The sequence below is a fragment of the Petromyzon marinus genome, chromosome 44 (assembly GCF_048934315.1).
Source record: "Petromyzon marinus isolate PM22_M1 ecotype Great Lakes invasive population chromosome 44, UKy_Petmar_22M1.pri1.0, whole genome shotgun sequence".
Classification (NCBI taxonomy): domain Eukaryota; kingdom Metazoa; phylum Chordata; class Hyperoartia; order Petromyzontiformes; family Petromyzontidae; genus Petromyzon; species Petromyzon marinus.
The window spans coordinates 5826120-6114477 of NC_133710.1; the positions used below are offsets into that span (position 1 = coordinate 5826120).

General features: G+C 51.7%; 5 protein-coding genes across 8 annotated transcripts; 4 read left to right on the forward strand and 1 right to left on the reverse strand.

The window, feature by feature from the left end:
• The first annotated feature begins 32241 nt into the window (after positions 1–32241).
• On the forward strand, positions 32242–132372 carry LOC116951984 (zinc finger SWIM domain-containing protein 5-like). The gene is given in 17 exon segments (XM_076073970.1): positions 32242–32640; positions 111366–111722; positions 112433–112581; positions 114003–114153; positions 118929–119093; positions 119891–120061; positions 120511–120657; positions 121150–121328; positions 122417–122527; positions 123133–123236; positions 123659–123793; positions 124414–124571; positions 126327–126490; positions 127388–127469; positions 128106–128285; positions 128288–128817; positions 128960–132372. Coding segments are annotated over 17 exon segments (3393 nt in total). The 5' UTR covers positions 32242–32276; the 3' UTR covers positions 129206–132372.
• A 13123-nt stretch (positions 132373–145495) lies between these two features.
• Positions 145496–162952, reverse strand: UROD (uroporphyrinogen decarboxylase). The gene is made up of 10 exons (XM_032970962.2): positions 162803–162952; positions 159463–159575; positions 156512–156591; positions 155332–155394; positions 153616–153813; positions 152328–152489; positions 150142–150279; positions 147622–147722; positions 146902–146968; positions 145496–146324 (listed from the first exon to the last, which is right to left on the reverse strand). The coding sequence occupies exons 1-10, from the start codon at positions 162847–162849 to the stop codon at positions 146163–146165; spliced, it is 1131 nt and encodes a 376-aa protein (XP_032826853.1). The 5' UTR covers positions 162850–162952; the 3' UTR covers positions 145496–146162.
• A 9587-nt stretch (positions 162953–172539) lies between these two features.
• Positions 172540–177445, forward strand: TRIR (telomerase RNA component interacting RNase). Its single transcript, XM_032970963.2, has 3 exons — positions 172540–172903; positions 176000–176071; positions 176786–177445. Exons 1-3 carry the CDS (start codon positions 172565–172567, stop codon positions 176894–176896), a joined length of 522 nt encoding a protein of 173 aa, XP_032826854.1. The 5' UTR covers positions 172540–172564; the 3' UTR covers positions 176897–177445.
• Positions 177446–192706: 15261 nt separating this feature from the next.
• Positions 192707–198740, forward strand: LOC116952001 (uncharacterized). The gene is made up of 2 exons (XM_032970965.2): positions 192707–194263; positions 196865–198740. Exons 1-2 carry the CDS (start codon positions 193720–193722, stop codon positions 197818–197820), a joined length of 1500 nt encoding a protein of 499 aa, XP_032826856.1. The 5' UTR covers positions 192707–193719; the 3' UTR covers positions 197821–198740.
• Positions 198741–250563: 51823 nt separating this feature from the next.
• On the forward strand, positions 250564–263432 carry LOC116951937 (thromboxane A2 receptor-like). Of its 4 annotated transcripts, none has more exons than XM_076073971.1 (4): positions 250564–250650; positions 254397–257009; positions 257513–257740; positions 261937–263432. In XM_076073971.1, the coding sequence occupies exons 2-4, from the start codon at positions 256326–256328 to the stop codon at positions 262417–262419; spliced, it is 1395 nt and encodes a 464-aa protein (XP_075930086.1). In that variant the 5' UTR covers positions 250564–250650; positions 254397–256325; the 3' UTR covers positions 262420–263432. The 4 variants fall into 4 exon arrangements, with proteins under 4 accessions (XP_075930086.1, XP_032826709.1, XP_032826711.1 ...); XM_032970818.2 differs by having other exon boundaries at positions 250564–250645; XM_032970820.2 differs by lacking the exon at positions 250564–250650 and adding an exon at positions 253499–253771.
• The last annotated feature ends 24926 nt before the right edge of the window (positions 263433–288358 follow it).

A 288358-nucleotide genomic window follows, 5' to 3' on the forward strand; every position in this document is an offset into this window, starting at 1 on the left:
CATCATCACCATTATCCACGATGACTTAAAACTTTCGTGACTGCAGGAATTAATATTCTTGATTCTTTCGGGTAACGTCACGTAGATAGAAAATAAATGCCAAATTAAATACAAAAAATATTACAAAAATTAAATAAAAGCAAAAAACCACGACGTTTCGATCGCAACACAAGCGGTCTTCATCAGGCGGAAAGAAGACCGCTTGTGTTGCGATCGAAATGTCGTGGTTTTTTCATTTTTTATTTAAAATTTTCTATCTACGTGACTTTACCGAAAGAACCAAGAATATATCATCCACGATCATCACAATCATCACCGTCAGGCCACGGTCAATCCGCGGCTGGATGAAGACCTTCCCACCGAGGCGCCGTCTTGAACCCATCTCGTCTCCTGCGGCGCCGTCTTGAACCCATCACGTCTCCTGCGGCGCCGTCTTGAACCCATCACGTCTCCTGTGGCGCCGTCTTGAACCCATCACGTCTCCTGCGGCGCCGTCTTGAACCCATCACGTCTCCTGTGGCGCCGTCTTGAATCCATCACGTCTCCTGCGGCGCCGTCTTGAACCCATCTCGTCTCCTGCGGCGCCGTCTTGAACCCATCTCGTCTCCTGCGGCGCCGTCTTGAACCCATCACGTCTCCTGCGGCGCCGTCTTGAACCCATCTCGTCTCCTGCGGCGCCGTCTTGAACCCATCTCGTCTCCTGCGGCGCCGTCTTGAACCCATCACGTCTCCTGCGGCGCCGTCTTGAACCTATCACGTCTCCTGCGGCGCCGTCTTGAACCCATCTCGTCTCCTGCGGCGCCGTCTTGAACCCATCACGTCTCCTGCGGCGCCGTCTTGAACCCATCACGTCTCCTGCGGCGCCGTCTTGAACCCATCTCGTCTCCTGCGGCGCCGTCTTGAACCCATCACGTCTCCTGCGGCGCCGTCTTGAACCCATCACGTCTCCTGCGGCGCTGTCTTGAACCCATCACTTCTCCTGCGGCGCCGTCTTGAACCCATCACGTCTCCTGCGGCGCCGTCTTGAACCCATCTCGTCTCCTGCGGCGCCGTCTTGAACCGATCTCGTCTCCTGCGGCGCCGTCTTGAACCCATCACGTCTCCTGCGGCGCCGTCTTGAACCCATCACGCGTTGACAAACGTGGTCTCGGGGTAGCGCGTTCGCGTATTCCTTGCAGAGGTTCGTGGTTCGAATCCAGAGGCCCCCCCCCCACCTACTGATCAATACTGCGGGGTGTAATGACCACGGTCCTAATAATACTACAATACCTGTACTTTACTCCGCGCAAGTCTGCTCGAGATCGTCAAAGGTCATTCGCACTGGTTGGGCGCTCAACGTGCCGGTGTTTTAAGAGGCCGAATTTGACAAATTCAAACAATGCCCGCGAGTTACTGAACCGGTGTTACACACAGCGGCGACAGTGATCGCTCCCTGCTGCCAGAGTCATGCCCCCGGGTCGCTCTAGCAAATGATACAACTACAAAACTAAACTAATTTGTATTTATTCTACCAGGCAAGGCCCACTGAGCCTACGTAGCTCTGTTTTTTCAGAAGCGTCCTGGCTGTAACGAATGATAGCTCAACGCCGCGGCTTAATCGTCGTCGTGTGGAAATGTTCAGCGGCAGCCAAAGACGCCGTGATGTTTATTCTAAATGTGTAGGGGGAAAATCCGGAGGTACCCGGAAAATAATCCACGCGACCACGGGGGAGGGAGGCACACAAACTCCAAATACACAGCAGGCATCAGAGTCCTGCTCGAACCAACGACCTCCTGTATACCAGGCGAGGTAGTTCACATCTCATCCTGGTCTCTTGAGTTCTCACCTTGTTAAACTAAATCGATTTTAAAGCAGGCACGCTCAGACGGCTGTCTCGAAAGTGTGATCACCTTGCGTTATGCATTGCATAGTTTTCGTGCAGAACTAGGAACCCATATCTAAGAGAGCACGTGTCTAGAGTCATCTGGCAGTTCACCAGCAGCGGTTTAAGAGAGTCCGACTCTGCCAACGAGACGCTGATTGTCACAGCCGGTTGCAGATTTGTTTCCGTAATGTATTAAGGGGCCGTCCATAAATGACGTCACGCGATTTTGGACGATTTTTGACCCCCCCCCCCTCGTCACACGGCGTCACAAAAAGTCAGACCCCCCCCTCCCCTCAAATATGACGTCACAAAGCTCTGCCCCCCCCCCCCCCCAAAATTAAACACGCTTGAAATCGCTTTAAACTATTGTCATTGTAGTGCGGATTTAATGTGGCGCTGCACTCTGATGTTGTAGGAGAAAACATTTATTAAAAAGTCTATTTAATTAAGTGGAACGTGTTGTCTATATTTATTTAAAGTTGCGCATTTTGATGTGACGTCACATTTCTCAACCCCCCCCCATCGTCACACATTGTCACATATGTCTGACCACCCCCCTTAGGTGCGTGACGTCATTTATGGACGGCCCTAACTCAAATTTAATTGATAGCTAACAATTTAAAAACTGTCCATTTGGAAACATGTTCATGTCATTCTTATCAGTCCCTTGGGAGTAAAATAGTCTCCAACTCGTATTATACACTCTAGCTCTCTGGCCTCTTTACTTATGTGCTATGAAGAAGGGTCATTGCCCGAAACGTTGCCTATCATATTTCATGTTAAAAGCCACACACACACACAGTGATCTTGACGAACGTGTTGAGTTTAAATGAATTTACAAACAGTTCGCCGCGACCCCTTACACATCTTGACGTTCCCTCTACACACGAGAGTAGTAACTGAGGCGTGCGCCGTCATTGGCTGCGCGAGGATAAGGGGGGGGAGGAGTTGGGCGTGAAAGGGCGGGGCGATGAGGAGAGAGGCGGGGCGATGGGTGGACTGGGCGGGGGCGATGGAGGAGTGGGCGGGGTGATGGGTGGACTGGGCGGGGCGATGGAGGAGTGGGCGGGGTGATTGGGGGGAGGGGATATTGGAGGGGGTTTAAAAGGAACGACCACGTGGGTGGGGATTGGCGGGAGGGCCTCGCGTGGGGATCCGAGTGAGCACGTGGGCCTAGCCGGGTCATTTAACACGCGAGGAGGAGGAGGAGGGGGTTACTGGGCTGGCCGCTACTCGCGGTGGATGCATCTATCTGGATTATGCATTGCCTTATTGCAGTTCCTTACAAAGCAGATTTAATTACAATCTCGCGTGATTTATTTCGTACGGAATCGCAATTGCCGGACTCTCGTCGTCGTCATCAGCAGCGGCTAATTAATTATCCGCCAAAATAGCGCCACCTCCCGATTTATAGCACGGTTGGCTACGTACGGTGCGAACGAAGTTCAGCTTGCGTACAACACACTCGAGTTTAAAGATTCTGATTCTGCATTATGAGACCTCCTTTTGCCAGAAGCAGGATATAATAATAGGATTTTCCTTACAAAGCAGATTTAATTACATTCACTTTTATCTGGCAACAAAACTGATACCTTTTTACAAGGGATCATGCTCGCATTAACCACAACACTTGCGGTCAAAATGCAAACAAAAAGACAACCTCGATAATGTATTGCCATTGTCCTTGAAATTGATTGGTCCACACCCGAGACGGCTTTTCTTAGAGCCCAGTCTCACATTGGTGTTGGACCAGATGACGCCAAAAGGCGTCATCAAATCTTCTTCTTCCTTACGGTTGATGTCGATGCAGAGCAACGACTACAATTTCACATTCAGGCGGTCAAGCCAGATAGCCGCGTCAGGAGCAACGGAGTCTACCGATCGAATAATCCCGGTGGCACCCCATTCATTATACCGCTAATGGCTGGACAGAGGCCGGGCGCATTCGGAAAGCTTTGGGGCCGTCCATAAATGACGTCACGCGATTTTGGATAATTTTTAACACCCCCCCCCTTCGTCACACGGCGTCACAAAAAGTCAGACCCCCCTCAAATATGACATCACAAAGCTCTGCCCCCCCCCCCCCCCCACAAAAAAACACATGCTTCAAATCGCTTTAGACTATTGTCATTGTAGTGCGTATTTCATGTGGCGCTGCACTCTGATGTTGTAGGAGAAAACATGTATTAAAAAGTCTATTTAATTAAGTAGAACGTGTTGTCTGTATTCATTTAAAGTTGCGCATTTTGATGTGACGTCACATTTCTCAACCCCCCCCCCCCCTCGTCACACATCGTCACAAATGTCTGACCCCCCCAGGTGCATGACGTCATTTATGGACGGCCCCTTACACATTATTTCAGCTGCCGCGCATCTTCGTGTGGTTTAAAACAACACACGTGGCTTTCTTACGCCTATTAATTCGCTGCTGGATTAAAGCGTCTCTTCCCCTCCGTGTTGGTGCTTGAGGGTTTAATCATACTTAGATGGGAAACCCGAGGAACCAGTTTAGATATAAATCGACACTGATGTTAAGTCAACCGTGACCGGGAATCGAACTTAAATAATCAGGTTTCTTAGCGCATTGTTGTTTGCGACGATTTGTATATTTTTTTCTGCCTCATTTTATGAATAATGCAACACCGTTTGCAAAATCTAGATCCACATCTCAAAGAGAGAAAACAAAACATCCATTATTCCACTGGCTTTCATTATCTGTCTATAGAAACACTTGGTTGCTTTGCACTTGTGTATCCGTGTGATGCACGGGGATGATGAGGAGCAGGAGGAGATGGTGGTGGGGGGGGTTTACGCTGTTTGTCAATGGAACAAGTGACGCTTCAAAGCCACCGCCGGACTCTCTGATGAGTTTAGAAATCTGCAGCAGCACCGTCGTTTCAAGCGAACAACACGGCGAGAGTGCCTCTGGTGAGGGCGCATTCGGAGATGGCCCGAGGGGAATTGGAGTCGTGGGGTTTGTTTCTGCAGGGGTTCGATGCGAGCCTGCGGCGAGACGAGCTTGGATTGTCGGCTTCGAAAACTAATAAATAGGTCATTGCCCGAAACGTCGCCTATATTATTTTTTGCCTTTACGGGCAATGTTATTGACGAATGTAACAACGTAATTATTGGCGTCGTTATGGAGAATATATAAGCATTACATACGTAAGCAGACAATATGCCTATCTGTCCCTCCACGTAAACATATATATAACTTTGTTTTACACATCCCATCAGCTTAGACGGCCCCCTGCGAGATATATAAGCGGGCACTGCATGGGGTTCATTATGGCTGTGTCGGAGACGCTAAATAATTTAAACAAAAAAAAACTAATAATAATTTACATTTATGTGTAAGACGCCTTCTACTAATGTCTAATAAAGAACAATTCGGCCATGTAAAAATATACATTGCTGTACTGTACTATGCTCCCGCGTCTATGCCCACCTCCTTTACCAACCCGTACTAACCAGCGTGGTGAAGTATAGCCAAATAAACCCATTCGACCATCACGACGTTGGGGATATCCTCATCCAGTAGTGAAAAGACAAAAAAACGGCCTGTCTATACACGTTACAAAGAAGATCATCATCTTCTTTAGTTCTTTCGGTAAAGTCACGTAGAATGAGAATAAAATAATAAAATAACACAATAAAATTCTCACGACGTATTGTGTTATTTTATTATTTTATTCTCATTCTACGTGACTTTACCAAAAGAACCAAAGAAGATGAATCCTTGCAGTCACGAAAGCTTTAAATCGAAAGATCATCATCATCACAATGCGCGCTCTGTGTCTCTCAGGTATTGAAACAAGGGGGATACCCATCAATCAATCAATCCACTGAATGGGCGTTGTGTCCGTAGGAGGAGCGGTGAGGTCATTGTGGAAGAACACACGTGCACATGCGGTCGCTGTGTACACGTGGACCCGTGGCCACTTGATTTAAATCTCAGGCTCGAGAGCCTCTCCTCTGTGTAATTATCGTATGGAACAACGACAAAGATTAGCCCCCTCCCTAGGATCGCCTACATTAGGCGGCTGGGGTATGCGACGTTAGCTAGCACCTATTAAAGGCTTGCTAGAATTAGTATGATGGTTATTTTGGTTTTGTCTTACGCGGTTTTGCGTCCAAGCAGGACCCCATAGTCTTACTCTCAGAGAGGGTCCTTGTCGATAAACATCTGGCAGCAGACAAGCATTGATTCAAGCCACCCAGCGTGACTGCTGACGAGACACCGGTCCAGAGATCTGCTTGTGTTGAACCAATGCCTGCTGACATCGGCCGTGCGCCTGATGGAATGTGTAATCATTTAACTTTTTATTATTTAAGGGAAACACGTTTATTTGTATTATTTATTGTATTCTCAAAAACGATGATCGTGATCATTGTGTTTTGTATACAAGGCTATAAGCACATCACACGAGGAGGTGGTGTGGTCAGCACAGCCCCTCTCTCCTCCAAAGCCGTCTTTGTCTCCCTGCCAGTTCTAATGTCACGCTGCATCGGGTACTCATGTTTAAGTTGACCTTGTGAAGACCCAGAACCGGTTCGTACAACAAAGATCCCTCGTATCGCCTTAGCAGGCTGTTGTTGGGGCACGTACTGTTAGCGAGCACCACACACTGGCACACACACATAGATCACCGATTCAGCATCACATACGCTTCGGTGGGGGGTATTAGCACCTATTAAGCAAGGCTGACAAAACAAACGAGGAGGGGTTGGTACGGCCAGTCCGCCTTTGTCTCCCCACCGGTGTTGTTTTACACACGTGCTCGTGTAAGGTTGAGTTTACCTTGTGGATGCTCCCGTGGGCATTTTCAGACAGAACTTGATAGTGACGTGTTGAGCAGGCACAGACAAAGAGGTCTGTTAGTCTCTTTCTAAGAAATTCAGAGCCGAGCGATGCAACCCTAATCCAAACACTAGCCCGAATGCAAGACTTACAGTCAAGCCTACCATAGCCATAACACGATAGCCATACCCCGATGCCTCATACAAGACTCTTACCTAACATAGCTATAACACTACTGTATACCCATAACCCTAAGCCAAGACTCATACCTACCATAGCCATAACACTACTGTGTACCCATAGCTCTACCCATGCTTTCAGACGCATGCCTACCACAGCTATAACACTATACCCATACCACTATCCCTAATCCAAGACGTAATTACCATAACGCTATAGGCATAGCTCTATCCATAACCACACTACTAATGATAGTCCTAACTCGAACGGAATTAAAATCCCTACCCTAACGCTAATCACAGACGTATTTCTAACTCTAACACGTCATAGCTCGAACCCTAACACTAATTGTAGCCCAATCTCGAATAATAGACACGGTCTTATCTCACTCACCAAAGCCCTGACACGAACATTAACCGTAGATCTAAACGCTAGCCGAGCCCTACGGGTATAGCCCAAGCCATAGGTCTACCCCAAACAGTCGCCGTGAGCCCTAACACTCACCCAAGCCCAAGTCATAGGTCTACCACAAACACTATACGTGAGCCATAGCCCAAGTTATAGCCAAACCCCCTAACACTCACACAAGCCATAGCTCTACCACAAACACAATGGTTGCGAGCCGAATGCATGCCTATCCGTAGCCGATCCACATCTCTAACACTGGACACCACATCTCTAACACTGGACACCACATCTCTAACACTGGACACCACATCTCTAACACTGGACACCACATCTCTAACACTGGACACCACATCTCTAACACTGGACACCACAGTCCTCACACTGAACACCACATCTCTAACACTGGACACCACATCTCTAACACGGACACCACATCTCTAGCACTGGACACCACATCTCTAACACTGGACACCACATCTCTAACACTGGACACCACATCTCTAACACTGGACACCACATCTCTAACTCTGGACACCACATCTCTAACACTGGACACCACATCTCTAACACTGGACACCACATCTCTAACACTGGACACCACAGTCCTCACACTGAACACCACATCTCTAACACTGGACACCACATCTCTAACACTGGACACCACATCTCTAACACTGGACACCACATCTCTAACACTGGAAACCACATCTCTAACACTGGACACTACATCTCTAACACTGGACACCACAGTCCTCACACTGGACACCACATCTCTAGCAATGGACACCACATCTCTAACACTGGACACCACATCTCTAACACTGGACACCACATCTCTAACACTGGACACCACATCTCTAACACTGAACACCACATCTCTAACACTGGCCACCACATCTCTAACACTGGACACCACATCTCTAACACTGGACACCACATCTCTAACACTGGACACGACATCTCTAACACTGGACACCACATCTCTAACACTGGACACCACATCTCTAACACTGGACACCACATCTCTAACACTGGACACCACATCTCTAACACTGGACACCACATCTCTAACACTGGACACCACATCTCTAACACTGGACACCACATCTCTAACACTGGACACCACAGTCCTCACACTGGACACCACATCTCTAACACTGGACACCACATCTCTAACACTGGACACCACATCTCTAACACTGGACACCACATCTCTAACACTGGACACCACATCTCTAACACTGGACACCACATCTCTAACACTGGACACCACATCTCTGACACTGGACACAACATCTCTAACACTAGACGCCACATCTCTAACACTGGACGCCACATCTCTAACACTGGACGCCACATCTCTAACACTGGACACCACATCTCTAACACTGGACACCACATCTCTAACACTGGACACCACATCTCTAACACTGGACACCACATCTCTAACACTGGACACCACATCTCTAACACTGGACACCACATCTCTAACACTGGACACCACATCTCTAACACTGGACACCACATCTCTAACACTGGACACCACAGTCCTCACACTGAACACCACATCTCTAACACTGGACACCACATCTCTAACACTGGACACCACATCTCTAACACTGGACACCACATCTCTAACACTGGAAACCACATCTCTAACACTGGACACTACATCTCTAACACTGGACACCACAGTCCTCACACTGGACACCACATCTCTAGCAATGGACACCACATCTCTAACACTGGACACCACATCTCTAACACTGGACACCACATCTCTAACACTGGACACCACATCTCTAACACTGAACACCACATCTCTAACACTGGCCACCACATCTCTAACACTGGACACCACATCTCTAACACTGGACACCACATCTCTAACACTGGACACGACATCTCTAACACTGGACACCACATCTCTAACACTGGACACCACATCTCTAACACTGGACACCACATCTCTAACACTGGACACCACATCTCTAACACTGGACACCACATCTCTAACACTGGACACCACATCTCTAACACTGGACACCACATCTCTAACACTGGACACCACAGTCCTCACACTGGACACCACATCTCTAACACTGGACACCACATCTCTAACACTGGACACCACATCTCTAACACTGGACACCACATCTCTAACACTGGACACCACATCTCTAACACTGGACACCACATCTCTAACACTGGACACCACATCTCTGACACTGGACACAACATCTCTAACACTAGACGCCACATCTCTAACACTGGACGCCACATCTCTAACACTGGACGCCACATCTCTAACACTGGACACCACATCTCTAACACTGGACACCACATCTCTAACACTGGACACCACATCTCTAACACTGGACACCACATCTCTAACACTGGACACCACATCTCTAACACTGGACACCACATCTCTAACACTGGACACCACATCTCTAACACTGGACACCACATCTCTAACACTGGACACCACATCTCTAACACCGGACACCACATCTCTAACACCGGACACCACATCTCTAACACTGGACACCACATCTCTAACACTGGACACCACATCTCTAACACTGGACACCACATCTCTAACACTGGACACCACATCGCTAACACTGGACACCACATCTCTAACACTGGACACCACATCTCTAACACTGGACACCACATCTCTAACACTGGACACCACATCTCTAACACTGGACACCACATCTCTAACACTGGACACCACATCTCTAACACTGGACACCACATCTCTAACACTGGACACCACATCTCTAACACTGGACGCCACATCTCTAACACTGGACACCACATCTCTAACACTGGACACCACATCTCTAACACTGGACACCACAGTCCTCACACTGGACACCACATCTCTAACACTGGACACCACATCTCTAACACTGGACACCACATCTCTAACACTGGACACCACATCTCTAACACTGGACACGACATCTCTAACACTGGACACCACATCTCTAACACTGGACACCACATCTCTAACACTGGACACCACATCTCTAACACTGGACACCACATCTCTAGCACTGGACACCACATCTCTAACACTGGACACCACATCTCTAACACTGGATACCACATCTCTAACACTGGACACCACATCTCTAACACTGGACACCACATCTATAACATTGGACACCACAGTCCTCACACTGAACACCACATCTCTAACACTGGACACCACATCTCTAACACTGGACACCACATCTCTAACACTGGACACCACATCTCTAACACTGGACACCACAGTCCTCACACTGGACACCACATCTCTAACACTGGACACCACATCTCTAACACTGGACACCACATCTCTAACACTGGACACCACATCTCTAACACTGTACACCACATCTCTAACACTGGACACCACATCTCTAACACTGGACACTACATCTCTAACACTGGACACCACAGTCCTCACACTGGACACCACATCTCTAGCAATGGACACCACATCTCTAACACTGGACACCACATCTCTAACACTGTACACCACATCTCTAACACTGGACACCACAGTCCTCACACTGGACACGACATCTCTAACACAGGACACCACATCTCTAACACTGGACACCACATCTCTAACACTGGACACCACATCTCTAACACTGGACACCACATCTCTAACACTGGACACCACATCTCTAACACTGGACACCACATCTCTAACACTGGACACCACATCTCTAACACTGGACACGACATCTCTAACACTGGACACCACATCTCTAACACTGGACACCACATATTTAACACCGGACACCACATCTCTAACACTGGACACCACATCTCTAACACTGGACACCACATTTCTAACACTGGACACCACATCTCTAACACTGGACACCACATCTCTAGCACTGGACACCACATCTCTAACACTGGACACGACATCTCTAACACAGGACACCACATCTCTAACACTGGACACCACATCTCTAACACTGGACACCACATCTCTAACACTGGACACCACATATCTAACACTGGACACCACATCTCTAACACTGGAAACCACATCTCTAACACTGGACACCACAGTCCTCACACTGGACATCACATCTCTAACACTGGACACCACATCTCTAACACTGGACACCACATCTCTAACACTGGACACCACATCTCTAACACTGGACACCACATCTCTAACACTGGACACCACATCTCTAACACTGGACACCACATCTCTAACACTGGACACCACATCTCTAACACTGGACACCACATCTCTAACACTGGACACCACATCTCTTACACTGGACACCACATCTCTAACACTGGACACCACATCTCTAACACTGGACACCACATCTCTAACACTGGACACCACATCTCTAACACTGGACACCACATCTCTAACACTGGACACCACATCTCTAACACTGGACACCACATCTCTAACACTGGACACCACATCTCTAACACTGGACACCACATCTCTAACACCGGACACCACATCTCTAACACCGAACACCACATCTCTAACACCGGACACCACATCTCTAACACTGGACACCACATCTCTAACACTGGACACCACATCTCTAACACTGGACACCACATCTCTAACACTGGACACCACATCTCTAACACTGGACACCACATCTCTAACACTGGACACCACATCGCTAACACTGGACACCACATCTCTAACACTGGACACCACATCTCTAACACTGGACACCACATCTCTAACACTGGACACCACATCTCTAACACTGGACACCACAGTCCTCACACTGGACACCACATCTCTAACACTGGACACCACATCTCTAACACTGGACACCACATCTCTAACACGGACACTACCTCTCTAACACTGGACACCACATCTCTAACACTGGACACCACATCTCTAACACTGAACACCACAGTCCTAACACTGGACACCACATCTCTAACACTGGACACCACATCTCTAACACTGGACACCACATCTCTAACACTGGACACCACATCTCTAACACTGGACACCACATCTCTAACACTGGACACCACATCTCTAACACTGGACACCACATCTCTAATACTGGACACCACAGTCCTCACACTGGACACCACATCTCTAACACTGGACACCACATCTCTAACACTGGACACCACATCTCTAACACGGACACCACCTCTCTAACACTGGACACCACATCTCTAACACTGGACACCACATCTCTAACACTGAACACCACAGTCCTAACACTGGACACCACATCTCTAACACTGGACACCACATCTCTAACACTGGACACCACATCTCTAACACTGGACACCACATCTCTAACACTGGACACCACATCTCTAACACTGGACACCACATCTCTAACACTGGACACCACATCTCTAACACTGGACACCACATCTCTAACACCGGACACCACATCTCTAACACCGAACACCACATCTCTAACACCGGACACCACATCTCTAACACTGGACACCACATCTCTAACACTGGACACCACATCTCTAACACTGGACACCACATCTCTAACACTGGACACCACATCTCTAACACTGGACACCACATCTCTAACACTGGACACCACATCGCTAACACTGGACACCACATCTCTAACACTGGACACCACATCTCTAACACTGGACACCACATCTCTAACACTGGACACCACATCTCTAACACTGGACACCACAGTCCTCACACTGGACACCACATCTCTAACACTGGACACCACATCTCTAACACTGGACACCACATCTCTAACACGGACACCACCTCTCTAACACTGGACACCACATCTCTAACACTGGACACCACATCTCTAACACTGAACACCACAGTCCTAACACTGGACACCACATCTCTAACACTGGACACCACATCTCTAACACTGGACACCACATCTCTAACACTGGACACCACATCTCTAACACTGGACACCACATCTCTAACACTGGACACCACATCTCTAACACTGGACACCACATCACTAACACTGGACACCACATCTCTAACACTCAACACCACAGTCCGAACACTGGACACCACATCTCTGACACTGGACACCACATCTCTAACACTGGACACCACATCTCTAACACTGGACACCACATCTCTAACACTGGACACCACATCTCTAACACTGGACACCACATCTCTAACACTGGACACCACATCTCTAACACTGGACACGACATCTCTAACACTGGACACCACATCTCTAACACTGGACACCACATCTTTAACACTGGACACCACATCTCTAACACTGGACACCACATCTCTAACACTGGACACCACATTTCTAACACTGGACACCACATCTCTAACACTGGACACCACATGTCTAATACTGGACACCACATCTCTAACACTGGACACCACATCTCTAACACTGTACACCACATCTCTAACACTGGACACCACAGTCCTCACACTGGACACGACATCTCTAACACAGGACACCACATCTCTAACACTGGACACCACATCTCTAACACTGGACACCACATCTCTAACACTGGACACCACATCTCTAACACTGGACACCACATCTCTAACACTGGACACCACATCTCTAACACTGTACACCACATCTCTAACACTGGACACCACAGTCCTCACACTGGACACGACATCTCTAACACAGGACACCACATCTCTAACACTGGACACCACATCTCTAACACTGGACACCACATCTCTAACACTGGACACCACATCTCTAACACTGGACACCACATCTCTAACACTGGAAACCACATCTCTAACACTGGACACTACATCTCTAACACTGGACACCACAGTCCTCACACTGGACACCACATCTCTAGCAATGGACACCACATCTCTAACACTGGACACCACATCTCTAACACTGGACACCACATCTCTAACACTGGACACCACATCTCTAACACTGAACACCACATCTCTAACACTGGCCACCACATCTCTAACACTGGACACCACATCTCTAACACTGGACACCACATCTCTAACACTGGACACGACATCTCTAACACTGGACACCACATCTCTAACACTGGACACCACATCTCTAACACTGGACACCACATCTCTAACACTGGACACCACATCTCTAACACTGGACACCACATCTCTAACACTGGACACCACATCTCTAACACTGGACACCACATCTCTAACACTGGACACCACAGTCCTCACACTGGACACCACATCTCTAACACTGGACACCACATCTCTAACACTGGACACCACATCTCTAACACTGGACACCACATCTCTAACACTGGACACCACATCTCTAACACTGGACACCACATCTCTAACACTGGACACCACATCTCTGACACTGGACACAACATCTCTAACACTAGACGCCACATCTCTAACACTGGACGCCACATCTCTAACACTGGACGCCACATCTCTAACACTGGACACCACATCTCTAACACTGGACACCACATCTCTAACACTGGACACCACATCTCTAACACTGGACACCACATCTCTAACACTGGACACCACATCTCTAACACTGGACACCACATCTCTAACACTGGACACCACATCTCTAACACTGGACACCACATCTCTAACACTGGACACCACATCTCTAACACCGGACACCACATCTCTAACACCGGACACCACATCTCTAACACTGGACACCACATCTCTAACACTGGACACCACATCTCTAACACTGGACACCACATCTCTAACACTGGACACCACATCGCTAACACTGGACACCACATCTCTAACACTGGACACCACATCTCTAACACTGGACACCACATCTCTAACACTGGACACCACATCTCTAACACTGGACACCACATCTCTAACACTGGACACCACATCTCTAACACTGGACACCACATCTCTAACACTGGACACCACATCTCTAACACTGGACGCCACATCTCTAACACTGGACACCACATCTCTAACACTGGACACCACATCTCTAACACTGGACACCACAGTCCTCACACTGGACACCACATCTCTAACACTGGACACCACATCTCTAACACTGGACACCACATCTCTAACACTGGACACCACATCTCTAACACTGGACACGACATCTCTAACACTGGACACCACATCTCTAACACTGGACACCACATCTCTAACACTGGACACCACATCTCTAACACTGGACACCACATCTCTAGCACTGGACACCACATCTCTAACACTGGACACCACATCTCTAACACTGGATACCACATCTCTAACACTGGACACCACATCTCTAACACTGGACACCACATCTATAACATTGGACACCACAGTCCTCACACTGAACACCACATCTCTAACACTGGACACCACATCTCTAACACTGGACACCACATCTCTAACACTGGACACCACATCTCTAACACTGGACACCACAGTCCTCACACTGGACACCACATCTCTAACACTGGACACCACATCTCTAACACTGGACACCACATCTCTAACACTGGACACCACATCTCTAACACTGTACACCACATCTCTAACACTGGACACCACATCTCTAACACTGGACACTACATCTCTAACACTGGACACCACAGTCCTCACACTGGACACCACATCTCTAGCAATGGACACCACATCTCTAACACTGGACACCACATCTCTAACACTGTACACCACATCTCTAACACTGGACACCACAGTCCTCACACTGGACACGACATCTCTAACACAGGACACCACATCTCTAACACTGGACACCACATCTCTAACACTGGACACCACATCTCTAACACTGGACACCACATCTCTAACACTGGACACCACATCTCTAACACTGGACACCACATCTCTAACACTGGACACCACATCTCTAACACTGGACACGACATCTCTAACACTGGACACCACATCTCTAACACTGGACACCACATATTTAACACCGGACACCACATCTCTAACACTGGACACCACATCTCTAACACTGGACACCACATTTCTAACACTGGACACCACATCTCTAACACTGGACACCACATCTCTAGCACTGGACACCACATCTCTAACACTGGACACGACATCTCTAACACAGGACACCACATCTCTAACACTGGACACCACATCTCTAACACTGGACACCACATCTCTAACACTGGACACCACATATCTAACACTGGACACCACATCTCTAACACTGGAAACCACATCTCTAACACTGGACACCACAGTCCTCACACTGGACATCACATCTCTAACACTGGACACCACATCTCTAACACTGGACACCACATCTCTAACACTGGACACCACATCTCTAACACTGGACACCACATCTCTAACACTGGACACCACATCTCTAACACTGGACACCACATCTCTAACACTGGACACCACATCTCTAACACTGGACACCACATCTCTAACACTGGACACCACATCTCTTACACTGGACACCACATCTCTAACACTGGACACCACATCTCTAACACTGGACACCACATCTCTAACACTGGACACCACATCTCTAACACTGGACACCACATCTCTAACACTGGACACCACATCTCTAACACTGGACACCACATCTCTAACACTGGACACCACATCTCTAACACTGGACACCACATCTCTAACACCGGACACCACATCTCTAACACCGAACACCACATCTCTAACACCGGACACCACATCTCTAACACTGGACACCACATCTCTAACACTGGACACCACATCTCTAACACTGGACACCACATCTCTAACACTGGACACCACATCTCTAACACTGGACACCACATCTCTAACACTGGACACCACATCGCTAACACTGGACACCACATCTCTAACACTGGACACCACATCTCTAACACTGGACACCACATCTCTAACACTGGACACCACATCTCTAACACTGGACACCACAGTCCTCACACTGGACACCACATCTCTAACACTGGACACCACATCTCTAACACTGGACACCACATCTCTAACACGGACACTACCTCTCTAACACTGGACACCACATCTCTAACACTGGACACCACATCTCTAACACTGAACACCACAGTCCTAACACTGGACACCACATCTCTAACACTGGACACCACATCTCTAACACTGGACACCACATCTCTAACACTGGACACCACATCTCTAACACTGGACACCACATCTCTAACACTGGACACCACATCTCTAACACTGGACACCACATCTCTAATACTGGACACCACAGTCCTCACACTGGACACCACATCTCTAACACTGGACACCACATCTCTAACACTGGACACCACATCTCTAACACGGACACCACCTCTCTAACACTGGACACCACATCTCTAACACTGGACACCACATCTCTAACACTGAACACCACAGTCCTAACACTGGACACCACATCTCTAACACTGGACACCACATCTCTAACACTGGACACCACATCTCTAACACTGGACACCACATCTCTAACACTGGACACCACATCTCTAACACTGGACACCACATCTCTAACACTGGACACCACATCTCTAACACTGGACACCACATCTCTAACACCGGACACCACATCTCTAACACCGAACACCACATCTCTAACACCGGACACCACATCTCTAACACTGGACACCACATCTCTAACACTGGACACCACATCTCTAACACTGGACACCACATCTCTAACACTGGACACCACATCTCTAACACTGGACACCACATCTCTAACACTGGACACCACATCGCTAACACTGGACACCACATCTCTAACACTGGACACCACATCTCTAACACTGGACACCACATCTCTAACACTGGACACCACATCTCTAACACTGGACACCACAGTCCTCACACTGGACACCACATCTCTAACACTGGACACCACATCTCTAACACTGGACACCACATCTCTAACACGGACACCACCTCTCTAACACTGGACACCACATCTCTAACACTGGACACCACATCTCTAACACTGAACACCACAGTCCTAACACTGGACACCACATCTCTAACACTGGACACCACATCTCTAACACTGGACACCACATCTCTAACACTGGACACCACATCTCTAACACTGGACACCACATCTCTAACACTGGACACCACATCTCTAACACTGGACACCACATCACTAACACTGGACACCACATCTCTAACACTCAACACCACAGTCCGAACACTGGACACCACATCTCTGACACTGGACACCACATCTCTAACACTGGACACCACATCTCTAACACTGGACACCACATCTCTAACACTGGACACCACATCTCTAACACTGGACACCACATCTCTAACACTGGACACCACATCTCTAACACTGGACACGACATCTCTAACACTGGACACCACATCTCTAACACTGGACACCACATCTTTAACACTGGACACCACATCTCTAACACTGGACACCACATCTCTAACACTGGACACCACATTTCTAACACTGGACACCACATCTCTAACACTGGACACCACATGTCTAATACTGGACACCACATCTCTAACACTGGACACCACATCTCTAACACTGTACACCACATCTCTAACACTGGACACCACAGTCCTCACACTGGACACGACATCTCTAACACAGGACACCACATCTCTAACACTGGACACCACATCTCTAACACTGGACACCACATCTCTAACACTGGACACCACATCTCTAACACTGGACACCACATCTCTAACACTGGACACCACATCTCTAACACTGGACACCACATCTCTAACACTGGACACGACATCTCTAACACTGGACACCACATCTCTAACACTGGACACCACATATTTAACACTGGACACCACATCTCTAACACTGGACACCACATCTCTAACACTGGACACCACATTTCTAACACTGGACACCACATCTCTAACACTGGACACCACATCTCTAGCACTGGACACCACATCTCTAACACTGGACACGACATCTCTAACACAGGACACCACATCTCTAACACTGGACACCACATCTCTAACACTGGACACCACATCTCTAACACTGGACACCACATATCTAACACTGGACACCACATCTCTAACACTGGACACCACATCTCTAACACTGGACACCACAGTCCTCACACTGGACATCACATCTCTAACACTGGACACCACATCTCTAACACTGGACACCACATCTCTAACACTGGACACCACATCTCTAACACTGGACACCACATCTCTAACACTGGACACCACATCTCTAACACTGGACACCACATCTCTAACACTGGACACCACATCTCTAACACTGGACACCACATCTCTAACACTGGACACCACATCTCTAACACTGGACACCACATCTCTAACACTGGACACCACATCTCTAACACTGGACACCACATCTCTAACACTGGACACCACATCTCTAACACTGAACACCACATCTCTAACACTGGCCACCACATCTCTAACACTGGACACCACATCTCTAACACTGGACACGACATCTCTAACACTGGACACCACATCTCTAACACTGGACACCACATCTCTAACACTGGACACCACATCTCTAACACTGGATACCACATCTCTAACACTGGACACCACATCTCTAACACTGGACACCACATCTATAACACTGGACACCACAGTCCTCACACTGAACACCACATCTCTAACACTGGACACCACATCTCTAACACTGGACACCACATCTCTAACACTGGACACCACATCTCTAACACTGGACACCACAGTCCTCACACTGGACACCACATCTCTAACACTGGACACCACATCTCTAACACTGGACACCACATCTCTAACACTGTACACCACATCTCTAACACTGGACACCACATCTCTAACACCGGACACTACATCTCTAACACTGGACACCACAGTCCTCACACTGGACACCACATCTCTAGCAATGGACACCACATCTCTAACACTGGACACCACATCTCTAACACTGGACACCACATCTCTAACACTGGACACCACAGTCCTCACACTGGACACGACATCTCTAACATAGGACACCACATCTCTAACACTGGACACCACATCTCTAACACTGGACACCACATCTCTAACACTGGACACCACATCTCTAACACTGGACACCACATCTCTAACACTGGACACCACATCTCTAACACTGGACACCACATCTCTAACACTGGACACCACATCTTTAACACTGGACACCACATCTCTAACACTGGACACCACATCTCTAACACTGGACACCACATTTCTAACACTGGACACCACATCTCTAACACTGGACACCACATCTCTAGCACTGGACACCACATCTCTAACACTGGACACGACATCTCTAACACAGGACACCACATCTCTAACACTGGACACCACATCTCTAACACTGGACACCACATCTCTAACACTGGACACCACATATCTAACACTGGACACCACATCTCTAACACTGGACACCACATCTCTAACACTGGACACCACAGTCCTCACACTGGACACCACATCTCTAACACTGGACACCACATCTCTAACACTGGACACCACATCTCTAACACTGGACACCACATCTCTAACACTGGACACCACATCTCTAACACTGGACACCACATCTCTAACACTGGACACCACATCTCTAACACTGGACACCACATCTCTAACACTGGACACCACATCTCTAACACTGGACACCACATCTCTAACACTGGACACCACATCTCTAACACTGGACACCACATCTCTAACACTGGACACCACATCTCTAACACTGGACACCACATCTCTAACACTGGACACCACATCTCTAACACTGGACACCACATCTCTAACACTGGACACCACATCTCTAACACTGGACACCACATCTCTAACACTGGACACCACATCTCTAACACTGGACACCACATCTCTAACACTGGACACCACATCTCTAACACTGGACACCACATCTCTAACACCGGACACCACATCTCTAACACCGAACACCACATCTCTAACACCGGACACCACATCTCTAACACTGGACACCACATCTCTAACACTGGACACCACATCTCTAACACTGGACACCACATCTCTAACACTGGACACCACATCTCTAACACTGGACACCACATCTCTAACACTGGACACCACATCGCTAACACTGGACACCACATCTCTAACACTGGACACCACATCTCTAACACTGGACACCACATCTCTAACACTGGACACCACATCTCTAACACTGGACACCACAGTCCTCACACTGGACACCACATCTCTAACACTGGACACCACATCTCTAACACTGGACACCACATCTCTAACACGGACACCACCTCTCTAACACTGGACACCACATCTCTAACACTGGACACCACATCTCTAACACTGAACACCACAGTCCTAACACTGGACACCACATCTCTAACACTGGACACCACATCTCTAACACTGGACACCACATCTCTAACACTGGACACCACATCTCTAACACTGGACACCACATCTCTAACACTGGACACCACATCTCTAACACTGGACACCACATCACTAACACTGGACACCACATCTCTAACACTGAACACCACAGTCCGAACACTGGACACCACATCTCTGACACTGGACACCACATCTCTAACACTGGACACCACATCTCTAACACTGGACACCACATCTCTAACACTGGACACCACATCTCTAACACTGGACACCACATCTCTAACACTGGACACCACATCTCTAACACTGGACACCACATCTCTAACACTGGACACCACATCTCTAACACTGGACACCACATGTCTAATACTGGACACCACATCTCTAACACTGGACACCACATCTCTAACACTGGACACGACATCTCTAACACTGGACACCACATCTCTAACACTGGACACCACAGTCCTCACACTGATCAGTCCCGGGGTGACCCCCACCCCCCTCGCGCCATCATCCCTCTCCCCGCACCCGAATAATGTGCCCGGCAGACAGGGCAGGCGGGGGCTGGGGGTGAGGGTGGGGGCTATTGTGGGAATGGGTGGGTGGGGGGATGAGGGGGGGATATTATGGGAATGGGTGGGCGGGGGGATGAGGGGGGGTATTGTGGGAATGGGTGGGTGGGGGGATGAGGGGGGGATATTATGGGAATGGGTGAGTGGGGGGATGAGGGGGGGGTATTGTGGGAATGGGTGGGCGGGGGGATGAGGGGGGGGGTATTGTGGGAATGAGTGGGCTGGGGGATGAGGGGGGGGGGTATTGTGGGAATGGGTGGGTGGGGGGATGAGGGGGGGTATTGTGGGAATGGGTGGGCGGGGGGATGAGGGGGGGCTATTGTGGGAATGGGTGGGGGGATGAGGGGGGGATATTATGGGAATGGGTGGGCGGGGGGATGAGGGGGGGGGGTATTGTGGGAATGGGTGGGCTGGGGGATGAGGGGGGGGTATTGTGGGAATGGGTGGGCGGGGGGATGAGGGGGGGGGGTATTGTGGGAATGGGTGGGTGGGGGGATGAGGGGGGGTATTGTGGAAATGGGTGGGTGGGGGGATGAGGAGGGGGTATTGTGGGAATGGGTGGGCGGGGGGATGAGGGGGGGGTATTGTGGGAATGGGTGGGCGGGGGGATGAGGGGGGGGGGTATTGTGAGAATGGGTGGGTGGGGGGATGAGGGGGGGTATTGTGGAAATGGGTGAGTGGGGGGATGAGGGGGGGGTATTGTGGGAATGGGTGGGCGGGGGGATGAGGGGGGGGTATTGTGGGAATGGGTGGGCGGGGGGATAAGGGGGGGGGTATTGTGAGAATGGGTGGGTGGGGGGATGAGGGGGGGTATTGTGGAAATGGGTGGGTGGGGGGATGAGGGGGGGGTATTGTGGGAATGGGCGGGTAAAGGGGGTTTGTCATCTGGGTCATGGTGATTGTGGGGCATCGCCGACAGTACACCGCGCGCTGTGACGTAATGCGCGCAATTCACTGTTCTGTTTGTGACGTCACACATAATGCTGTACCGAGTGACGTAAGCCACGGTGCATTGTACTGTGGATGACGTCACAGGACAATATACTGCGTGTGGACAGTGCGTGTGAGAGATGTGGTGTGACGTGATGTCCGTGCTATGTGTGGGCTGTGATGTGTCGTGTGTGTATGATGTATGGTGACTGTGTGTCTATGTGAGCTGTGATGTGGACTGTGTGTGATCTATGGGTTGCGTGTGTGTGATCTATGGGTTGTGTGTGTGTGTATGAGCTATGGTGTGTCTGTATGAGCTGTGATGTGTAATGTGTGTGATCTATGGGTTGTGTGTCTGTGTGAGCTGTGATGTGGACTGTATGATCTATGGGCTGTGTGTGTGAACTGTGGGCTGTGTGTGATCTGTGATGTGTAGTGTGTGTGATCTATGGTGACTGTGTGTGTGAGCTGTGATGTGTGTGTGATCTATGGTGACTGTGTGTGGTCTATGGTGACTGTGTGTGTGATCTATGGTGACTGTGTGTGTGTGATGTGTAGTGTGTGTGTGTGTGATCTATGGTGACTGTGTGTGTGATGTATGGTGACTGTGTGTGTGATGTGTAGTGTGTGTGTGTGATCTATGGTGGCTGTGTGTGTGTGATGTGTAGTGTGTGTGATCTATGGTGACTGTGTGAGCTATGATGTGGTGTGTGTGATCTATGGTGACTGTGTGAGCTATGATGTGGTGTGTGTGTGTGATCTATGGTGACTGTGTGAGCTATGATGTGGTGTGTGTGTGTGATCTATGGTGACTGTGTGAGCTGTGATGTGGTGTGTGTGATCTATAGTGACTGTGTGTGTGATCTATGGTGACTGTGTGTGTGAGCTGTGATGTGTGATCTATGGTGACTGTGTGTGATCTGTGATGTGTAGTGTGTGTGTGATCTATGGTGACTGTGTGTGTGAGCTATGATGTGGTGTGTGTGTGATCTATAGTGACTGTGTGTGTGAGCTGTGATGTGTGTGTGTGTGAGCTGTAATGTGTAGTGTGTGTGTGATCTATAGTGATTGTGTGTGTGAGCTGTGATGTGTGTGTGTGTGAGCTGTAATGTGTAGTGTGCATGTAATCTATGTTGTGTGTCATCTACGGCGTGTGCATGTGTCTGTGATGCAGAGAGTGTGTGTATGTGTCTGTAATTTATGGTGTGTATGTCTCTGACCCGCGATGCGGAATACGTGTGTGATGTGTCTATGAACGGTGATATTTGGAGTGTGCATTTGTGTGATCTATGGTGTATCTGTGTAAGCTGATGTGGGCTGCGTGTGTGTGATCTATAGTGTACGTGTCTGTGTGAACTGAGATGTGGAGTGTGTGTGATCTATGGCGTGTGTGTGTGAGATGTGGACTGTGTGATCTATGGCGTGCTTGTGTGTGTCTTTGTGTTGTGGAATGTAATATGTGTGTGTGTGAGCTATATGTTTGTATAAGTCACAACTGACCTCTCCTGCACATTGTACTCTGTGAGATCTGTGGTGTGTTTTGTGTGAGATCTGTGGTGTGTTTTGCGTGCGAGCTGTGGGTGTATTTGCTTCCACGATTCACCCGTGGTGTACACATCGTCGCTTGTGATAATGTGATGAATTATCAAGTGTGTTATGATGTTGTGGTGTGTTTTGGAGTTCCCATTTTCTCCCCGGCGGTCGCGTGGATATTTTTTTGGTCCTCCGGTTTTTTCCCCTTCCACTTTTATAATAAATAAGTAATACTTTTAAAAACTTTTTTTTTTAAACACGCTTCAATGAAATGTACCGTACGAGTAATGGCAGAATTCCACGACTCCAGGAAGTGGCCCCGAAACTTGCCACAACTTAAGGAACCGTCGTGATTTACAGCCAGCGTCAGTTGAGCGTGGACAATTAGACCCAAGCCGAAACATAACATATAAAATATAATGTTTAAGAATATAATTTAAATTTTTAATGATAGAATATAGTATTGTCATCAGTATGACATAAGTATACCACGTTTGCAGTCGATACCACATTGGGAAGTGGGTTACAATTGAGTTACAAGATTTGAGGATACAACAACAGACAGAGTTGAGAATACAACAGACAGTGAGTTAAATAAAATGCGTTTACATTATTGTATTTGTCTGGTATACATTTCCACATGATGAGTCACTTCGTTGAGCTATCATTTGCGGCCAGGTATGAAAAATAACCAATAACTCAGTGGGCGTTACCTGGTAAAATAAAACAGTTTATTTATTGTTAGTGATTTGTTAACCTTTATTATAATTTGCACTGCTTTCAGGTTTTTTGTTGTATTGTTTGTTGTTGTAACTTTATGACCCGCCCCTACTGGACATCTGTGGGAAAATATCTTTATAGCTCATCGGATTTTTTTATCCCCAGGATGAAGGTTCTTATTCTGAATGTGTAACCTGTGTAATTTGTGCATGTTATGTGTGGGGTGTAGCTGTAGTGTCAATGCAAGCTGTAAACTGGCGGGTGCGTGTAAAATGTGGTGTGGAATGTTGCTGAGATGGAGTGATGCGGTACGGGAGGATGTGGAGCTGAGTGAACTTGCCCATGACTGGTAACCAGCGGTGTCAAGATCGGCCTCTATGGAGGAGGCTCGTGAAGGACGCAGCTGCTGCTGCTGGGCAGTTGGAGGCTATCGCCCTCCAGCAACAACGGAGGGCAGAGGAGCGACGCTCACAACAACGAGCGGAGCGCCGGGCGGATAAATGCAGAAAGTTGGCAGAGTAGGGGGGTACAGCTGGTGGTGCATCTACCGATCATCTCAGTCGGCCAACCCATGACACTTGCTGGATCTGTCCCAAGATCTCCTACACCTAGCCTGGCACAGTAGGGGTACAGCTGGTGGTGCATCTACCGGTCATCTCATTCGGTCAACCCATGGCACCTGCTGGATCTGTCCCAAGATCTCCTGCACCTAGCCTGGCACAGTGGGGGTACAGCTGGTGGTGCATCTACCGGTCATCTCAGTCGGCCAACCCATGGCACCTGCAGGGTCTGTCCCAAGATCTCCTGCACCTAGCCTGGCACAGGGTACAGCTGGTGGTGCATCTACCGGTCATCTCAGTCGGCCAACCCATGGCACCTGCTGGGTCTGTCCCAAGATCTCCTGCACCTAGCCTGGCACAGTAGGCGGTACAGCTGGTGGTGCATCTACCGGTCATCTCAGTCAACCCATGGCACCTGCAGGGTCTGTCCCGAGACCCCCTGTCAGCAGCGAGCCTTCGACACTTCACGTGGTAGCCTCAAAGTGCACCTAGCCTGGCACAGGCAGCGTGGTGATTGTCACCATCACTTAGTGGCGAATGACGGGAATTGGTATGTTGCGATGTGTTGTCTAATTATCAACTGGTGTAGGATGTGTGTTTAATCTCTTCTGTGTAATCTGTTGGATTAACCGTTTCGGGTAAAGCTGCCCACCTAACCGGTTTATAATCTACCTCAATACACCACGCACAACAAAAGTCAGTAGTACAGTGAGTCTTTATTTCAGGTAAGCTTCATTTAACTAAGAAGCTCGTTTTCACTGACGACCCGACCAAAGCGGCAGGCACGTGACATGGGGAAGGGTTCACAGGGGCTGCACACAACAGCTGATACCACGTTCACCAGCACGTGACATGGGGAGGGAGAGTTCACAGGAGCTGCACACAACAGCTGATACCACGTTCACCAGCACGCGACATGGGGAGGGAGGGTTCACATGGGCTGCACACAACAGCTGATACCACGTTCACCAGCACGTGACATGGCGAAGGGTTCACAGGGGCTGCACATAACAGCTAATACTATGTTTGATAACACGTGACATGGGGAAGGAGGGTTTACAGGGGCTGCACACAACAGCTGATACCACGTTCACCAGCACGTGACATGGCGAAGGGTTCACAGGGGCTGCACCCAACAGCTGATACCACGTTCACCAGCACGTTACATTGGGAAGGTTTACAGGGGCTGCACACAACAGCTGATACCACGTTCACCAGCACGTGACATGGGGAAGGAGGTTTTACAGGGGCTGCACGCAACAGCTGATACCATGTTTGATAACACGTGACATGGGGAGGGAGGGTTCACAGGGGCTGCACAAAACAGCTGATACCACGTTCACCAGCACGTTACATTGGGAAGGTTAACAGGGGCTGCACACAACAGCTGATACCACGTTCACCAGCACGTGACATGGGGAAGGAGGTTTTACAGGTGCTGCACACAACAGCTGATACCATGTTTGATAACACGTGACATGGGGAGGGAGGGTTCACCGGGGCTGCACTAAACAGCTGATACCACGTTCACCAGCACGTTAACATGGGGAAGGTTCACATGGGCTGCACTAAACAGCTGATACCACGTTCACCAGCACGTGACATGGGGAAGGTTTACAGGGGCTGCACACAACAGCTGATACCACGTTCACCAGCACGTGACATGGGTAGGGTTTTACAGGGGCTGCATATAAAAGCGTGGACGTTTATTTATATATAAACGTGACGAATACATAATAATATAATAAACAACCAGAACTGTGCACAATGGAAATCTAGTGAGCAATCCAAAATAGCATTACGCATGGCACCAGTGAGAGGAACTGTAAGCCTTTTCTGTAGGATGCCTTTCATGGAAGTTACTAACAATTGCTAACTGTTGTTGCTCAGCAAGCACACAAAGATGGGACAGCATTGAAACACTGCACACATTGACGCAGATACTATTTGGGGCAAGTGCTCTCTCTCCGCGAGCACCTATTAAGGCCGATACAACACACAAAGAGGCGGTGTGTGGTGAGCACCACGCCCGGCTGCCTTTGTATCCCCAGTGGTGATGCTTAGACACCGGCACCAGGCACTCATTTTAGGTCGAGCCAACCTAGGGGACGCCAGACACACACACATACACACGCATTTTAACATACACACACGAAGAGACACACACGCAAGACTCGCACAGCTAAAGACAAGACATCCCCCACTACCACCACCACAAACCCCTACGTATTAGATCCTGCAGGGAACTCGTTTTGCGAGTCCATTGTCTCGTGAAGGTCTATAGAAGGAAGGGTGCCCCCTCCAACACCCCTCCTATTCAATTTAATGATTACATTTTCTACTACGGTTGTTGCTATACGGTGGCGTTACGTTGCGAACGACGGCGCGTCCTTATAAGGCGCGCGTGTCCTTATATGGTGTGGCGACTGGGCGGGAGCCCTGGGCCCCCCACCGTGTGGGGTAGGGAGGGGGGTGGGGCTTTGGGTGGGGCTTTACGTGGGAAGTGGATGGGAATCCCTTTAAATTAAAACAAAACAAACATCAACACGGTTGTCAGTGACAGCGCCGCCGTGTCCTTAAAAGGGATTGTTTAAAAATATATACAAAGTACTGTATACATATACAATTATGTAATAAACAAGAGGCGACGTTTCGGGAAATGGACCTTCGTTATAACAATAACCCTTTGTGCGATCACGTTGCCTTTTGCGATCACGAAAAGGGTCCATTGCCCGCAACGTCGCCTATATTTTGCTTATTTTAAAGCGTCCGATTAGCGCGGCTGGCTACGTACGGTGCGAAAGAGGTTCAATGTGTACACGCGTAGCACCACCACCCGATTCAAGAGCCGAATGGCCGAATGGCTCACAGGGCTATACCAAATAAATGCAACTGAAACTGAAAAAGCGGATTGTTTTTGGTGATTACTGTGTTGGCAGCGGTGCAACAGAGGGGAGCGGTCGTGTTGCGGTTATAGATCGCTGTGCAGAACCCGGTGGACCGAGTTCGATTCCCGCTCACGGCCAACACCGGTGACGATTATCTGAAACGGCCATGGCTATCCCCTAGGTCGACTCAGCCTCAAATGGCTGCCTGGTGCGGTGTGTAAACATCGTCACTGGGGAGACAAAGGTGGCCGGGCGTGGTTGCTGGCCATCAACCCCCTCGCGTGCCGTGCCGGCCTTCATTGGTGCTCGCTAACAGCACTTGCCCCCAACAGTCTGTTAATTTTTTTTTTATAGGGAGGGATCTTTGCCAAATCACGAACAATAACCTCAACACGGTTGTCAGTGTGGCCTTACAATTAAAATATGTTAAAATTAGATAACAGTGAAATGTATCCTTACCGTATATATGTATTTGCAATTCATGTTATAATGCACGTATCCCGATCCCGTGATGGTTGTCATTTTATTCGCTGGATCGCGTTCGCTTCGTCTCATGAAACTCATCCTTGTTGTTGGTGCGATGTGTCTGCTGTATATTTTATTAACATTAATGTGTTTTTTGTTCTTTAAGGACAACTTTAGCCCGCATCTCTCACGCGTTCCCTCTCCGTTGTTGCCTCTTCCTCCGTACGTTCTTCTTACGTTGTGTTTAAAAGAGCTTCATAGCTCATCGGATTCCTTCAGTACAAATAAATATTCTAACTCCAGTTCTGTGCCGGTGCACCACGAATCTACCCTTGCAAACTCCTAGCTGGGTAATTAATTTAGACGCGTTGCCGCCTTATAAAGGTGAACGTGTCCTTATGTGGTATAATCATAGGCGAAGCTTACTTGATTGAGAGGTGGGGGGGGTATAATCATAGGCGGAGCTTACTTGATTGAGAGGGGGGGCTGGGTGGCCCTTTAAACCGAGTTAAACGTGGCTCGAAAATAAGGGGGAGCATACCCCCTTTATGGTGGGCGGGGCTTGTGTGCGGGTGGGCGGGGCGGACTTATATGCGGGTGGGCGGAGCTTGTATACGGATGGGCGGAGCTTGTATACGGGTGGGCGGGACTTGTCTACTAATGGTCAGTGTGTGGGTGGCTGGTGGCTTTACCGCTATGGGGGCGTGGTCTCTGTGGAACCAGGTGTATGACGTCACTCCGGTCGGAAAACAAAGTGGCGCAGTGACGTCACCGGCAGGCGCTCGCGTCCGAGGTCGCGACAACCACGCGACGCCAATCAGACGTCGTTGCGTCACGCACCGCAGAACTAAAAAAAAACGCGATGACGTTTTCCTCTCCTCCAACTCGTCGCATTGCTCTGAGATGACGTCACGTAGCTTTGTTGACACCGCGCCATTACGTCAAGGCGGCATAGCGTCATTGTTCCGAAATATGATGACGTCACCGTTTGTTAAACATTTTCCCCTCAGATGACGTCACCCTTGGTCTAGGTACAGTAGAGTTGATTGTAAACATTGAGAGTATATTGTCATTGTAATGTTTGTAGAACGCGCAGCGGCATGAGGAACACAAACAGACGAACCCAAATGCTTTGGCAGTGGTAAAAGAGCACAAACATTCAATTAAAAATAAACTCACCGCGTTCCTCAGCCATCATCAATCCACTGCTGGATGAATGCATCCCCTCCCAAGCTGCCAACAACTCTCCCGCGTGTCCCGCCTGCCCATCAGCAAGCCGCTATCCCGTGGTTCCAACTAGCAGCGAGTTAATAAGGCGCACAAACGTCGAGGGTGAGTCTAATAATCCCGCGTGCCTTAAATAAGGCGGACGCCGCAATTATTACAGTCTGTTAATGACATCGAAATACACCCCCCCGCCCCCCCCCGTCGATGCGCGCTTATCGTGAGCGTTAAAGCCTCGGGATTTCAATCGATTAATCAAACAATGGAAAAGCCATTCGTCAGCCGTGTCGAACGCGTCCCGGAGAAGGACCCCGGGGACGTTTTTTCAACCCCTAAGGAGACGGGAGCGACTAAAATGACCTCGCGTGTTCGCGGTTGCAATGGCTTGGGAGTTACGTCCGCGGTGTCGTGCGAGATGGCGGATTGTGGAGGTGGAGAGTTCTTTATCCAGCAGTGGATTAACCCTGGTTTATGCAAGTTGTACTAATTTGCGTCTCTTTCTCGAGTGTGGGGAACTCAACAGAGCCATGACGCGTGACGAACCCACGCAGGGAGCGGGCGGGGCTAGAACCCAGGGGAGGGGCGTGTCTTGTTATGCAAGGGGCGTGGCTTGCCATAGGCGGGGGCGTGGCTGGGGGGAGGGGGTTTAATGGTCGGGTATTTAAACATTTCCTTCTCTGCCACGTGATTGGATTGGTTTAAAGCTTCTTTTTTTGATGTACAGTTTGCTGTATTGGATAGATTATGTTGGTGCTGCTGCTGCACCAAGCCGCAGTTAACACGACAAAAGCTGAACACATTCGTCAATAAACCTGTCAACGGCACTGAAGTATATATGAGGTTTCTTTTCGGGTGCAACGGTCCTCCTTCATAGCGCTGAATTCGTATTAAAAGTAAAATTATTTAGTGACAAAAAACTTTACATTTATTTTGATGGTGATCTCAAAACTGCCGATGGGGTTTTTTTGTTTGTTTGCGTAATGCGCAATAGCCAAAAAAACAAGAGGTAAATTTACCCTTCCTGGCAATAAAAATCAGGTCCCATTTTGCTGATAGCTTTGTGTACAACGTTTCCCTGTGCGTTGTTCGAACCTCAGTTTTCCGGCCTGCACTATTCTCCTGTTAGACATTACCTGGAGATGATGATGATGATGCTGCTTCTGCGTTGACACTGGTGCCCCGGCATAACTAACAACAAACTCAACACAACACGTTCGTCAACAAAAACAAAAACCGTGCGTGGTCTTTAAAAATATATATAAACGGCCGACGTTTTAGTGTTATGATCCTTCGCAGCACAAAGGGCTTATCGCCCAGAACGTCGCTTATTACCCAGAACGTCGCTTATTATATACAGTATTCTAATTTAGTTTTGTTATTCTGTTGTGATTCGGGTTTGTCATTTACATATTTGATGAAGCGGGACGGAGTCTATAGATGGGTGTGGCTAGCTAGTAGGCGTGACTAAGGCTGTGAGGTGGGGGCTGCGGGGGGGAGGTTTCCACCGCATAGGGGAGCGGTGGGGAGGGCGCGCGCAGTGTCCACTGCAGAGGTGGGGGTGGTGGTGGGGGTAGGGTAGCGCGGTGTCCACCGTGAAGGTGGGGGGAAATGTGGGGGGCGTTCCCATTAAAGGGGGGAGGGCGTGTCCACAATTAGGGGGCGTGGCGGGGTTGTTGGGGGGCGGGGCGTCGCCTTGAGCCGCTTCGCTTCCGTGCGGACGGGGTCAGAGCGAGGCAGCATGGCGGAGCGCTCGGAGCCTCCCGCGAAGCGGCCGTGCTGTCGGCCCTTCCCGGCGCCTCTCTCACCGCGCAGGACCGCGGCGGCGGGCGCCGGCCACAGTCCCGAGTCGCTGCTGGACCTGAGCGCCAAGCGGGTGGCCGAGAAGTGGCCGTTCCAGCGCGTCGAGGAGCGCTTCACGCACATTCCCGAGCCCGTGCAGAGGCGGATCGTGTTCTGGTCGTTCCCTCGCAGCGAGCGCGAGGTGTGCATGTACTCGTCGCTTGAGTGCTCGGCCGAGGACGGCGAGGAGGAGAGCAAGCTGCCCTTCAATCGCGGCGTGCGGCTCCTCGAAGGCGGATGCGTGGATAACGTGCTGCAAGTCGGTGAGCTGAGAGTGAAGAAGGCGGCGGTGGGGGTTGGGGGGGGGGGTGACCTGTAATGACCGAATGACCTGACCCTGGACTCGGTCTGGCGTCGCCCTACTTGACCCTGGCGTGGTGACCTGGGCATGTGTGTGTGTGTGTGGCGTCTCCGGGTCGTGCGTCGACGAGGAGAGGCTCCGATCTCACGTAAGCCGGAACGATGCCGGACCACTGACCGTAAGGCGTAAGGCAGAATGCTGAGGCCGCCTCTTAGGTGATGTGACGTGTGCTTGACCTGACCTGACGTTCCATGACCTGGCCTCCCAAAGGCGGTGGAAGCTAGCGTCGTGTGTGTGCGTGTCGCGGTTTGTGTGTCTGTTGTGTATGGCGTGGTGTGTTTGTCCGTGTATCGGGGGGGTGTGTGTATATCGGCCGTGTGATTATTCAGTGGTGTGTCGTGACCTTGTATCCGTGTGTATATGTGCCGTTTGGTGTGTGTGTTGTGGGTGTGCTATGGTGTGTGTGTGTTGTGTATATGCTATGGTGTGTGTGTTGTGTATATGCTATGCTGTGTGTGTCGACTCGGCCTCAAATGAGTACCTAGGCGCGTTGTGTAAACATCGCCACTGGGGAGACAAAGGCGGCCGGGCGTGGTGCTGGCCACCCACCCCCTCGTGTGTGCCGTGCCGGCCTTCGTAGGTGCTGCTCGCTAACAGCACTTGCCCCCAACAATCTGTTCAGGCTACACGGGGGATCTTTGTCTTTGTACAGTGTGTGTTAGTATACTGTATGTGTATGTACTGTGTGCGCTTTCTTTACGGCAATGGGGGGGGGGGATCGTAGCTTTGTGTGTACTGTGTGTGTGTACCGTACTGTGTGTGTGTACCGTACTGTGTGTGTGTGTACCGTACTGTGTGTGTGTTTGTACGTGGACATGCAGTCCGTCGCGTGTATGTATATTGTGTTGCGTGTGCATTTTTTGCGCATTGTGTATTTGTCTGCCTATTGTATTGTCCGTATGTATTCTGTATCGCGTGTTGTATTATGTTGTGTGTGTTGTGAAGATGTATGCGTATTGTGTAGACGCGTGTGTGTTTTGTAGATGTATGTGTGTGTGTAATATGTGTGTGTAATGTGTGTGTGTAATGTGTGTGTTGGGGGTTTAACCGGGTTTCCACCCCCACTCAGCTGCTCACGCGTGCCCTTCCTGCCTCCCCTCCCCTCCATCTACACCCCCCACCAACCACCTCCTCCATCTATACTCACCACCACCTCCTCTATCTACAGTCTACACTAACACCACCTCCTCTATCTACAGTCTACACTCACACCACCTCCTCTATGTACAGTCTACACTAACACCACCTACTCCATCTACACCCCACTCCTACCACCACCTCTACACTCACACCACCACCTCCTCTATCTACACTAACACCACCTCCTCCATCTACACCCCCCTCCTACCACCTCATCTATACTCACACTACCACCTCCTCCTTCTACACCCCCCTCCTACCACCTCCTCCATCTATACTCACACTACCACCTCCTCTAGCTACACTCACACCACCACCTCCTCTACCTACACTCACACCACCACCTCCTCTATCAACACTACCACCTCTATCTACATTAACACCACCACCTCTTCTCCACATGCAGTACACTCACACCACCACCACCTCTTCTTCTCCGCCATGTACACACATCATTCTGCATCTGCTTTTACCACCTAATTCTATACAGAAAGAAGATAAATTCCTTCTGCATCTCTTTGACATCTACACCTCCTCATCATCCTACTGCTAAGCCTGTCCCATACCTCCTCCTTCGCCTGATCCATCTACGATTTGACAAAATCTCATCCTTATTAGCCCACCTCCTCTAACACCTTCCTACACCTCGTATACTGTCCTGCTCCTATTGATTCTTCTGTCTGCATCACCTCCATAATCTGCTACTGCTAATCCTACCCACACACCTCCTCCACCTCCTCATCACCTTCTCTGCGGTGGTGCCCGTGTGTCTGTCTTTGTCTCTGTGCGCTTGCGTTACTTGTCTGTGCTTTGTCCGTGTCTCTCGTGTGTGTCTTTATCTTGCATTTTCTGTTCTTTGTACACAACACACACACACACTCTGTTAAGGCTATACGGGGCATCTTTGACTTTGTACTGTATGTGTTTCTGTGTGTGTATGTGTTTGTCCGTGTGCCTGTGTTCTAGCTCTCTCTCTGTCTCTGTGCAATGATCACAGCGGCCCAGGTCTTGGTTCATGGCACGGGTAGGGTAACATAGACGGATAACACAACGTGTATGTGTGTGTGTGTCTTTGTGGTTTTGTGTGTCTGCTGCTGTGTTCCTTGTGTCTCTGTGTTTACACGGGCAGCGATGGCGCAACGGTTCGTGCTGTGAACCCGGCCACCCGAGTTCAATTCTCACTCACGGCCACCAACATCAGCGACTATTAATATGAACCGGTCCTGGGCCTTCCCTAGGTCGACTCAGCCTCAAATGAGTACCTGGTGCGGTGTGTAGTAAACATCGCCACTGGGGAGACAAAGGCGGCCGGGGCGGCCGTGGTGCTGGCCACCCATCCCTTCGTGTGCCGTGCCGGCCTTCATAGGTGCTCGCTGACAGCACTTGCCCCTACAGTCTGTGTTAGGCTATATGTTTATACTATGTATATGTGCTACTGTCGCTGCATGTTTCTCTCTATCTAACTCCCTGTGTCTCTGTGCGTCTCTCTCTCTCTCGCTCTGCCTGTATCTCGGTGTGTACCTCGGTGTGTCTATCTGTGTCTCGAAATCTCTGTGTCCCGTCTGTCTTTGCCCGTCTCCATCTGCGTCTGTGTCTCGTTATCTCGTGTGTGTGTGTGTGTCTCTGTGTGTCTGTGTGTGCATGTCTCAATCTCTGTGCGTCTATGTGTGTCTGTGTCTGTCTGTTATGTTAGCTCTCGTGTGTGTGTCTGTCTCTGTGTGTCTCTGTCTAGATTCCTCTCTGTGTCTGTGTGTGTATGTCTCCATCTCCGTGCGTCTGTGTCTGTCTGTTATGTTATCTCTCGTGCGTGTGTCTGTCTCTCAGTATGGCTGTGTCTGTCTGTTTCTCGTTATCTCTCGTGTGTGTGTCTGTCTCTCAGTGTCTGTGTCTGTCTGTTTCTCGTCATCTCTCGTGTGTGTGTGTCTGCCTCTGTGTGTGTCTGTGTCTGTCTGTTATGTTATCTCTCGTGTGTGTGTCTGTCTCTGTGTGTGTCTGTGTCTGTCTGTTTCGTGTTATCTCTCGTGTGTGTGTCTGTCTCTCAGTGTGTCTGTCTGTTTCTCGTTATCGCTCGTGTGTGTGTCTGTCTCTGTGTGTCTCTGTGTCTGTCTGTTTCTCGTTATCTCTCGTGTGTGTGTGTCTGTCTCTCTGTATGTCTGTGTCTGTCTGTTTCTCGTTATCTCTCGTGTGTGTGTCTGTCTCTCAGTATGTCTGTGTCTGTCTGTTTCTCGTTATCTCTCGTGTGTGTGTCTGTCTCTGTATGTGGCTGTATCTGTCTGTTATGTTATCTCTCGTGTGCGTGTCTGTCTCTCTGTATGTCTGTCTGTCTGTTTCTCGTTATCTCTCGTGTGTGTGTCTGTCTTTGTGTGTGTCTGTCTGTTATGTTATCTCTCGTGTGCGTGTGTCTGTCTCTGTGTGTCTCTGTCTAGATTCCTCTCTGTGTCTGTGTGTGCATGTCTCCATCTCCGTGCGTCTGTGTGTCTGTGTCTGTCTGTTATATTATCTCTGTGTGTGTGCCTTTCTCCATCTCTGTGCGTCTCTCTCTTTGTGTGTCTCTGTGTGTGTGACTGTCTCTCTCTTTCTCTCTTATCTATCTGTGTGTGTGTCTGTCTGTGTAATGGCCAGGGGGCTGTCGGGGTCTTGTTTCACGGTGTGGCTCGAGAGAAGGGGGGCTCCTGGCGAGGAGGCTAGGCTAGGCTCGGCGGATAACGCGATCCCTTTGTCTGCTGGTCGCGTAATGAACACCCGAGGGCGGGCCTGCCTCTCCGGGCTGCTGCTGATGATGATGATGGTGGTGATGTATAAGGGGGTGGTGGTTGTGGTGGTGGTGGTCGCTATACTGCTGATGGTGGTGATGTATAAGGGGGTGGTGGTTGTGGTGGTGGTGGTCGCTATACTGCTGCTGATGATGATGGTGGTGGTGATGTATAAGGGGGTGGTGGTTGTGGTGGTCACTATACTGCTGAGGATGGTGGTGGTGATGTGTAAGGGGGTGGTGGTTGTGGTGGTGGTGGTCGCTATACTGCTGCTGATGGTGGTGATGTATAAGGGGGTGGTGGTGGTCGCTATACTGCTGAGGATGGTGGTGGTGATGGGCGGTGGGTGATGGTGGTTGCTATACTGCTGCTGATGGTGGTGGTGATGTATAAGGAGGTGGTGGTTGTGGTGGTCGCTATACTGCTGAGGATGGTGGTGGTGGGGGGGGGGCGTGATGATGGTGGTTGCTATACTGCTGCTGATGGTGGTGATCATGATGGGGCTTGTGGTGGTGGTGGTGATGGTCGCTATACTACTGATGATGGTGGTGGTGATGTATATGGGGGTGGTGGTTGTGGTGGTGATGGTGGTGGTCGCAATACTGCTGATGATGGTGATGATGATGGGGGGGGGGGGGTTGCTATACTGCTGCTGCTGGTGATGATGAGGGGTTTGTTGTGGTGGTGGTGGTGGTGATGATGGGGGTGGGTTGCTATACTGCTGTTGCTGATGGTGGTGATGATTGGGGTGTGGAGGGGGATGGTGATGGTGATAATGGTGGTTGCTATACTGCTGCTTGCTGTGCTGCTGCTGCTTCTGGTAGTGATGTGGTGGTGGTGGTTGTTATGCTGATGGTGGTGATGTGGTGGTGATGACGAGGGTGGTGGTGGTTGTGGTGGTGATTGTGGATGTTTACCTGCCGCTACTGCTGATGCTAGTTGTTTATGCTTCTGTTGTTTGGGGTGTATGTTGGTTTTAGTGACAGCGATGGGTAAGAGTAGTGCGGTGTTACGGCTGGCCGTGGCAGTGATAATGGGCTTAATTGTACTGTTGTTGGAGGCCGTGGTGGTGGTTGTGGTGGTAGCATTTGTGATGGTAGTGTTGGTGGTGATGATGGGAGAGTGATAGTGACGTTAGTGGTGGTGGTGGTGATAGTGGCTACTATAGTTTATGGCATTGAGGGATGATGATGATGTTGGCAGTGGTTGATGATGGTGATCATTGTAGAGATAGTGGTGGTGATGATGTAGTGTTGGTGGTGATGATGTTGGACACGTAGTTGTGGTAGTGATGTGGTTGTAGTGGTGATGATGGCGTTACTGGCAATGGTAGTAGTGTTGATGGTTATGGTGGTAATTTTAGTGGTGGTGATGGTTAGTGTATTAATGTGTGGTGATGTTATTGGTGTTGATGGTCGAAGTGGTTGGTGGTGGTTAGTGTGCTCATGTGTGGTGCTGTTAACGGTGGTGATGGTTAGAGTGGTGGTGATGGTTAGAGTATTCGTGTGTGGTGATGCGATTGGTGGTGATGGTAGGTGTGTAGTGTGGGTTCTGGTGATGGTTAGTGTGTTCTTGTGTGGTGCGCTTTGGTGGTGAAGGTTGGAGTGGTGGTGAAGGTTTGGGGTTATTCACGTTTGGTGATGCTATTGGTGGTGGTGGTGATGATGACGTTGATTAGGTTATTGGTCATAGTTCATGGGCCTGTTGATGATGCATGCAGTTGCGTCACTTCTTCTGGTGTTCTCGATGGTGGTGGTTATGGCTATTTTCCCTGCTATTGTTGATGGTGTTCTTGATAAAAGCCGCTATAGTTGTAAGGATGGTTGATGTCGATGAATGATGATGGTTCGGAATTCGTGATGGTGACGACGTACTGTTGTTGATGGTGGTGATGGCTGTGACGTTGATGTTCCTATCCTGCTGAATGTGCTGATTATGATATCGTGTCTGCTGATAATGATGATGCTGCTGATTTCCTTGATGCAGCTGCTGCTGCTGCTGATGATGATTATTGATCCTGATGTTGATGTAGCCAATGTGGTAGGACGCCGAGTCTATTTTTGTTGATGCTACTGATGATGCTGCTGTTTCTCCTGTCGATTGTTCTTCGTGTTGCCATAGTTGAGGCTGATGCTACCCTTGTCGATACCGCTGTTGATGGCACCTATGCTGCTGATTGTTGGTGCTGGCGCTCGTGAGTGGTATTGGTGCCGTGTTTGCTGCTGTTGCTGCAGCCGCTGCTGCTGACGATGCTGTTGTTGACAGTTACGATCGCCGACGCTACCCTTGCCGATGTTGACGGTCTCTGCCGACTCTGCTGGCGAAGCCTCTGCTACTTATCACATATGCCGCATACGCTGCCGCTACCGCTGCCGCTACCGCTGCTGCCGTTATGCCTGCTGCTGATGGCGATGATGGTGGGTGAGGGCGGCGGCGGCGGCGGCGATGATGGTGATCGTACACTGGGGCGGCACAGAAGCGATGACGATTCCTGACTCCTACACGGTTCTCGTCACAATAAAGACGGAGAGAGAGAGAGGGGGGGGGGGGGGCCCCCGCGGTTTTTGCGCATAAAAAAAACAGCTGAGAGACCCCCCCCCCCCCCCCCCCACATCGTAGCCACATCGCAATCGGCGAGAGCGGCGGTGGCGGGCGGCACCTCCCCGTGACCTCCGCACACCGGCGACGTTGACATTGTGGCGTTGCTCTCGCTGGCGCGTCGTCGCCCCCCATGGCCGTTGTTGTCTCTCGGCCACGGCGGCCGCCGCGCGGTGAGAATGAAGCGAATGGCGGAGGCAGAGTTTTCGGCCGATTGTGTTTGGCGGGGGGGGGGGGGTGGGTGGTGGTGGCGGCGACCCGAGGAAGGAATGCGCGATGGCCGCGAGGAGTTAGGGGTTAAGGGTTGTCAGGGGTTAGAGGCTAGGCCTTGCTATGCGTACGTCACCAACGGGGAGAGTAGAGTTAGGGGGTCGGGGTTTAGGGCTGCTGTCAGGAACGGGAGTAAGGGGTAAGGTTATGGGTGAGGTTACAGTCAAGGGTTTGGATTTGGGTTGGGGGCAGGTGTTTTAGGTACAGAGGTAAAGGTTCAGGTCAGGGGTATGAGCCAGATTTGGGCCTGGAGTGTGTCTGGAAGGGGCTGTGGAAGGGGTCAGTAGTAGCGCTTCCATTGCAGATACAGGCGTCGGGTTATAGCGAGGGGTAGGCCTATGGAAAAGGGTAGGGTGTCAGGTTGAGAGGTAGGGTGAGTGTGTCAGGAACAGGGGTAGAGTTCTGGCTAGGTCTAGGCCTCGTGTGTGAAGTACGGGGTTAGCATCAGGGTTAGCCTGTCTTGAACGGGTAGCGGCAGGGCTAGGCTTAGTTTGGTACATGGGTAGCATTATGGTAAATATGTCGTGAAAGAGGGGTAGGGTTGGGAAAGTGTCTCTTGTGGCTAGGTCTAGTGCAGTGTTCTTCACTAATTTTCAGAGGTGGAGGGGGGGGCACTTTTGGCCATAAGACACCATCAGTGTGAGGGCCGCCACACATTTGAAACCATTGGGGTTTGACAGCAGCATGATGATAGGTGCTGTTGTCACGTGTTGTGTATTGTCGGGGGTAGCACATCAAGGGCCGGTGTGCGGTTATGGGTCCGGAATCTTACGTAGCGTTTGGCTTTCATCAGCATCGCCAGCTTTATTTTTGCCGTGCCGACCACGGCAATGTAGCGGGAGTCGCTGAGACTCGGCGAGGGTGGTGGTGGACGCACCGACTATTAATATCTCCTACCCAAATATTACTCCTCCTGACACCGCACACCTCAAGCTGACGCCGGCACACTGCACTCTCGATCTCTAATTCTTCTGTCGGCTTCACCGTCTCTTCCTGCCCACCACCACCATCATCATTGTTGCCTCTTGCATATCTTGCCTCCCCCGTCATGCCTCTCTTCTTCACGTCTCTCCTCTTCTATCATCATCGTCATCATCAGTCACCTCCTATTCATGTATTTCATCTTGCCCCTCAATCACCACCTCTTCTCATCCCTCCACATCCCACTTATCTTCACCTCCTTCGGCACCTCTCTCTTCCCCCGTTCATCATCACCTCCCTTCTTCGCGTCTCTTCCCACCATCGTCATCGCTTCTCTCCTCTTCCCACCGTCGTCATTGTCGTCGTCGCCGCCACCACCATTTCCACTTCTCGCAAAAGCGATCACCGGATGAGTCGCACCCCGCCCCCCCCCCCCCCCCGGCGCCGTACGTGCCGCTGCAAGAGTTTTTCGCGTTGCCGTTGCGTCTCAAAGCAGCGGCTTTACGAACAACAAGCCTCTAAGATGCATGCCCAGTTTAAACCCCCGTTCCTTCTTCTTCTCTACCCCGGCCCCCGCACTGACCCCCCCCCCCAAGCCCCTTCCCGCACGCTCCCCCCCCAACTCTGCGTCTCCATCCCCCCCTTTCGTGCCGTGTTTATAATGCGCACTGCCTTCCTGTGTCCCCCCCCCCCCTCCGCCTTTTCCTCTCTCGCTCTCCCGCTCGCTCTCCCTTTCTCTCTCTCTCTCTTTTTTTTCCCCCCCTCGGTTTTTTTTGTACGTTCTCTAAAAGAGGAGAATTCTCTTTGCACAATAACCGGCTTCCCAGTTTCTTGTGCTCCGCGAGAGCTGCCTTTTGAATTGAATGTACCAAAAAAAAAAGAGGCATGCGATGGGTTGGGTTGGGTGGGGTGCGGGGTTGCTGTCTCTCCCTCCCCTAGTCCCTTTTCTGTCCACCTCTTCTCGTTTTTTTGTGTTGAATTCAACACGGGGCATTAAACGAATGGAACGCAATGGAGACAAATGCTTGCGCGCACCTACATACACGCAAACCCACGCGCGCACAGCACCTACATACACGCAAACACACCTGCACGCACGCACCTACATACGCGCAAACCCACGCACACGCATACAAAGACGCACATACATGCACACGTGCACACACGGGCGCACATGCACACACGCAAACGCATGCACCCAAGCGCGCTTAGGGTGTGGGGAGTGAGTGGGGGAGGTACAGGGAGCCAGGACTGTGTGCAGGGAGGTGCAGGGAGGTGCAGGGGGATTGGAGAGGGACACCGGGCATCGAAAGGGAGTGCAGGCCAAGGCCAGGCACTGCCAGTGAAGGGGTGAGTGGCCAGGTCACTTCTGAGCGCCACGGTGGCTAGGAGATGTTAACTACCTCGCCTGGTATACAGGAGGTCGTGTGCTTGATCCCGATCCTGACGCCTGCTGTATAATTGGAGTTTACGTATCTCTCTCTCCCCGTGGTCTCGTGGATTTTTCCCTGATCCCTCCGTTTTTTCCTTCCACATTGAGAACCAACCTGCACTTTAGAGTCTTTGGCTACTGCTATGTATAAAAACGAAGCTAATAGCTCGGTGGACCTTACCTCGTAAACTAATAAAAATAGTTTAGTTTAGAGTGCAGGGGATTGGCAGGGAGGTGCCGGGAGGTTCAGGATGTTGACAAGTGGTGCCGAGAACATTGGGGGGCTGGGCGAGTTGGGGCGGGGGGGGGGCTCATCTTACTACCGACATCAACAACTCACTACCAGCCTATAATGCCTCGTCCACAGTAGTCTGATTCTCTCACCTGAAGACGGTCGCTTGTTGTTGCGTGATCTATTATTTTATTTTCTACCTACGTGACTTTACCAAAGAGTATGGATTCCTGGTCTTCTAGTCCAAGTGTTCTGCTCCTTAATTCTGGAACCCTAACCCCCCACCTCACCACAACCCCCCCCCCCCCATGCCTCTTAAGCTGAATCCCTGAACCCTGAACCCTAACCCCAGCTCCAACCTGAACCCTGGGTTAGAGTCTGTATGAGGGCGGCATTAACAGCACAATTACCTTCATCGACCGCTTCGTTATTCCATGGCCAGGGTGAGGGGGGCGGGGGCGGTGGGGGGGGGTGCCGGTGGGGGTGATTGTGTGCCCTGAGTTTCACTCCTCCGACTACTCCGGCCCTCCTCGCCTCCCTGCGCGCTCTCGTGTCTCTCTCGTGATTATTGGATTATCGAATGATTGGAGCGCTCTCGGGAGCAGTCGTTGCTGGTTCGTGAGACGCTCTTTGTAACGCGGGGGCGGGGGATTGGGAGGCGCTGGGAAGGGAGCCTTACCCCTCCCTCCCTGTGAACCGCACGAACGTGAAGCTCCGCTTGTTGATACAACGGAACAACAACAACGCAACAATGCTACAACAACAACAACACCACAACAACGACGGAGCAACGTGGATTCGTAATTGCAACGTACCTTCTTTACGTGACGCTAATCACAAATGTGACGATGTAATGGTTCTCTTATCGCCTTTGGGTGTTCGTCGCCGATATTACGATTCGTGATTGATTTTTGGATCGGCACGCGTAAACGATCATTCCGACTTGCTGGATTTTATCCCGACCTTTTGGACGTTTCCTGAAGTTGCTTAGCGCAGTTGCTAGGCAGATCGTCGCGTCTCCAATTTGCTAATTTGGTGGCGAGAGATGCCAATCGGCTTACGGGCTGGGCTGCCGCGACAGCATTTGGCACGTTTGACGCTCGTACACCACATTGGGTGGTGCGAGGGTCTTCCGACAATATTGGCCAGATCATCACGTGGCCCAAACCAGACATCAATTATGGACGTTATGGCCGCTGCGATTTGAGACGCTTGTTCAACACGTACCGTGTGTTGAACTTCTTTCACACCGTACGTAGCCAACCGTGCTAACCGGACGTGCGAGGGTGTGTCAGAGTGCACGCGGCGATTTCGCAACTCACGGGTGGCGAGTACGCACATACGCATAATTACAAAGATAAAGATCACCTGTATAGCCGTGACAGACTGTTGGGGCAAGTGTTGTTGGCTAGTGGCACCTATGAAGGCCGGCTGCGGCGCACCGAGGGGGTGGGTGGCAAACACCACACTCGGGCTGCTTTTTTTCGCCCCGTGACGATATTTGCTACACACCACACTAGGTCCTCATTTCGGGCCCAGTTGATCTCGGGTGGGGGGGGGGCAGGACCTGTTCAGGTAATCGTCACTGGTGTTGGCCATGAGTGAAAATGGAACTCTGGTCGCCGGATTCGTAGCGCAGCGTACTAACGCCTACACTACTGCTTCCCATAGCGTACAAAAACTAAATTTCCCCCGTATAGCCTTAACAGACTGTTGGGGCAAGTGCTGGTAAGCGAGCACCTATGAAGGCCGCCTTTGTTAACCCCCTCCCCACCCTGTCAGAGTTGACGTGTAAACAGCACTCCAAGTACTCATTGAAGGCCGAGTCAACCTCGGGGAGGCCCAGGACCAGTTCAGATATCCGTCAGTGGTTTTAACCGTGGGCAGGGATCGAACTCGGGTGGCCATGTTTGTGACGGGTCTGGGTAGGCATGAACAATGCAGTAGAAGTGTCAACTGGTGGGGTGTGTGGTGTGGTGTGTGTGTGTGTGGGGAGCGGTAGCGTAGTGGTTAGTGTGCTGCGAACCCGGCGACCCGAGTTTTATTCTCACTCGTGGCCAACATCAGTGACGATTATCTGAACCCTAGGTTGACTGTCTCAAATGAGTACCTAGTGAACATCGCCACTGGGGAGACAAAGGCGGACGGGCGTGGTGCTGGCCACCCACCCCCTCGTGTAGCGTTCCGGCCTTCATAGGTGCTCGCTAACAGCACTTGCCCCAAACAGTCTGTTAAGGCTATACGGGGGGGGATCCTTGTCTTTGTGTGTACACAACTGAAATGGGGATACAAAGGCGCACTGGCGTGGTGCCTCCCGCACCACCACCCCCCACACGTACCGTGCGGGCCCTCAGTAGGCACTCGCGAACGGCACTTGCCCCAGCAGCCTGTGTCCTGGATACACGAGGCACTTTTGTCTCGTGTGTGTACGTGTGTGTGTGCGCGTCCGTGCGTTTCGGTACCAATCATTTGCACGTGCCTGCCATGTTTTGCATTGTGCCGAGCCACGTCTGCGTCACACGTCACTGTTTGCGTTCGTGAACACGCCGGCTCCCCGTTGTGCCACAGCTTGCTGACGATCTCTAAGAAACCCAAAGCCCGTGGACACCCTCCCCCCCCCCACCCTCCTTCCCTTTATGCTGCGTTGCAACGATCAAACGTTTGTTGAATATTGTTGACCTTGGGGGTCTGGTTTTATTATGCAAATACATGTATATTTTTTCTGCATTACACACATTTGCTAGCCCTTTGTCAATCCCACCACTGGATGAAGGCCTAGCCCCAAGCCGTGTCGGTTGCTTGACCACACGTCGCCAGGCCGGTCAACGCCGGTTGGTGAATTATTACGTAATGAGACCCAGGGTTGGATTAAGTAAGATGTTACTCACCACTGATGTTAGCCATGGGCGGCAATTGAATGCGGTGGCACAGTGAGCCAACCACTGCGCCACCGCTCTACCACCTTATTCATGGTCGCTGCCTTTTGACCAAATCTCCCGGAATGCAGCCGATTTCGGCAGGCCTCGGAAGCTAAGCAGGTGTTGCGCCTGCACCGTGCTTGGGTGGGCGACCACCGTGAGTGGGGAGAGGTAGGAGAGTGCATGGAGGGATGTAGAGTGAGATGAGAGGGGAGAGTGAGTGGAGTGGAGAGAGGGGAGAGGTAGGAGAGTGCATGGAGGGATGTAGAGTGAGATGAGAGGGGAGAGTGAGTGGAGAGAGGGGAGAGGTAGGAGAGTGCATGGAGGGATGTAGAGTGAGATGAGAGGGTGGAGTGGAGAGAGGGGAGAGGTAGGAGAGTGCATGGAGGGATGTAGAGTGAGATGAGAGGGGAGAGTGAGTGGAGAGAGGGGAGAGGTAGGAGAGTGCATGGAGGGATGTAGAGTGAGATGAGAGGGGAGAGTGAGTGGAGAGAGGGGAGAGGTAGGAGAGTGCATGGAGGGATGTAGAGTGAGATGAGAGGGGAGAGTGAGTGGAGAGAGGGGAGAGGTAGGAGAGTGGGTGGAGGGATGTAGAGTGAGATGAGAGGGGAGAGTGAGTGGAGAGAGGGGAGAGGTAGGAGAGTGCATGGAGGGGAGTAGAATCAGTTGAGAGGGAGGCAGGAGTCGTGAGTCCATGAAGGCTCGTGCATGACGGCGAGGACAATCTTTGAGTTGCAGCGAGCCCAGACCGAGGCCCAGTCGGTGACCGTGCGTCTCTAGGCCAAGGGCGAGAGGTCACCGCGGCCACAGCTGCTGATAGCGCCGCGAAAACCTCGCCCCGCCACAACGCTTTCTGCTCACTGACAGATCCAGTGCGGTTGTTACGGGGGGCGACACCCCGACAGTCAAGGTCCCGCTCTCGCGTCGCGTCGGGTCCTTGCTTGCGCGGCGCATTCCCGCCCGCCCCGCTTTGGAGGCCGATGCTGCCGGGCCTACCGAGCAGGTGGAGCTTCGCCGGCCGTGTGGGAACCCCGGCCATTTATTTCTCCCTTCTTGCCGTCGTTTGTTTATTTGCGCGTTGTTGTTGCGGAGTTCCGCAACACGAAAACGCCGCGATCGTTTTTTCCGACGTCGCTTCAACGGAGGCCCCGGAAGGAGAGCGAGAGAGAGAGAGAGAGATGGAGTTGCGGCCTTCGAGTCGGCTCACGCCCAAGGCGCGTGGTTCGAGGGTCTCCGGCGGGAGAGCCGCGGTGGGTCCCGGCCCGTCGCGTTTTTTTTTTGCAAGTCGCCCGTCGTCCGGCGAGCTTCGCCGTCTGTCGGACGGCGAAGCGTCGACGAATCAAAAACCGGCGCGTACCGGCGCACAATGAGAGCCGCCGCCAGCGATCGATCGGGAGGGTCGATTCACCTCCGTCGCGGTGGACAATGTGCGGGTTCGTGATTTTTGTTTTTCCGCTGACGATTGTTCGCCGGCGCGCGCGTTTTGGTATTCGTGCGTGTGGTTGTTTGTGCGTGAGGCCATGTTTGCGCGCGCGCGGTTGTGTATGCGCGAAGCTAATTCTCCCTGCCTAATGAGACGGGGGGCGTTGTATCAGACGGGTCGGAGGTTCTGTGTGGGTCAGCGGTTCCGCATCGGGGGGAGGGTCAAGGGGAGGTGGGGGTCAACGGGGGGGATTCTGCATCATCGGCTGGCTTTTGCTGCCAGTGTGAATGTAGCGGCTGTGGACTTGTATGGTAATACGTCGATTAATATACATATTTTTCCATCATGATACATGCCTTGAATGATGGCGGTAACAAATGATGATCACGATAATTTACATTTCACTTTGTTCACAGCGCTACATTTTTTTGCGTGCGTTTGTAACCACTGCGACTCTTAATAGGAGATTACCACCACTATGGAAGCTGTGGTTGGCGCACCGCGTGCTCTGAACCCGGCGGGTCTGAGTTTGATCCCCGGCCCACGGCTCCCATCAGTGGCGAGTGACAACGGAGCCGGTTCTTCACGTAAAAAATAAACCCTTGCTGACCTGACCGGTTTAGGTGAAGTATGGTCAAACAACCCTCATGATTGACAACCACATGGGGGAGACCTTCATGCACCAGTGGATTGATAAATTGCTGTAAATTATTAATCAATCTTGTATTATGTAGATTAGGGTGCCAACTCTACATTCAAGTTGGCTATTTTCGAGGCCCATGCCCTCCTCCTGGTTGTGTTCGCCTGCCCGGAAACTGAAGTCGCTGCGGAGTTTGAGACAATAGCTCAACGTTACCCATAATAGAGGTTTTTTTATTTAGGTTAGATCGCGTAAATATAAATGTGTCGTTAATCTCGCCACCACCCGACACAGCCAGTTAGTAAGGCTTTTGATACGTGAAACAAAACGTGACAATTCGTTACTAGTTCAGCAAACCGGTCGTGTGTTGAAGAGTAAACCCACTGCAACATTTACAATTCGTGTGCCGTGACGTTTAGCCGGTAACTAACAAAAGCCAGCCTCGTCAGGCGACGGCCAGAATTGTGGATAAATCCTCCCTCCTGTTTCGGCCTTAAACTTTACCACCGGGCACTCCACGGAGTTGAACAATGCATTGCAGTCATTCCACACACTCGTCTAGAGGGGCCAGGAGGGGGGAGGGGGGGGCAAAGACTCGGCGAAGAAGAGGAGGAGGGGGTGATCCTGAGTAACCTGTAACCACGGTACAAGAGTGTAAACGACATTCTCGGCTGTCAGACATTTTTACACCGACGCTGACGAGTCGAGAGGAGGGCATGCGCGCGCGAGCGCCACGCACAATTGAGACTTCGCTTTTTCCACGTGCATTTGCCAGTGGCGCCGTCGGTGTTCGTTCACGCCACGACAGCTTCCGCATGGTCCACGGTGACCGATGCCTCCCTCGCCCTGCGCCCGGTGCCGGATTATCTTCGTAGCAAAAGTCGCTACATATGTAGTATCTACGGGCCCCGCACTTCCAAGGGCCCCGCGCTCAATGCTTTCAAGCTATCAATTCCGGTTCAGTGATTCTGCACTTGCTCTATTACTACAGTACTATACCGTCTTCAACTTTTACGAACGACTGAGTGTTTAAGGTTAGCTATTTGTCCTATTATCTGGCTGTATAGCAAATGAAAAAAAATACAATGACTTTACTATGCAAGTAAAACATTTGTGCTTTAATATTTGTGTGTTCTTTTCTTAAATTTAGGGCCCCTTTATAACATATGCTACAGGCCCCGCGCTAGCTTAATCCGGCACTGCCTGCGCCGCAGTCTCGCTCCCTCGGTCCTTTTCCCCTTTCTCGCTCCGCTCCACTGCAGGAGCCAACTCCCACTGCAGCACACCGAGCGAGTCGTCTTCGCTGTAGCAACGCGCAGCTTCCGTGCCTCCCTCAAATCCCGTCTCTCCTCCCGAGCCCGTTCTGCTACTGCTACTCCCGGCGCCTGCCATGCAGCTACGACTAGGTCTACCCTAAGCCCTATCACTACCCCAACTCCTATCACTACCCCTGTCTCTACCTCTTACTTCCGCTCTCACTATCCCAACCCTATCACTACCCCAACCCCTGTCACTAACCCAAGCCCTATCACTACCTCTGTCACTACCTTTATTACTACCCCTATCACTACCCCGTCTCCTATCACTAACCCAAGCCCTATAACTACCCCTATCACTGCCCCAAACCCTATCACTACCCATATTTCACCACTCCAACCCCTATCACTACCCCAGCCACTCCTTAACAACCCCCACATGTCCTGTCACCATAACTACATCACCACTTTTAAATGACAACCCCCGCTCGTTATCTCAACCGCTATCATTTGTAAAAAAGAGCTTCACGTCTCGTCAGATTTGTCCTGGGGATGGGTAAATATCCCGATCTTGGGTGTGAAACTTTCGGATCGTCGAAAAGCGCCTTAGATTAAGGCGCGATATCAATCTATGCAAGACAAGATTTGTGTTTAATCGGTCACTCCTCGTGCGTGTACGTTTGTGCGTGTACTTTTGTGCGTGTACGTCGGTAAGTTCCTTGTGCGTGTACGTTTAGAATGGAGTTCACACCGGGACCGCCTGGGACCCCACGCTGCCTCGGCTCGTGTGCGCAAGTGGGGGCGAAATGTTGACTCCCTCGCCTGGTATACAGGGGGTCGTGGGTTCGATCCCGACGCAGATGCCTGCTGCTGTATATTTGGAGCTTGCGTGTCTCTCGCTGCCCGTGTGGAGTTTTCTCCCGGGTCCTTCCGGTTTTTCCCCCTCCACGTTTAGAATCGACGTGCTTTCAAGAGTTACTTGGCCGCTATGCATTTCCACGTGATAAGCCACTTCGTAGAGCTATCATTAGTGATGGCCAGGTCGCTTCTGAAAAAGAGCTAAATAGCTCGGTGGGCCGTGCGTGGTTTAACAAAACAAAGAGTAGTTCGCAGTTGTTATCGTTTTAAAGTGGAAAAAGGGGGGACCTTGGCGTCCGCTGTCGATGAAAGAGGATCGCAGGGCCGGACTTTTGGCACGCGTGGGATCCTTGCACTTCTTTGATCCCTGGCATGAGTCCAACCGGTGGGGGAATGTTCTAAACGGCGTGAAGGTGGTGTGGAGGTCGGGGGGGGGGGGTACGGTTAGGGGAACGGTTGATCTTTGGAACCCCCGCGTGTATAGGAGAATGAACTTGACACACGACATATATAATTACGGTTACTTATTTACGCTCGAGTCTGTGTAGGCTCTGTATCAATAGGGTCCTGCTGCAGTTGGATGTTTGGCCAACACCAATGCCGTTGTATGGTTTCACATTTGACATCGTGTTTACTTGTGAATTTGCATCACGCTTTGCTGCCGTGTTTGGCTGCTGTCCGTGGCACCCGTGACAGAGACCCGCATGGCTCCACCGGGCTATTTATTCGGATAATGAACTTTCTGAGTCTGAAACCCGTGCAGGAGGGGGTTTGGGAGAGAGAACGTAGAAACTCCATAACAGAAAGGCGTCCGGGTCGGGAATCAAACCCAGGTATCTTCTCGATGTGAGGCGAAGTGCCACCCCTACAAGCAGTTGGTAGCCAGCCGTGTCCAGCACCTAAACAGGTTCTGGCCGGAACAGTTCAGAGAGCGGCCGGAGAGGTCGACGTTCCTCGCCTCTCTCTCCGATCTCTGTCGCGTCACGCGGCTGACCGAAAGAGTTCCTCTTGGCTGCCCCCCTCCCTCCCCCCACCTTCAACCCCTCCCCCCTCCACCTCCCCTCCGAATTCGCAGCGCAACCTGGACGCACGTGACTCGGCGATGAGACGCACGGGAGAGGCGACGTCGTTCAAAGCGATAGCGCCGGCCCGGTCGATGCCATCGTGGTCCGAATGCCGTCTGCCCTCCTTTGCATGCCGCTGCTGCTTCTCCAGTGGATGCTGCTGCTGCTGCTGATGCTGCTGCTGATGGTGCTGCTACTGATTGCTGCTGTCTTTGCTGCTGCTGCTGCTATTACTGCTGCCAAGCTTCCTGCTGCTATTGCAGCTGCTGCTGCGACTGATGCTGTTGCTGCAACTGCTGCCGCTGCCACTGACGCTGTTTCCGTTACTGCTGCCGCTGATGAGATGTTGCCGCCGCCGCCGCTGCCGCCGCCGCTGCTGCTGCGCCTCTCGACCGAACGCACAGTCTGATCCGAAAATCGACGCGGTCTCGTTGGCGTTGGCATCGGCTGGCTTCCTGGCGCAACGCGATACTCAATTACGGGCGGGCGGCGCCCGTGGTGGCGGCGGTGACGGCGGCGGTGGCGGTGGCGGCGTCTCGCGTGCATGCCTGCGTGTGCACGTTGGGTTTTGTCCCGGGCCTGCTGCGAGCGGTTTCCTCTGTTTACGTTTCCCTCCTTGTTTTTGTTTCTGTTTTTGCGCCGTCACACGCCGGCACTTCTCCCCAAACCCCCCCCCCCCGCCCACCACCCACGTGACCGAACAGCTGTGCGGCTCTGCGGTGAGACTGGGGTGGTGGGGTGGGGTGCGGTGCTGTGTGGCGGTGATGATGCGGGTTGTGTTGGAGGAAGGGAGGGAGGGGGGTTAGCCGGGGTTGGTGGGGTTGGGGTGGTGGGAGGACCGACCGTGCCAAAATCCGAGGGCGTTGGGTTGCGTTCGCTCTCGGCGTTTTCTCTCCCTGCGGAGCGAAACCACCCGGCCGCCGGCACGCGGAGGCTCGGGGAGCGTGGGAAAGGCCCGTGGTGGTGGTGATGGTGGCGACGGCGGAGGTGGTGGTGAAGGCCCGGTGCTGCTGCTGCTGCTGTTGTTGCGCCGTTGTGCGCCGACTGTAGGGAATTGCTTGGTTTGATGAGCTGTCGCTGGGCAGGAAGACGTGCCTGTGTGTGGGCCTGTGTGTGTCTGTGTGTGTGTCGGGCGTGGTGCTGGCCACCCACCCTCGTCGTGTGCCGTGCCGGCCTTCATGGGTGCTCGCTAACAGCACTTGCCCCACAGTCTGTTAAGGCTACACGCGGGATCTTTGTCTTGTGTGTCTGTGCGTGTGTGCAAAAAGTGCTCACTTAGCATTTGCCCCAACAGTTTGCTAAAGGCTATACAGGAGCATCTTTGTTTAGTTTTTTTGTGTTTGCAAAGTGAACCGAGCACTCGGCAACCAACCCACTTGTTAAACTACTAACTCACTCAGTCAACTCACCCACCCACCAACTCGCTCACCCAGCGACCCATTCACCCATTCAACCACTCACCCACTCACCAATCCACTGACTCACCCACCCACCAATCCACTAACTCGCTCACCTAGCAACCCATTCACCCACCCACCAATCCACTCACCTACCCACCAATCCATTAACTCGCTCACCTAGCAACCCACCCACCAGTCTACTGACTCGCTCACCTAGCAATCCATTAATTCACCCACCCACCAATCCACTGACTCACCCACCCACCAATCCACTAACTTTCTCACCTAGCAACCCATTCATTCACCCACCCACCAATCCACTGACTCACCCATCCACCAATCCACTAACTCGCTCACCTAGCAACCCATTAATTCACCCACCCACCAATCCACTAACTCGCTCACCTAGCAACCCATTCATTCACCCACCCACCAATCCACTGACTCACCCACCCACCAATCCACTAACTCGCTCACCGAGCAACCCATTCATTCACCCACCCACCAATCCACTGACTCACCCACCCACCAATCCACTAACTCGCTCACCTAGCAACCCATTCATTCACCCACCCACCAATCCACTGACTCACCCACCCACCAATCCACTAACTTTCTCACCTAGCAACCGATTCATTCACCCACCCACCAATCCACTCACTCATCCACCCACTCACCAATCCACTAACTCGCTCACTTAGCAACCCATTCATTCACCCACCCACCAATCCACTCACCCACCCACCAATCCACTAACTCGCTCACCTAGCAACCCATTCAACCACTCGCCCACCCAACCACCCAACAATCCACTCACTCACCCACCCACCAATCCATGAACTCGCTCACCTAGCAACCCATTCAACCACTGGCCCACCCACCGATCCACTCACCCACCCACCAATCCACTCACCCACCCACCAATCCACTAACTCGCTCACCTAGCAACCCATTGAACCACCCACCCACCAGGGCAGGGGCAGGCCAGGAGGTGTGTCGTCACTCCAGCGAATCGCAAACCCCCGCTCGGGTTCCCCCCACCCCCACGCGCCCAATCTGCTCTCACCCACGCCTCTCTGTTTGTTCTGCGAGCGCAAAAATAAAGAAGTAAATCATAAAAAAAAATATTAACTCTCTACGGTTCAACTGAGTCCATTGGGGAGGGGGGCAGCAATGTGTGTACCCCCTTGCCTGTGTGTTTTGAGTTTGCGTGTCTCTCTCTCTCTCCCCTTGGTCACGTGGATTTTCTCCGGGTCCCCCCCCCCCCCCCACATTTTGAATCGACTTGTGTTCAGAGGACGTGGCTGCGATAAATGTCCACGTGATAAGCCACTTCGTTGAGCTTTAATTTATTGCCAGGTCGCTTCTGAAAAAGAGCCACAGAGTTCGGTGGGCCTTACCTGGTAAAATGAAAAATAGTTTAGTTTAGAGATTTTTTTCGTCGTCTTTTGCGATGTTAAGTTCTGCATGCCCTCGTGACGGTTGGCGAAGATCTCCCCTTGCTAGCGAGATTCGAGGGCGCCACGGTGGCTAGGAGATTTTAACTCCTTCGCCTGGTGTACAGGAGGTCGCGGGTTCGATCCCAACCCTGACACCTGTTGTATATTTGGAGTTTGCGTGTCTCTCTCTCTCATCATCATCACGGTGGCTAGGAGATGTTAACTCCCTCGCCTGGTGTACAGGAGGTCGTGGGTTCGATCCCAACCCTGATACCTGTTGTATATTTGGAGTTTGCGTGTCTCTCTCTCTCATCATCATCACGGTGGCTCGGAGATGTTAACTACCTCGCCTGGTGTACAGGAGGTCGTGGGTTCGATCCCAACCCTGACGCCTGTTGTATATTTGGAGTTTGCGTGTCTCTCTCTCTCTCATCATCATCACGGTGGCTAGGAGATGTTAACTACCTCGCCTGGTGTACAGGAGGTCGTGGGTTCGATCCCAACCCTGACGCCTGTTGTATATTTGGAGTTTGCGTGTCTCTCTCTCTCATCATAATCACGGTGGCTAGGAGATGTTAACTACCTCGCCTGGTTTACAGGAGGTCGTGGGTTCGATCCCAACCCTGACGCCTGTTGTATATTTGGAGTTTGCGTGTCTCTTTCTTTTCCCGTGGTTGCGTGGATTTTTCTCTGGGTCCTCCGGCCGGTTTTGCCCTCCACATTTTGAATCTACGTCTTGCATTTATAGTGTTTGGCTACCGTTATAAATGTCCACGTGATGATGATAAGCCACTTCGTTTGAGCTCTCATTTGTGGTGGCCAGGTCACTTCTGAAAAAGAGCTGTGTAGTTCAGTGAAGCCTGACCTGGTTAAATAAAATAATACGTTTATAGTTAGTTGCGTTTACTTGCTAGAGATGATGGGACCATCTAATCTATGACAGTAAGTTGATTAATCGATTACGATTAAGTCGATTTTCGGGCCCCTTCATAACCAGAATCTTTATTTAGGCTGGAACAGGAGGAATCCTTTTGACAGATGTCCAGAAGGAAGCGGGTCAGCAAGTGACATCCACAGCAAAGAACAATACCAGATTGCAAGAGTAAGGTGGAGAAGAGTTAAGCGAGTCAATGAAAACAAAACATAAAACAAATGCTTGGGCAAAACAGCAAAAAAAACCAGCAGCAGGAACAAGCCAAGACCACACAGAGAGAACAGTCCCCTCAATTGCGAAGGTGGGAAATCCCACATCCTGCCTTGCAAAGATGGGAAACCTACCCCCCCCATTACAAGCCGTGACCGGGGTGATGTTTGCCAATTAAAATTGTCCGCCTCTCTCGGCAAAAGGGAGAAGTGCTCGCGTGCTCGCGGGGTTGGACGAGCCCCGACGAAGCGACTTTTCCCGTCCACGCCGGTGACGATCGTGTTCTCGTTTGGTTTTGTGCCTGCGTGCCCGGCAGTCGACAAGTAAACAAAGTAAACATTCCAGTAAACAAGTAAACATTCCAGTAAACAAGTAAACATTCCAGTAAACAAGTAAACATTCCAGTAAACAAGTAAACATTTCAGTGAACAAGTAAACATTCCAGTAAACAAATTAACATTCCAGTAAACAAGTAAACATTTCAGTAAACAAGTTAACATTTCAGTAAACAAGTTAACATTCCAGTAAACAACTTAGCATTCCAGTTAACAAGTAAACATTTCAGTAAACAGGTAAACATTCCAGTAAACAAGTAAACATTCCAGTAAATAAGTAAACATGCCAGTAAACAAGTAAACATTTCAGTTAAGTACACATTGCAGCAAACAAGTACACATTCCAGTAAATAAGTAACTATTCCAGTAAATAAGTAACTATTCCAGTAAACAAAGTAAACATTCCAGCAAACAAGTAAACATTCCTAAATGCAACTTTCGATACGACTGCCATGCAATTAAGCTAAACTAAAATATGTAGTCTTTATTTTTACTAGTTAAGGCCCACTAAGCTATGTAGCTCTTTTTCAGAAGCAACCTGGCTATCACAAATGATAGCTGAAACAAAGCGGCTCATCATTGTGTGTAAATGTTTCGCAGTAGCCAAATGCTCTAAACGCGTGATGTTGTTTCTAAATGTGGAGGGTTAAACCGGAAGACCCCGGAGAGAAATCCACGCGACCGCGCGGAGAGATAACGTGAAAACTCCAAATATACAGCAGGCGTCAGGGTCTGGATCGAACTTACCATCTCCTGTACACCCGGCGAGGTAACTAACATCTCGCCGCCGTGACGCGGAGGACGAAGGGGGCGGAACCAAATGCCAAGGACCCTGACGACTTCCTCCGTTTGGCGAAAACCACCGAAATTCCGCGAGGGTCAACGGCGACACGTGGTTGTGAGCTGGCCCCCCTCCCCCGCGAGCTCCGCCCTTTTTTTTATTTCGCATAGCCACGCCCACTCCGTCACTAGCACCATCCACGGATGTGTGTGCAGTGGTGGGGAGCGGTAGCGTAGCGGTTAACACGCTGCGCTACGAACCTGGTGACCCGCGTTCGATTCCCGCTGTCATGGTCAACACCAGTGACGATTATCTGAGCTGTTCCTGAGCCTCCCCTAGGTCGACTCGGCCTCAAACGAGTACCTGGTGCAGTGCTGTGCAAACATCGCCGCTGGCAAGCAAAGTGGACGGGTGACGACCGGGCGACGGGTCGGCGAGCCCCGGCCGGTGTAGGGTCGAGTTGGAGGAAACCCCGCTGACGAGATCGGCGGACTCTCGGAGGAGCGCGCGCGGGAGTTATTTTTTTGTTGGGGTGTGGGGGGCAGTGGCAGGGCTCGCGAATATTAATAAGCGGAGGAAACCCTCCTTTGCACCCGCTGGTTTTGGGGGTGGGGAGACGCTCCCGTTGGGCGTCCGGCGTGAAGCCTGTCTTCCCCCGCGGTGTCCCCCCCCCCCCCGCGCTGCCCCCCCCCCCCGCGCTGCCCCCCCCCCGCACGCAACGAAGGAGGAGCCCCCCGCGTCACCTTTTTGTCGCTCACATTGTTTGCCGCGTTTAGTTGCTCGCAGGCCTCTGTGCGGGGCTTTATTGTGCCGCTGCCCGAAAGTCGAAATCGTTAAAGAAAAAAAAAGGTGGCAGGGAACGATGGGTGGGGTGGCGGGGGCAGAGGAAATGTTTTAGATTGAGAAGGACACCCTCCAAAGACGATACAAATAAACGGGTCGGCCAACATTTGCCGTGTCTCGTCCCTAGATCAGGTCTGTCCGGATTAGAGACGACGTGGCTCACTCAGCTTCTCACTCACCCACTCGTTCACTCAGCGACTCACTCACCCACTCGTTCACTCAGCGACTCACTCACCCACTCGTTCACTCAGCGACTCACTCACCCACTCGTTCACTCAGCTTCTCACTCACCCACTCGTTCACTCAGCGACTCATTCACCCACTCGTTCACTCAGCGACTCACTCACCCACTCGTTCACTCAGCGACTCGCTCACTCACTCGTTCACTCAGCTACTCACTCACCCACTTGTTCACTCAGCTTCTCACTCACCCACTCGCTCACTCAGCGACTCACTCACCCACTCGTTCACTCAGCGACTCACTCACCCACTCGTTCACTCAGCGACTCACTCACCCACTCGTTCACTCAGCCATTCACTCACCCACTCGTTCACTCAGCTACTCACTCACCCACTCGTTCACTCAGCGACTCACTCACCCACTCGTTCACTCAGGTACTCACCCACTCGTTCACTCAGCGACTCACTCACCCACTCGTTCACTCAGCTTCTCACTCACCCACTCGTTCACTCAGCGACTCACTCACCCACTCGTTCACTCAGCTTCTCACTCACCCACTCGTTCACTCAGCGACTCGCTCACCCACTCGTTCACTCAGCTACTCACTCACCCACTCGTTCACTCAGCGACTCGCTCACCCACTCGTTCACTCAGCTTCTCACTCACCCACTCGTTCACTCAGCGACTCATTCACCCACTCGTTCACTCAGCGACTCACTCACCCACTCGTTCACTCAGCGACTCGCTCACTCACTCGTTCACTCAGCTACTCACTCACCCACTTGTTCACTCAGCTTCTCACTCACCCACTCGCTCACTCAGCGACTCACTCACCCACTCGTTCACTCAGCGACTCACTCACCCACTCGTTCACTCAGCGACTCACTCACCCACTCGTTCACTCAGCGATTCACTCACCCACTCGTTCACTCAGCTACTCACTCACCCACTCGTTCACTCAGCGACTCACTCACCCACTCGTTCACTCAGGTACTCACCCACTCGTTCACTCAGCGACTCACTCACCCACTCGTTCACTCAGCTTCTCACTCACCCACTCGTTCACTCAGCGACTCACTCACCCACTCGTTCACTCAGCTTCTCACTCACCCACTCGTTCACTCAGCGACTCGCTCACCCACTCGTTCACTCAGCGACTCACTCACCCACTCGTTCACTCAGCTTCTCATTCACCCACTCGTTCACTCAGCTACTCACCAACTCGTTTGCTTCGCGTCTCATTTACCCACTCTTCACTTAGCGTCTCACTCACCCACTCGTTCACTTAGCTACTTGCTCACCCACTCGTTCGCTCACCAACTCACTCACCATCTCGTTCACTCATCTACTCACTCACCAACTTGTTCACTCAGCTTCTCTCTCACCCACTCGTTCACTCAGCTGCTCACTCACCTACGCGCTCATTCACTCACCCGGTAACTAACCTTTGCACTCACCCCGTTCACTCACCCGTTCGTCTTAATAATTGCTTCCGCGACCGCTGGTTAACTCCCACTCGCCCTGTCACGAACTTGCTCACTTGGCCCGCTCATTCAGCACACTCTCCGGCTGCACCCCGGATGTAGTGGGACAGCGTATGTACTCACAACACCCCTGCCTAAGGATATCTGGCACGCGTTAGAAGAGGAGGCCAAGTAACCCCCCCCCCCCCCATTTTTGGAGAGGCTCTCTAAATCTATCCCCCTGGCAGAGGCGGTGTTGTGAACGAGCAATCGCAGGGCTGCACCTTTACCCTCCTCTTCCCTCCCTCCCTCCTCCCGCTCCTACCCCCCCCCCCCCCCGCTTTTGGGTTCCTCGTGACAATTTGCGCGACAATTTAGCCGTCAACTTGCGCCTCCGCCCGCTTCTGCCTCCGCGACTTTCCCGCGGCTGTCGCGTTTGGTAAATGAGAAGCCAAAGCTCCGGGGACGCCTCCGCGCGTGAGTAACGATTTCGCCGCATTAGTGTAATTATTGCTGCCGTCCGCTAAAACTTAGGGGGCCCCCCCCCCCACGCCACGCACGCTCGCTCGCTCGTCCCAAATAGCAATGAGGTGTAGCTACGGCAAAGGCGCGCGCCTGCAAGTATGTCTGTCCGCGCGTGCCGCCAGAGGGAGCTCGAGGCAGCCGAGCCAAAGAGGGTTTTGTGGGGCCTACTCTTCCACGCTGGCCCAGACTTCACCGTAGGTTGCCGTCGACTAAGGTGGAGAAGGGGTGGGGGGGAGCACTTGCGCACACTTTACCCCACGGCACGTGTGCCCAGACTAGCTATGGTTGTGCACGTTCACACTGCTGCTGGGTGGACAGAAGGCGATGGGGGGTGGGGGGTGGGTGGACGGGGGGGAGATTTCAGAAACTCGCCCGAATTTTTACTCTTTATTTTAAACCGCCGCGCCGGGAGATGAAATCTTGAACCGGCGACCCCTCGAGTGCAAGTCCACCATTGCGCCGAGCACTGCACCCCGCGGGAGCAGCGCCCCAGAAAATAAGGACGAGTGTTTTTTGTTTCCATATCGGAAGGAGACGTTTCAAACGAGTCGACAGTTAAAATCACCAAGACAAGTTAACAAAAAAATGTTTTTGCAGTGCCCTTTGTCTCCCTTTGCGCTGTGTTGTATCGTGTGGGGGAGCGGCAGTTCTTCGACCGTAATTCACCACGCCGGTCACAGATGTTAGCCGTCGCCGGGAATCGAACTCGGGCTGCCGCGTTCGCGGCACGGTGCGCTCGTACAGTGATAGGAATTTACATTTGTAAGGAGCATTCCCTCCGAGGATCCCAACGCGCCGCCCTACCAGTCCTCCTCAACGACACACAACTATCGCCATCATCATCATCATCGTCCTTGATTGATCCACTGCTGGATGAAGGCTTATCCCCCCGTCCCCAAGCGGCCGCTACCTCTTGGGTTGGAGGCCGCGGGCCCAGCGGTGGTCTCGCGCTCGCTGCCTGCCGCGGAGGTCCGCGGTTCGAATCCGGCCGGCCGCCCTGGTTATTGCTCCGCCGCGCGTACGCTGCGGCACGCTGGCACGCGCCGTCTGCCTTCGCAAAACATCTCCTTGACGTCACTCCAAAGGGAGCCGGCCGGCGTTGTCGTCCACATTTGGCCCAAAACGAAAGGCGTTCGTTCACCGCAAATTGTGTGTTCGCGCGCGCGTGTGTGTGTTTCACTTATTTTGCACCGTGCGTCGCCAGCCGGGCTAATTGGAGGCGCGGTTACACTTAGCAACATCGCCCCCGCCCCCCCCTCCACCACTACCACGAAACGTCGCGGCCCTCCGACGCGATGACGGCCCTGCTGCTGCTGCTGCTGCTGCTCCTCCTCTATGAGAATGGCGCGCGAATGCCGAGCGTGCGAAATCGTTAGCCGCTTGCGCCGGAGTAAAATCGTAAATATTCGGATGTCGCGGGCGCACGGTTCTCGACGTGCTGGCAGCGCGCGTGCCTCCCGACCCCCTCCCCCCGGCTCCCCTCGCCCCGCGCCCCGCCCATGCCGGTCACAGCAACGCTCCGCGTTCCGAGACCCAAATATTTATGCGCACTGTATGGCCGGCCTGGCCGTCGAGTGGCGCAGAGTTAATTATTTATATATATATTTAACAATCATTTTTGGGGGGAGAAGGGGGGTTGATGGGGGGGGGCGGCTGCGGTGAGCCGGAAAGGGAAGAAGAGGGAGGGTTGGCAGCGGCTGTCAGCATCCAAGCGTTTGTCGTTCCCCAATGCGCTGCCGAGCTACCGATGCATTAGCTCTGCCCGTTGTCTGTAACAACAGTGGGGTGGGGGGGGGTGGCATATGGGGGGGGGGGGGCAGACCAAGTGGGTTGGGGGGGGGGGGTACGCTCGTAAATATGATCTGGTTTGAACAAAACCTGTTGTGTTGCTATTCGTCGCTCGTCGCCCTGTAGCGAACCGCCACATCGAGCTCGGAGCGCCGCGCGCCCCCCCCCCCTGCCCGGCGGGGGACCGCTGTCCGGGCCGCGACGTCTCTCGCCCATCCCGGCCTCGGCGACGTCTCTCCTGCGCGCGAGCGCTTCCGATGTTGCCGCCGACTAAACGGTTCCAAAGTACGGTCAAACAACAACGGCGGCAACAACACCAACAACACCAACAACAACCCCTTGTGATGACGTACAATGGCCGTGTCGGTCACAAGGGGGTTTTGCAACAGGGGCTGCACCACAAAGTGAAACAAACGAGTGGAGACATTTTTTTCGGGGGGGGGGCTGGGGGACGCGTGCACACGCGCGCGCGATCTCGTCGGAGAGCATCTCGGCATCCGTCGCACGCGCCCGATTTGTCGTCCTCATTTCGCCGAGGGTTGCGCGTGGAGTCCGCCCCCCCCCCCCCCCCACACTCTCTTTTGTTCCACCGCAGATTTCGCAGCCACCGCTGCCGCCGCCGTAACTCCGTCCACCTACCGAACTACCGCCCTCCCCCCGCCTCCCGCCTCCCGCCTCCCCTTTCCACCGCTCTCTCTCTCTTTTCCGCAACATTCTCTTCCATCTAGCCCCCCCGCAACTCACCGCAGCTTCCCCCCCCCCCCGCCACCCCACCCACATACACATCGGGCCCCATCCCAATCTCCCGCAAACGGGAGGAGAATGCAATTTGGGCGCCTGTCATAGCTAAGTAATGAGCTATCGATCCACGCAAACTTGACCTTTGGTGCCGCCCCGGGGGATGCTGGGAGCCAGGCAGGGTGGCGGCTGGCTCCCCCACTTCCCGCGCGCCCGCCAATTAGGTGTGGCGACCGCTCGCCCCCCCCCCACCCCCACACCAGCTGCCCCCTGCTGCCCCCCAAAGCCAGGTTGTAATTTATTGATAATAGTGTCGGTTTTGCGGGAGAGGTGGCGCAGCGGTTAGCGCAGTGAGCGACGAATGCGGCGCTGTTCGGCGCCGCCGCCGCCGCCGCCGGCGATCGTTATCTCGTGAATATATTTTGGCCGAGTGGGGGGGGGCGGAGGGGGTGATGAGAAACGATGACAGGGATTAAAAAAAGAAAGAAAAAAAATGAATGAGCGCGCAACGGTAATCGCGACGTGACGATATTTTTTCGAAACGGACGATCCAATGCCCGTTGGCCACGGAACGTAGTACGGTAATGGTGTCGTCATACCCACCCGCAGCATCCCGAGCAACCTTGAAATTGCCTGGCGATGATGCTGCTGCTGCTGCTGCGTTTGGCGGTTGGGGCACGAGCACAAACAACGACAACGGCAACATAACGCGCGACAGGCATCAGAAAAGACTGCGTGCGCGTGCGTGCCTTTGTGTTTTTTGTTGCTGTAAAATGAATAAAATATATTGAGCGGGCGATGTTCGTGGCAATTTCCCTTTTTTCCCCCCCGCGTAGCACAACGTCTCGAGCAGTGGCCCCTTAAAAAAAAAAACATTTTGTCCGGCAATTGCGATTTGGCCCGAAATTTCGCCCATTGTATGTTTTCCTTTTTCTCTTTTAAGGCCACGGTGTTATATTGGCGAGCGCTTTGAGTTTGTTTATTTCGATTACCCAGCTGCATCGCTCGCATTCTTTGCAATGTGGCGTCGCGGCCGCTCTCGAGTTTTTACGTCGGGATGATACAAATCTGCCGTTCAATTTTATACTGTTTACTACGCTTCAACGTGATTTAAAAAAAAAATCGCTGTCTTGGTTATCATTATCGTCTTCATAAGCGCCATCATCAGCCACGATCTCTCCGCTGCCGGGTGATGAAGTCAATTTAACACGTGGGCTTTCACGAACAATATTAATCATAATAAAGGCTTTTTGGGTTGGGTGGCGTAATATAAATGTTGTAATAACCAGCGAAACATCGTACTCAAATTGTACATTTTGTGGGTTTACTCTCCCACACACCGGTGTGTTGAACTCGTAACTAATTGGCACGTTTTGCTTACGTGACAAACCTTATAAATTGGCTGTGGTGGTGGTGGTGGATTTAACGACACATTAATATTTACGCGATGTAACCCAACAAACCCCGCCCCCCCCCCCCCCCCCTTTATTGTGAATGACGACGTCATCTCGTCGCCATCGCAATCTCTCGATCCGTCCTGCGAGCCGATTGCCGTCAGTGCTCCGTCCTTCACGCGGCTCGGACGCGCCCGGGTCTGACGGGCGAGTTTCTCTCCCTGCCTTCGGCCGCCACTCGCCCCTCGCGCTTATTTTTGTTCTCTCTTATCTCTGACCACCCGGCAGACGCCGTCGCTACCGGATCGAAACAACTCCCACTCGGTGGGAAATCAACGTATAAGGTTGTCCCAAGTGGACGACAAGTTTCCCCTGCCGCAGGAACATCTGCGGGCCGCTGAAACCGACGCGCGCGTTGTCCGCCTTTCGTTGCGTTCCACGGGGGGCGGGGGGGCGGGGGGTCGGGAGGGGGGTAGACGCAGGGGAGTGGCGGCGACTGGGAGCTGCCACTACGGTGCGATGGCGAACGCGCTGGAACTTGGTCGGTACATGCCGCCAGTTCGATTCCATCTGCACACCCCCCCCCCCCCCTACACAACCCCCCGCGCGGCCTTGGCAAAATTGCCACGTTTCTTAACTCCTCACCAACGCCTCTGCCCGTCCCAGCACTGCCAAATGAGTCCACCGCAGCAGTCCAGTTGATAAGCGGCGTCGCATGTGGTGCGTTTGAGTGCGGGTGCTCGCGACTTTTCCTAAGACGTCTGGCCTGCGTGGAAGAGTAGGCCAAAATAAGCCTCCTAGAGGAGCAGAGGGGGTGGTGGGGTCTCTCTGTCTCTTAATGGAGGTCCTTCCACCACCAGCAGTGGTGTGAGCCAGCGTTTGCAGGGCCGCGCCCGCGTTACCTGGCTGCGTTCAGAGTAGCGGAGGGAGCAGCACTCAGTACGTGCTCGTCTCTCTCAACATTATTGCGCGGCCCCCCCCCCCCCGCCCCCTTCCCCCTTGTCGTCTCGGCCCGGGACGACGGACGCGTTAGACGGAGGCGGTTGAAGAGACGCGGCGTGTGCGGTGAATGTCGCGGTGAATGTCGCGGTGCGACGGATCGGAGCGTCGGCAGCGAGTGCCAGCAGCGGCCGCCGTCGCAGCTGCGGCGTGTTTTGGCATCGCCGGCACTGCCCGCCCGAGTCGCCAGTTTCCCATCTTCTCGCCGACCTCCCACCCTCTCTCTCCCGCTCTCACCCCCCCCCCCCTCGGCGTCTCTCCTCTCTTGTGTACCGCAATCCTGCCACTCGTCGACTAACCGCAGTGAACCTGAGTTTAAACTGATGGCTGTGACTCGGGGGGAGGGGGGGGGAGTAGGATTCCGACTTAAATTGAGACGATCCCTTTAGGTAAATAACCACAATTTGGCACGGAAACTCGGCCAACGCGTTTAATAATCCACACCGTGCGCGGTTGAAATCGTAAACGCGGTGGCTCTGTTGTCTTGAGCCTTGACCCCTGGGCTGTGCGAGTTCAGGGGGGGGGGGGGGGGGTGAATTGTTTTTACTTTGGCGAGGCTTTGAACTGAGTAAGTGTGCAAAATTTATATTTCTCCGCGTTAGCGATACGCCGAGACCCCCGAGCCAAACTAAATAACCGCTCTGGCGAAAGGGCCTGACGATTAAAAAAAAATGAAAAAAAACATTCACCCTGCCCTGTAGTGTCCCGGTCAGTGCGCAGAATTTCCAAATGCACAACTCGCCGGTTCAACTCCACATCCTGGCAATGCGACATCCCTCCAATGGAATCGACTTCCCATGTACATTAACCAGTGCCCTCCCCTCCCTTCCGTTCCTCTCTCGAAGCCTCACCTCTTCTCTGTCGCCCTATTCTCTTCCTGTTCCCTCTCCTTCCCGTCCCTCCCTTCCCTGTCGCCCTTTCATTATCCCCAAGTAGCCCTCCATCTCATTTCTCAACGCTGGCGTCTTCATCGTTCAATTTCTGTGTCACCCTTTTGTCAGATGCGTCAAAGCGCCGCCTTCAGTAAAGGCGCTCTCTCTCTATATACAAATAAATATAAATTAGATCACATTAAATCCCCCCCACCCCAACCACCACCACCGGCTTCACTTTGAAACGTAACGCATTTGCTGCGGCGGCGGCTTCCTGACGCTTCGTGGACTTAACCCGGCGAAGCTTCCTAACGTCGCACAGAAGCACGTGGCACATGATCATCGTGTTGCGATGGGGGGGGGGGGGGGGCGCGGCGCTGCCACGGTGGTGTAGCGAGCGAGCGATCCGGTTGAAACCGTGGGGTAAGTTTACAAAATCTTACCACCACTCTCCACCCAGCGTGCTTATTACGTGTGTTGAACGTCTTTCGCACCGTACGTCGCCAACCTCGTTGGTCGGAGGTGCGGGGGAAGGACAAACGTCGGAGTTTTTGTTTATTTTATTATTCTGAACCTATCCACGTGACTTCACCGAAAGACCCAAAGAATATGAATTCTTGCAGTCACGAAAGCTTTAAGTCAAGACCACAAACTAAACACAAATTGGGTACCAACACCGCAGGTAAGTTGATACGCAGGTCACATTTCAGTTTCATTTATTTGGTATAGCCCTGTGTGAGTCATTCGGCTCTTGAATCGGGTGCAACCGCAACAAACAAAAACATGAACAAGAAAACATCTTAAAGTGACTTTGTGTGACTGTAAGATGTGGGACCCCCCCCCCCACCCCACCCCCAGCCCTCTTCCGAGACGTACCAGGCTGCGTGTAAATTGCACATTCCTCTTTCTGGGCACGAGTCTGAAAAATCAGGATCGGAATATTTCTTTAGACTGGAGAAATCCGATGAGCCATGAAGCTCTCGGGCGTCCAGTCGAGTCTCGCAGAGCGAGGTCAAACGCCCTTTAGGATCCCACAGGGTTCTGTAATGCCTGAGGCTCACAGAGCCAGGCCAAGGCGCCTCTTTAAGATTCTAAGGGTTCTGTAATGCCTGAGGCTCATAGAGCCAGGCCAAGGTGCTCTTTAAGATCTTCAGGGTTCTGTAATGCCTGAGGCTCATAGAGCCAGGCCAAGGTGCCTCTTTAAGATCCTCAGGGTTCTGTAATGCCTGAGGCTTATAGAGCCAGGCCAAGGTGCCTCTTTAAGATCCTCAGGGTTCTGTAATGCCTGAGGCTCACAGAGCCAGGCCAAGGTGCCTCCTTAAGATCCTCAGGGTTCTGTAATGCCTGAGGCTCATAGAGCCAGGCCAAGGTGCCTCTTTAAGACCCTCAGGGTTCTGCAATGCCTGAGGCTCACAGAGCCAGGCCAAGGCGCCTCTTTAAGACCCTCAGGGTTCTGTAATGCCTGAGGCTCACAGAGCCAGGCCAAGGCGCCTCTTTAAGACCCTCAGGGTTCTATAATGCCTGAGGCTCACAGAGCCAGGCCAACGCACCCTTTAAGATTCTCAGGGTTCTGTAATGCCTGAGGCTCATAGAGCCAGGCCAAGGCACCCTTTACGATCGGGATTTCTTGGTGATGGTGCGGTTCACATGCGGTCTGTCCACCCCCCCGCCCTTCCGCCTTCCCCCGCCCCCTCCACGGATGGGAGCAGCTGCTAGAGGAATGGATCAGGTGAATCTCCACTGGGAAGGAAACAGATGGGGGGGAGGGGGGCGGCAGAGAGGTGCATGCTGGGTAGTGTGTACCATTGCGTTTTTGCGTGTGGCGAGGGGCGGCCGTGCGCTTGTGGAGGCGGAGTCCTCTCTTCCCAGGGAGAGTGTGTTAGAGAGAGGGGGGAGAGTGTGTTAGAGAGAGGGGGGAGAGTGTGTTAGAGAGAGGGGGGAGAGTGTGTTAGAGAGAGGAGGGAGAGTGTTAGAGAGAGGGGGGAGAGTGCGTTGGAGAGAGGGGGGAGAGTGTGTTAGAGAGGGGGAGAGTGTGTTAGAGAGAGGGGGGAGTGTGTTAGAGAGAGGGGGGAGAGTGTGTTAGAGAGAGGGGGGAGAGTGTTGGAGAGAGGGGGGAGAGTGTGTTAGAGAGAGGAGGGAGAGTGTTAGAGAGAGGGGGAAGAGTGCGTTGGAGAGAGGGGGGAGAGTGTGTTAGAGAGGGGGAGAGTGTGTTAGAGAGAGGGGGGAGAGTGTGTTAGAGAGAGGGGGGAGAGTGTGTTAGAGAGAGGGGGGAGAGTGTGTTAGAGAGGGGGAGAGTGTGTTAGAGAGAGGGGGGAGAGTGTGTTGGAGAGAGGGGGGCAGTGTGTTAGAGAGAGGGGGGAGAGTGTGTTAGAGAGAGGGGGGAGAGTGTGTTAGAGAGAGGGGGGAGAGTGTGTTAGAGAGAGGGGGAGAGTGTGTTAGAAAGAGAGGGGAGAGTGTGTTAGAGAGAGGGGGGGGGTGTGTTAGAGAGAGGGGGGGGGTGTGTTAGAGAGAGGGGGGGAGAGTGTTAGAGAGAGGGGGGAGAGTGTGTCAGAGAGAGGGGGGAGAGTGTGTCAGAGAGAGGGGGGAGAGTGTGTCAGAGAGAGGGGGGAGAGTGTGTCAGAGAGAGGGGGGAGAGTGTGTCGGAGAGAGAGGGGAGAGTGTGTCGGAGAGAGGGGGGAGAGTGTGTTAGAGAGAGGGAGGAGAGAGTGTTTGAGAGAGGGGGGAGAGTGTGTTAGAGAGAGGGGGGAGAGTGTGTTAGAGAGAGGGGGGAGAGTGTGTCGGAGAGACGGGGGAGAGTGTGTTAGAGAGAGGGGGAGGGCGTGTTAGAGAGAGGGGGGAGAGCGTGTTAGAGAGGGGGGGGGGAGAGTGTGTTAGAGAGAGGGGGAGGGCGTGTTAGAGAGAGGGGGGAGAGCGTGTTAGAGAGAGGGGGAGAGTGTGTTAGAGAGAGGGGGGAGAGTGTGTTAGAGAGAGGGGGGAGAGCGTGTTAGAGAGGGGGGGGGAGAGTGTGTTAGAGAGAGGGGGGAGGGTGTGTTAGAGAGAGGGGGGAGAGTGTGTTAGAGAGAGGGGGGAGAGTGTGTTAGAGAGAGGGGGGAGAGTGTGTTAGAGAGAGGGGGGAGGGTGTGTTAGAGAGAGGGGGGAGAGTGTGTTAGAGAGAGGGGGGAGAGTGTGTTAGAGAGAGGGGGGAGAGTGTGTTAGAGAGAGGGGGGAGAGTGTGTTAGAGAGAGGGGGGAGAGTGTGTTAGAGAGAGGGGGGAGAGTGTGTTAGAGAGAGGGGGGAGAGTGTGTTAGAGAGAGGAGGGAGAGTGTGTTAGAGAGAGGGGGGAGAGTGTGTTGGAGAGAGGGGGGAGAGTGTGTTAGAGAGAGAGAGGGGAGAGTGTGTTAGAGAGAGAGAGGGGAGAGTGTGTCGGAGAGAGGGGGGAGAGTGTTAGAGAGAGGGGGGAGAGAGTGTTAGAGAGAGGGGGGAGAGTGTGTCAGAGAGAGGGGAGAGAGTGTGTCAGAGGGGGGGGGGAGAGTGTGTCAGAGAGAGGGGGGAGAGTGTGTTAGAGAGAGGGGGGAGAGTGTGTTAGAGAGAGGAGGGAGAGTGTGTTAGAGAGAGGGGGGAGAGTGTGTTGGAGAGAGGGGGGAGAGTGTGTTAGAGAGAGGGAGGAGAGTGTGTTAGAGGGGGGAGAGTGTGTTGGAGAGAGGGGGGAGAGTGTGTGAGAGAGAGGGGGAGAGTGTGTTAGAGAGAGGGGGGAGAGTGTGTTAGAGAGAGGGGGAGAGTGTGTTAGAGAGAGGGGGAGAGTGTGTTAGAGAGAGGGGGAGAGTGTGTTAGAGAGAGGGGGGGGGAGTGTGTTAGAGAGAGAGAGGGGAGAGTGTGTCGGAGAGAGGGGGGAGAGTGTTAGAGAGAGGGGGGAGAGCGTGTTAGAGAGAGGGGGGAGAGCGTGTCAGAGAGAGGGGGGAGAGTGTGTCAGAGGGGGGGGGGGAGAGTGTGTCAGAGAGAGGGGGGAGTGTGTTAGAGAGAGGGGGGAGAGTGTGTTAGAGAGAGGGGGGAGAGTGTGTTAGAGAGAAGGGGGAGAGTGTGTTGGAGAGAGGGGGGAGAGTGTGTGAGAGAGAGGGGAGAGTGTGTTAGAGAGAGGGGGGAGAGTGTGTTAGAGAGAGGGGGGAGAGTGTGTTAGAGATAGGGGGGAGAGTGTTAGAGAGAGGGGGGAGAGTGTGTTAGAGAGAGGGGGGGAGTGTGTTAGAGCGAGGGGGGAGAGTGCGTTAGAGAGAGGGGGGAGAGTGTGTTAGAGAGAGGGGGGAGAGTGTGTTAGAGAGAGGGGGGAGAGTGTGTTAGAGAGAGGGGGGAGAGTGTGTTAGAGAGAGGGGGGAGAGTGTGTTAGAGAGAAGGGGAGAGTGTGAGAGAGAGAGAGGGGAGAGTGTGTTCGAGAGAGGGGGGAGAGTGTGTTAGAGAGAGGGGGGAGAGTGTGAGAGTGGGGAAAGAGTGTGAGGTAGTGTTGCGTAATGATTTACCACTGTACTTCCAGTCCAATGGGGGGGGAAGGGGGGGAAGGCCTTCATCATCCAGCAGTGGGATTGACTGAGCAGCGGGAGCGGTATCATTTGCCGATGTCAACCGCCTTCTCAGCGATGGACGACGCATCTCCTCCGCTCGCAGTGCGCGGGGGCCGGCCGAGTGAGTGGCGGTGGTGGCGGCGGGGCGACACGGTGGCGTAGCGATCTCGCCAAGGACCATCAACCATCATCACACGAACTGCGGTCACCGTCGCAGCAGCGGCAGCAACAGCGGCGGCGGCGGTGGCGGCTTTTGGTTGGCCGTCGAACAGAGAATATCACTGCAATCGCGCGCTTCCAGATGCGCTTCTGCGGCCGTGTGGAGCGCTCTTCTTTCCAATCTTATGAAGCCACTGAGAGCTATGCACTTTTGAAATCAACTCGATTGATAATTCATCTCTTTTAGAACTGTTTTTTTATGGTTAGTCTGTTGTCCTTCCACCCGCCAGCACCTCCGATTAGCACGGTTGGCTACGTACGGTGCGAACGACGTTCAACATGCGTACGAGTGTGTCGGCGGTGCAACTGCACCCGGGGCTCACGGGCCGGGCATCGCCGGGGTCCCCATGCCACCCGCACTCGGCTGGAGAAGGCAGAGGAGGAAAAGGCAAGGAGAGTGATAGAGAACGAGACGGAAGGGAGCGACAGAGGAGGAGAGAGAGAGAGAGAGCTTGGCAGACAGATGGGAGAGAAGCGGGGAGAAGAAAAGAGAGTGAGGAATGGAGACGGAGAGAGTTGGAGGCACTGAGAGGCATTTGGAGGTTGGATGGTGAGGTGGGGGGGGGGTGATTATGATATAGAGAAGAGACCAGGAGATGTGTGTGAGAGGTGAGATCAATGAGAGACAAACACACACACAGGGAGACCGATACACAGACAGATAGAGACGGACACAGGGAGGGGAGCGACCCAAGGAGATGGAGACAGAGACACACGGAGATACAGAGAGAGAGAGCGAGAGACAGCCGAACACACAGAGAGAGAGGTGCAGGGGAAGGAGAATGTTGCAAAGGAGGGAGAGAGGCAGCAGCAGCAGCAGCAGCAGGATGCGTCTTGTCGTCAGGTTGCACCGGAGCGCTCTCTCTCACCGCGATCGTGAATAATTCCGACAGCGCGCGCCGGCATGGGGATTGCAGTACCGACACTCGGCTCCAGCTCCGGGTGGGGAGGGGGGCGGCGCGCGGTGTAAGCATGGCAGGGAGCGGTGGTGCAGCGGTTAGCGCGCTGCGCTGCGAACCCGGCGACCGGAGTTCGATTTCCCGCTCGCGTCCACCAACACCGGTGACGATGATCTGAACCGGTCCTGGGCCACCCCTAGGTCGACTCGGCCTCAAATGAGTAGCGTGTGAGTTGTGTAAACATCACCACTGGGGAGACGTGCTGGCCACACACCCCCCTCGTTATAAATCATCATCGTCTTCGCCTTCAGGATCAGAATGGAGTGAATACCCGAATCGTATGCGAAGAGAGGACAGGAGAGATGAGGTTAGGAGTCAGGTGCAGGGCATCGTGGAGCACTGCGGGAGAGGAGAGGTGATGAGAGGAAAGAGCTTGACAGAGGGATGAGAAGGCGTGGAGATCGGCGACAGCGATGGAGAGAACCGGGATGGTGGAGCGAGGGTGGGCGGTGGGGGGTGCTGACGGATGGAGCGACGCAGCGGGAGGGAGCGACAGGACGGGGAGCGATGGAGGGGGGGCGGGTGGTGGCGCTCGGTCTGGTCGCAGCACCGGAGAAAGGCCGGCAGGGGTGGGAGGGAGGAGTGGGATTCTCCTGCAGGGAGGGAAACTGCCGCCCCTGTCACGTGACCAAGTGGGGGTAGACCGGGCTTGTGGTCGTTGCGTGCGTGAGGGTTTTTTTTTGCTTGCCGCGGCCAAAAGCGAATTCCAAGTAATGTACGTCTTATTTATTTTGCCGAGCAAGAGAAGAAAAAGCCCGGATCTCGGAAAGCCGCGTTCGCTGTTGAGGGCGCTCGCATATTTCGGCGATTATGCGGCCGTTGGACGTGGTGCTTGGTGTGACGTGGTGCGTGCTGTGTGGTGCATGCTGGATTCTGCGTGGTGCTCGCGGTGTGTCGCGTGGTGCTTGGTGCGTGCGGTGCGGTGCTTGGTGCGTGCGGTGTGGTGTGTGCGGCGGCGTGCCTAGGGGTGGCGTGGCTCGACACAGCGACCCCGGCGCAACGCGCGGCGAGCCCGGTCGCCCAAAAGTTCGATTCCCGGCCACGGCCAACATCGGAGACGAATGTCTCAACCGGTCCCGGGTCTCCCCGTGGCTGACCTCGGCCTTGAGTACATCACGAGGGCCCGGTGCGGTGTGTAAGCACCGGCACGGGTGCGCCGGCCACTCCACCGTCACCCCCTCCGGCTCGTGCGCCGTGCAGGCCCTCGTGGGTACTTAGTGGCAGCACTCGCTCCAACGGCCTGTGTAGGCCGCGTGGGGGATCTTTGTCTCGTGCGCGGTGAAGCGGGAACGTCACGCGGCGAAGAAGGCTCGGACAGCATCCGGCAGTGGGTTGACAAAACGTGGCTGCAATTTTTTTTTCAATCAACATCTTCAGCAGCCGTTGACTTAGCCACTGCTGAATGAAGGCCTCCCTCCGCCAGCCCAATCGCCATCATCCCTCACTCGTTTGACAATACTTCACCGTGCCGGTCGGGGAGAGCGAGGGGGGGGGCATAGCCGTTGCCACGAGAGGGAGCTCTGGAGAGCGCGCCGGCGCTTCCGGCTGGCACTCCGGCGCGAGATGGAACCGTACCGCCAATCTCTGGGACTGCAAAGTCCGGCGTGCCCGCAACCGATGAGCTAGAAGTGCAGGCGGTCCTCGTTTTAGCGCGCCATGTTGAGCGAACAAAAAAATGTCCCCATAAACAATGTAACGAGTGACATTTGTTTCAAGGCACGATGTCCTACCACGCACGCACACGCGGTGAGGCGGTGGGACGAGTGATTTGGGTTACGCCGACGCGTTACCGTAGCATTCCGCGTGCTGTATCGCCTCTCTCAGCAGCGCACCTCGAGAAAGTATTTCGTCGTCCACCGCTCAGAAACCGCGTTATAACGGTGCACGTTCCACGTTATAACGGTGCACGTTCCACGTTATAACGGTGCACGTTACACATTAAAAAAACGTGCTCTCCCTGTGTTATAACGGTGTGCGCCCCACGTTACAGCGAAATCGCGTTGAGTAAACACGCATTAAGCGAGGACTTACTGTGCATTAGGTCTACATCGACGGATTTCTGCTGCACTGCCCACGTGTTCCTTGTTTACCACCTCCCCCAAACCCCCCCTCTCACTACCCCCCCCCCGCCTTCTGCGCCGGGAGGAGTTCATTAACCGGCCGCGCGGTGTTGTGTCCGTGTGAGTGCGGTGGTGTGAGCAGGCGGGCGAGCGGGCGGGCGGGCTAGCGAGCAGGCCGGCAAGCAGGTGAATAAGTAAATAAATAAGCGTACACCGGAGCGGCTGAATAATGCGCGAGCACGCCGCGGAATAATTCATGGCCCCCGCGATTCCGCTCGCGTTTTAACGCTAAACACGCAACGCTTAAGCGCCGCTTTTCTATCTTTAAAAAAAGATAAAACGACGATTTCCCCAAGCCCGGCTGTTTACCTCCGCGCATCCTTCCCCCTCCTCCTCTTCCTCGTCTTCCTCCATTCAGGCGCCTGGCAACGGTGAGCGGCAAGACTTGTTTGCCCCTTTGCGGCCGGTGTGGGTTCGGAGGTCAGAACCTTGAGCTTCTTCCACCGCTCAGAGCCTGGGTTCGATTCTCGGTTTTGTCCGTCTGCGGTTTAAGCCGGGTTCTCGAGCGTCGTGCTTTTTCTTTCATCGGTTTTGACTTCCCATCGCCATGTGCGACGGGCGCCCGTCTCGTGTGTGTGGTGGGCGAGCTTGCGAGGTCAAAGGGGAGAGAGTTATTACCAGCTGGCGAATGAATGAGCCGGTGTGGGCGACTGAGCGAGCGTGTATGCCAATGAGCGTGCGAGTGTGTGATTTAGTGAGTGAGTGGGGGTGAGCGAGCGACTGAGCAAAAGAGCGAGCGACTGAGCAAAAGAGCGAGCGAATGGACCATGGATTGACGAGTGAGCGAGCTGGCGATTTAGCTGGTAGGTGGGCAAATTGGCAAGTGATGAGCAGATGAATGAGCGGGCGAGTGGATTAATGAGTGAGTGAATTAGTGAGCGAGTGGGCGAGTCGGTGGGTGAGCGCGCGTGAGTTATCGCGGTGAGCGAACTGACAATTGCGCGATGTGACGGGCGGGCGGGCAGAGCTTCTGATGGCCACCGCTCGGGCGGTGGGAGCTCGGCCATCGCCGGCAAAGCGCCGATTTCTACCGACGACGTTGTGGCTCGGGGAGAGGACCCAGAAGCGGAAACAAAAAAAGAATGAAGCGATCATCGCGACGACGAATTGCGACGCCGCCGCTGACACTCCGCCGACGGACCCAAACGCCAAATTTAGCTGCCGGCGCGGAGGGACGGAAAATAGCAACGAGAAAAAAAAACAATTAACGAAACGGGCGCGATAGCTTCCTAGCGCGCGCGCGAGAGAGCGGGAAGTCTGCCCTGCGGTCGACCCCACTTAGGTGGGGGGGGGGGGGTAACCTGCGTCTGCCCACTTCCTCCCGCCGGTGGCTGGGTGCCTTGGCCAATCGCAACGTGCTTTGGAACGGCAAGGGGGTGGGGGGGATGGCATTGGGAGGTGGTGGGGGGCCTTGCCCGTGCAGCTGAACCCCTCCCCGTACGCCACCCCCCAAACCCCCCTCTTGTTTACCCCCGCTCCCCGTCTCCTGCACCGTGATTCCTGTCCTAGAGCCGATGAGTGGGCCTGTCAACTTGCGAGAGTGGGCCTCCCGAAGGTCGACTCGGCGATGAATGAGTACCTTGTGCGGTGTGTAAACATCCGCTCTGGGGAGACAAAGACCAACAGCCAAAGTAGGTTAATCGGGGGTGGCTTCTGTTTGGCCCGGATAGGGGGAGCTTCATGGGTGTGGCACGGGCTGGACAGGAGATGGGCTGACGTGGAAACGGAGGATTTCTGGCTGAGTGGACTTGCTGACGATTGGTATCGCAGTGGTATCAAAAGCAGTAGCGGAAGGACGCTGCTGCGTGGGCAGTCGCGGAGGGGGACGCCCTCCGGCAACAACAACGGAGGGTGGGAGGAGCTCCGCTCGCAAGAACGAGCGGAGCGACGGGCGGCTAAAACGCAGCGGGGTGGCCGCAGTAAGGGAGCACGGTGGGGGGGGGGGGGGGTGCATTGTAAGTCTGTCCACCTCCCTCTCCGCCACCACCCTTCACACTTGATATATCCGCCGGAAGGGATAATGGGAAATTATGTTGAGCCTTGGGAGGGCGGCTCGCCGCGGCGTGCCGGAGAATCTGGACGCGGTCTGCCCCAACCAAGGGTCAGGGGTTGCCAGGTTCAGGGCAAAGGTGTTTCGGTTTGGGGTTCGGTGTTGGTGGTGTGGGTCAAAGGTTAGGTGTTACGAGTAGGGGGTTAGGTTAGAGGTTAAGTGTAGGTGCTATGGGTCGGGGGGTAAACAAAGCAAAATAACTCGTAAAGATGATCCATTGTGAGTGAAACTTTCTTACAAAGTTGTGTTGCTTTTGGGGACTCGCACTCTGGAAAACCGATCAAATTTATGAAAGCATTGCCCAAGACTTGGGAGAGATAAAACCAGCAATGACAGGACGTATTTGCAAATGCGCCGTGTTTGGCCCTGACAGCTGCCCGCCAGCTTTGTCACTGCCGATGAAAGTAAATAGTTCCCCGGACAATCGCATATTGGAAAGTTAGGGATGCACTGCCGATGTTTGAGTTGATCCGAATATTCCTAAAAGTTCGATATTTCATTTTCGGACGATCAAAATTTTTTGTTGTATCGACAAGCTGGCAATGTCTCCTCCTCCACGTATTTGTTTATCCACATTAATATCTAAAAGTATCTGTTATGCAACCTATCGACTGCACAGCCCTCTGGGAGAGCATAATTTCAGCAGCATTGATTCAGTACATGCAAGCTCTCGACCGGTTTCGACATTCACGGTCTTCATCGGCGCAGCCGGGCTTGAATCAATCCTGGCAAGCTGCCAGATGCCTTAGACAAGGATGCTGTCTTGAACATATGGGTCCTAGGTGGACGCGAAATTATTTAAACGAGTCAACATTTTTTTTGGGATCTATCCGAAAGTATGATGTCAGCGGAAATGACATCACTCATTTCGCGTGGCTTCCTCGCTGTCCTCACCAGGAGGGGGTGGGGGAGGGGGCGGGCTCGTGGCACTGGGCGACGCCGCAATTCAATTATGGTTGCGAAAATTCAAAATCCGTGATATCGCTTCAAAATCCAAAACGGTAAATCTGAAACTCCATCCGTATTGGGGAAATATCCTTCTGGCGTGCAATGCGCGTGCATGCTTTTTCTTCCTCGTGTTTAAATTTGCGTTAAATCATATTGCAACTCTGCATATCCCGTAGCTCTCTCCCGCTCCCCCCTCTCTCCTCTCGAAACGCGTCGTTAGAAATTTCCAAGGTCGTGCTCAAGGAAAGCTCGTTCAATCACTGCCGCTGCGTGGGATTGGATTATTCGCCGCGGAAAATTATCTCCCGTGAAAGATAAGCGGCGATGAGAATAGGCTAATACGTCTCGCGACAAGCCCGGCCCGCCGCAGCAGCTGACAGGCGCGCACGGCGCTCGCGCGGTGCGCCACGTCCCGCGATCGCACGCGCAGCTTCTGATCCCCGGGCTTGGGTGGGTGGGTTGGAGGACCGTGCAAAGATGACAGCTTGTGCAGGACATCCAGCATCATAATCAATTGTCGTCGTCGTCGTCGTCATAGTAATCCTTATCATCTGGATTTTTCGCAGTCACCCTTGAACGAGAGCTTGCTAGCTCTATAAGACTTCACCCGTCGGCCCCCGGGATACCCAAATAAAATATTGGATTTGATAGAGTACCTGAATGCTATCTAGGTGGGATGTGTGTGTGTGGGGAGCGGTCGTGGAGCGCTTAGCACGCTGCACTACGAACCCGGCGACCCGAGTTCAATTCCCACTCATGGCCACCAACACCAGTGATGAATATCTAAACCGGTCCTGGGCCTCCCCTAGGTCAACTCAGCCTCAAATGAGTACCTGGTGCGGTGTGTAAACATCACCACTGGGGAGACGAAGGTGGCCGGGAGTGGTGCTGGCCTTCATAGGTGCCGCTCGCTCACAGCACTTGGCCCAACAATCTATTAAGGCTACACGGGGGAATCCTTTTTCTTTGCAGGCAGGATGAGTGACGCCCGATTTCCAACATGATCAGCATTCAGCATGTAGATCTCGTCTTGCAGTATCCAGGACCCATTACCACTATTCGCCCGGATGTCATATATCCATCTGGCAGTGTTCGGATCTCGGCAGGTGATTGCCGGAACTCCCTGGTCGTTGAGCGGGAGCCGCGTGTTCCCCCACACCGCCGCTGATCTCAGTGATTGCGGTGAGATTGGGTGCCACGGTGGCTAGAAGATGTTAACTACCTTGCCTGGTATGCAGGAGGTCATCGGTTCGAACCCGACGCTGATGCCTGTTGCACATTTGGAGTTTGCCTGTCTCTCTCTCTCTCTGTGGTTGCATGGATTTTTCTCCAGATCCCCCGGTTTTTGCCCTCCACATTTAGAATCGCGCGTTTTAGAGTATTTGCCTACTGCTATAAATATTTCCACGTGATGAACCGTTTTCTTGAGCTATAATTCGTGATTGCCAGGTCGCTTCCGACAAAGAGCTATATGTAGCCCCAGTGGGCCTTACCTGGTGAAACATTTTTTGTTTGCTTTAGCCGGTGATCGTGGCGGTGTCGCCGTCACGCCGGCGATCGTGGTGGTGTCGCCGTTACGCCGGCGATCGTGGCGGTGTCGCCGTTACGCCGGCGATCGTGGCGGTGTCGCTCGCCGTCTCGCCCGCGGCCGAGGTCGCGCCGTTGGCACAGCCGCACCGCCGGGTGGCCCCTGCCAGCGCATTTTTTTTGCTGACGCCACCGCTCGGGCCGGCCAAGATGGATGTTTTTGTTTCTATTATAAAAAAAAATTTAAATTGTATTTGTATTTATTTTGGCTCACCACCCCCCCCCACCTCCGCCGCGCCAACCACGCTACCGTTCGAACGATGTGCCCGCCGTGCCCGACCGTATCGGGTGGCGGGCGTGCGTGTACCCCCCGTAGGTAAAAAGTTGCGCCTTGCCACAGCGTACGGGCGCGCGCCGCACGTCGCTCCGAATCCAGCGACGCGGCTTCGTTTTCTCGGGGCGGGTGGGGAAGGAGGCAAAATCTGCCGGCGTTCTTTGCGCAGCCCCACCGCGCGTGAAGGGGGCTCCCATCTCGCGCACGCCAATGCGCGCGCAGACACACACACACACGTGTGCTTCATTAGATGGGAAAAAAAATTAAGGACACACAATCCATAGATAGTGGGCGATTGTGGCCATGCAGCCCCAAACTGTGGACCTCATAATAAATCCACTGGTCTGCGCTCCTTCTACCGAAGCTCTCTCATCGTAGCAGCAGCAGCAGCAGCTCCACATTGGCATCGAGATCCTGGACAGATTTCTTCCACTGCCACCATACTCAAGAATAGAATAGTTTATGGGAAATGTAAGTCTGTGGGTAATGTAAGTCTGTGGGTAATGTAAGTCTGTGGGTAATGTAAGTCTATGGGTAATGTAAGTCTGTGGGTAATGTAAGTCTATGGGTAATGTAAGTCTATGGGCAATGTAAGTCTATGGGTAATGTAAGTCTATGGGTAATGTAAGTCTATGGGTAATGTAAGTCTATGGGTAATGTAAGTCTATGGGTAATGTAAGTTTATGGGTAATGTAAGTCTATGGGTAATGTAAGTCTATGGGTAATGTAAGTCTGTGGGTAATGTAAGTCTATGGGCAATGTTAGTCTATGGGTAATGTAAGTCTATGGGTAATGTAAGTCTATGGGTAATGTAAGTCTATGGGTAATGTAAGTCTATGGACAATGTAAGTCTAATGGGTGATGTAAGTCTATGGGTAATGTAAGTCTATGGACAATGTAAGTCTATGGGTAATGTAAGTCTATGGGTAATGTAAGTCTATGGGTAATGTAAGTCTATGGGTAATGTAAGTCTATGGGTAATGTAAGTCTATGGACAATGTAAGTCTATGGGTAATGTAAGTCTATGGGTAATGTTAGTCTATGGGTAATGTAAGTCTATGGGTAATGTTAGTCTATGGGTAATGTAAGTCTATGGGTAATGTAAGTCTATGGGCCACACAGTAACCCCACTGTGGTCTGCGCTCCTTCAACGGAGCAGGAGGAGGAACAGCAGCAACACACGAACTCTCTCTCTACTTAAGCCCTCTCGACGCGGCAGCAGCAGCAGCAGCAGGCCTCATTGGCATTCAGCTCTTGAACCAGATTGCTGCTGCCATCATCATGCACGAGAGTGGAACTGTTGTTATTATTACAATCACCGAAGAGCGGGGTGCCGAATCTACGGCGCCGGTCCGGCCGCGCCCAATCAACCCCCCCCCCCCGTTATCTACGACGCCTCGAGTAAGGCGTTGGGGGGGGGGAGGGGGTGGCAACACCGCCACACCGGCTGGGCGAAGTGCAGTTAGTTGTGGTTGGTGCTTGCGGGCCGACCGTCCGATTCACTGGCACAGGGCAACCGGAATAGCGACCGGGCCGCCCTCCTCCGCCGCCGCCGCCACTGCGCGCCGGGTGCCGCGAGAAAAATGAAGCTGTCAGAACAAAGCAGATGTAATGAAATAGCCTGGCAGTAAAAATTCCCATTTCCGGCGCCGCTCTCTTTGTAAATGAAGCCATGCAGACCCCATATGTTATCGGGTGCAGGCCGACGAGCCAATTGTCCGGCCAGGTTTTTATTTCTTCCCCCTACCCCACCCCCTACCGCTCCCCCCAACCCCTCCCCTTTACCGCCCTCCACTGCCTCCTGCCCCACCAGGGCCTCTCCCCCCCCTCCCACTCACTTGTGTAGACAACACTGCCCAGACCCCTGCCCGTTTGTAGGGAATTTGAAGGGATTCCTGTCGGAATGATGGTGGGTGTGGTGGCGGAGGGTGCGAGTGTGTGGAGCGGTAGTGTCGCGGTTAGCGCTCTGACTTGCGCAGCCGACACCCGGTGACGATTATCTGAATCGGTCCTGGGCCTGCCCTAGGTCGACTACGCCCCAATTTAGTACCTGGTGCGGTGTTGTAAACATCGCCACTGGGGAGGCAAAGGCGGCCGGGCGTGGTGCTGGCCACCCACCCCCTCGTGTGCCGTGCTGGTCTCCGTAGGTTCTCGCTAACACCACTTGCCCCAACAGTCTGTTAAGGCTATACGGGGGGGGAGATATCTTTGTAACTGGTAGTTGTGGTGATCGTTAAGGGGGTGGTCTGTGTGGTGATCGTGGTGTATGTAATGGTGGTGGTTGTCGTAGTCATGGGAGGTGGTGGTGGGCATCTTTGAAAATGAGCTTTATAGCTCAACGGATTCCTCCAGTATAAACAAATATATTTGATATTCCGATTTTCTATGTAACTGTGGCGGTTGCGGTAGTGTGCGTGTAACTTTTTTGGCGGCGTTGGTGGGGGCTGGTATGTGTTGTGGTGGTCGCTAGCGGCGGCGGCGGCGCTCCTGGGAGTGGCAGGGGGAAGGAGAAGGGAGAGAGAATGCGGTGGTGGTGGTTTTGGTTGTGGTTGTTTTTTTTCCTATGGAGAGATCTCCAAATGAGACCCACATGACGCTGAGCGGCCAACGGCCGCGTAGCGGGGGCGGTCGTAATCTCGCGGCCGCGAGAGTCTCCGTTCAGGAAATTCTTTAAGAGCAGTGAAATAATAATGAAAACTATATATATCTAAGCCCTAGTCTCCCTTTGTTTGACGTCAAACGCCAAAAGAGAACCAGTTAATCCATAAAGTTTAACCGCCGACGAGTCTGCGATCCGGTCCGGGTTATCGGTAACGGCTGTCGCCGATGCGCTCCGGATCCCTCGCACGTGAACTCCACTCCGTTACCCGGCACCCGGCACCCAGACAACTTAAACCATCGTGATTAACGTAATTAACTTAACCACCCGTGAGCGAGCGGTGTAGTCGAGTGAGGTGGTGTCGATGGCGGTGATGGACTCGCGCGCCTGCGCCGCCGTTATCACCGCTGATTAAATCATCGGTGCCTGCGCCTCACAGAGCCAGGCCAAGCCGCCCCTTTAGCATCCCCCCTCAGGGTTCTGTAATGCCTGAGGCTCGCAGAGCCTGGCCAAGGCGCTCTTTAAGACCCTCAGGGTTCTGTAATGCCTGAGGCTCGCAGAGCCAGGCCAAGCCACCCCTTTAGCATCCCCCCTCAGGGTTCTGTAATGCCTGAGGCTCGCAGAGCCAGGCCAAGGCGCTCTTTAAGACCCTCAGGGTTCTGTAATGCCTGAGGCTCGCAGAGCCAGGCCAAGATGCCTCTTTAAGACCCTCAGGGTTCTGTAATGCCTGAGGCTCACAGAGCCAGGCCAAGATGCCTCTTTAAGACCCTCAGGGTTCTGTAATGCCTGAGGCTCACAGAGCCAGGCCAAGATGCCTCTTTAAGATCCTCAGGGTTCTGTAATGCCTGAGGCTCATAAAGCCAGGCCAAGATGCCTCTTTAAGATCCTCAGGGTTCTGTAATGCCTGAGGCTCATAGAGCCAGGCCAAGGCGCTCTTTAAGACCCTCAGGGTTCTGTAATGCCTGAGGCTCACAGAGCCAGGCCAAGGTGCTCTTTAAGACCCTCAGGGTTTTGTAATGCCTGAGGCTCGCAGAGCCAGGCCAAGGTGCTCTTTAAGATCCTCAGGGTCCTGTAATGCCTGAGGCTCGCAGAGCCAGGCCAAGATGCCTCTTTAAGACCCTCAGGGTTCTGTAATGCCTGAGGCTCACAGAGCCAGGCCAAGATGCCTCTTTAAGACCCTCAGGGTTCTGTAATGCCTGAGGCTCACAGAGCCAGGCCAAGATGCCTCTTTAAGATCCTCAGGGTTCTGTAATGCCTGAGGCTCATAAAGCCAGGCCAAGATGCCTCTTTAAGATCCTCAGGGTTCTGTAATGCCTGAGGCTCATAGAGCCAGGCCAAGGCGCTCTTTAAGACCCTCAGGGTTCTGTAATGCCTGAGGCTCACAGAGCCAGGCCAAGGTGCTCTTTAAGACCCTCAGGGTTTTGTAATGCCTGAGGCTCGCAGAGCCAGGCCAAGGTGCTCTTTAAGATCCTCAGGGTCCTGTAATGCCTGAGGCTCACAGAGCCAGGCCAAGGCGCTCTTTAAGATCCTCAGGATTCTGTAATGCCTGAGGCTCATAGAGCCAGGCCAAGGTGCCTCTTTAAGATCCTCAGGGTTCTGTAATGCCTGAGGCTTGCAGAGCCAGGCAAAGGTGCTCTTTAAGATCCTCAGGGTTCTGTAATACCTGAGGCTCATAGAGCCAGGCCAAGGCGCTCTTTAAGATCCTCAGGGTTCTGTAATGCCTCAGGCCTCAGCCATCACCCCTCCCCAAAGCCCCCTCCCTCTGCCGTCCTATCAGGCCCTGCGGGGATGTGGCTAAAGTCGGTTATGCCAGAAGAGTCCGGCTGGTGGCGATAGCCATCATCAAAAGACAGTTTAAAAAAAAAATGTGAGTTAGAATACGTATTGATACTGGAGGAATCCATTGAGCTTCGAGACTCTTCTTCATAGACGGCCAGTAGTTTCACAGATGTCCAGATTTCAAACGTCCATGTGGGCGGGCGGGCGGGCCTGGCGCGGCGGGCAGCCTGCAGAGGGCACTGCGGCAAAATCCATTAGTTGCGCTGTACTTCTATGCTTCCCGGCCTTCGCCGACTCCCGCTGACCGGCGTGGTAAGCTTTGGTCAGTTGTCCTCCGTGACCCCGCATGGGCACGGGGGACGGTCCTCGTTCAGCAGTGGATTGACACAAGGATCGTACATATACATCCTTGTATATATGTGTACATATATACAAAGACCAAAGATCCCCCGTGTAGCCCATACAGGCTGTTGGGGCAAGCGCTGTGAGCGAGCAGCACCGATTGAGGCCGGAGGGACACACGAAAGGATGTGGGGCTAGCACAACGAGCGGCCGTTGGCGATGTGCACGCACCACACCAGGTAAACTCATCTAAGACCTCGGGGAGACTCGTGAGCGGTTCAGATATTCGACTCGCGTGTTGGGCCGTGAGCGGGAATCGAGCTCGGACGGGGGCCGGGTTCATAGCCAAGTGCTCTGACCACTGCACCACCGCTCCCCCGCAGAACACACAACAACAACAACCGCCATTCGCCACTAAGTGACGGTGACGTCACCACGATGCTTGTGCCAGGCCATGTGCACCTTGAGGCCACGCGAAGTGTCGGAACGCCCGCTGGCAGGAGGTCACGGGGCATACCCAGGTGCCACGGGTCGACTGACTGAGATGACTGGCTGATGCACCACCTGTGCCCCCTACTGTGCCAACCTGCTGTGCTTTAGCCACCCGACGCTCCGCTCGTTGTTGTGAGCTTTGCTCCTCCGCCCTCCGTTGTTGTTGGAGGGCGACTGCCTCCAACTGCCCAGTAGCGTCCTTCACGAGCCTCCTCCACAGAGGCCGATCTTGACACCGCTGGTACCGGTCATCGGCAAGTCCTCTCAGCTCCACGTCCTCCTGTACCACATCACTCCATCTCTTCTCTAGCCCGTGCTGCGCCCGTTTAGCCCCCTCGATCCGGCCGAACAAAAGCTGTTTCGGCATGCGGTGGCTGGGCATGCGAGCTACATGACCCAGCCAACGCAGCCTTGCCTGCCGGAGGAGCTCAACGATGGAACCTTGCCCAGATCTTTCAAGGATTTGCGAGCTCCTCACACAATCCAGCCTGGTTAAATCCAGGATGGATCGTAGGCAGACTAGCCTAAATGTTTCTAACCAGCGAAGATGTTCCATTAAGGGGGTCCACGTTTCGCAAGCGTAGAGAAGGGAGGGAATTACCGTGGCCGAGAAGACCTGAAGCTTAGTGCAGAGCGACAGACCAGGTAGCTTCCACACAGCGTTATGCAACCGATGAAAAGATATTGCTGCTCGACTGATTCGGAGTGAGGCCTCTGCCTGTTAAACTGGAGCCGGTCATAAGTACACTGCCCAGGTATGGGAAACTCTCCACTCTCTCCACAACTGCCCCATCACCGATTGGGAGTTGTGGGGGTGGAGTGTCCGATGGTATAAAATACCCAGGCAGGTGCTTAGTTTTGGTGGGGCTGATGGTAAGTCCCCATCTCTTAGTGGCACGCTCCAGTTTCAGCAGCAACTCCTCTGAATGAGCAGCTATTACCAAATCATCGGCATACATAACGTTGTTGAGCAATAGGGAGCCATCTCTTAACCGCACCCGGGCATCGATCAGCCTCCCATTATATCTGTACCAAATGGAGATTCCCCCGGTACAGCTATTGAAGGCTTCACGAACTACGTGGTCAAAATAGATGTGGAATAATGTGGGAGCCAGAGGACATCCCTGTCGCACCCCAAGGTGTAGAGGGAATGGCTCTGACTTCCGGCCACGTAGTTTTACCCGGGCCCACTCACCATCATGAAGGTCCTTAATGATCGTGAGCAGGGGGTCAGCGACTCCAAAAGCACGAAGAACAACCCAGAGCCCAGGCCTACTGATGGTATCATAGGCCTTGACCAGGTCAATAAAGCAGAGATGTAGGTCTTGTTGGAATTCCCTACACCTCTGCTGTAGCGGACGGACAGAAAATATGGGATCTGTGCAGGACCGCCCTTTCCTGAAACCGCAGAACATACACACAAGTACTCACGCAAACTTTTTACACGCGGCCAAGTCGAAAGAGTGATTTCCAGCCGCTTGAATTAACAGCGAGGCATTTGGTGCTCATCGGTTTCATGAGGACGATAATAATTTTAACGGCGGTTCCGTGATTTCAGATGTCGCAGACACGTTGAAGCCGGTGGGTGTAGTGGTGAGCGTGGTCGTCAAGTGGCTTCATTTACTGGGACGCCGAACGTCAAACCGATGAGTGGCACCGCGCTTTCACACGGAAATCGCTTGTCCCCCCTTCTCGGTTGGGTATGGGAAAAACGCTCGTGGCCATGCCATGGCGGTGTGTAGGTGGTAGTAGCAGTGCAATAAGCGACGAGGGCTGTAAATTCGCTCCAAAATAGCTTGGTCTTGATAAGGGAAAAAATGCCCGTGATATTAAAACATCGATGTCGGGGACGATGTTGACTCAATCATGATCGCAACGATGTCGGTGACGACGACGATGATGACAGCTGGGCATCGTAAACAGAGGTTGTCCACTTGGTCTCGTAAATTTTTAGCGCAACACTGTTCCCGAGGCCTTAGGTTCAGCCGCAGGTCACAGTTTTCAGTGCGCACGCATGCGCGGAACGGTGGTGTAGCAGTTAGCGCGCTGCGCTACAATGCCCATTTACCCGAGTTTGATTCCCGCTCACAACCAACACCAGTGATGATTATTTGAACCGGTCCTGGGCCTCCCCTAGGTCGACTTAGTCTCAAATTAGTTTTGAGTGCGGCGTGTAAACATGGCCACTGGGGAGACAAAGGCGGTCGGGCGTGGTGCTGGTCCCCCCCCCCTCGTGTGCCGTTTCAGCCTTCATAGGTGCTCGCTAACAGCACTTGTTAACGTAGTCGAGTATGGTGAATGCAGTGGGGTGGGGTGAACGTAGTCGGGTGGGGTCAAGGTAGTAGGGTGGGGTCAAGGTAATGATGTGGGGTCAAGGTCGTCGGGTGGGGTCAAGGTCGTCGGGTGGGGTCAAGGTTGTCGGGTGGTGTCAAGGTAGTGGTGTGGGGCCAAGGTAGTGGTGTGGGGTCAAGGTCGTCGGGTGGGGTCAAGGTCGTCGGGTGGGGTCAAGGTAGTGGTGTGGGGTCAAGGTAGTGGTGTGGGGTCAAGGTAGTGGGGTGGGGTCAAGATAGTGGTGTGGGGTCAAGGTCGTCGGGTGGGGTCAAGGTCGTCGGGTGGGGTCAAGGTAGTGGGGTGGGGTCAAGGTAGTGGGGTGGGATGAATGTAGTAGTAGTAGAGTGGGGTGAATGCGGAGTGCTGGGGGTGGGTTTGTGTGTGTGAATGTTCGTATTTATGGCTGTTAAGTGGGTATCGCCATTAGCGTTCGATATTGAATCAGCGCCAATTTTGGTGAACGCGATCTGTTGGCCGGCATCACGGGACCAGAGCTTGGAGCCAGAAAAAATCCTCTTGTGGTGGGGGGGGGGGGGGTATCGAGTGGAGGGGGGGGGGGCGGTGCGGTCGTCGTTTGCATGCCTGCAGACTTTTTTGGCGCTGCCCCCTCCTCGGTAGCGGCCCCTTTTCCCCCTGCCCATCCGACCCACGGAGGGGCAGGGGAAAGAAGAGGGAGCGCTTGCTGGCAGTGAGCGGGAGTTCAGTAGCCGCGTGAAAGGGGGGAGGGAGGGGGGGCACACTGGCACGTGGCCGGCACGATTCCAAAATCGCGAGCACGCAGCAGCCGGTTACTGGGGGGGGGGGGGCTAAGTGCTTTTTTTTGCCAGCGAAGGGAATATGGAATATGTTTTCGGCCTTCGGCCAGATCGAGGCAGCTAAACGGGTGCGGCGTCGGCTGCGGATCTGGAGCCGAGTGGACCCGGGGATGACTGGTACCTATCGGTGTCCACATCGGCCTCTGCGGAGGAGGCTCGTGATGAACGCTACGACTCTGCAGTTGGAGGCAGTCGCCCTCCAGCAGCAACGGCGGAGGGCGGAGGAGCGGCGCTAAAAATGCTGCTAGTTGGCGTGGTGAGGAGCACAGGTGGTGCATCCGCCAGTCATCTCACCTGACCTGCCAGCAGCGAGCCTTCAACACTTCACGTAGTCTCAAGGTGTACCTAGCTTGGCGTGAGCCCTGTGGTGACAGTGCTCGTGATGAATATCAGCCGTTGTTGTGCGTGGCTCGTGTGTGTGTGTGTATCCGTGCGAGCAGGGTATTTGTCTGTGCGAGTGTATTTGTCGAACTTCTAGTCTTTGTGTCTGTGTTTGCATGCGTGTTGATACGTGACGCGAGTCTTTTTTGTCCACTCAGCCCTGTCTGCTGCGTGCGCGATCACATCCACGTCATGAGTGGTGGCGCAGCGGTCAGCTCGCTGCACTGTGAACCCGGCGACCCGAGTTCGATTTCCCGCGCACGGCCACCAAACTGTCGTTAGGGGACTCCTAGGAACCGGTCCTGGGCCTCCTCTTGATCGACTAAGCCTCAAATGAGCACCTGGTGCGGTGTGTAAACATCTCCACTGGGGAGGCAAAGGCGACCGGGCGTGGTGCTGGCCACCTCACAGCCCCCCCTACCCCCACGTGCGCCGTGTCCGCCTTCATAGGTGTTGCTCGCTATCAGCACTTGCCACAAAAAGTCTGTTGAGGCTATACGCGGGAGGGGGAGCGGGATCTTTGCCTTTGTGCGTGCGCCGCATCGGGCCAGTGGCCGCGCGGAGCGTTCAGGTGTGGTCAGACCTACGGAGACCGGTCTCCCGCTATGTCCCGCGATGTCCCGTCGTCTCCCGTAGTCTCCCGCGGTGTCCCGTGATCTCCCGTCATCTCCCGCGGTGTCCCGTGATCTCCCGCAGTCTCCCGCGATGTCCCGTGATCTCCCGCAGTCTCTTGGGTCTCCCGCGGTTTCTTCCCGTGGCCTCTTCCCGCGGCCCCTCCCGCTAATTGGGGGAAGGTGCAATCGCAGAGCGAAACTGTCGGCTCCGTAATTAGAGCCCTTTAACCACGCACCTGCGAATCATCCGTTTTTGCATTGGTGATCTGGAATGCAGGATGACGATTCCCCCGGCACCCCCCCCACCCTCGTTCCCTCCACCCCACCCCCACACCCCATAGGTCGCCACCACGGTGGTGAGACGGTGTGCTTTTAAATCTTTCTGCGGTACTTAGCGATTGCAGGCCTTTGGTTCTTCTGCGCTGTTATTGGCAACGTTGTTGTTATTATCACTCAGCAGCATTGTTAACCGGCCCACGCTGGAGTAACCCTAACCTTGTGCAACCCGGCCAAATCATTGACAGCCTTATAGCTCTAAGTTAACCCAACTTGACTTGACCCAACCTAAGCCAGCCCGGTCGAGCCTAACTTAACCCAACTTAACCCAAGCTAATATAACAGTCTAACATAACTTAAAGCAACCTAATATAACACAGCATAGCTTAACTTAACCCCCACCCTAAGCTAACACTGCCTAGCCTCACTTAACCCAAGTTAACTTCTCCCAACTTAATACGAAACGGCCTAGCCTATGTCAAACTTACTGAACTGGACTTATCCTCCCCCCTCACCTAATATGACAAGCCACTGGAGCTACGCAATTTAAATTTAGATTGAAAACGAATTTCTTTAGTTTATTGTCCCCCCCCCACCCCCTCCCGCACCTTTCGATTAAGCTTGCTTGGCTACGTACGGTGCGAAAGAAGCTCGGCTTAGCGTACGTACGCAACCTCGGCTTGACGAACCCACCATCGCTATCCAAACCCAGCCATCCAGAGCCGTGTCGTCGGTCGTCACCCCAAACATCTCGCGGCGGCGGTCCCCAATCGGAGGAGGGTGATGGACGGTGAGAACAAAACCGTGCGGAGTGTGACAGAAATGGCAATTCCATCGGAGTTAAAATAAAATATTTTTGTTCATTTACCAGAAAAGGCCCACCGGAGCTATATAGACTTTTTTTTTTTCAGAAGCGACCTGGCTATCCACAAATGATAGATCAACGGAACGGCTTATCCTCACGTGAAAATGTATAGCAGCCAAACACTCGAAACGCCTGGTGACATTGTCTCTAAATGTGGAGGGATAAATAACGGAGCGCCCCGGAGAAGAAATCCACGCGACCACGGGGAGAGAGAGAGAGAGACACGCAGACTGCAAATATACAGCAGCAGCAGGCGTCAGGGTCGGGATCGAACCCACGGCCTCCTGTAGACCAGGCGAGGTAGTTAACATCTACTAGCCACCGTGATGATGATGATGATGAGACAAGCAGACTGCAAATATACAGCAGCAGCAGGCGTCAGGGTCGGGATCAAACCCACGGCCTCCTGTAGACCAGGCGAGATAGTTAACATCTCCTAGCCACCGTGATAATGATGATGAGACACGCAGACTGCAAATATGCAGCAGGCGTCAGGGTCGGGATCGAACCCACGACCTCCCGCAAGCGAGGCGAGGTAGTCGACATCTCCTAGCCACCGAGTTGAGGGACGGCGCCCTGAGAATTGAGTCAACTCAGCCGCTGGCCGGAGGAGAGGTGAGGGTGGTGTGTGTGGTGGGGGGTGGTTGCTGTAGTTTTGGGCTGCCAAACACCCGAAACCGGTTGCCGTGGTGACGGCCCAGATGACTGTGACACCCCCGCTGGCTGGTGGGCTTCGGCACAACCCCGGAACTATTTATTTATTTATTGCGTGTATGCCGTGACTACACGGGGGGGGGGAGGGGGGGATTTCGCACTTTCTGTTTGCGTGTGTTTTGTTTTACCTTCCTTGTCTGTCTCGCCGCACGTCTGCTGGTGACGTCTGTTGCGGTCGGTGTGTGAATGTGTGTGAGAGTGTGAGAGTGAGTGTGTGTGTGTGAGAGTGTGTGAGTGTGTGAGAGTGAGTGTGTGTGAGAGTGTGAGAGTGAGTGTGTGAGAGTGAGTGTGAGTGAGTGTGAGAGTGAGTGTGTGAGTGAGTGTGTGTGTGTGTGAGAGTGAGTGTGTGAGTGAGTGTGTGAGTGAGTGTGAGTGAGTGTGTGAGTGAGTGTGTGTACGCGTGCGTGTGACTGAGTGCGTGCGCGTGTGTGAAAGCCAGTTCCGAGGGTCCCAGAGTGCATGTGTGTGTGTGATGTTCATGTCTTTGTACGTAGTGTGTGTGTGGCAAGCGGTAGTGGCAGCGATTAGCGCACCGCTCTACGAACCTGGTGAAAATAATTCGATTCCCACTCGCAGCCAACACTCGTGACGATTATCTGAATCGGTCCAGGACCTCCACTAGGTCGACTCGGCCTCAAATGAGTAGCTGGTGCGGTGTGTAAACATCGCCACTGGGGAGACGAAGGCGTTTGGGCGTGGTGCTGGCCACCCACCCCACCCCACCAATACCTCCACCACCACCAGAACCAATGGCATCAGCATCACCACCAACACCACCGCTAGCACCAGCATCACCAGAACTTCTACCACTACTAGCACCACCACCACACCACAACGAACACCACGAGCAGCTCTTCTCCACCAGCAGCACCAGCATCACGACCACCACCACCTCCACCGCTCTCTCTACCAGCACGACTAGCACCACCAGCACCACCACCACCGGAACAACGAACACAGCACCACCACACCCGGTCATCAGAAGGTCACACCTGTACCGTCGACAGCTGCTGCCACTGCTGGGCACCTCCTCCTCCCTTCCTCCCCAACTCCACCCTCCCCTTCATCGCTCCCATTCCTTTAGGACTTGCTGAACTGGCTTAGTCGGCGACGGCGGCGGCGGCGGTGGTGGCGGCGGCGCTGTGGTGGCGGTGTTGTGATGGTTGTGGCGGTGTCGTACAGGCGGTGTTGTGATGGTGGTGGCGGTGTTGTGTTGGCATTGTAATGGTGGCGTTGTGGTGGCAGCGGTGGCGGTGGTGTGACAACAGTGCTTGTTTGTAACGGTGTGACAACAGTGCTTGTTTGTAACACCACACACCCGTGGCGTGCGTGCGTGCTTTTAGGGGGAACGATGCAAGAAAACGTGGGAGTCCCCGTTGATTCCTCCTCACGTTCGAGAAACGCATTTGATTTTTTTACCGTTCGGCTTCCTGTTGTCATGCGGACGAAACCGGTCGTAAATGCACGGCTCAGTGCAGCCGGGCACATTCCCACCAGAGAACTCACGTTGACACCCGTAGACACGCACACAGATCCAGTGATTCACAGAGAGCTCAATAAAGACCCCGCGTACAAAGCGTGCTTACCCGTAGAGGGAAACGGCGCTCCAGCGGGGGGGGGGGGGGGTGTCTGGCTGCAGAGTGCGCAGGAGAGTGCAACCGCAAAACAGATTGAAATAAAGTGAAATAAAGTGACATACAGTGAGGGAAAAAAGTATTTAATCCCCTGCTGATTTTGTACGTTTGCCCACTGACAAAGAAATGATCAGTCTATAATTTTTATGGTAGGTTCATTTGAACAGTGAGAGACAGAATAACAACAACAAAAAATCCAGAAAAACGCATGTCTAAAATGTTTTCAATTGACTTGCATTTTAATGAGGGAAATAAGTATTTGACCCCCTCTCAATCAGAAAGATTTCTGGCTCCCAGGTGTCTTTTATACAGGTAACGAGCTGAGATTAGGAGCACACTCTTAAAGGGAGTGCTCCTAATCTCAGCTTGTTACCTGTATAAAATACACATGTCCACAGAAGCAATCAATCAGATTCCAAACTCTCCACCATGGCCAAGACCAAAGAGCTCTCCAAGGATGTCAGGGACAAGATTGTAAACCTACACAAGGCTGGAATGGGCTCCAAGACCATTGCCAAGCAGCTTGGTGAGAAGGTGACAACAGTTGGTGCGATTACTCGCAAATGGAAGAAACACAAAAGAACTGTCAATCTTCCTCGGCCTGGGGCTCCATGCAAGATCTCATCTCGTGGAGTTACAATGATCATGAGAACGGTGAAGAATCAGCCCAGAACTACACGGGAGGATCTTGTCAATGATCTCAAGGCAGCTGGGACCATAGTCGCCAAGAAAACAATTGGTAACACACTACGCCGTGAAGGACTGAAATCCTGCGCCCGCAAGGTCCCCCTGCTCAAGAAAGCACATATACATGCCCGTCTGAAGTTTGCCAATGAACATCTGAATGATTCAGAAGACAACTGGGTGAAAAGTGTCGTGGTCAGATGAGACCAAAATGGAGCTCTTTAGCATCAACTCAACTCGCCGTGTTTGGAGGGGGAGGAATGTTGCCTATGACCCCAAGAACACCATCCCCACCGTCAAACATGGAGGTGGAAACATTATGCTTTGGGGGTGTTTTTCTGCTAGGGGGACAGGACAACTTCACCGCATCAAAGGGACGATGGACGGGGCCATGTACCGTCAAATCTTTGGTGAAAACCTTCTTCCCTCAGCCAGGGCATTGAAAATGGGTCGTGGATGGGTATTCCAGCATGACAATGACCCAAAATACACGGCCAAGGCAACAAAGGAGTGGCTCAAGAAGAAGCACATTAAGGTCCTGGAGTGGCCTAGCTAGTCTCCAGACCTTAATCCTATAGAAAATCTGTGGAGGGAGCTGAAGGTTCGAGTTGCCAAACGTCAGCCTCAACTTTTATGACTTGGAGAAGATCTGCAAAGAGGAGTGGGACAAAATCCCTCCTGAGATGTGTGCAAACCTGGTGGCCAACTACAAGAAACGTCTGACCTCTGTGATTGCCAACAAGGCTTTTGCCACCAAGTACTAAGTCATGTTTTGCAGAGGGGTCAAATACTTATTTCCCTTATTAAAATGCAAATCAATTTATAACATTTTTGACATGCGTTTTTCTGGATTTTTGTTGTTGTTATTCTGTCTCCCACTGTTCAAATAAACCTACCATTAAAATTATAGACTGATAATTTCTTTGTCAGTGGGCAAACGTACAAAATCAGCAGGGGATCAAATACTTTTTTCCCTCACTGTAGGTGAAGCACAATATGGAAATCTGAACAAAATCGATGACCCGTGTCACGTGGAGGAATCGACAACAAATACAAACGATTGTTAAGTAATAATAATAAAATTACATAATAGCATACGACGTTTCGATTGCATCGCAAGCAATCATCATCAGGCATAGAAGAGCTTCTTCTCTCTCTCTACTTATGTCTGTTTTTTGTCTCACTTTACCTATAATTTAGCAATCTTTGAAATAACGTAATCAGCCAGACCATGCGTTAATTGTCTTTTGATCGACCCTCTGTGTTGCATTATATTGTTTCCAAATTTTACTAAATATTGTTCAATTTAGTGTGCTTCTCCATCTCTCTTTGTCTCCCCTACATGCTAAGGCCTCGGCACGGAGACCCTATCTCTCTGTGCTCCATACGTTGTGTCTCTCTTTGTGTCTCTGTGTTAACTCCCTCTACGTAGGTGTCTGTATATATATCTGTGGTTCTGTGTTTCCTCTCTCTCTTAAATTAACTCTTCTATGCCTGATGATGATTGCTTGCGTTGCAATCGAAACATCGTATGCTATTATGTAAATTTATTATTATTTCTTATAGCTACGTGACTTTACCGACAAAACCAAAGAGTAATTCCTGCAGTCACGAAAGGGCCAAATCAAGTTTGATCGTTAAGTAATGAATTGCCTGTCGCGCAGGTGGGCTCAGGCAGATTATTTATTAGACTGGCCATAGTCAAATTGCCAACGGTAGACTTTTGAAGGATGAATGTTGCGTCTGGTGCGCGTTCTGACCACCGTGGTCTTGTCAGGGGCAGCCATTCTTCTGTGAGCGTCATCGTGATGTTTTGTAATGGGGGGGGGGGGGAGAGGTGGTGATGCTGTGGGTCGTCCGTGGGTCTCTATGCGAGTCACTGGGTCTCTAGTCAGCGGATCTCTGTGAGCCTATGGGTATCTGAAAGTCAATACACCTCTATGCGTGTCTATGAATGGTGAGCGGCAGTGTAGCGTTTAGCGCGCCGCGCTACGAACCCGGCAAACCGAGTTTGATTCCCGCTCATAGCCAAAACCAGTGACAATTATTTGAACCGGTCCTGGGCCTCCCCTAGGTCGACTCAGCCTCAATTGAGTACCAATGGCGGTGTGTAAACATTGCCACTGGGGAGGCAAAGGCGGCCGGGCAAGGTGCTGGTCACCTACCCCTCGTGTGCCGTGCTGGTCTCCGCTGTCCCGGCCTTTAAGTGCTCTCTAACAGCACTTGCTCCTTTAGTCTGTTAACACTATACGGGGTTTATTTGTTTATACTTGTCAGTTGGGGGGGTCTCTGCATGAGCCTATGGGTATCTATGTAAGCCTCTTGGTCTCTCTATAAAGCTATGGGTGTCAGTCCATGGGTCTCCTGTGTCAGTCTGTGGGTCTCCATGTGAGTCTGTGGGTCCCCATGAAGGGCGCCGCAGGTGGTGAGATCTTAACTACCTCGCCTGATATACAGGAGGTCGTAGGTTCCATCCTGACCCTGACTCCTGTATATTTGGGAGTTTGCGTGTCTCTTTCTCCCCGTAGCCGTGTGGATTTTTCTCCGCATGCTCTGATTTTCCAATCTATATTTAGAATCAACGTCACACATTTGTGAGTATTTGGCTGCTATGAATATCTGTGTGATATGCCACTTCGTTGAGCTATCATTGGTGGCCAGGTCGCGTCCGAAAAAAGCTACATATAGCTCAGTGGGCCTTACCTGGCAAAAATATAAAAAATTATAATAATAGGGTTTTTCCCCCTTTTTTCTGGCAACAAAACTGAAACCTTTTTACAAGGATTCATGTCTGCATTAACCACAATACCTGCAGTCAAAATGCAAACAAAAAACATACTATGATAATATCTGCATTGTCCTTGAAACTGATTGGTCCACACCAGTTTTGTTGCCAAAACAAGGGGAAAAAAACCCTATTATTATATTTTGGTACTGGCAAAGGAGGTCTAATGATATGAAAAAAAGTGTTTAGTTTAAGTTGAAATGATTCGTGACTCGTCTGACACCGGCATCTCACTACACCTGATCATGCCTGGGCAGCTGAATCTCGGTTTCAGATCCTGTCATCTCAGCAGCGCGGGTGCCGGCGCAATGATTTCAACACAGCCATTATGATGAACCTTTTGAGAGCGAGAGAGAGACAGAAAACCCAGACTCGGAGCCCAGTTCGTATGACACGACCATTATGGAACCACCCCCAAAACGACTTGATGGCATTGTAATGATACGAGTCTCCATGTAAGGTCTCTGTGTCTTTGGAAGTATGTGGGTGTCTATACACTTATTAGAATCTCCATGCAAGTCTCTAGGTCTCAATGTAAGTACGTGGGTTTTCTGGTGAGTCTACATATCTCTGTTGTGAGTCAAGGAAATTCTGCGGATGTCTGTGTAAATATCAGAGTCTCCGTGTAAGTCTTGTGGGTCTCTATTCCAGTCTTTGGATCGCTAAATGAGCGTTTGCTTCTTTACGCGAGCCTATGGAAGTCTGTGGTTGCCTACGTGAGTGTACGGGAGCGGTAGTGCAACGGTTAGTGGCACTGCGTTACGAACACGGCCAACACCAGTGACAATTATCTGAACCAGTCCTGGGCCTCCCTTAGGTCGACTCAGCCTCGTGTGGTGTGTAAACATCGCCACTCGGGAGGCAAAGGCGGCCGGGCGTGGTGCTGGCCACCCACCCCCTCGTGTGCCGTGCCGGCCTTCACAGATACTCGCGAACAACACTTGCCCCAACAGTCTGTTACAGGCTATATGGGGGGGGTCTTAGTACGAGACTCCGTGCAAGTTTGCGACACGGCCATTATGAATCCACCGAGCCCTCGGGGCCCACGACGCAATATGTATATTCTTTAAAATCTTGCTCGCCGATAAAAAAGCCGACGCACGCTCGCCGAGTTTCGCCGCCTTGGCATGCGTGCGAGCGAGCGGCGAGGAGAGGCTCATGAAATGTGGCCTGGCACATGCTTGGCATGCCATCAGCTGGACAGGAGGGGACTACGACGCGAGGGATGTGTTTTGCGCCACAACGCGGACGGACGCGCATTCACTGCCCTGTGCTTGAAACTCCTCGCTCGCTCGCTCGCTCGCGTTCCCCGGCTCGTTGGTCCGGTTGCTCGTGCGGAACAAAAACACACGGCCAAATGGAACAAACGAGCGAAGGAACTGATGGCGGATGAACGGAGGTGACTGGATGGTTCCGAACAAGGCCGTAATTATAATATATATTAGGGGGGGGGGACACACATCCCCCCCCCCCCCAATAGTCAAATATGCTCAAAATGTCCCCCCCAATATATTGCTATAAAATAGATTTCTGTTTATATGATTGTGGTTATGGTTGTACTTTATTAATCCCTAATCTCTGCCATTACATACAATGAAACAAGAAAAGGTAAAAAAGAAAGAACAGAGCAATGGGATACAATACACTATTAGACATTATTAGACATTGTAAAAAGTCCATCCTATGTGTTAGTGAATTTTTAAATATTTTAGGCAGGAAATGCGTTTTCAAATTTAGATTTTTTTTTGGGAGGGGGGGACCCCCAGAACCTCTGGAAGATTTGGTCCCCCCCAATGTTGACTCCATGGCTACGGCCTTGGTTCCGAATGTATATAAAGCATAACTCTGTTCTTACGACTCTACATATATTATAATAAAAACATATATTAGTCCATTTTCCGATTTGGCTTTTCACACCTGTGGTTTCAACCTTCTGGGTTCTCATCAGGCTTGTTTAAACAACCACTGCTCGTCGTGTAAGTCTTTGTGGGCTTTTTTATTTGAGAATTTTACCGTTTCCAACTTGCATTTGTACCTTTGTACGACGCATTGCTGGACGAAGGCCCTCCCCATGCTGTGTTCATCATGGGTGCTCGTTTGACCATACTTCACCACGCTGGCCGGTGTGGGTTTGTGAAAATTGTTTGCTGCGTGTGAGGCACAGTGGCGGTTCAGAGGTCGCTCGCCACTGGCTGGGGGATCGAACTCGGCTTGCCGGTGGGGTAGCGATCAGCGCAGTTCCCTAATCACTGCACCACCGCTCCATTCTCCTTTTTGGTGCTTTTCCTGGATTAAAGGGAACAACTGCAGTAGTGCGGTGGCGGGATGTTAACTACCTCGCCTGGTATACAGGAGATCGTTGGTTTGATCCCGACCCTGACGCCTGCTGAATATTTGGAGTTTGCGTGTCTCTCTCTCGTCATCATCATCACCACGGTGGCTGAGATGTTAACTACCTCACCTGGTATACAGGAGATCGTTGGTTTGATCCCGACCCTGACGCCTGCTGAATATTTGGAGTTTGCGTGTCTCTCTCTCGTCATCATCATCACCACGGTGGCTATGAGATGTTAACTACCTCGCCTGGTATACAGGATATCGTTGGTTTGATCCCGACCCTGACGCCTGCTGAATATTTGGAGTTTGCGTGTCTCTCTCTCTCTCTCTCCCCGTGGTCACGTGGATTTTTCTCCGGGTCCTCCGCTTTTTTCCCCTCCACATTTAGAATCAACATCACGCGTTCAGAGTATTTGGCTGCTATACATTTCAGCACGATAAACCACTTCGTTGAGCTATGATTTGTGGCCAGCTCAGTGAGTCTTCCCTAGTAAAATAAAACAAAATATACATACAGTTTAGTTTAGTATGATAGTGAGCACACTGGACTTGCGACTTCTGGATTGCAAGTTGGATTCCAGTTCCTGGCCACGTCAGTTGAAACAATAGTTTAAGTTGCTTAGACCGCTACCTGTCCACCCAGCAGTATAGGTGGATAAACACCACAGTTCACCGCCTGTGGTGGGGTATAAAATGTGGGTACTCCACCACTTTTCTCAGCAGCGGTGGCAAGCACGTACACAGCTGCACCTTCACACACTGTTAAACTTTTACGGGACGTTTATTTTCACGACGCAGCATGCCACAAATGTTTGTTTTTATCCCCCTCGCCGAAGATAAAGGTCCCCTGTGGGAACCTTTGTCAACTTTTGGGGCAAGTGCTGTTCGCGAGTAGCACCTATGAAGGCCGATACGACACACGGGGGAGTGGGTTGTCATCACCACAACCCCACCCCCGCTGCCTCTGTCACCCCCCGTGGCGATGTTTACACACCGCACCAGGTACTCATTTGAGGCCGAGTCGACCTAGGGGAGGCCCAGGACCCGTTCAGAGATTCGTCATTGGCGTCGGCCCGGAGCGGGAATCGAACTCGGGCTCGCCGGGTTTCGTAGTGCTGCGTAGCGCTAACTGCTTCACTTTCCGCTCCCCCCACATTCCCCTCGCAGCATGTGTACAAGACAAAGATCCCCCGTGTAGCTTTAACAGGATGTTGGGGCAAGTGCTGTCAACGAGCACCTACGAAGGCCGGTAAGGCACACGAGGTGGTGGGTGGCCAATACCAACCCCTGCCCGCCTTTGTCTCCCCAGTGGCGATGTTTTTTTATACACCGCACCAGGTACTCATTTGAGGCTGAATCGACCTAGGGGAGGCCCAGGACCGGTTCAGATAATCATCACTGCTGGTGTTGGTGGCCGTGAGCGGGAATCGCTACAGCTAACCACTACACTACACACACACACACATACACACACGCGCGTATCTTTACCCGTTTGAACTTCAACCTGTTAATTAGATCCGCTACAAAGCTATTGACTGTCGTGTCATGTTGGAGCCATTGTCGCGAGGTCAAAGGGCAAGGGTCGCTTTGAGGCGGGGGGGGGGCAGCTCGACGGCCTGTGTCACGTGACTGCCGAGTAGCCATGACAACGACTCCCCCCCTCCCCTCTTCAACACGACCGCCATTAATCCCCCCCCCCCCCTTTGGCAATGGGTTCTTTGTCGAGGTTCGAGGGGGCGACTTTTCATCTTTCAAAAAAACCCGAAACCGCCCAACCTCTAATTGTGTCGTTGTCATGAGCTCGTTTTATCCCCCCCCCCCCCCCCCCAGCTTCCACTGCTCTCTCGCTCTCTTTTGCGGCATGCCTCGACACGGCTCTTAAAATTCGCGTTCCAACAAAGCGATTTTCTCTCCCCGCCCCGCCGCCGCCACCTCCCGCCACCTCTTCTTCTGCTGTTTGTTTTTTTTCCGTCGTCGAAATCTCGGTTACTGCGGTGACAACATAACCAACAAAAGAACACGGGAGCTTTCCATGTATATGCGTAAAAAAAATATATATCTACGTGTTTTTTTTTTCATGGCCCCCATCACAAGCGGAAATTCCACATTCCTGTGGCAGCACTAAATCCCTCTGTATAAAAATGGCTTTCCGGTCGTGTGGAAGTGGGGGGGGGAAGCGTAGCAGCGAGTGGTTAGCGCGCTGTGCCGATGGGCCCAGTGACCCTGTATTTTGATTCGGCGCTAACATCAACTGTTCCTGGAAGCGACCGTCGTGATGATGATGATGATGATCGTGATCGTGGTGGCAATGATCTTTGGTGACGATGGGCGGTGATCCACAGTGGGGTGGTGTTAATTGGTGAACGATGAAGGCAGTGTTAATGTTTGCAGCGACGGTAATAGCTGTGGGTGATAATGATAAAAAAATATTCACGGCGGTCATGATGATGATAGTTGTCAAGGATGTGCTGATGACAGGTGGAGCGATAGTGTTGTGGTTATAGCGCACTGCGCTACAAACCTAGCATCCCGAGTTCGATTCCCGCTCCCGGCCAACACCCAGTGAAGATTATTTGAACCGGTTCTGGGCCTCCCCTAGGTCGCCACAGCCTCAATTGAATACCTCATGCGATGTGTAAACATCGCCAACTAGGGAGACAAAGGCGGCCGGGTGTGGTGCTGGCCATCACCCCCCTCGTGTGCCGTGCCGGCCTTCATAGGTGCACGCGAACAGCACTTGCCCCAACAGCCTGTTAAGGCCTCACCGGTGGGGGATTTGTGGTAATGAAGATGATAGTGGTAGCAATGAAGATGCAATTGCGATGACAGTGAGACAAAGGCGGCTGGGCGTGGTGCTGGCTACCCACCCCCTCGTGTGCCGTAACGACCTTAATTGGTGCTCGCTAACAGCACTTCAGTCTATGCGGAGAGTGGTGGGTGGTGGGTCTTTGGTCATGCAAATTATGATTGTGGTTCCAGTGACGATGCAATGACGATGACAGTGGTGATGGGGGGGGGGGAGCGGGCTTAACGATGACGACGACGACGACGACGATTACGATAATTGACCCCAACTAGGAATTTAAACTCGCTGCGTGCCAGTCTCGCGCTTGGAGGCCCGGCGGCGTGGCCCGCCCTCCGTGATGAAACGGTAGCACGTTTCGGTTTGCGCCGTATCGCTCTGCCCGTGTAGACGTCGCGGGCCCCCGTGCCGGGCCGGGCGTGGCCTGTGGCCTCGGGTCACCAAGCCCGGCCGCCCGCCCGCCCGCCCGCCCGCCGGCTCGTGCGCCTCTCCCGGTGCTATTTAATACTCCGGCGGTCACCGCCAGCAGGGGGTGGGGAGTAGTTGCCCGAAATGCTCCGCGGCGGATTGTGTTTCTCCCTCTACGCTCTCACCAGTGAGGATTGTCTGTTGTTGACGCCCCGTGGCTCGGGTGCGTTTTTGGGGCCCGCTAGCGTACCCCTGTGTACGTGCTTGTGTGTGCCAGTCATCTCGGCCGGTCGATCCGTGGCACCCTGGGGTCTGTCCCTTGACCTCCTGGCCAGCGAACGTTCGCGCCTTCACGTGGCCTTAAAGTGCACTTAGCCTGGCACAAGCGCCGTGGTGACGTCACCGCCACTTAGTGGCGAATGGCCACCCGGATTCAATTCCTGCTCACGGCCAGCTCTCGTAACGATTATCTGAACCCTTCCTGGGCCTCCCCTTGGTCGACTCGGCCTCGAATGAGTACCTGGTACGGTGTGTAAACATTGCAACTGGGGAGACAAAGGCGGTCGGACGTGGTGCTGGCCACCCACCCTCTCTGGTGTGCCATGCTGGTCTTCAAAGGTGCTCGCAAACAGCACTTGCCTCAATAGTGTGTTAAGGCTACGCAGGGAATCTTTTTCTTTTTGTGCACGCAGTGGGTTAGCTTGCTGCGCTACAAACCCGGCACCCCGAGTTTGATTCCCGCTCACGACTATTAACAGTGACGATTTTCTGACGCGGCTCTGGGCCTCCCCGAGGTCAACTCAACCTCAAATGAGTACCTGGTGCGGCGTGTATAAATCAGCACTGTTATTATATTCATTACCAGTATGTTAATATATCACATGTTAATATCATCAACTATGCACATAAGTGGCCTGGCGTGGTGTTGGCCACCCCTCCCTTTGTGTGCCCTGCCGGCCTTTATAGTCGCTTGCTCACAGCACTTGCCCCAACAGTCTACTAAAGGCTATGTGAGGGGAGCTTTGTCTTTGTGCGCGAGCGTTCATGCTATTGTGACCCACGTGACAACGCAGCATGCCCTGCGTTGTCACGTGACAACATCATCATCACCACCATGTTCAATCCACTGCTGGATGAAGGGGTCTCCAAGCCGTTTGGTACATTTTAACGACCGCACAACGCTTACAATCCGGCCAGGACCCGTGCTCATGTGCCGATTTCATCGCTGCTCATCTTGGGCAGAGTGGCTCCCAGGACGCCTCCGCTCCCCTTTTACTGTCACTCCATCGTGAGTCTCGGCCGTCAATTTTATCTTCCCTCCTAGCCTCGGCATGTCGCGGCCCACCCTAGCCCCACTCGCCTCTAAGGGCCATGTGATGCCTCAGTTGCTTGAGCGCGCGTTCTCCGATTCACGTGCTGCTCTTCCCGTCTCGCCATAGCGAGATGTAAACTACCTCGCCTGGTATACAGTAGGTCGTGGGTTCGATCCCGACCCTGACGCCTGCTGCTGTATATTTGTAGTTTGCATGTCGCTCTCCCTGTGGTCGCGTGGATTTTTCTCCGGGTCTTCTCCGGTTTTTCCCTCCACATTTCGATTCAACATCACCCGTTTAGAGTATTTGGCTGGCTGTAAATTTCCAAGTGACGATACGCCACTTCGTTCAGCTATCATTTATGATAGCCAGGTCAATCCTGAAAAAGAGCTATTTAGCTCGGTGGGCCTTACCTGGTAAAATAAAAACCAGTTATTCATTGCAGGCAGGCGCGTCTTTTGTTCCGTCATTCCCCTGCCCGGAGCACGCTTCGAATAAACCGGGCGAACGGCAATCGATTGCACGCAACTTATGCAAATCGTATGCAAATGTTCCGCTAATGTTACTTTGGGCTAACGGAGCAAAACCAAATCCGCATCTGTTCCTCCCCCCCCCCCCGCCGCCGTCTCTCTGTGGTAAATTCACGCTCGTTAAGAACGACACGATTACTATTGTAATGGACCTCAGGTCTGCCCTACAGCACTTGTCCCCAACAGTCTACGAGGCTACACGGTGGGGGCCTGGAGCGACGGGGGTGGGTGTATTTGTGGCGAGTGGCGGCGCTGTTGTGGATCGTGGGCGGTGGCGGCGGCGGTGGGGACGCCTACATCCAGCAGTGGAATTATTACGGGTTTTTTTAAGTCTTTCATTTAAAATGTGTTACTTGCGTGCGGTGGAAATCCGCCGGGCCAGTTGTCCTCACCTCCTCACAAACGCGATAATGAATCCCGGAGGGGCGACGGGAGACGGAGGGAGAATTGGGGAGAGTTCACAGCCTTCCCGGAGAGCGACGGGGGAGCTCTCCGGGAAGGGGAAGAGAGCGGAAGAGGGAGGAGGAGAGAGTGTCTCTCCTCTCCCAGCCGCATTCGCTCCTCCCCAGCTCTCTTCTTCCCCTCCTCGCTCGTGGTCTTCCCCTCCTCGCTCGTGGTCTGTAAATAACAAGGGAACATTACTGTCTCGTGGTAGAGCAGATGAGACGGTGCCCACCCCTCTGCCATATCCGACCAGAGGTCATTTGGAAGGGATCTCGGCCGGACCTAGTTCTACGATATCCGCTTCCGTGCACCGTTCTCAAATGTCTCCTTTTTTTTTTGTGTTCCACTGTGCAATCTCTTTTGCTCATGACGAGACTGTGCCCAGCCAGCCGCAGCGTGGGTCAGGAGGCGTCACCACCACCACCACCATCGGTTTGTTTTTCCCACTGCAGAAACCGTGCCATTACCGACCGATCTCGCACTTAAACAAATGCGCCGTGAAGGCCCTCGGCTCTTGGCCCCCGCTCACCCCAGTGAGCCAGTTTGGTTCGGCACGTTGAGTAGCCAGTGGAAAATCACCCAGACTCTTCGGCAGTGGTTCTCAACTTTTATTTTGGCTACTGTGTACCGCCCTTGTTGAATTTTGTTTCAGCCGAGTTAACTCCCCCCCCCTACCCCTTGCCTGACCCAACAGTGCTGAGAAATGAATGTATGAAAAATGTACATCAATTGTCCATTTTGTGAGGTAATCCTAACTAGCTGTTATTAGCTTTAAGCGAATAAAAAAATCAACGGACGCTCTGCGTGCGTGACGTAATTTGTTCGCGATCGCTGGTTACTGTTGTAAACCCGCACTGTTTACGATCATTGAGTTGAGAAATGTCTTTTATACCGTTCTAGGTTACCGTATGCATTAAAATGTTATCTTAGTTATTTTATCTTGGCAGACTCGAACATGATTATTATTCTCACGTACGGTAAACTTTCACACATTTATAAATCACCTGAGGTACCCCCGTGGGACATTGCCACGTGCACCCCCAGGGGTCCGCGTACTCCCCCCCCCGGTTTAGCACCCACGGCTCTTCGGGATTCTGCGCTGGCTTGGCCCGGCAGATGCGCCAGTGGAAAAATGCGCAGTACCGAGAGTCGCGCTTCCGTTTCTAGAGATCCGAAGGGATACTCTTTTGTTTTCCGTCGACGCCGATGGCGCAATCGGGGGAGAAAAATTTGGCGGAAAATATCGCCAGGAAAGGAGGAACGTACGGGAAGAGGAGGAATATGGGTTGTGCGAGTCATTAGGGTGATGGGATGTCTCGTTGGACAGGAGGTGGTGGGCAGAGGTTAGGGGTTAGAGGGGAGAAGAGACGAGGGCTAGGTTTGCCTTGATGAAAACAGGTCGGCTAGCTGCCCCGTTTAATCCGATGCCTCTTGAAGTGTCGTCACGCTCGCAGACAATTCTTGTTGCTGTAACGATCACTATGTGGTGGGGGGGCGCATTGGGGGGGGGGGGCCCATTGGGGGGGGGGGGGGTGGCCCATTGGCTGTTGTGCTGCGTCGCTGAGGAGAGCAGACTTGGTTGGGTCAAAGGTAAAAGTGACCACGATGCGACCTCCCAACTGGGCCTCGCCGCGCCTTGGCAGTACCCCACAATCTTCCCCGGTTAAAGCCGCCGCTCGTTCCGAGCGCGGCCGCCCTCGGAGGAAAACGCCGAAAACTTGCGCCGCGCGCCGGTGATGAATCCAAACAATTACGCAATAATTTAATTAGGCCTTTTTAAAAAGCCGCCGATTAAGCAGTTGACCACTTGGGCTTTTGTGCCGCCGTTTAGCGAGCGTGATGGAACGATCGCAGATGTTTCTTGCGAGGACCGGTTGTGAGCGAGCGCGCGGGACCGTTTAACCGCCTTAATGAATCACCTGAGTGCCGCTCGCCACCGCCCCCCCCCCCCTCCCGGTTCCGTGCGTTTTACCGATCGCCTGCCACCGCTCACGTCTCCGTCCGTCTCTTGGTTTGCGGCGGCGGCTTTGGCGGCGGCTTTGGCGGTGACGTCTTGCCGTGGCGTGAAAATCTCGTTGCCTCCCTCATTTAATACGTCCGATTGAGGCGCCCCCCCCCCCCCCCACCGCCGTCGCGAAGGCCTGGGTCTGGAAACGCGGGTGGTGTTGTACGTATGTGTGTGTGTGTGTTGAACTTCTTTCGCCCCATACGCGGCCGGCCATGCTTATCGGAGGTGTGTGCTAAAGGAGGCGATGCTTTTGGGGGGGGGGGGGGGGGGGATCTGTGGTCATTCACCAGCCCCATGAGTCAATGAATTGTCACAATTTGCGAGGCAAGATTCAACTGGCTTTGTGATCGTTTCCATGTATTACTATTTTCGTATTTTTATCAGATGAGGCCCGCTGAGCTTATTAGCTTCTTTTTCAGAAGCGACCTGGCCACAAATGATAGCTCAACAGAGTGGCTTCTTACGTAGGAAATTTATAGCAGCCAAATACTCTGAAACGCATGTGGATTCTGAACGTGGAGGGAAAAACCAGAGGACCCGGAGAAAAATCGACGCTACCACGGGGAGAGAGAGAGACACGCAAACTCCAAATATACAACAGGCGTCAGGGTCGGGATCGAACCCACGACCTCCTGCATACCAGGCGAGGGCGTTAACATCTCTCCACGGCGGCGCCTATCCACGTTTTGCACCACTGCCCTCGCCAACTCCTCGGCAGGGTGTTCGCCCAACAGAGCGATGCCCAGGCTCAAAACCCCGCTTAGCTGCGAGGACGTGAGGGGAACCGGGGGGGGGGGGGGGCACGGGGCACTGTCCCAGGTGGTTTGGTCAAAGGCTTCGATGCGCGTTGTGCGCGATGGGGGCCCACGTCACCACTGCAGCCACCAGAGGGGCAACCACGCACGATCCATTCGTGAACAGAGTCGTGACAAATCATCGCATCACGTGGATGGTTGCGGTGGGGGGTGGGGCGGGGCTAGGTCTGGGAGGGGATGGCGAGGGTGGAATTCTTCAGCTCTGATTGAATACGTTATTGATTTTGGAATCGAGTCGTGCCAGGGTTCGGTATTCAATACCGGCGGATTACTCCATCTCCGCTGCCAAAGTGTCCCGCTTGGCGAGCACGGAGTGGGGGAGGAGCAGCAGCGGCCACGACTTCACATGTCACGTGACCTGCACATTGCACACGCAATGCTGCCAGCCTTGTCTAGACCACCACCTCAAGAGAACAAACGAAGTTTAGCAGATCTTTACTTTAGTCGGTTCTGTAATTATTTCTTTTGTCCACTCAGATTATTTTCGTTTTGCTCGCCGGAGGAATTGTTTACTAATGGGCTGGGAATCAATCCGCAGTCATCCAGCAGTGGATTTACAAAGGGGGCTGTTCGTGCACTTGTGCAGATGGCTCAATTGCTCGCTCGCCGTTTTAGTAGTGGGGCGATTTTCGGGCCCAACGTGCACTCCCGCTGGAGTGCAATGTATGTCCATCCATAGTAATCCTATATCGGACGGATGTGGCGTGCCAAGATAATTCTCGGAACTCTGTTCCAGACTTTCGGCTGAAATGAAGCGCGGTCTGTGCACGTAATAATATTGCGTATCATTTACACTCGGTGGTGATTGTGGCAACGATGATGACAACGACTGCACAGGTTTCCCTCGCCCTACGGGGGTTGGGTTTATGCGATTTTCGCGCTGTGTACGCCGCTCACCTATTTTCTACCCAACATTCGCTGTACTGCACGCTGTGAATTCGCTCTACGTGCAGGGCGATGTGGTCGGACGTGGGACAACATTGTCTATGTTCTGTGCGCGCTACTCCGGCATGCAGCTGTCTCGCGCATTGCATTGTGGGCTGGCTGCGCTCCATGCCGCGCCGCTTTGATTCGTGCGCCGATTTTTTTTCTTTTCGGAACGCATCTACCGCAAAGAACGCGGGAAACCCGGATATTTGAGCACGATGACGACAAAGATGAAACTGACGGAGCGCAATCGTAATGGTTACGACGACGCTGACGGCGCTGACGACGATAATCGCGGGAGCAAAGTTGAAGGCGCAGCCCTGCAGTTGCCCGCTCGCGCCGCTGCTGTCCGAAAGGCCTGCACCAGAGGGGGCTCTGGAGTCCAGCGAGAGGCCACCTCGAGCAGCCGTTTGGCCCTCCTCTTCCACGCCGTTCCAGCGCGTCTTGGAAAAAGGGGTGGGAGTGCCCACACTTAACCGTGCCGCAGTCGACCCAGCCGATCACAGGCTTAGCCGTGGTGAACCCATTTACACTGCTGGCTGGGTGGACGGAGACTCGGGGTGGGGGAGGTTGGGATTGAAGAACCTCGCTCCCCCCCCAATCCCCCCCACGTTGTTTGAACTAATGTGCTGGGGAGATGGAATTGGCCCGGCGACGTCCCGATCGCAAGTCTGGCGGTGCTGCTAAACCGTTACACAACGCGTCACGGTGACGGCGATGACAATGAGCAAGACCAAGTGGCAATGATTATAACGATCGCGGTGGCGACGTTGATGACGATGACGTTACCAATGATGATGATGATGATGACGACGATGGTGATGACCTCATCCCCCATCGCTCCTCCACTGTCTCTCATTGCTCGGCGCGTTTCGTCTTCAGTTTCAGCTCGGCGCGCGTCAGCAAATGAGGCCCGGGGCTTAATTAGCGCAAATTAGGGCCCTCCTCCGCCTCCTTGCCGGGGGAGGGGGGGCTTCTGGGAAATCAATACGCCCGGCGAAATGCCCCTCTTAGGGGCCCCCCGATCACTCAGCCTGCCTCCGGCTGTAACCTTCCACCGAAACCCAGGCTCTAACCTGCACTACATAGCTAATTTCATTAGGTCCAGCGCTTGTGCATTCGCCACTTTATTACAATAACAACAACGATGATGATCGTAATACATTGTAGTGGACAGCCCTCTTGGCAATCCGCTGCTAGACGAGGGTTTCTCCCCACGCCGTGAGGGTCGCGGGGGTCGTACGACCATACTTCACCACCCTGGTCAGTGGGGGATTAGCGAGTGAAGGAGGGGAAGCGTACAATCGCACTACGGCAGTGGGTTTCGCCGCAACTGCCCCCTGTTGTACTGCAATAAGTGTAGCCACGCAGGAGCCTGTGACAGCTGTTACGCCTGGTGTGCCACCGGTCCCAGCACTGCGCAGGCTGAAAGCTGCTTAGCTTACGGAATCAGACAAGACCAGGCGTGTTCCGGTGGTGGTGGCAGTGGTGGTGGTGGTTACATGTCAATGGTTGTGGTTTTTTTTGTGCCTTTCAGAGTCAAAAGTGTTGAGTTCCTTCTCAAATGAGCATTGATGTTCATTTCCTGTTCAAAGCTCTGAGCCGGTGGTAGAATTTCCACATTCCTATGGCGGGGGGCGAGAATATCCATTTGACAACCACCGTTCAACTGCCCTCAAAGTGGTATTCATTTTATCAATCACGGAGGGATGATGGGATGAGTCAATCCCCACCCCCACAGCCCCCGTTTGTTTTGTCGTGGGACTACCTGGCCAGGGGAGTTGTCTTTGGTGGTGGTGTGTTCGTGGTGGTGGTGTGTTGGTGGTGGTGTGTTGGTAGTGGTGGTGGCTGGGTCATGTATCCCGCATGCCCAGCCACCGCATGCCTAAATAGCTTTTGTTCGGCCGGTTAGAGGGGCCTGAACGGGGGTGGCACGGGCTAGAGAAGAGATGGAGTGATGTGGTACAGGAGGATGTGGAGCTGAGTGGACTTGCCGATGACTGGTACCAGCGGTGTCAAGATCGGCCTCTGTGGAGGAGGCTCGTGAAGGACGCTGCTACTGGGCAGTTGGAGGCAGTCGCCCTCCAACAACAACGGAGGGCGGAGGAGTGACCCTCACAGAACGAGCGGAGCGCCGGGTGGCGAAAGCACAGCAAGTTGGCACAGTAGGGGGCACAGGTGGTGCATCGGCCAGTCATCTCAGTCGACCCGTAGCACCTGGGTCTGCCCTGTGACCTCCCTGCCAGCGGGCGTTCGACATTTCACGTGGCCTCAACGTGCACAGCCTGGCACAAGCGCCGTGGTGACGTCACCCCCACTTAGGGGCGAATAACTGTTGTTGATGGTGGTGTGTTAGTGGTGGTTTGTTAGTGGTCGTGGTATTGTAGATGTGGTGGTGGTGTGGTAGTGTGGATGTGGTGGTGGTGTGTTAGTAGCGGTGGTGGTGTTGTGTTAGCGGTGGTGGTGTGTTAGCTGTGGTGATGTTACTGGTGCATTAGTAGTGGTGTTTTGTTACTGATGGTGGTGGTTTGTTAGCAGTGGTGTCGTCATGTTACTGGTGGTGGTGTGTTGGTAGTGGTGATCGCGGTGCGTTAATAGTGCTGGTTGCGTGTTATCGCTGGCGGCGGCGGTGGTGGTGTGTTAATGTTAGCGGCGATGACGCGGCGCATTCGCTCTCATTCTCGGCTACGATAATGCTGCCGCTGTCGACGATAATCCTGGCACCACTGATGGTGGCCGTGCGGCTTTGCGCTCTGCAGGAACCTCTCCGAAAGCCCCCGCGGCATCTGCGGCTGCGACGGCGTCTCGTCGCGCGGGAGAACCCGACAAACGTGGCACGGGGTTTGAGAGCTTGCCCCCCCCCCCACCGCCCCCCCCCCCCTCATCAGCACTGATGGCTATGTTCATTAGACGTGCTCTCGGGGGGCCGCATTCATTAGAGAAGTGCTCCCCCTGGGACCCCTTACAATATAGCATCGCCCCCCCCCCCCACAATACAGACGCTCTTCCCCCCCTCCCTGGTTAGAGAAGGAGGATGTCTCGCTCACGTGTTTGGGGGGGCGGGCTCGGAGGGGGGGGGTGTCGGGCAGGAGGGAGAGAGAGTGGTGGAGGGGGTGCGGCGGTGAGAGACGATTGGGGGGGTTGGGATGTAATGGGATTGGGTGGTGGGTGGGGATTGGGTGGTGGTGGGAGGGGGAGGGGGTGTTGGGGTGGGGGTGCGTGTAGCGTTTTAACGAACCGCCTTTGTTAGGAGAACCTCTTAAATACGCGGCCCAAATGTTGCGAGCGTAAAGTTTATGGGGTTTTTTTTGCCGATGCGATAATTAGGTAGGGGTAGGGGTGCGGGCATTGGGTGGTGTTGCGTGTTGGGGGGAGGAATTTGATTATCGCGATTGGCAGCCACCGCTCCTCCAAAACCTCTCTCTGCACCGCTCACCCACACCCCCCAGCCATTACCAAGGTTATTGTGCCGCACCTGCGCGTTTAAGGGCTGCTGCTGCTGTTGCCGCGGTGGTGGTGGTGGTGAATACACTCTACTTGCAATCCAGAGGTTGCCGGTCCGATCCCAGTGTGGGTATAGTCGTGTGGAGAATCCCCCGCGTCCTCCGAGACGTCCGGCCAGCCGCGGCTTGGCCGAGCTCCCTCGAGTGGAGGCCCCCTCCTTCCAGCAGTCTTGGTTTAAATCTATCGAATCCGTTGTATTAAAAATGTACGGAATGCGTGGCAATTGATAACACCGGTATAGAGTTGGAGTTAATCCACCGGCTGTACTTTCATCGTATTCTTTTAGGAGTTCGCAGTGGTGCGAATGTGTCGGGATCGATCCTCGCTCACGCGCGATCGTCATCGTCGAGTTTAATTGTTTGATCGCCACGGTGCCTGCGACCCGGAGGGACCGTTCACGACGCAATAGAAGAGCGGTGGAACGTAACGAGCTTCACGCACGACCCTACGATCGCACAACCCAAGCCGAGCGGCAGGCTCCCAGGGCCACCCAGGGCCACCCGAGCCACTCGAGCCACCCAGGCCAGCTGGGCCAGCCGGGCCAGCCAGATCTGCCAAGCCAACCTTGACCAACCGAGGCCATCCCAGGCCAGCCAGGGCAGCCAAGCCACCCCAGGCCACCCCAGGCCAGCCAGGCCACCAAAGGCCACCCATGTCACTCAGGGCCACCTTATCGACCGATAGCTTCTCCCAGACGGTATTGTGTGCCCCCTCCTCCCCCGGCACTCGCCGCCTCGCTCTGACAGAACAGACGAACCACGCGAGGATGCCTTTGTTTAAAGCGCAAGCACGCAGACGAGAAGGACAATAAATAAATAACAAAATGTGAAATCCGCCAGCGTACGCATTAAATGTAAGCCTCTTAGCTAATGCCTCTTAATTACTGGCACAAAGTGAACAACACGGACGGGCGATTTTGGAAATGTAAAATAATAGCTTTCTCAGGGTCACCGCCGACTGCGGTTCGGTGTCTCTTTGCCGACGCTGCCGCGCCACCATTGCCGCCGCCGGCACCGCCGGTACTACCACCCGGCGCTGGCTTTTTGTTTGGCGTGAATGCACTATCGGTGTCATGGAGCCGTCCTCTTTGTGTTCTGCTTTTAAGGCCGCGCGTGTTAAGTGGCCGATCTCCACGACGGTTAAAAATGTGACATTTGCTTGGTATGTATTTTTTATTTTATACCCGCGTCGCCATCGCGCGTGTTTTTGTGCGCGAGCGGCAATGTAGCGGTTAGCGCTACGCTGCGCTATGAATCCAGCGACCCGAGTTCGATTCCCGCTCACGGCCAACACCGGTGACGATTATCTGAACCGGTCGTGGGCCTCCCCTATGTCGACTCAACCTCAAATGAGTGCCTGGTGCGGTGTGTAAACATCGCTGCTGGGGAGACAAAGGCCGGCGGGGGTGGTGCTGGCCACCCACTCCCTCGTGAGCCTTGCCGGCCTTCATGGGTGCTGCTCGCTAACAGTGCTTGCCCCAACGATATGTTTAGGCTATACGGGGAATCTTTGTCTTTGCAGCGTGTGTGTTTCTTTTAAAGGTTTTTTTTTGGTTGACGTCGCGATTTAATGTCGCCGTCCGTTTATTTTACTTTCTGTATATATAAAAACAAATTCAACCGAGCGGTCATTCACTCGGGATCGGTGGTGTCAAGCCGCAAGACAAAAGAGACTTCCGGCCGGGAACTCTTCCCAACGAGCAGTGCACCATCCTGTGTCGCACAACAACAAACAACAAACGCCGGGTCAAGCGCGGTGGCTGCCAGTGGTGAGCGCGCTGTCAATAACCTGGAGGGACCTGAGTTGGATTCCCGGTCACGGCTAACGTCGCTTGCGCGTGGTCACGGAACCGTTTCCTGGGCAACCCCCCCTGCCACTGAACCCCCCACTTTAACCAACTCGCACCGACCAGCGTGGTGAAGTATGGTCAAACAGTCCCCGCACCTGTCGCGTGACGTCAGAGCTCAATTAACTTGGCCTCTTTGTTATCCACATTTGGAGGTCACACCGTATGCAGTGGATATGCTCCGATCATAGTGTTCGTCACCTGTCCATCAAACCAAACATTTCAATTCCCAGAGCTGGAATTTAGCCAAATGAAGCGAGAAAGCCAAATTTTGCTAACCAAGGTGAGGCCATCAACTCACTACGCCGTGGAAGTCTGCGAGCGTCTACATAAGTATTACGGGTTGCTGTGAAGTCTAATGGGTCTTCATGTGAGTTAATGGGACTGTGTGAGTCTACGGGTTTCTATGCATTGCTCCGGATGTAATTCTATGGGTCTCTACATTAAATCTCATCTCTCTCTCAGTTCTGCATGTAAATCGGTTGAATCGGCTGCGGTTGAAACCCGGAGTCAAACCCAGGCTGTCGTTGGTCCCGGGCTCAGCGTCTCTGACCCCCCTTAGCCACCTCTTGCTTTCCACATGCAAGTCCGGTCCTTTGGTCACTCCACTGCTGGATGAGGGCCTTCTAACGCTATGGGTCATGGGGGATTATTTTATCTGCACTTGGCTGGTCGGTGCGGGTTGGTGCAGGGTCACCAGGGAGCGGTGGCGCAGCGGTTAGCACGCTGTGCTGTGAACCCGGTGGCCCGGGTTTGATTCCCGCTCGCGGCCAACACTGCTCACGATTAACTGAACCGGTCCTGGGTCTCCATCTAGGTCGACTCAGTCTCAAATGAGCACCTGGTTGCGGCGTGTGAACATCGCCACTTGGGAGACAGAGGTGAGCGGGCGTGGTGCTGGCAACCCACCGCTTCGTGTGCTGTTCCGGCCTTCATAGGCGCTCGCTAACAGCACTTGCAAAATAAATCCATTAAGGCTATACGGGGCGGGGGGTACTGGTGGGTTGGTAAGTGAGTGTGCGTGTACATACGCATGTGTGTGCATGCAAGGTGCACACAGCCTGGCGTCTGCTCCCATGGTGACGGACTGCGGCTGTCCATGTCGCTGCTGTTGTTTTTGGCGTGTGGGAGGAAGCCAGAGTACCCGGAGACGCTCTTTGCGAACGGGATGTTCCGTCGCAATCGATTTTTCCAGGTTCAACATATATTTCGCAGACGAAAATAAATTCAATGAAACAATAAACCCTGTGGCCCCCCCCCACCCCCCACTCCCCTTCTCTCTCGCCAGGCTTCCACCTGAGCGGCACGGTGACGGAACCGGCGTCGCAGTCGGAGCCGGAGCGCGTTTACAGCGTCGCCATCAGCTTCGACCGCTGCAAGATCACGTCTGTGTGCTGCGGCTGCGGCGAGCGCGACATCGTCTACTGCGCCCACGTCGCCGCGCTCTCGCTCTACCGCATCCGGCGCGCCGAGCGCGTCCGCCTGCGCCTGCCCATCTCGGAGACGCTGTCGCAGCTGAGCCGCGACCAGCTCCAGAAGCTTTGCCAGTACCTGATAGCGGCGCACCACACCGAGGTGCTGCCCACAGCGCAGAGGCTCGCCGACGAGATCCTCTCGGCTGACTCCGAGATCAACCAGCTGCACGGTGAGAGCCGTCGGGGGCGGTGGGCGCGGCGTGGGGGGACCGGGGTGGCGGGGGAGCGCCGGCATCGGCGGAATCGGGTTGAGCGGCGAGATTCGGGATGCGTTTGCCGGGTTCGGCGATGTGGGCGGTGACGTGTTGGCCGGCGATGCTGGATTGGTGATGGGGCGTTAACCGGGTATGCGGTGAGATGCTGCTCGCATTGTTGGATCGGCGATGCCTGGGTCATTATCTGCGATAACCGGATGCAAGGTGAGACGCTAGATCATTGGCGCTGAATCGGCGATACAGATGGACTGGATGCATGGTGGGACGCTGGTAGCGATGCCAAATTGGTGAATCCGGAATGGTGATACAGACTTGCCGGATACAGAGGGAGATGTTGGTAGTGATGCCAGACCATTGATTCCAGATCGGCGATACGGCTATTTTCTTGGGTGCATGGTGGGACCCCGGTAGTGATGCCAGATGGGTGAAACAGGGTTTGCCGGGTTGATATGGTGGGACGCTGGCAGTTTCGGCGTAAACAATCGTATCGGTCAACGCGGCTGGCCAGGGTGCTTGTGGCCAGGAAAACCGAACCCCGCTCTCCCGCGTTCGGGGAGACCAGTTGTATTTTCGTAGCCGGCACGGGCACACGGTTGTGCTCTCACGCGGCGGTTTTGCGTGTTCACGTTTTGACGTAGTGGTCTCCCCCCGCGTGGTTGCTCCAGGCGCTCCGGACCCCACGGCGGGCGCGAGCGTGGACGACGTGAACTGCTGGCACCTGGACGAGGAGCAGGTGCAGGAGCAGGTGAAGCAGTTCCTGTCACAGGGCGGTTACTACGGCTCCGGCAAGCAGCTCAACTCCATGTTCGCCAAGGTGCGTGCGTGCGTGCGTTCCTCCCTCGCTCCCTCCTAGTTGTTCTTCCCTCCGTCCGTCTGACTGTCCGTTGCTCCATCCCTACATTCGTCTGTCCGGCTGTCCATATCGAGGGATTTGCAGCGCTCATCCGCTCCCCCGCTGCTCATCGTTTGGTTTCTCTCTCGGGGGAGTTAACGCGAGTGTTCGACCGGAGGGCATTCTCAACGAGTCTCATTTCATACGTCGGTGTCGCCAAATATCTAGACAATTTAACTTGATTAGGCGCTTTCGTGACTGCAGGAATTACTCTTTGGTTTCGGAAGAAATAAAAAATAAAATTATATAATAGCATACGACGTTTCGATCGCAACACAAGCAATCATCATCAGGTAGAGGAAACACATAACCGCAGATATATATACAGACCTTAAGTAGGGGGAATTAACACAGATATACCAGGGCATACAGAGAGACGGAACATCACACTAAATCAAACAGGGTTTAGCAAAATTTAGAAACTATATAAAGCAAGACAAACGGTCGGTTAAAACACAACGCATGGTTTGGTTGAATACGCTGTTTCAAAGATTGTTAAATTGTTAAGTGTGAAATTTAAGATAGTGATAGAATACTTACCGTAGAGAGACCTTTGGGGGGGAGACACGCGCACAGTTAAGGAGTAAAGTAAATCTGTCCCGAGGCTTTAAGAAGGCCAGCGATGTAGGAGGGCTCAGGCTCATAGACAATGGGACACAAATTTGCATGATATAAGTTGTCAGGCACACAGTTGTCAGGCACACACAGAGAGTGGGCGCAGCAGCGCACACTTAGAGGTCCCCAGGCAGACAACCATAGGTAGTTTCCAAATTTTGCTAAACCCTGTTTGATTTAGTGTGATGTTCCGTCTCTCTGTATCCCCTGGTATATCTGTGTTAATTCCCCCTACTTAAGGTCTGTATATATATCTGCAGTTATGTGTTTCCTCTACCTGATGATGATTGCTTGTGTTGCGATCGAAACGTCGTATGCTATTATAAAATTTTATTTTTTATTATTTCTACGTGACTTTACCGAAAAAACCGAAGAGTGATCTAGACAATTTGCCTACCCTCAACATCTCGCTTGCCTTTCAACATTCCTCTCCTCCTCTTCCGCTGGTTGCGCCGCTAAACCAAATCTGTTTTTCGCGTTCGCCCGCCATGTGACAACTTTTCTTGGTTAACCCCGTCGCCGGCGGTTGGAGGGTTCCAGTAGCATGTTGACATTGTACGCTGCACGATGATCTAACCTCAAAATAAAATTTTTAAAAACAACAATTGTGTGACCCACCGGAACCGTTTTTTGACATTTAAAATATTTTTTTCTTCTCTCGCTCCCCTTGCTTGTCCTCTCACTCGCTCTCCCTCGACCCCCTCCGCTCACCCTCCTCTGCCCGCAAGGTGCGGGAGATGCTGAAGATGCGGGACTCGAACGGGGCGAGAATGCTGACGCTCATCACGGAGCAGTTCATGGCCGACCCGCGGCTGGGGCTGTGGCGGCAGCAGGGGACGACCATGACGGACAAGTGCCGGCAACTGTGGGACGAGCTTGGTGAGACGCCGCCGCCGCGCCTGACCATTTACCGGGCAGCCGCTATCCCCCCCCCCCCCTCCCCCGCCCGGGTCCTCGCCCGGTTAATGCCTGTTTCTCCGGCTCGCGATGTTGCGTCCGTTGGATTGCCACTTTCGTTTTGACCTGCAGCCGAGCACCGGACTCGCCACATCTCGATCGCCCTTTGTGCCGTCCGCCCTGCGGCAGACGCCGCTACCGCCACCCTTACCCCCCCCCCCCTCACCAACCCACCACCGAATGTAATCCGGTTACTTTAGCGATCGATTCCTATTCAGCGGATAGTCGGTTCCATCGCTCGACTAATCGGATAACAGGAAAATAGTCTCAACTCTGTACCCGCGTGCGCCGCTGGACGGGAGGTGATGGGGCGGAATTTGATGACATCATCGACATCATCGGCCGCAGCTCCGATTGGCTCTCCGTATGGTGCGAAAGAAGTTCAACAGACAGACGTACTTACATCGCGCCGGGCGTGCCTTGTAGGGGGGAGGCAGGATTCGGGCGCGGGCGTGATGTTTAAAGCGGGCCCTGAGGAATTGACCCACAAAAGGTTGTTGATTAAATTAATCCACTGCAAAAATTAACCACAACACACAGCCTTTAACAGGGAATCGAGCTTGCGACAGGCGGGCGGTCGGCAAGCCTGTTGTGACCGCTGGACCAGGGAGCCGCTCGGATATGTGTTGACCGGTCAACTCCGGCCAGCGGCCATCGTGGGAGGGGCGGGTGCGTTGGAGCAGCAAATTGATTGCTCGTGAATCGCGCGAGGCCCTTTGGACGCCACTGGCAGAACCGGCGGCTCCCGTCCGCCCTTCTTCGCGACCTTGGCCGCGGCCGCGCGCCACCGTTATATGTACACACACGAATATTTAGTAATTTATCCCCAATTTTATTCCGATATCGCCGTCCGCCGGCGCCGCGTGGCGAGACGAAGCATCCGTTGGGGATCTCCGCGAGAGATCTCCCGCGGAGTTCCCGAACGGAGGCGGATATGACGGAGCTACTTCCGAGATCCCTCGCTTCAAGTCCTCTCCCTCCGGTCCCCGCAGTAGGTGGCAGTGCTGCGTCATGGCATGCTGATCCACTGCTGGATGATTGGGGCGTCACCATGCTGGGGCAGTCCCGACCGGTGGGGGCGCGGGGAGAGCGAACGCGTTGGGAGCGTGGCGAGTGCAGTACAACATTGGTGGTGGTGGTGGGGGGGGGTGGGGGTGGCGAGCGATGCATCATCGTGAGCCGGAAGTATTTGACACCTCCGTTCTGAAGTTCATGGAAAGGGTTAAGTATCGGGAGTCCTGACGCATCCATTGCAGAAAGGTTACGGGGAGAGCAGCAAGAAAGGTTGAAAATTATAATTTAGGCTCCTTTCATTGCGCGTGTCCACAACGGTTAGTAAACATCACGCGGAGAGAGAGCGCGAGAGAGGGGGAAGGCGCGGGGGGGGGGGGAGACTGCCACGTACAGCGGGAAAAAGTCTTTGCATAGCAATTGCTCCGTATTAATTTGGCGAATTCAAATTTCAGCCCGGACGGCGTTGCCGAGATTGACATCTCATTTCCAAAAGAGGCCTCCGGAAAATTGCCAACGAAACACTGCCCCCTCCCCCCCCCCCCCCCCCCCATTCGCTCTCAAGAAATAAATAAATAAATATGTGCCTACCGCGAGATAAACAAACGGGAACCGGCAGCCAGCGCGCGGCGATGCGAATCGCCGCGTCACGTCCCGGCGGTGTTTCGCGAGCCTCTGCCTTGCTCGGAGAGTCTGCAAGGGGCAGTGCAGCGGTTGGGACGGATGGACCGCGTCGGTCTCTGAGTGGCGTCGCACTCCAGAGGAGGAGGTGCCCTCCGCAGGGGATTGTTTCGGCCTCGTCTTCCACGCGGGTGTCACCTGCCACTACTGGCGGGTCGGATTCCTCCAGCGTAAATAAATATTCTGATTCTGGTGCCGGTCCGCCTTTGCAAGAGGCGGGAGAGATGCCCCCCAAGCTTGCGCGGTCGCCACGCGACCCGCCGATCATGGGCCGACTGTGGTGGCGGGCACCGATTTAGACAAACTTCCCCCACGGTTTCATCCGCCGCGTCACAGGGAGATGGAGTCGAACCGGCGATCCTCTGGATCGCAAGTCCAGCTCGCTCGCTCACTCGCCACGCTGCCACCACCACCCACCCCCCCCCCCCCCCCATCGCAACGCGGCGATCACGTGCCCCGTGCTTCTGCGCGACGTTCGGAAGCTTCGCCGGGTTAAGTCCATGAACCGTCAGGAAGCCGCCGCAGCAAATGCGTTGCGTTTCAAAGTGACTGACCTTGTCGGATTTCTTGATGACGTGCGAGGGTCCGGGTTAATGGGCGGCCTTGCAAATTTAAATGCGTCGGCTCTTTTCCCCCGCCCCCCCCACCCCCCCCCCCCGCCATCCAAATGAATAAATAACGCCGCAAAATCTTTGACGCGTCAAAAAAAATCTTGAAACGACGTTTCAAATCTAAATAATCTCGGCTCTGTTCCCCCCCCCTCCCCCCCCCCCACCGCCGTTCAGTGTTTTGACAGAGCGGTCGGTCGGCAAATCTCTTGAGGCCGGGCTCGGCTCTACCGCCACTTCTTAGAAAAGAAAAAAAATTCAAATTAATCGAACGACCTCCGAATGCTCCTACGCAGCTTTCCTCGGCCGTGCTTAATAGGCACTCGCTAAGCACTCACCCTGACGGTCCGTGAGGTTATAATGGGGGGGCGGGATCTATGTCTCGTGCGTGTGTGTGTCTGTCAGTGCGGGGGGGAGGCGTGGTTGCGGAGTGTTTAGCTCTAATACCAATATCCTCCATTCGCCACGAAGTGACGGTGACATCACCACGGCGCCTGTGCCAGGCTAGGTGCACTTTGAGGCTACCACGTGAAGTGTCGAAGGCTCTCTGGCAGCAGGTCACGGGACAGACCCCGGCAGGTGCCACGAGTTGACTTATTGAGATGACTCGCAGGTTCACCAGCTTTGCCCCCCTACTCTGCCAACTCCCCCTCCGCTCCCTCAGCCGCCCCCCGTTCCGGACGTGCGTCCGGAGCGCCCGGAACGGAGCGGCACGGATGCGAGGGCCGTGCGACTGGCACCGTCGATCAATGCGATTTGAATCGGGCAGTGGAGAGAGGACCCCCGCCCACCGCCCACCGCCCACCGCCCACCCCCTCGTTATCCATCCGTTTAATTAGAACGCTGAACCTGACAAGCAGCGCTTGCCCCCCTCCCGCCTCCCCTGCCCCCCCCCCACCCTCTCTCTACCCCGAGCCAACCACTGAGGACGTTGATGCCGCCCGTACCCCCCCCCCCCTCCACCCCCTGCCACCACCTCCTCCCTCGTCTCGCCCTGCTCATCCGCCAGACAACTATCGCCGGGCGTCCGGGAAGGGATTTGATTTTTTTTTTAATCCTCTCTGCTCGATCGAGAAATGTTGTCGGCGTTGTGGTTTTTCTTTATTTTTAAACCCCGGCCCCGAGATGGATGACGGTTTCATGGGGTCTGATCTCGACTACCGTGGCGTCCGGCGCAGCCCTCTGACATTTGCTGTTGAACGCCCCCCCCCCACCCCACACGGCTCCCCCACCCTCCTACCCTCCCACCCTCCCACCCTCCTACCCTCCCACCCTCCCACCCTCCTACCCTCCCACCCTCCCACCCTCCTACCCTCCTACCCTCCCACTCACCACCCCTTACCCACCCTACACGGCCCCCCACCCTCCTACCGCCCACTCCGCCACCCTCCCCACACAGCCCTCCCATCCTCCCACCCTCCCACCTCCCACTCCCCACCCCACCCCCCCCCAACCCCTCCACAGCCCCCCCCACTGCCCCCCACCACCCGTTGAAGTACACGGCTGAACTTCCCGGGCCACCCGGTTTTAATGGTTTGCAGTTTGCGAGCTGAGTGAAGCAACGATTCGCTGTGCCGGGAAGTGGTGCGGTGGACTATGTGGTCGCCATCGTCGTTATTGTCATTATTATTATTTACTCGGTTGGTGGTTGCCGACACGCTCCGACCTGGCTACAAGCAAATCTCGAGGAGTCGTCACGCGGCCCGAGCCGACCCTCACTCGCTTTCCCTTGACCCCTGCCTCTTGACCCCCTGACCTCTGACCATTCCGCCCCCCAACCCAAGATCTCAGCGGCTGCCGGCTCTGCACCCTGAACTATGATCCCCACGTGGCTACTCGAAGAAAATATTTAAAAACTATTAAAACTCTTTATTTTACCGGGTAAGGCCCACTGAGCTGTACTACAGCTCTCTTTCAGAAGCAACCTGGCCACAAATGATTGCTCAAGGAAGTGGCTTATCACGTGGAAATATTTAACACACGTTGATTTTTTTAATTTTGTGGGAAAAAAATCCACGTGACCACGGGGAGAGAGACACGCAAACTCCAAATATACAAGGGTCGGGATCAAACCCACATCCTCCTGTACACCAGGAGAGGTAGTTAACATCTCGTCACCGTGGCATCCTATTTGGATCGATACATGATTACGTGCCAAATCCAGACAACCTGACCCCGGTCCGTCCGTCTGTGTCTCTTCACGTGTGACCCGCGTGCCAGGTTCTCGGCGCCCTGACCCACTCCGGCCTGCCCCCCCCAAGAATCGACGAATCATCGCGTTCATGATCGTGACACCCTTTCTCTGGGCGCTGACCTTCCGACACATTGACCAACTGACCGTGACCTCCTCCCCCCCCACCCTCCCTCCCTCCCTCCCTCCCGACCCCTGTGCCGCAGGCGCCCTGTGGACGTGCGTGGTGCTGAACCCGCACTGCCGCCTGCAGGAGAAGTCCGGTTGGCTGCGGCTGTTGCGGCGTTGGCACGAGGTGGATGTGTGTCCCCTGGAGGACGGTAGCGGCGTCGGCGACCTGCCCAGCGTGTCGCCCTCGCACCACAGCCGAGGTGCGGTCAGCATCGTCAGTTCGTCCGTCTGTCTGGACGTTTGTCCGGATGGATATCACTCTTTTCTGTATCGTCTCGTCTGCACCGTGTTCATCGACCACACTCGCCTACTCATCCACCCATTCACTCACCCACCCACTCACCCACCCACCCACCCACACACTCGCTTAAACACTCAACAACAACAACCGCCATCCGCCACTAAGTTGCGGTCACGTCACCACAGCGCTTGTGCCAGGCTATGTGCACTTTTAAGACCGCGTGAAGTGTTGAACGCCGACTGGCAGAGGGTCACGGGACAGACCCAGGTGCCATGGGTTGTGACTGACTGACTCACTTAACCACTCCCTCACCCACTCACTCACCTACCCACTTACCCACTCGCTCAGTAACTCACCACACTGTAGGTCACAACAGCTGTCTTTCGTCTTCTTCCCTCTGCTCCGCTTTGGAATTCCTTCCTCCCAGCCTCTTCTCTTTTTTTCCCCAAGTTTCCATAACCTTGCTCAGTTCAAGGAACGTGTATACATCATGTATATATTCAACTTCAGTGGTGCTGTTGGTTGCTTGGCGTTTGGCGTTTTCAACTTTTGTGCTTGCAGTCACTGACCCTGATTTAAAAACCAAAAAAAAAAGATTGATCCACTGCTGGATGAAGCCCTCGGTTCGATTTTCCCGGCATCTCATCAGCGACGTGACACACTACGAGACATCATCGGTGAAACTTTGCTGTTTGCGCTGACCACTTGACCTCTTGATGACCTCTTGACCCCTCGCCCCCCCCCCCCCCTGCGCAGACCCCTTGTCCAGGGGCCGGAGGACAGTGTTCTCGCGAGCGGTGGACGCGTGCGGCCTGCACTGGCAGGACGGCCACCTCCAGCGCATCCTGGGCAACCCCGGTTACCACGGCAACTGTCGCCACGCCGACGACCCCCTCTTTGACCCCCGAGGACGACCCCTGTGGAACGGTGAGGCGGCGGTCCTGCTCGCCGACTGTGGAATGGGATTTTTAGTCAGTGCTGTCATCTCCCTGCCCCAGACTCGATGCCTTCCTCCTCTGCCTAAGACCCGTAGACTCACACAGACCCCTAGACCCTCATAGGGACCTGTTGACTCGCACAGAGACCTATGATTTACTGTCTATAAAACCACCTCTCTATGACTTCAGATGCTGTCACATGTACACAGTGTACAAATCCACACAGCGTTCTGTCATCACTTTAACCCGGCATTTCCTCCCTCCCCCGTGTCCCCTTTTCACGCCCCTGTCTCTCCACGAAACCCCCGTGTGACCCCTGTGTCTCCCAATCACCCTCCCGTGTTCCCTCCCCCTGTGTTTCCCCGTGTGTCCCCCCCTCCCCACCTTGTTTCTCCATGTTCCCTCCACCCCCCCCCCGCCCCCCCCCCCGCGGAGTAGAGCACGTGCCCACGGCGTGTGCCCGCGTGGACGCGCTGCGCTCGCACGGCTACCCCAAGGAGGCGCTGCGTCTCGCCGTCGCCATCGTCAGCACGCTGCGCTTGCAGCAGCAGCGCCAGCACAAGCTGTACAGGCGGCAGGAGAAAGGTGGGCCTGCCCGCTGACGTGTCCACACGCGTCAGTGGCAGCAGCAGTAACAGCAGCAGTAACAACAGCGGCAGCAGCAGCAGCAGCAGCGACAGCCACCGTCTGCCCACTGAAAAATGCATTTAGATTGTATTATTTGGCTTCTGCTATAAATTTCCACATTATAAACCACTTTGTTCAGCCATCATCTTTGGCCAGGTCCCTTCTGAAAAACAAGCCAATAGCTCAGTGGGCCTTACCTGGTAAAAAAATCATTTTAGTTGTGTTTGTGTGTTTTTTGTTTGCCTTTCCTATACTTTGCACTGCTATCGTACTTTTGTACTGTTTGTTGTAAATTTCTGATCTGCCCCGACTGGACATCTGAAAAAGAGCTTTATAACTTATCGGATTCCTCCTCCAGTATAAATAAATATTCTGATTCTGAGTGGCGGTGACATCACCTCGTGATCGCACCACGCCCCACCAACCCCGCTCGCCGCTCCCTCCCCGCAGAGATCCTGCAGAAGGGCACGACGTCCGTGACGAGCGTGGAGGGGTGGGTGGGACATCCCCTCGATCCCATCGGCTGCCTCTTCACCACGCTCACCGAGGGAGCCGTCGGCTCGTCGCACAGCAGCGGCGTCCAAGACGAGCGGTCAGCGCCGGCCCTCCCCATTCACCCCACCCCCCCCGTGCTCCCCCTTCATCACCCCACCCAACCCCTACCCCAGGGGACAGCCACACCGCTCCATCGCCACCACCAACAGCGCCGTTGCTGCCAACACCGCCATCATCACCGTCACCACTACCATTACTAACACCGCCACCACCATTTCACCAACACTGTCACCACCAAAGACAAAGACGCCCCCCCCCGCCCCCCCCCCGTATAGCCTTAACAGACTTTTGGAGGCAAGTGCTTTCAGCGAGCGCCTGTGAAAGGCCGGAATGGCACACGAAGGGTTGAGTGGCCAGGGGCCACTTTTTACACGCGGCACCAGGTACTCATTTTGAGGCTGGGTCCGACCTAGGGGAAGCCCAGGACCGGTTCAGATAGTCGTCACTTGTGTTGGCCATGAGCACGGATCGAACTCGGGCAGCCGGGTTCGTAGCGTAGCGCGCTAACCGCTGAACTATGCACACACACAGACACACACACGCACGCATGCACCAGCTTCCTCTCCAAGCGGGATGTCCGCGGCATGTCACGCGTTGACCGGTGCGGCGTGCGAGCTCGCCAACCCAGTCACCACCACAACTTTCATTAACACCACACCATTGTCACCAACACTGTCACAACCACCGACACCGACACTGCCGCTGCTGCCTAAATTCCATCTACGATATCTGTATATCTGACGTTTGTTGATGGTCGCATGACAGCGATTTAATTAATTCAGACAAAAGATAATGACTGCGACGGCGATGACGATCACGACGATGATAATCGCACCCCCCATGCCTCCACCCGCGCGCAATGTCTCACAACCGGACGCACGCGGCAGAGACCTCGAACCCCAGACAGGCGACAGACGACAACCGGCGACAGACGCCAACCGGCGACGCCAACGATCACTCCCGCCCCTCCGTCCGTCCGCAGACCCCCTGGGTGGGGACCCCAAGGGGATCGACGGCCTGCACGGCGGGGGACCCCTCGGAGCCTGCGTGCCCCTGGGAGGGGGTGAGCGGATTCTTCGGCCCCCCACCGCCCTCCTCGGGCCCGTCCCTGCCGCTGTCGGCCGCCGCGGCCGCGGGCTCGGACGCGTGGCCCTGGTGGGAGGGCGTGGGCGGCGTGTCGCCCGACTCGTGCCTCGCACTGGCCGTCGAGGTGGCCCTGCTCGGCCTCGGCCAGCAGAGGACGATGCCCGAGGGCCTCTACGCCCAGGAGAAGGTGGGGCGCTGCCGCCACTGCTGCCACCCTACTCATCCGTCTGCTGTTGCCCTCTGCTACTTGCCCCCCTGTGTCTCCTTACCCCCTTCAGTATCTCCTGCTGTCTCTTGTTGGCCAACCCCCACTGCCTCCTCTTGGGTCTATTGCTGCCCTCCTGCATCCACTGCTGCTGCAGCTGCTGCTGCTGCCCCCATGGCTCCTGGTTGCTCGGTGTTCTTCCCGGCAGTGTGTCTCTGCCGCATAGTGTGACGATGAACGACGAGGTGTAGGTTATGAGCGCGTGTGTGTTGAGAGACCCCTGACCCTTCGGAGAATCGTTTTGTGTTACTTGGTGACCGCATGTGATGATTGGCTTTCCGGATAGACTGAAATATGTTTTTTTAGACCTGGCGAGAGCCCAGCGAGAGCGGTGGTCGGTCACTGCTCTTGAAGTCTCGTTCACCGCTCACTCGCGTACCACCCCTGACATCACATCTCCAGCCTAATGACCCTTGAACTACACCTCGCCAACGTTACAAGATTGCTGACCCTTAAAATTCCCGCCCCTGGCCTAGGACTTGTAGTTTGCCGCCCGCTCACCTCACGCTTCCCCTGACCCCGTGCAGGTGGGGCGGCAGGAGGAGCAGCTGCTGGCTCGACTGGGCGACCTGCAGCTCACGCCGGCGCTCATCGGCGTGCTTCGCCGCCAGGCCACGCTGCTGCTGCAGGGTTCGTGCTGCCCACAGTCACAGCCCTCGTCCCACGGAGTGATGATGATGATGACGACGACGACGTCATTGTTGATGACGTTGATGATGTTGATTGTTCGACGGCGACGACGATGACAATGATGATGGCGAAGATGTCAGGAGTGTTGATGATATTGCTGGCAATGACGGTGCCGATGATGATTATGCGGACGTCGGTGATGATGATCATGAGTGATGACAGCGTTGCCAACGACGACGATACCCCATGGTAATGACAGTGACCACCTCCGTATGATTACGATATCTGTTGTGCTATCAGTAACGATGATAGCGACGATGACGACGACGACGACAACGATGATGTTGTCCACGACGATGTCGGAAACCGACGATGACGACGCTGACGATGGCGTTTTGGCGACGACCGCGTGCGCGAGCAGGCGGGGCCGTACAGCGGGCTGGGCGAGGTGGTGCACCGCGAGAGCGTGCCCATGCACACCTTCGCCAAGTTCCTCTTCACCGCGCTGCTGCCGCACGACTCGGAGCTCACCTACCGCGTCGCCCTGCGCGCCATGCGGTGAGACGCCGCCGGGAACGTCAGCAAAGTTCGCCGCCGCCACCGCCGTCGAACGCAGCGACCGCCGACGGCGCCAACGTCGCCAAAACATTGCCACAAGCGTCAAAACACAATCGCCGCTGACATCGACACCATCACCGCAAACGTCATCACCACCACCGCCACCGCGAACATTGCCACCATCACGACTATGACCAACATTCCAAACACCACTACCACCACCATCATCACCACCACCAAAGACAAAGGCCCCCCGTATAGCCTTAACAGACTTTTGGGGCAAGTGCTGTTAGCGAGCATCTGTGAAGGCCGGCACGGCACACGAGGGGGTGGGTGGCCAGCACCACACCCCCGACCGCCTTTGTCTCCCTCGTGGCGATGTTCACACATCGCACCAGGTACTCATTTAAGGCTGAATCGACCTAGGGGAGGCCCACGACCGGTTCAGGTAATCATCACTGGTGTAGAGCGAGCGCGGGTTTCTAAATCGGGTAACACTGGTTTCCAGCGCAGTGCGCCAACCTTTGCACCACCACCACCACCACCACTACTGCCGTCACCGCCAGCGTCGTCATCACCACCACGATCGCCGCGGTAACGCTGTGGCGCTGCCCCCTCAGGCTGCCGGTGCTGGAGTCATCGGCGGGCCCCGGCGAGGCGTCTCACCCGTACCACATCCCTTCGGTGGTGCCCAACCGCTACCCGCGCTGGTTCACGCTGGCGCACATTGAGTCGCAGCAGTGCGAGCTCGCCTCCACCATGCTCACCGCCGCCAAGGGTACGGCACCCACGCAGCACCGGCGCAGCCGCCGGTATGGCATGCGCCGCTTGCGCGTCTGCGCGTTGAACTTCTTTCGCCGTGCGGATCAGAGGTCCGGGTCCGGGGGCGGGGGGGGAAGGACAACGAACTGAAACACACAAAGCAGTTCGAAGGAAATTCGTTTTTAATGGAGACTTACTGGGGCACGATACACCCTCGCATCGCTACGACACACACTGGCACAGCGCGCCAGCCCGCTGTGCCCACCCGCTCTCCGCAGCTCAAACCCGCACGCACGCGCACTCACGCGGACGGACGCACGCTGCGCACGCACACATACACACACACAAAGATGAAGATCCCCCATATGGCATTTGCACACTGTTGGGGCAAGTGCTCTTAGCGAGCACCTCTGAAGGCCGGCACGGCACACGGGGGGGGGGGGGGGGGGGGGTGGGTGGCCAGCACCACGCCCGGCGCCTTTGTCTCCTTGATGAAAATGTTGACACAGCACCGGGTACTCATTTGAGGCTGAGTCAACCTAGGGGAGAGGCTCAGGACCGATTCAGATAATCGTCACCGGTGTTGGCCGTGAGCAGGAATCGAACTCGATGGTGGGTTCGTAGTGCAGCGTAGCGCTGACCGCTGAACCATGCACACACACGGACGCACGCACGCACTAGCTTCCTCGCGGCATGTTGCGCGTTGACCGGTGCGGCGTGCGAGCTCACGGGTTACGCTCCAGTCCTGGTGGTTTGGGGGGACTGGTGGGGGGGGGGGGGGGAGCGGCGGGGGGGGGGGGGCACCTTCCATCACGCGGTATTTTTGTCCCCTTTTACCGCCGTTGGCACGTGGTTTTTTGTGTTGCGCGATTCGGAAGCCACTCGTCCACTTTCACCGTCCGGCAGACCGTCATTTTGGTTGGCGGAACCCGGATGCTCGCACGCACGCACACACATGCGCTGACGCACGCTCTCGCACACACGCACGCTCTAACCAAGCATGCACGAGCACACTTGGTTTGGCATTCACTTTTACGAGACGCGTTCCACGCATTGGGGTTTATTTGTTGTCCTTGGTTTTGTTATTTTTCCACTTCGTTCGCTCCCTTCCCGAGTTCCTTTTGGCGACAGCGGCACGGAGGGTGGGGGGGGGGGGGGGGGGCTTCATCCAGCAGTGGATATTCCACTCTCGCACGGGATGATGACAGCGGCGGCAGTGTGTCCACGAGCCGAGACGCCAGTGATGTCTGCTAGCCACGAGAAGGCTTGAGGAGAGTTTGTCAAGTTCCAGGGGGTCCGGCAACCTCTCAGAGAAGAATAAGAGGCAGAGCCATTTGTTTTTGTCTTTCACCAATCTAGTTATGAGAGCCGCATCACACGCAGCAGGGCTCCTTGTACACAAAACATACCAGCTGACGACAAACACAATCTGACTTAAATCAACAAAGCAGGCGATGGAATAATCTGTCGTAGATTTTGTCGTCGCCAAGACATCCACAGTGACCCCGTTCCCTGCCATATTTAATCAATTAGCTTTACGTTAAATTACGTTTAAGATTTGCTTTTATATGTTTTTTCATTCAGCGGCTGCCCGCAAGGGGGGGTGGGGGGGGGGCAGCCAAGAGCCGCAAGGGGGGGCAGCTAAACAGCCGCAATGTTGGCTCCGGACCCGCAGGTTTGCCGACCCCTGGATCTAGTTTTTGCCCTTCGTATTTCACCACCTCTTTTTTTCCCCCCTCCTTCCTCTCCTCGTCTCGTCGTCCGCCCGCAGGGGACGTGATAAGACTGCGAGCCGTGCTGGACTCCATACAGAAGCACATCCACTCGTCGTCCCACCTCTTCAAGCTGGCTCAGGACGCGTTCAAGATCGGAACTCCGGCCGACGGGCTGCCTGACATCACGCTGCTCAACGTGGCACTCGAACTGGGCCTACAGGTCTCGCCCATCACCCCGTGACCCACCAACCCCCGTCACCCCCTCCACCCCCACAGCTTTGAGATTGCCGGGTGGTTTGGGGGGGACATTATGCAACATTTATTTAGATTTCCACATGATAAGCCACTTTGTTGAGCTATCGTTCGTGGCCAGGTCGCTTCTGAATATGAAGCTAATAGCTCAGTGGGCCTTACCTGGTAACATAAAAAATGTTCTTCTTTGGTTCTTTCGGTAAAGTCACGTAGAATGAGAATAAAATAATAAATTGATAAATTAAAATAACACAATAATATTCTCACGACGTTTCGGCCACAACACAAGTGGCCTTCATCAGGTGAAGGGACGAGACTGTCTGGAGGACAGCGCTGGAGTGAATCGAAATAAATATTGTTACCTGGTAAAATAAAAATTTGGACAACTCTCCAGTATGCGACCGTCATCATCCAGAACCGACAGTACAACATATATAACAAATACTAAGGAGACATCACTGGATGATCGACTCCGCTGCTCCTGACGGGGTTGTCTGGCTTGACCGGCTGAATGTGAAATCGTAATTGTTGCTCTGCATCTACATCAGCAGCCGCACGAAACAAGAAGATTGTAACGGCCCCTGTCAGGGTCACTTGTGAGCCTCTTTGATATCGGCGAGTGCCCAAAGCACTCGGCACCCGAATATGGTCGCAGTGGAGATCAAAAGCCAAGGCACAGCGGTGCCATTGTGGCCATGCAAGCCGAACTATAGACCATATCGTGAACGCGTAGAGACGCGTAGAGACCCATAGAGATACACAGAGATACATTAAAGCCGAGGCACAGCGGGTGCGACTTGTGGCCATGCTGCCCAAACTCGTGAGTCGCCCGTGACGCAGGGATCGCCACGCCGCGCGTGTGCAGGTGATGCGGATGACGCTGTCCACGCTGAACTGGCGCCGGAGGGAGATGGTGCGATGGCTCGTCACTTGCGCCACGGAAGTCGGTGAGTTTGCGGCGTCGCCGGTTCTGCCCCCCCCCCCCGTTCCCCCCCCCACCTCGTCCTTCGCCAAACCCGCTTGCCAATCGTCGTTGTCGCCGCCTCCATGCCATCACCGGGATCTACCCGGTGCTGGGATGAAGGCCTCCCCCGAGCCGTCGTTCCCATTGCTGGCGGCGGGGGAATCGCTTAGAGAGATTCCCCCGCTTGGCGAGCTCACTCCACGTGCCGCTTCGCCTTCACGGGGCCGACGCACTCACGTCACGAACACCGGCCACCTGAGTTCCATTTCCCGTCAGTGGCGGAGTGACAGCCAGGCCGCTTCTGGGTCGCTGTGTCACCGATTCACAACGGAGCAGCCTGGGTGAAGGTAACGGTCAGACAATGACCCCCGCCCCCCTTTCGACTGGCACTCCGTGTGGAGGCCCCTCGTCCATCAGTGGATTGACTAAGGGCTGTAAATTGTTATTATGACTACACTGTCATTGTACAGCGATGATGCACAGTTGGGGTTGCTAAGTTAGCGAGGTCAGCACGGCCGCCTTTGTCTCCCCTGTGCTGATGTCCCTCCCTATCCACCTTCGCTCTCTCTCCCTCTCTCTGTCACCGGTGGGGTGGCGGCGGGGGGGGGGGGGGGTACAGGCGTGTGCGCGCTGGTGAGCATCATGCAGAGCTGGTACACCCTCTTCACCCCGACGGAGGCCACCAGCCTGGTGGCCACCAGCGTGCTCTCGCCGCCCACGGCGCTGCGCCTCAGCCTGGACTATGGTCAGCGCGAGGAGCTGGCGCAGTGCGCCCGCACGCTGGCGCTGCAGTGCGCCATGAAGACCCGCAGAGTTGCGCGCTCTCCGCGCTGACGCTGTGCGAGAAGGACCCCGTCGCCTTCGAGACCGCCTACCAGATCGTCCTCGACGCCGCCAGCGCCGGCTCCGTGGGCGGCGGCGGCGGCGGCATCGGCATCGGCGTGGGGATTGGCGGCGGCGCCGGCGGCGGCGGCGGCGGCGGCGGCGGCTCCGGCATGGGCCACGCGCAGCTCTTCACGGTGGCACGCTACATGGAGCATCGCGGGTACCCGCTGCGCGCCTACAAGCTCGCCAGCCTCGCCATGGCGCAGCTGAGCCTGGCGTACAACCAGGACACGCACCCGGCCATCAACGACGTGCTGTGGGCCTGCGCGCTCAGCCACTCGCTGGGCAAGCAGGAGCTCGCCGCCATGATCCCGCTCGTGGTCAAGGGCGTGCAGTGCGCCACCGTGCTGTCCGACATCCTGCGCCGCTGCGCCGCCAGCCTCCCGGGCTTGCCCTCGCCGGGGGGGCTCGGCGCCGCCATGCGGGGGCGGGCCGCGGCCGCGGCGGCCGCGGCCGCGGCCGCCGCGGCCGCGTCGGCCGCGGGGGAAGTCCGGCGGCGGGGGCGGCGGGGCGGGCGGGGGCGGCGCTTCGGCGTCGTCGACGGCGGCCGCGGCGGCGTCGGTGGCGGCCGCGGCGGCGGCGGACAAGGGCGGCCCGCTGCGGCAGCTGCTGGACGCGACGCTGGCGGCGTACGTGAGCACGGCGCACTCGCGGCTCACGCACATCTCGCCGCGCCACTACGGGGAGTTCGTCGAGTTCCTGGGCAAGGCGCGGGAGGCGTTCCTGCTGGCGCCCGACGGCCACGCGCAGTTCGCGCAGTTCCTCGACGGCCTCAAACAGACGTACAAGGGCAAGAAGAAGCTCATGCTGCTGGTGCGCGAGCGCTTCGGCTGACGCCGGCGTTTGGCGGCGATCGGCGGCAGCCGGGTTCCTTCCTTGACCCCTCGGCCCCCCCCCCCTCCGCCGTGTCGGAGCGGCCAGGGGGCGACGGCCGTGCTGCGAGGATGAGGAGGAGGAGGAGGGCGATGATCGTGCGTGTGGGACGACCTGAAGACTCACTGTTTACATGTACAGATCAATGATGACGCACCGGTGATGGTGTTTGGCGGAGCAACTCTGAAGCCTATACATATATATAAATGTTATATATACCCCCACACGTAGCTTGCACGCTCCGGTAAAGTATTTTTTACTTTTGGTTCATGTTTTTTGTTGTTGTTGGTTGCCGATCTCTCCCGGGACGCGGCGAAGCAAACTTGACGGCGCCAATGCCGGCGCCAAAGCGGCGCCGCCGTCGACGCCGCTGTAACGACGGTCCACCGCCGTTGCCTCTTCTTGGTTTTTGTTTTGTCCACGTTTTGTTTTTGTTCTTCCTCCCCTCTGGCACTGAAATCACGTTTAATGCTGACACGGGGCCCAGGCGACATTCCTGATTTCCGAGCGCAAGTCCGGACCCCTCCGATGATGATGATGATGACGACGACGATGGCAATGACGGGGGCGGTGGACGCCGATCTCCGTACCACCGCTCGCTCGTTTGGCTCGCTCGCCCGCCCGCCCGCCCGCTCAACGTGCGCGAGGATTTGGAGCAAACAGCGTGGCCCTAACCGGACCAGGCCTCTTGGCGTATAAATCGCGAGGCAGCGGAATCGTTTTAAAAAAAAAAAACGACAAAAAGTGACGAAACGAACTCAAAAAACGAACCCCGGCACCCAAACCCCGTCCTCCTACCTGCATAGGATGCAAACCTTAACCACGCTGCTTTGTTTACAAGTGCAGGTGTGGTGTCGTGACTTCACAGCGGATTGTTAGCCGCCCGTCGCTCTCCTTACGCTCCGGTTCAAAATCGCGACGTCGCACACCACAGAGAGAGAGAAGCACCGCGGGAGCACGAGAGAGAGCGGCGCGCGGGGCTACCGCCACTCCGCGTCGCGGCGTTACCGCACCACGATGATGATGACGACGACGACGATGATGGTGGTGACGCGGCGTTACCGCACCACAATGATGACGACGACGATGGTGGTGACGCGCGTTACCGCACCACAATTATGACGACGATGGTGGTGGTGTGACGCGGCGTTACCGCACCGCGATGATGACGACGACGACGATGGTGGTGGTGGTGACGCGGCGTTACCGCACCACGATGATGACGACGATGGTGGTGGTGGTGACACTGCGTTACCGCACCGCGATGATGATGATGACGACGATGATGGTGGTGACGCGGCGTTACCCACACCACGATGATGACGACGATGGTCGTGGTGGTGACACTGCGTTACCGCACCACGATGATGACGACGACGACGATGGTGGTGGTGACGCGGCGTTACCGCACCGCGACGACGTGCGGCGATGACGCCGATGATGGTGGCAAGGCGCCAAGCGTAGATCATGGGAAACACTACTGGGCGATCCATTTCTAGACACCCCGCTGATTTCCTTTTCACTGAACCCCCCCCCCCCCCCCCAACTTTCTTTGCGACGGATATCATGGAAGCGAGATGGTTCCGTATCATTGGGGGGAGGGCGGGCGAGCGTCGGGAGATTTCTGGCAAGCGGATATTGAGGTTCGATGGGAGACGCGTCGAGCCTTCGAGCGAGGGGTGACGGTTTCCCCGTCGGCATCTCCCGATTTGCGTCGGCGGGGGTACCTGTGAATGGATCGCTCCGCGCGAATGATTCGGGCGCGGTAACGGTCCGCGGAAACACAGTATTTGAGTGATGTTGAATAAACGCGGCGACGACGACGACAATGACGACGACAATAATGATGACGACTCTCGGCCTGTGACTCCGACGGACGGCGTGCTCGAACCGCAAAGATAATTCTGATCTTTTCGAAATCTCAGAGGACTGTGGAGGTGAGACTCCGGCGCTCTGCGGCAGTGCAGTCCCTCGGTAGCGCTCGCCGCTCTCCTTCCACCTCGCCCGGAGTCGCTCGGCCCCGTCGGTTTTTGGAGGTCGCGAGTTCAATCACCCCCCCCACCCCCAAACTCGGCCCATCGTGACTCGCTTGGGTCAATGAAATAAAGAACCGCCCTGCGCGGGAAGTCGACAGCGATTGGTTTTTGGATATATATACGGGCCCCCGGCCATGGGGCCGTGGAATTTCCAGCGCTGATTTCCACCGCCCCCACCAAAGACGAAAGCGACGCTTTTGACCTTTGACATTTTCACGCGGGCACTGGGCTCCGCTCGAGAGGGAGTGAGAATCGTTCCGCCAAATTCTGACCACGACCGCCACCCCCCCCTCCCACCGACTTCCCAGAGAGGTCCAAGCCGATCGTCGCTCGGCCTTTCGTCTGTGCCGTCATCTTCATTACTTTCTCCTCCTCTCCTTCGCCGCTGCTTTTCATAATTTATCGTTCTCATCGTCGTCACTCACCACGGTTGTTGCTGCCGTTGTTGTCACCACGAGCATCTCTCTCAACTCTCCGCGGGTGTCACGCGTTGCTGCTCCCTTCGCTGTGTACGTCCCCCACTCCCGTTTCATCGTTTCCTTACTTTCTTCGCCACCTCATCGTTCCTCTTCGTCTGCGTTGGTGCGTACTTTCGCGCTTATCGTCAACAAGTTTTTATTTTTTGCGTTGCGCGTTTGGGGTTCTTTCAAAACCGACTGCCGGCGTTCGCGTGCCTGTCCAACGCTTCACCCTTGTCGTTTAACTTCGTCCACCTCGTTCTGCCCTCCCCCCCCCGCCACCTCGTCATTCCTCCCGTCCGCCACCTCGTCATTCCTCCCGTCCGCCTCCGCGTCTTCTCACTTGTCGTTTTGCGACCTTCCGCGCGCGCGCGCGAACCACGCTTTGTACCCCTCCCCCCCCCCGCCCACCTCAGCCGGCAGCAGCACCGGGACACGCGACGATGAAAGGGGACCTCGCACGGTCTCCCACCCAGCAGAAGTTCTCTCTGCCTCGTCGCTCTTGTCTCGCGACAGGAGCGACAGGAAAGCGACAGGAGAGCGACAGAAAAAGCGACGGAAAAGCGACAGAAAAGCGGACCTTCGTTTCATTCGCGCTTCTCCCGCGTTCCGTTCGGCGGTCCCGCGTCCGCATCGCAAAACGCCGTTTCCTGCCGCGAAGCTCTCACTCTCTCTCTCGCTCTCTCTCGCTCCTGTTTACCTCCCGGGGGGAGGGGGCAGGGGTGTGGGGGGGGTAGTAGGAGCCCCCCCCCCAGCCCCCCCCCTCCCCACCACCACCCACCCTCGCTCGCCGGCACAAATCTCCGCGGGCGTTGCGTGGCGTCCGCGTCGAAGATCCGTCTCCACGGGGGGCAAAGCGGGCGAGCGCCATGGGGGTCGCGACCGACGGCGCGGTCGATTGATCGACTTTATAACACAAAACCAAATGTGCGTGGCGTCAGCGGCGACGACGATTATGATGATTATGATGACGACGATGGACGACGACGGACGACGGATGATGATGATATTAATAAGCAAAAATACCTCCTGTTAACATTATAGAAGGCTTTAAAAAGAAAAAGAGAATAATTCCTATCTCCATTTGCCTGACTTGAAGCTTACAGCAGCAATGCGTAACAAACAAAATAAAGATGTTACCTCCGAGAGATGGCGTACGCCGATTGATGTGTGTGCCACGGCGCCGGACAACAACAACAACAACATAATATATAGAGAAAAAACTTAAAAAAACAGAAATATCGGGTCACACGCGCAGAGTTGTAATCTTTGAACGGTGATTAAACACACGCGCACACACAAAAAAAAAACGGCGAAAAACTAACAACAAACAAAAAAAACGTAAAAAAAAATTGTCGGAAAAAAAAATACAAAAAAAAACACTCAAAAAAAATGTCATCTTCAAATGTAAACCACAAGACACGCGGCACCACGAACCGTTATAACACATCAACTAGGCGTCATTGAGAAGTACACTCTCAGGGAAAGCCAGTGTGCATAATGTGCATTACCATATACTGTATATAACCTGATACACACATAAGAAAAAAACAATGAAAGGTTTGAAGTAATTAATGTAAAAAGTATATTAATTTATAATAAAAAGAATAACATACTTGAATCCGTTGGGGCTGGGCACATGGCACATATCAGAATGACTACAGTCTGTCGAGTTTCTGGGTAAGGTAGTGGGGGGCGGGGGGCACTGTTAGGGCTGCCAGAATTTTAGGATTTTTATTTGGGGGTTTGGGGGGGGGCGGTCTCTTAATTGGGGTTCAGTTTATCGAGAGGGGAAGAGGGGCAAGGCGGGGTTGGGGGTGGGGGTCGGGTGTGGGGAGCGGTGTGGCCGACTTGTTAAATGATGTCTGTGCCCCCCCCTCTTTCTCTACCCCTCCCCCCTCCCTCTCCTTGTCTTGTCGAATACGGCAGTAGAAGCAAGTCAACCAATCAGTAAAAAGCCAGACGATGTAACTATGCAGAATAATTATGATTGGCTGCCATGGGGGGGGGGGGGGGGGGGGGGAGCTTTAGGAACGTTGAGCCGGTTATGTGCGCGGCAATTGGGGTGGGGGCACGGTGGTGCCGGGCACGTCGTGGGGGGACGTCTGGGGGACGACGTGGCGAGCGCGTCAACTTGTATTTATGATCGGCCCGCTTCCGAGAGAAAGGCGGCGGGACCTGTAAATTAGAATTGTGACTTTAAAAAATGTAAATGATAACGATGGTAGTAACACATGGGATCGTCGTGACGAAGGACAACACACACACACAAAAAAAAAAACACCGTGAGAAAATAATGAAAGTCATTAATATTTACGTTCTCTTGTGTCGTCGTCGTCGCAGGTTGGAGATTTCTCCGCTTCTTTGTTTCCCTCCCACACCACCACCCCCCCCCCCCCTTCCCTCCGTTTTTTGTTCAGTTGTGTTCTTTAGTCGGTGTGTTCGTTTGTAATCGCGTGGCATCTTGTATCCAAGTGTGTGGGGACGTTGATCGCACAGACTGTTACACAGCCTCTACAGTACAGTATTGTCCTTCGTAAAAAAAAAAACGGAACGAGGCCCGGGGGGTTGGGGGTATGGTGGTTGTCGGTAGTTCGGTAATCGACTCCGACCTCCTCAGCCACCACGAAAGTCTGTCCCACATCGCGACGAACACCGCGACTCCAACCCCCAGCCACGCGCCTCGCTCCTGTTATTGTTATTATGATGATGATGATATTATAACGTTTATTTTTGTTTCCTCGTTCCAAATAATAATCTGACAACCTCAATGCCGCGGCCGGTTTTATACGTCGAATTATTTTATTTTTCACGATCGTTTTGGGGGGGGGGGGGGAGGGGAGGGGAACTGAAATTTATTTTTATTTTTTACGTGTGAAAATATCAAGAAGACGAAGTTGACTATAAGTAAATAAGAGAACGCAAGGGACACGTTTGTGCGAGACTCCAGGGGCAGCGTTTGTCGATTCCGTTCCTGTGATTTTGTGAAAACCACTCCAGAATCCAGGTGGAACCCCCCCCCCCCCCCCCCCCCCCACAATGCCCCTTCTCTCACCCTGAACAACACCGTCTGATCAGGCGCACTGAAGGACAACGTTCCCGCCATCGGTGCTCGGCCAATCACCATCCAGGACGAGGAAGGGGGATCCCAGCTGTGCTGCTGAACTCACGAAGGGGCTAAACCACGACCTTTGACCCCCGCCCCCCGCCCTCCAGCGATCTATCAGCAGTTTTCGTTAAGTGCGTTTGTTATTTTATTTTCCTTCCCGCAGCTGGACATCACTTGATTGTTTTATTTTTATTTATTTAGTCGTGGGGTAGGTTTGTTTTTAACAATGCTGTATCGTTCCGTCGCCCCCCCCCCAACTCCTTTTCCCCCTACGCGTTGCAGATTGCACAGAGGCTGCTTTGTGGGCAGCTCCTCTTCTAACATTTCGGTTCTGGTTGTCAGATTTCAAAATAGGAAAGTGGGAATGGGGGGCACTCCCCACCCCCCTCCCCTCTCCCCCCCACCGCCGCACCCTCCCTCCCGGTTCCTTGAGTTTCATCCCCTGATTGCCCGTCTGTTGCCTCTTTTTGTGGCCTCAGCGGCACAGTGTTTTTAGCTTGCCGGCGAAAATTTAATTGACGGGAGAAAAGATATTTAGTCAACGCAGTGTTGTAATTTTTATTTGACTTGCTTTAGTCGATCTGACTGAAATCCACGGGGGGCGCGTTAAACTTGACTGAAATTCCGCAGATGTCATCGACTGGAACCAGGGGTAACCCGACGTTGTATCTGGACCAAGGCGAAAACCCTCAACTCTTTATTTCATTTTGTGACGGACCACCGTGTGACCGCTGTGTTGCACCAATCGTTTCTATTTTTTTTGTTTGTTCAAAAATGTTCAAGCTTAACTCCCAACTCGTGACAGCGTCTGTAACGGGGTCCGCAGACCAGGCACGCGCACGCGCGGGGACCACCAGGGTGGGAGCCACTCCTCCAGACTCGGCGACTTCGACTAAATCGGCAACCAATTGCTGTCCAAATTACGCCGATTCAGGCCACGACTGACTGGAGCCTGCGATCGTCAGGGGCTGTCAATTTGAACCCTTTCCCATTACGACGACGTACATATGTCATCGGAAAGGAACCGGAAGAAAAACTAAAGTAAAATAAACTTTATCGGTAGCGAGGCTTACCACAGGGCCACGCGGGAGGGCGTGTGGAACAGTTTGGCGCCAGCTATCGTAGAGAGCGGTCGTGTCGCTACGGTTTTCTGCGGTGAGTGCAGTGTCTTTTTTTAAAAAAAAACGGCGCTACGCTTCTCTAAATAAAATGAACGCTGAACCACTGGCGTGTTCTGAGATTCAGCGGTGAACGAGATACCCACACCCTGCGACTTGCAGACGTCTCGGGAACGGGAAAGGGTTAAAGAGAAAGTTCAAGACTTAAGAGAATTGGGTCAACTCGTTATTTTGAATTTGCTGTACGGTTTGGTTGAAATTTGACGGTTATCCATTTCCTACCCCCCCCCTTACCTTCCCTGTGTTCCTTTCCTCAACGCACGTTTCATTTGTTTTCTTATCCGGTCTCTCAGCGGTTTGCGCCGTTCTCTTTGACGCGGGGGCAGCTGGCAGGTAGCGACGTTATCCGTGTTGGACAGAAATTGGCGCTTGCGTGCGTGCTCGCGCCCTGTATTAAACAGGAAGGGAAACAAAATTATATAAAGATATATATTACAAAACGATAGTGAATACAAATAATAACGTCAGTGTTTTTTTATGCTTACAAATTAAGAAGTGGAATTTGGTTGTCGTCTTAATTCTTTGTTTGAAAGTTGCAAGGGAGAGAGGTTGAAAATGACGCGAGGGTTTGGGGGGGGGCTGACCAACACTCAGAGCGGCCGCAGCAGCATGGGTGTTAGGTGATGTTTGTGGCTGTAAGTTGTACAAAATCTGTCTCTCTCTCACTTTGTATCTAAAAAAAAACAAATGTGTTATTTATTATCATTTTAATTCAATCACGCACTCCCCCCACCCCCGCCTTCCCCTCCCACCGCCCCCCCCCCCCCCCACTCTGTATAAATGTTCCACAGAGTAAAACGAAAAAAAAAGCTGAGAAAAAAATCGATAAAAATTATTAAATGGAGAAAAAAAACCCCCCACATTAAAAAAATAACTTAGGAGAAGAAAAGGCGACACTGTGATATTAATTTTATTTATGTAACAGTTACAGTTTTATAAAGTATAAATGTTGTTTAGCCGATTACTGCGGCCATGGTATGGTAAATAAAAAAAAAAGTTTGATAATGTATGCGGTTGTGGATTCTGTGTGTTCTCTCTGTATCGTGACCTTTGGGATGGTTGAGGGTGATGACCACCTCGTGTGCGGATTAAGCCGGGTGCACGTCGGAGCTTGGGGGAAAAAAAAACTGCTTTGCCCATGGCCATAGCGCGTGTTTGCGCAGACACGGGAATGAAAGTGCACGATATTTTACGGATCGTAACAACCAAAATCGAATTTCGCAAAATCAACGTGAACCCGGTAATCGTTGAACGCTTGGCCAAAGTTGGCTGGCCTAACGGTCCCAACGTTGAGCCAACGTTGGCATATTTAGTGGGAAAGTGCCACAGCCAGGGCATGGCACGTTCCCACTAAATATACCAACGTTGAGCCAACGTTGAGCCAAAGTTGAGCCAACGTTGAGCCAACGTTGGCATATTTAGTGGGAAAGTGCCACAGCCGGGGCATGGCACGTTCCCACTAAATATACCAACGTTGAGCCAACGTTGAGCCAACGTTGGCATATTTAGTGGGAAAGTGCCACAGCCAGGGCATGGCACGTTCCCACTAAATATACCAACGTTGAGCCAACGTTGAGCCAAAGTTGAGCCAACGTTGGCATATTTAGTGGGAAAGTGCCACAGCCGGGGCATGGCACGTTCCCACTAAATATACCAACGGCATATTACGTGGGAACGTGCCATGGCCAAGGCGTTGGGGGTAGTTGGTGGCCCTCATGGCCCGTGGTCGATCCGCCCGCACGCCTCGCCCAGGGTTGTTGACCTCCGGCGCCGTGACATTTGCCCCCCCCGCTCAACAGAGTGGGCCGAGTTCGACCCGGCGACAAGGTCGGGCCTCCTGTGTGCAGCAAAGCCCGCGCGGGTCGGTTGGGACCGTGGGACGTGCAGCTTCCTGCGGCAACGAACTTGGCGAGCCGAGTTCCGAGTCCCCGCTCGCGGCCAACATCGGCGGCGAATATCTTACCTGCTGTTGGGGTCCTCCTCTAATGCGACTTGGCCTAAAACGAGTAGCATTTGTGCGGTTGTGTGTGTAAGATCTGGACAAAGTCCCATTGGTGAGCTCCTCTGGCAAGCAAGGCTGCGTTGGCTGGGCCATGTAGCCCGCATGCCCAATCGCCGCATGCCCAAACAGCTTTTGTTCGGCCGGTGAGGCTAAACGGGCGCGGCACGGGCTAGAGAAGAGATGGAGTGATGTGGTACAGGAGGATGTGGAGTTGAGTGGACTTGCCAATGACTGGTACCAGCGGTGTCAAGATCGGCCTCTGTGGAGGAGGCTCGTGAAGGACGCTGCTACTGGGCAGTTGGAGGTAGTCGCCCTCCAACAGCAAAAGAGGGCGGAGGAGCGACGCTCACAACAACGAGCGGAGCGCCGGGTGGCTAAAGCACAGCAAGTTGGCACAGTATCAGCCAGTCATCTCAGTCATCTCAGTCGACCCGTGACACCTGGGTCTGCCCCGTGACCTCCTGCCAGCGGGCGTTCGACACTTCACGTGTCCTCAAGGTGCACATAACCTGGTGAGACAAAGGCGGCCCGGCCGTGTTGCGTATCACACACCACCCTCTCGTGCGCTGTGCCGGCCTTAATAGGTGCTCGCTCAACAGTACGTGTTGCAATAATCTGTTCAGGCTATACGGGCGATCATTGTATGTAGGAGAGCGGTAGTGTAGCGGTCAGCGCGCTGCGCTACAAACCAGACGAACAGAGTTCGATTGCCGCTCACGGCCAACACCGGTGACGATTATCTGAACCTGTCCTGGGCCTCCCCTAGGTCGACTCGGCCTCAAATAAGTACCTGGTGCGGTGTGTAAACACATCGCCACTGGGGAGACAAAGGCGGTGGGGTGTGGTGCTGGCCACCCACCCCCTCGTGCGCCGTACCGGTTTTCATAGGTGCTGCTCGCTAATGCCCACTTGTCCCAACAGTCCCGTGAGGCTATGGGGGGGGGGGGGGGTATCTTTGTCTTTGTAGTGTGAGACCACACAAACGCACATCTAACAAGAGATGGGGCCCCTTGCCGATGCTGTAACACATCTTGGCAGTTCATCGGCATTTGCTCCAATGCTGATGAGACATTGGATGTCGAAACTGGTCCCAGAGTAAAAAATGTTGCTTGTTGTTCAACCGATGCTGCTGAAGTTGTCTACTCCAGGAAAGGCTGCGTGGCTGATGGGATGCGGTGAAAATTTGTTTTTACATGGAGGGACGAGGAGGTGAATGGTCTCGTTCCAGCAGCGCCGTGCAGTGACAAGGCCTAACACGCAGCTGGCTTTCGCGACCAATATTATCCATAATAGAGGGAGGGGGGGGGGTGAAATCGCGTCAATATATGAATGTGTCAAACTTGATTTAAAGCTTTCGTGACTGCAGGAATTACTCTTTGGTTCTTTCGGTAAAGTCACGTAGAAAGAAAATAAATTAAATGATAGAGTACGACGTTTCGATTGCAACACGAGCAACCGTCATCAGGTAGAACTACATTTGAGAGTGAGACAAAACACAGACACGGAGACACACAGACAGACACAAAAGCAGAGAGAGCGACACACAACATAGATACACAGAGACCCAATGCCTCTGTGTCGAGGCCTTAGAGAGAGGGAGGTGGGGGGGGTGGGCAGAGAGAGAGGTGGGTCTGCTGAACGTGTCGTTGAACCCGCCACCACCCTTCGCACCTGATTGGCTCACGGGTAACGCCATCGCACGCATCCCTCTATGCACGAAGCAGGAGGATTTCTCCACGACTCTTGGCTGTCCGCCTGATGATGCTGGTTGTAATTACTGGCGAAACGTCACGGCACTCTTAATTGTAAACGTAGTGGGTTTGCTCTCCAACACGCAACCTGTGTGCTGTTTTAGTAACGAATTGGCACGTTCTGTTTACGTGACAAAGCTTACTAAGAGGCTGTGTCCCGGTGTTGGTTGGTTTAACGACACATTTAAATATTTACGCGATCTTACCCCACCCCCCACCCCCTCTCTTATGGGCAGTGAGAAGGATACAAAATGGGACCTCATGGGACCTCCTTTGCCAGTACCAAAATATGATAATAGGTTTTCCCCCGGTTTTTTTCTGGCAACAAAACAGCTGTGTTGAAGGAGGCCCCGTGATGTAGCTGCTCGCCCCGAGCTCTCATTACTCTGATAGTGGCGTTGTCTTCGGGCTGTGTACGCCTTTTGGCGTCCTCTGGTCTAACACCGTTTGAGACGAGGCTCAAAAGAAAGCCGTCTCTGGTGTGGACCAATCAGTTTCAAGGACAATGCATCCTATTATCAGAGTATGATTTTTGTTTGCATTCTGACCACAAGCGTTGTGGTTAATGCAGTAACGTGAATCCTCGTAAAAGGTTTCAGTTTGGTGTTTTAACATCTTAACACCTATTCTTGGTTGTTATTATTATTATTTTATTGTTTCCCTTCTACGTGACTTTACCGAAAGAACCAAGAATAGGTGTTAAGATGTTAAGACACCAAACTGAAACCTTTTACAATGAATCATGTCTGCGTTAACCACAATGCTTGTGGTCAGAATGCAAACAAAAAAAACTGATAATATGATTAATTGTCCTTGAAACTGATTGGTCCACAACAGAGACGGCTTTATTTTTATTATTTAATTGTTTCCCTTCTACGTGACTTTACCGAAAGAACCAAGAATATGAATTACCTGCAGTCACGAAAGCTTTAAATCAACATCTTAACACCTGTTCTGTTGCCAGAAAAAAAGGGGAAAACCCTATTCTTGTATCTATTTGGCGTTTAAATATCTTAACACTTCCTGTTTTATTGCCATAAAGGCTAAAACCTATTCGTATTTTTCATACTTTGATACTAGCAAAAAAGGTATCCCGTGATATTGCTGCTCACCGCGAGCTATCAGTGCTCTGATGGTGCATTGTCTTTGTACTGGTCGCCTCTCGGCGTTCTCTGATCTGACGCTGGTGGAGGCCACTGAGTTTCACAGACAATGCCATTCATTAAATCAGAGCGTGTTTTGTTTTCATGTTCACCACGAGCGACGCGTGTGGTTCATGCAGCGCTTGATTCCTTGCAAGAGGTTTATATTTGGTTGCTTGAACATCTTAGGGGCCGTCCATAAATGAAGTCACGCACCTGGGGGGGGGGGGGGGGGGTCAGACATTTGTGACGATGTGTGACGAGGAGAGGGAGAGGTTTGAGAAATGCGACGTCACATCAAAATGCGCAACTTTAAATAAATATAGAATTGTTATAACGCCACATTAAATACGCACTACAATGACAATAGCTTAAAGCGATTCGAAGCATGTTATATTTTCAAAATGTAAATATGGTTTTGGGGGGGTGGGGGGGCAGATCTTTGTGACGCCATATTTGAGGCGGGGGTCTGACTTTCTGTAACGCCGTGTGACGGGGGGGGGGGGGTCAAAAAATCGTCCAAAATCGCGTGACGTCATTTATGAACGGGACCCTTAACACAACTCTGCCAGAAAAGGGTACACTGCCTCCAGCGAGAAGGCTGGTCTCGCCCCCTGGCGACGGAGATGTGCAACTGGCACCGAGAGAGAGAACTCGTGCCATCCCACCATCGTGAACACTGTTATCCTCCCCCTTGATTCCCACCGCGCGAGAGACATTTGAACACATTCTCCTGCGGAGGGAGCTGGTAGGAACGTTGGGTTGCTCGGTCAATGGCCAGGGTCAACGGCGGCACCACCACGTGGTGTATTCCGCAAATATGCCCGACTGTGAGGGCGGGCACAAGCCGGCGTGAGTAGGTGAAACGTTGAGTTTTATAAGGGCACCACGGGGTGACCAGCCCCTCCCTACCCAGCCTCACCCTCCCCACCCAGCCCCTCCCCACCCAGCCCCACCCCTCCCACCCCCCACCCAGCCCCACCCTCTCCATCCTCCCCACCCAGCCCCTCCCCACTCTCCCCACCCAGCCCCTCCCCTCCCCACCCAGCCCCTCCCCTCCCCACCCAGCCCCTCCCCACCCTCCCCTTTCCATCCAGCCCCTCCCTCCCCACCCTCCCCTCTTCACCCAGCCCCACCCCTCCCATTTTTGGATGCACGACGGACGGACGGACACAATAATCCCCTGTGGGCTGGTGGTGTAACCAGGAGGTTCCTACCAGTATTAGACCTGGGAACCACCACAGGTTGACCGTGGCCAGCAAGGTTCACCCCGATTAGACTGGCAGCAAAAAAAATGTTTAAAACAAACAGCTCGGCAAGTTCACCGTCCCTATGGTGTTCTTGGTTTAAGTCAAAATTCGCCCCCATGGTGCTGCTGATGATGGTGACGACGATGCTTCCGTGGCTGAAGCTTCCGATGATGATCGTTGTGTTGTTGCGGACGCTTTTGCTGAAAAGGCTCATACTGATTCAATCTGCTAATTATACTGATACAGATGGTGGAGAAGATTCTCACGATCTCAATGATGACGACATTGCCGCTCTTGCTCATGCTCCTGATTCTCGTGTTCCTGTAGCATCTCGTTGGGGGGCTTGGGGGGGTGCATTTCACCCTCGTCATGGTGAAGGTTGGTGGATCGCACAGACATTGCGCCGATGGTCCGTTGAGATGATCACGAGACGGCAGCGCAGCAAGTGGGTTGTTGGGTCCCTTTATAGCGGCCAGTTTGAGAGTGTGGAAGTCTTCAGTCAACTTCGGATCAGTGGGAAGGGGAGGCGGACCCCGACTCCCTCTGCATAGGCAGTAAGATTGCCACATTATTTTCCAATGTAGGCCAAACAGAGTCTTTATTTTTAGACCGGGGGAGGGGGGCGGGAATCCGATGAGCTATGAAGCTCTTTTTTTGGGGGGAGGGCAGATGTCCAGTAAAAAACCGGGGACGTTATTTCACAATCTGTCCGGATCAATCATCAAAGAGCTGGTGCAGAATACCGCGATAAAGTTCAACACGACATCCATGTCAGCAGCACCCGTGCACAAGAGACGACTTAACCGGAACCGTCCCGGTTAAATCCGGGACAGGTGGAAACTGTGTGTCGACGGAGGCCTTCACCCAGCAGTGGATACATCGTGGCTGCTGTTAATGACGATTCGTTGATCTCCATAGGCGCCCCCCTGAGCCAGCGGTCGGTGGGAAATCCACGTGGCTATGACAGGGCCCAGTCCATCCATCCTTCAACAAGACCGTAATTTGTATGCGAACAAACAAAAAAACAAAGATCCCCCTCCCCCCACGTGGCCCTAACAGACTGCTGGGGGCAAGTGGTCACTAGCGGACACCTATGAAGGCCGACACGGCACACGAATTGTTGGCGAGGTCATCACCACGCCCGCGCGCCTTTGTCTCCCCCCGGGCGCACATGCCCCCCAACAGCCTTAACAGACTGTTGGGGGGGGTGGGGGGGGGGTGGTGGGAAGTGGGCCACTAGCGACCACCTATGAAGCGCCGCCACGGGACGGCACGCCAGGAGGTGGACGTTGAGACAAAAGGCACCAACGCGGAAGAGAGGGGGGGGGGGAGCGTTCGGGTTCGGTTGGCTTGGGACTGGACTAAACAATGACGGCTTATGTCTCGCTAACCCCCCCCCACACCCCCACACCGATTGTATTTTCTGAGCCGCCGTTTGACAGTTCAAATGAAAAATAATTACACGGCAAATAATTACAGATTGCACGTGGCTCCTGCAACGATTCACGGCTCATCGCACGCGCGGGTGTCGCCCCCCGCTGCCACCCCCCCCCGCCCCCCCCGGACGTCCGCGTGGTCGATTGGGAAGCGTTCGGAGCGATCTCGGGATCCTTCCCCCTCGAGAGTCGCCTTAATCCCACCGCTACTCGTAATCGCGTAATTGCTATTTTTTTTGTTCTTTGTTTCATTGCAATTATAAATTGGTTTTTTGGGTCCAAGGAAAACACGAATTGGCATCGCCGGTGAAATGCCGGCCGTGTAAACACTTCCCGTGTGGAGCCCACGAACCAGGCTCACGGGGATCATCTGGAACAGCGAGCTCAAATGCCCGAGATGTTAACTACCTTGCCTGGTATACAGGAGGTCGTGAGTTCAACGCAGACCCTGACGCCTGCTGTATATTTGGGAGTTTGTGTCTCTCTTTTCCCGTGGTCGCGTGGATTTTTTTTCCGGGTCTTCCGTTTATTCCCTCCACATTAATAATCAACATCACCACGCGTTCAGAGTATTTGGCTGCTATACATTTCCACGTGATAAGCCACTTTCGTTGAACTATCAATTTGTGACAGCCAGGTCGTTTAAAAAAAAAAAGCTATACAGCTCAGTGGGCCTTACCTGGTAAAATAAAAACTTTAATAGTTTAATCATCTCTCCGGGAGTTCGATAAAATAAGTACCACCTCGCGGGGAAGTCAATGTCGTCCCTTGGATGGACTCGGCCCACACTGTAGGAATGTGGAATTTCCACCACTGGCTTTGCAGGGCTGTCGACAAGGGATGTCTACCCAGCTGTATAATAACCACACCACGTGTGTTTGTTGTCTCAACAGTTTCAAACCACCAAGTTCAATTTGAATTTTGTTTCACCAGGGTGAGAACTCTGGAGATAATTAGAAAGTGACCCTGAGGCATTGATCCGCTGCTAGTAGGGGGTGACGATTGCTGCTGCGTGTCGAATTCCAATTGACTAATTTGCCGTGTGATTTCTGTGGAATACCGTAATATAATAACCTCTACTTTAACACATTCCTGCAGAGGGAGCTGGTAGGAACGTTGGGTTGCTCGGTCAATGGCCAGGGTCAACGGCGGCACCACGTGGTGTATTCCGCAAATATGCCCGACTGTGAGGGCGGGCACAAGCCGGCGTGAGTAGGTTAAACGTTGAGTTTTATAAGGGCACCACGGGGTGACCAGCCCCTCCCCACCCAGCCCCACCCCTCCCACCCCCCACCCAGCCCCACCCTCCCCACCCAGCCCCTCCCCACCCTCCACCCAGCCCCTCCCTCCCCACCCAGCCCCTCCCCACCCTCCCTTCCCCACCCAGCCCCTCCCTCCCCACCCTCCCCTCTCCACCCAGCCCCACCCCTCCCATTTTTGGATGCACGACGGACAGACGTACACAATAATCCCCTGTGGGCTGGTGGTGTAACCAGGAGGTTCCTACCAGTATAAAGCGCCTTAATACTGAACTTATCTCAAAGGGCTGTACGTAACAAATTTAACTACACTCACAAAAGGTAGTGTGGCAATTCTGGACCCGTACGTGGGCGCACGACGACCTCCTCTTGCGAGTGACGTCACGGGATCTTTAACGACCACCGTGAAGTGAAGCAGGCGGTGCCGAGGAGGACAGCGCTGCCATCCTGCGACACGTGTGGAAAAGAGCTTCAGAGCTCATCGGATTCCTCCGGTCTGATTATGGTCATTATACGCCGGCGGTATTAACCAGGGCGGCCGCTGGATTCGAACCGCGAACACCCTCTGCAAAGACATCAAGTGGCGAACGCGCCGACGGCGAAAGCCGTAAACATCTCGCAGCTCTCGCACCAAATTGAGTGCATTTATTGCAATGTCATGGTACAAAGCGGTAGCTATAAAGGGTTCCCCCCCCCGCCACCTCACCCATTAGAAGTTGATCTCAGGACAACACCGCCGCATTGGTGCACCGCCCTCTCGCGCTTTGATTGTCAAAAGCAAAACCGGCGTGGTTTTCATCCAGAAGGGGTCTTTTTTTTTGGGGGGGGGGGAGGGGGCGTTAGATCACGTAAACATCAACATGTCGTTAAACCTGCTGTGGGTTTAAGTCTCCAACACACAACCCGTCAGTGCTGAATTAGTAACGAATTGGCTCCGTTTTGTTTTACGTGACAAACCTCCACTTTATTGGCTGTGTCGGGTGGTGGCGGGTTTAACGACACATTCATATATTTACGTGATCTAACCCAACAAAAAAAAACCTCTACAATGGATAATATTGGTCGGGTGCAGGGGGGGATCAAGAGGGAGGAGTCAAGCGGGGGGGGGCGTGGGTCTAGGGGGGGGGGGGGTGGGGGTCAGGGGGGGGTGCGGGGGTCAGGGGGGGGTGCGGGGGTCAAGGGCGGGGGCAGGGGGAGGGTGGTGTGTTTGGCACGCCACCACTGCTGGGCAGGCGGATGGCCGAGTGGATGGGTGGCTGGGCGGGCGGGCGTGTTCACGCGTGGGAGGGCGGCGCGTTCACGCGGCGTTGATGCTGCGCGAGTGCCGGTGAACGGCGTCCACGAAGGCGCCCAGGTGCTCGGGCTCCATGTCCGGGTAGATGCCGTGGCCCAGGTTGGCGATGTAGCGACGCGTTCCAAACGCCCGCACCATCTCCCCCGCCAGCTCGCACAGCCGCTCCTGCACCACGACGGCCATGGGGGAGAGAGAGGGAGCACGTGGTTAGGGTGTGACGTCGTGGTAGGGGTGTGACGTCGTGGTTAGGGTGTGACATAGGGGTGTGATGCTGTGGTAGGGTTGTGACGTCGTGGTAGGGGTGTGACGTTGTGCTTGGGGTGTGCGAAGCACGGTGTGACGTCGTCCTTAGGGTGTGACGTCGTGCTTAGGGTGTGACGTTGTGGTAGGGGTGTGACGCTGTGGTAGTGGTGTGACGCTGTGGTAAGAGTGTGACGTCGTGGTTAGGGTGTGCGAAGCACGGTGTGACGTCGTGCTTAGGGTGTGACATAGGGGTGTGATGCTGTGGTAGGGTTGTGACGTGGTAGGGGTGTGCCGCTGTGGTAGGGGTGTGATGTGGGAGCAGTGTGATGCTGTGGTAGGGGTGTGACATCGTGGTTAGGGTGTGACGCTGTGGTAGTGGTGTGACGCTGCGGTAGTGGTGTGACGCTGCGGTAGGGGTGTACTTGTGACTGTTATCGAAAGGAAGTTTCAAAGCCACCAGGTGAATTCTGCTCGTGAGTCACTGGATCGGGAGTCAAACCTTGGGCGAGTAGAGTGCGCAGGGATCCAAATTTCCCTGCAACGTCACCTCGTCTCCCGTCTGCTGCCTGCAGAACCACATCGACAAAACCACAGCGCCACTGTCAGCCGCGACAGTCACTCCGCTGCTGGATGAATCGCCTCCCCAACGGCGTCGCCATCCCTCACGATCCGGCAACGCCACGGCCTTACGCAGCGCCACCTGCACGCGATCCTCAACGCGTCACTCCGTCTCCACGGTGGACGTCCTCTGGGGCGCGTTCCCTCCCTTGGCTGTCGCTCAGACGTGAAGTCTCGACCACGGGGCATCATCCGATCGCCTTCTAACGACGAGTCCTGCCCGAGCCCACTTCCTTTTTAATGAATAATTTTAATTATCATGAGAGCGGTATCAATGATGACGATGATGATGATGATGGCGGCGATGATTATGATGACAAATTGACCCACACAGAGACCCCACAGGCTCACACAGAGACCCACAGACTCACGCAGAGACCCGTAGACTTATGCAGAGACCCGTAGACTTATGCAGAGACCCATAGACTCACACAGAGACCCATAGTCTCACATAGAGACCCATAGATAGACAGAATCCTACAGATCTGCCCAACCAGTCTCCCACCATCTGCTCTCCAATGCCCGTCGTTGATCAATGATGGTGATGATGGTGGCGGTGAAGACGATGCCGCTATTGTATTGTCCTGGCACCCGGCCTCACCGTGCCAGCTTGGGGCTGATGGTCCAGTCCAGGCCGACCACCTCGTAGCCGGAGTTGGCGAGATCCTTGAGAGCGAAGTGACCGTCCTTCGCAAACACGATCTGTGAGACGGAGGGACCGGGAGGGGGCACACAAATAGCGGTGAGTCATAATTTAGGGGAGGGGGGGGAGTGGGGGGCAATGGATTTAGAGTTCACGTCGTCACACCGTCCTCCACCGCCCCCCCTCTCCTCTGCCCCCCCTCCACCCCCCCTTCCGCCCCCCCTCCGCCCCCCCCCCGCCGCACCCCTCCACTCCCGAGGAAGTTAATAATCCAACCAGCAATGACCAATTTCAGCGGCGAGCTCCAACTCATGAGTGCGTGCGTGAGTGAGTGGGTGGGTTAGTGGGAGCGTGAGCAGGTGAGTGAGCGGGTGAGTGAGCGGGTGAGTGAGTGGGTGGGTGCGTTAGTGGGAGCGTGAGCAGGTGAGTGAGCGGGTGAGTGAGTGGGTGGGTGCGTTAGTGGGAGCGTGAGCAGGTGAGTGATCGGGTGAGTGAGTGGGTGCGTTAGTGGGAGCGTGAGCAGGTGAGTGAGCGGGTGAGTGAGTGGGTGCGTTAGTGGGAGCGTGAGCAGGTGAGTGAGCGGGTGAGTGAGTGGGTGCGTTAGTGGGAGCGTGAGCAGGTGAGTGAGCGGGTGAGTGAGTGGGTGGGTTAGTGGGAGCGTGAGCAGGTGAGTGAGCGGGTGAGTGAGTGGGTGGGTTGGTGGGAGCGTGAGCAGGTGAGTGAGCGGGTGAGTGAGTGGGTGCGTTAGTGGGAGCGTGAGCAGGTGAGTGAGCGGGTGAGTGAGTGGGTGGGTTAGTGGGAGCGTGAGCAGGTGAGTGAGCGGGTGAGTGAGTGGGTGGGTTAGTGGGAGCGTGAGCAGGTGAGTGAGCGGGTGAGTGAGTGGGTGCGTTAGTGGGAGCGTGAGCAGGTGAGTGAGCAGTTGAGTGAGTGGGTGGGTTAGTGGGAGCGTGAGCAGGTGAGTGAGCGGGTGAGTGAGTGGGTGGGTGCGTACGTGAGCAGGTGAGTGAGCAGGTAAGTGAGTGGGTGCGTTAGTGGGAGCGTGAGCAGGTGAGTGAGCGGGTGAGTGAGTGGGTGGGTGGGTTAGTGGAAGCGTGAGCAGGTGAGTGAGCGGGTGAGTGAGTGAGTGGGTTAGTGGGAGCGTGAGCAGGTGAGTGAGCGGGTGAGTGAGTGGGTGGGTGCGTACGTGAGCAGGTGAGTGAGCAGGTGAGTGAGTGGGTGCGTTAGTGGGAGCGTGAGCAGGTGAGTGAGCGGGTGAGTGAGTGGGTGGGTGCGTACGTGAGCAGGTGAGTGAGCGGGTGAGTGAGTGGGTGCGTTAGTGGGAGCGTGAGCAGGTGAGTGAGCGGGTGAGTGAGTGGGTGGGTGCGTTAGTGGGAGCGTGAGCAGGTGAGTGAGCGGGTGAGTGAGTGGGTGCGTTAGTGGGAGCGTGAGCAGGTGAGTGAGCGGGTGAGTGAGTGGGTGCCTTAGTGGGAGCGTGAGCAGGTGAGTGAGCGGGTGAGTGAGTGGGTGGGTTAGTGGGAGCGTGAGCAGGTGAGTGAGCGGGTGAGTGAGTGGGTGGGTTAGTGGGAGCGTGAGCAGGTGAGTGAGCGGGTGAGTGAGTGGGTGCGTTAGTGGGAGCGTGAGCAGGTGAGTGAGCAGTTGAGTGAGTGGGTGGGTTAGTGGGAGCATGAGCAGGTGAGTGAGCGGGTGAGTGAGTGGGTGCGTTAGTGGGAGCGTGAGCAGGTGAGTGAGCGGGTGAGTCAGTGGGTGGGTGCGTACGTGAGCAGGTGAGTGAGCGGGTGAGTGAGTGGGTGCGTTAGTGGCAGCGTGAGCAGGTGAGTGAGCGGGTGAGTGAGTGGGTGGGTGCGTACGTGAGCAGGTGAGTGAGCGGGTGAGTGAGTGGGTGCGTTAGTGGGAGCGTGAGCAGGTGAGTGAGCGGGTGAGTGAGTGGGTGGGTGCGTACGTGAGCAGGTGAGCGGATGAGTGGGCGGATAAGTGAGCGGGTGAGTGGGCGCGTGGGTGGGTGGGTGCGTGGGTGGGTGCATGGGTGGGTGCGTGGGTGGGTGTGTTGTGTTGACCTGCAGTGTGGTGCTGGTTGAACAGTGTGCAGGATGAGACAAGACGGTCAGTGTCTGGCAGAGACCTCAACACAGGTGGAGGAATCAACTAATGACATTCACGGGAACAGTGACCATGAATGTAGCGATAAAGAACGATAAGGAGGCAACTGACTGCCAGTGAGTGATTGACTGCAGTACATTTTTAAAAATTGTGTTCTCATGAATCAGATGTAGATTAAATTTTCATTTAAAGCTTTCGTGACTGCAGTAATTCATATTCTTAGCTCTTTCGGTAAAGTCACGTTGAAGGGAAACAATAAAATAATAATAAAATATATATAAAACAATAAAAAATTCTCACGACGTTTCGACCATAACACAAACGGTCATCATCTTTAAAACGAAACGACGATGACGTGCATGACAACGATGGCGTCGTTACCATGGGGACGAGCTCGAGGCCCGCATCACGCAGGCCTTGCTTGACGCGCGTGGCGATCTCCCGCAGGTACGGCAGCGCAAACTCGGAGAACTGAGTCGGGCCCAGGCAGCCGGCGTGAGACTCAAACACCTGCAGAGCCTACGCACAGACAGACAAAGATCCCCCCCCCCAACCGTGTAGCCTTCACAGACCGTTGGGGCAAGTGCTGTTAGCGAGTAGGACCTATGAGGGCCGGCACGGCGTACGAGAGAGTGGTGTGGTCAGCACCAAGCCAGCTGCCTTTGCCTCCCCAGTGTTGATGTTCACACACCGCACCGGGCCCCTGAGAATGATTGTTGAAGGGCGCTTGATAAATTGAAATTATTGTTATACTCATCGCCGAGTGCGTAGCATAGCGTGCTAGCCACTACGCTACCGCTCCCCACGCTCGCGCTACTCTTACACTGATAAGAGTAACCATGACGACTGATTCAATGAGGACTTTTGTGAGTTCACTCACAACGCCCACGAGTTCACAATCTCGGCTCGAAAGTCGACCCGGGAGACGACAGAATGGGTGCCCGCTTTGCGGCAAGTCGACAGCGACGGTCCTGTGAAGCGACCAGTCCCTGCCATGGGAACGTGGAATTTCTGACACTCGATGAGGGCCGCCGAATTTGAACGTGGAGGAGCGGTGTGTGACGCTCGTCCGAGCGGGGCAGACGCTCGGATTGTTTTAAGCCGTGAAGATCATCCTAAGAGCGATAATTATGAGCTAACGAGGAAGCCTCATTGTTAACGGGCCGATGACAGATTAATGGCGGGCACAAACTAAACGGTGTCTTCGTTAGGAGCGCCCGTAATTACCTTGCGACGCCTCCACCTCCCTCCCCCCCCCCCGCCACCTTGCCTCCCTCTCTCGCCCAAAGTAATCGCCAAAAGGGCCAATTTATTTTAAGGATTTCCCTAAGTGTTCCAGTGATAGCGTTCAGCTGACGGAACATGGTGATGGCGGGTAATGCTGCTGTGTATCCAACGATGATTGGGGCGGACGACCGAGGATGAAATGTTACAGTCAAATTGACCTACTGCTCAAATGACCATTGAGGGAGGTGCAAATTCCACATTCCTATGGCAATCGTGAAGTCTATCTATAGGAGCACCACTTACTTCCACACAGAGCGGTACCTATTTCATCGACACTGGAGGGATGATGGGCCGAGTCAAGGAGCCTCCACGTGCTGAATTCATATTCAGGTCATGAAGAAGCTCCCAGCACGCGGAGAGAAACGTCGGACGTCGTGCCAAACAGCAGGCGGTGCGACCCGCACACACAGCTAAGGAGCCATCTGTAGCAATCGGATCCCAGATTCCAAATTCTACGGGCGGGCCAAAATACTCTCTCACCCTCTAGCGCAGTGGTTCTTCTTAAAACCTGGGGGTGTGAGATGCCCTTTCTGGGGGTCCGAGACATGGCCAGATGTTTTTTAGAAGGTAAATGATCAAAACACAAATTAAACACGGGCATGTAAGTAACTTCTTTGTTTCATCAAAGACTATGTATTTAACATTATATATATTTTTTACGATTGAGAACCAAAGGGTTGCGAGGCTGCAGTAACGTTTAAGAACCACTGCCCTCGAGGGCGTCTATCCTACTCTCTCACAATTGGAGTACCGCTTGAAAACCTGCGCAGTAGAAACACCACCGGTAACAAATCGTCACGAACAGCGCCTTTTACCCCCCTTTCAATATTTATTTTACTTCAATCTTCCCGGAGCGGGGGGGGGGGGGCTTTGCACATGTCTGTGGAGTGTATGTGTGTATGTCTGTATGTTCTTTCGCATCGTATGTAGCCAAACGTGTTAATTGGAGGCGCGGTGGCGCAGTGCTGCGAACCCGGCGATCCGAGTTCAATTCCCGCTCACGGCCACCAACACCGATGAAAATTGTCTGAACCGGTCCTGGGCCTTCCCTAGGTCGATTCGGCCTCAAATGAGTACCTGGTGCAACGTGCAAACATCACCACTCGGAACACACCACCCCGTCGTGTGCCGTGCCGGCCTTTATAGGTGCACGCTAACAGCACTTGCCCCAACAGTCCGTCACGGCTATACGGGGAATCCTTGCCTTTGGTGGTGGTAATGATGGTGATGTGGTGAGGTGGGGGGGGGGGGGTTAGGGAGGCGGGGGTGGGGGGCAGCACCTGTGCCCCGGCGGCCACCTGGCCCACCAGGTAATCGACGATGACGCCGGTGAGCGAGGAGAGGAGGCGGTGGCTCGCCTCCGGGTGCTGGTAGAGCCACCGCTTGGCTCGCGACTGCGTGGGGGAGCCTCCGCCCTCGATCATGTACGTCATCAGCGTCCACTGCGAAAAGGGGAAGACTTCACTCAACATCTTGGGGGTCTTTTGATTTAAAGCGTTCGTGACTGCAGGGATTCATATTCTTGGTTCTTTCGGTAAAGTCATGTAGAAGGGAAACAATAAAATATTAAAAATATAAAACAAAATTCTCACGACGTTTCGACTGCAACACAAGCAATCATCATCAGGTGTGAAAACCACAGCAAGAAAATGTTATTGTTTCCCTTCTACGTGACTTTACCGAAAGAACCAAGGATATTTTGGGGGTCCTTGAGCCTCAGGCCCAAAAATGGCTAACGGTACTACGCAGGGTGGTAAATGCTACCGATGATTTTCTGAATTTTTTAAAATCTCTGGATCACAAAAACACGCGATAGCAAGGTAACCGCGTTAGCATTGAGAGAGTTCTCATTAAAGATGGGTACCGCAAGAGAGGGAATATTGTTTGGGGAAATAAAACGAATGTGATCTGACACGTATGTATGTTACGTATGTGTGTTGAACTTCTTTTGCACCGTACATAGCAAACCGTGCTAATCGAAGGTACGGGATATGAAAATAGTAAGTGCGCATGTCAACCTGCTGCCGATGTTTGATTGGACCGTTTGGTGCTCACAGTGGTTTCCTGCTCATGTGAGCAATGAAACGTTTGTGCTCATCTCCTGATTACAGCCCTGCCAGGGCCAGAAGTGGAAATTCCACGTTCCTAGAATCCGGGCGAGTCCCTCCATAGGACAACCATTCCCGACTTCCGCACAAAAGTGGTACTAGTTTTATCGGGCCCAGCGGCATGATGGGCCGAGTCAACTCCACAACCAGTATTTGAACTCTGCCTCCGAGTCACCCGGCCGGATATACAACGTACCCGCACGTGCGCCGCGCGTTATCGTGTACCCGTGGATCCCACACGCGTTGCGCACAGCAACGTGTGTGGGATCCACATGTGTGCAACGCGTGTGCGTGTTTCCCATGCTATGCGTCGGAGGTGTAAGTTCCACATTGCCGTGACCGGTTCCCCATATTCTTCTTAACCAACTCTGCGACTCCGGAGTCGCTCGGGCGGTGTGTACACTGCAATAGACGGACGGGAGGGGGCAGTGGATGGCGGGGGGGGGGCGGAGTTACGCACGGGGGCCCCGGAGAAGCCGATGAGGGGCACGCGGCCCTCCAGGCGGTGGCGCGTGAGCGTGATGGCGCGGAACACGTAGCCCAGGTGCCGGTGCACGTCCACGCGCTCGCGGAGACGCGACAAGTCGGCGGGGTCGGCCAGCGGCTGCGGGAAGGTGGGGCCCTTCCCCGGGGTCATCACCACCTCCATGCCCATCGCCTGGCCCACGCGCCGACATCGCCCTCGTCACGCACGAACCGAGATGCAACTCGCTGGACACTCCGGTCATCCTCGCAACAGCAGCGGCGGCTTTTGATGATCCGGGGAAGAAAGGCGGCGGTCACCGCATCGCGAGCTTTGAGATGCGCTTCTGCGGCCGTCTGGAACGCGCTCTTCCTTCCGACACTAGGAAGCCACCGGAGCTATGCACTTTTAAATATCGATTGAAAACTATTGTCTTTACAATTGCTTTGTGTTTGGTTTGTTGTCTTTCCCTCGCACCTCCGATTAGCACGGTTGGCTACATACAGTGCGAAAGAAGTTTAACGGCATACAGTGCGCAACACGCAGGTACCCCCAACGCCGTGTGAATCGTTATAAGACTACTGCTGCGGCAGGTGCTGCAGCGAGGAGCTATGAAGGCCGGCGCGGGCCTATGAGTGGCTTGTGTGGACTAATTCAGAGATCAATCGCCACTGGCGAGATGTTAGCTACCTCGCCTGGTCTACAGGAGTTTGTGGGTTCAATCCCGACCCTGACACCTGTATATTTGGAGTTTGCATGTTTTCCCCGCGTGGATTTTTCTCCGGGTCCTCCGGATTTTCCCTCCACAGTTAGAAAAACACGCATTTAGAGTATTTGGCCGCTATAAATTTCCACGTGATGATAAGCCAATTTGTCGGGCTCTCATTTGTGGCCAGGTCGCTTAGCTCAGTGGGCCTTACCTGGTAAAATAGAAATAGTTTGGTTTAATAGTTTAGATGTTTGTTGTGTCAACGCCATGCCTGCCTGCCTTTGTCTCCCCAGTGCTCATGTTTCACACACACTGAACCAGGTACTAATTTAAGGCTGAGTCGGCAGAGGGGAGGAGGCCCGTCACCGGTTCAGATATTATTCGCAACTATTGCTGGCGAGTTGAAATCGAACTCGGGTCGCCAGGTCCGTAGGGTAGTGCACCAACCGCAGCGCCACCGCTCGACACAGACACACGCACACCCACGTACACGCACGTGAGGACCCGCAGACACAATTGTGAAGCACACGTGCACATTTACATGCAGGCGTACACGCACGCAATCATCCACAAGACACGTCCCCCGTTGAGCCATATCGTCTCCTCGGGGTATGTACTATTGTACATGTAAAGCCCTTTAAACAATTCGCTGATGGGTGAGAGCACTCCTCGCACCGTGCATGGGTCATGGGGGTTGTCTGGCCATACTTCACCGCGCTGGTCAGTGCGAGTTGGTGAATGCGGGCAGCGTAGCCGACGGAGCATAGGACGGTGCACCAATGGATTTCTCTCTGCAATGCCCCTCCGCTGACCACAACATAGCCCCGCAGCAGCCTGCAACACCTGTTGTTATTGTTTATTTTTTTTAACGCAAGGCAAGCAGTCATCAAAAGCGCTACCCAGGCTACAACCAGCTTAGCTGCCCAGGTCCGATGGGGTCTGGGCGACTCGGATCGTAGGCGTGGGGCGGCGAGATCGCCGTCGTCATTCGCGCGGCCTCTGACCTGCGGCACCACCAGGATGTCGGAGAAGATGATGGCGGCGTCGAGCGCAAATCTCTGGATCGGCTGCGGAAACAAAGAATAAAAATTAACGGAACCAACGCAGGCGAGGTCTCCTTCATCGTAACCGGCAAACGCGCTGGGGTCTTTCCCAGGCCGCCGCCGCCATCTCCGCCCGCCCCCCCCCAATGCTGGTCGACCCATACGGTTCACCCCGTAATCTTGTACAGGGAAATTGAGTTTTCAGGCCTATACAGCGTACAGCCGTTTCAATACGGGGTAATTAAAAACATTTTCTATTTGTGTATCTCCCTTGTGATGGGACTTTGCAGGCTGAACGTTGAGATTTATAAGGGGCACGGGGTGACCAATACGGTCTGAATTGGTCTGTAATAAAGTAGGGCACTGACGAGGGGTTTGCAGGTATGCCACCCCCACCGTGGTCTCGTGCTGCAACGGTCCGTTGAGCGCACGTGCTACTCGCAATACACGCGTGGAGTCGTGCCCCGAGGAGGCGATTATTCCCGGTTCGTAGATGACCCGTGGAGGCCGCCACCACAGCGGTGCGATGGCGAGCAACGCCCTGCACCTGCAATCCAGGTGGTCGCCGGTCCGATTCCATCTCCTGGCGCGGCGGTTGAAACAATGGCAGGCGTTTTTTGAAATCTATCTTCCCTCCCACTCACTAACTCGCCACCACTGTCCACCCAGCAGTACAAATGTGTACGCCACGGTGGGGTAAAGTGTGGGTTACTCACACCTCTTATTATTTTAGTTCGTTGTCCTTACCCCGTACCTCCGATGAGCAGAGTTGGCTGCGTACGGCGCGAAAGAAGTTCAACATACGTACATACATACAAACATACATGCGTGTTGGCCAGCATGGGAATAGAAGTCCAAAATGACGCTCCCGAGGGGCTCTGTCTGGAGGTGGCTATAGTTGGAGGCACCATTCCGCCAGCAGTGGCGTGAGCAAGCAATTGCAGGGCTGCGCCTTCACCCATTAACTTACGCTCAAATGCACTTGAACGCGAATGTAAACACCTGCATCCACCGTCTCTACACGTGCCACGAGGACGAGCGAGGTTCTGATTTATTTGTAGCGGCCGCGTGATCGAGCGAGACGGGCCGAATCTTCCCGCTCCTGCGTCTGCCCCGCCGCCGTTGTTGCCGACGTGTTCACCTGCAGCGTCAGCTTGCAGCAGAGCTCCGGGTTCTGGCACGTCTCGAAGAAGTCTTGCCCGGCCCGCGTCTCGCGGAATTCTGTAAGAGGCAAGCGGCAACATTAATGGGTTGAATATTAACGATTACATTAATGATCATTAACGATTATGTTAACGATTACATTGCGCGGATTCTAAACTGAAACGACACCATTTTGTATTTAACCTTAATGCGCACTGACCTGGCAATCACAAGTGATAGATCAACGAGGCGGCGGCTTGTCGTGTGGGAATCTATAGCGACCAAATACTCTAAAACGCGTGTTTCTAAACGCGGAGGGAAAACCCGGAGGACCAGGAGAAAAATACACGTGACCACGGGGAGAATATGCGAACTCCAAATGTACAGGCGTCAGGGTCAGGATCGAACCCATGACCTCGTGGATACCAGGCGAGGTAGTGAACATCTTGCCACCGTGGCGCCCAGATGTCCTTCCGCGGCCGTCAGGAACGCTCTTCCTTCTGATAGTAGGAAGCCACTGGAGCTACACACTTTTGAATCGTCATCTAGATTGAAAACTCATTTCTTTAGAACTGCTCTTTGTGTTTAGTTTGTCGTCGTTCCCCCGCACCTCCAATTAGCGCGGTTGGCTACGTACAGTACGAAATAATGTCAACATACGTACGGGAATGTGGAGACACAGAATGGAATTATGCTATGATGTACTTACTGCTCCACAGTAACGAAAAACGAGACTCCCCCACCTTGTGCGGGTTGTGGGGGCTGGTTGACCATACTTCACCGCCCTGGTCAGTGTGCGGGTTGGTAAAGCTGGGGAAGCATAGGCGCCGGAGGGTAGTGCAGTACAATAAATTATTTTTCTGCTCTTGTCGCCTTTCGCTGACAGCGTGGCCCCGCGGGATCCTGGAGCACCTGTGTTATGCATTTGTGATTGCCCATCCAAGCACTGTGCAGCCTCAACCCTGCTCAGCGTTGGACAGCTGATGAGACTGGGCGCGTCGAGGGTGATTTGGGTCACAGGCAAGCGACCAAATAGGCGGCGGTGTCGGATAGACAAAGGGGCAACTCGGAATCAGACTATTTATTTATACTGGAGGAGGAATCTGATGAGCTATGAAGCTCTTTTTCACAGATGTCCAGTAGGGGCACGGGGTCAGAACGTCAAAAAAATAAAAACAATACGAAACACAAAAGGAGTGCAGAGTATAGGAAAGATAAACAAATGACTTCAAACTGATATGGTGAGGCAGATTCTGTGTTAATGCCTCAGGTTGGAAATAAGATTTCAATAAACCCCACAGGAACAGTACGAATTACATAAGCCGACGATGTACAGCAAGATTATGCAACCACCTGCATCACTGCGAAGTGCGCTCCTGTGAATGGACAGGCGGGAAGTATTCAACGGACAGTTGCACGGCCTCAGATGTACAGGTTTGAGACGCGTTCAAGACGTGGGCAATCGTTGGTAGAATCGTGAAGTGGATTTTTTCTTTACTTGGGCAGAGTGTGCCGACCACTTTAGGGACTCTCGGATGCCACGGTGGCAAAATGTTAACTGCCTCGCCTGGTATACAGGAGGTCGTGGGTTTGATCCCGACCCTGACGCCTGCTGCTGTATATTTGGAGTTTGCATGTGCTCCCCGTGGTCGCGTGGATTTTTCTCCGGGTCCTCAAGTTTTTCCCTCCATGTTTTAGAAACATACGTTTAGAGTATTTGGCTGCTATACATTTCCACGTGCGATGCCACTCGGTTGAGCTATCATTTGTGGCCAGGTCGCTTCTGAAAAAAAGCTATATAGCTCAGTAGGCCTTACCTGGTTAAATAGTGGCTTAAAGCTTTCGTGACTGCAGGAATTCATGTTTTTTCGGTCTTTCGGTAAAGTCACATAGATAGGTTCAAAGAAAATAACAAAAAAACTACGACATTTCGATCGCAACACAAGCGGCCATCTTCAGGAAAAGACGACCGCTTGTGTTGCGATCGGAACGTCGTAGTTTTCATTTTTATTTTCTTTGAACCTATCTACGTGACTTTACCGAAAGACCCAAAGAATATGGTCAAATAGTTTTAATTAGTGTGTCCACCTCTCTCGATAAGGGACAGAAACGTTCTTGAGATACCGCGGTGGTGTCGGACGTACGCGGGATAAACGCACCATTTCCTCCACGCTGGGATGGTGGTGATGACGCATTCAGTTCTGTGTGTGTCTCAATCCATCAACTTCTTCTATAAATGAGCCACTCTTTCCTAAATCGTAGATAATTACCATCACAATGACAACCCGTGTTTATTAGAGATGGTTTGGAAATTATGATCGTGATGTTGGCTAATTGGTGGAACTGCCCTAATTTAAAATGACAGTATTCATAATTATAAAAGAAAATTATTTGCAAAGGCACTGGTGTTTTTTTTTTTAAAGGCCCAACCAGACAGGAATGTAATAACAAGGGTGACTGATTGTCTGCTAAATTTAATAGAAAATAATAATCTGTGTTCTGTCAAGCCACAGTCGACCATACTTCACCATGGCTGGTCGGCACAGGTTGGTGAAGGGCTAGAGGAAGGACCACTACCGGTTCAGTGAACACCACTCGCCGCTGATGTTGGCCAGGAATCGAACTCAGGTCACCGGATGGATAGCGCGGTGCGCTAACCAATGCGGCAGTCGCTCCACAGTTTGGCTTTGAGATATGTCATTATAAAACTCGGAAGATATTCGGTGAAAAAATTTAGCCCCTGTATAAATGTGGTCAAAGCGTGTATACGTGGGTGTGCACTCCATTTTTCCCAGCGACCCGGAAAATATTTCCGCGCTCAGCATAACACATCGAGCGTACCTGTCGCTACGGCTGCTGTGGCTGCGAGTTCCGTGCAACCTATTTCACAGTCTAGCAGCGAGCCGGAATTTTAATTTTTTTATTGAGAAATGAAGTGTTGGAACATACCTGGAAGGTACCTCCCCGCTTGCCGCATGCACCACACGGGCACGAAGTCCGTCTGCTCCCCGCGCGCCGCCTTCAGGAACGCGTCATTCTTCAGCTCTGGGAACTTGGCCGGTCTGCCAGGGGAACGCGAATAAAATATCTGGCCATTGTTTCAAATGCCACGCCAGGTAATTGAACCGGCGACCTCTGGATTGGAAGTCACACCAGTTTGCTAACCACTACAGCACAATAGCATCCCCTTGCAGGGATTATTACCCATAATGGACTTACAAGTTGATGTTATGCTGTTCCCTCTTCATATTCTCATTATATAGCTATCACTCATTCCACATGCATTCATTCCATTCGTCATCATTTACTGTCATCAATTTCACGTTTACCGAATTCACGCACCATCACAGATTTGCCCCCATTTCTTCCTCTCATCTATTTCATTCACCTCATCTCCACCGTGACATTCACACACGTTGTACCGTTGCTAATGCTTTGTAAAGCGCCGTGGTTAAGGCGCTATAAAATTCCGTTAAGATGTTCTACGAATTAATAAGCACTGGTCTTGGTTCTTTCGATAAAGTCACGTAGAAGGGAAATAATAAAATAATATTTTTTTCATTTTTACTTTTTTTTATTTCCCTTCTACGTAACTTTACCGAAAGAACCAAGAATATGAATCCCTGCAGTCACGAAAGCTTTAAATCGAAATTTTATAAGTACTGTTTATTTGAGTAATGGCTTATAAAGAGGCAAATAGATGGATCCCTAAAATGATTTGTCGCTCGCAATGTGAATCAGGGCAGCGATGGCGCAGTGAAGATGACCAGGGGTCTTCGACGGAAAGTCTTGGTTGCTGTAGCTGAGGAGTTTCGTGGAGGAGAGTTGAGTGAGATTGAGAGGACAGAGATAGGTAGAGCGTGTGGATGGAAGCAGAGAGAGGGAGAGAGATGAGAGAAAGGTATTGGAGTGCACAGAGAGGAGTGGAGTGCAATGAGAGGGGAGACGTAAGAGCGTGTGAAGAGGGGAGTGAGACCGGAGGGAAGAGGTCGGCGGGAGTTGGTGGAGGATCTTTAAGACGGCCAGTGCAGACGATGGTGTACAATGGGAGTTTTCTGGTTCGATTAACGCGACTTGCAGGCACGGCCCCTCTCTCTCCCGTGTATCTCATCTTGCAGCCAGGAGCAGGGCCGCTTGTGCTGTCTTGCCCAAACAAGTCGAGTCTTGCTACATGCGACCGACCATGTTGTGTAACTGTCAGTTGGTGAATATGTTGCACAAGCAGATTTTTATTTATTATATGGGAAAGAAAATGTTATCTCCATATGACTGAGGCCGGGGAGCCTCTGTGCATCATATAATTAATCGTGGAAGGTTTTTTTGTTTGTTACTAATGGCTAGCTTAATTACGTGATGTTACTGAACACATCTAGAAGACAAAGATCCCCCGTATAGCTTCTTACAGACTCTTGGGACAAGTGCTGGTAGTGAGTACCTATTAAGGCCACCACGGCACACAAGGCATTGGGGTTGGCCAGCACCATGCCCGGACGCCTTTGTCTCCCCAGTGCTGCTGTTTACACCACTGCCCCAGGTCCTCATTTAAGGCCGTGTCTACCGGTTCAGATATTCGTCACCGATGTTGGCTTTGAGTGGGAATTGAACTTGGGTTGCCGGGTTCGTAGCGCAGTGCGCTAACCACAACGCCACCGCTCCCGACTGAACACATTCACACACTTGCAGACGTGCACGTTCTAAGTCTGTAACGTATACAAAGTTACACAAATTCAAAAGCTGTTTTATATTTTTACCAAAAAAATTACATTGTATAATTTGCAAACACAAAAGGGACACTTTTCTTTGCCGATTTTATATATTCATAATGTTCTTACATTTGCACAAAATAACATGAACTAGTTAAAAAGAATTGTGTAAAGTGTGAATAGTTTGCGAATGTTTGATGCCATAACAGATTAGTTAAAGCTGACATTGAAAAAATAAAATCGGCACCACAATGTCCACCACCACCACCGTCGTCATTATGATCCCCGTATGGGACATGTGCTCTGCGATAACAAACCTCAAGATATAAAATGGGACTTGCACTTTGAATCTTACAAGATTACCGAACTGCTTTGTGATACAGTTCTGGGTACGTACTGGGGTTCTTCAAATCAATACCCCACGTCTCCGTTCAAAGACACGTTTAGCCTCAACGGGTTCGTGTCGATGTTAGAGCCCTGGAATGACGGCACCCACTCGAATACGTGCTGGTCGCGGTTGGGAGGAGGAGGAGGAGGAGAGGGGGGTGTTATTTCACCATACTTCACCACGCTGGTCACTGCAGGTTGGTAAAGGCGAGGGGGGGAAGGGGAGCAGATATTGTAGTGCGTGGCCCCCGTAGCCTATAGCCCCCTGTTATGCATGGGGGGGGGGTCATCTATCCGAGCAGCATTCAGGGTCAAGTCACAGACGCCCCCTACTATACCGATTTAATAAACAAACATTTTTACAAGACCGTAAACTGCTGTACTCTTTGGTTGTTTCGGTAAAAGCCACGTAGGTATAAAATAAAATAAACTTCAAATCTAGATTCAAGACCGTAACTGGTAACACAAATCAATAAAAAGAGGGAATTGCCTTTTGTTTGATAAAAGCTGTTCAGAGAAAATAATTATTAACAACAACAAAATGACAAACACTGACCGTGCCGGTGTCACCGTGACACCGGCGAGGCGCCGGCCGCCTACACGGCGAGGTCAGCCGGGTAGGAGCATCTAGCCGAGACCGGTGTGTACTCCGATCGCTAGGCCTCAACGTGTCGTTAACGGACACGGCTTAATTCTCATATTTAATTCTCCACAAATGCAACGACCATTATACATTTACGAGTCATACTGAAGTTAAACACTTAAGACACTGGCAAATGGCCGTAAAAAAACAGCAGCGTGAGGATGACTCTGCACGTAGCTGCACTTCTAACCCGTGCCCGTGTTTACGCAAACACTTTGCGTCCAGCTCCGAACGCTAAACATTGTGCAGCTGTGTGCAAGTTCAAGCGGCATGCACTCACACACGCCCACGTATTTAATTGTGCACTATGTTGCGTGCCTGCTCGTGTGTTTGTGTGTGTGTACACTAATATAATGTATAAGGAGTGTGTACGTGAAGTCACGGCGGCGCGCGGTCGAGAGGACGTCAACCGCGGAGATGGAGCGAGCGACTTTAACAACGAGCCAAGCAGCAGCTGCTGCGATTGTTACATCGTGGGGGTATCGTCCCTTTAATGCAGCAGTGGATAGAGCAGGCGTAGTCGCTAGGGGTGCACGGAGAGGGCGCCGCTACTCACAGGCCGTTGTTGGACTCCATGCCGCTCGTCAGCTGCGATTGCGACATCGCGGGGGAGGGCGTGAAGCTGGTTTGAGACTTCCTCTCACACACACATCACTCTCTCTCTCTCTCTTCAATCTCTCCTTCTCATCTCTCACACACACATCTCTCTCTCTTCAATCTCTCCTTCTCATCTCTCACACACACATCTCTCTCTCTTCAATCTCTCCTTCTCATCTCTCACACACACATCACTCTCTCACACACACATCACTCTCTCTCTCTTCAACCTCTCCTTCTCATCTCTCACACACACATCACTCTCTCTTTCTCACACACACATCTCTCTCTCACACACATCACTCTCTCACACACATCACTCTCTCTCTTCAATCTCTCTCACACACATCACTCTCTCTCTTCAATCTCTCATCTCTCTCTTCAATCTCTCATCTCTCTCACACACATCTCTCTCTCTCTCACACACACATCACTCTCTCTCTCTTCAATCTCTCTCACACACACATCACTCTCTCTCACATCACTCTCTCACACACACATCACTCTCTCTCTCACACACACATCACTCTCTCTCTCTTCAATCTCTCTCTCACACACATCACTCTCTCTCTCTTCAATCTCTCATCTCTCTCTTCAATCTCTCATCTCTCTCACACACATCACTCTCTCTCTCTCTCACACACACACATCACTCTCTCACACACACATCACTCTCTCTCACACACATCACTCTCTCACACACACATCACTCTCTCACACACACATCACTCTCTCTCTCTCTCTTCAATCTCTCACACACACATCACTCTCTCTCACACACATCACTCTCTCTCTCACACACACACACATCACTCTCTCTCTCTTCAATCTCTCACACACACATCACTCTCTCTCACACACATCACTCTCTCTCTCACACACACATCACTCTCTCACACACACATCACTCTCTCTCACACACACATCACTCTCTCTCTCTTCAATCTCTCCTTCTCATCTCTCCCTCTCGTCTCTCTCTCCAATCTCTCATCTCTCCTCATCTCTCTCACACATCACTCTCTTCGATCTCTCATCTCTCCTCATCTCCCTCTCATCGCTCTCTCATCTCCCTCTCATCTCCCTCCCATCTCCCTCTCATCTCTCTCATCTCTCCCTCTCCCATCTCCCTTTCTCATCTTTCTCATCTCCCTGTCATCTCTCTCATATATCTCTCCGTCTCATTTCTCTCTCATCTCGCCTCGCTTATTTCATCTCTCTCCCATCTCCCACTCTCTAATATCCCATCATCTCTCTCATTCCTGAGTCATGCTCCGTGTACTCATTATCGGTTAGGCTTGCAGTGTCAAACAAGAAGAGTTCTATTTGTGCAAAAATAAGAAATAGATGTTTATCCTTTCTGGCCAATAAAACTAAAACAGTCTGCCTCAGCAGCAGACCACGCTTTCCCACCTGATGATGGACGCTTGTGTTGCGCCCGAAACGTCGTGATTTATTTTCTACCCACTTGGTGACTTTACCGAAAGCACCAAAGAGTATGGATTCCTGCAGTCACGAAAGCTTCAAATCAATAATAAAACCAATGTTAAGATGTTCAAACGCCAAATTGATACCTTTGGTAAGGGATCAAGTCCTGCTTTAACCACACACACACACATAACTTGTGGTGAGAACATGATCTGACAACACTATAATATGCGTTGTCTTTGAAACTAATTGTTCTACACCAGAGACAACCTTCTTTAATAACCTGCCCTATTGGTTGGAGACCAATCCGTTTCAAAGACAATACCGTCTATAATTATCAGAGCATGTTTGCAAGTTCACAAAGTACTGTGTGCTTCATGCAGTACTTGATTCCTTGCAAACAGCGATAGTTAATTTGGTGTTTGGAAATCATAACACACATCCTTGTTTTATTGGCCAGAAAGGGTAAAACGCCTACCGTATTCTTACTTTTCATACTTTGATACTGACTAAAAGGTCTCAATTATGAGAGTTCGGTTCCCAGCCACGGCTTAAACATCAGTGGAGGATGATATACTACTTGTGTGTGTGGGGAGCGGTGGAGTAGTGGTCAACGCTGCACCACGGCCTACCAACAACCAATGTGTACGGTTATCTGAACCGGATCTTGGGCCTCCCCTAGGTCGACTCAGCCTCAAATGAGTTCCTGGAGCGGTGTGTAAACATCGCCACTGGGGAGACAAAGGCGGCCGGGCGTGGTGCTGGCCACCCAATCCCCTCGTGCCGGCCTTCACAGGTGCTGCTCGCTAGCAGCACTTGCCCCGACAGTCTGTTAAGGCTACACGGGGGATCTTTGTCTTTCTGTCCGTATAACAATGTAAAGGTTCAGCCCTGCAATGTCTTGCTCGTGCCACTGCTGGCGGAAGGGCCTCCGCTTGCATGAGCTCTGGAGAGGTTTGTAGAGGATGCTCAATGTGATGTGAATAAGGGATATCGCCCGAAACGTCAACCTATCTTATCCCCTTCCTCTTTAGTGTGTTGATGTTTTGTGTGTGTGTTATTGCTTGGCAAGCTAGAAATCCAGGCTTGTGAAGTTGGGAGTGGACTCCGAACGATGGTAGCTTGATAAGTCATTTAGTAGTCTGTAGTCTAGTCCAGGTATGTACTGTCTATTGACTGTCTAGTTAGTACTGCCTGTAGTCTCGTATGTACTGTCTAGTTAGTAGTCTGTAGTCACGTATGTACTGTCTATTTACTGTCTAGTTAGTGCTGTCTGTAGTCACGTATGTACTGTATATTGACTGTCTAGTTAGTACTGTCTGTAGTCACGTATGTACTGTCTATTGACTGTCTAGTTAGTACTATCTGTAGTCACGTATGTACTGTCTATTGACTGTCTAGTTAGTACTGTCTGTAGTCACGTATGTACTGTCTATTGACTGTCTAGTTAGTACTGTCTGTAGTTACGTATGTACTGTCTATTGACTGCCTAGTTAGTACTGTCTGTAGTTACGTATGTACTGTCTATGTACTGTCTAGTTAGTACTGTCTGTAGTCACTATGTACTGTCTATTGACTGTTTAGTTAGTACTGTCTGTAGTCTCGTATGTACTGTCTATTGACTGTCTAGTTAGTACTGTCTGTAGGCTCGTATGTACTGTCTATTGACTGTCTAGTTAGTACTGTCTGTAGTCACTATGTACTGTCTATTGACTGTCTAGTTAGTGCTGTCTGTAGTCACTATGTACTGTCTATTGACTGTCTAGTTAGTACTGTCTGTAGTCACGTATGTACTGTCTATTGACTGTCTAGTTAGTGCTGTCTGTAGTCACGTATGTACTGTCTATTGACTGTCTAGTTAGTACTATCTGTAGTCACTATGTACTATTGACTGTCTAGTTAGTACTGTCTGTAGTCACGTATGTACTGTCTATTGACTGTTTAGTTAGTACTGTCTGTAGTTACGTATGTACTGTATATTGACTGTCTAGTTAGTACTGTCTGTAGTCACGTATGTACTGTCAATTTACTGTCTAGTTAGTACTGTCTGTAGTCACGTATGTACTGTCTATTGACTGTCTAGTTAGTACTGTCTGTAGTCACGTATGTACTGTCTATTGACTGTCTAGTTAGTACTGTCTGTAGTCACGTATGTACTGTCTATTGACTGTCTAGTTAGTGCTGTCTGTAGTCACGTATGTACTGTCTATTGACTGTCTAGTTAGTACTATCTGTAGTCACGTATGTACTGTCTATTGACTGTCTAGTTAGTACTGTTCTTAGTCACGTATGTACTGTCTATTGACTGTTTAGTTAGTACTGTCTGTAGTCACGTATGTACTGTCTATTGACTGTTTAGTTAGTGCTGTCTGTAGTCACGTATGTACTGTCTATTGACTGTCTAGTTAGTACTATCTGTAGTCACTATGTACTATTGACTGTCTAGTTAGTACTGTCTATAGTCACGTATGTACTGTCTATTGACTGTCTAGTTAGTACTATCTGTAGTCACTATGTACTGTCTATTGACTGTCTAGTTAGTACTGTCTATTGACTGTCTAGTTAGTACTGTCTGTAGTCACTATGTACTATTGACTGTCTAGTTAGTACTGTCTGTAGTCACGTATGTACTGTCTATTGACTGTTTAGTTAGTACTGTCTGTAGTCTCGTATGTACTGTCTATTGACTGTCTAGTTAGTACTGTCTGTAGGCTCGTATGTACTGTCTATTGACTGTCTAGTTAGTACTATCTGTAGTCACTATGTACTATTGACTGTCTAGTTAGTACTGTCTGTAGTCACGTATGTACTGTCTATTTACTGTCTAGTTAGTGCTGTCTATAGTCACGTATGTACTGTCTATTGACTGTCTAGTTAGTACTGTCTGTAGTCACGTATGTACTGTCTATTGACTGTCTAGTTAGTGCTGTCTGTAGTCACTATGTACTGTCTATTGACTGTCTAGTTAGTACTGTCTGTAGTCACTATGTACTGTCTATTGACTGTCTAGTTAGTGCTGTCTGTAGTCACTATGTACTGTCTATTGACTGTCTAGTTAGTACTGTCTGTAGTCACGTATGTACTGTCTATTGACTGTCTAGTTAGTGCTGTCTGTAGTCACGTATGTACTGTCTATTGACTGTCTAGTTAGTACTATCTGTAGTCACTATGTACTATTGACTGTCTAGTTAGTACTGTCTGTAGTCACGTATGTACTGTCTATTGACTGTTTGGTTAGTACTGTCTGTAGTTACGTATGTACTGTATATTGACTGTCTAGTTAGTACTGTCTGTAGTCACGTATGTACTGTCTATTAACTGTCTAGTTAGTACTGTCTGTAGTCACGTATGTACTGTCTATTGACTGTCTAGTTAGTACTGTCTGCAGTCACGTATGTACTGTCTATTGACTGTCTAGTTAGTACTGTCTGTAGTCACGTATGTACTGTCTATTGACTGTCTAGTTAGTGCTGTCTGTAGTCACGTATGTACTGTCTATTGACTGTCTAGTTAGTACTATCTGTAGTCACTATGTACTATTGACTGTTTAGTTAGTACTGTCTGTAGTCACGTATGTACTGTCTATTGACTGTTTAGTTAGTACTGTCTGTAGTCACGTATGTACTGTCTATTGACTGTTTAGTTAGTACTGTCTGTAGTCACGTATGTACTGTCTATTGACTGTCTAGTAACTCTAGTTAGTACTGTCTGTAGTCACGTATGTACTGTCTATTTACTGTCTAGTTAGTGCTGTCTGTAGTCACGTATGTACTGTATATTGACTGTCTAGTTAGTAGTCTGTAGTCACGTATGTACTGTCTATTGACTGTCTAGTTAGTAATGTCTGTAGTCACGTATGTACTGTCTATTGACTGTTTAGTTAGTACTGTCTGTAGTCACGTATGTACTGTCTATTGACTGTCTAGTAACTCTAGTTAGTACTGTCTGTAGTCACGTATGTACTGTCTATTGACTGTCTAGTAACTCTAGTTAGTACTGTCTGTAGTCACGTATGTACTGTCTATTGACTGTCTAGTTAGTACTATCTGTAGTCACGTATGTACTGTCTATTGACTGTTTAGTTAGTACTATCTGTAGTCACTATGTACTATTGACTGTCTAGTTAGTGCTGTCTGTAGTCACGTATGTACTGTCTATTGACTGTCTAGTTAGTACTGTCTGTAGTCACGTATGTACTGTCTATTGACTGTTAGTACTATCTGTAGTCACGTATGTACTGTCTATTGACTGTCTAGTTAGTACTATCTGTAGTCACTATGTACTATTGACTGTCTAGTTAGTACTGTCTGTAGTCACGTATGTACTGTCTATTGACTGTCTAGTAAGTGCTGTCTGTAGTCACTATGCACTGTCTATTGACTGTCTAGTTAGTACTGTCTGTAGTCACGTATGTACTGTCTATTGACTGTCTAGTACTCTAGTTAGTACTGTCTGTAGTCACGTATGTACTATTGACTGTCTAGTTAGTACTGTCTGTAGTCACGTATGTACTGTCTATTGACTGTCTAGTTATTACTGTCTGTAGTCACGTATGTACTGTCTATTGACTGTCTAGTTAGTACTGTCTGTAGTCACTATGTACTGTCTATTGACTGTCTAGTTAGTGCTGTCTGTAGTCACTATGTACTGTCTATTGACTGTCTAGTTAGTACTGTCTGTAGTCACGTATGTACTGTCTATTGACTGTCTAGTTAGTGCTGTCTGTAGTCACGTATGTACTGTCTATTGACTGTCTAGTTAGTACTATCTGTAGTCACTATGTACTATTGACTGTCTAGTTAGTACTGTCTGTAGTCACGTATGTACTGTCTATTGACTGTTTGGTTAGTACTGTCTGTAGTTACGTATGTACTGTATATTGACTGTCTAGTTAGTACTGTCTGTAGTCACGTATGTACTGTCTATTAACTGTCTAGTTAGTACTGTCTGTAGTCACGTATGTACTGTCTATTGACTGTCTAGTTAGTACTGTCTGCAGTCACGTATGTACTATTGACTGTCTAGTTAGTACTGTCTGTAGTCACGTATGTACTGTCTATTGACTGTCTAGTTAGTGCTGTCTGTAGTCACGTATGTACTGTCTATTGACTGTCTAGTTAGTACTATCTGTAGTCACTATGTACTATTGACTGTTTAGTTAGTACTGTCTGTAGTCACGTATGTACTGTCTATTGACTGTTTAGTTAGTACTGTCTGTAGCCACGTATGTACTGTCTATTGACTGTCTAGTTAGTACTGTCTGTAGTCACGTATGTACTGTCTATTGACTGTCTAGTTAGTACTATCTGTAGTCACGTATGTACTGTCTATTGACTGTCTAGTTAGTACTATCTGTAGTCACTATGTACTATTGACTGTCTAGTTAGTACTGTCTGTAGTCACGTATGTACTGTCTATTGACTGTCTAGTTAGTGCTGTCTGTAGTCACTATGCACTGTCTATTGACTGTCTAGTTAGTACTGTCTGTAGTCACGTATGTACTGTCTATTGACTGTCTAGTACTCTAGTTAGTACTGTCTGTAGTCACGTATGTACTATTGACTGTCTAGTTAGTACTGTCTGTAGTCACGTATGTACTGTCTATTGACTGTCTAGTTATTACTGTCTGTAGTCACGTATGTACTGTCTATTGACTGTCTAGTTAGTACTGTCTGTAGTCACGTATGTACTGTCTATGTACTGTCTAGTTAGTACTGTCTGTAGTCACGTATGTACTGTCTATTGGCTGTCTAGTTAGTACTGTCTGTAGTCACGTATGTACTGTCTATTGACTGTCTAGTTAGTACTGTCTGTAGTCACGTATGTACTGTCTATTTACTGTCTAGTTAGTACTGTCTGTAGTCACGTATGTACTGTCTATTTACTGTCTAGTTATTACTGTCTGTAGTCACGTATGTACTGTCTATTGACTGTCTAGTTAGTGCTGTCTGTAGTCACGTATGTACTGTCTATTTACTGTCTAGTTATTACTGTCTGTAGTCACGTATGTACTGTCTATTGACTGTCTAGTTAGTACTGTCTGTAGTCACGTATGTACTGTCTAATGACTGTCTAGTTAGTACTGTCTGTAGTCACTATGTACTGTCTATTGGCTGTCTAGTTAGTACTGTCTGTAGTCACGTATGTACTGTATATTGACTGTCTAGTTAGTACTGTCTGTAGTCACGTATGTACTGTCTATTGACTGTCTAGTTAGTACTGTCTGTAGTCACGTATGTACTGTCTATTGACTGTCTAGTACCGTCTGTAGTCACGTATGTATCGTCTATTGACTGTCTAGTTAGTACTGTCTGTAGTCACGTATGTACTGTCTATTTACTGTCTAGTTAGTGCTCTCTGTAGTCACGTATGTACTGTATATTGACTGTCTAGTTAGTACTGTCTGTAGTCACTATGTACTGTCTAGTTAGTACTGTCTGTAGTCTTGTATGTAGTAATATTATAATTGGTTCTGCCTCGTTTGCACACACGTCCTGTTTACGTGTGTACAATCTGCGTCTCTGCACACACCGATTCTTCTGTACTGCGTGTCTCGTCTGTACTGCTGCACCACGTGCCTCGTCTGCACTGCTGCACCACGTGCCTCGTCTGTACTGCTGCACCACGTGCCCCGTCTGTACTGCTGCACCACGTGCCTCGTCTGTACTGCTGCACCACGTGCCTCGTCTGTACTGCTGCACCACGTGCCTCGTCTGTACTGCTGCACCACGTGTCTTGTCTGTACTGCTGCACCACGTGTCTCGTCTGTACTGCTGCACCACGTGCCTCGTCTGTACTGCTGCACCACGTGCCTCGTCTGCACTGCTGCACCGCGTGCCTCGTCTGTACTGCTGCACCGCGTGTCTCGTCTGTACTGCTGCACCGCGTGCCTCGTCTGTACTGCTGCACCACGTGCCTCGTCTGTACTGCTGCACCACGTGTCTCGTTTGTACTGCTGCACCGCGTGCCTCGTCCGTACTGCTGCACAGCGTGCCTCGTCCGTACTGCTGCACCACGTGCCTCGTCTGTACTGCTGCACCGCGTGCCTCGTCTGTACTGCTGCACCACGTGCCTCGTCTGTACTGCTGCACCACGTGTCTCGTTTGTACTGCTGCACCGCGTGCCTCGTCCGTACTGCTGCACTGCGTGCCTCGTCCGTACTGCTGCACAACGTGCCTCGTCCGTACTGCTGCACGACGTGCCTCGTCCGTACTGCTGCACAACGTGCTTCGTCTGTACTGCTCCACCACGTGCCTCGTCTGTACTGCTGCACCACGTGCCTCGTCTGTACTGCTGCACCGCGTGCCTCGTCTGCACTGCTGCACCACGTGCCTCGTCTGTACTGCTGCACCGCGTGCCTCGTCTGTACTGCTGCACGACGTGTCTCGTCTGTACTGCTGCACAGCGTGCCTCGTCCGTACTGCTGCACCACGTGCCTCGTCCGTACTGTTGCACCACGTGCTTCGTCCGTACTGCTGCACAGCGTGCCTCGTCCGTACTGCTGCACAACGTGCCTCGTCCGTACTGCTGCACCACGTGCTTTGTCTGTACTGCTGCACAGCGTGCCTCGTCCGTACTGCTGCACCACGTGCCTCGTCCGTACTGCTGCACCACGTGCTTCGTCCGTACTGCTGCACAACGTGCCTCGTCCGTACTGCTGCACCACGTGCTTTGTCTGTACTGCTGTACAGCGTGCCTCGTCCGTACTGCTGCACAACGTGCCTCGTCCGTACTGCTGCACCACGTGCCTCGTCTGTACTGCTGCACCGCGTGCCTCGTCTGTACTGCTGCACAACGTGTCTCGTCTGTACTGCTGCACAGCGTGCCTCGTCCGTACTGCTGCACGACGTGCCTCGTCCGTACTGCTGCACCACGTGCTTCGTCCGTACTGCTGCACAGCGTGCCTCGTCCGTACTGCTGCACAACGTGCCTCGTCTGTACTGCTGCACCACGTGTCTCGTCTGTACTGTTGCACCACGTGTCTCGTCTGTACTGCTGCACCACGTGCTTCGTCTGTACTGCTGCACAGCGTGTCTCGTCTGTACTGCTGCACCACGTGCTTCGTCTGTACTGCCTCCGGTCCCCTCCGTTGCTCAGCCGCATTCATCCCAACACGTCGTACGAATCGAAACTGCACACTTAACATTACCGATTCGACTCCAGCACCGCGAACGTAAGAATCGTTTTTTATTTCGATAATCGTAAAAAAATGATCGATTCCCTCCGTGCAACCCCCCCACCACCACCACCACACACCTCCACCCCCAAAAGGTTCCGAAAGCGACACCGGACCAAGATGGCGGGCGAATCGTCCAGGTCTTCGCGGGGTCCGGCGTCTTCGTCGTCTTCGGCGGGCAGCGTGAACGCGTTCGCCAACGACGGCAGCTTCCTCGAGATGTTCAAGAAGAAGATGGAGGAGGAGCAGGAGGCGAGGAGACTCGCGGGCGACGCCGCCGCCCAACACGACGACTGCGGCGGCGACGGCGACGACGACGACGATGCGGCCTCTTCCACTAGGCCGCCGCCTCCCGCGCCTTGCCTGGCGCCCGGCCCGGCCGAGGGCGAGGGAGCCCCGGTGAAACTAAATTCGGAGCCCGGCCCGGCCGAAGAGAAGAAAAGGCAGATGTTCGGCCTTGTAAGGATGTCGCGGATGGCGGAGAGTAGACGCAAGAGAGAGAGAGAGGAGTTTAAGAGGCGATCGAGCTTGTATGGGTCTTCATGTTGTTGGTGATTTGATGTCCGGCTGTGTGAAATCCGCGTTAAGGGGTTCCCTTCAGTTGACATCCAGTGTAATGGGAACACTTTAAGGGGTTTTCTCCAATCAAGTTGCATTCCCGTTTCATGGGGTTATTTAAGGGTTCTTCTTGCGTCTCCGTCAGTGTCGTGCCATTTAAATGAATTAAAAAAACCCCGACGTATCCATTTAAAGTAATTCTGGGTACGCATGTTGAACTTCTTTGGCGCCGTACGTAGCCAGCCGTGCATATCGGAGGTGCGGAGAAGGAGAACAAACCGCGGCTGACGGCGTGGAACATTTACGAGTGTTTCTCCCTTTGCAAAGAAAAGGTGGACACATTATTTCTTTAGGAATTTACAGCCCCAATCGGTTTGACGTATTTTCCACGCGCAGCAAAAAGTTACTGCGATTACACGAATGATTATCCCACTGAAGCTCTCTCTTAAGGAACTTCAGTTCGCGCAGCACACGTGCTCGGGAGATGCGGTGACCGAAACAGCACCCAGGACTGTGGAGTGAAACGTCGAACATTATTCCAAACAATACGCCGTAGAGCACGGCAGCGAAACACGTTCGCGGCGTTGCCGTTTAAATGAAACAAAAGCGAGCGACTGGTCACGGGGGCCATAATTTCACGCTTTTTTATCTCAATTGGTCGCATTCAGGAGGAGAGATCCGATTGTGAATGATTTAGAGTGGAGCACTGGCGCCTGACAACTCGAACCCCTTGCCATGGGGGATACCGGGTCGTCCGCTTTTTTTTCGGTGTGCCGACAAGAAAGGGCACCCCTCGCTTCCCAATCGCCAGGATGAGTTGTGGCACGTCGGCTTGAATCGGGGGTCCACATTGCTCATCACGATCATCATGATAATCGCCGTAATCATGACCAACGTCACGACCATCGTCATTGCCATCATCAAATACATGTCAAGACATACGGTTTACGCGTATTCTTGTACGGGGAAATAGAGTTTTCAGGTCCATACGGCATACAGACGTTTCAATAGGGGCAAAAAAAAACATGTTTTTGGCTTTGTTGTTTCTCCCTTGTGATGGGACTTTGTAGGATGAACGTTGAAGTATGATTTGGTCAGTAATAAAGTAGGCACTGATAAGGGGTTGACAGGTATGCCATCATCACCATATGTCATTCCCATAATCAGCTATTGAACAACCTAAAAACGATATATATATTTTTTATTTTACCAGGTAAGACCCAGAGAGCTTTTTCAGAAGCGACATAGCCACAAATGATAAATTCAGCGAAGTGGCTTCTGAAAATTTTAAGGGTCCAAATACTCCAAAATGCATATTTCTAAATCATGGGTGGAAGAGCCAGAGAAAAAAATACACGAGATCGTGGCGAGAACATGCAAACTCCAGATATACAGGCGTCGGGATCGAGCGCATGACCTGTGACAGTATGTACCAGGCGAGTTAACGTCTCACCACCGTGGCGCCCCTGCGCTCACCTGCATTGTTTGACCAGTGTGGCGAAATATTGTCCAACAGCCCCCCCCCCCCCCCATGATCGACGTGGCGTGGGGGGGGGAGCTTTGATCGAGAAGTGGGTTGAGAAAGGGTTGTGAATTGATTTGAAGTGGGCTCATTTCTTAATGCAAACGCAATGTGTGTGAAGGCAAGCCGACGTTCCCAGTCATCCTTGGCCAACTGGAGCGCATTGCATGTGTTCATGGTTGAAATGTAAAATGCATGAGAGGGTTTTTTGGTAAAAAAATGCAATTCGTGAATGTGATGCTTTGAAGCCATTTTTTCTTATTTTCCTAAAAGTCACAGCTTTGGTATAACCGCATGGCTTTGACGAGAAGCAAAGACGATGTTACAGCGTTATAACCCTACAAAGTCAGTGACTTCCTGCTTCATATAGCGTTGGCAGTGTTCAGCTTCCATAAGACGACCAACTTTGACTTCCCCACGAAGGGGTAATAATATATTGCTGAGCTACCTGGCTGGATATATGCACTATATCGATATGTGTGTGTGCGTGCGTTGTGTACACGTGTATCGTGGACATGTGCATGCAGTAACGAGCGTGTTCCCCATGCTGTGTGTCGGAGGTCGAAATTCCCCCGACTTAAAATATTTTTTTCTTAAAAACAACTGGATGGGTGAATGTTCGATGCCAAATGTGCGTAATTGGAAATAAAGACGTCGACGTTTTATCTGGCACACACTTAGCGTGTGTGGTCACGCTCTTGAAAGCATTCTAACGTGTTGACTGCACGCCAGTGATCCTATGCTGCTGCTTCCATTTGCCATCGTGGGCCCCCTCCCACCTTTCGGCCAGTAAAGCAGGGTCCAAATCTGAGCTATCGGTTGCATGCAACTAAATCACTTTATACGTGGACTTCTCTGCAACCAGTTGCAAGTAATTGTAGAGACGGAGTCTGCTGAAAAGACATCTGCAAAGCGATTTGCTCATGACGTATTTCATGACGTGCTTGCTTGCTGCCATCCTGATTACGACAATTTAATTTTCTCGTGCGAATGCTCGCCCGAATATCAATTGCGCAATTAGGTCGTGCAGCCAACTCGCCCCACGGGTATGTGGGCAAACCCCGCCTGCGGGCGCCGGTGAGTTGGCTGGTTGTCGTGAGCGATTTGGTTGTGTGACCGGTGTGAGACCCGGCCTGGGTAAGGCCACGTGGTGGGCCCCCCCCCCCTCCCGTAGTGGTTACGCGCTTGCCCTGTCTCTCTTGTGTGTGGTTCGACAGGGAGGAGACCCTCCCCCGGACCTGATGGAGGCACCGGCAGTTGGCGGCGCCGCGCGGGCGAACTCTTGTCGCTCGTGGACGATCTCGCCGAGCGCTCGTAACGCTTGTTAGTCTTCTCCCTCTCCCCCCCTTCCTTACCCGCCCATGCCCCCATCTTCTTCCCCGTGACCCACCTATCCCCCTCCCCCCTCGCCTTCCCTTCTGGCCACCCCTGTCCCCCCCCCCACCCTCCTCCCCACCCACCCTCTTCGTCATTAGATTGGGCGACGACGAGGTGGGAAAGTCCTCAAGACGGGCATGGTGGCCAAGAAGCACAAGATAGACGAGGAGGTATGTTGGGCGCGGTGGCAGAGTCGGCGTGGAGGGCTCAGCCACTCACGGATTGAGGCCCCTTTCATTTTATTTAAAATTGTTACGCGCTGGTTGACCTTTATCATAAGGTGAAGTCAATATTCCAGTTTGTGTCGTTGAGATGAAAGAAGTGTCAGTCCAAAATTCTCTTTTCGAAAATCTGAAGCCCTACTGGCAAAGTTCACTGGTCTATTTTATCCATCTGGATTATATTTGATAAGATTTTGTAATATATTGGATAAGATTATCCAATATAATAACATTTTTTGTATAAAGTTATGTTACAATTTGGGACTTGCCCTATAGAAAACCAGTGAAATGTATCCACCCGTTGCCCCAAAACCAGTATTAAAAGGAGACCCACCTTGGCATCCTTGCCCCATTAGCAGAGAATCGCTCACTCTCTCCGGCAGGTCCGCTATCAAAGCCCCGTGGTTTCCTCATCACTGCCTATGAACGCATTGCTTCCTGCGCGCCTGGCCCGAGAAAGCACTCCCATCATCAGCGCTAACTAAAAAACTTCCGAGCACGAAAGCTTGTTCGGAAGCCTTGATGAAATTTTGGGCGCGCGCACGATTTTCCTTCCTCGCCCACTCGCCCCATACGGCCCCGCGCGTGGGAGCAAGCGCGCCAGTGGCGCTAACGTGGGAAAGCGTCTGTGTGCCCCCCCCCCCCCCCCTCCAATTCTCGCAGGAGGAGGCGGCGCAGAAGGGCGACACGTGGGCCAAATACATGGCCGAGGTGAAGAAATACAAAGCACACCAGTGCGGGGACGATGACAAGAATCGGCCACTGGTCAAATGACGAGGGTCCCCCATCCCTCGGTGGGGGAAGGGGGGGGGGGGGGCGCCGCCACCACCACCGCGCCACCCTTGTGTTGGCGAGCTGGCGCTTGACCCAGTTATAGTCGCGCGCAGGGAGCTCGCGTGCATGCCACCACTCCTAACACGCAGGCCTCCTTCAAAAAACGGTAGCGAATTTCCAAGCGAGGGGAAGAGAGAACAAACAAAAAAATCCAACCAACCGCTGTCGCCGCTGCTTAGTTTCACGTCGCTCACCCTCTCGCCCATCCCGCCCGCCTTTCCGTGCGTGCACCATCCCGTTCGTGCGTGCACCTTCCAATCTGTGCGTGCGCCCGACCGCTTTGTCTGCCCCCTTTTTTTGTTTAGTCTCGTGCTCCCCTGCCCCCCCCCCTCCCCCCCGATTGTCCCTCGCCCAGTAGGGGCAGTCGTCCGAAGCGGATTTAGTGAGTCGCTGCGATTTTATTGCTAACGGACAGTTTGGCCATTCCGCTGTACAGTATGAAGTCTGGTGTTGCTGCGTATTGTGTATAAAGTATTTGTGTTGAACGCTCGGGTGTCTTGTCGTAAATTTTTTTGAGCCACTTTTAGGTGATCGGTCAATCGGTAATCGCAAGGTTGTAAGATAAATTACCATCTGCCCTTGACTCATCCCAGCATCATCAGCCTTGATCTACATCTTTACATTGGCCTTCTACCCCCTTATTCTGGCCAAATTCCCTGGTTCTGTTTATTTCCGGCGTTCCATACACGGTGGCACATTGGAATCTACGGATGAAATGTGCCTTACAAATGTGTATTATTGCAATATACTCATCAGTCTTTGTGGTTAAAGGCCTCCCCAAGTTGGCACATAACGATCCTGCAAATACAACGATCCATCGTGCACCGATATTACGGTGCGAAAGAAGTTCTGCATCTCACCGTTGGACGTCTCGGGGGGTGGGGGGGTATTTTTTTTTGCTGTCGCCCTGTTAGGTCTCGACCGCAGGCCATCCCTTTCCAGTGGTGTGTCCTGCCCAGGCCCATTTTTAAAGTCAACGTGTTGCGTCGAACTTTGTGGCGTATTCTCTGATCCAGCGCCTCGCGCAGCTGGTGTGCCGCGTTTTTTTTCGGGAATTGTTGGAAAGGAAAGGAGCTCGCTGTTCACACGCTGGACCCTGATGATCTCTCCGTGCTGTCCAGTGGCCGGTCCAGCCACCATCCCACACCTCCCACCCTCTCCATTGTGCGCGGGTGCGCAGTGCGGGGCGCCCCTCACGCCTGCCACCTCAACTCCCTCGGTCGTACTTGCGCAATTGGGCAAAGAGCCGGGATAATCGGGCTATTATTGTCAAGAAAAATAATAGGTTTTTCCCATTTCTGGCAATTGAACATGTTGAAATGTTCAAACGCCAAATATATGCTGTTTTGCAAGGAATCAAAAGGTATCAATTTGGTGTTTGAACATCTTGACACCTGTTTTATTGCCATAAAGGGTAAAACCTATTGTTATTTTAATACTCTGATACTGGCAAAAAAAGGTCCCATGATATATATTTTTAATTAAGTTACAACAGCCTTCCTATATGGATTGTCCGTCTGGCCTTCGTCATAAAAATATGGAATTTCCACGACGAATACTACGTACTGTCCATAAGAGGTTTTTTGAGTTGGATTATGTAAATATAGATGTTAAACCCGCCATCACCCGACAGCCAATTAGTAAGGTTTGTCTCGTAAACAAAACATGCCAATTCGTTACTAGTACACTAGTACAGCACACCGGTGTGTTGGAGAGTAAACCAAGAACATTTACACTTCGTTTTAACGACGTTCATGCGATCTAACCCAAACACCTCTTGTGGATAATATTGGTCGCGAAAGCGGACGTGTAATAAACTTCACGCAGATATGAAATCTCCGCACTCGGCATCGCACACAGCAATCACACGCACGGGAACACACTGGACGGGGTCAAGGGTTAAAGGGCACTGACGTGACACGGACTCTGCGTGCGAGACGGAGGTTGAGGGTTTGAAATGGGCTGCGAGACGCGGTTTCGGGGTTGGTTTTAGGAACGAGTGTGGTTGTGGGTTGAAAAATAAACTAGTGCGTAACCAGTCTCTAACTCTTCATGCAGTGAGGGAAACAAGTATTTGATCCCCTGCTGATTTTGCACGTTTGCCCACTGACAAAGAAATGATCAGTCTATAATTTTAATGGTAGGTTTATTTGAACAGTGATAGAATAACAACAACAAAATCCAGAAAAACGCATGTCAAAAATGTTGTAAATTGATTTGCATTTTAATGAGGGAAATAAGTATTTGACCCCTCTGCAAAAGATGACTTAGTACTTGGTGGCAAAACCCTTGTTGGCAATCACAGAGGTCAGACGTTTCTTGTAGTTGGCCACCAGGTTTTCACACATCTCAGGAGGGATTTTGTCCCACTCCTCTTTGCAGATCTTCTCCAAGTCATTAAGGTTTCGAGGCTGACGTTTGGCAACTCGAACCTTCAGCTCCCTCCACCGATTTTTTATGGGATTAAGGTCTGGAGACTGGCTAGGCCACTCCAGGACCTTAATGTGCTTCTTCTTGAGCCACTCCTTTGTTGCCTTGGCCGTGTGTTTTGGGTCCTTGTCATGCTGGAATACCCATCCACGACCCATTTTCAATGCCCTAGCTGAGGGAAGGAGGTTCTCACCCAAGATTCGTCCCTTTGATGCGGTGAAGTTGTCCTGTCCCCTTAGCAGAAAAACACCCCCAAAGCATGTTTCCACCTACATGTTTGACGGGGATGGTGTTCTTGGGGTCATAGGCAGCATTCCTCCTCCAACCACGGCGAGTTGAGTTGATGCCAAAGAGCTCCATTTTGGTCTCATCTGACCACAACACTTTCACCCAGTTGTCCTCTGAATCATTCAGATGTTCATTGGCAAACTTCAGACGGGCATGTATATGTGCTTTCTTGAGCAGGGGGATCTTGCGGGCGCCGCAGCATTTCAGTCCTTCACGGCGTAGTGTGTTACCAATTTTTCTTGGTGACTATGGTCCCAGCTGCCTTGAGATCATTGACAAGATCCTCCCGTGTTATTCTGGGCTGATTCCTCACCGTTCTCATGATCATTGCAACTCCACGAGGTGAGATCTTGCATGGAGCCCCAGGCCGAGGGAGATTGACAGTTCTTTTGTGTTTCTTCCATTTGCGAATAATCGCACCAACTGTTGTCACCTCACCAAGCTGCTTGGCAATGGTCTTGTAGCCCATTCCAGCCTTGTGTATGTCTACAATCTTGTCCCTGACATTCTTGGAGAGCTCTTTGGTCTTGGCCATGGTAGAGAGTTTGGAATCTGATTGATTGCTTCTGTGGAAAGGTGTCTTTTATATAGGTAACAAGCTGAGATTAGGAGCACTCCCTTTAAAAGTGTGCTCCTAATCTCAGCTCGTTACCTGTATGAAAGACACCTGGGAGCCAGAAATATTTTTGATTGAGAGGGGATCAAATACTTATTTCCCTAATTAAAATGCAAATCAATTTATAACATTTTTGACATGCGTTTTTCTGGATTTTTTTGTTGTTATTCTGTCTCTCAAATAAACCTACCATTAAAATTATAGACTGATCATTTCTTTGTCAGTGGGCAAACGTATAAAATCAGCAGGGGATCAAATACTTTTTTCCCCTCACTGTATGTACTAAACTATGTACCGTAGTGGGTTACGACTGCATCGGCAATGGCCAGCAGGTGGCAACTGCGTTTGCGAACACTTGCGCAGCTTTTACAATGGGCCCAACGTTAGCGTGTTGGCCGCTTGTTTCAGAGATTTGAGGTTTGAATCCGGCCGGCTGCCCTGATTAATATTGCGGTGTGGCATTAACTATCAAAAAACGACACGTCGTTTATTTCACTCACAGTGGATGTTATAGATCCTCTGAAGTCATTCGAATTGGTCCACATTTGCCAAAATAAAAAAATTACACCGAAAACTGAATTACTCAATCGGGATTGCACACACACACAGGAGAAATCGTCGCCCCCTACTGGCAGACTATGGTCTGCATATAGGTCAGGTACTGAGTTACTTTGTGCCGCAGAGGGACAGCTACCTCTGGGGGTGCCCATACACTAGACTGCTTAGCGTTAATCGCCCCTTACTGGAAGACTAGTATCCCGCATGTAGGCCAGGTGCTGAGTTGCTTTGTGCCACACAGGGACAGCTGACACTGGGGGTTCCCTTTCTAATGCGTTGGAGATGACACGTAAAGCTCTCTTGATATGCCCTGGCGTATAGAAGCGCTGCGATATCAATCACAAATAATTGTAATTTGGTGTCCCTTCTGTGTGGATCGAAGGTCACGTGAAAGTACCTCTGGTAGCTTTACGTTATCCGCTTCCACGTGCCGTTGGCAAACAAGAGGATCGCACACTGCTCTCTTCGGGAGATTATAATTATTCGTCCAATAGCACGGCAAGAATGATGTCCCTAACCGTGCGGAACGGAGCGTCGCTTCTAAAGAAGAAGGCATCTCAGAGGTGGCTCCGTGATACCCGCTTCCGCGAGCCATTCTCGCAGTGCTCTGCGAAAGCTCCGAGCGGGCGCTTCGTTTGGTGACACGACACCAATAATTATTTTGGCTGCCCGGAACAAAAATGTATCGTTAATAATGAATACACACAAAATATTTCAATGGAAACATTTTGGGGGGGGGGGGAATATAATTCAGGTTGGGCGGTGACACGATGTCTTGTGCGTGGCCTGTGTGTTACGCGAGGAATGCACGGAGCCGAGCTATGGGGTGTGGAATCTTGGCCTACGATATTCCTCGTCTAGTCGAGTCTTGTAAATTAAAAAATATATAACAATATTTTAAACCGGCGCGACATGGCAATGCGTCTTAAGTGTCCTGCGCATCCTCACCAGAAAGACGCTCTCGCTCTGCACGGTGCCAAATAGGGAAGTTTGAAGGTTCACAAGCAACCACACGCAAAATTCCTTCGCGCTTACGGAAGGCGAACATTCATTCAATACATTGCACCAGCCGGTGCTAATATTTTTCAAACATTTAAAAAATGTTAAACATGGACCGCGGTGGTGGGGAGGGGGGAGCGGAAATATGTTATTCATAATAAATGTTTTTGGGTTAGATCGCGTTATTTGTAAATGTGTCGCAACCCTCCACCACCCGACACGGCCAATCAGTAAAAAAAAGTGTCACGTTGACAAAAGACAAATAGTTCACTACTTTAGCCCACCGGTGTGTTGAAGAGTGAATCCACAACATTTACAATTTTTGAGTACGACGTTTCGCTGGTAATTACATCCAGCATCATCGAGCGATTTGCCAGAATAGTGAAGCCCTCGCTTACTCCCAGTCTTAAATAGAGCAGCAGGGTGGCGTCATCATTTAACCCAATCAGGTGCAGAGATCAGAGGCGGAGGGGGGGTATTGTAATTATATAATAGATTAGTAATCAGTTATGTTAGTTTATATCACACTATAAAAAGGTTTGTTGGCTGGCTGGGACGGTAAAGTCCAAAGGATGTACGTGTGTATATATACACATATGTAAATATATGTACAGGGTGGCCCAAAATTCAGGGTTATTTCATATATTTTAAAACTGGCATTAAAACTATTTGTTTTACCATTAAAATTGTATCTATTAATGCCATGACGGATATATAATTCTGAGCAACTTGCACCGTTGTTTCACCTACCGCGCCAGGAAGTCGAAATGAACCGGCGACCTCTGGATCGCAAGGTCAGTGCGCTGACCGTCACACGGCCACTGTGGCAGAATCCCTTAACATTACATCGCACCCGCTGCTGTATTTCAAACATCTTTATACATATACATATGTATTGACCTGTCGGCCTGGAGGGGTAATCGCGGGTATGGGCAAGTTATATAATATCTGGGGTAAAGGTGAAAGGCGGAGTCAATCGAGAAGCTCCGGGAACCTGCTCGAAGGTTCTGGAAGGGGGCGTGGCCAGAGGTGGGGCTTGGCCACGCCGGGAGGTATATAAGCGGGACGGAACCAGAGGTTCGGGGCAGTTGCGGGTCCTGGGTCCTGGCTGTGTCGCTGCTCGCCGTCATCTCTCTTCGTCATCCGGCCTCATGGCCGATCCTCTGCACGGCTCTCATCGTCGTTGTCGCTGCGCTAGTCAAACAGCTGTGTAGTTAGACGCCGATGAGGGGGTTTGTGTAGAAGGTCGGCTATGTGTAGCCATGTAGATCCCTTCTGTATAACGCCCAGTATTGTGCCCAATGTGAGAAAAAATAAGAAGCTGTGTACACGACGTGTCTCGGAAGTCGCTCAATACACATATGTAAAAGTGGCAAATATATTTCTTACTGCTATCTATACGGTACACTTCGGTACACTTTCACTAGCAGCCTGCATATGCCTTGGACGTCACCACTTGTCCGTCCATCTCTCCAGCCAGCCAGCAAAACCTTTTCTAATATAGTACAATATTAGCAAGAATAATGACGGAATGGCATCCATGGAATGGAAATCAGGGAGGACGTCCACTTGAAGATGGAGCGATGAAATCAGCACGCGTGCAGGTGCTGCGTGGATTATTAACAATCGTACAGGATCACGAGAGATTGACCATTGCTGATGATGAAAAGATTTTGGATAATAACGACACTGTGGTTATGTGCACTGCTCTATATGAAGTTCGGCGACTTGAGTTCGATTCCCGGTCATGGCTAATATCAGTGGCGAACGATATCTAAACCGGAAGGTGCGGTGGTTCAATTCTCTCAACCAACCCGCACTGCCCCAGCCTGGTAAAGTATGGACGAGCCGGTGGCTCTGCAGGCCTCCCCAAAGCTGGGCGCACGGAAGCGCCGCTCTCTTTTAGTAGTTTTGTGTTTTTTTTCCTGCGGCGGCGGAGGCAGAACAATGGCCTCGAGTCGATCTCGGAGATCAGCCACGTTGGTCAATCCCCACCAGGCTGGAGAGAGCAGCGGGCTCGTCTTGGCGGTAATGGTTGAGGCGACAAATAGTATCAATGCAGTCGAACACGTAGTAGGGCTTTCGTAGTAGGCTTTCGCGACCAATATACTCCATAATAAAGGTTTTTTTCGTTTTGGGTAAGATCGCGTAAATATATAAATGTGTCATTACACCCGACACAGCCAACTTGTCTCGGCCTCGCTGTGCGCTGCATTGCACCACTATCCAAGTAGTTAAACTCTCATTCAATAAACCTTTAGAGCCAGGGTGAACATCCCACTCCAAACGTATTTAATGAATAGAACGAGGTGAAACTTATGGAAAAAACCAGCACAAAATACAGCATCTGTTAATACTTGCAATATCGATACAATGAATGAACACAAGGAGCATCGTAACATTGTCTTGGATAACATGAAACTCAACAATAGGTCCTGGATGGACCAGGCACCTACATTAACACTGAATAGTTACACAAGAGAATAAGCTGTGTTAAATAAGGTAACATCGTGTAATCACCATTCTGCAGCCTAAATGTACAGCGCTGCACATAACACTGAACTGTGGATACTTCTTCATCCTTGCTGTCAAGATCGCATTAAAGTTACATGGGTACAAGTCTGACTCAACTTATCCAATTACAAGTAACATTCACAATAATGCAAGTGACAGGCTTCATTGTTAACTAGGCCTCATATTTATCGTAACAATTTAACAGCATTATAAAGACATTTACAGCATTATAAAGGCAATCCTAACATTATAACATCATTCCCAGTATTATAAGAACAAAAGCGAACTTATAGAAAATGCTTCTTAAAGTCCCACAATGAACAGATGCACCCGTCTTCCCTGAGACGCTAGTTGTGCCTCCATTTTGTACTCTGTGTAATGGCTGACACCCTGCCTCATGGCTTAGAGAATCTTACATCGTCACTTCCTGGTCACGTGACCAAACTCAACACCATATCAGGAAGTTCCTGTGTAATCAACACCCCCATACCTGCCATAGGACAGGACACAACTAGTAAGGGTTGTCACGTAAACAGAACACGCCAATTCGTTACTAGTGAAGAGGAGACTTGAGATGGTTACGCAGGATATTTATTTCCAAGGCACCTCACACCGTACTTCCACTCATCATCGAAAACCAACCCCGAACCCTCCAAATCCTCTCCCTTATACAGCCCGTCTCCCCCCTTCTTTAACACTCATTCCCTATCTCGGGTTTTCCAGCCCTTGTTAACCCTCCCGGGAGTTTCCCCCCTTTCGACAAGCCTTCTCGGGTTTTCCCCACTCTGTTAATCCTCCTGGGGACAATCCGATAGGAGTGTCTGCCACTCAACAATCGGATTGCGTGTCGTACACGGCAGCGCTCCCGTGACCCTTAACCCGAGGTTGTGCGGTGTTTGTGTGTGAGGATGTCCCGAACATCCTCTACACGAGCGTTGGAGAGCCAAGCGACAACATTTACAATCCGAGTACGACGTTTTGCCAGTAATTACAATTAGCTTCATCAGGCGACAGTCAAATTTGGCTGTCGTTAATAATAAATACACGCTTTCGTGCATTTCATGCGCTCGTAATATCCGTGAGGCATAAAAAAAATACGAGCACACGACGCAACTAAAGAGGCAACGTGGGAGAGTGGGAGGGGGGCACTGAAAAGTTACTGGTGATGACCGCACCCAACATTTTCATCACCGCATTCTGTCTTCAAAAATTGAAGGGAAGCTCCATCAGGGGTGTGGACGATGCTGCGGCTGCCTTGTCAACCCTTTGTGCTGAACATCAGTTCTGTGGACATCTCTGGACTTTGACATTCTTCCTCCTCCTCGAAGGCACCGGTGTAACCATCAGCCGCATGAGAACATCACCAGGCTGATCCTGCGCCACATCTCCGTCACGAATGAGAAATTAAAGCCACCTGCCACAGCAGTGCGGTCGCGGCCATGCAACCGACACTATGGGCCACGTCGTGACCCCACAGGGATACGTAGAGCATCACAGATACATAGAGACACATAAAATACACAGATGCACAGAGACACGTAGAGATGCACCGAGACCCATCGGGATACATTAAAGAAACGAGCCACAGCGGTGCGACTGTGGCCATGCCACCCGCACTGTGGGCCACACAGTAAACCCCATACAGACTCACAGAGATACATAGAGACCCAGAGAGATACATTAAAGACACGAGCCACAATGTGGCCATGCCACCCACACTACGGACCGCACAGTAACTCCACTGCGGTCTGCGCTCCTTCAACGGAGTAGCAGGAGGAGGAACAGCAGCGCCACACGAACTCTGCCGAGGCCCTCTCGTCGTTAGCCAGCAGCAACAGCAGCAGCAGACCTCGACATTGGTATTTAAATCTTGAACCATATATCTGCCGCCAGCGTAGCTAGAATAGAATTTGTTATACAACGCCGCGACGTTCGGTGACTCACACATTCCGGCCACGTGTTTGTTTTGTCATTTACGGTGGTAACTGTCGTGGCACTTGTCAGAGGTGTAAACTCGATACCAAATCGGCCGTGCACATGGCCACCGACCACAGTGGCGGGGTAAAGTGTGGGTACTATTGTTTGGGCGGTGACGCGGCCGAAGCAGCAGCAGCAAACTAACGCCGCTCGTTGTGGCAGAGGTTCGCGGTGCGAAACCCAGCGGCTGCCCTAATTAACGGTGGCTAGGAGATGTTAACTACCTAGCCTGGTATGCAGGAGGCCGTGGGTTCGATCCCGACCCTGACGCCTGCTGTATATTTGGAGTTTACTCATTGGTTCTTTCGGTAAAGTCACGTAGGTATAAACATGTAAATAATTTAAATCACGACGTTTCGATCGCAACACAAGCAATCATCATCAGGTGGGAAAACCACAGCAATATTTTTTTTTGCTGAAGTGGGAGAGAGATACCGTGGTAATAGGTTTTATAGGTAAGAGAGTGGGGAGGGGCAAGGGAGGGTAACTTTACCGAAAGAACCAAAGAGTATGGATCCCTGCAGTCACGAAAACTTCAAATCTATTTGGAGTTTGCGGTGCGTGTCTCTCTCTCTCTCCTCGTGGTCGCGTGGATTTTTTTCTCCGGGTCCTCTGGTTTTTGACCTCCACGTTTAGAATCAACATCACGCGTTTAGAGCACTTTGGCCACTGCTAGAAATTTCCACGCGACGATGAGTCGCTTCGCTGAGCTATCACTTGTGGCCAGGTTGCTTCTGAAAAGTAGCTTATATAGCTCAGTGGGTCTTACATGGCAAAATAAAAATTAAAAAAACAATAGTTTCGTTTAATACTGCGGGGGTGTAATGGCCACAGGAATAATAATAACAACAAACACTCCCACACACCGCCCTTCCTCACCTCACAGCGGACGTTAAAGACCCCGTGCCGTCATTCGCAAGAGCAGGCCATTGCGCGCCGGCCTTGAAGATCAACATTTGCTGAATTAAAAAATGACACCGGAATTTACTCAGTTGGGACTTTAAGTCCAAAAGATGTCCCCCGTGTAGCCTCAACAGACTGTTGGGAGGGCAGGCGCTCTTGTCGAGCACCTATGAAGGCCGGCTCGGCACACGAGGCGGGGGGGGAGGGTTGCCAGCACCGCGCCCGGCCGCCTTTGTCTCCCCAGTAGCGATATTTACTACACCGCACCAGATAGTCATTTGAGGCAGCAAAAGAATGCCCCAGAGGGTCACTCTTGCAAATGAGACCATGTACGGGTCACTCGGGTTCTCACCCGGTTAAACAAAATAAGCTCAATAATAATAGGGGGTTTTCCCCCTTTTTTCTGGCAACAAAACTGAAACCTTCTTACAAGGATTCATGTTTGCATTAACCACAATACCTGCAGTCAAAATGCAAACAAAAAACATACTATGATAATATATGCATTGTCCTTGAAACTGATTGGTCCACACCAAGGGACGGCTTTCTTTTGAGCCTCGACCCAATTGTTGCTCGACCAGATGACGCCAAGGACAATGCATATATTATCATAGTATGTTTTTTGTTTGCATTTTGACTGCAGGTATTGTGGTTAATGCAGACATGAATCCTCGTAAAAACGTTGAAGTTTTGTTGCCAGAAAAAAGGGGAAAACCCCTATTATTACATTTTGGTACTGGCAAAGGAGGTCTAATGATGTAAAATAAACTCAACCAAGCTCCCACCTCTTGCAAGACGTACTCGCCAGGGTGGCCGCTTAGACCAAATATCCTCTAGACCCGAGGAGCACCTCTCTCTGGAGCCTCGGTTGGCAATCCCATGGGAGGCTGCCTGGCAATGCCAGGTGTTGTAGGGTTTGGCTGGAAGGTGGTCAGAAGATGTCAGCAAAGCAACATGAATTATTGAATCCATCTTTGCGGAGCTTTGACTTGTCCCTTCACATGCCCCGTGGGGTGTTCGCCGAATCACCCGGTGTGCTCCCACGCAGGAAGCCAAGCAACTTGAGGTCGTATGCAGGAAGACTTGGGTTCGATCCCGACCCTAACGCTTGCTGCATGCTTGGAGTTTGTGGTGTCTCTCTCGCCCATCATCATCATTACGGTGGTTATGAGATGTTAACTACCTCGCCTGGTATACAGGAGGTCTTGGGTTTTTTTCCCTCCGGGTCCTCCGGTTTTTCCCTCCCACATTTAGAACCAACATCCACGCGTTTGGCAGTATTTGGCTGCTGTACATTTCCACATGATGATGATGATGAGCCACTTCGTTGAGCTATCATTTGTGATGACCAGGTCGCTTCTGAAAAATAGCTCTACAGCTCAGTGGGCCTTACCTGGTAAAATAAAACATATTTTAGTTTAAAAAAAGAATTTGTTTATAGTAAGTCATGTTTTTAAAATGGAATTGTTCAAAATATCCAAGTGTGGCAGTACCCTCCGTAAAAGGAGCCTAATGCCTCGGTGCGACTTTCCTGGGTATATAAGGACAATGCGATTGTTGTTGTTTTTATTATTAATAGCATTAAGTATCCTTATTAGATAACAGTGACTCACTAGGCCCAAGCGGAAGAGCATTGCTCAGGTATGGTGCATATTGCGCCGCCCGGCATGTACGTGCTGTCACATCCGTCAGATGCTTGCGTGTGCCTGTGCTGTGTCAACTGTGCATGCGTCGTCTGTGTTCGTGTAGTGTAGCGGTTAGTGCGCTGCGCTCACGGCCAACACCCAGTGACGAATATTTAGACCGGTCCTGGGCCTCCCCTAGGTCGACTCAGCCTCAAATGAGTACCTGGTGCGGTGTGTAAACATCGCCACTGGGGAGACAAAGGCGGCCGGACGTGGTGCTGGCCACGCACTCCCTCGTGTGCCGTGCAGGCTTTTATGTGTGCTCGCTAAGAGCACTTGCCCCAACAACCTGTTTAGGCTATATGGGGGATATTTATCTTTGAGTGTGAGTGTGTATGGGGAGCGGTAGTGTCGTGGTTAGCGCACCGCATTACGAACCCGCCGACCTGATTTAGATTTCCGCTCACGGCCATCGACACCAGTAACGATTATCTGAACCAGTCGTGGGCCTCCCTTAAATCGACCCAGCCATAAACGGGTGCCTGGTGCTGTTTGTAAACATCAGCGTTGCGGAGACAAAGGTTGCCCGGGCGTGGTGCGGGCCACCCTATCCCCTCGTGTGCCGTGCCGGCCTTCATAGGTGGTGCTCGCTAACAGCACTTGCCCCCAACAACCTGTTAGAGGCTATACGGGGGACCTTTGTCTTTGTGCCGCGTTTCAGCATTGCTCAGGAACGCGGGAGGGCTTTTGTGTCACCGTGGAACCGTGATTAGCAAGCAGGAGAGATTTACCCCTCCATCAGAAACCGCGTTCTCTCCTTAAAAGGTGAGCATAGCTTCGCTGCGAGGGGAGGTGTGATTTAAGCGACGCAAGATAAATAACGTGAGACGCGCAGACTTTTGTGACTCCACTGCTGGATGAAAGCCTCCTCGCCACGGGCTTGCTTGGCCATTACTGCACCACGCTGGTCAGCGCGATATGGTGAATAGATGGAGTTGGTGGAGAGATCGGGTTGGTGGAGAGATGGGGTTGGTGGAGAGATGGAGTTGGTGGAGAGATGGAGTTGGTGGAGAGATGGAGTTGGTGGAGAGATGGGGTTGGTGGAGAGATGGAGTTGGTGAAGAGATGGAGTTGGTGGAGAGATGGAGTTGGTGGAGAGATGGGGTTGGTGGAGAGATGGAGTTGGTGGAGAGATGGGGTTGGTGGAGAGAGGGAGTTGGTGAATAGATGGAGTTGGTGGAGAGATGGAGTTGGTGGAGAGATCGGGTTGGTGGAGAGATGGAGTTGGTGGAGAGATCGGGTTGGTGGAGAGATGGAGTTGGTGGAGAGATGGAGTTGGTGGAGAGATGGAGTTGGTGGAGAGATGGAGTTGGTGGAGAGATGGAGTTGGTGGAGAGATGGAGTTGGTGGAGAGATGGAGTTGGTGGAGAGATGGGGTTGGTGGAGAGATGGAGTTGGTGGAGAGATGGAGTTGGTGGAGAGATCGGGTTGCTGGAGAGATGGAGTTGGTGGAGAGATCGGGTTGGTGGAGAGATGGAGTTGGTGGAGAGATGGGGTTGGTGGAGAGATGGAGTTGGTGGAGAGATGGGGTTGGTGGAGAGATGGAGTTGGTGGAGAGATGGGGTTGGTGGAGAGATGGAGTTGGTGGAGAGATGGAGTTGATGGAGAGATGGAGTTGGTGGAGAGATCGGGTTGGTGGAGAGATGGAGTTGGTGGAGAGATGGAGTTGGTGGAGAGACGGAGTTGGTGGAGAGATGGAGTTGGTGAAGAGATGGAGTTGGTGGAGAGATGGAGTTGGTGGAGAGATGGAGTTGATGAACCGCGCAAACTCCACCTATGAGTCGGGGGGAGGGGTCACGGTGGCCATACCTCTCCGCGCTGGTGAACGCGGCTGAGTGGAGATGATGTGGGGGGGGGGGGGGCACCTCTCTCGCTGCGAGACTGCGAGGTTTCTCTCGCCACGCCCGATTAGCCGTCGCCGGGAATCGAACCCGAGCGACTGTGCTCAGAGGGCATTTCGTGAACTCGCTGCACCACTTCTCCGGCCCACGCACACAGTGACATTGTCGCGAGCCGTGGTTCGATCTACTGCTGGATGAAGGCACCCTCGACGCTGCAATGTGACACGAATAGACAGACCTAGGTACTGGAGGGGTGGGGGGACCGAGGATCGGTTCTGATATCACTCGCCACTGATGTCAGCTGGGAATCGTCGGCTTCAGTTTCGAGTTCCAAGATGATTTTGTTCCACCGAAGGGTTATGACGAACGAGAGACCGGAATTGTGAGTCTCATTGGTCCGCCCGTACCGGACATCCGTGAAAAAAGAGCTTCATAGCTCATCGGATTTCCTCCTGCAGTACCCATGAAGCTAGTTGTAATTACTGGCGAAACGTCGTACACTCGGATTGTAAATGTTGTGGCTTGGCTCTCCAACACACCGGTGTGTTAGAGAGTACTCAGATTGTAAATGTTGTGGCTTGGCTCTCCAACACACCGGTGTGTTAGAGAGTACTCAGATTGTCAATGTTGTGGCTTGGCTCTCCAACACAGCGGTGTGTTAGAGAGTACTCAGATTGTAAATGTTGTGGCTTGGCTCTCCAACACACCGGTGTGTTAGAGAGTACTCAGATTGTAAATGTTGTGGCTTGGCTCTCCAACACAGCGGTTAGTGCTGTACTAGTGACGAATTGGCCACGTTCTGTTTACGTGACGAACCTTTACTAATTGGCTGTGTCGGGTGGTGGCGGGTTTCACGGCACCACATTTATAGATTTACGCGGTTTAACCCCCCCAAAAAAACCTCTATCATGGATGATATTGGTCGCGAAAGCCCTAATACTACTACTCCTACTACTACGTGTCAATCAGACGAGATGAAGATGCCCGAGTCTGACGTGCACGTGCGAGCAAAGCAAAACTACAAAGTTCGCGCTATGAAGCAGAGACAAATCGGTCCGCCTGATGAAGGCCGCTTGTGTTGCGATCGAAACGTCGTGGGTTTTGCTTTTATTATTTTTATATTTAATTTTCTACCTACGTGATTTAACCGAAAGAACCAAGAATATAAACAACACCCCCCATGTCTCTCCCCACAACTGTGCAGAACCTGGAATAAAGAAGGCGGTGATGGCTCGTCGCGGTTTCTCTGGCTGACGTTCAAAATGAGCTGTGCGTCGCAGTAGCCGGGGCAGATTAAAAAAAAGATTGTTATTTTTTAAACACCCGGAATGTGGATGTTGACTCGTGGGTTTAGCTTGACCCACACCCCCACCACCCAGAGGTTCGTGATCCAGCGATGAGGAGCGGGCTATTGCTGCTGCTGCTGCTCCTACGAACCCGGCGACCCGAGTTCGATTCCCGCTCACGTTCACCGACAAGCCCGGTGTGACGATTCGTGGTGCTGGCCACCCACCACCTCGTGTGCCGTGCCGGTCTTCATAGGCGGTGCTCGCTAACAGCACTTGCCCCTACAGTCTGTTAAGGCTACACGGGGGATCTTTGTTTTTGACGGTAATCAATAACAGTCCAACACAGACACACAGACACACACAGACACACAGACACAGACAGACACACATAGACAGACACAAATAGACTACCACAGAGACACACACAGAGACACACACACAGACACAAACAGACACACGCAGACACAAACAGACAGACACAGACACACACACAGACAGACACACGCACACAGACACAAACAGACAGACACACATAGACAGACACAAATAGATACACACAGACAGACACAGACAGACAGACACACACAGACATACACACAAACAGACACAAACACACACACACATACACACACAGACACACACAGACACAAACAGACAGACACACACAGACACAAACAGACAGACACAGAAACACACACACAGACACAAACAGACAGACACACACAGACGCAGACAGACAGACACACACACACAGACAGACACACACACAGACGCAGACAGACAGACACAGACAGACACACATAGACACACACACAGACACACACAGACAGACAGACAGACACACACACAAACAAACATAGACAGACACACACACAGACAGACACAGACAGACACACACAGACATACACACAAACAGACACAAATAGACACACACATACACACACAGACACACACAAACAGACACAGACAGACACACACAAACAGACACAGACAGACACACACACATAGACAAAGATCCCCCATATAGCCTTAACAGACTGTAGGGGCAAGTGCTGTTAGCGAGCACCTATGAAGGCCGGAACGGTACACGAGGGGGTGGGTGGCCAGCACCACGCCCACACACACAGACACACACACACATACACACACAGACACACACAAACAGACACAGGCAGACAGACACACAGACACACACAAACAGACACAGACAGACACACAGACACACACAAACAGACACAGACAGACAGACACACACAGACACACACACACACGCACGGACTGGCAGAGACACACGAGGCGTGGCCAGGCTTGCCCGGCCCCTGCGTGTGGCCTTCAACCCATAAAGACCGCCGCGTCTCAAGGCCGCGTCTCATTCGCGGTCTGAAGCACGGGGAACCCCGCGCGCGAGCCTGGGTCAGTGTGCAAACCTTGACGGAGAAGTGAAATCCTCTCTCGACCTTCCTCCCTGACATCAACCGGGACGCGCACCTCCAGCACTGCAATCATCATCATCAGCAGCATCATCATCGGCAGCGTCATTAGCAGCAGCGTCATTAGCAGCAACAGCAGCATCATAATCAGCAGCATCAGCAACGACATCATCATAATCAGCAGCAGCATCATCACTTCCACCTTGCCCCCGCTTCGGGGAGTTGTCACCACCATGAAGTCGACCACGAACTCCTGGATCTGCTCTTCCTCGAACTCCACCACCACCATCATCATCATCACCTTGATCTTCTGCTACCTCCTGTGCGCTTCCCACGCCGCGAGGCTCCATCATCACCATCACCACCATCAGCACCATCAACATCAGCACCATCAACATCAGCACCATCAACATCACCACCAGCAGCAGCAGCATCATCATCACGAGCCGGGGCTGCAGGAGCGCGACTCCAGGACCACCCAGGAGGAGACGGAGCCGTCTCACGCGCCCCTCCGTCATCTCTCCGGGGAGGTGGAAGCGATCAAGAGGGAGATCCTGGAGCGGCTGGGGCTGGAGGAGCCCCCGATGGTGCCCGACGCGTCCCGCGGGGGGCCTCTCCAGGCGAGGCTGGAGCAGGAGCAGCAGGAGGAGGAGGCGTGGGCACGGTACCGAGAGATGGTCGCGAGGCGAGCCGGCTCCGGGTCTGGAGTCACCGGGGGAGGAGGAGGAGGGGACCCGGAGTCGAACCCAACCACCTTCACCTTGACGGCTCACACAGGTGCGTGGATGGTGATCCCTCGCCTGGTCTGCAGGAGGTCGTGGGTTCGATACCGACCCTGACGCCTGCTGCTGCTGTATATTTGGAGTTTGCGTGTCTCTATCTCATCATCATCACGGTGGCTAGGAGATGTTAGCTACCTCGCCCGGTATGCAGGAGGTCGTGGGTTCGATACCGACCCTGACGCCTGCTGCTGCTGTATATTTGGAGTTCGCGCGTCTCTCTCTCATCATCATCATCACGGTGGCTAGGAGATGTTAACTACCTCGCCTGGTATACAGAAGGTCGTGGGTTCGATACCGACCCTGACGCCTGCTGCTGCAGCTGTATATTTGGAGTTTGCGGTGTTTCTCTGCCCGTGGTCGCGTGGATTTTTCTCCGGATCCTCCGGTTTTCCCCTCCACATTTAAGAATCAACGTCACCGCGTTTAGAGCATTTTGGCTGCTGTACATTTCCACGAGATGATGATGAACCGCCAACTTCGTTGAGCTATCATTCGTGATAGCCAGGTCGCTTCTGAAAAAGAGATACTATATAGCTCAGTCGGCTTTACCCGGTAACAAAAAAATATATATTTATTTTTAATGTTAATAGCAGGAGGAGGATGATGATGATGACCAGTGCCGTGACGAGGCTGGCGCGAGACCGGGCGGGTTCAGCTGCCGGACCGAGGAGGAGTCAGCGCGTTGCACAGCGAGTGGCTAGCGGCCTCAAATTGTTAGTGGGACGGTGTTGCAACAGGGTTAGGGGGTGGGGGGGTCAGTGCCGGATGAAGCTAGTGCGGGACCTGATACATATGTTATAAAAGGGCCCTAAATAAAATAAAAACACGTAAATATGAAAACACAATTTTTTTTACTCGCATAGTAACGTAATTGTATTTTTTTTTCATTTGCTATACAGCCAGATAATAGGACAAATCGCTAACCTTAAACACCCAGTCGTTCGTAAAAGGTGAAGGCGGTATAGTACTATGGTAATAGAGCAAGTGCAGAATCACTGAACCGGAATTGATAGCTTGAAAGCATTCAGCGCGGGCCCCTTGAAAGTGCGGGGCCCGTAGCATATGTAGTACTACTACACGTGTAGCTACTACTAGTAGCTAGTACATATGTACTACTGTGTAGTACTACTGTGTAGTACATATGTAGTAGCTACTACATATGTAGCTACTACATGTGTAGTGCATATGTAGTAGCTACACATGCAGTAGTAGCTACTACATATGTAGTAGCTACTACAAATGTAGTAGTAGCTACTTGTGCTACAAGGATCATCCGGCACTGGGGGGCGGGGGGGAGGCGTGGAGGCTTGAGGACCGATTCAGACATCACTCGCCACTGATGTTAGCCGTGCCCGGGCAAAGGGGCTCGCTGCGTAGTTAGCGCCGAGTTCGATTCCCCGCTCACGGCCAATAACTGCCGGAGCGAATATTTGAATGGGTCCTGTGCCTCCCCTAGGTCGACTCAGCCTCAAATGAGTAGAGTATCTGGTGCGGTGTGCTAAGCATCAGCATTGGGGAGACAAAGGCGGTCGGGCCGGGGTGCTGGCGACACACGCCCTCCTTGTGTGCTATACCGGCCTCAATAGGTGCTCGCTAATGGAACTTGCCCCGACACTTAGCTGAAGGCTATATAGGGGATCTTTGTCTTGTGTTTAACGAGTTTGTATGTGAACAATGAGTGGAGCGGTGGCGCAGTGGTTAGCACGCTAACGCTACGAACCCGGCCACGGCTCTAATATCAGGGGCTCGAGTGATATCTGAACCGGTTTTTGGGCTTTCTCTAGATCGACTCAACCTTAAACATGATTACCTGGTGCAGTATACATAGTTCCAGAAAGGCCACGATCTAGCATTCTACTTATATTATTTAAATGTGGCCATGAATAATATTTAAAATGTTCTTAAAACATAACCATCATTGAAACACATTTTACTCATCAAAGAATCAATTAAGAATTTAGTAATCATCTTTAACATTCGATTTTTTAAACGTCTTTGAACAATATATAACTACCATGTTATATTAAAAGTCATATCTATTTTTTTATGTATTTCATGAAGCAGTGACGTGAGCAAACTTGCCGGTTTGGAACTTTAAGATTGTTTCCCGTCAGTATAAGTGAACAATTAAGTTATGTAAACATATAATCATCACCATTCAAATTTTATTATCTCTACATCACTTTGATGCATTGCTCTTACACAGTAATTGCATCATTATCAATACAACTAATGCATTGACAAAGTCTGAAAATCATCATCGCTATTGCACTATTCAAAATAATCATTCGCGTCATTGGAGAGAATGTAAAAGATCCAAGCAAGCGTGACACTTCTGATGAGACACTAAATGTCGAAACCGCTCCAGAGGTTTGCTTGTCCTGATTCAATGCTGCTGAGATGATGCACTCCCACAAGCCAGTGCGGCTGGTGGGTTCTGTAATTCATACTTTCATTCATTTTTACGTGGAGAGACGAATCATATGTAAATGAGACACTGCTTATTTGCAGTACGTTATCATCACGATTACATTATGTCGCCTGTCTCATAAATATCATCATCATCATAATAATAATTGTCATAATCTCTTTCCAGGCTCCCCGGTGATGACATCATCATCATCATCACCGCCCCGCTCCCTGCGCCTCCACTTCTCTCTGGAGGAAGTTCTCGCGGCCTGTTCTCGACATCGCCTGCGCGTAATGTCAGCTCACCTCGCCCTGACCTCCACCTTGACCCAAGCACTGGCCCCGGCCTCCACGCTGACCCTGATCCACGCGAGCGGAGACGCCTCGACCACGGCGCCTTCCACCGGGTCGCCCGACTCGGAGCCCCGGGCGAGGCTATCCCTGGGCGTCCGACTCCAGCGCGGGGTTCGATCCCGGCACCAGGCGTCTGTGGACGTGAGCGTCGCCCTGCGGGGTGTCATCGAGAAGTGGCTGGGGGACAGCAGCAGCAGCAGCACCGACAACAGCAGCAGCAGCAGCAATAGGAGCAGTGAAATCAACATCAGCAACAGCAGCGGCAGCAGCGATATCATCAGCGGCAACATCAACACTACCAGCACGCTAGCAGTGGACATCTCCCTGCCGTCTTCCCCGACCGCCGGCGAGACGTCGCCGAAGTCGTGGGCCTCGGGCGTCGTCCTGCGCGTGACGCTGCGAGCCCGGGGCCCCCGGCGCTCGACGGCGCGCCGGAGGAGCCGACGCGACGCGTCGCCGGAGGACTGCGCCGACTCGGAGCAGAAGAAGTGCTGCCGCTCGCCCATGCGCGTCTCCTTCGCCGACATCGGCTGGGACGACTGGGTGAAGGCGCCCGCCGAGTACGCCGCCTACGCGTGCCAGGGCGCGTGCCCGCACAGGTACAAGGCGGCCAACAGGTACGCGTTGCTGCTCGCCAAGATGCATCGGCTCACGGGCGGGGCGGTGGCCGGGCCGTGCTGCGTACCCGCAGCCCTGGAGCCGCTCGTCCTCCTGCACTACGACAGCGACGGCAAGCTGGCCGTGTCCGCCGTCGAGGACATGATCGTGAGCAAGTGCCACTGTCAGTAGACAGCGCGTGGTGGCGGTGGCGGTTAGTGGCGGTTAGTGGCGGTGCCCTGCCCACACAGCCGGGGGACACGAGGCGGCCGGTGGAGATGCCGCAAGCGACGGGGCCGTTCTGGTCGCTGGTCAAGGAGGGCGTTGCCCTCGGCGCGAGGTCCTCAACCGCGGGGAGGTCGAGGAGGTTGGTGGAGGTCGGGAGGGAGGGGGAGGGGGGTCCAATGGAGATGCCGCAGGAGGTGAGACACTGGGTCGTCCGCCGGGGAAACAATTGCGACGAGACGTCACTGCCAGGAGATGAGGAGCTGCGTCCAGCGAGGACGTGACCCTGACGAGGTGTCACCCCCGGGAGGCGACGCTGGAGATGCGGCGACCCGAGGACATTACAGTGACAGCGGTGGATATCACGTGGACATACTGATCCCCGTCATGTGATCGTGCAATTTCCAATCACTGGCTGCAGCATGCCAATGAACACGGGCATAAAGAATATTTGGGGTGTTTTTGTTTTTATACGGTGGGTTTTCTAATTCTGGGTTGCATCTCAACGTTTAATACTTCATCCATCATCATCATCATCATCCTGGGAAAGGGGTGGGGTTTGGGAATTATTTTCTGGAGCTCAGCCCCAGGCACTTCCGGCAGATATGAATCCCTGATTGATGATGATGAAGATGCTGATGATGATGACTGAGTAATTGTTCCAGAACAAGAAGGAATTCTCAGAACCACGGTCGCAAGCTATGGTTTGGACGCGTAACGGTTATCGTATTGAGATTTAATTTATTTGTATTTATTTGTGTTTAGAGCCATTGTGTTTGTTTGGTTATTTATTTGCCGCGATGTTAGTGACGCGGGGAGAGTTGTGGGCATGAGGCGAGCGGCTGAGTCCGGATGATTTGACGGGGTGCACAACTTGCAAATACAGACGTGCATGGAAAAAACAATGATGCAGTCACCTCGGCGTGGAATTTAATTCGCGTGAGTCCGCGATTGTGGTGGGTGCTGCTTCTCAGAATCTGAATATTTGTTCATACTGCAGGAGCAATCCGATAAGCTACAAAGCTCTTTTGCACAGATGTCCAGTAGGGGCACGGGGTCAGAACGTCAACAACAGCAAACAATACACAAACACGACGGGAGTGCAAGTACAAGGTAAACAAATCACTTGCAATAAATGCAAATACAACTAACGTTTTTTTTAATCTTATCAGATAAAGCCTACTGAGCTATTAGCTTATTTTGCAGAAGCGACCTGGCCACAAATGAAAGCTCAACAAAAGTGGCTTATTATGTTGGAAATGTACAGCAGCAAAAATAATCTAAATGTGTGCAGGGCAGTCCATAAGGAGGTGGCGGGGGGAGGGGGTGAGGGATGCGGAGCCCGGGGCAAACCCCACCGTGTGGACCCCCCCCCCATGCCTTCAGACTAAACCGGAAGGGTTACATCTCACACCGCCCCCTCCCCCCCCAAAGCGCGGGGCCCCGGGCGGCCACCCCGATTCGCCGTGCACCCTAGAGACGGCTCTGCTTGTCTGTACATGCAACCACAACAACCACCGCCGCCACGGGCCACAGTAACACGACGATAACCACAACGACCGCAACCACCAACAGCCGCCACACCATAACTAGGAGGAACACGACAACAACAAGGACAGTAGCAACAACCATGTGGAATAACACAACTACAGGAGAAAGGCAACAACGAATTTCACCAACAGCAGCAGCAACAGCTAGCGTCGTTCGCCACTAAGTGGCGGTGACGTCTCCACGGCGTTTTTTTTTAGCCAGGCGAGGTGCACCCGCACGCAATCAGTCACCACGTTCACGAATAACCACAATCACTAACCGTAAATAACCACCACCACGTTCACGAATAACCACAATCACTAACCGCCAACAACCACCACCACGTTCACGAATAACCACAATCACTAACCGCCAACAACCACCACCACGTTCACGAATAACCACAATCACTAACCGCCAACAACCACCAGCACGTTCATGAATAACCACAATCACTAACCGCCAACAACCACCACCACGTTCACGAATAACCACAATCACTAACCGCCAACAACCACCACCACGTTCACGAATAACCACAATCACTAACCGCCAACAACCACCACCACGTTCACGAATAACCACAATCACTAACCACAAATAACCACCACCACGTTCACGAATAATCACAATCACTAACCACAAACAACCACCACCACGTTCACGAATAACCACAATCACTAACCGCCAACAACAACCACCACGTTCACGAATAACCACAATCACTAACCGCCAACAACCACCACCACGTTCAAGAATAACCACAATCACTAACCACAAACAACCACCACGTTCACGAATAACCACAATTACTAACCACAAATAACCACCACCACGTTCACGAATAATCACAATCATTAACCACAAACAACCACCACCACGTTCACGAATAACCACAATCACTAACCACAAATAACCACCACCACGTTCACGAATAACCACAATTACTAACCACAAATAACCACCACCACGTTCACGAATAACCACAATCACTAACCGCCAACAACCACCACCACGTTCACGAATAACCACAATCACTAACCACAAATAACCACCACCACGTTCATGAATAATCACAATCACTAACCACAAACAACCACCACCACGTTCACGAATAACCACAATCACTAACCGCCAACAACCACCACCACGTTCACGAATAACCACAATCACTAACCGCCAACAACCACCACCACGTTCACGAATAACCACAATCACTAACCGCCAACAACCACCACCACGTTCACGAATAATCACAATCACTAACCCCCAGCAATAACCACGTTCACGAAAAATCACAATCACTAACCCCCAGCAATAACCACGTTCACGAATAATCACAATCACTAACCGCCAACAACCACCACCACGTTCACGAATAAACACAATCACTAACCACAAATAACCACCACCACGTTCACGAATAATCACAATCACTAACCACCAACAACCACCACCACGTTCACGAATAACCACAATCACTAACCGCCAACAACCACCACCACGTTCACGAATAACCACAATCACTAACCACAAATAACCACCACCACGTTCACGAATAATCACAATCACTAACCACAAACAACCACCACCACGTTCACGAATAACCACAATCACTAACCGCCAACAACCACCACCACGTTCACGAATAACCACAATCACTAACCGCCAACAACCACCACCACGTTCACGAATAACCACAATCACTAACCGCCAACAACCACCACCACGTTCACGAATAATCACAATCACTAACCCCCAGCAATAACCACATTCACGAAAAATCACAATCACTAACCCCCAGCAATAACCACGTTCACGAATAATCACAATCACTAACTGCCAACAACCACCACCACGTTCACGAATAACCACAATCACTAACCACAAATAACCACCACCACGTTCACGAATAATCACAATCACTAACCACCAACAACCACCACCACGTTCACGAATAACCACAAGCACTAACCACCAACAACAACCACCACCATCATGAATAACCACAACGTCTATGCGCAACCACCACCAGTCACAACCGCAGAATCGAAAACAACAGCGAGCAATCGCAACCACCAACCACTTCCCCGGACCACCACAATCAACCACCAGCCACAATCTCAACCACTTCCGCGAACACTTACAGCCACCAACAATCACAACCATCAACCACTTCCACGGACCACCACAACCACCAACAATCACAACCATCAATCACTCCACGGACCACCACAATCAACCACCAGCCACAATCTCAACCACTTCCGCGAACACTTACAGCCACCAACAATCACAACCATCAACCACTTCCACGGATCACCACAACCACCAACAATCACAACCATCAACCACTTCCACGGACCACCACAGCCACCAACAATCACAGCCATCAACCACTTCCACGGACCACCACAACCACCAACAACAATCACAACCATCAACCACTTCCACGGACCACCACAACCACCAACAATCACAGCCATCAACCACTTCCACGGATCACCACAACCACAAACAATCACAGCCATCAACCACTTCCACGGACCACCACAACCACAACAATCACAACCATCAACCACTTCCACAGACCACCACAACCACCAACAATCACAACCATCAACCACTTCCACGGATCACCACAACCACCAACAATCACAACCATCAACCACTTTCACGGACCACCACAACCACCAACAATCACAACCATCAACCACTTCCACGGATCACCACAACCACCAACAATCACAACCATCAACCACTTCCACGGATCACCACAACCACCAACAATCACAGCCATCAACCACTTTCACGGACCACCACAACCACCAACAATCACAGCCATCAACCACTTCCACGGATCACCACAACCACCAACAATCACAACCATCAACCACTTTCACGGACCACCACAACCACCAACAATCACAACCATCAACCACTTCCACGGATCACCACAACCACCAACAATCACAACCATCAACCACTTCCACGGACCACCACAACCACCAACAATCACAGCCATCAACCACTTCCACGGATCACCACAACCACCAACAATCACAGCCATCAACCACTTTCACGGACCACCACAACCACCAACAATCACAGCCATCAACCACTTCCACGGACCACCACAACCACCAACAACAATCACAACCATCAACCACTTCCACGGACCACCACAACCACCAACAATCACAGCCATCAACCACTTCCACGGATCACCACAACCACAAACAATCACAGCCATCAACCACTTCCACGGACCACCACAACCACAACAATCACAACCATCAACCACTTCCACAGACCACCACAACCACCAACAATCACAACCATCAACCACTTCCACGGATCACCACAACCACCAACAATCACAACCATCAACCACTTTCACGGACCACCACAACCACCAACAATCACAACCATCAACCACTTCCACGGATCACCACAACCACCAACAATCACAACCATCAACCACTTCCACGGATCACCACAACCACCAACAATCACAGCCATCAACCACTTTCACGGACCACCACAACCACCAACAATCACAGCCATCAACCACTTCCACGGATCACCACAACCACCAACAATCACAACCATCAACCACTTTCATGGACCACCACAACCACCAACAATCACAACCATCAACCACTTCCACGGATCACCACAACCACCAACAATCACAACCATCAACCACTTCCACGGACCACCACAACCACCAACAATCACAGCCATCAACCACTTCCACGGATCACCACAACCACCAACAATCACAGCCATCAACCACTTTCACGGACCACCACAACCACCAACAATCACAGCCATCAACCACTTCCACGGACCACCATAACCACCAACAATCACAACCATCAACCACTTCCACGGATCACCACAACCACCAACAATCACAGCCATCAACCACTTCCACGGATCACCACAACCACCAACAATCACAACCATCAACCACTTCCACGGATCACCACAACCACCAACAATCACAACCATCAACCACTTCCACGGACCACCACAACCACCAACAATCACAGCCATCAACCACTTCCACGGACCACCACAACCACAAACAATCACAACCATCAACCACTTCCACGGACCACCACAACCACCAACAATCACAGCCATCAACCACTTCCACGGACCACCACAACCACAAACAATCACAACCATCAACCACTTCCACGGACCACCACAACCACCAACAATCACAACCATCAACCACTTCCACGGACCACCACAACCACAAACAATCACAACCATCAACCACTTCCACGGACCACCACAGCCACCAACAATCACAGCCATCAACCACTTCCACGGATCACCACAACCACCAACAATCACAACCATCAATCACTTCCACGGACCACCACAACCACCAACAATCACAACCATCAACCACTTCCACGGACCACCACAGCCACCAACAATCACAACCATCAACCACTTCCACAGACCACCACAACCACCAACAATCACAACCATCAACCACTTCCACGGATCACCACAACCACCAACAATCACAACCATCAACCACTTTCACGGACCACCACAGCCACCAACAATCACAACCATCAACTACTTCCACGGACCACCACAACCACCAACAATCACAACCATCAACCACTTCCACGGATCACCACAACCACCAACAATCACAGCCATCAACCACTTTCACGGACCACCACAACCACCAACAATCACAGCCATCAACCACTTCCACGGACCACCACAACCACCAACAATCACAACCATCAACCACTTCCACGGACCACCACAACCACCAACAATCACAACCATCAACCACTTCCGCGGACCACCACAACCACCAACAATCACAACCATCAACCACTTCCACGGACCACCACAACCACCAACAATCTCAACCATCAACCACTTCCACGGACCACCACAACCACCAACAATCACAGCCATCAACCTCTTCCACGGACCACCACAACCACCAACAATCACAACCATCAACCACTTCCACGGACCACCACAACCACAAACAATCACAACCATCAACCACTTCCACGGACCACCACAGCCACCAACAATCACAGCCATCAACCACTTCCACGGATCACCACAACCACCAACAATCACAACCATCAATCACTTCCACGGATCACCACAACCACCAACAATCACAACCATCAACCACTTCCACGGATCACCACAACCACCAACAATCACAGCCATCAACCACTTCCACGGACCACCACAACCACCAACAATCACAACCATCAACCTCTTCCACGGACCACCACAGCCACCAACAATCACAACCATCAACCACTTCCACGGACCACCACAACCACAAACAATCACAGCCATCAACCACTTCCACGGACCACCACAACCACCAACAATCACAACCATCAACCACTTCCACGGACCACCACAGCCACCAACAACAACAACAATCACGGCACATCAACGCAGTCTACGGACCAGCACAACAAACAAGCCCAGCACAACCACGAACACGCACTACTACGACAAAGATCCCCCGTACAGACTTAGCGTGCTGTTGGGACAAGTGCTGTTAGCGAGCGGCACCTATAAAGGCCGGCACGGCACACGAGGGGGTGGGTGGCCTGCACCACGCCCGACCGCCTTTGTCTCTCCGGTGGCGATGTTTACTACACACCGCACCCGGTGCTCATTTGAGGCTGAGTCGACCGAGGGGAGGCCCAAGACCGGTTCGGATAATCGTCACTGTTTGTTGATGACCGTGAGCGGGAAGCGGACACGGATCGCCGAGTTCGTAGCGCAGCGTAGCGCTAACCGGTACACCACAACGAACAGCAACCACCTCCATCGCAATCGCGAACAGCAACAACAACAACCCACAACAACAACCCAAAGACGACAACCGCATCACGACCTGGACCCCCATCCCCTGTAGACGAGGGGACGGGGACCCCGCGTCCAAAGAGGAGGACGAGGAGGAGAGAGGAGGAGGGGGGGAGGAGGTGGGGGGAAATCGCATGGGCGAATTTGGAGAGAAAGGTTCGCGCTAGAGTCGGGGGGGGGGGATGGAGAGAGAGAGAATTAGGGTGGCTTAGCTCTCTAACACACCGGTGTAGTGCTGTACTCGTAACGTATTGGCGCGTTCTGTTTACGTGACAACCCTTACTAATTGGCCGTGTCGGTTGGTGGCAGGGTTTAACGACACAACATTTATATATTTACGCGATATGACCCCAAACAAAACCTCTATTATGGATGATATTGGTCGCGAAAGCCTCCGACTCGATGTTAAACAGCAGAGAATTAGGGGTAGGGACATTGGCCGGGGGGGGGGGGCACGGGGGGCAATGCCTCCCTTCTCCCCCCCAAAACTGGACACCTTCATTAATTCATTTTCAGCAATTTACAATTAAGCTTTAAACTAATGTAATGATATGCACCCACTAGGGACAAATCCTGCCCACCCCTCCCCCACCCCCGAAATATAGAAGCTAAACTCCACCTATGGGTAGGGGGGCTATTTGGGGGAGGGACGGGCGAGAGATGTAACGCGGGGGGCAGCTGGGATGACTCGAGGAGGTGGTTGTCGAGTGGGGCCCATTGGGCAAGCTCTGTGGGCCGGGGAGACGCGAACCCCCACGCAGGGCGCTGCCATCAGGCTGCATTCCAGGTCAGGGGGAAATTGCTCCATGCCAAGGCCACGGCCTCAGAGCCTCGCTTAATCTCCCACCCTCTCGCTCTCTCTCTCATACCTTCGGCTCGTTATTTAGGGGCCGTCCATAAATTACGTCACGCACCTAGGTTGGGCGGGGGGGGGTCAGATAGTTGTGACGATGTGTGACGAAGGGGGAGGGGGGGGGTGTTTGAGAAATGTGACGTCACATCAAAATGCGCAACTTTAAATAAATATAGAATTATTATATTCTTAGTTTTTTCGGTAAAGTCACGTTGAAGAGAAACAACAAAATAATAAAATATATATAAAACAATAAAAAAACCTAAGAATATGAATTACTGCAGTCACGAAAGCTTTAAATCAAAATATAGAATTGTTATAACAACACCACTACAACATCAGCGTGCAGCGTCACATTAAATACGATTTTAAACATGTTTTATTTTCAATATGTTTTTTTGGGGGGGGGCAGAGCTTTGTGACGTCATATTTGAGGAGGGGTCTGACTTTTTGTGACGCCGTGTGACGAGGGGGAAGAGGGGGGGGGGGTCAAAAATCGTCCAAAATCGCGTGACGTCATTTATGGACGGCCCAAAGGCCACGGCCGAAGAGCCTCGCTTAATCTCCCTCTCTCCCTCTCTCTCTCTCTCATACCTTCGGCTCGTTATTTATGATCATTTATTTATCGCGATTGTTGCCGGCCGCGTTGCAATCAGCCGCGGTGGCCCACGTCACGGACTGCGATACCCGCGGGGGGCAGGCGAATGAGTTCGGGACAGCAGTGTAAATAAACACAGAGGTTGGCGAGCCAGTGAGATGGGGTCACATCCATGGGTGCCACCACCACCATCACCACCACCATCGCCACCACACCTCATCCCCAACGCGTTCTCTGCCCTCCGCCAGATCCCGCAGCTGCTGCAGAGTCGACTCACAGCCACCTGCAAGGTCTGCCCTGGGAGTCTCATCCCACCGTCTGGCGTTAGACTCGCACAGAGACCCAAAGACTCATCACACAGAGACCCATAGACTCATCACACAGAGACCCATAGACTCATCACACAGAGACCCATAGACTCATCACACACAGACCCATAGACTCATCACACAGAGACCCATAGACTCATCACACAGAGACCCATAGACTCATCACACAGAGACCCATAGACTCATCATACAGAAACCCATAGACTCATCACACAGAGACCCATAGACTCACACAAAGACACACAGACTCAGACAGAGACCCATAGACTCATCACACAGAGACCCATAGACTCACACAGAGACACAGACTCATACAGAGACCCATAGACTCACACAAAGACCCATAGACTCATCACACAGAGAACCATAGACTCGCACAAAGACCTATAGACTTGCACATATACCCATGCAGAGACCCATATACTCACGCAGATACCCGTATACTCACAGAGACCCAGATACTCATCACACGGAGATCCATAGACTCGCACAGAGAACCACAGACTCACACAGAGTCCCATAGACTCACACAGAGACCCACATATTTGCACAGAGATCCATAGACTCACACATAGACCCATAGACTCACACAGAGACCCATAGACTTGCACATGGACCCATAAACTCACACAGAGACCCACAGACTCACACAGACACCTGTGAGCGCTGTGTGTGTGTGAGTCCTGTGTGTGTGAGAGCCCTGTGTGTGTGTGTGAGTCCTGTGTGTGTGTGAGTCCTGTGTGTGTGAGTCCTGTGTGTGTGTGTGTGAGTCCTGTGTGTGTGTGAGTCCTGTGTGTGTGTGAGAGCCCTGTGTGTGTGTGAACCCTGTGTGTGTGTGAACCCTGTGTGTGAGAGTTCTGTGTGTGTGTGAGTCCTGTGTGTGCGAGGGCCGTGTGTGTGTGAGTCCTGTGTGTGTGAGCCCTGTGTGTGTGTGTGAGTCCTGTGTGTGTGTGAGCCCTGTGTGTGTGTGAACCCTGTGTGTGAGAGTTATGTGTGTGTGTGAGTCCTGTGTGTCGAGGGCCGTGTGTGTGTGAGTCCTGTGTGTGTGTGAGCCCTGTGTGTGTGTGTGAGTCCTGTGTGTGTGAGAGTTCTGTATGTGTGTGTGTGAGTCCTGTGTGTGTGAGAGTTCTGTGTGTGTGTGAGTCCTGTGTGTGTGAGTCCTGTGTGTGAGTCCTGTGTATGTGTGTAAGCCCTGTGTGTGAACCCTGTGTGTACGCACGACTATGATTGCGAGTGCAAGCCACAATTTTCGCGAATTCAGACCGCGTTAATATTCCATTTACAACATATATACATTTTACATTCATTAAAAATCTCAACGCTGGAAGTTTGCCTTCAGACTATACATGCATGGAGTTTGGTCAGTCTATATGCTCCTGCGTTAGCAGTGGTGCACAACCAGAATGAACACAAACAAACTAAACACACTCGTCAACTACGCTATGGCCTTAAAATAAATACACATTTGCTCAGCGACGTTTCAGACAATGACCCATCTTCGCAATAACACGAGGTTCTTGTGCTGCAAGGTGTATGTGCTGTGTGCCATGAACAAGGACCATTTCTCAAAACGTCGGAAATTATATATTTTTTTATGTTAAAGCCACGACGTTGTCGACGAGTGTGTTGATTTTATGTTGCACGCATTTTAGTTTTCGTACTCAAATTGTAGATGTTGTAAGGGGTTTACTCTCCAACACACCGGTGTGCTGTATTCGTGTCCCGTCTTCAAAAATGACTCACACCAACACGTTGTGACAAGTCACCTGCCTAAACTTTATTCACCTATTATTGCACCAGTTGTAGGCACTCCAATAACTCTCTAAACGGTCACTTGTGTTTAACTTCTCCGCACTCTTATCTACCTTTCACCTTGCTTATCCTGCACTCAGCGGCTCTGCTCTCAGCGGCTCCGCACACAGCGTCTTCGCACACAGCATCTCCGCACACAGCATCTCCGCACACAGCTGCTTCGCACACAGCTGCCCTCACCTACGCTTCCTCAAACCCGCCCACCCGTCTGTCCCGGGCGGGGGGGTTGGAGGTCAGCCATCACCCGCCCGGCGACGGCGTGAGGGTTGAGGTCGCGTTGACGGCTGGAGCGGCAACGGTGAGATGTCTTCAAACTTGGTCCCCGGCAACAACTCCCCGCTCAGCTCACGGACACGCCCTTATATCCCTCTGCTAATTATCCGAGACCTCTTGCGCGTCTCTTTAAGCTCTCGCCAGCCTGGCGCTTGTCGGCCCGTCAATCAACCCTCATCTCCCTGGCAACACCTCCGGTATCAGCGTGCACAACCGGTCGACCCCGTTTGCACCTGCTTCGCCCCTTACAACTGACGGTTTGCCCGTGCAAACCTCACGCGCACCTGTTTGCCCTCAGTCGCCCTCGGTTAACTGTGTGCACCGCGTATTTCACTACACTAGTAACGAATTGGCACGTGACAAACCCTTTCATTTTTGTTGCGTCGGGTCGGTGGCCGGTTTAACGACGCATTTATATATTTGTAGTGCGTCACTTCAAAGACACTAATAGTAGGAGGCACGTACGTTTATTCTACACTTGACAGTAGAGGGGATAACTATACTCGGGTTAGGACAGCCGGCACACTGCCTGACCCACAACACCGAGGAGATAAAGACGGGGACGAAGACTTGCATAGACGATGGGTTCCATTCCAAATGACAGCCTCGACCCAGCGTCGGGACCTCCCTTTTATCCTCCGCAGCGTGGCCTGGCTCCGCCCTCGGCCACGCCCCCTTCTGGAACCTACCAGAAGGTTCTGGGCTTCACCCCACGTGTCCCTTCTGTCATCTCTACCCTTCATCCCTTACCCCGGCCTATCACGTACCCTGCTGGCAGACCCGCTGCTGTGTCCTCAGATCCCCCCTCTCTGCCAGCCACCGGCGCTATGCACTCCAGTGGCACATTTCACCTGCCCTGCTGGTAGACCGGACTACTACACTCACAATCCCGCTCTCTACCAGTAACCAGCGCTATGCGCCCTAGTGACTCATTCTATATCATTACACATTTACGGGATTTAACCCACAAAACCTCTATTATGTAAACAAAATAACAACTAAATTTCAGTTTCTGCGTCTGGCATTGTTTACACTGGAATACTCAAGTGGCCTGGTGCGCTAGCCAATGCGTGTGCAGTGCTGGCCCCTCGTTCTGAACCTGTTTCAACACTTCTGAGGCTCACCATCACCTCCAATTAGCACGGGTGGCTACGTACGTTGCGAAAGAAGTGCAACATACACACAGACAGGCAGACTCACTAAAGGAATTAATAATGGTGGTTTACCATACGTTCCATAATAGAGGTTTTTATGGGTTATATCGCGTAAATATAATTGTCGTTAAAGCCGCCACCACCCACCACAGCCAATTAGTAAGGTTTGTCACGTAAACAACACGTGTCAAATCGTTACTAGTGTAGTCTATTAGCGCTGGCTGTTAGATAGCAGTGGCAGATGTGGTGGACAAACAGCACACATGCCGGTGAGCGTGAGCACGGTGTGTGGGCAGAGCAGAGGAACTAGGGCAAGGGTCACGGAGGACCCCATCTGGACGCCCCTGGAATCTGCTAGCGGGTTCGTGAAGGGAGGCGCAGTCAGGGCGGAGCCAGGCTGCGCTGGGAGCATAAAAGGAGCCGAGAGCGGGGAGCTTGAGGCTGCCAGTTCTGGGAATGGACTCGCTAAACGTCTCCGCTAGATATGGCGCTACGAAAGATAGTAGTTGGCTATCTTATCCAGCGCCGTCAGTGTTAGACAGCTAGTGTTGTGTACAGGCTAGGCTAAGCTACTGTGGAGAATGTCTGGACAAGACCGTGATAGTTGTTAATAAAGAAGGTGCCTCCTAGAAACTCTGTCTCTGAATCGTTGACACTACACTAGTACAGCACATCGGTGTGTTGGAGAGTAAACACACAACATTTACAATTCGAGTACCGTGACATTTTGCTATTAATTACAACAACAGCATCATCAGGCGACAGCCACAGAGTTGTGGAGAAATCCTCCTCCTCCTGTTTCGGTCTTAAATACAGGGATAAAAACACAAAAAACCACCACCCTCCACAATGGATGACATTGGTCGCTACAGTGTAAGTGTTAAACTTACCGTTAGGTTATTATCGGCAAGTGGCCACTCCCTTCGAAGTTGGGTACCTCCAGCCGCCGCTGTCGCCTCCGACTCTGAGCGGCTGTTTGCCAAGAACGGGTGAGGAAGTTCTCGCTTAGATGATCTCTCGACCCACGACACGCGTTGACACTGATCTCTGTTGTACGGATTCAACGGCGCCGTTTGTTGCTGACCGCATGGCGTTTTCGACCTTTGCGCCTGTGCTCAGCAACCGTGATTTAAGCAAAATATATGCAGGTAGTCCCCGACTTACAATGGAGATGCGTTACAACGACCCCATCATAAGTCGGACTATCGTAAGTCGGGGACTACCTGTATATACAATTATTGAATTCATCTGTGCAGGGCTTTGAGTGTTCCTCGCTCGTGTGCCATGCTGGGTTTTAATAGCGTGTGCTGGGAGTGGAATTACCTGGTGGTGTGTTACATCCGTTGGAAATTCCACGTTTCCATGGCGGGAGCCGCACATTTTGTGACACTGACAGACAGACGGGGAGGCTCAGGTATGCGGAGAGAGTGTTTAGCATTTGTGTTTGTAAATACCACCACTGCCCCAAAGCGATGCCTCCCACACACCCCGTGTCTTATCAGCTCGTATCGACAACCCCGGTCTCGTCTCGCCCCCTCTATTGGGGTGGCATTCGCTCTGCCCCGACAGTAAAAACTGCGTCAGTCGTCCAAATGGCAGGGCTGGCGGCGAGGCGGCGATTAGAGAGGTCAGCGCGCTGCTGCTGCGCTACGAACCCTGTAGCCTGAGTTCAATTCCCGTTCACGGCCAGCAACGCCGGTGACTATTGCCTGGACCAGTACGGGGTCTCTCTTAGGTCTACTAAGCCTCAATTAAATGCCTGGTGCGCAGTACCGGATTAAGCTAGTGCGGGGCATGTAGCAAATGTTATAAAGGAGCCCTAAATAAAAATAAAACACGTACATATTATAACGCAAAGTAATTGTATTTTTTGTTCATTTGCTATACAGCCAGATAATACGACAAATCGTGCACCTTAAACACCCAGTCGTTCATAAAAGTTTATGGTAGTACAGTACTATGTAATAGAGCAAGTGCAGAATCACTGAACCGGAATTGATAGCTTGAAAGCATTTAGCACGGGGCCCTTGAAAGTGCGGGGCCCGCACTTAGTAGTTACATATGTAGTTACATATGTAACTACTTTTGCTACTAGGATAATCCGGCACTACTGGTACGAGGGTTGGTGGATTGTTAGTGGATGGGAGGGTTGGTGGCTGACTGGTGGATAGGAGGATTGGTGGAGGGTTAGTGGATGGGAGGGTTGGTGGCTGACTGGTGGATAGGAGGATTGGTGGAGGGTTAGTGGATGGGAGGGTTGATGGCTGACTGGTGGATAGGAGGATTGGTGGAGGGTTAGTGGATGGGAGGGTTGGTGGCTGACTGGTGGATAGGATTGGTGGAGGGTTAGTGGATGGGAGGGTTGGTGGCTGACTGGTGGATAGGAGGATTGGTGGAGGGTTTGTGGATGGGAGGGTTGGTGGCTGACTGGTGGATAGGAGGATTGGTGGAGGGTTAGTGGATGGGAGGGTTGGTGGCTGACTGGTGGATAGGAGGATTGGTGGAGGGTTAGTAGATGGGAGGGTTGGTGGCTGACTGGTGGATAGGAGGATTGGTGGAGGGTTAGTGGATGGAACGGCTGGTGGATGGGAGGGATGTTAGAGGAGAGGGATGGCGAAAACCGAGACTACTTCGCCTGGCCGCTCGCTCGCTCACCACGGGTGACACAATGTTTAGTGCCCACGCGAACGCGTCAGCGGACAGAGCCCTAGGTATAGAACAAAGCAGATAAGCGGACAATTTGTCCCCTCGATATATATCTGCCTATCCACGTGAAACCTCCCCAAAAAAACCACCACCACCACCACCTTTTCTCTCTTTGCGCAAACCACCGGCCCAATCTCGTGAGTGCATCGTTTCAGCAGCGTTGATTCGGCGCCCGAGGACAAACTCCAGGGAGGCGGTGTCGACTTCGCGGGGGGATCTCTCATCGGCAGTGTCGGTCAAGCGCCGAACTCTGACCCGACGGTGGGTGGTCCCGCGAGTGCCCGATGGGTTTGTGCAAAGGGACGCGTGATCTGTCGTGCGGAGAGACGGATGGTGGATGAAGGAGGCGAATTTTGTCCGCTTATCTCGAACGCTCGGGTTCTGCTCTCAGCGACGGCGCCGGTGATTGATGATTTGGCACGGGACGGATCGCGACTGTGGTCTGTGTACTGCGTGGGCACCACGATGGCTAGGAGATGTTAATTACCTCGCCTGGTATACAGGAGGTCGTCTCTCTCATCATCATCACGGTGGCTAGGAGATGTTAATTACCTCGCCTGGTATACAGGAGGTCGTGGGTTCGATCCCGACCCTGACGCCTGCTGTGTGGTTGGAATTTGCGTGTCTCTCTCTCTCTAATCATCATCATCACGGTGGCTAGGAAATGTTAACTACCTCGCCTGGTATACAGGAGGTCGTGGGTTCGATCCCCACCCTGCTGCTGCTGCTGTATATTTGGAGCTTGCATGTCTCTCTCTCTCATCATCACGGTGGCTAGGAGATGTTAACTACCTCGCCTGGTATACAGGAGGTCGTGGGTTCGATCCCCACCCTGACGCCTGCTGCTGCTGCTGTAGATTTGGAGTTTGCGTGTCTCTCTCTCTCTCATCATCATCACGGTGGCTAGGAGATGTTAACTACCTCGCCTGGTCTACAGGAGGTCGTGGGTTCGATCCCCACCCTGACGCCTGCTGCTGCTGTATATTTGGAGTTTGCGTGTCTCTCTCTCTCCCTCTCTCCTCGTGGTCGCCTTGGATTTGTTCTCCAGGGCCTCCACATTTAGAAACGTGCGTTTAGATTATTGAGCTGTCATTTGTGGCCAGGTCGCTTCTGAAAAAAAGATCGACGTAGTTCAGTGGGCCTTGCCCGGTAAAATAATAGTTTAGTGGAGGTGCGTGACGCGTGTGGAGCGGTGGCGCAGCGGTTAGCGCACCGCACTTCGAACCATCCGGGATCTTTTTCGATTTAAAGCTTTCGTGACTGCAAGGATTCATCTTCTTTGGTTCTTTCGGTAAAGTCACGTAGAATGAGAATAAAATAATAAATTGATCAAATCAAATAACACAATAATATTCTCACGTTTCGGCCACAACACAAGCGGCCTTCATCAGGTGAAGGGACGAGACTGTCTGGTAGGACAGCGCTGGAGTGAAAAAAGCCACGTTCAGATCACGACCTTTAAGCTGTGTCAGAAGAAACAAAGCGCCTTGACAAAGGAATTAGCATATAATTTAGCATTGAAATGGCCGAGTGATTAGCTTGTGACTGGTCACAGAAATGGCTATGTTAAAGTTAAAGCATACACATCCGCAGAGGCACCCCTTGACAAAGGTAGATTACCGGACGCGTGCACTACTGCCCGACCACCGATGTCTGCACCGATCCTGGGCCTCTCCTAGGTCGACTTAGCCTTAAATTATCGCGCGCAAACATGAGCACTGGAGAGACAAAGGTGGCCTAGGAGCGGTTCTGATCACCTCACGTGCGCCGCGCAGGCTTTTAACAGATGCTCGCTAACAGCCACTTTGAAGGCAGGGGTTCTATTTATGAGGCTATGCAGGGGATCTTTATCTTTGTGTGATTGCGTGCGCGTCCGTGGGGAGCGGTGGCGCTGCGCTTACGAACCTGGCCGCCCGAGTTCGATTCCCGCTCGCGGCCAACACCGGTGACGGTGAATATCTGAACCAAGTGCTGGGCCTCCCCTAGGTGCACTCAGCCTCAAATTTATTGTTTATTTTTCGATTTAAAGCTTTCGTGACTGCAATGATTCATCTTCTTTGGTTCTTTCGGTAAAGTCACGTAGAATGAGAATAAAATAATAAATTGATAAAATAAAATAACACAATAATATTCTCACTATTGTTTATTGTTAAATTTGAATCACAGTTCCTATGATCACTGTTACATTGTTTGTACAGCTTTATTTTGGTGATTTTGATAACGTTCTGGTTTAGCCATGTTTGTTTGTTGTAGTACAGAGTTAGCCTGATAACTTGAATCTAAATTGTCGCACCTGATGATGATGATTGCTTGTGTTGCGGACGAAACGTCGCGAGAATTTTATTGTTTTATATTTGTATTATTTGATTGTTTCCCTTCTACGTGGTGACTTTACCGGAAGAACCAAATAATATGAATCCCTGCAGTCACGAAAGCTTTAAATCAAAATTGTATACCTCGTGTTTGTGACCTCCCTCCCGCTTCGACGTCACCATGTCAGATGTAATACTTTGGAGGCGTCAGGGGCCCCACACGGTGTGGTTTGCCCCGGGCCATGCACCCGCTTCGCCCCCCACTGTGGACGGCTGTGGATGTTGGGATGGAGGGGAGGAGGAGGAGGCGGCTGCGTGGTTGTTGAGTAAACAGAGGCGCGTGGGGCATCGTCGGCGTTCGGGTCATTCAACCCATGGCCTCGCCCGGACCCTGGCTCCGGCTCTGGCTTACAAGTCGTCCCATTCAAAATTTGTCTCATGGTTGTTATCGTTTGACCCTCATCCCACTGGGAGTTTTTTGCACACAGCGTTGATATGCGGTGCTTTTGTTCTGGAAGACTTCGCTGGGGTTTTTTTTTGGTCCTAGATTTTTCTGTTGCGCGTAAGTCACTTTAAGATGTTTTCTTCGTTCATGTTTTTGTTTTGTTGCTGTTGCACCCGAGTCACAGGGTTATACCTCCTAATAAATTAAAACTGAAATGAAACTGAGTACCTGGTGCGGTGTGTAGTGAACATCGCCACTGGGGAGACAAAGGCGGCCGGGCGTGGTTGCTGGCCACCCACCCCCATCGTGTGCGCCGTGCCGGCCTTTACAGGTGCTCGCTCGCCAACAGCACTTGCCCCCAACACTCTGTTACAGGCTACACGGGGGACCTTTGTCTTTGGTGGTGGTGGTGATGATGAGTTGCCATGCCAACGAGCTTGTTTACAACGAGGTGTGAACCTTACTGGGTGATCACTCTTCAACAGCCACCACGACGACGATCTTCGGCTGTAAATAACGACGGTGAACTTTATACTCCATCATATACACCCCGCACTACACGCATAGACGTCTGGTGCACGCGTACGCACACACACGTGCGTATATAGTGCATGTGTACGTGTATACTGTACAATAAAATACTTTAAAGTAACGATCTATCCATGGTAAAGATGCTGGGTTTCCCACAGACGTGAAGTCTGTTGTTGTCAACAGATTTTGTTTTACCAGGCAAGGCCCATTGGATTTTGATTTCTTAGCTCTTTCGGTAAAGTCACGTTGAAGGGAAACAATAAAATAATAAAATATATATAAAACAATAAAAATTCTCACGACGTTTCGACCATAACGCAAACGGTCATCATCAGGTGTGGTTTTATATATATATATTTTATTATTTTATTGTTTCCCTTCAACGTGACTTTACCGAAAGAGCTAACATTAAGGCCCATTGGGTCATAGAGCTCTTTTTTTTAGAAGCGACCTGACCGAAAATGGTAACTTAAAAAAGCGGTTTACCACGTGGAAATGTAGAGCAACCAAATACTCTAAACGAAAGTTGGTTCTAAATTTATGGGGGGGGGGGGGGGGGAGCAGGAGGGGAACCGGAAGACCCGAGAAAAAATCCACGCGACCACGTGGAGAGAGAGAGACACGCAAACTCCAAATATACAGCAGCAGCAGGCGTCAGGGTCGGGATCGAACCCACGACCTCCTGCATAACAGGCGAGGTAGTTAACATCTCCTAGCCATCGTGATGATGATGATGAGAGAGAGACACACAAACTCCAAATATACAACAGGCGTCAGGGTCGGGATCGAACCCACGACCTCCTGCATAACAGGCGAGGTAGTTAACATCTCCTAGCCACCGTGATGATGATGAGAGACACGCAAACTCCAAATATACAGCAGCAGGCGTCAGGGTCGGGATCGAACCCACGACCTCCTGTATACCAAGAGAGGTAGTTAACATCTCCTAGCCACCGTAATGATGATAATGATGATGAGAGAGAGACACGCAGACTTCAAATATATACAGCAGCAGCAGGCGTCAGGGTCGGGATCGAACCCACGACCTCCTGTATACCAGGCGAGGTAGTTAACATCTCCTAGCCACCGTGATGATGATGATGAGAGAGAGACATGCAAACTCCAAATATACAGCAGCAGGCGTCAGGGTCGGGATCGAACCCACGACCTCCTGTGTACCATGCGAGGTAGTCAACATCTCCTACCCACTGCGGGGTTCCAGGATTTGATGCTGCTGCGGATATCACGATGGCAGTGGTGCACAGACACAGCCAACAACAACAACAAACTCAACGCGTTCCGCGTCAACAACAACAGCAACAACACGTGTGTGTCGCCGTAATATAAACCCGAGGTTGATTCCCGCTCACGGCCAAGGTCAGTGGTGAAATTATCTGAACCGGTCCTGGGCCTCCCCTAGGTCGACTCATCCTCAAATGAGTGCCTGGTGCGAGGTGAAATTAACGTCACTGGGGAGACAAAGGCGACGGGCATGGTGCTGGCCACCCACCCCTTCGTGTGCCCTGCCGGCCTTCATAGGTCCTCACTAACCGCACTTGCCCCAACAGTCTGCCGAGGCTATGAGGGGGATATTTGTCTTTGTAAAATTAATATATATTATTAGCGAAGTTTCGGACAATGGCCCTTCTGCATAGCACAGAGAGACAGAGTGGATGAGAAGAGTTGGATGGGGTTAGATCGCGTAAATATCTAAATGTGTCGTTAAACCCGCCACCACCCGCCACGGCCAATTCGGAAGGTCTGTCAAGTAAACAGAACGTGCCAATTCGTTACTACGTCAGCAACTCACCAACACGCAACATTTACAATTCGAGTGCTGTGACGCTTCGCCGGTAATTCATTATAACAACAACCAGCCTCGACCACTGCCACGCCGGAGGTCCACCACGGCCACGCCAGGGGTCCACCACGGCCACGCCAGGGGTCCACCGCGACCACGCCAGGGGTCCACCACGGCCACGCCAGGGGTCCACCACGGCCACGCCAGGGGTCCACCACGGCCACGCCAGGGGTCCACCACGGCCACGCCAGGGGTCCACCACGGCCACGCCAGGGGTCCACCACGGCCACGCCAGGGGTCCACCACGACCACGTTGGGGGTCCACCACGAGCACGCAAGGGGTCCACCACGGCCACGCCGGGAGTCCACCACGGCCACGCCAGGGGTCCACCACGACCACGACAGGGGTCCACCACGGCCACGCCAGGGGTCCACCACGAGCACGCACGCGACTTCGGCGTCGTCGTCACCACCGGCGCTCGCGCAACGAAACGCCGATGACCGCCGCCGATCGCCCACGACAATTGTTGGCTGTGACGTCACCGCGGCCCGCCTGGTGCAACTTGTCGAGGCTGCACGCGAAACGTCGAAAAGGCCCCGCTAAGGCTGGAGGGAGGTCAGGGAACAAGAGCCAGGTGCCACGGGTGGACTGGCTGAGATGACGCACAAAGACACCACCCGCCCCCGTATAGCCTTCAACAGACTGTTTGGGGCAAGTGCTCTTAGCGAGCACCTGTGAAGGCCGGCACGGCACACGGGAAAGTGGGTAGCCAGCACCACGCCCGGCCGCCTTTGTATCTCTTGTGGCGATGTTTACACACCGCACCAGGTACTAAATTGAGCCTGAGGAGACCTAGGAGAGGCCCATGACCGGTTCATATAATCGTCACTGGTGTTGGCCGTGAGCGGGAATCGCTACCAAGACCAAGATCCCCCGTGTAGTCTTAACATACTGTTGGGGGTAAGTGCTGTTAGCGAGCACCTATGAAGGCTACTACATACTCCACTCACACACTTACACACTCACTCACTCACACACACTCCACTCTCACACTCCACTCACACTAACTTATACTCCACTCACACTTACACTCCATTCACACTCACACACACTCCACTCACACACTCATACACACACTCCACTCACACACACACTCACACACACACAATCCACTCACACACACACACTCCACTCACACACACACAATCCACTCACAGACTCACACACTCCACTCACACTCACACACACTCCACTCACACGCTCATACACACACTCCACTCACAGACTCACACACTCCACTCAACAACCAAACAACCGCCATTCGCCACTAAGTGGCGGTGACGTCACCATGACGCTTGTGCCAGGCCATGTGCACCTTGAGGCTACGTGAAGTGTCGAACGCCCGCTGGCAGGAGGTCACGGGGCAGACCCAGGTGCCACAGGTCGACTGACTGAGATGACTGGCTGATGCACCACCTGTGCCCCCTACTGTGCCAACTTGCTGTGCTTTAGCCACACGGCGCTCTGCTCGTTGTTGTGAGCGTCGCTCCTCCGCCCTCTGTTGTTGTTGGAGGGCGACTGCCTCCAACTGCCCAGTAGCGTCCTTCACGAGCCTCCTCCACAGAGGCCGATCTTGACACCGCTGGTACCAGTCATCGACAAGTCCACTCAGCTCCACGTCCTCCTGTACCACATCACTCCATCTCTTTTCTAGCCCGTGCCGCGCCCGTTTAGCCCCCTCTATCCGGCCGAACAAAAGCTGTTTAGGCATGCGGTGACTGGGCATGCGGGCTACATGACCCAGCCAACGCAGCCTAAGATCTTTCAATAATTTGTGAGCTCCTCACACAATCCAGCCTGGTTAAACCCAGGATGGATCGTAGGCAGGCCAGCCTAAAAGTTTCTAACCGGTGAAGATGCTCCATTAGGGGGTCCACGTTTCACAAGCGTAGAGAAGGGAGGGAATGACCGCGGCCCAGAAGACCTGAAGCTTAGTACGGAGCGACAGACCAGGTAGCTTCCACACAGCGTTACGCAACCGATGAAAAGATATTGCCGCTCGACTGATTCGGAGTGAGACCTCTGCTGTTAAACTGGAGCCGGTCATAAGCACACTGCCCAGGTATGGGAAACTCTCCACTCTCTCCACAACTGCCCCATCACCGATTGGGAGTTGTGGGGGTGGAGTGTCCGATGGTACAAAATACCCAGGCAGGTGCTTAATTTTGGTGGGGCTGATGGTAAGGCCCCACCTCTTAGTGGCACGCTCCAGTTTCAAAAGCAGCGTCTCCAACTCCTCCTCTAAATGAGCAGCAATTACCAAATCATCGGCATACATAACGTGGTTGACCAATAGGGAGCCATCCCTTGACCGCACCCGGGCATCGATCAGCCTACCATTATATCTGTACCAAATGAAAATTCCCCCGGTACAGCTATTGAAGGCTTCACGAACTACGTGGTCAAAATAGATGTTAAATAATGTGGGAGTCAGAGGACATCCCTGTCGCACCCCAAGGTGTACAGGGAATGGCTCTTACTTCCGGCCATGTAGTTTTACCCGGGCCCGCTCACCATCATGAAGGTCCTTAATGATCGTGAGCAGAGGGTCAGGGACTCTGAAAGCACGAAGAACAACCCAGAGCCCAGGCCTACTGATGGTATCATAGGCCTTGACCAGGTCAATAAAGCAGAGATGTAGGTCTTGTTGGAATTCCCTACACCTCTGCTACAGCAGACGGACAGAAAATATGGCATCTGTACAGGACCGCCCTTTCCTGAAACCGCATTGGAGCTCCGCAAGCCTCTCCTCAGCGTGCCTAGCAAGGTGATGTTGAATAATCCTTGCCAGGACCTTTCCCGGCACTCTGAGGAGTGAGATGCCCCTATAGTTGTTACAGTCGGTGCGGTCCCCCTTCTTAAAGAAGGGGGACCACCAGGGCATCCTTCCAATCCTGCGGAACCCGTCCAGTGGTCCAGACTTATTATGTAGGGCAGTCTGTGCACAAACGCCACCCTCCCTCAGCATTTCGCTTGGGAGATCATCTCTGCCCGGTGCCTTTCCTGGTCTCAGACTCTGGATCGCCTTCAGTACTTCCTCAACAGATGCCACCTCAGCCAGCCACTCACAGGGGGTCACTTCTTCTTCCAATATTTGAGGCACCGCAGCCTCAGCAGGGTCACCCCCACTTTGTGCCACGATGTTTTCCTGGCTGAGGGATTTCCCCTCCCCCAGGACCTCACAGAAATGCTCAGCAAAGCTGCAAACCTGTTCCTGGGGGTCGGAGATTGGATCACCGCTCTTTTCCCCCTAATGATGGTAATAGGTGTGGCGCTGCAGGTAACTTTTTTCATGGAGTTAAATAGGGATTTGTGACCGCGGGCCACTGAGGCAGACTCCATCTCCTCCGCAACCCGTGACCACCACCTATCCTTGCAGCACCTCACGGCTCTCCAAACCTCCGAGCGAAGGCTGCGGCAAGCCTCCTCATTCTCTGACATGGGATACTGTAGACGATTAGAGTGGGCCTGTCGCTTTTTCTCAACCATCCTGAACACCTCCTTTGTCAGCCAGGTTCTCTGGGGAGGTCTGGACCACGTACCCAAATCAGCCATTGCAGCTGCATGAGTCACAGTCCTAAACCTCGCCCATTGCCCCTCGACATCAGGAGGAGTGGGGGACGATGCCAACCCCAGCTGCAAGCGATGATGAAATTCTCGCTTGCAACTTTCATCAGCTAGCTAAGACCAGGCCACCTTAGGTTGGAATGGGGTCCTGGGTGTACAGCCACCACCAGAGTGGAAGAATGGCAGGCGCATCTTACAGATGACTAGTCGATGGTCAGAGGGCAGATCAGTCCTGGTGTCAAGGACATGGGCTTGCATGCGCTGGTTCGTCACTATGTAGTCCAGCAGATGTTCTTGCTTGGACCCGGCATGCATCCATGATGTTGTGTGGATGCGCCGATGCCGGAACAGCGCGTTGGTAATTACAAGCCCATGGGCTGCACAAAAATCGAGCAGCCTCTTACCGTTGTTATTGAGCTGATCTGACCCATACTTTCCAATTACTCCGGACCAGGTTCCAGCATCATGACCAACTCGGGCATTGAAGTCGCCCAACAAGATGACTCTATCCCGAGAGGCCACTTTAGCTAGCACCTGTGACAGGAGGTGATAGAAGGCATCTGACTCATCGGCCTTGCCTGCATCCCTCCACGGATGTTCGTCTTCGGTGGGGGTATAAGTAACCACGACCACCACTCCTCGCCACTGGTTGATGGGAAGGCGAACCCAAAGTAGCCTGGGGCTTACAGCTTCCCATTAAAACACACTCACACTCACACTCCATTCACTCACACACACTCCACTCACACACTCACTCACACACTCACACATACACTCCACTCACACACACTCCACTCACACACACACACACTCCACTCACACACTCCACTCACACACTCACACTCCACTCACACACTCACTCACACACACTCATACACACTCCACTCACACACACTTCCAGTCACACATCCACTCACACACTCCACTCACACACTCACACTCACACTCCACTCACACACTCACTCACACACACTTCCACTCACACATTCATACACACACTCCACTCACACACACTTCCACTCACACACTCCACTCACACACTCCACTCACACACTCACACACACTTCCACTCACACACTCATACACACACTCCACTCACACATTCACACACTCCACTCCACACTCACACACTCCACTCACACTCCACTCACACACTCACTACATTCACACTCCACTCACACACTCACTCACACACACATTCATACACACACTCACACACACTCCACTCACACACACTCCACTCACCCACTTACACTCACACACACTCCACTCACACACTCATACACATACTCCACTCACACACACACACTCCACTCACACACACTCCACTCACACACTTACACTCACACACACTCCACTCACACACTCACTCACACACACTCCACTCACACACTCCCCTCACACACTTACACTCCACTCACTCCTGGGCCTCCCCTAGGTCGACTCAGCCTCAAACGAGTAACCGATGCTGTGTGTGAACATCGCCACTGGGGATCTTCATCTTTGTATGTATGTTGAACTTCTTTCGCACCGTACGTAGCCAACCGTGCAGGGGTAACGGCAATGTGCTGCAAGATTCCAGTGTTCTTAGCCAACGATGTAGACGCGAATTCATCCGGTATCTTGTTTTATGGAAAGTGCCCGAGACGCTTTCGAAACCTCGTCCATAAAACCTCGTAAGCCTCCCCGTAAACCTCGCAGCTGCGTCGGCTGCGTTCCTTGTAGCAATGGGTGAATAATTTGGCGGTCAAGCGAATTGTTTGGTGGGGTCACTGTCCCCCCCCCCATCGCCACCTCCCCCCCCCCCCACTCCAACCCACCCCCCTCCAAGCCACCATAACCCTCTCCATGATAAGGGGCCGTCCATAAATGACGTCACACACCTGACGAGGGGGGGGGGGTTGAGAAATGTGACGTCACATCAAAATGCGCAACCTTAAATAAATATAGACAACACGTTCTACTTAATTCAATGGACTTTTAATAAATAAATATAGACAACACGTTCTACTTAATTCAATGGACTGCAAAATCAGAGTGCAGCGGCACATTAAACACGCACTTTGACAATAGTTTAAAGCGATTTGAAGCATGTTTTTTTTGGGGGGGGGGCAGAGCTTTGTGACGTCATGTTTGAGGGGGGGTCTGACTTCTTTGTGACGCCGTGTGACGAGTGTGGGGGGGGGGGGTCAAAAATCGTCCAAAATCGCGTGACGTCATTTATGGACGGCCCCTAATCAATGACAGCGCACAGCAAGTTGTGATGGCATTTGAGCTCGGTAAATATTTGAGACAATAAAGTGCGGGCGGGAGGAGCAAAACAGACTTTTATTTTTAACCGCCGCAAAACAGAGGGGGAGAAAGGAGAACTCCTCTGGGGCAGGCCCCTGCTCAGGCACACATTGTGTGCGGGATTTCCGGGCCTTACCTAGGTCGACTCGGCCTCAAATTAGGTTTGTAAACATCAGCAGGTTTGTAAACATCAGCAGGTGTGTAAATATCAACAGGTGTGTAAACATCAGCAGGTGTGTAAACATCAGCAGGTTTGTAAACATTAGCAGGTGTGTAAACATCAGCAGGTGTGTAAACATCAGCAGGTGTGTAAACATCAGCAGGTGTGTAAACATCAGCAGGTTTGTAAACATCAACAGGTGTGTAAACATCAGCAGGTGTGTAAACATCATCAGGTGTGTAAACATCAACAGGTTTGTAAACATCAGCAGGTTTGTAAATATCAGTAGGTTTGTAAATATCAGCAGGTGTGTAAACATCAGCAGGTGTGTAAACATCAACAGGTGTGTAAACATCAGCAGGTGTGTAAACATCAACAGGTTTGTAAACATCAGCAGGTTTGTAAACATCAACAGGTTTGTAAACATCAACAGGTGTGTAAACATCAACAGGTTTGTAAACATCAGCAGGTTTGTAAACATCAGTAGGTTTGTAAATATCAACAGGTTTGTAAACATCAGCAGGTGTGTAAACATCAACAGGTGTGTAAACATCAACAGGTGTGTAAACATCAGCAGGTGTGTAAACATCAGCAGGTGTGTAAACATCAACAGGTTTGTAAACATCAACAGGTTTGTAAACATCAACAGGTTTGTAAACATCAGCAGGTGTGTAAACATCAACAGGTGTGTAAACATCAACAGGTGTGTAAACATCAGCAGGTGTGTAAACATCAGCAGGTGTGTAAACATCAACAGGTTTGTAAACATCAACAGGTTTGTAAACATCAACAGGTTTGTAAACATCAGCAGGTGTGTAAACATCAGCAGGTTTGTAAATATCAGTAGGTTTGTAAACATCAACAGGTGTGTAAGCATCAACAGGTTTGTAAACATCAACAGGTGTGTAAGCATCAACAGGTGTGGAAGCATCAACAGGTGTGTAAACATCAGTAGGTTTGTAAACATCAACAGGTTTGTAAACAGCAAAAGGTTTGTAAGTGTAGAAGTGTAGAGCTGTAGAGGTGTAGTGGTGTAGAGGTGTAGAGGTGTCGAGGTGTAGAGCTGTAGAGGTGTAGAGGTGTAGCTGTAGAGGTGTAGAGGTGTTGTGGTGTAGAGCTGTAGAGGTGTAGTGGTGTAGAGGTGTAGTGGGGTAGAGGTTTAGAGGTGTAGAGGTGTAGAGGTGTAGAGGTGTAGTGGTGTAGAGGTGTAGTGGTGTAGAGCTGTAGAGGTGTAGAGGTGTAGAGCTGTAGAGGTGTAGAGGTGTAGCTGTAGAGCTGTAGAGGTGTAGAGCTGTAGAGGTGTAGAGCTGTAGAGATGTAGAGATGTAGAGGTGTAGCTGTAGAGCTGTAGAGGTGTAGAGCTGTAGAGGTGTAGTGGTGTAGAGCTGTAGAGGTGTAGCTGTAGCGGTGTAGAGGTGTAGTGGTGTAGAGCTGTAGAGGTGTAAAGGTGTAGAGCTGTACAGGTATAGTGGTGTAGTGGTGTAGTGCTGTAGCGGTGTAGATGTGTAGATGTGTAGAGCTGTAGGGGTGTAGAGGTGTAGAGCTGTAGAGGTGTAGAGGTGTAGAGGTGTAGAGGTGTAGTGGTGTAGAGGTGTAGTGGTGTAGAGATGTAGAGGTGTAGAGGTGTAGAGCTGTAGAGGTGTAGTGGTGTAGAGCTGTAGAGGTGTAGAGGTGTAGTGGTGTAGAGGTGTAGTGGTGTAGAGATGTAGAGGTGTAGTGGTGTCGAGGTGTAGAGGTGTAGAGCTGTAGAGGTGTAGAGGTGTAGAGGTGTAGTGATGTAGAGCTGTAGAGGTGTAGAGCTGTAGAGGTGTAGAGCTGTAGAGATGTAGAGATGTAGAGGTGTAGCTGTAGAGCTGTAGAGGTGTAGAGCTGTAGAGGTGTAGTGGTGTAGAGCTGTAGAGGTGTAGCTGTAGCGGTGTAGAGGTGTAGTGGTGTAGAGCTGTAGAGGTGTAAAGGTGTAGAGCTGTACAGGTATAGTGGTGTAGTGGTGTAGTGCTGTAGCGGTGTAGATGTGTAGATGTGTAGAGCTGTAGGGGTGTAGAGGTGTAGAGGTGTAGAGCTGTAGTGGTGTAGTGGTGTAGAGGTGTAGAGCTGTAGAGGTGTAGAGCTGTAGAGATGGAGAGGTGTAGAGGTGTAGTGGTGTATAGGTGTAGTGGTGTAGAGCTGTAGAGGTGTAGAGGTGTAGTGGTGTATAGGTGTAGAGGTGTAGAGCTGTACAGGTATAGTGGTGTAGTGGTGTCGAGGTGTAGAGGTGTAGAGGTGTAGAGCTGTAGAGGTGTAGAGGTGTAGTGGTGTATAGGTGTAGTGGTGTAGTGGTGTAGTGCTGTAGCGGTGTAGATATGTAGATGTGTAGAGCTGTAGGGGTGTAGAGGTCTAGAGGTGTAGAGGTGTAGAGGTGTGGAAGTGCAGAGGTGTAGTGCTGTAGAGGTGTAGAGCTGTAGAGGTGTAGTGGTGTAGAGCTGTAAAAGTGTGGAGGTGTAGTGGTGTAGAGGTGTAGGTGTAGAGGTGTAGAGGTGTAGAGCTGTAGAGGTGTAGTGTTGTAGTGGTGTAGAGGTGTAGTGGTGTAGAGGTGTAGAGCTGTAGAGGTGTAGTGTTGTAGTGGTGTAGAGGTGTAGTGGTGTAGTGGTGTAGAGATGTAGAGGTGTCGTGGTGTAGTGGTGTAGTGGTGTAGAGGTGTAGAGATGTAGAGGTGTCGTGGTGTAGTGGTGTAGTGGTGTAGAGGTGTAGGGGTAGAGGTGTAGAGCTGTAGAGGTGTAGTGTTGTAGTGGTGTAGAGGTGTAGAGATGTAGAGGTGTCGTGGTGTAGTGGTGTAGAGGTGTGGAGGTGTAGTGGTGTAATGTGTAGTGGTGTAGATGTGTAGTGGTGTAGCGGTGTAGTGGTGTAGAGGTGTAGAGCTGTAGAGATGTAGTGGTGTAGAGGTGTAGTGGTGTAGTGGTGTAGAGGTGTAAAGCTGTAGAGGTGTAGATCTGTAGAGGTGTAGATGTGTAGTGGTGTAGAGGTGTAGAGCTGTAGAGGTGTAGAGTTGTAGAGGTTTAGAGGTGTAGTGGTGTAGTGGTGTAGAGGTGTAGCTGTAGAGCTGTAGAGGTGTAGCTGTAGAGGTGTAGATGTGTAGAGGTGTAGAGCTGTAGAGGTGTAGAGCTGTAGAGGTGTAGAGCTGTAGATGTGTAGAGGTGTAGTTGTGTAGAGGTGTAGTGGTGTAGAGGTGTAGAGATGTAGTGTTGTAGAGGTGTAGAGGTGTTGAGCTGTAGAGGTGTAGAGGTGTAGCTGTAGAGGTGTAGAGCTGTAGAGGTGTAGATGTGTAGAGGTGTAGAGGTATAGCGCTGCTGGTGGTGGTGCCCAGAGCGGGTGATGGAGGTGGTGGTGGTGGCGGTACCCAGTGGAGGTGGTCAATGATCAATGTCACAGTTATTTCCTGTTCGTGTGAGCATGAATACTGCACGAAACTATTTGTATTACCAGGTAATGCCCACTGAGCTATATAGCCTCTGTTTCAGAGGTGACCCGGACACAAATGGTTGCTCAATCAAGTGGCTTGTCATCATGCGGAAATTTATAGCAGCCACATATTCTTAACGCGTGTTGATTCTAAATGTGGAGGGGAAAACCGGGTGATTCGGAGAAAGAAACCACGCGAGCATTGGGAGAGAGACACGCAAACTCCAAATACACAGCAGGCGTCAGGATCGTAACCACGACCTCCTGCATACCAGGCGAGGTAGTCAACATCCCCCTATCCACCGTGATGATGAGAGAGAGAGTGACACGCAAACTCCAAATACACAGCAGGCGTCAGGGTCAGGATCGTAACCACGACCTCCTGCATACCAAGCGAGGTAGTCAACATCCCCTATCCACCGTGGTGATGAGAGAGAGAGAGAGACACGCAAACTCCAAATACACAGCAGGGGTCAGGGTCAGGATCGTAACCACGACCTCCTGCATACCAGGCGAGGTAGTCAACATCCCCTAGCCACCATGGTGATGAGAGAGAGAGACACGCAAACTCCAAATACACAGCAGGCGTTAGGGTCAGGATCGTAACCACGACCTCCTGTATACCAGGCGAGGTAGTTAGCATCCCCTAGCCACCGTGATGATGAGAGAGAGAGAGACACGCAAACTCTAAATACACAGCAGGCGTCAGGGTCAGGATCGTAACCACGACCTCCTGCATACCAGGCGACGTAGTCAACATCCCCTATCCACCGTGGTGATGAGAGAGAGAGAGAGACACGCAAACTCCAAATACACAGGCGTCAGGATCAGGATCGTAACCACGACCTCCTGCATACCAGGCGAGGTAGTCAACATCCCCTAGCCACCATGATGATGAGAGAAAGAGAGAGACACGCAAATTCCAAATACACAGCAGGCGTCAGGGTCAGGATCGTAACCACGACCTCCTGCATACCAGGCGAGGTAGTCAACAACTCCGAGCCACCGTGGTGGCATCCTGTTTGCTGAAATCTGGAGCGTGCCACCAAAAAGTGGAGCCTTTCCACCAGCCCGGCCAGAACAAACCCGTGGCGCCTGTGTCCTGGTGTCTTAGAATCCTCCACCCCGTCAACTCTCCTTTAAGTAACGAGTCGGATTGTAGAGGGAGTTGAAGGGGTTCCAGTTACTTGGGTAGTAGGCTCAAGCAGAGCTCCGACTTCCGGTAGAGGAGGTCTCATTCGGAATCTGTTGAACGACATGGGTCTTCATCCAACAGATCAGGATGCCTTCATCCAGCAGTGAATAGATCGTGGCTGATAATGTTTCGGATGGCCATGGCTTGTGGAGGCCTTCATCTAGGAGTGGATAGGTCGTGGCTGGTGATAATTGGGATGGCGACGTCAGCAGTGCTTGTCGTATGGATAGACCCATACCCGTCTTGGGAATGTGGAATTACCATCACGGGATGAGCACCTAATGGGTCATGGCTGATTTCATGAGCAAGAAGTCACTTCGCCGAGCTTGGCCGCGTCTCTTTGCTGCCCTCTTATGGAAAAGCGACGACATTTCGGCCGAGATATCTTTTTTCAGGAGCAGTTTGTGTTGAAGACGTGGCCACGGCGGTGAAAATGGTGAATGTCGCACTGAACTTTTGCAGTCCTAGAGGATCGCCGAGTCGATTCGACATCCCGGCTACGGCAGTTGAGAAAGGAGGCGGCTTTAATTTCCCACCGCCTCCTTCCTCTGTCTGTCCTCCTGTCCACCCAAGGGGTCGTACATAAATGACGTCACGCACCTAGGGGGGAGGCGGGGTCAGACATTTGTGACGCTGTGTGACGAGCGGGGGGGGGGTTGAGAAATGTGACGTCACATCAAAATGCGCAACTTTACATAAATATAGACAACACGTTCTACTTAATTAAATAGACGTTTTAATAAATGTTTTCTCCTGCAACATCAGAGTGCAGCGCCACATTAAATACGCACTACAATGACAATAGTTTAAAGCGAATTGAAGCATGTTTAATTTTTTTTTGGGGGGGGGGGCAGAGCTTTGTGACGTCATATTTGAGGGGGGGTCTGACTTTTTGTGACGCCGTGTGACGAAGGGGGGGGTCAAAAATAATCCAAAATCGCGTGACGTCATTTATGGACGGCCCCTTACTGCACACGCTGACACCACCGCAGTTCGCAAGCAGACCGGCATGCAGGTGGCTGCTTGTGGTGGGGTGAAGTGTGGGAAACTACCTCCTCTCCCACGACGTCTCGACAGCGTGGAAGAGGAGGCCAAAAGCACCCTCCAGTTCGGTTTCTCTCGAGCTCCCTCTCGGGCGCCACGGTGGCTAGGAGATGTTAACTACCTCGCCTGGTATACAGGAGGTCGTGGGTTCGATCTCCACCCTGACGCCTGCTGTATATTTAGAGTTTGCATGGTGGCTAGGAGATGTTAACTACCTCGCCTGGTATACAGGAGGTCGTGGATTCGATCCCGACCCTAACACCCGTTGTATACCTGGAGTTTACGTGTCTCTCTCTCCGTGGTCGCGTGGATTTGTTCTCAGGCTCCTCCGTTTTTCCCCTCCACATTTAGAATCAACATCACGCGTTTAGAGTCTTTGGCGGCTGTATATTTTCACACGATTATAATATCACATCATTTGTGGCCGGGTCAATTCTGAAAGAGAGTTATATAGCTCAGTGGGCCTTACCTGGTAAAATAAAAATAAAAAGTAGTTCTTTGTTTATGGTGATGAGGTTCTGCCACGAGTTGAGGTGTCAGCCAGCAATTGCAGGGCTGCGCCTTTTATCTCCACGTGGTGCTCCTCCCTCTATCTCTCACGCAGTATTCGTTTGTTGCTGTTGTGCTAAAAAGTCACCGCAGGCTCGTGAGAAATTATGACGACGCCTCCATCCAGCAGTGGATTGATCTTGGTTGATTATGGCAGTGGTGGTGGTTACGATTTCGTTTGTGGGGAGCGGTGGTGTAGCGGTTAGCGCTACGCGGTCAACACCAGTGGCGATTATCTGAACCGGTCCCGGGCCTCCCCTAGGTCGACTCAGCCAAATATTAGTACCTGGTGCGTTGTGTAAACATCGCCACGAGGGAAACAAAGGCGGCCGGGCGTGGTGCTGGCCACCCACCCCTCCGCGTGGCGTGCCCGGTCTTCATAGATTGCTACTCGCTAGCAGCACTTTTCCCAACAGTTCGTTAAGGCAAGACGGTGGATCTTTGTGTATTTGATGTTTTTGTTTTTGTTGTTGTTAAGAATCTGCTGCAGAACAGAGCCACGCTTAGCCACGAGGCGGCGACGCACGTGCTGCAGTTGCGGAGTGGAGAGTGGAGCGGTGGTGCAGTGGTTAGCGTAGTCGGTGCACACCGCGCTACCGCATGACCACCGCGGTCCGATTCTCAGCTGTGGCGAACCTCGGTGGCCGGTGGCCACCTGAACCGGTCCCGTGCCACCCTCCACCAACCCCGCACTGACCGGCGTGGTGAAGTATGGTCAAACAACGCCCATTTACTGACGCCGGCTGAGCTGGAGCTTTCTTCGTCCAGCAGTGGATTGAGCACGTCCTGTTGATTTCTACAAAAAAAATGTTGGTAGTTAATTTGTTTTTGTTTTAAATTCTATTACGGTATTCAACACGGTTGGTAGCGTAAGGTGCGAACGAAGGTCGACACACACATCCGTACAAGACGTCCATAAATAGGTCTGGACAATTTTTGTATCAAAATACAGAAAGTAAAGTCACGTAGGTAGAAAAATAAAACTAAAAATAATATATCACGACGTTTCGATCGCAGCACAAGCGGTCGTCCAGGCGGAAAAAATAATCGAGCAGTGGAACAGCTGAACCAGCGAGAGATCTGTTACAACAGCTCGCTAACAGGAGTCACGAAAGCTTCAAATCAAGATAGAATACAGAAACATTACATTGTTTATTTGTTTCAATGCAGTTACTGTAATCGACAATAGGACATCAATAAATAGGTCTGGCCAATTAGCGGCGATGATTTGGTTAATTGGCTGGGGGTCACGTGGGCTTGCAAACGGTTTTACGGCCGCTTATTGATTTGGTCCCGATGGCTTCGGGTCGATGATCAGTGACACCGCTCCCCGGGTTTTGTAAAAGTGCCACTCAGGGCACGCGGTATCTTCTTACCTGGCACACATTTTATTTATTTCTCTCTCTTCCCTTTGCTTTTACCCAGGACGGCCTCGCGGAATCCCAAGACTCTTGTTTCAGGAGGGTCTTGCCATGGTTGTTTTATATTTTTTGGCTTTACAGGACGGGGGGGAGGGGGGGGGTGTCGGTGTTCCTGCCGTGCCAATTCATTACTTTTACAGCACTGCGATTGAATGTCTCAGCACGTGGATGTTTGGGCACTGGCAATCCGGAAGAAAACCCGCGTGCAGAACAGCGGTGGGGTAGAACCTACAAACTGCACGCAGAGATTCATAACAAAGTTTTTTGGGTTAGATCTCGTTATTTATAAATGTGTCGCAACCCTCCACCACCCGACACGGCCAATCAGTAAAAAAAATGTGTCACGTTGACAAAAGACAAATAGTTCACAACAGGGAGGCGGCACCCGAGTGGGGAATCGAACCCAGGAAACTTTTTAAGTTGAGGCGCGATTGTTTATCACTGCGCCAAACCGAATGAAACGCATTGGTGAGGTTATGCTGCTGCTCTGGTGATAGCGAGTGGTGTACATAGTACAATTAAGACGCAAACAACAAAATCCCAACTTCATGGCGTGGTTGCTTCGTGTCAGGGCAGTGGTGGTCTTCGTTGCAAGGCCACCAGAGACCAGTGGGGGCCCCTGGTGGCCTTTAGTGAGGGCCCTCAACAATACAGAGAGAGAGAGAAAACGCCGCCCCAACAACAACATCATCATCACCGTGCCCGCTGTCCTAAAGTGTGGTGACACACACACACAAAAAGACAAAGATCCCCCGTGTAGCCTTAACAGACTGTTGGGGCAAGTGCTCTTAGCGAGCAGCACCTATGAAGGCCGCCACAACACACGAGGGGGTGGGTGGCCAGCACCACGCCCGACCGCCTTTGTCTCCCCAGTGGCGATGTTTACACAACGCGCCTAGGTACTCATTTAAGGTTGAGTCGACCTAGGGGAGGCCCAGGACCGGTTCAGATAATCGTCACTGGTGTTGGCCGAGAGCGGGAATCGAACTCGGGATGACGGGTAGCGCTAACCGCTACACTACCGCCCCCCACAACAACCGCCATTCGCCATTAAGTGGCGGTGACGTCACCACGACGCTTGTGCCAGGCTATGTGCACCTTGAGGCCACGTGAAGTGTCGAACGCCCGCTGGCAGGAGGTCACGGGACAGACCCAGGTGCCACGGGTCGAATGACTGAGATGACTGGCTGATGCACCACCTGTGCCCCCTACTGTGGCAACCTGCTGTGCTTTAGCCACCCGGCGCTCCGCTCGTTGTTGTGAGCGCCGCTCCTCCGCCCTCCGTTGCTGTTGGAGGGCGACTGCCTCCAACTGCCCAGTAGCGTCCTTCACGAGCCTCCTCCACAGAGGCCGATCTTGACACCGCTGGTACCAGTCATCGGAAAGTCCACTCGACTCCACATCCTCCTGTACCACATCCCTCCATCTCTTCTCTAGCCCGTGCCGCGCCCGTTTAGCCCCCTCGATCCGGCCGAACAAAAGCTGTTTGGACATGCGGTGACTGGGCATGTGGGCTACATGACCCAGCCAATGCAGCCTTGCCTGCCGGAGGAGCTCACCGATGGGACTTTGTCCAGATCTTTCGAGAATTTGTGAGTTCCTCACACAATCCAGCCTGGTTAAACCCAGGATTAATCGTAGGCAGGCCAGCCTAAATGTTTCTAACCGACGAAGATGTTCCATTAAGGGGGTCCACGTTTCGCAAGCGTAGAGAAGGTAGGGAATGACCGTGACAGAGAAGACCTGGAAGAAGTCACCCCCTGTGAGTGGCGCCGTCTGCTTCTTTCACGGTGGACGTTAAAGAATCCTGCGACGTCCTTCGCAAGGAAGATGAGGAGGCGATTGTGGGGCCGGCATCGTGGTCGACAGGAGTTGCGAAATTTGAAGAATTATAACTGGAAGAAGATGAAGGGATGTACACCAGAGTGTTACTTGCAGAAGAGGAGATATTCAGGAAGATGAAGAACTCAACACATTCGTCAATAGCACCGTGTGCGTGTGTGGCGTGTAATAGGCGACGTTTCGGTTAATGACCCTTCTTCTGTAGCACCGCCGGGTTGGGAAAGTGCCGCCCATCCGCCCCACCCGACCTCCTCCTACTGGTGTGAACCAGAGGTCACTTTAAATAATCTCAGAAGTAGCTCTGTGGAACCCGCTTCCGCAGTTGGTACTCTAACACAGAGGGCTTTTGCTGTGCGCAAGTTCTCTGTGGACTCTTGGTCTCGTGACGCGGGGGACGGGGGTTACGACGAGGAGGGGGTGCAATTTATAAATTAATAAATACCACTCTGTGTGGCTTCTGCGGATTTTCTAACGCCCTTGTTTGTTTATCAACTCCGTTCAGCGGCTTCCGCAGATTTCTAATGGGCCTGCCGCTAATGGGCAATTTGGTGCAGCGTGCATTTCCTGCGTAAAAAAAATGTATTATCCCTACGGCTAATTTCCGTTTCATAGGTGCGCGGAGCTTTACCCACGCACACACACAGCTACCACACACAGCACGTGTGAGCTTAGCATGTAAACACGTGCGTGATTCCACTGCTGGATGAGGGCCTCCCGCATGCCATGCGGGTCGTCGTGGGGGAGGGGGGCGGGACTCTTTGACCATACTTCACCACGCTGACCCGGTGCGGGTTTGGTGATGGGCGGGGAGGAGCGGTAGAGGTGGACGCATAGCAGTAGGGTACAACAATTGATGTCAACTGTCCTCTGCTTCCCCGCGCAGCGCGCTAACCACTGCACTATGACGTCGAAGGTATAGAAGATGGTCCATATGTCTTGTGACCCCCCCCCCCCCATTTAATTCCATTAAAAAACTTTATACGTTTCAATACCAATGGGTGTGTAATGTAATGCAAGCGATATAACTTAATTAAATGTCATTATTGTTAAACCTTTCACAAAAATAATTTAGAACATCATGAGGCCCTCCTTTGCCACTACCAAAATATACTAACAGGGGTTTTCCACTTTTTTTTCTAGCAACCAAAACTGACACCTTTTGCAAGGAATCATGTTAACATTAACCACAATATATCATAGTATGTTTTTTGTTTGCATTTTGACTGCAGGTATTGTGGTTAATGCAGACATGAATCCTTGTAAAAAGGTTGCAGTTTTGTTGCCAGAAAAAAGGGGAAAACCCCTATTATTACATTTTGGTACTGGCAAAGGAGGTCTAATGATGATTAACCACAATACTTTCAGTCAAATGCAAACAATCAGTTTCAAGGACAACGCATAAATGATCAGAGTATTGCTTTTCGTTTGCATTTGACTGCAAGCATTGTGGTCAATGTTAACATGATTCCTTGCAAAAGGTGTCAGTTTTGGTTGCTAGAAAAAAAAGGGCGAAACCCCCTATGAGTATAATTTAGAACATCTTTCACGGTTTTTCTGTTCTGCTTTGTCACCTTTTGATGTGCCCGTACGCTCACTTACAAAGCTGTTCTTCAATAGCACGTGATTTGGTGTCAGTATGTCTGCAAGACACAAGTTTAATATTTATTTAAGACATACATCAACGAGGAAAGGAACAAAAAAATGCTCGGGGTTAATCAATTGGGGGTCACGAGATATCTGGAACGACGCTGTACACAGTGAAACTTTTACATCAATTCACCATTATTCATTTAAGAAGAGGTTTTTACCCTTTCTGGCAATAAAACACCAAACATGAAACGTTTTGCAAGGCATCGTGTTGCTGCATTAACCACACGCGCTTGTGAACATGCAAACAGAAAACAAGATCTGGTACATTTTGATTTAAAGCTTACCGTGACTGCAGGGATTCATCTTCTTGGTTCTTATAATAATATTTAATAATAATATTTTATTGTTTTCTTTTTATTATTTTGTTATTTCCCTTCTACGTGACTTTACCGAACGAACCAAGAAAAGGATCTGATAATATATGGCGATATCCACAGTCCACACCAGAGACAACTCTCTTTATAGCCTAGCCTCAAACTTTATTAGACCAGAGCACGCCATAAGGCGAACCGATCAGTGTCAAAGACAATGCAAATATTACAATACCAAGTATTTGTGTTTGCATGTTCGCCCGCAAGTATCTGTGGTTAATGCTGACATGATTCCTTGTAAAAGGTTTCAGTTTGGTGTTTTAACATCTTAACACAGACTGTTTTGTTGCCAGAAAAAAGGGGAAAACCCTATTCTTATATTTTAACACAAACTGTTTTATTGCCAGAAAGGGTAAAATTTAATCTTATATTTTGATTCTGCCAAGGGAGGTCCCGTGATGTAGCTACTCTCCCCGAGATCTACAATGTTCTAATAGTGCATGTAGCCCACTGAGCTCAATAGTTATTTTTTTCAGAAGCGACCTGGCTATCACAAATGATTACGCAACGAGGTGGCTTTTCGTCACGTGAAAATTGACAGCAACCAAATATCGATTTAAAGCTTTCGTGACTGCAATGATTCATCTTCTTTGGTTCTTTCGGTAAAGTCACGTAGAATGAGAATAAAAGAATAAATTGATAAAATAAAATAACACAATAATATTCTCACGACGTTTCGGCCACAACACAAGCGGCCTTCATCAGGTGAAGGGAGCGAGACTGTCTGGTAGGACAGCGCTGGAGTGAGAGAGCCACGTTCAGATCACGGCTTTTAAGCTGTGTGAGAGGAACAAAGAGCCTTGACGAAGGAATTAGCATAAAATTTAGCATTGAAAAGGCTGAATGATTAACTTGTGACTGGTCACAGAAATAGCTATGTTAAAAGTTAAAGCATACACATCCGCAGAGGCACCCATTGTTAAAAGGAATTAGCATAGAATTTAGCATTGAAATAGCTAAATTAAGGCATTCGCTTGTAACTGCTACAGAAATAGTTACGTTGAAGTCAGAGCATACACATTCACCGAGGCACTTAGTACAAATCAAAACAGGAGAATTTAGCATTGAAATAACTAGGCGAATTTAGCATTGAAATAACTGGGTGATTTGCTAGTGACTGGTCACAGAAATGACTACAAATCTGAGCTATTCACAGTACTATATAGTGAACCAATAAAAACTAAAATATAAATTACCTTCATGTTATCAATAAACTCTATATTCTCCAATCAGCTAAGCTACCAACCATAAGTCGTTATATATCACAATGCTATATGGCGAAAAAATGGGTGGATTCTTACCCTCAAATTTCCGTACCACGGATAGCTACGGGCCCCGTTCAGACGGACGAGTTCGTCCATGGTCGGAACAGAGGAGGGGGAGAGAGACAGCTGCGAAGCCCTAGTATACTCCATGTTGTAAACCATACCATTAACCGTGGTGTGAGAGGTATTAAGAGGCAATGCTGGCGAAAGAGCTGCGGTCTGAAGGTCATCGTAAAATTACAATTAATTAAGAACAGAAATGATTTAACACATCTTTCAGATTTGTAGTCATTTCTGTGACCAGTCACTAGCAAATCACCCAGTTATTTCAATGCTAAATTCGCCTAGTTATTTCAATGCTAAATTCTCCTGTTTTGATTTGTACTAAGTGCCTCGGTGAATGTGTATGCTCTGACTTCAACGTAACTATTTCTGTAGCAGTTACAAGCGAATGCCTTAATTTAGCTATTTCAATGCTAAATTCTATGCTAATTCCTTTTAACAATGGGTGCCTCTGCGGATGTGTATGCTTTAACTTTTAACATAGCTATTTCTGTGACCAGTCACAAGTTAATCATTCAGCCTTTTCAATGCTAAATTTTATGCTAATTCCTTCGTCAAGGCTCTTTGTTCCTCTCACACAGCTTAAAAGCCGTGATCTGAACGTGGCTCTCTCACTCCAGCGCTGTCCTACCAGACAGTCTCGCTCCCTTCACCTGATGAAGGCCGCTTGTGTTGTGGCCGAAACGTCGTGAGAATATTATTGTGTTATTTTATTTTATCAATTTATTCTTTTATTCTCATTCTACGTGACTTTACCGAAAGAACCAAAGAAGATTAATCATTGCAGTCACGAAAGCTTTAAATCGAAATTTAACCGCCTCTACGGGGAGGGATTCCACACATCCTTAAGATCATTCAACAGACTTCGGGATAAGAAGGCTCAACTAATCGAGTCTCTCACCTTTCTGAAGAGATGCCGCGACTCTAAGGTAATACCAACCGCATTTACACTAACCTCTGCTGTTGCAACTTCTCTCAATGCAAAACGAATTCTAGCTAGAACTAGCTTCGCTCTTATCTCGGAAAAAATCAGACTTACACGCACCGAACTCGATCAGTTAGACAAGACACTCTACAAATCACACTTAAAATTGACAGCAACAATGTCTACATCGGATTGGGAACATGTAGACAATATGACTACCTCTTCGGCTGCCACTATGTCGAACAAATGTAGGGACAATTTGATTTCCAAATTCAATCACCTCTCCAGCAAAAAATCGGATCCACACACCGAAAAGATAGACGTCAACAAAGTCGTAATTAATCGCAGTAACAGTTCCATTTCTGATGGTCTGAAATCCGTTTTAGCTAAAGGTCTAAACTTTGCTGTCACACCGAGACACTTACCGGTTAATGATATCATTGCCCATGTCGACGTTGCACTCAAGGGCTTGAGTCACATCTCTGCAGACGTAGCAAGATCTGAAATCGCTGCAACCCTCAAAAACGCTAAGTTGCCACCTAGCAACATCAGCAAAGACGAACGTTTTGAATTATCTCAATTAAAAAAGAGGGATGATATTGTCGTTCTCTCAGCCGACAAAGGCAATGCCACTGTCATCATGGACAAAACAGAATATAACAACAAAATTCAAGAACTACTCAACGATGGCAGCTATACAAAAATAAAAAGAGATCCCACCAACAGCCTGGTCACCAAAACGAACAAAATTATCTCTGATTCAACAGCATTAATTGATGAGAACAAACAGTTCTTGTTGAAACCCTCTGCTGCCAGACCACCAAGATTATATGGCCTTCCAAAGATACACAAAGAAGATACACCCCTTCGTCCCATCGTCTCTACTATCAGCTCCCCCACCTACAAACTGGCACGTTTTCTGGCTGATATACTGCGACCTTTCACTGGAAAAACCACCTCTGCGGTACTAAATTCTACTCACCTGGTATCGACAATCAAAGACATTTCCCTGTCCCCAAACGACCTGCTTGTCAGTTTTGATGTGGTGTCCTTGTTCACCAAAGTCCCGGTACCTGACACCATCGCTATCATTGAAGACCTGGTTCATCAAGGACTGCATACTGATGTACCCCCCCTGGTGAGACATTGCTTAACCAACACATACTTCACCTGGAATGGAACTTTCTACAAACAAACTGAGGGCACCCCAATGGGCTCCCCCCTATCTCCGGTTGTAGCCAACGTATTCATGGAAAAATTTGAAACTGACGCCATCCAGACTGCCACTCTACGCCCGACCTTATGGAAGAGGTACGTTGATGACACCTTTGTCATCTGGCCACATGGCCAGCCTGCTCTAGACCAATTCCGCGACCACATCAATTCCATACACCCAGCCATCAGATTTACCATGGAGGTCGAAAAAGATGGCAAACTACCTTTTCTGGATGTCTTAATTAAAAGGAGACATGATGGTTCAATGATCCACTCTGTCTACAGGAAAGCTACCCATACAGATGCTTACTTGAAACCGGATTCCCACCACCATCCATCCCAGAACAACTGCCTCATCAAGACTCTATACCATAGAGCCCAATGCATTTCCGACCAGGAACACATTATCAGTGAACTCAAACACGTACACCAGGCTCTCAGGGCTAATGGCTACTCCGACTACACAATCCGCAAAGCCATCACTCCAGTCATGAAGAAGGATCCTCTTGTGGAGCCACTCAAAACCATCACCTTACCCTACATTGCAGGGGTCACTAAAAAGATCTCCAAAATCCTGAATAAACACAAGATCCAGGTCCGATTCAACACAGTACACAAAATCCGTGATTTAGTTCCATCTGTAAAAGATGCTCTTCCAGACATACAGTACCCGGGCGTTTACAAACTAAAGTGCCTCTGTGGTAGTAGCTACATTGGAGAAACCAAAAGACATATCTCGGATCGTATCCGCGAACATAAAGCAGACTTTAAACACGGTAAGACGAACTCCTCTGCCGTGGCAGATCACTGTTACAATTCAGTGGGCTCACATGACATTGACTTCTCCAAGACGGAGGTTCTTTGCAAACCAACTGGCTACCATGAGAGATTCGTTCATGAGGCCATTCACATATACAAGCACAGAGACAATTTCAACCGAGAAGATGGATTCAGGCTCAGTAACCACTGGAAAGATGTGTTAAATCATTTCTGTTCTTAATTAATTGTAATTTTACGATGACCTTCAGACCGCAGCTCTTTCGCCAGCATTGCCTCTTAATACCTCTCACACCACCGTTAATGGTATGGTTTACAACATGGAGTATACTAGGGCTTCGCAGCTGTCTCTCTCCCCCTCTGTTCCGACCATGGACGAACTCGTCCGTCTGAACGGGGCCCGTAGCTATCCGTGGTACGGAAATTTGAGGGTAAGAATCCACCCATTTTTTCGCCATATAGCATTGTGATATATAACGACTTATGGTTGGTAGCTTAGCTGATTGGAGAATATAGAGTTTATTGATAACATGAAGGTAATTTATATTTTAGTTTTTATTGGTTCACTATATAGTACTGTGAATAGCTCAGATTTGTAGTCATTTCTGTGACCAGTCACTAGCAAATCACCCAGTTATTTCAATGCTAAATTCGCCTAGTTATTTCAATGCTAAATTCTCCTGTTTTGATTTGTACTAAGTGCCTCGGTGAATGTGTATGCTCTGACTTCAACGTAACTATTTCTGTAGCAGTTACAAGCGAATGCCTTAATTTAGCTATTTCAATGCTAAATTCTATGCTAATTCCTTTTAACAATGGGTGCCTCTGCGGATGTGTATGCTTTAACTTTTAACATAGCTATTTCTGTGACCAGTCACAAGTTAATCATTCAGCCTTTTCAATGCTAAATTTTATGCTAATTCCTTCGTCAAGGCTCTTTGTTCCTCTCACACAGCTTAAAAGCCGTGATCTGAACGTGGCTCTCTCACTCCAGCGCTGTCCTACCAGACAGTCTCGCTCCCTTCACCTGATGAAGGCCGCTTGTGTTGTGGCCGAAACGTCGTGAGAATATTATTGTGTTATTTTATTTTATCAATTTATTCTTTTATTCTCATTCTACGTGACTTTACCGAAAGAACCAAAGAAGAGCAACCAAATACTCTAAATGCGTGATGTTCGTTCTAAAAGTGGAGGGGAAAGCCCGAAGAAGACCCGGAGAAAAATCCACGCGACCACGGAGAGAGAGAGAGTGAGCGACACGCAACAACTCCAAATATACAGCAGCAGCAGCAGACGCCATGGTCGGGATCGGACCCACGACCTCCTGTATACCTGGCGAGGGAGTGAACATCTCCTACGAACCGCGGCACCCCAGTTGTGCGCGTGCACCATTGACAACTCAGCAGCATCGCAGCCGGATCATTTTCTATTCATCCGATCGCTTTAATCTTTTGGCACGGAGAAATGATCGAGCGGGGACATCACTGAACGGTTCAGTGATTTCATTTCTGTAGAAACGTTTATGATACTGTAATGATTGTCTGCGAATGTTGTCAGTGGATGGCGAGCATCGTCGTAGCAGCATCGCCAGCAGCAGCAGCAGCAACAACAACAGCAGTAACATAATCTCCATCAGCAAAGCAAAGACGAAGACAAAGATTCCCCCGTGTAGCCTTCACAGACTGTTGGGGGCAAGTGCTGTTAGCGAGCGGCACCTATGAAGGCCGGCACGGCACACGAGGGGGTGGGTGGCCAGCACCACGCCCGGTCGCCTTCCCTTGCGGCGATCTTTACACACCCACACCAGGTACTAATTTGAGGCTGAGTCGACCTAAGAGAGGCCCAGATAATCGTCGCTCGTGTTGGCCGCGAGCGTCAGAGAGCGGGACAAAACCGCCGCTCTTCTAATGTGCAGTTGTGCAATGTCACCACAATATCCAGCGCCATCGCTTGATACGCCTTCCATCTAGCGGCAAGATCTGGTAAAAAATATATATGTATTACTCATCAATCAATGCCAAGATCACGTCCCATTCAATACCCACGGCTTGCAATGACAGCGGTTACGGAGTTGTCGACTTATGGATGAATTGACACACTCTCGTAAACACCCACGAAAAGTCACCATCATCACCTATCATCACCACCACCATCACTAACACCACCATCACCACTACCAACACCACCACCATCACCAACACCACCACCACCATCACTAACACCACCACCATTACCAACACCATCACGAACACCACCACCATCACCACTACCAACACCACCTCCAAACACCCCCACCACCATCAATAACACCACCACCATTACCAACACCATCACGAACACCATCACCACTACCAACACCACCACCATCACCAACACCATCACCACCATCACTAACACCACCACCATTACCAACACCATCACGAACACCATCACCACTACCAACACCACCACCATCACCACCACCACAATATCGTGTCCGTTGCTCCCCGTTTCCCCAAACGGAGCCTCCTCCACATCCCCCCCCATCCCTCCCTACTCCCCCTCCCCGAGTATCCCGTTCCCTGGGTCCCGAGTGTCTCAATCAGCGAGACCCCGAGATGAAACGAGAGTTGCCCTGGATTAGATACATCACCCTCCCTCCCTTCCTCCCTCCAGTCAATCCTCTCTCCCTTCCTCCCTTCCTCCTCCCAGCCTTTCCTCTCTCCCTCTCTCCCTTCCTCCTCCCAGCCTTTCCTCTCTCCCTTCCTCCTTTCCTCCTCCCTCCAGTCAATCCTCTCTCCCTTCCTCCCTTCCTCATCCCAGCCTTTCCTCTCTCCCTCTCTCCCTTCCTCCCTCCAGTCAATCCTCTCTCCCTTCCTCCCTTCCTCCCTCCAGTCAATCCTCTCTCCCTTCCTCCCTTCCTCCCTCCAGTCAATCCTCTCTCCCTCCAGTCAATCCTCTCTCCCTTCCTCCCTTCCTCCCTCCAGTCAATCCTCTCTCCCTTCCTCCCTTCCTCCCTCCAGTCAATCCTCTCTCCCTCCCTCCCTTCCTCCCTCCAGTCAATCCTCTCTCCCTTCCTCCCTTCCTCCTCCCTCCAGTCAATCCTCTCTCCCTTCCTCCCTTCCTCCTCCTAGCCTTTCCTCTCTCCCTCTCTCCCTTCCTCCCTCCAGTCAATCCTCTCTCCTTTCCTCCCTCCAGTCAATCCTTTCTTCCTCCCTCCCTTCCTCCCTCCAGTCAATCCTCTCTCCCTTCCTCCCTTCCTCCCTCCAGTCAATCCTCTCTCCCTTCCTCCCTCCAGTCAATCCTCTCTCCCTCCCTCCCTTCCTCCCTCCAGTCAATCCTCTCTCCCTTCCTCCCTTCCTCCTCCCAGCCTTTCCTCTCTCCCTCTCTCCCTTCCTCCCTCCAGTCAATCCCCTCTCCCTTCCTCCCTTCCTCCCTCCAGTCAATCCTCTCTCCCTTCCTCCCTTCCTCCTCCCAGCCTTTCCTCTCTCCCTCTCTCCCTTCCTCCCTCCAGTCAATCCTCTCTCCCTTCCTCCCTCCAGTCAATCCTCTCTCCCTCCCTCCCTTCCTCCCTCCAGTCAATCCTCTCTCCCTTCCTCCCTTCCTCCTCCCAGCCTTTCCTCTCTCCCTCTCTCCCTTCCTCCCTCCAGTCAATCCTCTCTCCCTTCCTCCCTCCAGTCAATCCTCTCTCCCTTCCTCCCTTCCTCCCTCCAGTCAATCCTCTCTCCCTTCCTCCCTTCCTCCCTCCCAGTCTTTCCTCCTCCCCGCCCACACCCCCCCCCCCCCAAATTCCGCCTCTCCGGAGATGACCACCAGAGTTGAAAAAAAATAAACACCACAAAAAAGCGTCTTGTGTAATCTAGATTTGAAGTTTTCGTCACTGCAGGAATCCATACTCTTTGGTTCTTTCGGTAAAATCACAAGTAAGTAGAAAATAAAATAGACCACGACGTTTCGATCGCAACACAAGCGGTCGTCCTCAGGCGGAAAAAATAATAATCCAGCAGTTCGACTGCAGTTCGACTGCTGGATTATATTTTTGTTTTATTTTATTTTTTCTACCTACGTGACTTTGCCGAAAGAACCAAAGAGTATGTCTCGTATTCTCGGTTCTTTCAGTAAAGTCACGTAGAAGGGAAACAATAAAATAAAAAATAAAAAAACAATACAATTCTCACGACGTTTCGACTGCAACACAAGCAATCATCATCAGGTGTGAAAACCTGATGATGGAAACCTGATGATGATTGCTTGTGTTGCAGTCGAAACGTCGTGATAATTTTATTGTTTTATATTTTTATTAAATCAAAATTATATCTCGTGTTTGTGACCTCCCTCCCGCTTCGACGTGTGGTTGTTGGGTAAACAGAGGCGCGTGGGGCATCGTCGGCGTTCGGGTCATTCAACCCATGGCCTCGCCAGACCCTGGCTCCGGCTCTGGCTTCCAAGTCGTCCCATTCAAAATTCGAAGCTTTCGTGACTGCAGGAATCCCTAACTCTTTGGTTCTCTCGGTAAAGTCACGTAGAAAATAAAATTTAATAATAATAATATAATACGACGTTTCCATTGCGACACAAGCAGCCATAATCAGGTAAGGATTAATTCATTCGTTAAGAATTCATTCATTCATTCTTACCTGATGACGGTTGCTTGTGTCGCAATCGAAACGTCGTATTTTATTATTATTTAATTGTATTTTCTACGTGACTTTACCGAGAGAACCAAAAAGTCGTCCCATTCATTTCCCTAACGGGATAAATTATATTGATGACGATGGTGGTGATAGTGGTGATAGTGGTGGTGGCATTTGCGGTGGTGGATATATCGCTGCAGGTGATCATGTTGCTGATCCTGCTGCTGATGCTGCTGCTGATGATTGATGTTTTTAACATATTGTATATCGGTGCTACTAACCATTGCAGCAGCAAGCGCTACTGTGTGTGGCTGCTGCTGCTACTGCTGCTGACGACAATATTAGTGATGATGATCGTGGTGGAAATGATAAATATTATCATGATGACGACCATAATTTGTTGTTGATGATGCAGCTGAGTTTAACCTCGACCGGGAATTCCATTCAGACCTTGACATTAACGAGTTTTGATCGCTCCGCTCGGAGGTTCAGTCGAGGACGAGTTTGGAAAGTCTCGCATTGGGGTGGGTGCGGGGGGGTAAAATTTGCAACACTAACAACAAGAACTGTCCACGTGGCAGCAGAGAGCGGAAGACGAGACGTCGTTTCTCTGGCTCGCGTCCAGTTTACGAGCCCACTTTTCATACCTGAATCTCCCCAAACCCCACTTACCCTGTCATGTGTGTGTGTGTGCGCGCACGTTTGTGTGTGTGCACGTGTTTGTGTGTGTGTGTGCGCGCGCACGTGTCTGTGTGTGCGCGTGTGTCTGAGTGTGTGCGTGTGAGTGTGTGGGGAGCGGTAGTGTAGCGGTTAGCGTGCTGCGCTATGAACCCGGCGACACGGGTTCGGTTCCCGCTCACGGCCAACACCAGTGACGATTATCTGAACCGGTCCTGGGCATCCCCTATGTCGACTCAGCCTCAAATGAGTACCTGGTGCGGTGTGTAAACATCGCCACTAGGGAGACAAAGACGGTCGGGCGTGGTGCTGGCCACCCACCCCCTCGTGTACCGTTCTGGCCTTCATAGGTGCTCGCTAACAGCACTTGCCCCGACAGTCTGTTAAGGCTATACGGGGGATCTTTGTCTTTTTGTGTGTGTGTGCACGTGTGCACGTGTGTGTGTGTGCACGTGTGTGTGTGTGCACGTGTGTGTGTGTGCACGTGTGTGTGTGTGCACGTGTGTGTGTGTGCACGTGTGTGTGTGTGCACGTGTGTGTGTGGCCCCTCCTGTGTGGACTTACAAAGGCAAAGTGGAGGGCGGTAGTGGTAGCGGTTAGCGCGCTGCGCTACTAACCCGGCGCTTACGAGTTCGATTCCTGCTTACGGCCAACACCGGTGACGATTATTTGTACCGGTCGTGGGCCTCTCCTATGTCGATTCAGCCTCAAATGAGTACGTGGTGTGTAAACATCGCCACTGGGGAGACAAAGGCGGCCGGGCGTGGTGCTGGCCACCCATCCCCTCGTGAGCCGTGCGTTCAAAGGTGCTTGCGAACAGCTCTTGCCCCAACAGTCTGTTAAGGCTATACGGGGAATCTTTGTCTCGTAGACTCACAAAGACGAGGATCCTCCGTATAGCTTTCAATAAACTATTGGGGGCAGTGCTATTCGCGAACAGCACCTATTAGTGCCTGTACGAGAGCGGTGGTGATCCAGAGTTCGATTCCCGCTCACGATCAACAAGAGCGGCGAATATTTAAAAGTCTTGAACATCTTCTCGGACGGATTTGCATTCATTCGGACGCCACGGTGGCTAGGAGATGTTAACTACCTCGCCCGGTATACAGGAGGTCGTGGGTGTGATCCCGACCCTGACGCCTGTTGTATATTTGGAGTTTGCGTGTCTCTCCCCGTGGTCGCGTGGATTTTTCTCCGGGTCCTCCGGTATTTTCCCTTCACATTTAGAAACAACATCCGTCTAGAGTATTTGACCGTTATACATTTCCACGCGATGATTAGCCATTTCGTTGAGCTATCATTTGTGATGGTCAGGTCGTTTTTGAAAAGAGGATATATAGCTCAGTGGCCCTTACCTGGTAACATAAAAATAATTTAGTTTGGAATTCATGCTCACTCGAGCAGGAAATAACTTTAGCATTTTCTTTTTTGGTTCTTTCGGTAAAGTCACGTAGTGAGACGCACGTTGTTAAAGAACCAAAGAAGATGAATCATTGCAGTCACGAAAGCTTTAAATCGAACTTTAACATTGATCATGTACCACCTCCACTGGGTACCACCACCACCACTACCTCCATCACCACCTCTAGGCACCACCAACACCTCCACCATTTCCAGGCAACACCACCGCGAGCGGCCACCAAAAAGACTTCCATCACCACTTCTGGGTACTATCACCGCCACCGCCACCACCTCCACCACCACCTCTGAGCACCACCAAGACTTCCGCCACCAACCTCAGAGTCGTGGTTTATTGGCTCCCACTCCGTCATTGACAAGTCAACGGGTTTGCTGTGCGGGCTTTGTCTGCATCGGAAAAACGACGGTGAGAGAGGCTTTAACAACGTGCGTCTCACTGTGTACTCGCACTCCAACGCAAACCATGTGCACCCAACAACATATGTTCATCATTTATTTATGTGTAAAAAAACATTTTTACGTGAGTGTACATTGGGGGCGTGGAAAGAGAGCGAGAGGCAAAGCCTGCCGGATGCGCGTGTGGGGAGCGGTGGTGCAGTGGTTAGCACTACGCTGCGCTACGAACCCGGCGACCCGAGTTCGATTCCCGCTCACGACCAACATCAGTAACGATGATCCTAACCGGTCATGGGCTTCCCCTAGGTCGACTCAGCCTCAAATGAGTACCTAATGCGGTGTGTAAATATCACCACTGGGGAGACAAAGGCGGCCGGGCGTGGTGTTGGACAACCACCCCCTCGTGTGCCGTGCCGGCCTTCATAGGTGCTCGCTAACAGCACTTGCCCCAACAGTCTGCTCAGGCTATACGGGGGATCTTTGGTGTATTAAAGGCGCGCTGCGCTACGAACCTGGCGACCCGAGTTCGAATCCCGCTCACGGCACAACACCAGTAGTGACGAACCTCCGAACCGATCCTGGGCCTCCATCAGGTCGACTCAGCCTCAAATGAGTACCTGTTGCGGTGTGTAGTAAACATCGCCACTCGGGAATCAAAGGTGGCCGAGCGTGGTGCTGGCCACTCACAGCGCTTTCCCCTACAATCTGGCAAGGCTATGCGGGGTATCTTTGTCTGTATGAGTGCTCACTCACTGTACTATTTTAATTCTGTCAAGGTTCCAACTTGAGTTCGTTTAACGAGGTGAACACTCAAGAGGCGATGCAGCATGAGCCTCACGTGCACATGCGGAATCAATGCAAATAGAATCACAAATCTGGCTTAATCTCAAAGTATACAGATTTCTACACCTCCATCTCTTGTCGACATGGGCAGGCCTCGCTTAGCGCGACCTTGTAGAACGCAGATTCGTTATAGCGCCCTTTGTCCTGAATAAAAATACGTACACTCGGTGTATTACCTCGCTTACTTTACCCCGGAAAGTCTCACCGAGTATCGAGACTCGTTTCCAAGAGGGTCCTGCCAAGTTATTTTTGTTCGCAGTAGGGAGGAAGGGTGGGGGCGGTGGTGATGTTTGCGTTGTCTATTCCAATCGCGTAAATTTATACTCTGCCATCTCACTACATTTCAATTCGTATCCACATTTGTCTCATCTCACCGCATCTCCACCTCTATATCTCTTTGGGCATCTCACCATGGACCAGGCATCAACCCCGCTGTGGTCTGTGCTCCTTCGACGGAGCAGGAAGAGGAACAGCAGCACCACACGAACTCTCTCTCTCTGCCGAAGCCCTCTCGTCGTGGCCAGCAGCAGCAGCAGCAGCACCTCCAACATTGGCATCGAGCTCCCGAACCCATGTCTCTGCTACTGCTGCTGCTGTCACCATCACAGCAAGCATCGAATATAAACTCACCATGAGTTAGAACAAAATGTGTTTGAATTAGTAATGCCTCGTGGCCTCCCCAGCAGGCCACCAGCACGGGTGCTGGCCACTGGCCACACCGCGTGTACGGCCGGAGGGGGAGGGGGAAGGGGGTGGAGACGCTTTGTTTACGGGATGCGGAGTAAATATTATGACTTGAGGATGGCGCACGACGCAGGCATCGACATGCCCGCACGAGCGGTTTGCGAGATAGACGTCTGAGCTCTCGACGAATTTAACGGCAGAATATCAGGCCCGTGATTCGTATGTGTGTGTGTGTGTGCTGAACTTATTTCGCACCGCACGTCAGCCCACACTGTGCTCATCGGAGGGTGCGTGGAGAATGAGCAGGAAGAGCGCTCGCGTGCTGCTCGCTGTCTCTGTGTGTGTGTGTAAGCCGCTGCTAGGGGGCCGGGAGCGGTGGTGTTGGGGGGTCAGCGCGTTGCGCTACGAACCCGGCGGACACGAGGTTCGATTCCCGTTCGCGACCTCTGGACGCTGATGCATTGCTGCACCGGTCCTGGGTCTTCACTGGGGAGACAATGGTGGCCGCGCGTGGTTGCTGGCCACCCACTCCATCCCTCGTGCGCCGTGCGGCCTCCATACTGACAGCACTTGCCCTATGGAGGCAATACGGCAGATAATTGTCTTGGTATGAATTTGTGTTGGTATGAATTTGTCTTGGTGTGTATTTGTCTTGGTATGAATTTGTCTTGGTATTAATTTGTCTTGGTATTAATTTGTCTTGGTGTGAATTTGTGTTGGTATGAATTTGTCTTGGTATGAATTTGTCTTGGTATGAATTTGTCTTGGTATGAATTTGTCTTGGTGTGAATTTGTCTTGGTGTGTATTTGTCTTGGTATGAATTTGTCTTGGTGTGTATTTGTCTTGGTGTGAATTTGTCTTGGTGTGTATTTGTCTTGGTGTGAATTTGTCTTGGTATGAATTTGTCTTGGTATGAATTTGTCTATGTGTGTATTTGTCTTGGTGTGAATTTGTCTTGGTGTGTATTTGTCTTGGTGTGAATTTGTCTTGGTGTGTATTTGTCTTAGTATGAATTTGTCTTGGTGTGAATTTGTCTTGGTATGAATTTGTCTTGGTATGAATTTCCTAGCCACCGTGATGATGATGATGAGAGAGAGACACGCAAACTCCAAATATAGAGCAGCAGGCGTCAGCGTCGGGATCGAACCCATGACCTCCTGTATAGCAGGCGAGGTAGATAACAACTCGCACTTCATTACACCCACCACACCCACCACTACACCCACCACCCCCACCACTACACCCACCACAACCACCCCCACCACTACACCCACCAAACCACCCCTACCACTACACCCACCACAACCACCACTACACCCACCACCCCCACCACTACACCCACCACAAGCACCCCTACCACTACACACAACAGTTTCAGTTTAATTCATTTGGTATAGCCCTGTGAGCCATTCGGCTCTTGAATCGGGTGCAACCGCAACAAACAAAACCACAACCACCCCCACCACTACACCCACCACAACCACCCCCACCACTACACCCACCACAACCACCCCCACCACTACACTCACCACAACCACCCCCACCACTACACCCACCACAACCACCCCCACCACTACACCCACCACAACCACCCCCACCACTACACCCACCACAACCACCCCCACCACTACACCCACCACCCCCACCACTACACCCACCACAACCACCCCCACCACTACACCCACCACAACCACCCCCACCACTACACTCACCACAACCACCCCCACCACTACACCCATCACAACCACCCCCACCACTACACCCACCACAACCACCCCCACCACTACACTCACCACAACCACCCCCACCACTACACCCACCACAACCACCCCCACCACTACACCCACCACAACCACCCCCACCACTACACCCACCACCCCCCACCACTACACCCACCACAACCACCCCCACCACTACACCCACCACAACCACCCCCTACTCTCCGCGTCGCCCCCGCCTCCCCTCCTTCGTGGTGGGGGAGGGTGGGAGGGAGTTCCTGGGCTGGGCCCGGTCCCCGCCTCTCCGCTCGACTCGGAGGAGCCGAGCGGAGCTCTCGGTCGAGGGACAGAGAACGAGGAGCGTGGGCGAGCTCGGTAAGGTACGAGGCGAGTACACGCGTTGTTGTTGTTGTTGTCTACCGTGCACACACGACTACGGGTAAACGTACGTGCGTAGGCACAAACACATATACACAGTGCCGGATGAAGCTAGTGCGGGGCCTTTAGCACATGTTATAAAGGGGCTCTAAATAAAAAATATATACTTGAATATTAAAACACCAACTTTTTTACTTGGATAGTAAAGTAATTGTATTTTTATTTGCTATACAGCCACAGATAATACGACAAATCGCTAACCTTAAACACTCAGTCGTTCATAAAAGTTGAAGGCGGTATAGTACTATAGTAATAGAGCAAGCGCAGAATCACTGAACCGGAATTGATTGAATTGTTTTATTGTTTTATATATTTGTATCATTTTATTGTTTCCCTTCTATGTGACTTTACCGAAAGAACCAAGAATACGCAATTGATTGCTTGAAAGCATTTAGCGCGGGGCCCTTGAAAGTGCGGGGCCCGTAGCTACTACTACGGTAAACAACGCTACTATATATACTATATATGTAGTAGCTACTACATATGTAGTTGCTAGGATAATACGGCACGGTACATACACACGTGACAAGATGCGTACACACGCATCGCGCGCTTTCAGACGCGCTTCTGCGGCCGTCTGGAACGCTCTTCCTTCTGTTTGCTCGGAAGCCACTGGAGCTATGCACTTTTAAATGATCGTCTATATTGACAAAGTATGTTCTTTAGAACCGCTTTTTGTGTTTAGTTTGTTGTCAATTTCCCCGTATTAGCACGGTTCGCTACGTACGGTGCGAACGAAGTTCAACACACTTACGTCCGTACACAGAGAGACACGTAGATAGTTGATACGTATATACCGATGCTGTGGATTTGCTCTCCAACACACCGGTGTGCTGTACTAGTAACGAATTGGCGTGTTCTGTTTACGTGACAAACCTTACTAATTGTGCTGTGTCGGGTGGTGGCGGGTTTAACGACACATTTATATTGACGCGATCTAACCCCAAAAAACCCCCCTGTATTATAGATATACGTATACACATAAACATACACCCGTATACATACACAGACGCATAGACATACATAGATACACATGCATGTTTGCAGATACGCAGAGGCAGATACATGGCATACAAATACATGCATACGCACACGAATATTCATATACACACATACATAGAGATACGTATACACGCATACATAAACGTATACGCGTACAAAAAAATCCGTGTTTTTTTTGTATGACTGGTTACCAAATGAACGCCCCGCCCGTTCTACTCCAAAACCCGTAGCATGTGGTACACGCTCACACGTGGCTCACACGTGGTACATGGGCGGCTCCCACGTGGTACACGCAAACACGTGGCTCACGCGTGTACACACGTGGCCCAATATCCCAAACTTAATTTGCATCGGCTTTGGTAACGCAGACGGCGTCACCCATGAAATTGGTAAACGTGGAACGGAGCGTGATTGGGGGCGGGGGGGGGGGGTCGCGAGACCTGGAGCACCCTGGCCGTGAGTTTCTTTAAATTCGGGGTGAGTGGTGAGCACGAAACAAAGCCGCCTTTGTCTCCCGAGCGCTGATGTTTACACATCGTACTCAGTCAAGGCGTAGACCGAGAGGAAGAGGCCCAGAATCGTTTTAGCTATTCGCCACCTATTATCGTTATTATTTGGTCGTGAGCGCAGGGCACTAACCGCTGCACCACCGCTCCCCACACGCTCGCCAACATACGTACACACTGCGCATAAAAACACGTTACACACACACGCACACGTGTACAAAGACACACACGTGTACATACACACACACTGCGCATAAATACACGTTACACACACACGCACACGTGTACATACACGTGTACATGCACACGTGTACACACACACGTGTACATACACACACGTGTACACACACGCACACGTGTACATACACACACGCGCACACGTGTACATACACACACGTGTACATACACACACGTGTACACACACACGCACACGTGTACATACACACACATACGCACACGTGTACACACACACACACGTGTACATACACACACGCACACGCGTACATACACACACAGGGCCTGCTGATTGTTTAAAGGGCAGCATATTTATTATATATACACACACATGGAATAGTCCAAATCCACATGCGCGCATGAGCCGGTTACAATTTAAGTGAAAAAAATAAAATAAATTGATTTTATACAAAACATATGATCGCATGAACCCCAAAGAACCCAATTTCAACTGATCCCAGAAGCTTAGCGAGGCTGAGCCTGGATAGCGCTCGGGACGGGCTAACTACCGTGCGTGACACAAACACAACTCAGGAAGGGCCATTGCCCGAAACGTCGCCTGTTTTAAATATTAACGTTCAAGGCCACGGTGTTATCGGTTGTTCGGTTGAAAACATGCGCGCGTGTTGTCGTGAGTGGGGCAGACGCCGCTCTGGGGGGTTAAATGGAGGGGAGCCTTCTGTGTCCAATCGAACCCCCCCCCCCCCCCCCACTGGCGTCGTTCGTCTTCGTCTGGTGTCCTGTGCCGGGGGTAGGGAATTCCACGTTCGCCCCTGGCAAGGCGCGGGGCACCCATCACTTGTGTGGAGTCAGATGCCTCCTATTGTGCTCTCTCCTCGCAAGTGGTACCCATGACGGTGATGCCACGTGGTGGTGGTAGTGGTGGTTATCGTGATAAAAGATGGTGATTAGATTGGTCATGATGATTGTCGTGGTGGTGATGATGGTTTTTTTTAATGAGGTAGGAGAGTGAGTGGAGGGGGAGTGGAGTGAGATGAGAGGGGAGAGGTAGGAGAGTGCGTGGAGGGGAGTGGAGTGAGATGAGAGGGGAGAGGTAGGAGAGGGCGTGGAGGGGAGTGGAGCGCGAGATGAGAGGCAGGAGAGTGCGATGAGATTGGGATCCCGTGGAGTGAGGGATGAGAGCGTTTGTGGTCACGTGGTCTTGTTGACAGGCGTGAGTGACTCCTGCTGCTGCTACTGCTGCTGAGTTGAAGCCGCGTCATCTCCCAGCAGGCTGGTTCCATTTCGGCGCCGGTGCCACGGCTGTGAACGTCGAAGGGAAACTCGATCCCGTGCCTTCTGGGGGTGTTAAGTGCTGCTGGTGAGAGTCGGGCCCCACGTAATTTCTGAATCAAATGCGGTTGTTTTTCCCTTCCATTTTCACACCGGCGGTGCTGCTGCTGCTGGAAAAAAATGACCACGATGATGTCTGCGGTCTCTGGAATATACGACGCACCTTCCCCCCACTCCGAAGCCCAGCCCACTCTGCATTATAAGAAAAAGTTGAGGGGTGCGTCTTATAATCCGGTAGCTGTGCGCGCGTACGTGAGTGAAGCCAGGTTTGTATAACTCGACTGACAGCTGAGCATAAGCACGTCTTTTTGGTGGGTGGCGATTTCTTTTTTGTCTCCCATTTTTAAAAAAGGCAGCGTAAGTCAGCTTGGAATATTTGTGGTGAATACAATGAAATCCGGTCACCTTTTGGGATTTGTCAACGTAAATATAACAAGCCAACGAGTCCGAACTTTTGGGCCACCCTGTGTGTAAAATTACGTTTCACTCACACAAGAGGTGTCGCTGCTCACACCTCCCCGCCCCTACCCCTTCAAGGCCTTCAAGCCACAGACAGACATTCCAAGTTCCTATGGCGGGGGCTGTATATGCCTCACGAAACTTCCCTTGCAGCCACGTGAGCATCCCGACTCTCTCTCTCCCTCTCATTGCAGGACTTTTCGACCACTGGGACGCACGTGGCTTCCGTCATCGCGAAACCAGATAGGCCACACACAAAAAAACATTTCAACGGATTCTCAACGCACCAGTGGATGAAGGCATTTCTCCGGTATTTCTGTAAAAAAACAATTTTTAACAACACACACGGAGGGGGTGGTGGGGGGTGGTGGTGGCGTTTGGTGGTCACGGTGGTTTCTGGGATGAGTTTTAAGTTATTTTGTTGTCGCCAGCCGTCTCTTGAGCCCCGATCGCGTCAAAGTCCCTGGCGAAGTCTTGGCGAGAAGAGAGACGCCAGAGAAAGAGAGAGTCAGAACCGGCAGCGTGCAATATGTCCCCACTGAGTTAAAGCCCACTTAGCTAAGGAGCTCTTTTATCGAGGGCAGAGGCGGCCGTGCGGGAATTCATGCGTCTCGTCCGTCGTCGCCATTCAAGCTCCGCGCTCGATGCGTTTTGCTTCTTTCAATTTAGATTTTTATTTATTTTTCTAAGTCGCCGGTTCGCTGAGCGCAGAGCCGTGCAGGAAAACTCCGCTGGGCGGACCGTCCGCACGATGAGAAGGAGCTCGCTCAACGACTTCATGTCAGACCGTGCACGCGCGTTCACTCCTGGAACGCGTCCAAACGTTGTCCAACGCCCGACCACCTTTCGTTGACTCGCGCGACTGAAGTTCGACATCTGCGTGACGATCGCACGCCAACAAAAAAAACCTGCGCCTGCCACGACTAAATAACAACAACCGCCATTCGCCACTAAGTGGCGGTGACGTCACCACGACGCTTGACTATATATGTACACACACACACGCATACATCCCTCTCTCTCTCGCTGTGTAAACCGAAACACGTGAACGTCGATACGCTGTTGGCAACTGACTGGCTCACTCTGCGTTTTTCAGCGTTGGGGTCGACCCAGGGCCTGATTAAGATTGTATCGGCCCCCTGGGCTACAGCTACTGTGAGGGCCCCCAGTAATATTTTCCAAAGGAAAACAAAGTTAAAGAAAAATAAATTTATTTTTTACAAGGCTAACAACAAATAAAATGCAGCACTCACAAACGAAATAACTTTTCACTTCATCTCTGGAGGCCCTCCAGCTGACGGAGGCCCCTGGGCTCAGGCCCGAAAGCCCCCGTGCCTTGATCCGGCCCTGGATCGACCGAACGTCTCATCGCGAAGGCGGCGAACGTTTTAAAGTTGATGGACCGAGACTCGACGACCGAGCGGTGTTTGTCCTCGGGGGTCCACGTGGCACCGAGGATTGTTTTTTTTTTCTAAAATAAATTAAAACTTTACCGAACTGCAACCACGTTATCCTACGGTCGGTCAGAGTTGGCGTCCGTCGCTTGATGATGGCGCAGGAGGAAGGGATCACTGCGTAGGGAGCGTCAGGCCGTTTGCCCTTCGACGATCTGCCCTCCCGTAGTCACCTACTCTGTCGGTACCCGGCACATGAATATTGGGGCCTCAATAAACGAGGCACCTCCTTCATCACCAGGATCTGCTGACCTTCATTACCAGGATCTGCTGACCTTCATTACCAGGATCTGCTGACCTCCTTCATCACCAGGATCTGCTGATCTTCATCACCAGGATCTGCTGATCTTCATCACCAGGATCTACTGACCTTCATCACCAGGATCTGCTGACCTTCATCACCAGGCTCTACTGACCTTCATCACCAGGATCTGCTGACCTTCATCACCAGGATCTGCTGACCTTCATCACCAGGATCTGCTGATCTTCATCACCAGGATATGCTGACCTTCATCACCAGGATCTGCTGACCTCCTTCACCACCAACATCTCCTTCATCAATATTGAAACGGTCTCGTGACAGTGAGACCTCTCCGTTAATAACGGGAGCCTGCGCACCAAACACCGCCAACCTTCACCCTCGCCGATCTCCGCCACCGTAACCTCGCCATGGCCCTCGCGATCTCGGCGGCGGCCGACAGCGCCGCCGCCGGCGCCACGGCCTTCTCGCTGCCGGGCGTCCTCTTCGACGCGAGCGGCGCTCCGACGGCGTCGGCGATGGAGAACGCGACGGCGTCGGCGTCGCCCTCCTGCGCCGCCAAGTCGACGCCGAACCGCATCTCGCCCTGGTACTCGGCGATCTTCACCGCCGCGGGGCTCGCCTCCAACATCTTCGCCCTTGTCGTGGTGGCGAGGGCCGCTCGCCGCACCCGCAGCCGCTCGCGCGGCGCCTTCCTCGCCGTCGTCACGGGCCTCGTCGCCACCGACCTCGCCGGCCTGGCGGTCACGGGCGCCGTCGTCGTGAGCATGCACGCGCTCGACCTCGAGTGGACGAGGGTGGACCCCCGGCGCCACCTCTGCCGCTTCTTCGGCGGCTGCATGGTGTTCTTCGGCCTGTCGCCCCTGCTGCTGGGCTGCGCCATGGCGGTCGAGCGCGGCCTCGGCATCGCGCGGCCGCTCGTCCACGCCGCCGTCGTGACGCGGCGCGGGGCCGGCGCGGCCGTGCTCTCCGCCTGGGCCCTGGCGCTCGTCATGGCGGTGGCGCCCGCGGCCGGCCTCGGCTCCTACTCGGTGCAGTGGCCGGGCTCGTGGTGCTTCCTCGCGACGGAGGGGGCGGACGGAGGCGTCCTGGAGGTCGGTGCGGTTGCGGCCGGGGTCATCGGGCGGCTCCGGTTGGCACGGTTGGCTAACGCACGGTGCGAAAGAAGTTCGACGCGCGTACGTAAAGGCGGTGTGTCGGACATATCGAAGTGTGTTGAAGTTCTTTCGTACGTAGCCAACCGTGCTCATCGGAGGTGCGGGGGCAGGACAGCAAACGAAACACAAAACGCAGTTCTAAAGAAATGAGCTTGCCAATCTAGATGATGGTTTAAAAGTGCATAGCTCCAGCGCCTTCCTAATATCATAAGGGAGAGCGTTCCAGACGGTCGCAGGAGGACCACCGTCTTTGTCCGGTGGCTTCGACAAAAGCCGCCGCCGCTGCTGCAGCGAGGATGACCAGAGTTGGCGTGACGATGGCTTACAGCTCCGTTGACGATCATCGTCATCACCATCGTCGGAGCATCAGCGAAGCGTCATTTGCGTTTCGTTGTTCCTCCCCCTCTCCCCCTCCCTCCCCGATGCCCCACTGCGGCCAGCCGGCGCACGCGGCCGGCGCCGTCTGCTTCTCCCTCCTGGGTCTCCTCTCCCTCGCTGCCTCCCACGTCTTCAACAGCACCACGGTGCTCACGCTGGTGCGTGCTCGCCGCTGCGGTGCCGGGGCCGGCGCTCGGAGGCGGCACCGCGCCAACAAGCACGAGTTGGAAATGGTGGTGCAGCTGCTGGGCATCATGGTGATCGCCACCGTGTGCTGGACTCCGCTGCTGGTGAGAGACGGGGCCCTCGGTTCATTGGGGACTTCGGGGGGGGGGGGGGGCGGGCGGCGGTGGAAAGGGGAGCGGTGGCGGGTGTTGTTGTTGTCGAGGTTCAATTTCTCGCCGAGTATTTTCCGCGCTCTCGCGATCGCCGGCTGGCAGAGACTGCGGTGGGTGGCAACTTGACAAAGCGGTGGCCACGGTCGTCGCGAGTTGTGCCGGGCTGCGGAAATATTGTAGGGGTTCAATCTTGATTTGAAGCTTTCGTGACTGCAGGAATTATTTCGGTAAAGTCACCAAGTGGGTATAAAATAAAATAAAGTGCGGAAACGTCGTGATTTATTTTATTTTATGCCTACGTGAGTTTACCGAAAGAACCAAAGAGTATTGTAGGGACACCGGTTTAGTGGTCGTGCTCTCTCTGTCATTTGTTGTCTTCGTTTTAATTTGCGTGGTTTTTCTTTTGTCGCTGTCGGTAATTCATCGTGATATTCATCACCGTCATCTTAATTGTCAGTCGTCGCCCTCGTCATTTCCTCACGGCCGTCGACGTCGTCGTCGGAACGACGATCCAGTCCGGGTTTTCCTCACGTGGCCACGTGAACCCCGCTCCGTCGTCAGAGTCTCTCGTTCACGGGGAGAGTGACTCTTCGCTGGCGTGGGTACCCTCGTTTTAGTTCCCGATCCGGTATTCATTGACAAAAAAGCCACAACGGGGAAAACCCGAACTGGACTTATTTTAATCGTCATAACAAATAATTAATAATTTACAGCCCCACCACCTCCACCAGCAGCAAGCATAATGCAATTTATTAAATTCACAAAGAGACCCATAGACTCACACACAGACACATAGACTTACACACAGACACATAGACTCACACACAGACACATAGACTCACACACCAACCCATAGACTCACACACAGATCCATAGACTCGCACACAGACACATAGACTCACACACAGACACATAGACTCACACACAGACACATAGACTCACACACAGACCCATAGACTCACACACAGACCCATAGACTCACACACAGATCCATAGACTCGCACACAGACACATAGACTCACACACAGACACATAGACTCACACAGAGACCCATAGACTTACACACAGACACATAGACTCACACACAGACACATAGACTTACACACAGACACAGACTCACACACAGACACATAGACTCACACACCAACCCATAGATTCACACACAGACCCATAGACTCACACACAGACACATAGACTCACACACAGACCCATAGACTCACACACAGACCCATAGACTCACACACAGATCGATAGACTCGCACACAGACACATATACTCACACACAGACACATACTCACACACAGACACATAGACTTGCACACAGATCCATAGACTCACACACAGACACATAGACTCACACAAAGATCCATAGACTCACACTCAGACCCATAGACTCACACACACACCCATAGACTCACACACAGACCCATATACTCGCACACAGATCCATAGACTCACACACAGACCCATAGACTCACACACAGACCCATAGACTCGCACACAGATCCATAGACTCACACACAGACCCATAGATTCACACACAGACCCATAGACTCACGCACAGACACATAGACTCACACACAGACACATAGACTCACACACAGACCCATAGACTCACACACAGACACATAGACTCACACACAGACCCATAGACTCACACACAGACCGATGGACTCACACACAGACCCATAGGCTCACACACAGACCCATAGATTCACACACAGACCCATAGACTCACACATAGACCCATAGACTCACACACAGACCCATGGACTCACACACAGACCCATGGACTCACACACAGACACATAGACTCACACACAGACACATAGACTCACACACAGACACATAGACTCACACACAGACACATAGATTCACACACAGACACATAGACTCACACACAGACACATAGACTCACACACAGACACATAGATTAACACACAGACAGATAGACTCACGCAGAGAACTATAGATCTGCCCAAGCGGTATTCAATCTACTCTTAGGTTTCGCGCTTGATTTAGAAAACATTGGATTATTATTATGGATACACATGCCTTGTACTCGAGTGGTAGTGCCTTGTGCCAGATAATCCCTATATACCCGACTCCGAGGCCGCCTGTAGCAGAGTTCCGGAAAATATAGCGAGCGGGAAATGAATCCCTGTCATTACTCATTCCGCTTAGCGTTCAGCTCTCCTATCAAGGTTCGTTCAACTCGAGGTGATTGAAGCGCTTCGTAACCCCCACTCGCCCACTCGAGCAAAGTAACCACTAGCCTCGCTGGCAGAGGGAGTATGTATATAACAAAATATATACATAAATATATACATAAAATATATACATAACAAAACAAGCAGACACGTCGCCTCCTCCTTCGCCAAGCAGTTCCTACACGTAACAAAAGAAAATACAACAGATTTATTGTTCCCATTAACAGAGGAGTTTTTTGGGGGGGGGTTAGATCACGTAAATATAAATGTGTCGTTAAACTCGCCACCACCCGACGGCCAAATAGTTTCGTTTGTAACATAACCAAAACGTGGCAATTCGTTACGAGTACAGCGTACACCGGTTGTGTGTTGGAGAGCGAACCCACGCGAACGTTCACAATTCTAGTGCCCTGACGTTTCGCCGGCAATTTACAACCTGAAGAAACCTCTGCTACGCATGACATTGGTCGCGAAAGCCTACGTGTTGAACGGACTTATTTTACACATCCCTGCAGCCGCAACAACTCCTCGCGAGAGTGCATCATTTTAAGGCAGCCCAATGGGTCGCAAACCTGCGGCTCTTTAAGGAACTTGCTTCGTCACAGTTATTTTTCAAGGGACCACCGCCTCGTATTCACCCACAGTGGCGTTGCGGCTCTTGAAATGTTGAGGGGTTTATTCTTTATTTTTTTTCCACCGGATTCGGGCCCCCTGGGTTCGCCTGGTTCCAGCAGCGCTTGCATTGAAGCGACGCTTTTGGCTACAGCCATCGAAAAAAGTACGGCGGCCACCGCATCGCGCGACGCTTTCAGATGCGCGTTTCTGCGGCCGTCTGGAACGCTCTTCCTCCCGATATTAGGAAGCCAGTGGAGCTGTGCAGTTTTAAACCATCTCGACTGACAAACTAATTTCCTTAGAACTGCTTTTTGTGCTTAGCGCGTTTGGCTACGTACGAAAGAAGTTCAACATGCATACAATGCTGCTGAACTTTATTTTCTTTGTCATGTGGAGGAAAAGATTGAAGTTGTATTTAGTTTAACCAGGCTGAGACCTCCAGAGACCGAGATAGACACCAAAATAACAAAAACAAAACACGCAAAAGTTAATTGCAGCAATTAAGGAAATCGTAGGCGGATTGTCCTCTTTATTTATTGTATCCGATTTATGACGACAATCATTTGTACTTTTAACGCACCGCGACCAGCACGCCATTCGACGAGAGGGGCGCGAAGAGGAACCGCAGCAATGCGATGAGCCCAGCACCAGATTCACACTGCGAGCTCGGCAATCCTCTATATATTAAGTTGTTACCGGACACTTAACGAGTGCTTACATGCGGCCGGAGAGCAGAGCACCCGCAGCGTGCGAGGGGACAACACTCGATCCCATACAAAGGGCACTGGTGATATCAGGTAGTACTTTGCTGTAGACGGATTCTTCCTAGCGAGAGCTCTCCATCGACGGCGGCAGGAAGGGAGCGTCACCAACCCTCGATGCCTCCACAGCTTCTGGTTTAGAGGCCACGTGCATAGACACCACCACCACCACCGCCACTGCCACCCACCGCAGCCACCCACCACCAACACCACCGCCGCCATCGCCACCACCAATATACCAATACAGCCGCCATTCGCCACTAAGTGACGGTGACATCACCACGGCGCCTGTGCCAGGCTAGGTGCACCTTGAGGCTACCATGTGAAGTGTCGAAGACTCGCTGCTCGCTGCTGACAGGGGCTATCGGGACTGACCCTGCAGGTGCAATGGGTCGACCGACCGAGATGACCAGTAGATGCACCACCAGCTGTACTCCCCTCCTGTGCCAACTCCGCCACCGCCACCACCACCACAGCCACCCCACGGTAACTCTCGAAGCTCTCACTGGTGGCGTTCCCCCCCATCCTCGTTTCTCTCCACCCCCCCCACCCCCTCCTCCAGGTGTTCATCGCCAACATCGCACTCAAGAGCAGCCTCATACCGGCCGAGCGCCACTGTCGCACGCTCATCCTGGGCATCCGCATGGCGACCTGGAACCAGATCCTCGACCCGTGGGTCTACATCTTGTTCCGCCGCTCCGTCATGCTGAGGCTGTGCCCCGGTTTGGGCGGTGGCGCCGGCGGCGGCGGCGGCACCGCAGCCTCGTCCGTCCGGAGCCTGTCCGCGGCGTCCGTGTCGACGGCGGTCTACGGCGCCGCGCTTCGCACCGCCGCCTCCGTGAAAGGCGCGCCGGAGGGCGCGGCGGTGGCCACGGCCACCCCGCCTCGGGGCCGAGCGGCCATGATGCCCGCGGTGAACGGGGGAGGACGCGGAGGAGGAGGAGGAGGAGGTGGTGGAGATACGGGAGGAGGTAGAGGTCGACGAGGCGGTGGAGATGGAAGAGGAGATGGAGGAGGAGGAACAGAGGAGGAGAGTCGCTTGTGAACGCAGTCGCCCCTCGGCGCGTGCCGACTGTGGCCGTGATGAATGCCGGTGGCGGAAGATGAGGTGGGGTTGGAGGAGGATGAGCAGGAGGAGGTAGAGACATTGTGGGAACAGGAGACTGTGCGGCGAGGCCTCATCAATGAGCAAAGAAAGACGGAAGAGAATCATAACTTGGAACCTCTTCTCCATTGCCCATTGTACCTCTTCAATTTTTTTTTTAAATCAAGATTGAACACGAATTTATGTAGAAACTGCTTGCAGTGTGTTTAGTTTGTTGTCCTACCCCCTCCTTCTCGGTCACTCATTCCTCCATCCTCGCAGCACTACCCATGCCATCTAAACTCAAAATCATTATGTTCTGTATAGCGCCTTGGGTGAAGGCGCATCTATAAAATATATATATATTAATATATGTTAAATATAAAATGGGATTATAAACTGCATACACCTCCCCCCGCTGTTGTCACCACCCGCTCCCTTCACCTCGAGGGCCTCACGTGCTCCACCGACGAGCCCGTGATTTAGATGGCGCCATGGCAGTGAGTTACTGGATTTTTTTTTAATTTAAATCACGGCCGCTGAGCAGAGGCCCAAAGCGAGGCCTCTGTGTATGTCCAGCATAGGGGTTGTGGCAACCACAGCGTGCTCGGTGCGAAGGCGACCTCGGTCGATGAAGTTTAGCGTTTTGTGGCACGTGACGCAGTAGCCACCGTGCGTAGAGAGAGGTGGACAGCGTGTCGGAGAGCACTCCCCTGGGGCGCACGGACAATCAGGACGACTGTCCCAATTGGCCCCGCGCTTTGAGGGTGGGGGCGTGCCCCGCTCTTCAAGGTCACGGTGTCAGATGTAATCACACTCCCTGCCTCCCTCTCTCCTGTCCTCTTTAGCCATTTTTCCCTCTCTCCCTTCCCTCCCTCCCTCCCTCCAGTCTTTCCTCCTCCCCGCCCCCACCTCCCATTCCGCCTTTCCGGAGACGGCCACCAGAGTTTGAAAAAATAAACACCACAACAATGTCTTGTGTTCGTGACCTCCCTCCCTCCCTCCCCCCCCTCCTCCTCCGTCTACTTTCTCCCCTGGCTCTGTAACATCTCGAGATGGCCGTTGACGCTGAGCCGTCCCCTAGGGATGCATGGCAAATCGGAGCATCTGCCCCAGGCCCCGCGCTTTGGGGGGGGGGCTATTATGGGCATCGGTTATCACACCGGACTTGCAATCCAGAGTTCGTCGGTTGAATCAACATCTCCGGCAATTGAAACGACGGCCGAACGCCCGAATTACCACCGCCCCTGTCCACCCATCGGTGTCACTTGGATGCACACCCCAGCTCAGTCGGGAAGAGTAGGCCTACGTACCCACCGAGGCGGAGATCCTCAGGCGGCTCCCTCCTCCCAGCGGACGACAGCTTTCACCGGCGGTGGTGCGTGCGGACAATCGCCAGGGGCTGCGCCTTTAACCGCTCCCGCTGCGTTGTGGGGGTGAGGGTGGGGGGCTACTCCTCGGCGTGCCCGGAGACGACCTCCCCCCACCTCCCCCCCTCCCCCCTCCTCGTGCATCACTTACCGCGTCATAATGGAACCTGCCGGCCAAGCTCCCTTTGATTGGTTTAGCGGGCGCGCTCTTTGCCGCGCGAGCTGATTGGTGCCGTTCATCTGCGAGACGAGTGCTGCGAAGGGGGGGCACCCCCCCCCCCCAAAACGCGTTGCGTCACCGGGGGGGGGGGGAGGTCGGGGTGGGATTTCAAAAAAATTGAGTCAACCTTTAATTATCCGTCGCTTTGCGGGAATGTCTCGCGAGTTTTCGGAGTGCGTGTGCACGTGTGTGCAATCGGTTCGTAGCGAGCACGACCTATACATGTGGTGTGTCCGTGTGGGGAGCGGTAGTGTCGCGGTTAGGGCTCTGCGCTACGAACCGGGCGACCCAAGTTCGATTATCCACTCACGGCCAACACCAGCGACGATTATCTGAACCGGTCCTGTGCCTCCCATCCTAGGTCGACTCAGCCTCAAATGGGTACCTGGTGCGGTGTGTAAACATCGCCACTCGGGGATACAAAGGCGGTCGGGCGTGGTGCTGGCCACCCACCCCCTCGTGTGCCGTGCCGGCCTTCATAGGTGCTCACTAACAGCACTTGCCCCGACAGTCTGTTGAGGCTACACGGGGGATCTTTGTCTTTGGTGTCACGGTTAGGCCTCTGCGCTACGAACCGGGCGACCCGAGTTCGATATCCCGCTCATGGACAACCAACACCAGTCGCGATTATCTGAATCAGTCCTGGGCCTCCCCTAGGTTGACTCAGCCTCATGTGCAAACTTCAGGACGTGGGGAGACAAAGGTGGCCGAGCGTGGTGCTAACCGAACCACCCCATTTTGCACCGTGCCGACCTTAACGTGCTCGCTAACGGCACTTGCCCCAACAATCTGTGCGGCTGCAGGGGAGACCTTTGTCTTTGTGTGTATGCACACGCCCCACTTTATGAATCCATAGACAGTGCTGTACTGACAGATAACGTTTATGGCATCAATATAAATATCAAGTTACGTAGATCGATGCCTTGACGTGTGGAGTGAGCGTGGAGGTGGTGAATGTGATCATTGTTCGACCGATTTTAGTGAAAGCCACTGAGACCAGCACCACTGAGAACCTCGGTTCTAAACTAAACAAATTTTTGTTTTATTTAACCAGGCAAGGACCACTGAGCTGTATAGCTATTTTTCATAATGTGTAAATTTATAGCAACCGAATATTCTAAACGTGTGATTTTTTTTCTAAATGCGGAGGGAAAAAAACGGAGGACCCGGAGAAAAATCCACGCGGCCACGGGGAGAGAGAGAGACACGCAAACTCCGAATATACAGCAGGCGTCAGGGTTGGGATCGAACCCACGACCTCCTGTATAACAGGCGAGGTAGCTAACATCTCCTAGCCACCGTGATGATGATGAGAGAGAGACACGCAAACTCCAAATATATAGCAGCAGGCGTCAGGGTTGGGATCGAACCCACGACCTCCTGTAGAACAGGCGAGGTAGCTAACATCTCCTAGCCACCGTGATGATGATGAGAGAGAGACACGCAAACTCCAAATATATAGCAGCAGGCGTCAGGGTTGGGATCGAACCCACGACCTCCTGTAGAACAGGCGAAGTAGTTAACATCTCCTAGCCACCGTGATGATGATGATGAGAGACACGCAAACTCCAAATATACAGCAGGCGTCAGGGTTGGGATCGAACCCACGACCTCCTGTGTACCAGGCGAGGTAGTTAACATCTCCTAGCCACCGTGATGATGATGATGATGAGAGAGAGACACGCAAACTCCAAATATACAGCAGGCGTCAGGGTTGGGATCGAACCCACGACCTCCTGTAGAACAGGCGAGGTAGTTAACATCTCCGAGCCACCGTGATGATGAGAGAGAGACACGCAAACTCCAAATAAACAGCAGGCGTGAGGGTCGGAATTGAATCCACGACCTCCTGTATACCAGGCGAGGTAGTTAACATCTCACCACGGTGTCAGCCGGACCACCAATGAGACCCGCAGGCTCACATAGAGACCCAATGACTCAAATAAGAGACCCATGGACTCGTATAGAGACACATTGACGTACATAAAGACCCACAAATTTAAATATAGACCAATGGGCTCACATAGAGACCCACAGACTCAAATAGAAAACCATAGACTTGCACAGAGATCCATGAACTCACACATAAACGCACGCACGCACATCTCTGACTTGTGTTTGGATTTTCCCACAAACATGGAATTTTGGAGCAAACACCAAACCGTTTCCAGATGCCGCTGGGTGAGCGCCGTGCGGTAACTGATGGGGCTCGGAATTAAAGTAACAAAAATATTTCCGCTTGTCGCTGGTCCACTGGCCCAGCCTTGACAGTGGGATACCGTTAGGGCAGATCTGTGGGTTTCTGTGAGCATATGGATCTCTGTGTGAGTCAAATATTCTCTGCGTGAGTTTATGGGCCTCTGTGCGAGTCTATGGGTCTTTGTGTGATGGATCTATGTGTCTCTGTGTGAGTCTATGGGTCTCTGTGCGAGTCTATGAGTCTCTGTGTGAGTCTATGGGTCTCTGTGTGATGAGCCTATGCGTCTCTGTGTGATGAGTCTATGGATCTATGCGTGAGTCTATGGGTCTCTGCGCGAGTCTATGGATCTATGTGCGAGTCTATGGATCTCTGTGTGAGTCAAATAATCTCTGCGTGAGTCTATGGGCCTATGTGCGAGTCTATGGGTCTTTGTGTGATGAATCTATGGGTCTCTGTGTGAATCAATGGGCCTCTGTGCGAGTCTATGGGTCTTTGTGTGATGGATCTATGGGTCTCTGTGTGAGTCTATGGGTCTCTGTGCGAGTCTATGGGTCTCTGTGTAAGTCTATAGGTCTCTGTGTGATGAGTCTATGGATCTCTGTGTGATGAGTCCATGGATCTCTGTGTGAGTCAATGAATCTCTGCGTGAGTATATGGGCCTCTGTGCGAGTCTATGGGTCTTTGTGTGATGAGTTTATGGGGCTCTGTGCGAGTCTATGGGTCTCTGTGCGAGTCTATGAGTCTCTGTGTGAGTCTATAGGTCTCTGTGTGATGAGTCTATGCGTCTCTGTGTGATGAGTCTATGGATCTCTGCGTGAGTCTATGGGTCTCTGCGCGAGTCTATGAATCGATGTGCGAGTCTATGGGTCTCTGTGTGAGTCTATGGGTCTCTGCGTGAATCTATGGGTCTCTGCGCGAGTCTATGGATCTCTGTGCGAGTCTATGGGTCTCTGTGTGAGTCTATGGGTTTTTGTGTGATGAGTCTATGGGCCTCTGTGTGATGAGTCTATGGGTCTTTGTGTGATGAGTCTATGGGTCTGTGTGATGAGTCTATGGGTCTCTGTGTGATGAGTCTATGGGTCTCTGTGTGATGAGTCTATGGGTCTCTGTGTGATGAGTCTATGGGTCTCTGTGTGATGAGTCTATGGGTCTCTGTGTGATGAGTCTATGGGTCTCTGTGTGATGAGTATTTGGGTCTCTGTGCGAGTCTAACGCCAAGACGGTGGGATGAGACTCCCTGGGCAGACCTTGCAGGTGGCTGTGAGTCGACTCTGCAGCAGCTGCGGGATCTGGCGGAGGGGAGAGAACGCGTTGGCGATGAGGTGTGGTGGTGATGATGGTGGTGATGGTGGTGGTGGTGGTCGTGATTGTGGCATCAAAGGCTGTGGCCACGATGACAACTCGATCGTCTGATCTGGTGCCGTTTGTTGCTGTCCGTTTGGCATTTTGGACCTTAGCGCCTACGCTCAGCAAACCGTGATGAAGACAAATCGTCACCACCACCAACAGCAGCGTTCTCTCTGCTCATGGCTTTGGTCACATTTTCACTTGTGGGTTTTTATTTGAAAATTCAGGCAGGATGTAAATCATGGGCTGTGTCCCTTATAGCCGAGTGCTTCCCATGGTAATAATTCACAGAGGAAGAGTGGGGGGGAAGGGGGGGACACCAACCAGGTCAGAATTCTGCTCCTCTGTCGCAGTGGCTATTGAGAATAATAATTTAATACATTTGGTATGCACGTCATTTCCATAGCGCAGTGCTATCACGAAGGATGATGCATTTACTTCGCACCGTACGTAGCCGACCGTGGAATTTATTTTCACGTGTTTTGCTTTTTGTTATTTTGGTGAGCCGGGCCACTCTTGCAAATGGGACTCCTCTATCTTGGTCTCTGGAGTTCTCGGGCCTGGTTAAAACAATTAGAACTTTAATATTTTCGTCCAGAATAACAAAGAAAATAAACTTCAACAGCACTGAAGTTCTTTCGTTACCGTACGTAGCCAACCACGCTAATCGGACGTGCGGTCGAAGGACAAACGACAGCATGAAAAAAGCAGTTGTAAAGAAATTATTTTTCAAACTATTTGATTTAATAAGTGCATAGCTCCAAGCGGCACGTGACGCCCCCCCCCCCCCCGCGTTCCCAGTGACGTCAGCGAGTCTTTGTGACGTCCGCGCGTGACGCGGACGACGCGGAGTTATTTCCCGCGGTCAATCCGCCCCGCAGCAGTAACCAGGGGAGGCCTGCCCGATTCGAACCGTGACCCCCCCCCCCTTGCAACAACGAGCGGCGACCGCGTGCTATGCCGCGCGTCACCCGCCCTGACATTCTGTCTGAGTGAGTGTGGATGACGAGAGGCACAGTGTTACTTATCCATTATATACAGGGGTTCGTTTGTGGGTTACATCGCGCAAATATGTAAATGTGTCGTTGAAGAGCACACCGGTTGTGCTGAACTAGTAACGAATTGGCACGTTCTGTTTACGTGACAAACTTTACGAATTGGCCGTGTCGGGTGGTGGCGGGTTGAACGACACATTTAGATATTTACGCGATCTAACCCCAAACACCTGTATTGTGGATATTGGTCGCGAAAGCCTGCTAGTGTTAAACAGTTTTACTTATGTTGAACTTCTTTCGCGCCGTACGTAGCCAACCGTGACAATCGGACGTGCGGAGCAGGTGATTTATAGACAGCAAAAGGCACGATTGTGACCACAGGATCGGTCTTCCCATCATGCCTAGCACGTCACGTGACATCATCATCATCATCGCCATGCGTGTCATGACATTGGGTACGTTTGGTATTTGCGCCATTCCCATAACGCACGGCCGGTAGACGAGAAACCGCACCTACCGAGTCTTCTCTCGCGGTACCTGTACGTGCACGTGAAGCTACCTCACAAGTTGCTGCGGGGGTAGTCCGCTTACGTGGGGTGTTCTCCAACACCGCTGCTCTGTGAGATTTCCAAACTGCTCTTTTCTTCTCGTGCCATGATGCCGATAGCACCACATCATCATCATCATCATCGTCGTCATCATCATCATCCTCGCTCATGGCCACCCAGAGCTTCCTCGAGGCCCATGGTAGAATTTGACAGCTGAACACGAGGCACCTTGTGGGGACCTCTTCTCAGAATCGGAATCTTTATTTCGACTGCAGGAGGAATCCGATGAGCTATGAAGCTCTTTGTCCTCAGACGTCCAGTCGGGACGGGGTCAGAAAGTCACAACAACAAACAATACAAACACACGATCGGAGTGCAAAGTATAGGAAGGGTAAGCGAATCGATAAAAAAATAAAACGTAAAACAGATAAAGTACAGAGCATTATTTATTTTCTCCAAAAATTTACACAAATAAATCTTTAGAAAAGTTTTAAATAAAATGTTCTCGCCTTGCCTTCTTTCTTTCTCTGCTTAAGTGACTTGGCATTTACAAAAAAAAACAATAAAAACTCTCTGACTATCGACGGCGTTGCACGGTGGAAACGTCGCCCTTTAAATGTTGTTGAGTCGCGCCGGATACGATGGGTGTGCAAATGAAGGCTCTGCGTCGTAAATCAAGGGTGGCCCCACATAGAGACGTCGTAAAACGCGTACTGTGGAGCAAATCCCTGGCTGTCGCAACCCTGATTCAATGTTTCCCCAAACTTTAAATCATCATATTAGAGGTTTTTTGGGTTAGATCGTGTAAATATATAAATGTATCGTTAAACTCGCCACCACCCGACACAACCAACTTGTAACGGTTGTCACGTAAACAGAACATGCCAAATCTGTCTGTCGCCTGATGAAGCTAGTTGTAATTACTGACGAAACGTCGTACTCAGATTGTAAATGTTGTGGCTTGGCTCTCCAACACACCGGTGTGCTGTACTAGTGACGAATTTGCCACGTTCTGTTTACGTGACAACCCTTACTAGTTGGCTGTGTTGGGTGGTGGCGGGTTTTAACGACACATTTATATATTTACGCAATCTAACACAAACAAACCACTATAATGGATGATATTGGTCGCGAAAGCCTACGTGTTAAACTTCAAATCATAATTTTTTGCTGAAATTGAAAAAATATACGTAACATAATAACTTTATTGAATTGCAATGTTAAACATAAAAAATGGACAGGAACAAACTCACACTTTCTCCATTATAGTATGACGATGATATAATATACGGTACATAAATGCATAAGGTGCACCAATTCCCAAGCTTGGGCGAGGCAGTAAAACAACAACAACAACAAGAGTCCCAGGCGACACCGAGACCACACACAAACAGTCCCTCCAAACGATGGGCCACACACGTATGTATTTTAACTTCTTTCGCACCGTACGTAGCCAACCGTCCTAATCGGAAGTGCCGGGAAAATTGATGTCTTTTTCAACAGATGTCCAGCATGGGCGGGTCACAGATGTCCAGATGCTGGGTTCGAATCTGGGTTTCACCCACCCGTGATTAAACCTCGTGAGTTGATGATGATGGTGATGATGGTGATGATCTCCGCACGGTCACCGATGGTTGCAGTCAACATGCAACGTTGGGCCAACGTCTTCACGTGGTTGGAAACGTTGGCCCAACGTTTGGTCCAACATTCCATGCTTGACTGGGCCAAGCGTCGGAAACCTAAGAAGTAAACTGTTGTGTGGGGGTTTGATAAGTTACATCAATGTAAACACTCCATTCTCGACTCTGGTGGGGAGCGGTGGTTGAGGTGGTGAGCGCACTGTGCCATGCTTTATTATTATCATTATTCGTATAATTCTGATTGTTTACCCAGGAAAGCCTCACCGAGTCTCATGACGCCCTTTCCAGGAGGGTCCTGCCACGGTCGCGCAATAGCTGACAATAGCGGCTGCGTGTAACCCCAATTGAGTCATCTTGACGGTGTACCATTGTTTTTTTTTTTTCCCCAACGCAAATGTGGACCATGGAGTTGGCAACACGGTGGCCCAACTTTCGCGAATGACTTCACCGGGCAATCTTTGACGGCCACTGTGAAGCAAGAGGGCGCGTATTTTCACCGGTTGAGTACACACGCACACACCCGCGCGCGCGCGCGCTCCGCGTGCAGTGTGAATCAGAACCCGACGTCGTGAGTTCGAGTCCAGGCCAAGGGCAACGTCACGAGCGAGTGGTGTCGGAGCCGGTCCTGGGCCTTGCTCTTTCAACCGCCAACCTGGACTGACCGGCACGGGGAAGTATGGTCAAGACAATGATCCCCCGTATAGTTGTTACAGGCTTTTTTGGGCTAGATCAGGGGTGGGGAACCTTTTGTCTGGCAAGGGCCATTTGGATATTTAAAACATCATTCGCGGGCCATACAAAATTATCAACTTAAAAATTAACCCGTTATATTTGGTCAAACATTTTATTAACTCGCCCCTAATGCGATGGGCTGGAACTGCTTCTCTTTGGTGAGGCGTGTGATGATGTTAGCCGGTATTGACGATGTTGCTACTCGCAACTGCTTTTCCAGGTTTGCTCCGAGATTTATTGAATTTCGAGTCCCGCCTGCGGTTATCCTTGGCAGGGCCAGAGATAAAATGATTTCGCGGGCCTTATACGGCCCGCGGGCCTGACGTTCACCACCCCTGGGCCAGATGCTGAAGGCCGGCGTGATACACCGCTCCGTGACAGTTATTTACTCAGGGACCGTCGTCTCGTATTCACCCACAGTGGCACTGCAGCTCTTGAAATATTGAGGGTTGTTTTTTTACCGAATTAGGACAACAGCAATAAAATCTCTTGTTATTTTGGTTGCCGACCCCCTGCACTAGGGGGATGGGTGGCCAGCACCACGCCCGCCCGCCTTTGTCTCCCCAGTGCTGATGTTTTATACGCACGGCACCAGGCACTCACTTGAGGCTGAGTCGACCTAGGGGAGGCCCAGGATTGGTTTAGATAATCGTCACTGGGTGTTGATGGCCGTGAGCGGGAATCGAACTCGGGTCGCCGGGTTCATAGCGCAGCGCGCTTACGGCTACACTACCGCTCCCCACACCACACACACACACACGTGAGTACAACTATGTACTCACACGCATGGGTACACGCGGACATGTACACACACGTACGGGCACACACACGCATGGGTTGGTCACTAGAGCATACTTCACCGCGCTTGTCAGTGCGGGTTGGTGAAGGCAGGGAGTGCAGACGGAGTGCAGTACACTGTCCCTGCTGGTGAGAGCTCTAAGGAACCCGTCTAAGACGGTATTTGGCCTACTCTTCCACACTGGTCAGACTTCTTCTGGGAGTACCCACGCTTCACCCCACCACAGACGATCTGCCGATGAACTAATATTATTACGAGCGTCACAGTCTTGAGATAAAAAAAGCAAGGGGGTGATCTACTTGGTTCTTTCGGTAGAGTTACGTTGAAGGGAAATAATAAATGATTAGAAATAAAACATTATATATATTTTTTATTTTATTATGTTTTATTTTTTATTATTTTGTTATTTCCCTTCCACGTGGTGACTTTACCGATAGAACCAAGAAGATGAATCCCTGCAGTCACGAAAGCTTTAAATCGAAATTCAAGGGGGTGATGTTCACGTTTCACGCCTCCGTGCAAACGGCAATGGCCGTGGCGATGTTCCCGATTGCTGGCGGCGAAGTTTTTGGCCCAAAGAAAAATCCCCCAAATGGAGAGGGCACGTTCCGCCATCGCAATTTGTTACGGGCGCCCCTTGATGTATTCATACACACAGTGGCGCGCGCGCGTGTGTATGTAGGCGTGCGTCTACGTGTGTGTGTACATGGCTGTGTGTGTGTGTCTGGCAAAAGCAACCCCCTACCTCCTCGTTGGTGCCAGACGGCAACACTGTGGTGAGCAGTGCCGTGGGGGGGGGGGGGGGAGGACCAAATTAGATTGGCCTTTCCACTCGTGGCGTTTGTAGCCACGACAGCGGCCAAATGGGGGCTCTGAGCGGGTGCGAGGGGCTGGTAACCCCTCCACCTTCAATTAATCACCACAAAACCACGTCTAAAATATCGAATTAAGCTTGTGCCGGAGGCCCCGGGGGGACAGGTGTCTATGACGTCTCCTGGCCAAACCCCATTTGGCAGAGCTAGGAGACTGAATCCTTACCCTCGGGGCTTCTCCAGAAACAACAAAAAACCACTGCGGGTGGCCACGTGGAATGTTCAAACGCTCACTGCGGAGGAGAGGCTGCCACTCCTCTGTCGGGAGTTGGACCGGTACTGCCTGGATCTCTGTGGTATTCAGGAGGTCCGGTGGACTGGCTCTGGCTCCTGCCATCATGAGGGGTGGACAGTCCTCTACTCGGGGCAGGAGACTGCCAAACAGCAGGGAGTGGCTCTTCTTCTGAACAAAAGAATGAAGGGGCGTGGAAGCGCGGCAGTGAGGTGTGGGAAGCGGTAAGCCCCAGGCTACTTTAGGCCCGCCTTCCCATCAACGGAGGCGAAGAGTGGTGGTCGTGGAAACGTATGCCCCCACCGAAGATGAACATCTGTGGAGGGATGCAGGCAAAGCCGATGAGTCAGATGTCTTCTATGACCTCCTGTCACAGGTGCTAGCTAAAGTGGCCCATCGGGATAGAGTTATGTTGTTGGGCGACTTAAATGCCCGAGTTGGTCATGATGCTGGCACCTGGTCTGGAGTGATTGGAAGGCATGGGCCAGATCAGCTCAATAACAACGGCAGGAGGCTGCTAGATTTTTGTGCAGCTCATGGGCTTGCAATTACCAACACGCTATTCCGGCATCAGCACATCACCACACAACATCATGGATGCATGCCGGGTCCAAGCAATAACATCTGCTGGCCTATATAGTGATGGAACAGCGGATACAGGCCCATGTCCTTGAAACCAGGACCTACCGTGGAGCTGATCTGCCCACTGACCATCGACTTGTCATCTGTAAGATGCGCCTGCCATTCTTCCACTCTGGTGGTGGGTGTACAGCCAGGACCCCATTCAAACCCATAGTGGCCTGGTCTCAGCTAGCTGATGAAAGTTGCAAGAGACAATTTCATTATGGCTTGCGGCTGGAGTTGGCATCGTCCCCCACTCCTGATGTCGAGGGGACATGAGCGAGGTTTAGGACTGTGGCTCATGCAGCTTCAATGCCTGCTTTGGGTACACGGTTCAGACCTCCCCAGAGACCCTGGCTGACAGAGGAGGTGTTCAGGGTGGCTGAGAAAAAGCGACAGGCCCACTCTCATCGCCTACAGCATCCCACGTGAGAGAATGAGGAGGCTTACTGCAGCCTTCGCTCAAAGGTTCTGAGAGCCGCGAGGCGCTGCATGGATGGGTGGTGGTCGTGGGTGGCTGAGGAGATGGAGTCTTCTTCAATGGCCCGCGATCACAAATCGCTCTTTAACTCCATCAAAAAAGTTACCTGCAGCGCCATACCTATTACCATAATTAGGGGAAGGAACAGTGATTCAATCTCCGACCCCCAGGTACAAGTTTGCAGATTTGCTGAGCATTTCTGTGAGGTTCTGGGGGAGGGAAAATCCCTCTGTCTGGAAAAAAATCGTTGGACAAAGTGGGGATGATCCTGCTGAGGCTGCCGTGTCTCAAATATTGGAATAAGAAGTCACCCCCTGTGAGTGGCTGGCTGAGGTGCCATCTGTTGAGGAAGTACTGACGGCGATCCAGAGTCTGAGACCAGGAAAGGCACCGGGCAAAGATGACCTCCCAAGTGAAATGCTGAGGGAGGGTAGCGTTTGTGCACAGACTGCCCTACATGACATGATAACAACAGTCTGGACCACTGGACAGGTTCCACAGGATTGGAAGAATGCCCTGGTGGTCCCCCTCTTTAAGAAGGGGGACCGCACAGACAGTAACAACTACAGGGGCATCTCACTCCTCAGTGTGCCGGGAAAGGTCCTGGTAAGGATTATTCAACATCGCTTTGCCAGACACGCTGAGGAGAGGCTTGCAGAGCCCCAATGCGGTTTGAGGAAAGGGCGGTCCTGCACAGATGCCATATTTTCTGTCCGTCTGCTACAGCAGAGGTGTAGGGAATTCCAACAAAATCTCTGCTTTGTTGACCTGGTGATACCATCAGTAGGCCTGGGCTGTGAGTTGTTCTTTGTGCATTCTGAGTCCCTGACCCTCTGCTCACGATCATTAAGGACCTTCATGATGGTGAGCGGGCCCGGGTAAAACTACGTGGCCGGGAGTCGGAGCCATTTCCTGTTTACCTTGGAGTGCGACAGGGATGTCCTCTGGCTCCCACATTGTTTAACATCTTTTTCGACCACGTAGTTTGTGAAGCCTTTGATGGCTGTACCGGAGGAATTTCCATCTGGTACAGATATAAATGGAGGCTGTATATGCCCGGGTGCGGTCAAGGGATGGCTCCCTATTGGTCAACCACGTTATGTATGCCGATGATCTGGTGATTGCTGCTCATTCAAAGGAGGAGTTGGAGGCGGTGCTGCTGAACCTGGAGCTTGCCACTAAGAGGTGGGGCCTTACCATCAGCTCCACTAAAACTAAGCACCTGCCTGGGTATTTTGTACCATCGGACACTCCACCCCCACGACTCCAATTGGTGATGGGGCAGTTGTGGAGAGAGTGGAGAGTTTCCCATACCTGGGCAGTGTGCTCATGACCGGCTCCAATTTTACAGCAGAGGTCTCACTCCGAATCAGTTGAGCGGCATTATCTTTTCATCGGTTGCGTAACGCTGTGTGGAAGCTACCTGGTCTGTCGCTCTGCACGAAGCTTCAGGTCTTCTCGGCCACGGTCATTCCCTCCCTTCTCTACACTTGCGAAACGTGGACCCCTCTAATGGAACATCTTCGCCTACGATCCATCCTGGGTTTAAGCAGGCTGGATTGTGTGAGAAGCTCACAAATCCTTAGAAGATCTGGACAAAGTCCCATCGATGAGCTCCTCCGGCAGGCAAGGCTGCGTTGGCTGGGTTAAGTAGCTCGCATGCCCAGCCACCGCATGCCTAATCAGCTTTTGTTCGGCCGTATAGAGGGGGCTAAACGGGCGCGGCACGGGCTAGAGAAGAGATGGAGTGATGTGGTACAGGAGGATGTGGAGCTGAGTGGACTTGCCGATGACTGGTACCAGCGGTGTCAAGATCGGCCTCTGTGGAGGAGGCTCGTGAAGGACGCTACTGGGCAGTTGGAGGCAGTCGCCCTCCAACAACAACGGAGGGCAGAGGAGCGACGCTCACAACAACGAGCGGAGCACCGGGTGGCTAAAGCACAGCAAGTTGGAAGAGTAGGGTGCACAGATGGTGCATCAGCCAGTCATCTCAGTCAGTCGACCCGTGGCACCTGGGTCTGCCCCGTGACCTCCTGCCAGCGGGCATTCGACACTTCACGTGGCCTCAACGTGCACATAGCCTGGCACAAGCGCCGTGGTGACGTCAACCCCACTTTGTGTCGAATGGCGGTTCTTGTTGTTGTTGTGTGTGTGACGATTACCTGAACCGGTCCTGGGTCTCCCCTAGGTCGACTCAGCCTCAAATGAGTAACTGGTGCGGTGCGTAAAAACATCGCCACTAGGGAGACAAAGGCGGTCGGGCGTGGTGCTGGCCACCCACCCCCTTGTGTGCCGTTCTGGCCTTCATAGGTGCTCGCTAACAGCACTTGCCTCAACAGTATGGTAAGGCTGTACGGGGGATCTTTGTCTTTGTGTAAGAGAGGAGCGGTGGTGTAGTGGTTAGCGCGCTGCGCTGCAAACCCCGGCGACCCGAGTCCAATTCCTGCTCACGCCCACCAACGCCGATGACGATCATCTGAACCGGTCCTGGGCCTCCCCTAGGTCGACTCAGCCTCAAATAAGTACCTGGTGCGGTGTGTAAACATCATCACTGGGGAGACAAAGGCGGTCGGGCGTGGTGCTGGCCACCCACCCCCTCGTGTGCCGAGCCGGCCTTCATAGGCGTTCGCTAACAGCACTTGCCCCAACTGCATCCTAAGGCTACACGGGGAATATTTGTCTTTGTAAGAGAGAGAGGGAGATAAATTAATCACCGTGCATTTGCGTATATCCCTTTGTTTGAAAGCGCAAATGAGGCAAGGGACCGGCTGCGTTGAGGAGTAATTGCCAAGATCTTTCGTGGAATGTATCGTGTGCTCTGTTCCAGACTCGCGCGCGTTGGCAGCACCAATCTGGTTCAGGGAGCTCGATGCCAATGTGGAGGTGCTGCTGCTGCTGGCCACGACGAGAGGGCTTTAGCAGAGAGAGAGAGAGAGAGTTCGTGTGGTGCTGCTGTTCCTCCTCCTGCTCCGTTGAAGGTGCGCAGACCACAGTGGGTTTACTGTGCGGTCCATAGACTTACATTGTCCATAGACTTACATGGCCCATAGACTTACATCGCCCATAGACTTACATTACCCATAGACTTACATCGCCCATAGACTTACATTACCCATAGACTTACATTGCACATAGACTTACATTATCCATAGACTTACATTACCCATAGACTAATATTGCCCATAGACTTACATTGTCCATAGACTTAACATTGTCCATAGACTTACATTACCCATAGTCTTACATTACCCATAGACTAACATTACCCATAGACTCACATTACCCATAGACTTCCATTGTCCATAGACTTTCATTACCCATAGACTTACATTGCCCATAGTCTTACATTGCACGTAGACTTACATTATCCATAGACTTACATGGCCCATAGACTTACATTACTCATAGACTTACATTACCCATAGACTTACATTACCCATAGACTTAACATTACCCATAGACTTACATTACCCATAGACTAACATTGCCCATAGACTAACATTGCCCATAGACTAACATTGCCCATAGACTAACATTACCCATAGACTTACATTGCCCATAGACTAACATTGCCCATAGACTTACATTACCCATAGACTTACATTGCCCATAGACTTACATTACCCATAGACTTACATTGCCCATAGACTAACATTGCCCATAGACTTACATTACCCATAGACTTACATTGCCCATAGACTAACATTGCCCATAGACTTTCATTGTCCATAGACTTACATTGCCCATAGACTTACATTACCCATAGACTTACATTACCCATAGACTAACATTGCCCATAGACTTACATTGCCCATAGACTTACATTACCCATAGACTTACATTGCCCATAGACTTACATTACCCATAGACTAACATTGCCCATAGACTAACATTGCCCATAGACTAACATTGCCCATAGACTAACATTAACCATAGACTTACATTGCCCATACACTAACATTACCCATAGACTTACATTACCCATAGACTAACATTGCCCATAGACTAACATTGCCCATAGACTTACATTACCCATAGACTTACATTGCCCATAGACTAACATTGCCCATAGACTTACATTACCCATAGACTTACATTACCCATAGACTAACATTGCCCATAGACTAACATTGCCCATAGACTAACATTGCCCATAGACTAACATTACCCATAGACTAACATTACCCATAGACTTACATTACCCATAGACTTACATTACCCATAGACTTACATTACCCATAGACTAACATTGCCCATAGACTAACATTGCCCATAGACTTTCATTGTCCATAGACTTACATTACCCATAGACTTACATTGCCCATAGACTTACATTACCCATAGACTAACATTGCCCATAGACTAACATTGCCCATAGACTAACATTGCCCATAGACTAACATTAACCATAGACTTACATTGCCCATACACTAACATTACCCATAGACTTACATTACCCATAGACTAACATTGCCCATAGACTAACATTGCCCATAGACTAACATTACCCATAGACTTACATTGCCCATAGACTTACATTACCCATAGACTTACATTGCCCATAGACTAACATTACCCATAGACTTACATTGCCCATAGACTAACATTACCCATAGACTTACATTACCCATAGACTAACATTGCCCATAGTCTTACATTACCCATAGACTAACATTGCCCATAGACTTACATTGCCCATAGACTAACATTACCCATAGACTTACATTGCACATAGACTTACATTACCCATAGACTTACATTGCCCATAAAGTTACATTACCCATAGACTTACATTACCCATAGACTAACATTGTCCATAGACTTAACATTGTCCATAGACTTACATTACCCATAGACTTACATTACCCATAGACTAACATTACCCATAGACTAACATTGCCCATAGACTAACATTACCCAAAGACTCACATTGCCCATAGACTCACATTGCCCATAGACTTACATTGCCCATAGACTAACATTGCCCATAGACTTACATTACCCATAGACTAACATTGCCCATAGACTTACATTACCCATAGACTTACATTGCCTATATATTTTCATTGCCTATATACTTTCATTGCCCATATACTGACATTGTAAGAGAGAGATATAAATGAATCACCGTGCATTTGCGTACACCACTTTGCTTGAAAGCGCAAATGAGGCAACGGACTGGGTGCGGTGATGATTTAAAGTTTGGCGAAACATTACATCCGGTTTGCGACAGTCGGGGATTTGCTCCACAGTACGCGTTTTACGACGTCTCTACGTGGGGCCACCCTTGATTTACGACGCAGAGCCTTCATTTGCACACCCATCGTCTCCGGCGCGACTCAACAACATTTAAAGGGCGACGTTTCCACCGTGCAACGCCGTCGATAGTCAGACAGTTTTTATTGTTTTTATTTAAAGCTTTCGTGACTGCAGTAATTCATATTCTTAGCTCTTTCGGTAAAGTCACGTTGAAGGGAAACAATAAAATAATAAAATATATATAAAACACCTGATGACGATCGTTTGTGTTATGGTCGAAACGTCGTGAGAATTTTTATTGTTATATATATATTTTATTATTTTATTGTTTCCCTTCAACGTGACTTTACCGAAAGAGCTTAGAATATACAGTTTTTACTGTTTTGTTTTTTTCAAAATTTCAAAGTCGTTTGAGGAGAGGAAGGAAGAAGGCAAGGTGGGAAAAGTTATTTATTTTTAGCGATTCGCTTACCCTTCCTATGCTTTGCACTCCGATCGTGTGTTTGTATTGTTTGTTGTTGTGACTTTCTGACCCCGTCCCGACTGGACGTCTGAGGATAAAGAGCTTCATAGCTCATCGGATTCCTCCTGTAGACGAAATAAAGATTCTGATTCTGAGAAGAGGTCCCCACAAGGTGCCTCGTGTTCAGTTGTAAAATTCTACCCTGGGTCTCGAGGAAGCTCTGGGTGGCCATGAGCGAGGATGATGATGATGATGATGTGGTGCTATCGGCATCATGGCACGAGAAGAAAAGAGCAGTTTGGAACTCTCACAGAGCAGCGGTGTTGGAGAACACCCCACGTAAGCGGACTACCCCCGCAGCAACTTGTGAGGTAGCTTCACGTGCAGGTACCGCGAGAGAAGACTCGGTAGGTGCGGTTTCTCGTCTACCGGCCGTGCGTTATGGGAATGGCGCAAATTCCAAACGTACCCAATGTCATGACACGCATGGCGATGGCGATGATGATGATGTCACGTGACGTGCAAGGCATGATGGGAAGACTGATCCTGTGGTCACAAATCGTGCCTTCTGATGTCTATAAATCACCTGCTCGCGTTGTAATCCGCACGTCCGATTGTCACGGTTGGCTACGTACGGCGCGAAAGAAGTTCAACATAAGTAAAACTGTTTAACACGAGCAGGCTTTCGCGACCAATATCCACAATACAGGTGTTTGGGGTTAGATCGCTTAAATATATAAATGTGTCGTTCAACCCGCCACCACCCGACACGGCCAATTCGTAAGGTTTGTCACGTAAACAGAACGTGCCAACTCGTTACTGGTTCAGCACAACCGGTGTGCTCTTCAACGACACATTTACATATTTGCGCGATGTAACCCACAAACGAACCCCTGTATAAGTAACACTGTGCCTCTCGTCATCCACACTCACTCAGACAGAATGTCAGGGCGGGTGACGCGCGGCATAGCACGCGGTCGCCGCTCGTTGTTGCAAGGGGGGGGGGGGGGGGGGTCACGGTTCGAATCGGGCAGGCCTCCCCTGGTTACTGCTGCGGGGCGGATTGACCGCGGGAAATAACTCCGTGTCGTCCGCGTCACGCGCGGACGTCATAAAGACCCCCTGACGTCACTGGGAACGCGGGGGGGGGGGCCGTCACGTGCCGGCATCGCGGCACAAAATTCACGATGCCGCAACATCGGCACCGGCACCCCCCCCCCCCCGCCCCCCGGGGCTGCTTGCAGTCTGTCGGTGATATTAGAAAGCCACTGGGAGCGATGCACTTTTAAATCACCTTTTGACTCAATACTAATTTCTTTTCAACTGCTTTTTTATTGAATGCTCATTTCTTTTTAACTGCTTTTTGATTGAATACTCATTTCTTTTTAACTGTTTTTTTGATTGAATACTCATTTCTTTTTAACTGTTTTTGATTGAATACTAATTTCTTTTTAACTGTTTTTTGATTGAATACTCATTTCTTTTTAACTGCTTTTTGATTGAATACTCATTTCTTTTTAACTGTTTTTTGATTGAATACTCATTTCTTTTTAACTGCTTTTTGATTGAATACTCATGTCTTTTTAACTGTGTTTTTTGATTGAATACTCATTTCTTTTTAACTGTTTTTTTGATTGAATACTCATTTCTTTTAAACTGCTTTTTGATTGAATACTCATGTCTTTTTAACTGTTTTTTTGATTGAATACTCATTTCTTTTTCACTGCTTTTTGATTGAATACTCATTTATTTTTCACTGCTGTTTGATTGAATACTAATTTCTTTTTAACTGCTTTTTGATTGAATACTCATTTCTTTTTAACTGCTTTTTGATTGAATACTCATTTCTTTTTCACTGCTTTTTGATTGAATACTCATTTCTTTTTAACTGTTTTTTTGATTGAATACTCATTTCTTTTTAACTGTTTTTGATTGAATACTCATTTCTTTTTAACTGTTTTTTTGATTGAATACTCATTTCTTTTTAACTGCTTTTTGATTGAATACTCATTTCTTTTTAACTGTTTTTTTGATTGAATACTCATTTCTTTTTAACTGCTTTTTGATTGAATACTAATTTCTTTTTAACTGCTTTTTGATTGAATACTCATTTCTTTTGATTTAAAGCTTTCGTGACTGCAGTAATTCATATTCTTAGTTTTTTCGGTAAAGTCACGTTGAAGAGAAACAACAAAATAACAAAATATATATAAAACAATAAAAAATTCTCACGACGTTTCGACCATAACTCAAACGGTCATCATCAGGTGTGTCGGTTTGCATAAATTTATTTTGAAAACGGCATATTTATTTATATATATAAAAATAACGTTTGCGTCACGCGCAACGATGGCAGTTTGCCAGGACTAGTCCATCTATTTTTTGAAAAGAGGAGGGGGGAGACGAAATTTGTTTTTATGTATGCTGTCTGAAAGGCACTGTAAGCGTGAACAATCAATCAAGAACTGAAATGATTTATCAAATCTTTCCAATGATTGCTAAGATAGAATCCATCTTCTCGGTTGAAATTGTATCTGTGTTTGTATATGTGGATAGCCTCATGAACAAATCTCTCATGGAAGCCAGATGGCTTACAAAGAACCTCCGTCTTGGAAAAGTCAATGGCATGTGAGCCTACTGAATTAGAACAATGATCTGCTACGGCCGAGGTGTTGGTCCTACCGTGTTTAAGGTCTGCTTTATGTTCACGAATGCGGTCCGAGATATGGCGTTTGGTTTCTCCAATGTAACTACTACCACAGAGGCAACTTAGTTTGTAGACACCAGGGTATTGTATGTCCGGAATCACATCTTTTACAGACGGAACCAGATCACGGATTTTATGTAATGTGTTGAAACGGACCTGGATCTTGTGTTTATTCAAGATTTTGGAGATCTTTTTTGTGATCCCAGCAATGTAGGGTAAAGTGATGGTTTTGAAAGGCTCCTCAAGAGGGTTCTTCTTCATGGTTTGAGTGATAGCTTTGCGGATTGTATAGTCGGAGTAACCATTAGCCCTAAGAGCTTGGTGTACGTGCTTGAGTTCACTGCTTATGTGTTCCTGGTCGGATATGCATTGGGCTCTATGATACAGAGTCTTGATGAGAGAATTCTTCTGTGATGGATGGTGGTGGGAATCCGGTTTCAGATAAGCATCCGTATGGGTAGCTTTCCTGTAGACAGAGTGGCTCATTGAACCATCAGGTCTCTTTTTAATTAGGACATCCAAAAAAGGTATCTTGCCATCTATTTCGACTTCCATGGTAAATCTGATGGCTGGGTGTATGGAATTGATGTGGTCGAAGAATTTGTCTAGAGCAGGCCGGCCATGTGGCCAGATGACAAAAGTGTCATCCACGTACCTCTTCCATAAGGTTGGGCGCAGAGTGGCAGTCTGGATGGCGTCAGTCTCAAATTTCTCCATGAAAATGTTAGCTATAACTGGAGAAAGGGGGGAGCCCATTGGGGTGCCCTCAGTTTGTTTGTAGAAAGTTCCATTCCAAGTGAAGTATGTATTGGTTAAACAGTGTCTCACCAGGGGGGGTACCTCAGTGTTTAGTCCTTGATGAACCAAGTCTTCAATGATTGCAATGGTGTCAGGTACAGGAACCTTGGTGAATAAGGAAACTACATCAAAACTGACAAGCAGGTCGTCTGGGGACAGGGAAATACCCTTGATTGTTGATACCAGGTGAGTAGAATTTTGTACCGCAGAGGTGGTCTTTCCAGTGAAAGGACGCAGGATTTCAGACAAAAAACGAGCTAGTTTGTAGGTGGGGGAGCTGATAGTAGAGACTATGGGACGAAGAGGTGTATCAACTTTATGTATTTTTGGTAAGCCGTATAATCTTGGTGGCCTGGCAGCAGAAGGTTTCAACGAAAACTGTTTAGATTGATCAATTAATGCGGTTGAATCAGAAATTATTATAAAACCGGGAGCAAGCGAGGGCTTTACCATTCTGGCGAATTGCCCGATGATGCTGGAAGTATTTACCAGCGAAACGTCGTACTCAAACTGTAAATGTGGATTAACTCTTCAACACACCGGTGGGCTGAAGTAGTGAATTATTTGTCTTTTGTCAACGTGACACTTTTCTTTGCTGATTGGCCGTGTCGGGTGGTGGAGGGTTACGACACATTTATAAATAAACGCGATCTAACCCAAAAACCTTTATTATGAATAATATTGGTCGCGAAAGCCTACGTGTTAAACAGAAATTATTTTGTTGGTTTGTGTGACGAGGCTGTTGGTGGGATCTCTTTTTATTTTTGTATAACTACCATCGTCGAGTAATTCTTTAATTTTGTTGTTGTATTCTATTTTATCCATGATAACAGTAGCATTGCCTTTGTCAGCTGAGAGAACTACAATATCATTCCTCTTTTTTAATTTATATAATTCAAAACGCTCATCTTTGCTGAGGTTGCTAGCTGGCATCTTAGCGTTTTTGAGGGTTGCAGCGATTTCAGATCTTGCTACGTCTGCAGCGATGTGACCCAGGCCCCTGAGAGCAACGTCTACTTGGGCAATTATATCATTAACTGGTATGTGTTTAGGTGTGACTGCAAAGTTTAGACCTTTAGCTAAAACGGATTTCAGACCATCGGAAATAGAACTGTTACTGCGATTAATTACGACTTTATTAACGTCTAACTTTTTGGTGTGTGGGTCCGGTCTTTTGTTTAAGAGGAGGTTAAATTTGGAAATCAGGTTTTCCTTACATTTGGTCGACATAGTAGCAGCTGAAGAGGCAGTCATATTGTCTACATGTTCCCAATCCGATGTGGACATTATTGCCGTCAATGATAAGTGTGATTTGTAGAGTGTCTTGTCTAACTGATCTAGTTCTGTGCGTATAAGTCTGATTTTTTCTGAGATAAGAGCTAAGCTAGTTTTGAAAAGAATTCGTTTCGCATTAGAAGAAGTTACAGTAGCAGAGGTGAGTGTAAATGCGATTGGTATTACCCCAGAGTCGCGGCATCTCTTCAGGAAGGTGAGAGACTCGATCAGCTGAGCTTTCTTATCCCGGAGTTTGTTGAAAGATCTTAAAGTTATGTGAAAACCCTCCCCGTAGAGGCGATTAAATTAAATACTCATTTCTTTTTAACTGCTTTTTGATTGAATACTAATTTCTTTTTAACTGCTTTTTGATTGAATACTCATTTCTTTTTAACTGTTTTTTTTATTGAATACTCATTTCTTTTTAACTGTTTTTGATTGAATACTCATTTATTTTTAACTGTTTTTTTGATTGAATACTCATTTCTTTTTAACTGCTTTTTGATTGAATACTCATTTCTTTTTAACTGTTTTTTTTGATTGAATACTCATTTCTTTTTAACTGCTTTTTGATTGAATACTCATTTCTTTTTAACTGCTTTTTGATTGAATACTTATTTCTTTTTAACTGCTTTTTGATTGAATACTAATTTCTTTTAAACTTCTTTTTGATTGAATACTCATTTCTTTTCAACTGCATTTTTGCGCTGTCGTTCGCCGTCCTTCCCCCGCACCTCCGATGAGCGCGGTTTAGCTACGTACGGTGCGGAAGAAGTTCAACGTTACGGACATGTGTTGCGGTGCACATAGTTTGGGCTGCATGGCCACAATCGCGCTACTACTGTGGCTCAAACTCGATTCGAAGCCGTCGTGACTGCAGGAATTACTCTTTGGTTCTTTCGGTAAAGTCACGTAGCAAATAAAATCAAATAATAATAGAACACGACGTTTCGGTTAACAACACAAGCAGTCTGTTTGTCTTGGGGTGTGTCTCGCTCGGTGTGTCTCTGCATGTGTGTCTGCTTATGTTGTTTCCGTGTCTGTGTTTTATCATTCATTCTTGCCTGATGATAGCTGCTTGTGTTGCAACCGACTCGTGACTTTAATTTTCCGTTCATGGATGAGATGCGTGCATCGTCCTGTTGATGATATTCTGATGATGCGGTTGATGAATGCCCCAGCGACTTTGAAGAGGAGGAAGAGAGGGGGGAATGTCAAAGCCACGGACGTGGAAGATTTATAAACAATCTCGTTACAAAGACAAGCGATTCCCTTCTATAACTACAGCACCACTTTTAATAACTCAACCGCTATACTTGAAAGGTGGAATTTTATAATTGCTGTAAATCCGCCTTTAGAACAAGGCGCTATGTGGAACGTTTTGTGATCATGAGATAAGATAGACACGACAAAGCGGTGGTCCTTTGCTCAGCAACCGTGGTTTATTAATTAACAACAACAAAACCTGTCGCGCATTCCACGCTATTAAATTCACGAACATCAGATATTATCATCATCATCATCCACATTCGACATCATCTCGTGAGCTCGGGGGAATTGCTGTTTCCTTTCAAAAGTTGGCCATGAGTTAGCAGCAATTCTCTCTGCCCCCCCCATGCATCACCCCCCACCCCCCACCCCACCCCCCTGCCCCCCCCCCCGTCGCCTTTAGGAAGTCACGATGGTTGAGTATTTTTTTTGGTTTCGAGATTGTTTATTATTCGGCGTCTTGGGAGATTTTTTGTTTGTTTTAGCGCGAGGTGCGCGTGTGTGTTTGTTTATCGCCGAAGAACACTCGCACGTGGACGTGACGGCGCGCCGATGAATTTGAGATGTCACTGGGGGTTAAACTCGCGTCGAGGAGGGTTGCCATCATCTGGATCACCAGCAAAAGGCGCTTGAAGGTTGAGCTATGATGCTCGTTTGTCAGAAGCTACCTGGCCACAAGTGATAGCCAAATGAAGAGGCATATCACGTGGAACTCTAGAGCAGCCAAAGACATGAAAACTACAAATATACAACGAGCGTTAGGGTCGGGATCGAATCCACGACCTCCTGTATACCCGGCGAGGTAGTTAACATCTCCTAGCCACCATGCGAACTCCAAATATATAGCAGTCGTCAGGGTCGAGATCGAACCCACGACCTCCTGTATACCCGGCGAGGTAGTTAACATCTCCTAGCCACCGTGGCGCCCGAGAGGGAGCTCGAGAGAAACCCAACTGGAGGGTGCTTTTGGCCTCCTCTTCCACGCTGTCGAGACGTCGTGGGAGAGGAGGTAGTTTCCCACACTTCACCCCACCACAAGCAGCCACCTGCATGCCGGTCTGCTTGCGAACTGCGGTGGTGTCAGCGTGTGCAGTAAGGGGCCGTCGGGTGGACAGGAGGACAGACAAGAGGCGGTGAGTGATTCAACCCACCTGGTTTGGCTGAAAACATCATGAAATGAAATCCCAAAGCATCACCTTTCCTGATAAAAAAAAGTCCTACAATTCTCCTGCGTAAGTATATTTCCAAATCTCGCTTTCCTAGCAATCCAGTCCAAACTTTGGGGAACATCCAGTCTGGATTCGGGAAAGATCCAGATGAGATTCCTCATCTCTCTCCCATCCCGTGCTTCCGTTTCTCCGCTCTTTTTCCATCCTTTTCCTCTCAATTCCTTTCCTCATTATTTACTGATCTCATTTGCAAATCTTTCTCCGCTCTCTCCCCATTCCCGTTCCTTTCTCTTTTCCCACGCATGGACATCCTTGACTCTGCTACCCACCCGGTGTTCGCGCCACGGGTAGAAAATTGGTCCAGACGAACGATTCGGTTGCATGCAACTCAAGTTGCGAGCTCAGGTGTGAGCCAGGCTCTACACCTACCGTCTCGGCACAATGCCCTTCCGTAATGAGCAAGTAATTCATTAATCCTCGTGTGTCTACGGACAACTCCCCGAGATGTCCGCGTAAGTTGGGTGGCTCAGCCAGACTCCCGTGCAGTCTAAATAAACATTCAGATTTTATCTCTGGCAAATGTATAATCCTCACGTGACTGGGCCTGAAATCCCTGCGTCAGTATTCGGGTGGAGAGGACATGCGTGACCTAACACGTTTACGAATAAAGTCGTAAGCGGTGGAAAAGTTTACGAATTGCAGGTTGATTCAACATTAAACACTTAAACGATTGTTTTTGTTGCCTGAAATTGGGTATTGATCTCGTTGCACACCGAGCCTTTCTGGGAAATTCCACAATCGTGAGCGTTCCAAAGGAAGTCGTGCCCATCTCGCGTGATAACTCATGGGGCACGGTCTCTTCTTTCTTTTGCCAACTCTGTGGGAGGTCACTTCTTCTCCTGT

Excerpts from the sequence above, each read along its gene's own strand:
- LOC116951937 (XM_076073971.1), top strand. The coding sequence starts at position 256,326 with ATGGCCCTCGCGATCTCGGCGGCGGCCGACAGCGCCGCCGCCGGCGCC. Across the intron at positions 257,010-257,512 it reads CGGACGGAGGCGTCCTGGAG|CCGGCGCACGCGGCCGGCGC; the intron begins GTCGGTGCGGTT and ends CACTGCGGCCAG. Across the intron at positions 257,741-261,936 it reads TGTGCTGGACTCCGCTGCTG|GTGTTCATCGCCAACATCGC; the intron begins GTGAGAGACGGG and ends CCCCTCCTCCAG.
- LOC116952001 (XM_032970965.2), top strand. The coding sequence starts at position 193,720 with ATGAAGTCGACCACGAACTCCTGGATCTGCTCTTCCTCGAACTCCACC. Across the intron at positions 194,264-196,864 it reads CACCTTGACGGCTCACACAG|GCTCCCCGGTGATGACATCA; the intron begins GTGCGTGGATGG and ends ATCTCTTTCCAG.
- UROD (XM_032970962.2), bottom strand. The coding sequence starts at position 162,849 with ATGTCGCAATCGCAGCTGACGAGCGGCATGGAGTCCAACAACGGCCT. Across the intron at positions 153,814-155,331 it reads ACATCCTGGTGGTGCCGCAG|GCGATGGGCATGGAGGTGGT; the intron begins GTCAGAGGCCGC and ends CGCGTGGGCCAG. Across the intron at positions 150,280-152,327 it reads AGGTGGCCGCCGGGGCACAG|GCTCTGCAGGTGTTTGAGTC; the intron begins GTGCTGCCCCCC and ends GTCTGTGCGTAG.
- TRIR (XM_032970963.2), top strand. The coding sequence starts at position 172,565 with ATGGCGGGCGAATCGTCCAGGTCTTCGCGGGGTCCGGCGTCTTCGTCG. Across the intron at positions 172,904-175,999 it reads AAAGGCAGATGTTCGGCCTT|ATTGGGCGACGACGAGGTGG; the intron begins GTAAGGATGTCG and ends CTTCGTCATTAG. Across the intron at positions 176,072-176,785 it reads AGCACAAGATAGACGAGGAG|GAGGAGGCGGCGCAGAAGGG; the intron begins GTATGTTGGGCG and ends CAATTCTCGCAG.